This window comes from Bos taurus, chromosome 25 (assembly GCF_002263795.3).
Source record: "Bos taurus isolate L1 Dominette 01449 registration number 42190680 breed Hereford chromosome 25, ARS-UCD2.0, whole genome shotgun sequence".
Taxonomy (NCBI): domain Eukaryota; kingdom Metazoa; phylum Chordata; class Mammalia; order Artiodactyla; family Bovidae; genus Bos; species Bos taurus.
The window spans coordinates 14,327,554-14,555,604 of NC_037352.1; the positions used below are offsets into that span (position 1 = coordinate 14,327,554).

General features: G+C 49.3%; 2 protein-coding genes and 1 long non-coding RNA gene across 11 annotated transcripts; 2 read left to right on the top strand and 1 right to left on the bottom strand.

Moving 5' to 3' along the window:
• Window positions 1-2,600: 2,600 nt before the first annotated feature.
• On the top strand, window positions 2,601-154,659 carry ABCC1 (ATP binding cassette subfamily C member 1). 5 transcript variants are annotated; one of them, XM_024984647.2, is made up of 32 exons: window positions 2,601-2,961; window positions 51,149-51,325; window positions 54,194-54,319; window positions 56,834-56,971; window positions 58,140-58,265; window positions 71,186-71,247; window positions 72,961-73,092; window positions 83,581-83,811; window positions 84,839-85,016; window positions 86,254-86,415; window positions 90,394-90,486; window positions 92,111-92,314; window positions 101,931-102,077; window positions 103,987-104,074; window positions 106,785-106,860; window positions 109,642-109,768; window positions 116,037-116,213; window positions 118,270-118,437; window positions 120,310-120,493; window positions 128,363-128,389; window positions 131,175-131,265; window positions 133,208-133,340; window positions 135,407-135,614; window positions 136,889-137,199; window positions 143,810-144,009; window positions 145,407-145,533; window positions 146,110-146,211; window positions 148,800-148,946; window positions 150,168-150,326; window positions 151,042-151,208; window positions 152,327-152,521; window positions 153,069-154,659. In XM_024984647.2, the coding sequence occupies exons 1-32, from the start codon at window positions 2,914-2,916 to the stop codon at window positions 153,175-153,177; spliced, it is 4,620 nt and encodes a 1,539-aa protein (XP_024840415.1). In that variant the 5' UTR covers window positions 2,601-2,913; the 3' UTR covers window positions 153,178-154,659.
• On the bottom strand, window positions 154,221-225,937 carry ABCC6 (ATP binding cassette subfamily C member 6). 4 transcript variants are annotated; one of them, NM_001276370.2, is made up of 31 exons: window positions 225,866-225,901; window positions 224,511-224,693; window positions 222,935-223,060; window positions 222,655-222,783; window positions 219,408-219,533; window positions 216,539-216,600; window positions 212,619-212,750; window positions 208,100-208,303; window positions 205,048-205,225; window positions 201,170-201,331; window positions 196,243-196,335; window positions 195,849-196,052; window positions 195,127-195,273; window positions 194,388-194,475; window positions 192,256-192,331; window positions 190,177-190,303; window positions 189,829-190,005; window positions 187,922-188,089; window positions 187,296-187,470; window positions 184,228-184,303; window positions 181,683-181,803; window positions 180,012-180,219; window positions 172,865-173,175; window positions 170,311-170,510; window positions 168,276-168,402; window positions 166,809-166,910; window positions 165,405-165,551; window positions 163,321-163,479; window positions 163,001-163,167; window positions 160,498-160,692; window positions 159,672-160,199 (listed from the first exon to the last, which is right to left on the bottom strand). In NM_001276370.2, the coding sequence occupies exons 1-31, from the start codon at window positions 225,899-225,901 to the stop codon at window positions 160,091-160,093; spliced, it is 4,515 nt and encodes a 1,504-aa protein (NP_001263299.1). In that variant the 3' UTR covers window positions 159,672-160,090. The 4 variants fall into 4 exon arrangements, 2 of the variants coding, with proteins under 2 accessions (XP_024840402.1, NP_001263299.1); XM_024984634.2 differs by lacking the exons at window positions 222,935-223,060; window positions 224,511-224,693 and having other exon boundaries at window positions 154,221-160,199; window positions 225,866-225,937; XR_001495066.3 differs by lacking the exons at window positions 159,672-160,199; window positions 160,498-160,692; window positions 163,001-163,167 and having other exon boundaries at window positions 163,393-163,479; window positions 166,738-166,910; window positions 225,866-225,937.
• On the top strand, window positions 212,646-222,660 carry LOC112444306 (uncharacterized). Of its 2 annotated transcripts, none has more exons than XR_003032615.2 (4): window positions 212,646-212,830; window positions 219,353-219,494; window positions 221,067-221,170; window positions 221,430-222,660. It is a non-coding gene; the product is annotated as an uncharacterized lncRNA (long non-coding RNA). The 2 variants fall into 2 exon arrangements; XR_003032614.2 differs by having other exon boundaries at window positions 219,359-219,494.
• Window positions 225,938-228,051: the final 2,114 nt, after the last annotated feature.

The following is a 228,051-nucleotide window of genomic DNA, read 5'->3' on the forward strand; positions in this document are numbered from 1 at the left end:
TAGCCATCTCTCTCCATTGGATTCTCCATGCAAGCATACTGAAGTGGGTTGCCATGCCCTCCTCCAGGGGATCTTCCTGATGCAGCAACTGAATCCATGTCTCTGCATTGGCAGGCAGGCTCTTTACCACTAGCGGCACCTGGGAAGCCTCATTAAATTTTCACCTAAGGTCTAACATTTTTTTTTTTTTTAGTTGCAGCGTGTGTCATGTGGGATCTTAGTTCCCCGTCCAGGGATTGAAACTGTGCCCTGCAGTGGAAGCATGTAGTCTTAACCATTGGACTGTCAGGGAGTCCCCTAAGGTATAAGTTTTATACCTTATAAAGTGTAAAAGTATAGCAAACTTCAGTGTCCATCTCAATGAATTTTAAAATGTGTGTGTGTAGGTATAAACCACCTAATGACCACCAGATCAAGTTAAGGACATTTTCAGCTCTCCAGCAGGCTCTCTTGTACCCCTTCCTAATCATACTCCCTGACAGTAACCATTATTCTGACGTCAATCAACATCTATTAGTTTCCGCCTGTGCTTGACCTCTATCTATATGTGATCATGAGAAATACACTCTTTCGTGCTTGTCTTCTTCTGTTCCTTATTACCTGTTGTGAGATTTGTCCATATTGTTACATGCACTAGTCGTTTGATGCTTTTTTATTTATTTTTTGCTCTCTCATACTCTATTGTGTGAATATACCACAGTTCATTCATCCTTCTGACAAGTTGTTTCTGGTTTGGGGTATCTGAGTAAAGCTGTTCTGAACAGTTTTGGTGGCTGTCTTTTGGTGGATGTAAGCACTCCTTTGAGAAATGGAATTGCTGTGTCACTGCGTACTTGCATGTTTAGCTTTAGGAAAAACTGCCAAATGGTTTTCCAAAGTGGTTGAACCAATTTACACTTCCACTACAGTTTCAGTCATGCTGTAACAGCTGTGACAAGATTTAGCGATTTCCTTTTAGTCATTCTGGTGGGTGTGTAATGGTATCTCACTGGGGTTTTACCTGATGCAATTACCTGATGACTAATGACGGAGAGCACCTTTTCATATGTTTGCTCAATAAATACTTGTTGGAAGAATGAATGAATGAAGAATTTGAGTAAAAATGGAAATAAATCTGACCATCTTGGGCCCTGCTTAAAATCCATCAGTGGCTCCCCATCACTCATGGGACCAGGCTGAAATCTCTCCCCTGGCCAACATGGCCCTGCATACTCTGGGACCTCCTGATCCCTCCTGCCAAAGATGAGCCCTTTCTGCTTCTCTCTCCGGATTCCTGTCTTCAGGTTCCTCCAGGGACTTGCTCTGTCCTGCTACATGGTTTTCCACAAGCTGTTTTCTTATCCCAGAACACAGCTCAGACCCCATGAAACCAGACTCATCACTTGTTTCTCAGCTCAAAAGATTCTTCCTCCAGGCAGCCTTCCCTGACTTCCACTGCCAGTAGGCCAGGATCCTTTAAAACCCTCTTCCACTTTCTTCTTAGGTTTTATCACAGCTGTAAATACCCTTTAGGTGATCATTTGATTAACCTGTTCCTCCCATCAAACAAAACAAAACAAAACCACACACTTAAACCCTCACAAGAAACCCCACAAAGAAACCCCCCACAAGAAACCCCAATGCTTTATAAAAGCATTATAAGAGCAGAAACTTTGTCTTGTTTCTAGCAAGACCCAGCATATAGTAAATGCTCAGTAAGTATTTGTTCACTATAAATGTCAGAGCAACAGCCCAAAGAGCATTATTACCTGAAAGTAATTATCCCATAAAAATCCACTCACCCTGAGGGGGACCTAGGCCACTTACTGTCTACACCATCCCTGACAAAGTACTCTTGCCTCACTGGGCTGCAGTCTCCTCAACTGCAAGATGGGGATAATAACAGTACTTACCTCTTGGGGTTCTAGTGAGCATTTCACAAGTTAGTTCAAGTTCATTGCTATCTCAGCCTTCGGAAGCCCCATGATTGTGAATGCTTATTAATTTTTACTGTATCTCTAGGCCTCCCTTTCTTGACTTCAAAGGTGAGGATCAATAGCCTGGTTATTTCCTGAGTGCTATAGAGAGAGTGGAGAAAATGCCAAGCTTCTCTGCACAGAGCTGTTTGGGATAGGGTTTGGAGTCTTCAGGCCTTGAGTCAGGCTGGTCATGGCTTCCAATCCAGCTCCTGCTATTTGCCTGCTATGTGTCCTTGGGTCAGTCGCTTCACCTCTCTGAACCTAAGTTTCTCCATCTGTACAGGGCAGATTAGATTGAGTATCCACCTCCTGCAGTTTCCCAGTCAGCTCTTGAGCCAGCAGGCCGGGTTAGCCCGGAGGACCCTGGAGAAGTCACTCAACCTCTCTGCCTTTAGTTCTCTTCCTTCATGAAAAGGGAGTCACAACAGAGTCCAATGAGGACGCAGCTACGGTGTCTGGCACTCTGCGCTCACAGAGGGATCAGTGCATATTATTGCCCCTGGTGGTTTCTATTACTGTTGCTGTCGTCTCGATGTTGTTGTTACAACAGGATTTGAAAACTGGTCTGGGGTCTGGACACAACGGTCGCGCTCGGTCTTTCCCGAGCCTCTGATAGGGGTGTGGTGGGGGTGGGATCGGGCGCCTAGGGAGGGCGGGGGTCCGGTCCTGGTGGCCGCAAGGTCTAGCGTGCGAACTCTCCGCGTGGCCCACGCGGGCCGGGCGAGGTGAGCGGGGCGGGGCCGGGCGGGGCGGGGCGGGGCCGCCGCATCCCCGTGACACGCCGGCCAACCAGGCGGCGTTGCGGCCCCGGCTCCCTCAGTCGCTGCCTCCCGCCCTCGCCGCCGCCGCCGCCGCCGCCACCGCCACCGCCGCCGCCGCCGCCGCCGCCGCCGCCAGCAGCCGGGCCCGTCCGCCCGCCGCTGCCCGCCGTGCCCGCCGTGCCCGAGCCGGCCGCATGGCGCTCCGGGACTTCTGCAGCGTCGATGGCTCCGACCTCTTCTGGGTACGTGCTCGGCGGCCGCTCGGATCGCGTGGGGCCGGCGGACGTGAGCGGCAGCGGCAGGGAGGCCGGCACGCGGGCGGGGAGGCCGGCCGGCGGGGGGAAGCGCCGGGCTCGAGCGGGTTGGGCCCGCGGTCCCGGGGTCCCCTGCCACCCCGAACGCCGCGCTCCCCTCCCCGCAGCCGGCCTGGCGGGGCCCGCTCCCCACCCTGCCCTCAGCCGGCCCCCTTCGGGAGCGCAGCTGATCGGGGGCGGAAAACTTGGGTGACTGGGTTCCAGGGAAGCAGGGCGTTGGGGAGGGGTTGCAAATGCCTGGCTCTGGGGCTTTTTGGGAAAGGTGAGGGGCCAGAGCCTGGGAGAGGGGGCCGAGAAGAGGGGCCCTTTCTTCTCTGGGGTTCCCCCTCCACTTGAAAATAACCTTCCACGGACGGAGACGCCAGAGATGAGGGGTGTCTCCCTGCTTAAGTTCCCCCATCTCCTTTGTGGCTTGGAACCCGCTTTCACAAACACCCGGTTGCCAAAGGGCTGAGGTGGGGAGGGGCTCAGACTGTGGAAAGGGGCTTCCAGTGGCTGACTTGAGGTTTGCCCCCTCCCCAGTTGTTTTGCATACACATTAAGTTCCTGTGGTTACATGTTTTTGACATCTTTTACTTTACTTCTGTTTAATTACTGTGGCTCTGGGTGTGTGTAGGGGGGTCGAGTTTGAGGGGACAGGGGAAGAATTAGGGAAGTTTCAGGAATAGCTAGGAAAGAAGGTGGGGCTGCTCACCCCTGCCCTGACTTGCTTGACCGTGGGGTCAGATTTGGGGGTCAGCTGAGGATACCCAAGGATCCTGGTACCAGTGGATTTTGTGCTGTTCCGCACCTGAGACCTGAGGCTTCTCTGTGTGGGGACCAACCCCAGGTTCCTTCTGAATCTTTGCTGTTGAGCCTGGCCAGGTCTCCGGAGGCCACTCTGGCTTAATCCCCAGTGTCTTGGGCTTTAGTTTCTCTCTAATGCGATTTGCCTCTGTTACAGGAAGCACTTCTGTGTCTTACTCTCTTGATTATTAACAGTAGGCAAACCTGGGCAGGATAGTTTTTCCGCTTTTGTTTAGGAATCGGGAAACACCCCTGGTTCTTTGGAGCCAGTGACTAGCATCTCCAAATACCTTCTTGTTCTGTTTTGTGGTCCTCTCCTTGAAGGTTGCATTTGGAGTGTTGATAAGTCATCTTCGAGGGCCCCATGGGAAGGGTTTATTTGGGGGATGGGGGCGGTAGGTATCACTTGTTAGAACAACCACACACATCTGGCTGTGTCTCACATTTTCAGGCCAAGGGGATTTACTCGGGGGCTGGAAATAGTACAGACGCTTTGCACTCAAGGTCCAGGATTGATTGGGGAGCAGACTTACTTGCAAAGTAGTATTGTACTTAGCAGAGACAGGAAAATCTGAGGAGTCCTTGCTCCCAGTACCCAGTGACAACAACAAGATTATTTCTGCAAGAATCAGATGGGGATCTGGTCTAGTGTTGCTGTGATACTGGAGAATTTCCTTGTTTATTTTGTTCTGAATTACAGAGGGGATAAAATAGGTGACCATGAATTCTTCACCAGGATGTATTGTATTGATGGCAACTGGCGGTTGATGGATGGCATCAGGTTTTCCAACGTCGAATGGGTTTGGGGGTGTCCTCTGTTTACTTAAGCTGAAGAAGCTCATCTGAGGAAATCCGTTGTGTGTTTTGTTTTTTATTTTTCTCCTGCAAGGACTTTTGCTACAGAAATTGCCAGGTGGTTGGCTTTCCCTTCGGCCAGGCCCTCCATCTCCCTGCCAGTCTTTGGCCTTGCAGACTTTGCTCTGCCCTTCCTCCCTCTGGATTTCTGGACTCACTGGTTGTCCCAGTTTCTCAAGGTGCCCTGGAACCAGGGTTTGAGTGCAGGCAGCGGGGGCGTGAGCATTTCCAGGTAGCCTGAGAAACCAAATGTAGTCAAGAGCAGGTGACTTCTGTGTTTCCCAGGGCACCCACTCAAGGCCGGGAGAGACTGACCTCCCAGCCACTAGGTAACTATGTGATCTTGGGCAAGCCACCATGTCTGTCTGTGCTTCAGCTTCTTCATCTGTAAAATAGGGGTGTGGGCCCCCACAGCCTCAACCTGCTACAGTTGTTTTGCAGAGTAAAATGAGTTCATCTGTGCAAGCCACTCAGCCCATGCCCCGCACAGAGGTAAACAATGGTTATTGCTTTCTTTCCAGAGATGAAGTTGTGTGTTTCAGGTTGCTGGTCCTTCCTTTGGACCCACTTTTTCTTAAGCTGGGGCATGGGATTGGGCCATCCACCCGGTCATGCCTGGCTCCTCCCTTGACCAAGGTCATGTGTTTAGAAATCAACGCGACTAGCCCACCTGAGACTCTAATCAGAGTTTTGTTCCTGAGTCTGCCTGCCTCTGAGCCCCAGGAAAGGGCCAGAAAAACCACACGATGTGGAAATAACCCGTGGTGAGGGTTCGGCTGACTTACCACCTTCACCCAGGCAAATGCTCTGGGATGAAAAAAGAGGAACTTGGTTATCTAAATGGAAAATAGGGGCCAAGTTCACCAGCCCTGGGTTTGCTTTTATTTATTTATTTTTTTTGAGGGTGCTTGGTGTGGAGTAGGTGGGAAGGGCTGTTTTGTGGCTGATGTTTGAATGATGGTTGGGCAAATGGGCCTGGGCCTCCCCTTGCAAGCTAATTTTTTTAACCAAAAAATTGTTTATTAATTTATTGCAAGTCCAGTGTAGAAAAATCAGAAAATGTCAAAAAGTAAGTGACAAGTCAGTAAGCAGTGGTGTATGGCGGCTCTGAGCAGTGCTTGGATCCCTAGAGTTCAAATCCTGGCTCTACTCCCTGGGCAAATCACTCCCCGCCACTCCATGCCTCAGTTTCCACACCTGAATAATGGGGATGTTAACACAGTACCAAGCGAATCCTCAGCAGGTACTTAGGATGTTGTTGCTTGGTATACAGTTGGTATGGTGTTTGGTGGTTTAATCTCTTTAAGTTGTGTCCCATTCCTGTGACCCCATGGTCTATAGTCACCCAGCCTCCCCTTTCCATGGGATTCTCCAGGGAAGAATACTGGAGTGGGTTGCCATTTTCTTCTCCAGGGGATCTTCTGAACCCAGAGATTGAACCTGCGTCTCCTGCATTGCAGTCGTGTTGTCTACCACTGAGCCACCAGGGAAGCCCTGGTATACAGGTGGCCCTCGGTAAATTTAAGTGATGCACTAACTGGAATTCTCTAGTTAATTTTTGCTACTGTACTTGCTGCTTCAGGGATCGGTGGCTCTGTGTTATGGTTCGTGGAGTCCTGCTGATCATTTTGTCCTGGTGTTGTTATTTGCCTCGGAGATGCCCTGAACCTTCTTCCACCTCAGTAACCCCCTGAATATTCAGTTTGGCTGCCAAAAGGTGGGAGAAAAGGAGTGTTTTATTTTTTCAATTTTTTGGCCGCACTGCACAATATGTAGGATCTTCGTTTCCCTGACCAGGGATTGAACCCACACCCCTGGCATTGGAAGCTTGGAGTCTTAACCATTGGATCACCAAGGAAGTCCCCAAAAGAAGTATTTTAGAAGCCATTTGAAATTCTTCTTGGGGTAAGGTCTGACCTTGGCGTCAGTCTAATTTCTGGCATAATTAACTCCCTGTGGCCTCACTATAATGTAGAAAGAGCCATTTTTTCCCTCCATCCTTTAAGCTTCCTGTGGGTTTTTAGATGCATCACTGTGCTTTCCTCCACCTTTCTCTCCTCCTTTATGTCTGCCCCTCCTGGTCTCCTCTTCCCATGTGGACTAGAGCCATGGGGCCCCTGGAACTGGTGGGGTCGTCCCCTCTGTCCACCCCACCTGAGGCCCAGAACGGCAGCATGACAAGGTAAATGGCTTTGGGAGGAGAAGAGGGCACTCTCTGAAACGACAGGGCAGGGTGAAGCTAGTCTCCTTCTCCCGGCTGGACAGGCTCTGTTTGGGGTAGCCTTACCTTTGGAACGTGGTGGTGGATGAAAAATCTCTCTTTCCATTCACATTCTCAACTTTTTGGAGCCGACATCTCCACCTGGGTGTCGCTGGTTTACCTCGTCCCACGCGGAACTTGGGCTTCCCTGGAGGCTCACAGTAAAGAATCCGCCTGCAATGCAGGAGACCTGGGTTCAATCCCTGGGTCAGGACGATCCCCTGGAGAAAGGATTGGCTACCCACTCCAGTATCCGTGCCTGGGAAATCTCAGGGACAGAGGAGCCTGGCGGGCTACAGTCGATGGAATCACGAAGAATCAGACATGACTTAGCAACTAAGTCACCGCCACCACGATGAACTTAGAGGTCTCCCTCCCATTCCCCCTATGCCCCCCGGCTCCGACCGCCCCAGTCCTCCCCATCTCAGTGGACCAGGGCAGCTCTGCCCCAGAAATTCAGGCCGAAACCCTGCATCAGCCGTGACTCCCCTCCTTGCCTCCCATTCCACATCTCATCAGCAAATCAGCAAATCCTGTTGCCTGTTCCTTCAGAATGTTTCCAAATCTGCTTGCTTCTCACTACCTCCTTGCCTTCCTCTCTGGCCAGAGCCATCACAGCCTCAATCCTGCAGCTGGCTGTTCGCACCTCAGTGCTTTCCTTGCTGCCCTCCTTGACCCTGCAGTCTGGTCTCAGCCCTGTGGCCAGAGGAATCCTGTTAAAGACACAGCTCAGACCCTCTCCCTATACCTAGACCTTCTGCCCTATACCCTGCAGCGACTCCTTGCATCCCTCAGGGAAAAAGCCAGAGGCCTCAGAGAAACTTACAAGGCCTAAGAGCATCTGATCCCTCACCTCTCTGATCAAACTGCCTGCTACATCTGTCTCCCTTTGCTCCAGAACCGGCTGCCTCGGGGCCTTTGCACTTGCTGTTTCCCCTGCCCAGAATGCTCGTGCACTTTCAGATCCTTGTCCCAGTGTCAGCCCAAGCAACCTTTCCTGGACTCCCTGCTGCTTTGTTGTGGCTCCCTCCAACCCTGCAACCCAGCACTTACTGCCAAAATAAGTCTTACTTATTTTGTTTACTGTCTGTAAACTCCCGCCAAAAGTTCAGCTTCACGGAGGGAAGGAGGGGTTTTTGCCTGTGCTTGTTCTTATGGCTGTAATCCCAGCCTCAGTGCCTGGAACATAGTAGATTCTCAGTAAATAATGAATGAATGACAGGAGGCTTTGGAGTGACTTTTGAGCTGGCTTGAAGCCTCTTCCCAGAGTCTTCTAAGGATGAAATAGACCCTCACCTGTTTGGAATGGGAACCCAGGTGGACTGAGCCTTCCAGGTTCCACATCTGCCTGCTTATGTTTTGTCTTGCAAAGTTGAAAACTGAGTCTGGCCTCTCTTTTTCCAGGACTCAGTACGTTGCACATACAGTAGGTGCAATTAACGTTTGAATTTGAGTATCTTGAGGCACAAGTTCCATTGGGGGATTAGATCTAGCTCGCTAGTGTTCTGCTCTGGCTTTATTTTAACGTGGAATTACTGTGATTGCTGATATTTACTGATGAGAAGAACTCACAGAACGATCTGCATTTCTGACTTTTGGAAAATCAGGAGATCTGACTGCATGAGGGCCTTCGCTTGTACGTCGTGGGTGGTCGGCTGGGGCTGCCCCCTCCGACAGAGCAGCCTGCCAGAACAGGCTGGCCCCGGGTTGGCACAATCCCTTCCCCTCCTTATTGCTACTTTACTTCTAAGGCCCGGCATCCGTTGCCTTTTTCCCTTTGTGCTTTCTCCCTTGGTCTGCTTCCTTCATCAGTGGAGCCCACCTGGATCTGTAGGTGTTAGAGTCAGTGTCTCCCTCCAGATTTTCATGGTGGGATAAGGCCTAGATTTCATCAGATCTTAATGGTCAGTAACATGCTAGCCCATAAAAACTTGCCTGGACCTTTTACAGAAAGAAAGAAATGGCTAGTAAAATGCTTTTGAACTGTGATGCTGGAGAAGACTCTTGAGAGTCCCTTGGACTGCAAGGAGAGCCAACCAGTCAATCCTAAAGGAAATCAACTCTGAATATTCACTGACAGGACTGATGCTGAAACTGAAGCTCCAGTACTTTGGCCACCTGATGTGAAGAGCCAACTCATTGTTAAAGACCCTGATGCTGGGAAAGACTGAAGGCAAGAGAAGGGAAAGACAGGATGAGATGGTTAGATGGCATCGTTGACTCAATGGACATGAGTTAGGGCAAACTCCAGGAGATAGCGAAGGACAGGGAAGTCTGGTGTGCTGCAGTCCATGCGGTCACAAAGAGTTGGACACGACTGAGTGACTGAACAAAATGTTTTGGGATAATGACAAGGACTTGAACTTCCTGAGGCCAGTGTTTCCCCCAGCCTTGCCTGGTAATGGGACAGACAGGTCTTTTGTGGTGAAGGCATGGGACTCGACTTATCTTGACAAGGCTGGGCCGTGAGGAAGCCCCCGTAGGGGAGGGCTGGTAGGTGTAGAGCAGTTTCTCAGCCTGGACATGCTGGACCTTTGGGGCCAGGTAATTCCCTATTGTGGGGCCGCCCTGGGCCTTGTAGGCTGTTCAGCTGCAGCCCTGGTCTCTCCCCACGAGATGCCGGTAGCACCTTCTCCCTGTTGTGACGACAAAAGTGTCTCCAGATGTTGTCACCTGTCCCCTGGGTGGGGAAGTCCCACAGCCATTGATGTGGAGGAACCCAGAGAAGAAATCTGGGGCAAGACTTTTGCCTCAACCCGCAGCCCCCTGAGTTTTTAAGCTGTTGAACACCTCACGTAATTGGCTTATTGAGGTTGCCATGGAGAAGCTTAATGAGATGCGAAGAGGGTTAAACTCCAATTAGCCAGAGAAAGAGATTGCAGCTGTTTTCATGCTGTTTGCCTGCCTCTTTCCATCTGGGGCTGCTTTTCCCTAATCCATTCTGGCTGGGGAGGTGGGTGGGAAAGGGTGGGGTGGTGTGAAGGTTTGGCCCCAGAGTGAAGTGCTTGTCTAGAGAGATCAGCTGCTCCTGCATCTTAAACTGCTCCAGGAGAGGTGGACAGTTACAAAGTGGAGATTCTACTTAAGTGTCCCCTTGGTTTAATTGTGGGATTGTATCTCCCGGGGGAGATTGCAGGTCCTGGAAAATGGGTCTAGATGCCCAGGGAGGGTGGCGTCCGGCCCTCAGGCAGTAATTGAGGTTTTACGAGGCTTCTCCCTTCCCTCTCAGTGAATTGTCTCCGTGAGAACCTTCCTTCATGTTTTCTTGGCTACCTGTTTGGAGTGCCTTCCTCCCTGGAGAGTTGTTATCAGGAGCCTGTGTTTCCCTGGTGCAGAGTACTTGAGTGTGATCTTTACAACTGGATTCGTTCTCCTGTTCTTCCCACAACCATTTCTCACCCATTCATTTATTCAGTCTTTTATTATTAGTTGAGCATCTGCGGCACACTGCCACTGTTCTAGACACTGGAGATACAGCCACGAACAAGGCGGACGAGACCCATGTTCTCATGGAGCTGATGCTGGGGATGACCAAACTGATTTTGGATAGCGGCGAATGCCACAAAGACATGAACTGGGACGAACTGGGGTGTGAGCTGCGATGGGGGTATGTCCAGGGAAGGCCTTTCAAAGGAGATGACTCTTGACCTTTGACCCATGGCAAAGCTGGCCGTGCGAGGGCTGGGGGAATGGAATCTCAGATAGAGGGGACAGCACGTGCAAAGGCCCTGAGGTGCATGGAGTGATCAAAGGAACTGTGGAGCCCATATAAGGAAAATCTGGCCTGGAGCCTGCTACCAAAATGCCTTCAGCACTAATAAAATGACTTGTGGTACTAAGAAGGGCCTGGAAACTCCAAGGAGGAAGCTTGCTGCAGCTTGGCAGGGAGATGGAACATTATTACTTGCTCCCCGATATCATGGTCTTCTGATTTATTTAGGTTTGAATGGGTCTCAGGTTTTAAAAATTAAGTTTATGTGTTTATGTGTTTTTATCTGTTTCAGAACATTGGCCACACTGTTCAGGGTCAGATCAGGTTGGAAATCCCCACTGCCCTTGATTCCCCTCAAAGGCTTTTTAGGACCCATTAACATGATGAGGTGCTTTTCTTACATGATTAAGATGACTTTCTAAAGGGTTGCTAAAAAAAAGTCTTCTTTTTAAAATAGATGTTGAATTGACCTGGAAGTTCTTGCACAGTAACTCTTTTGATTATGCTATTGCTTTCAAAGAATTGTCTTTTAGAAGTTACAACTTTAGAGACTTCCCTCTTGGTCCTGTGGCTAAGACTCTGTGCTCCCAATGCAGGGGGCCCAGGTTTGATCCCTGGTCAGGAAACTAGATCCCAGATGCCGCAACTAAAAGATCCTGCCTGCCTCCATGCAGACACACTGCAGCCAAATAAATAAAATATTAAATAAATAAATAAAAATTGCAACTTTAAAAAAAGTTTATGGTATAGCCACTATGGAGAACAGTGTGGAGATTCCTTAAAAAACTGGAAATAGAACTGCCATATGACTCAGTAATCCCACTGCTGGGCATACACACCAAGGAAACCAGAATTGAAAGAGACACGTGTACCCCAATGTTCATTGCAGCACTGTTTACAATAGCTAGGACATGGAAGCAACCTAGATGTCCATTGGCAGATGAATTGATAAGGAAGTTGTGGTACATATACACAACGGAATATTACTCAACTATAAGAAAGAACACGTTTGAGTCAGTTCTAATGAGGTAAATGAAACTGGAGCCTGTTATACAGAGTGAAGTAAGTCAGAAAGAGAAACACCAATACGGTATGCTATGCTATGCTATGCTAAGTCACTTCAGTCGTGTCCGACTCTGTGCGACCCCATAGACGGCAGCCCACCAGGCTTCCCCATCCCTGGGATTCTCCAGGCAAGAACACTGGAGTGGGTTGCCATTTCCTTCTCCAATGCATGAAAGTGAAAAGTGAAAGGAAGTCGCTCAGTCGTGTCCGACTCTTAGCGACCCCATGGACTGCAGTCTACCAGGCTCCTCCATCCATGGGATTTTCCAGGCAAGAGTACTGGAGTGGGGTGCCATTGCCTTCTCTGCCAATACGGTAAGTTAACCCATATATATGAAATTTAGAAAGACGGTAACAATGATCCTATATGCAAGGCAGCAAAAGAGACACAGATGTAAAGAAGTCTTTTGGACTCAGAGAAGGCAAGGGTGGGATGATATGAGAGAATAACATTGAAATATGTATATTACCGTATGTAAAACAGGTGACTAGCGCAAGTTCAATGCATGAAGCAGGGCATTCAAAGCTGGTGCTCTGGGACAACCCAGAGGATGGGATGGGGAGGGAGATGGGAGGGGGGTTCAGGATGGGGGGACACGTGCACCTGCGGCTGATTCATGTTGATATGTGGCAAAACCCACCACCACACTGTAAAGTAATTATCCTCCGATTAAAATAAAATTTTTAAAAAAGTTTAAAAATACTAGAATAAAGCTGTATTCTGGAAGAATATGAAGGCAAAGTGAAAGTTTCAGTACTTCCCCTCCCTGCGCTCTGTTCCCAGATGTCACCATTGATGGTAGTTTCTTGCGTGTCCTTCTAGAAAATTTCAAGCATATGCAAATATGTAGGAAGTGTGAGTGGGCGGGGAGAGATTGAATATCTTTTTTCCCTCCCCAAATAGTTTCATATTCTAAATAACGTTCTGTATCTTGCTCCTTTCGCTTAGAAACCCGTGTTGATTTTTCTGTCCGAGGTAGGTCCAGGGAAATTGAAAGAAAAAGAAATAACACTTTACCAGCCATACTCTCCTGTTACATGACTGTGCCATGTATTCACCCAGTCCTCCCTGGGTTGCTTTCAGGGTCTTTGGTTCCAGTTTTCTGCACCATGAACAGTGCTGCCTCAAACACGCTGGGTGCTCATCTCGGTACTTTCTGTGGAGAGGTGTAAATGACTCAGCAGAGTCAGTTTCCCCTGAGAAATTGCTTGGTGGGGGATCTGTGCGTTTTGAAATGTGACAGTTCTTTTTTTTTTCTCTTTGCTTTTCTTGGAGTCTCCTTTATTTATTTTTTTAAATTTATTTATTTTAATTAGAGGCTAATTACTTTACAATATTGTAGTAGTTTTGCCATACATTGACATGCATCAGCCACGGGTGTACATGTGTTCCCCATCCTGAACCTCCCTCCCCATCCCATCCCTCAGGGTCATCCCAGTGCACCAGCCCTGAGCTCCCTGTCTCATGCATCGAACCTGGACTGGCGATCTGTTTCACATATGATAATATACATGTGTTTCCCCGGTGGCTCAGAAGTTAAAGTGTCTGCCTGCAGTGTGGGAGACCGAGGTTCAATCCCTGGGTTGGCAAGAGCCCCTGGAGGAGGGCATGGCAACCCACTCCAGTATTCTTGCCTGGAGAATCCCATGGACAGAGAAGTGGACTACAGTCCACGAGGTCACAAAGAGTCGGGAATGTGATAGTTCTGATTCTCAAGTGACAGCTGTGGTTTAAACTCTCACTAATGGATTTACTGGGGTTCCCAGGTGGCGCAGTGGTAAAGAATCGGCCTGCCAACGCAGGAGGTGCAAGAGACGTGGGTTCGATCCCTGGGTCGTGAAGATCTCTTGGAGGAGGAAATTGCAACCCCCTCCAGTATTCTTTCCTGGAAAATTCCATGGACAGAGGAGCCTGGCGAGCTGCAGTCCATGGGGTCCCAGAGAGTCAGACACAGCTGAGTGCACGCACACAGTGGACTCACCAGCATTTATTAAGTACCTGTTGTGCTCGTGGCATTTGAGAGCATTGATCAGGCTGGGAATTGACCAGACTCATGTTGCTTCCTTGTGTGTGAGAGGATTTTGCCCAGCAGTTAAACCATCCTTCCAGTGGGTTTGGTCCAGAGAGTGATTGGTTTATGTTCTAATTTTAAAAAGATATGTTTAAATGTTAAACATCTTTTGACTTCTTTGCTTAAAAAGTACTTTTACATTAACAGTTCAACAACATGTAAAAGTTTTACTCATAATTTTCTCGTGCTAAAACGATAAAAGTTATTTTATCATGACTTATTTTTTACATGTAAACTTTCTAGTTTAATTGTAGAGTGTTCTGGTTCACAAAGTGATACTCCTTGTGAGAAAACAGCATAGAGGTATTTAAATAAAGCGTTAATTCTTTCTAACCAATAACCATTCTTCCTGTCCTTTCTCTGTAATCATGGAAATGTTTATAAACATAAATAATATGCTTAAAAATAAAGTGGGTTATATTATTATCATCACTCTACTTTTTCTTTTGCTTAACATGATACATGGCAGTACACATAATCTCACTAGTAATTCTTAAACTATTGTGTAATATTCCAAGTTATAGATTTGTTGTTGATTCAGCCATTTCCCAGTTAATAACATCGCTTGCACTGTTTCCCATATTTTGGCTTCTGTAAACAATGCTCCAGTAAACATCCTTGTCCATGGGTTAAAATTCTGTACATTTTAGTTTTTAATGAGTATTGGGGTTCCCAGGTGGTGCAGTGGTAAAGAATCTACCTGCCAATACAGGAGACACAAGAGACGCAGATTCAGTCCATGGGTTGGAAGATCCCCCGGAGCAGGTAATGGCAACTCACTCCAGTGTTCTTGCCTGGGAAATCCCATGGACAGAGGAGCCTGGTGGGCCACAGTCCACGGGGTCGCAGAGAGTTGGACATGACCGAGCACATGCATATGCAGTGGGCATTGGCCGGTTATTTTCCAGAAAGGTTGTAGCAAGTCCATTCCTAGCAACAGGGACTGGGAATTCCCATTTCTTGGCATCCTTCCAGCCCTGTACCTGGCTGACTTCTGTTAATTTGATGGACAAAAAAGATATCTTATTTTCACCAGTATTTCCCTTAGAAGTTAGAAGTTGAGCATCCTACGACATACTCCTTGGTGTATGGTGTATTCACGTGTTCTGTTGTGTGCATGTAAGTGTCCTTTTTGTGCATTTTTACTCTGGTGTGCTCTTTCCTGTTAATTTGTGGGCACACTCAGTATATTGGGACTTTTGCTTCTTTTGTCCATATTTTTCCATCGGCCGTTGTTTGTTGGTGCGTTAACATCCGGATCTTGTCCAGATTGTTATGTGGTCTTTTCTCTCCTGCATTTTCATTTATTCTTGTGAGAATTTTCCCATGTTCCTGCACAACTTTTGTAATTATGCCTTTAAATGTCCAAGCGGCAGTTTCTGGTATTGTGGACTGTAATTTACATAATTATTGCCTGTGGTTTGACATTTAGGTTGCTGTTTCCCCCTTCTTTTTTTGTTTTTTTTCTTTCAAAGAGAACATTGTAATGAATATCATATGGTAGTGCCTGTTGACTCCTTTAGAACATACTGTTTGGAGTGGAGAGAATATTTAAAATCATTGAAAATGTTTTATTTCCTGTCTACAACAAGCCCAGCTTGTTTTTAAGAAAGTGGTAGCTCAGTTCTAGCGGGGTCTCTCTGAAGGTGCTCATCATTATGGTTGTTGCTTTCATGATTATTTAGAGCAGATGATACGTGTACATTAGTCGTAGCGCCTTCCCCAGTCCCTCTAATCAGCCTTGTCAGGCTGGAGACCGGAAGCCCAGGGGAAAGGTGAAACTCCAGGGTGCTGGGGAAGGTGACCCGGTAGTAATTTAGATTATCCAGGAGCTCTTTGATAAGGGTTCTTCCTCAGAAGGAATTTCACTCACCCAGGGCCGAGGAGAAAAGGCATGTGTTAGATTAGACTCTGAGGATGGTAGTGCAATGGGGCTCTCCCTTCTTTTTTTTTTTAAAGTAATTTATCTATTTATTTATTCTATAGTAGGTCCTTGTTGCTTGTCTGTTTTAATTGTTTATTTATTGTTGGCTGTGCTGGGTCTTCGTTGCTGCCTGGGCTTTGCTCTAGTTGCAGAGAGCAAGGTTCTTACTGCGGTAGCTTCTCTTGTTTCGGCTCCCAGACTCCAAAGCACAGGTTCAGTAGTTGTGGCCTGCAGGCTTAGTTGCTCCGAGGCATGTCAGCTCTTCCTGGATCAGGGATCGAACCTGTGTCTCTGGCATTGGCAGGCGGATTCTTTATCACTGAGCCACCAGGGAAGCCCTGGTTATCTATCTGTTTTAAATATAGCCGTGTGGACATGTCAGTCCCAAACTCTCAACCTATCCTTCCCCCGTAACCATAAATTCATTCTCTAAGACTATGAGTCTGTTTCCGTTCTGTAAGTTCACTTGTACCATTTTATTTTTTTTTAGATTCTGCACGTAAGTGATATCACAATATTTGTCTTTTTCTTTCTGACTTACTTCACTTAGTACAATAATCTCCGGGTCTATCCGTGTTGCTGCAGATGGGATTATTTCATTCTTTTTAATGGCTGAGTAATAGTCCATTGTATGTATGTATATCCAGTCATCTGTCAGTGGACATTTAGGTTGCTTCCATGTCTTGGCTATTGTAAACAGTGGTACAATGATCCTGGGGTGCATGTATCCTTTTGAGCCACGTTTTTCTCCAGATATATGCCCAGGAGTGGGATTTCTGGGTCATGTGGTGGCTCTATTTTTAGTTTTTTAAAAGGATCTCTATACTCTTCTCCAAAGTGGGTGTGCTGCTGCTGCTGCTAAGTTGCTTCAGTCGTGTCCGACTCTGTGTGACCCCATAGACGGCAGCCCACCAGGCTCCCCCATCCCTGGGATTCTCCAGGCAAGAACACTGGAGTGGCTTGCCATTTCCTTCTCCAGTGCATGAAAGTGAAAAGTGAAAGTGAAGTTGCTCAGTCCTGTCCGACTCTTTGCAACCCCATGGACCGCAGCCTACCAGGCTCCTCCGTCCATGGGATTTTCCAGGCAAGAGTACTGGAGTGGGGTGCCAAAGTGGGTGTATCGATTTATATTCCCACCAGCAGTGTATTTTTGTCTACTGAGATCCCTGGGGTGTCTAGGGGGACCATTTCACACTTGATGCTGGAGTCAGAGCTGGCCCACTTGCAGTTCATTTGCTATTTGGTGGGGAGGGGCTGGAGAGAGCGCTTATCCCTGGGTCAGACCCTGTTATTCCCAAAGAGGATATTAGTTGGGGGAGGTGGTGGGGATCAGAGAATTGGTAGCTGAAGGCACTACTGGGTGAGGGGAAGGTGCAGCACTAGAGAAAGCCAAGGATGTATATGGCTGAGGTCTCAAGGCCAGGTTCAGGAGCCCAGGCTCGAAAATCAGTCCTGCCAGTTCCCAGGCTGGTGCAGCCTTGGACCAGTTGCTTACCTTCTGGGAACCTCAGTGTCCTCATCTGTAAAGTGGGGATCACGATCTTGCTGCGAATCTCTCAGATTTGGAAAGAAAAGAGGCAGGATGTAGAGGAAGCTCAGAAAAGCTCAGCAGGCATGTGCTGTGTTTCTGTAGGAGGCCGGCCTGGAGGGGACCGTGACGGACAGTCGAGGGCAGTAGCGTGGGGATTTCTACTGTGGCGATTCTCTTCTGGTTTATCACCTCCCTGCAACCTCTGGGCTCATGCAGGCCTTGGCAGAATGAGGATGGAGCCCAGCCTGACCTCAGGGATGCAGACGTCGGTCTCTAGCATCTGAGGATTCAGGCTAATTCGCCCAGCTGTTGCAGGGTGTCTGTAGGGTGTCAGGGTCTGGGTAAGGCATGCTGAGGTGTTGGGTGTCAACTCTGAAACTGGGCTGATGGGTGGGAAAGTTCGTTCTGGAGATTTTCTTTGTCGTCTGGCATTCAGAAGACGTGTTTAAGTGCACAGGGATGAAGGTGGGCTCTGACAGCTGAGAGCTGCTGACGGATGCATACTTGGGAAGTTCCAGGTTTTCGGTTACTGTAAACATGGTCATGATTGAATTACTTAAAGGGACTTTTCTCGTATTCTCTTCTTTGACGTTATAAGAGGTCCAGTATAAAATGAAATAAGACAGGAGCTAGTACAGTAAAATGTGACAGTCCTCCAAAATTACACTCTTCTAGAGATTATCTGTTATGGGCGTTTTAATTTTCACTTCCTTTTCTCCGCATGTCCCACATGTTAAGATGTTCTTTAAAAATAAGAATGAGGTTTTATGAAAACGTTCTCTGTGTTTCATTTACTGTTCATCTTGGATACCACCCATTTTTAATGAATATATTTACTTGAAATGTCAACATGAGCCTAATTATATAATTTGCTAATAATTGTTTCCTTTCCAGGCGGTTGGATAGCCTTGTTTTTTAACTTCTGTGTAAGGGAGATCTGGGGAAGATGTGAAGCAAGGTTGCGTGGGTGTCAGGAGGGCACTTGTTCCACCCTCTCGGATGCCCCTGGCAGGAGACAGAGCCTCTGAGGGTCAGTGCCCCAGGGCTGTGAGTTGTGCTCAGAGGACAGAGCTCTTGCCCATTGGTCCGTGGCCTGGCCCCATTCAGTCTGCATTCTCTGAGGGGCTCCTGATTATCCTTGCACTGAATTGATGCTGGGAATCCAAAGATGTGCAGAGCAGGGCTCCTCACCATCCTTGAGTTCCAGTCTTGTGGGAGATTGAACAAATGAGTGGAAAATCATAGCCATGAAAGGCTGTGAAGGGGGGCTCAGTGGTGCTCAATGAGTGCAGTAGGGGTTTTATTTGATCCATGGATGGAAAGAAGAGACTCCCTGAGTGGGGAGATTGTGTGAGGTTATAAATGTAGCTCTATGTGACAAGGACCCCAAACACAGTGGCTTAAGATAGAAGCTAATTTCTCTCTGGGCTTCCCTGGTGGTAAATAATCCACCCGCCAGTGCAGGAGACATGAGAGATGCGGGTTGGATCCCAGGGTCAGAAAGATCCCCTGGAGAAGGAAATGGCAACCCACTCCAGTATTCTTGCCTGGAGAATCCTATGGACAGAGGAGCCTGGTGGGCTACAGTCCATGGGGTTGCAAAGAGCTGGATACGACTTAGTGACTAAACAACAACCATTTCTCTGTGGTGTAAAAATCCCAGCTTGGCATGGCAGCTCTGTCCCTGAGGATGCCAGGGGCCCACGCTCCTCCTGTCTCGTTGCTGTGCTATCCTAGGTGCTGCCCTCATTGTGAATCAAGAATGTGCACCCCCATGTCAACATTCCAGCCAGAGCGAAGGAAGCAGAAGGGTGTAACCCAGAAGTCACCCATATCACTTCTGTTCACATCTCACTTCTGTTCACATGGCCAGTAAGCTAGTCATATGACCACATTGCTGCAAGGGAGTCTGGGAAATGTAGTTTCCTTTCTCAATAAACATGTGCTCAGCTGAAGATTAATTACTAGGGGTTCAGGAAGAGTGGATATTGGGGTAAAACAGTTTGCTATATAGGCAAAAGCAGAAAGTTAGAATGTTCTAGACAGTGGAATAAAGCATGTGCAGAAGCTTCAGCTTAATAAGGAAGGCCATTGTGGCTGGAACTTGGAAAGGAGGGGTGTTGTGAGGAGATAAACCTGGACTCTAGACTTGGATCCTCCAGAAAGCCTTGGGTGCTTGCTTTTCCCTCCCCTTGCTTCACCTTTAACGCCAAGGCAGGGGTATTACACAGAATCCTTAAACCAATAATGACTAAATCAATTCTAGTCTGTATTCCTGTTTTTCTGGGTGCCTTTGGTAAGAATTCACTTTTAGAAATAAATAACATACATTGAGGATTATTCTGTCAAGCAGTAAATCCTTCTCTGTGAATGGTTTGTTTTCAGCTTATGGCAATGCTGAGTATGTGCTCTTATGATCCCTTTTTTAGATGTGGAAACAGAGGCACAGTTAGATTTGCCCACACTGACACAGCTGGCAGAGGATGTAAGCAGATAGTGTTCAGACCCTCCAGTTAGACCTCAGTGCCTGCTCTCTTCTCCGCTGTCTTACCCTCAGTTGTTTGTGTGTATTCTTCATGGGCTTGACATTTTTATCTCAGTGCATCACCCTTAGGATTGCATTTGGTTGCAAGAACGCCAATGGCCTAAACACTAAGGTATGTATTTTTCTACGTATCACAGGGTCCACTACCTCTGACAAGTTGCTGGCATTGGATTAGCAACCCAGTGGACTGACACCATAGTCTTTGTCTTTCCCTCAAGGCCGCAGAATGGCTGCTGTAGCTCTAACCGTCACATCTAGGTTCAAGGTAGGAGGAAAGAAGGAACACACCAGCTTCATTTACCTATTTTTTATTCAGGAAATTAAATCTCATGGCCACCTCTATCTATAAAGGAGGTAGGAAAAGAGCATTTGGTTTTATGCTTCATGATGGCACCCCACTCCAGTACTCTTGCCTGGCAAATCCCATGGACGGAGGAGCCTGGAAGGCTGCAGTCCATGGGGTTGCAAAGAGTCGGACACGACTGAGCGACTTCCCTTTCACTTTTCACTTTCATGCATTGGAGAAGGAAATGGCAACCCACTCCAGTGTTCTTGCCTGGAGAATCCCAGGGACTGGGGAGCCTGGTGGGCTGCTGTCTATGGGGTCGCACAGAGTCGGATACGACTGAAGCAACTTAGCAGCAGTGGGAGGCAGCAAAACAGAAGGGAGTTGGGAAAGACTGTTGAGTAAGCTAGCCAGTAGTGTCTGGCACATACTTATTTAGTAATTTAAATAAGCCCACTTTTTTGTAACCTAAATAAACTTATCCCCCCTGCAAAGAAGTTTCTTATCACTTTGGAATGTCTGTGAAGTTGCAGGTGGGTCATATTCTTGTATTTACCTAATAGTTATTAAATATGTCACCACTAAAGGAAAACATAGGATATTCTGCAAACTGACTAGATCACTGCTTCTCTCCTCCAGGGAGTTTTGCCCCCAGGGGACTTTTGCCAACAGTGGAAACATTTTTGGTGGTCACACCTGGCGTCCAGTGGATAGAGGCCGGGGAACCCTTTACATCTGAAGCCTGCTTGTAGTTCTCAGGTGTGTTCCCACAGCCAAGGAGTCCAATCTCCAGTAAACCCAAGAAGTAGTTTACATGTGGACATGAATTCAGCAGATTGCTCCTCCCCAGGGGCCTTACAGGAACTGGGGAGAAGAGAGATTGTGGACCTGAAAGTGGTTGAAATGATATCCCCTTTCCCAGGCAAGTCCTATCTGAGTACGTGTTTCAGAAAGAACACTGTTGGCAGACAGGGTTTCTCTTGTGGAGCTAGGCAGAAACCATGGCCTTTTGGAAAGGGCTGTACATACTCAGTTGAGTAGGAGATTTTATTGCCTCCTCTCTGCCTGGGTTTGGCAAAAACAACCTGGTCTGGGCAAGGGCCCGTGGAAGGAGCTGTGGAGACAAGAAGGCAGCTGGCAGGTGGAGATGATGAGATCAAGCTGCTGGTAGTTTTGCCCAGGGTGGCCCTGTCAGGTAGCTTGACAATTACGCGCATCCTCCCCTACCCCCATTAAAGTTAATTGAGTTGTTATGGAGCCACAGTGAGGGAGTGGGAGTGGTGTCTGCCTCTCGGGAGTTAGCTTTGCTAAGACGTAAGGGTTATATTCATTTCTCCTTCTTGATTCTGGAAACTTAGAAAAAAGCCTCTTGCCATCCTTAATGTGCAGTAGGGTTAGAGGAGAGCCTGGGGTGTTGAGAGAGGCATGCCACGTCTCATCAGGTCCACGAGGCCGGCAGTGGTGACTTGCATCCCAGTTTCAGAGATGCTGGGCTAGGAAAGCATGGCTGGCAGAGACTGTAGGATGCACTGATCGCGAGACGCAGATACCGCGTGAAGAAACACGGGTCTTCGAATCGATGCAGTAAGATAATAGTTTCTGGTCCCTCCCTCTTCTGTGTATGAAGCCTTTTATTGCTGTAGGTCCGATGCCAAGTGTAAGTGAGACCACAGCGTCCTGCCTCATGGAGGCCAGTTGGGAAGATTGTTTAGGGTGAAAGAGCTGCATGGAGAGCTGGTGTAGCCTCTATTCAGATGCCTGATTCTGCTGCTTGCCCGCTGTGTGACCTGGTAAAGTGACTTGGCCTCTCTCTGCCTCCGTTTTCTCACATGTGCAGAACGGGGTGATGGGAGTGCCTGCCTCATAGAGTGGTAAAATTACATGAGTTAATACACAGCTAAGGTGCTGCTCCTATGATTGTGAAGTGATGTTATCATTACTCTTGCTCGCCATCGCTGGTATTGCTGCCGTCATCGTCAGCCATTGTCACACAGCAGTCTCCGCTCTGGTCCAAAGTGAAATCTGAGGATCCAGGAGGAAGTGGAAATGGAAAAAGTACTGGACAGCAATGTAGGCCCCTTGATTGGCTCCTGAGTTAGCCACAGATCACTTCTGGTCTTCTAGGTAACACCAGCTCCTTGGCCCAGGTCAGGAAGCCCTTTATTCTGTGCCTCAGTTTAAGCATCTGTAGAGTGGAGACTGGTAATGGGACCCGTGTCCTCAGAGGTTTGTTTCAGGGCCTAGACAGATTGAGACCACACCTGGGGCTATTTAAGGACTTGCTCTGAGGGTCTCCAAACCACTCCAGAAAAAGACACGCCTCCCTTTTCACCTTCAGCACCAAGTGTTTCCTTGACGTGGGATCTTCCCCTGACCCTTAACCACAGCTCTTTGGTGGCTGTAGATGGGGTCTTTGCTCTTGTTCTTGGTCTGCTTTCACATGCAGGTTAAAAACCCTGGTCAGAAGGAATTCCCTAGCGGTTCAGTAGTAAAGACTCCGAGCTTCCACTGCAGGGGGAGCGCAGGTTCAATGCCTTTTGGGGGAACTGTGGTCCCTCATGCTGCATGGCATGGCCAGAAACAAGCAAAAAGGCCCACAAACAACCCTCATCAGAGGGCACGAGGCCAGGTGGTCAGGCCCCCCCCCCCCACCCCCCCCCCGCCCCACTGGCGGCTTCTCCAGGGCGGGAGGTGGCCCCAGGTCTGGTTCGTGACAGCTGGGTCATTTTCAGCAGGATCCCCTGCCACTGTTTGCTCAGGTCTTGCGTGCCTGGGAGCTTCCTGGTTGTCACTGAGAACGGCCCAGCATGTGAAAATTGTTCCTTTTCTTGCCGTTTGGGTTATTTCCTTTGGACTCATGCCCATAGCTGGGATTGTTGGGTCACAGGCAGGGACAGAGGTTCCGGCTTTTCTTTGTGTCTTTCTGGATTGCTCGGCAGATAGTTATTCACCCCCTCCTTTTGTTGGTTGAACAAGTCCTCAATGAGTGCCTCCTGAATTTGGTCGTACTGTGGGGAGGTTACAGGTTGTCTCTAAGAGGGACACTTAAAACTCGGCTGGGAGCTAACTGAGAGTGCTGACTCGTGGGGCGTTTCCGAAGGTCCAAGGATTGTGTTAAGCTCTTTGTAAGTCCTAATGATTCCATCCTGACGGTAGTGGAATAGAGGCTGATGGGGAAATAGAGGCAGAGAGAGGGGAAGTCACCTAGCTGGTAGATGGCAGAGCTGGATCCAAACCCAGGCAGTCTGGCTCGAGTCTGGATGCTAACCCGTGTCCTGTGCTGCCCCGTAAACATGGAAAGGAAGGAAATACACAGAGTTAGGTCCTAGTGAAGAACCAGGAAGGGGCCACTTGAGATGGGTAGCCTATCCTCCAGCATTGCTGGAAAGAGGAGGAGGAGCTGGCTAGGCCACAGGCATTCCAGGCTGGAACAGCGGGTGGGAGGCCCTAAGGTGGGGAAAAGCTGGGTGTGATTGAAGAGCAACGGGGAGGCCACTGAGGCTGGAGCGTCAGAGGTCAGGGGCCAAAGAGAGTATCATAGGCCAAAGTGGGGGTACAACTATGCCTTCCAGGATCCAGTGAAAACTGATGATTGATACTCACAGTGCTCGTTAGTCCCCAGCCGTGTATGAAACAATTTCCATTTAATCCTCACAACAGCCCTATGAGGTTAATAGACTGTTATCATCCCCGTTTTACAGACGGGAAAGTGAGGCCTGGGCCTGTTATGTAACTTTCGCGAGATCTTACGGCTCATATGTAGTAGAGCTGGGATGGGATTCCCGATGTTTGGCCCAGGGTCTAGGCTCTCGAGGGCGCCGCCATCTCCACTGTGGTGGGAGTGTCCCTGGTTGTTGCCATAGTGGCCTGTTTGACAGTGGCCATTGTAGGTGCCCCCTGATGGCTCAGATGGTATAGAATCTGCTTGCGATGCAGGAGACCCGGGTTTGATCCCTGGGTCTGGATCCCCTGGAGAAGGTTATGGCTACCCACTCCAGTACTCTTGCCTGGAGAACCCCATGGACAGGGGAGCCTGGTGGGCTACAGTCCATAGGGTTGCAACGAGTCAGGCACAGAGTGACTAACATGTTGTAGGTGCTTGCAGGTCAGTGGCTGTGGTAGGAGGACTCGGGTGGGACAGAGTGGAGTCTTTTCCGACAGACTATGTCAGATGACTAAGCCTGGAGCTGGAGAGATGAAAGAAAGTCTCCTGGGGGAGGCTTCAGCATTCTGGCATGTGGCTTTATGAGCAGCTGTCCTCACTGAAATGATGATGACGACATCAGTGATGATAACAGTGGCAGTAAAAATATGGAAAGAGCCAACTCATTGGAAAAGACCCTGATGGGAGAGATTGAAGGTGGGAGGAGAAGGAGACAACAGAGGATGAGATGGTTGGATGGCATCACTGACTTGATGGACAGGAGTTTGAGCAAGCTCAGGGAGATAGTGGAGGACAGGGAATCCTGGCATGCCGAGGCCATGGGGTCACAGAGTCGGACACTGACCGACTGAACAGCAACCACAGTAATGGGAGAAGGAGCAGCAGCACGCTTAACGCCCTGTGGCCACCCCTCCCCCAACACTGAGTGCTTTTGGTTTCTGTTGTTGTTTTGCCACGCTGCATGGCACCTGGGGTCTTAGTTCCTTGACCAGGGCTGAAACCTGTGTCCCCTGCAGTGGAAGCTTCGAGTCTTAGCCACCGGACTGTTGGGGAAGTCCCATGACATTGACTGCCGATAGTCCAATGAGAGATGAGTGGCTTAAAGTCAGAGAGGTGGATTGACTTCCCCAAGGCCATACAGCCAGGAAGCCGTGGGGATAGGATTCAAGGCCTTCCGCTCCAAAGCTTGTGCTTTTGGCCACTGAGTCGTGGTCCTCCCTTCAACAGGGCCTGCTCTGGGCTGTCTCCACTGTGATGGCTCCTGGCACGGGTGCGGAGCCCAGAATTCAGGTATCAGTTGGGTGTAGGGACCCCGGGATGGCGAGGTGAGTGAGCTGTAACTCCTTGGGTTGGAAGGCTCGGGGGCAGGGACTGCGATAGTGTCTCCAGGGGAATTTTTTTTTTTTACGGATGAGGTGGCTTTCCCAGTTTCCTGTTCTTGGCCCGATTCAAGAGAAGGGAATGAGAAGAGTAAGCCAGAAATTTTTCTCTCTGGGTTTCACAACTCCCTGGAGCTTTTGCAGCATGTCGGTGATGCAGCACTTGGCTGGTGGAATCCTCAGTGAGTCTCCGCTCTGCTTTGCTTAATTCGTTCAGGCCCTGGCCTGCCCTCCCAGCCCTGTTTGTCACCCAGTCCCCTCCTGGCACTTTGTTTCACTTCTTTGTTCCACTCACGCCCCAAGCTTGTCTAGCAGCTACCTTCCATCCTAAGAGGAGCCCAGGGCTCCTCTTAGAGTGCCGTTCCCTCCTGTCTGCATATGAGCAAACCTGGGGCCCCTCCCTTTAAAATTTTGCCTACAGGCAGTAGCCTGCTGAGTTCCCAAGTGGAAAGTACAGTGACAGTAACTTTCATTAAGGGAGTGGTGGCTGGGTCCCCGTCTGTTGTCACGTGTGTATTTTTTCAGGGAGGTAGGACCTGCCACAGTGAGCCAGCCTGCCCGCTGGCTAAAGTCTGCTTTGGCCACAAGGCTGTGCCACCTGGGGCAAGTCCCTTTACCTGTCTGTGCCTTGGTCGCTTCTTCTGCAAAATGGGAACAATAGTACCCACTCCAGAGGGTTGGGGATGAAGATGGAATAACGTGCTATGTGGATTCAGTCTTCCTGATGACTCTGAGAAGTAGGTATTGTCCTTGCCATGTGGAGGAGGAAGCTGAGTTTTCTTCCTATTCGCTTTGGAATTAACCCTTCTCCCTTTTCTGAAAACATCTTGCCGTTTATGTGTATGTCTTCGATGGCACTTAGGGCTTTTAAAATTCTTTAGCCACTTATGTATCTACCCACCCTACCTGCTGCACAAAGTTCTAAACTTCTTGAGTGCAGGATACAAATGTGGATGTTTCTGGTTCACTCCTATTACAAAGTGGGGTTTAGTAAATGTGTTGCCTGGAGAATCCCATGGGCAGAGGAGCCTGGCGGGCGACCATCCATAGGGTCGTAAAGAATTGGATGTGACTGAAGGGACACACACGTGAATGAATGGGCAGGTGGGCAGGTCTTCAGAGTCATTAGGTATCGGTGGCAGGAGTGGGGCCAGATGGAAAAGCTGCTACGACAGTGGATCAAAACTGGGGCAGTTAAGCTTCTCGGGGACATTGATGAGCTCTATTGTTGTGACTGGGAGTGGGCAGAGGATGCTGCTGGCTTCAGCTGGGTAGAGGCCAGGGATGCTGCCAGACATCCCACAATGCACAGGGCAGCCCCACAATAGGGAATTAAAATGGTCCCAAATGTCACTAGGGTGAAGGTGAGGAACCTTGGAATTAACCCTTCTTGAGTGCAAGATACAAATGTGGATGTTTCTGGTTCACTCCTGTTACAAAGTGGGGTTTAGTAAATGTGTTGCCTGGGTGAAGGTGAGGAACCTTGGGTTAAGGGAGCAGATAATCTAGTTGTAAGCAAGACGGCAACAGGAAAAGACATTGCATTAATTTTTTTCTTTAACGAGAAAAAATGAAAACAAATGCAAACAAATTCCTTCTAGATGTGTCCTCTTAAGAGGTGATGAAATGAGGCAGGGAGGGTCTATGTATATTTATTAATTTGTTTTGAAGATTGTTAGGTTTAAGGACAGCATATGTCAGGAGAGAAGACGGCTGAGAGCCGAAGAATTGATGCTTTTGAGCTGTGGAGAAGACTCTTCAGAGCCCCTTGGACTGCAAGGAGATCAAACCAGTCAATCCTAAAGGGAATCAATCCTGAATATTCATCAGAAGGACTGATGCTGAAGCTCCGATACTCGGGCCACCTGATGCAAAGAGCTGACTCATTGGAAAAGAACTTGATGTTGGGAAAGGTTGAGGCGTGAGGAAAAGGGGACGACAGAGAATGAGATGGTTGGATGGCATCACCAACTCCATGTGCGTGAGTTTGAGCGAGCTCCGGGACATAGTGAAGGACAGGGACACTTGGCATACTGCAGTCCATGCGGTCGCAAAGAGTCAGAGGTGACTCAGCAGCTGGACAATAACAACGGTGCAAGCTGAAAACCTGACAGTTAAAATGATCCTGGGTCTTAGTCATCCTTTTTTTAAAAAAAAAAAGCCAGCTTTACTGATATATATTAATAGTTCACATGTCATGTAATGTGCCCATTTAAAATGTATAATTTGGCAGCTTTTAGTATAGTCACGGAGCTGTAGGTCCATCACCACTATCGATTTGGAACATCCCAACACTCCATTTGCCTATCTTTGTGTCCTCAAGAGCCGGTGGAGCGTGTGCCCGGCGGGATCACACATGGCGGCTGCATCCAGTTGGCAGTTTGCTGAGACTCATTCTGGTGCCTGCTCATGGCTTCCACAGGTGCTTACGAGTACCTGCCACATGCCAGGACCTGCAGGGAAGAAACAGGGAGTGGTACATCCAGGAGCCAGACCTGGGACTGACAGTCTGGTGGGAGAGCAGGATGCAGAAAAAGTAACATATAAAATTAGTAGCATCAGGGACTTCCCTGGTGGTCCAGTGGTTAAGAATCCGTTTTCCATTGCAGGGGATGTGAGTTTGATCCCTGGTTGGGGAACTAAGATCCTACACGCCAAGGGGCAACTACACCTGTGCACTACAACAAAAATCCCTCATGTTGCAACCAAGACCTAATGCAGCAAAAAATAAGTCAAAAAAATAAATACTTAAAAAAATTAGTAGCATTCGATGGAGCCATGTGAGATGCATTCAGTGTTCTTGGCTTGTATCCAGGGTTTCGCAGACTTTTTCTGTGGAGGGCCAGGTTGTAAATATTTTTTTTTTGCAGGACAAGAGGCAACATCAAGCCACACCCTTGGCAAAAAGCAAATTGTCTTTTTTTTTAACATTAAAAATTTTTAAATTGTGGCATCCATTCCTAGTTTGGGGACTGTACAGAAGCAGCAATCTAGGCGAATCTGGCACATGCACTGCAGTTTGCCACCCTGTGACCTACCTGGTAATTCATATGGTTTATCTCAGTCATACATATATATTATTGTTGTTTAGTCGCCAAGTCATGTCCGACTCTTTTGCGACCCCACTCATTGTAGCCGGCCAGGCTCCTCTGTCCGTGGGATTTCCCAGGCCAGAATAGTGGAGCAGGTTGCTATTTCCTTCTCCAGGGGATCTTCCCAACCCAGGGATCAAACCCATGTCTCCTACTTGGCAGGCAGATTATTTACCACTGAACGACGTGGCAAGCCCACACTATCCATAATATATACTATATTTTTGCATGTTCCGTAACAAATATAAAGTGTTGAATAATAGATGATGTCAACAAATAAATCATATCTAAAAGAAATGTAAGGACAGAGTGTGGTGAGTGCCCAAGGGAAACAGAGTTCAGTGAGGGGTTTGTTTGAACAGGGCTTGGGGGCTGGGCAGGTCTCCCAAGGAAGGGATGTTTCCGCGCAGAATCAAAGGATGCCTCTGAGTGGAAGTCAGGGCAGAGGGAACTGGCCCTGCAGAGGCCCCGAGGCATCGGGTGGTCCAAGAATAGCAAGCAAGGGCGAGAGCCAGAGGCTGCCGTGAGGAGGCATAGGCAGGGTGGAGCGGGATGGGGCTGTCGTTGACGCTGTCCCTTTGGCTGTGGTGTGGAGGGTGGACTGGAGGCGGATCGGGCCGCCTGTTAGGAGGCTGGGGTGGCATAAACGTTTGTCAGGTTAGGTTTACATGGAAGCAATCGCATACCTTCTCATGGTGTGTCACTCTTTTCTTATTGTGTTGTTTCAGGTTAGCTTTCAAAAGGATTTCGTATTTATCAAAAGGTCATGGGTAGGGAATTCCCTGGCAGTCCAGTGGTTAGGACTCCATGCTCTCACTGTTGGGGCCTGAGTTTGATCCTGGTTTGGGAACTATAGATCCCGAAAGCCATGTGGCACAGTGAGAGAAAAAAAAAAGTTTGTGGCTGTGTCTTATTCCAACAAATCCATATCCGATCACTTCACCTGCTTTTGTTTTTGTTGGTTTTTTAAATGTGACGTGTACACCCGTGGCGGATGCATGTTGATGTATGGCAAAACCAATACAATATTGTAAAGTAAAAAATAATAATAATTTAAAAAATGTGACTGAAAATTGAAATTCCTTATGTGGCCTGTGTTATATTTCTATTGGGCAGTGCTCCGTTAGCTTCACTGAGGTTTTAGTGACGTGTTGTCTGTGCTTAGTGACTCAGTCGTGTCTGACCCTGCGACCCCATGTACTTCAGCCTGCCAGGCTCCTCTGTCCATGGGGATTCTCCAGGCAAGAATGCTGGGGTGGGTTGTCACGCCCCACTCCAGGGGATCTTCCCAACCCAGGAGTTGAACCCAGGTCTCCCGCATTGCGGGCAGATTCTTTACTGACTGAGCCACCAGGGAAGCCCAAGAATACTGGAGTGGGTAGCCTATCCCTTCTCCAGGGGAACTTCCCAACCCAGGAATCGAACCAAGGTCTACTGCGTTGCAGGCAGATTCTTTACCAGCTGAGCTCCCTAGTAAGTCCTTCATTGAGTTATTGGTGACATACAGCATGCAATTTGAAGCTGCACAGCATGATGATTTGATCCATGTATGTATCGTGAAATGATTACTACAGTGAGGCTACTTACCACCTCTGTCCCCTCACAGTAATTACCTTTTTTGTCTTCATTTTGTGGTGATAATTAAGACCTGCTCTCTCAACCATTTTGAAGTATACAATACCGTAGTACTAATTGTAGTCACTACCCTGGACGTTAGATCCCCAGAACTTACTCATCTTACAACTGGAAGCATAACCTGTGACCAATATCTCCCCATTTCCCCCAGCTTCAGCCCCTGGCAACCATCGTCTTCCCTATTTGAGTTCCGTTTTTCTGGGTTCCACATATAAATGAACAGAGAGCACTCTCTTTGTCTGACATTTCACTCAGCATGATGCCTTCAGGGTTCACCTGGGTTGTCACAAATGGCAGGATTTCCTTTATTTATGGTTGAATAATATTTTACTGTGTGTGTGGATCACGTTGTCTTGACCCGTTCATCCATCGCTGGGCACTCAGCTCATGTCCACGTCTCGGCTGTTCTGAGTAATGCTGCGGTCGGTGAATGTGGGGCAGAGTGATTGCATTTTCTTCGAGTGTATTTCATCATGCTTTAAGGACTCTATCCCCACAGGAGTCCCTGGGTCAGTGTTCATCTTTAGTGTCCTGATTCTCATTGTGTGTCTCTAGGTTATCACGGGTACCCTGGGCCACCTTGATTTCTGCCTGCAGAGCTTTCAAGCGACCAAGGGAAGCCGTGTTGGTCTTCGGGTCAGGCTATCCATGTTTTCTTTAGCTTACGGAGTGATTTCTAAGGGAATTCATTGTGTCATTGTTTGGAATAGCAAAAGGTTGGCAGTCACCCAAGTGGAGGGCAGTTGGGACTGTGCAGAGCGGATGGACTTAGGGGAAGAGGAAGAGTAACTTTTTACTATTTGCCTTTATATATATATTTTGGGGCTTCCCTGGTGGCTTAGGCAGTGAAGAATCTGCCTGCAATACAAGAGACCTGTATTTGATCCCTGGGTCGGAAAGATCCCCTGGAGAAGGGAATGGCTACCCACTCCAGTATTCTTGCCTGGAGAATTCTATGGACAGAGGAGCCGAGTGAACTACAATCCATGGTATGTGTGTGTGTATACACACACATATATATACACACATGTATGAATTTAATTTGAGTCATGCATGACCTTTTAAAGTGAACTTAAAAATGAGTCAATGTTTTCCATCATTCCCAGCTCCCCTTAGGGGGAGGCAAGCACAAGCCCATCCTTCAGGAAGGTGTCAGAAGTGCCCTGGGCTAGCAGAAGCCAGCGCGTCAGGGAGCAGGTAACATGAGGCTGACCTTGATTCAGAGCAGGGCATGGGCAGGGGCCAGGGCCTGCAGGAAGGTGTGGAGGCGGGCAGGTGTGTCTCTTGCTGGGGGCACCCCTGTCCAGCCCTTGTCCCCTGCTGGCTCTGCTGTATGAGTGTCCTGTGGCTGCTGTAACAAATCACTGCAAACTTTTGGCTTAAAGCAGCACAGATTTATTCTCTTAGAGTTTGGAGTTCAGAGGCCAGAATGTGGTGCTGTGTTCCTTCAGTTGGCTCTTGGAAAGAGCCCCTTTCCTTGTGTTTTCTAGTGTCTTGAGGCCACTCACCTGCGTTCATTGACTCCTGGTCCTGCATCACTTTGACCTTGGCTTTGGTCAACACATCTCCCTCTCAGACTCCAGCCCCCCTGCCTCTCTCTATACCCTTGTGATTCCCTTGTGAGTCCATGGGGCCCACCTGGATCATCTTGCATCTCAAGATCTTCCAACTTAATCACATATGCAAGGTCCCATTTGTCAAGTATGGTAATACCCTCACTCATTCTGGGACTGGGAGGTGGGCATTTTGGCGGACTCTGGCCACAACAGTTCCTAGCACATTGTGGGGGCACAGAACATCTTTGTTGGCTGAGAGAATCGTTTGGTGAGGCTGAAAGGGTGGAAGGGACAGAGTAAGAGGTGGACCCCTGGCAGTCAGACAGGGATAGCAGGGACATTTGTTGCCCACCTGCCGTATGCTCTGGTTCGTGCTCAACTGAGTGTGTGTTTGCATCATCTGATTTGTGTTCCCAGTTTACAGATGTGGAAACTGAGGCTTAGTTGCTTGCCCAGTGATGCATGGTGGGGAGCTGAAACTCTGTCTGCCTGATAAAGGGGTTGGGGAATATGGCCTCTAACCTTGGTAAGGGGCCAGGATTCTATTAAAATGGGATTTCTCAGCCTCAGCTCTACTGACATTTGAGGCTGAGTGATCCTCTGCTGGGAGGCTGTCCTGGGATTGTGGACTTTAGCAGTAGCCTTGACGTCCACCTGCGAAATGCCCAACCCCATTTCAGGAATGACACTGAAAAGGCCTCCACACATTGTCAGCTGTCTCCTGGGGGATAACTTGCGTCTGGTTCAGAACCACTATCTGAAAACATAAAGCGGATGGTGACACATCAGATCCACAGTATCCATGTCACTCAGTGAAAGTCAGAATCCCTCCGATGGCCTGTGAGTCCTGCACGGTGCCCTTCCCCGTCCCCCACCTTCCTCCTTGACCGCATCTGTCATTACTCTTGGATCATATTGGCCTCTGTCTTACTGCTCCCGAATGCCGGATGTGTTCCTACCTCCGGGCCTTTGCACTTATTGTTTTTTCTACTTGGAGTGCTGTTCTCTCAGATTCTTTCTCCAAACAGCTTACTTTCTTGTTTCCTTCAAGTCCTTACTCACCTGTACCTTGTCTGAGTCCTTTTGATCATCATCATCACACATACACATTATATATGTATTTTATATGATGTGTAGTGTGTGTGTATATGTATTCCCTCTAGTTGATGCTCTGTCTCCTGGCATCAGTCTAGACTGTCAGTCCCAGGAGGGTGGGCCCTTTGTCCCTGCCGTTCACTGCAGGGCCCTCAGCGCCTGGAGTGGTGCTTGGTGGATGGAGTGACGTTGTCTGTCCTGTTCGTCCCCAGACATGTTCCTGTGCCTGGCACATGCGTGACCCCTTACCGGTTCCTGGAACCTGACCAGGTGGAGGCCTCGGTGAAGCCCCGGCGTCTGATCCGAGGAGTCTCAGCAGAGGGGTCGGGGTGGATGGAGAGCACGGGGATAAGTGTGTGCTTTGCGGGGAAGGGCCCTGGAGAGGCCCCGAGGTGCTTGCTGGGCGGGTTGGGGTCAAGGCAGGTCGGAGCAGGCCGCCCGAGGCTGACACTCAGATACCCGTGATGGGCAGGCATGGCTGTTTTCTTCTTGGCTCTGGAAGTGCTGTTTAGGCCAGAGTCTTAGTTTGGCACATCTTTCCTCTCCCTTTCTCAGCAAAGTGTCCAAATCTGCAGCCTGGGTGTGAGGATTCAGCAAGGATTTTGGGGCTCTCCCCTGGGCAGGGCCAGGGCCTTCCCAGGCGCTGGGGGTGAGGGCTGGCTGGCGCCCCGCCCCTCCCCCCAGGTCCCTGGGCTTTATTCTTAGCTCTGGTGAGTCAGAGCCGAGGGAGTGCTTCGGCTCTGCCCACAGCGTGATGCTGGCACAGCCGCCTTCTCCACCGCTGTGTCGGGCAGCGGCCTCAGACCTTACCCGGCTCTCTTCCAGGACCGCGTGGGGCGCTGCAGGCCCCCTGCTGTCCCTGTAAACAGGATTAACGTCCTGAAGCCCAGCAGGGCCCCTGACCTAACTTGGACCTCCCAGCTTTCTTCCTCTCAAGCTTCCCTTTTGCTCCAGAGCTGCTCCTTTGCCGGGGATCTCGCACCCAGGACAGTTCTGCACATGGGCTTTATCCACGGCCTGTCACCTCTCTCTCCACCCCCGTCCGTCCATGGTGGGCCCCGGTCCTTGGCTCGGTCCTCCCGATCTCGTTCCTCCCTTTGCTGGGCAGCTGGCCCAGTCTCTGGGTTTGAATCCGGGCTCCGCCAGGTGCTGCCCAGGTCCCTTACAGCAACTCTTCTCACTTCCGTTTGCCTCTGTGTCCCTTCCTGTAAAATGGGGATAATCAGAGCCTCCCTCACAGGGCGGTGATGGTGATGGTCAAATGGACTGATGCACATTAAACCCAGAGCATGGTACTTGGCGTCACAGTCAGGCTGCCGTTGTATTACTGCTGTTACTGCTATTGCTGGGCTGTCAGCCCCCTGGGTTTGCACCCTGTATCATGGCTGGTGGCACTGAGCCTCGAGCCTGTTCTGTAATCTCTCCATCCCAGCATCCCAGCCGCTGCTGCTGACGGGGCCCCTCCAGCAAGCCAAGTTCTCCCCGTCCTACCCCCTGCCCACAGAGGATCCGAGTATTGATGCCATTATTAGTTCTGTTGTGCAGATGAGGGGCCAGGGTGGGAGAGATGAGCTAATTTCTGAAGGTCGAGAGCCAAGTGGCAACTGGATTTAAACCCAGGCTCACCGGCTCCAGGGTTCCCACGCTTTGTAGCTGGTGCTGCCGTTTGCATTCCTTTTATTTCCTTTCTCCTTTCTCCCCCTCCCTCTCTTACTTCTCCACTTCTGAAAGGATGGACAGGCACCGGGCTCTCGTCCCCCTCCTTGTACGTGTTTCCCCCATCTCTGAGCGGCTGGCTGCTCCTGACCCTTCCCAGACCCTCACCCTGTTATGTTCTGTCCCATCGCTTTCCCCCTTCACAGGAAGCGTTGTCCTTTGTAATTATGTTTTGATTTGTGAAGTTATATCTTGCATGGACTGTGAGTCTTAAGGGGGCAGGGTTTGTGCCTGATCAATCCCTGTGTCCCCACGCTGAGCCCAGAGCTTGGCACAGAGTAGGTAGTCAGTATGTATTCTTGTATGATGGAGTAATTGAACAAATGAATGAATGAAACCTTGCACTTGAGTTTGTTGATTAGCCTCTTGGCCAAGAACTGAAACTGGAGCCTTTTGGACCATCTCACCCTTTTGATCATTCTACAATAGGAAGGTCCTGGAATTAAGTCTCATTTCACAGATAAAGAAACCCAGGCCTGCCAAGGCCACTGCATTAGTGTAGTGGGGGCAGTTTGTTCATCTTCCCCCGCCCCCGCCAGGGGGACGTTTGGCAATCTCTGAGACATTGTAATTGTCACAGCTGGCTGTATATGCCACTCGCAGGTTATGTGACCTTAGTTTCTTACTCTGTAAAATGGGTTTAATTATAATACCTGCCTCCTAGGGAGGTTTGGGGGGATTCAGTCTAATGTGTGCTATTGGCCTGTACTGGGTGGAGGTCAGACATGCTGCTCAACACCCTACAGTACACGGGCCAGCCCCTTGAAACAAAGAGTGTTCCAGCCCCAGTTGTTAGTGCTGAGCTCGAGAAGCCTTGTTTTGGGTCAGTCATCAGTGTCCTGAAGGAGGCTAGAACCCAGACCTTGAACCACGGTTCTTAACCATCACCCTGCATGGCTCACGTTGAGGGGACGAGTTGTAGAAGATTTCTGTGTCTGAATCAGTACATTGCTTCTCCGTTTCGTACAGATGACCTTGGAATCCCCAAGGCCTGAGGACATCATGGCCCTCCAGGCTGCCTCTGGGGTGCAGCCATTGGCCTTGCAAAGCCCTTAGCGTTCCAAGAACCTGGCTGAGAGATGGTGGAGCCCAGAAGTTAAGAACTCAGGGTCAGACGGTGTGTGGGTTCAAATCCCCATGCTGCCTGCGTCTTCCTGGCTGTGTGACCCTGAGCCAGTTCTGTAAATTCTGTGAGCCTCACAATTCTCCCCTGAAAAGGTGGCGTTTTCACAGTCCTGACTCTGCAGGGCTGCTTTGAGGTTTAAAGGGACTGATCTTTAGAAAGCATCGTGTGCCCAGTCGCATCCGAGTCTTTGCGACCCCGTGGACTGTAACCCACCAGGCTCCTCTGCCCATGGAATTTTCCAGGCAAGAATACTGGAGTGGGGTGCCATTTCCTCCTCCAGGGGATCTTCCCTACCCGGGGATCGAACCTGCATCTCCTGCATCGGCAGACAGATTCTTTACCACTAGTGCCACCTGGAAAGTCCCCGTGCAGGGTCTGGCGTGGTAACTGTGTCCTAACAGAATAGGCAGCCCCCTTATTCCCAGCTCAGCATTTGGAAATTTCTACATTTAATAAACTCCTGCTGCTGCTGTTTATTTAAAGTGTGAACTAGTTTTGTTTTTGTTATTTTTTAGAAGTAATACATGCAGAGTGAAAAAATTCAGACAGTGCAAAGGAAATAAAACAAAAGCTAGTAGTCCCCTTCCTCTCACCAGCTTCAGCCCGACCCCCTGGAGATAGTCACTCTCCATGTTAACAAAATGTTAGCTTTTGTTGTTCTTGTCTCCTGCTAAGAAAATGTCCCTGCCTGGACAAGCATCTATATCCTCTTCGATACTAATTTTAAATGGCAATAGGGGTACATGTACATGACAAAAATTGCAAACAGTACATTTTCTATGTACACAGATGCGTCTGCACTGAAATACAGATTCTTGGCTATTCATGTCGCCTACAGGCTATAGGACTCAGCCTCAGTTTCTATATCTGTAAGATGGGTTCAACTGTTCTCTAGGCCGAGATGTAAAGCACTTAGATCAGTCCTGGCACATGCTACTAAGAACCTTAACCAGCCCTCAGTCTTTCTGTTTCCATAGAAAGTAGAAGGCAGCACATATATCATCATTTGCTTCACGTCTTCACTCAGAGGTCATCTTGGCCCAGAGCCCTTCCCTGTCCACCTTTTATAGGAGGAGCATCCAGCGCCCACCGCAATCCTCTGTTTCCCTGACTCTTCATCAGGGCGTTTGTTGTCTAGGCATACATAGAGTTGTTTGTTTAGTAGCTACCTCTTGTAGTAGAATGAAACTGAGAATGGAAACCTTATTTACCTCTGAAGGGTATTGACACATAGGAATCTCATGATTAAGAATTGTCCATTGAGCCATAGAAACCTGCTGGTTGTAAGTTATTGAGACAGTTGAATGGGGAAACAGATGTTCAGGCCCTGGGGAACAGCGTGGTCCTGGTAGGTCCTCATTACTGGACAGCATCAGAGCGACTCCACTCCCCGATGCTGGTGACACTGATCAGCAGTTCAAGTTCACAGTCATACCCCCCGCCTGTTGTCTGCCCATCCTCCTCTCGGCAGCTTCCGTCCTGTCTTGAGGTCGGCAAGCTGGGTCCTAGGGAGGGTTATTTCTGTTGCCTCCTTAGACCCAAACAACAACAACAACAACTACTCAGGCCCCAGCCAAGTATCTGTGAAGCTGTGTCGGCCAGGCCGGGGCTGTAGGGGTAGCACCGCAGAGACCCTGGGTCTAGCAGAGGGGACAACCGGTACCCAGGCACTCCTGGGACAGCACAGCTGAGCTGAAGGGGCGGTTAGCATCCCAGCAGATGGTGTGAGGTCTTGCCTGAAGCTGGCAGGACTGTGACGGCTTCTGAATCTGACCCAGCTAAGGGGAGTGATGGTGTCCCTGGACATCCATAGAATGTTTGGGATGGACCAGAATAAACCCAAGGGCGTGGTAGGCAGAACAGTGGCTTCCGCACAGATGGCTATAACAAATCCCCTGAACCTGTGAATGTGTTACGGTTACGTGGCCAAAGGAATGAAGATGGAGCTAGGGTTGCTCATCAGCTAACCTTGAAAATGTGCCATCGTCTTGGGTTATCTGGGCGGGCCCAGGGTAATCACCAGGGTCCTTATGAAGTGGAAGAGGGAGACAGAAGAGAGAACCGGAGAGATGGCAGCCTGAGGAGGACCTGACCTGACCCTGCTGGCTTTGAACAAGGAAGAATGGGCTGTCAGCAAGGAAAGTGGGCGGCTTCCGGGAGCTGGAGAAGGTGAGGGAATGGATCCTCCCTGAGAGTCTGCAGAAGGAATTCAGGTCTGACAACACCTTGACTTTAGCCTGGTCAGACCTATTTCAGATTTCTGACTTCTAGAACTATGGGATGAAAAAAAAATCGTGTTGTTTTAAACCATGATGTTTATGGTATAAATAATTTGCATCAGCAGTTGTAGGACGCTGTTACAGGTAATTGGTTCTGAACTTGATGGTGTTTGGATACGTTCACATGTTCTTGGCCTAGATAACCTGTGGGTATAGGCATGTGCTCCAGAAAATCCTGTTAAAATTCTTACATTGCCCATCACTAGGAGTTGTTGTCAGGGATGGGGCAACTCAATAGTCAAGCTTCCTAGGTTTGAGCCCCAGCCTCATCCCTTACAAACTGTGTGATCTCAGGCAAATTATTTAACTTCTCTGTGTCACAGTTTCCTCTTTCACCAAATGAGGGTCAAAATAGAACCTGCCTTCTGTGTAATCATTAAGAATAAATGAGTTTATTCACATGAAGTGCAGGGAAGCAGTGCCTGGCATATAGTTAGTGCTCAGTTAGAGCTAGGCGGTATTATTATCAATACATTGTCATATTGAGTATAACGCTATAAACTTCATTTATTTTTATTACTGATGTAAGAATTAAGGTTAGTGACAATAGCTCTTTATCAAGTGTTAATATATGACACTGAGCCCTGGACCCATAGCTATCAGTTCAGTTCAGTTGCTTAATCATGTCTGACTCTTTGGGACCCCATGAATTGCAGCACGCCAGGCCTCCCTGTTCATCACCAACTCCCGGAGTTCACCCAAACTCATGTCCATCGAGTCGGTGATGCCATCCAGCCATCTCATCCTCTGCCGTCCCTTTCTCTTCCTGCTCCCAACCCCTCCCAGCATCAGAGTCTTTTCCAATGAGTCTTTTCCACTCTTCGCATGAGGTGGCCAAAGTATGAGTTTCAGCTTTAGCATCAGTCCTTCCAAAGAAATCCCAGGGCTGATCTCCTTCAGAATGGACTGGTTGGATCTCCTTGCAGTCCAAGGGACTCTCAAGAGTCTTCTCCAACACTACAGTTCAAAAGCATCAATTCTTCGGCTCTCAGCCTTCTTCACAGTTCAACTCTCACATCCATACATGACCACTGGAAAAACCATAGCCTTGACTAGATGGACCTTTGTTGGCAAAGTAATGTCTCTGCTTTTGAATATGCTATCTAGGTTGGTCATAACTTACCTTCCAAGGAGTAAGCGTCTTTTAATTTCATGGCTGCAGTCACCATCTGCAGTGATTTTGGAGCCCAAAAAAATAAAGTCTGACACTGTTTCCACTGTTTCCCCATCTATTTCCCATAAAGTGATGGGACCAGATGCCATGATCTTCGTTTTCTGAATGTTGAGCTTTAAGCCAACTTTTTCACTCTCTTCTTTCACTTTCATCAGGAGGCTTTTGAGTTCCTCTTCACTTTCTGCCATAAGGGTGGTGTCATCTGCATATCTGAGGTTATTGATATTTCTCCCGGCAATCTTGATTCCAGCTTGTGCTTCTTCTAGCCCAGCGTTTCTCATGATGTACTCTGCGTATAAGTTAAATAAACAGGGTGACAATATACAGCCTTGACATACTCCTTTTCCTATTTGGAACCAGTCTGTTGTTCCATGTCCAGTTCTAACTGTTGCTTCCTGACCTGCATACAGGTTTCTCAAGAGGCAGGTCAGGTGGTCTGGTATTCCCATCTCTTTCAGAATTTTCCACAGTTTATTGTGATCCACACAGTCAAAGGTTTTGGCATAGTCAATAAAGCAGAAATAGATATTTTTCTGGAACTCTCTTGCTTTTTCGATGATCCAGCAGATGTTGGCAATTTGATCTCTGGTTCCTCTGCCTTTTCTAAAACCAACTTGAATATCTGGAAGTTCACGGTTCATGTATTGCTGAAGCCTGGCTTGGAGAATTTTGAGCATTATTTTACTAGTGTGTGAGATGAGTGCAAAACTATAGGAGATAAGTATTCTTAGCCATCCTATCTTTTTGCCTTTTCATTACTGATCATGGGGTTCTCAAAGCAAGAATAATGAACTGGTTTGCGATTCCCTTCTCCAGTGGACCACGTTTTGTCAGAACTCTCCACCATGACCTGTCTGTTTTAGGTGGCCCTGCTGGCTCATGGTTTCATTGAATTAGACAAGGCTGTGGTTCATGTGACCAGTTTGATTAGTTTTCTGTGATTGTGGTTTTCATTCTGTCTGCCCTCTGATGGATAAGGATAAGAGGCTTATGGAAGCTTCCTGATGGGAGAGACTGACTGAGGGGGAAACTCAGTTCCAAATTGGGAAAGGAGTACGTCAAGGCTGTATATTGTCACCCTGCTTATGTAACTTACATGCAGAGTACATCATGCGAAATGCCAGGTTGGATGAAGCACAAGCTGGAGTCAAGATTGCTGAGAGAAATATCAGTAACCTCAGATATGCAGATAACACCACCCTTATGGCAGAAAGCGAAGAAAAACTAAAGAGCCTTTTGATGAAAGTGAAAGAAGAGAGTGAAAAAGCTGGCTTAAAACTCAACATTCAGAAAACTAAGATCATGGCATCCAGTCCCATCACTTCATGGGAAATAGATGGGGAAACAGTGGAAACAGTGAAAGACTTTATTTTTGGGGGGTTCAAAATCACTGCAGATGGTGACTGCAGCCATGAAATTAAAAGATGCTTGCTCCTTGGAAGAAAAGCTATGACCAACCTAGATAGCAAATTGAAAAGCAGAGACATTACTTTACCAACAAAGGTCCATCTAGTCAAAGCTATGGTTTTTCCAGTAGTCATATATGGATGTGAGAATTGGACTATAAAGAAAGCTGAGCACTGAAGAACTGATGCTTTAGAACTGTGGTGTTGGAGAAGACTCTTGAGAGTCCTTGGATTCCAAGGAGATCCAACCAGTCAATCCTAAAGGAAATCAGTCCTGAATATTCATTGGAAGGACTGATGCTTAAGCTCCAATCCTTTGGCCACCTGATGCAAAGAGCTGACTTATTGGAAAAGACCCTGATGCTGGGAAAGATTGAAGGCGGGAGGAGAAGGGGACGACAGAGGATGAGGTGGTTGGATGGCATCACCGACTTGATGGACATGAGTTTGAATAAACTCCGGGAGTTGGTGATGGACAGGGAAGCCTGGCATGCTACAGTCCATGGGGTCACAAAGAGTCAGACATGACTGAGTGACGGAACTGAAATGATTCTTAGCTGTAGTCATAAGTGAGGCTTAGAGAGGTTAAATAACTTGTCTAAGGTCACACAGCAAACAAAGAAGAAAACTGGACCTGTAAGAAAAGGGACAAGGGGACAGTTAGTTTTGAGCGGAAGGAAGGAGGGGTGATGAGAAAAGAGAATAGGAAGAAGAATGAATTCCAGAATTTCAGCTGAACAGCTTATAAATAATAGTAAGAGTTAATATTTATTAGGGCTTTTTATGATTCCCTGTGAAGGAGATGATAGTACCTCCATTTTGCTGGTGGGCTTTTTGAGCCTGAGAGAACAGCAACCTACCCAGCAGTATGCTACTAGTAACGGTGTATCTGCGGCCTAAATTCACTTGTGTCAAATTCTGAATTGTACTGTTGAATAAAAGTTGACGCAGTGGATCAGAACTTGTATTACTAGGATGATTTGTGTTGCAGGTGAGAGTACATTTCTTTCAAACTTGTGTAACAGTTGAATTTATTGGAGAGATTCACTGGGAGGGCGTGCTGCAGGTGATGCTTGATCCAGCAGCCCACAAAACACCGAGCTCCACTTTCTTTCATCTCTGCCTTTCATGACATCGGCTTCATTTTCACACGTGCCCTAGTGGTGCCACCCCTTCCCTCCACTGCCGACTCTTGATGCTTTCCTTGTAAGTGGCTGTTGTTCAGTTGCTCAGTCTTGTCCGACTCTTTGTGATCCCATGGACTGCAGCACATTAGGCTTCCCTGTCCTTCACCATCTCCCGGAGCTTGCTCAAACTCATGTCCATGGAGTCAGTGATGGCTCAGTATAAAATGGCTAAGACACCTGTAAACCCCATATCCTCACTCTGTATCACTGGGGACAAGGGAACATGTGTCCTTGCAGTGATTGGATTGATTTGGACCACATTCTGGAGCTGCTGATTAGCAGACTTATTCCCTGGAGCTTTGCCCTAAGCATGTGGCTGACCAAAGGATTTGTGTAAGAACAAGAGCTCCCACTATTATCAAAGAAGGGAAAATATGTGTGGGCCTTGGACAACTCATATCCACTGCAGCATGACTTTTGGGAAAATGTCTTATCTTGCCTCGGTTTCCTTATCTGTGCAATGGGGATAACAGCAGTGCTACTTCTCCTGAGGGCCAAGTGATGAGCATGGCCCATGGTGCTCAGAACATGCTGGCTTTGAGTGGGGTAAGCGAGGTAAGAGTACCACGTGATACCACACAATAGAAGTTTTATGAACTCCCAAAGTTTGTGGTCTCAGCAGGCTTGGAGCGTGTTCCACAGATCCTTGAATTTCAATGCTGGGGAGAGAGGGACATAAAAGGGTGACGAATATGTCTTGTGAAGAAAAGCCTCAGTTGCAGAGATCAGGGGTGCCTTTCTTTCTCTAAGATTTTCTTGAACCAGAGCCCTGGAAATGCAGAGCCTGGGCCAGTGCTGATGTTCATGTTCTAGACTGCATATCCCATCACTGAACTTTGTTTCCCAGTGGTGGAGCTGACTGTGGTTCAGATCATAAACTCCTTATTGCCAAATTCAGATTTAAACTGAAGAAAGTAGGGGAAACCATAGACCAGGTATGACCTAAATCAAATCTCTTACGATTATACAGTGAAAGTGACAAATAGATTCAAGGGATTAGGTCTAATAAGAGTGCCTGAAGAACTGTGGGCAGATGTTCCTGACATTGTACAGGAGGCAGAGATCAAGACCATCCCCAAGAAAAAGAAATGCAAAGAGGCAAAATGGTTGAGGAGGCCTTGCAAATAGCTGAGAAAGCAAGAGAAGCTAAAGGCAAAGGACAAAAGGAAAGATATACCCGTTTGAATGCAGAGTTCCAAAGAATAGCAAGGAGAGATAAGAAAGCCTTCCTCAGTGATCAAATGCAAAGAAATAGAGGAAAAGAATAGAATGGGAAAGACTAGAGATCTCTTCAAGAAAATTAAGCTACCAAGGGAACATTTCATGCAAAGATGGGCTCAATAAAGGACAGAAATGGTACGGACCTAACAGAAGCAGAAGATATTAAGAAGAAGTGGCAAGAATACACAGAAGAACTGTACAAAAAAGATCTTAATGACCCAGATAACCCCAATGGTGTAATCACTCACCTAGAGCCAGACACCCTGGATTTCAAAGTCAAGTGGGCCTTAGGAAGCATCATTATGAACAAAGGTAGTGGAGGTGATGGAATTCCAGTTGAACTATTTCAAGTCCTAAAAGATGATGCTGTGAGAGTGCTGCACTCAATATGCCAGCAAATTTGGAAAACTCAGCAGTGGCCACAGGCCTGGAAAAGGTCAGTTTTCATTCCAATCCCCCCAAAAAAGGCAATGCCAAAGAATGTTCAAACTACTGCACAATTGCACTCATCTCACACGCTAGCAAAATAAATGCTCAAAATTCTCCAAGCTAGGCTTCAACAGTACATGAACCATGAGCTTCCAGATGTTCAAGCTGGATTTAGAAAAGGCAGAGGAACCAGAGATCAAATTGCCAACATCTGCTGGATCATCGAAAAAGCAAGAGAGTTCCAGAAAAGCATTTACTTTTGCTTTATTGACTATGCCAAAGCCTTTGATTGTGTGGATCATAACAAACTGTGGAAAATTCTTCAAGAGATGGGAATACTAGACTACCTTACCTGCCTCCTAAGAAATCTGTATGCAGGTCAAGAAGCAACAGTTAGAACTGGACATGGAACAGCAGACTGGTTCCAGGTTGGGGAAGGAGTAAGTCAAGGCTGTATATTGTCACCCTGCTTATTTAACTTATATGCAGAGTATATTATCTGCATGAGAAGTGCTGGACTGGATGAAACACAAGCTGGAATCAAAATTTCCCGGAGAAATATCAATAACCTCAGACACACAGATGACACCACCCTTATGGCAGAAAGTGAAGAACTAAAGAGCCTCTTGTTGAAAGTCAAAGAGGAGAGTGAAAAAGTTGGCTTAAAACTCAACATTCAGAAAACTAAGATCATGGCATCCAGTCCCATCACTTCATAGCCAATAGATGGGAAAACATTGGAAACAGTGTCAGACTTTATTTTTTTGGGCTCCAAAATCACTGCTAGTGACTGCAGCCGTGAAGTTAAAAGATGCTTGCTCCTTGGAAGAAAAGCTATGACCAACTTAGACAGCATATTAAAAAGCAGAGACATTACTTTGCCAACAAAGGTCTGTCCAGTCAAAGCTATGGCTTTTCCAGTATTCATATATGGATGTGAGAGTTGGACTATAAAGAAAGCTAAGTGCTGAAGAATTGATGCTTTAGAACTGTGGTGTTGGAGAAGGCTCTTGAGAGTCCCTTGGACTGCAAGGAGATCCAACCAGTCCATCCTAAAGGAAATCAGTCCTGAATATTCATTGGAAGGACTGACGCTGAAGCTGGAAACTCCAATCTTTTGGCCACCTGATGCGAAGAACTGACTCATTGGAAAAGACCCTGATGCTGGGAAAGATTGAAGGCGGGAGGAGAAGGGGATGACAGAGGATGAGATGGTTGGATGACATCACCGACTCTATGGCCATGAGTTTGGGCAAGCTTTGGGAATTGGTAATGTACAGGGAAGCCTGGCGTGCTGTAGTCCCTGGGGTCACAAAGAGTCGGACCCAACTGAGCGACTGAACTGAACTGATGGAAGCTCAGCAGAATCAGGGCAGTGTTCCAACCAGCTTGATTTCTGGAACTCCCTGTGTGAGGAGGCAGAGACCCTAGGGAGGAAAACTAGGGTTAGCTGTCGTCTCTGAGATTGGGGGCAGCAAGTAGCTGGTGGTCTCCATGAATCCTCCTTCCTTAAGCCTTTTAATGGCCCTCAGCATTCCCTGTTTCCCCCGGAAACCCTTAGTAGAGGGGATCCCACTGCCAGTCTCCAGGAGTTATCAAGGGCATCAGGGCAGGGATCAGTTTCCTTGGACAGTTGTTGTTCAGTCACTAAATCTTGTCTGACTCTTTCTTGACCCCATGGGCTGTAGGCTTCTATGTCCATGGGATTTCCCAGGCAGGAATGCTGGAATGAGTTGCCATTTCCTTCTCCAGGGGATCTTCCCCACCCAGGGATTGAACCCTGGCCTCCTGCATTGGAAAGCAGATTCTTCACCACTGAGCCACCAGGGAAGCCCCCTTTGGACAAAGAATTCATCAGAGACCTGGCCAGTGAGGAATACACCAGAGGCCCCTGACCTTGTTACATCACTGCTGTGACAGTTGTGGTCAGGGCCACTATTGGTGGGTGTCCGTGGAGGTAGTGCAAGTTCAAGGTCACGGTCAAATTTCCTCTTCTCAAGCCCCGCCTCCTTCCTCCTCTGCCCTCTCAGTCAGGGCTGGCCATCTGGCTCTGGGGAGGAAGCTGCCTTCTGAAGAATAAACCCAAACCCCTTCCTTTGCTAAGCATTTCTCCGACCTCTCCTTCCCCGGAGTTCTGTGTCCTCGGGTGCTCCCGAGTTTCCGCTTGCTCACTTCCGAACTCGAATTTTTCTTTGTCTTTGAAGCTTTCTAATGCTAGGCAGCGCTGAGGGTGGCGGTGGTGATTATTATTAATTATTAGTCTGCAGCTAATAGCCACCACTTCCTACCTCTAGACCATGCCAGCTGGTACAAAGCACAGACCCGTTTGATAGTTCTTCCAGGCCTGCATGTTTTTCCCTGGCCACATTGGTAAGGAGATGGAGGCTTGGAGACATTAAGTGACCCGCCCAGGTGCAACTGTGGTCAGCGCCTGACTTTTAATCCACATCCATCTGACCAGAAAGCCAGGGTCATAGTCAAGTTCTACCTGGATGGATTGTTTCCTGAAAAACAAAGTAGCAAATAATGCTGGGGACGGGAGGCATGGTTTGGGTCATTTGTTTACTTAGTAACCTCTGGGTCCCTGCTAGGTGAGGAGGAGAAGAGTCAGAAGTCCTGGCAGGACAGATGTACTGATGGACAAGTAAGTCATCATTGCAGTGTTGGGGGGCTGTTCTCATAGTTTGGAGAGTGAGGCTGCTCTTTTTTTTTTTTTTAATAATTTTGTTTATTTGTTTTGGCTATGCTGGGTCTTTGTTGCTGCTTTTCTCCAGTTGCAGTGAGCGGGGTCACTCTCTAGTTGTGGTGCCTAGACTTTTCACTGCGGAGGCTTCTCTTGTTGCAGAGCCACGGGTTCTAGGCAGGCGGGCTTCAGGAGTTGCGGCTCCCGGGCTCTAGAGCTCAGGCTCAGTAGTTGTGGTGCGTGGGCATTAGTTGCATCACAGCCTGTGTGATCTTCCTGGATCAGGGATCAAACCTGTGTCTCCTGTATTTCAGGTGGATTCTTTGGCACCCCACTCCAGTACTCTTGCCTGGCAAATCCCATGGACGGAGGAGCCTGGTAGGCTGCAGTCCATGGGGTCGCTAAGAGTCGGACATGACTGAGCGACTTCACTTTCACTTTTCACTTTCATGCATTGGAGAAGGAAATGGCAAGCCACTCCAGTGTTCTTGCCTGGAGAATCCCAGGGACGGCAGAGCCTGGTGGGCTGCCGTCTATGGGGTCACACAGAGTCGGACACGACTGAAGTGACTTAGCAGCAGCAGCAGCTTTACCACTGAGCCACCAGGAAAGCCCAGGAGAAAGGCTTCTTAAAGGAGGTGTCTCTGAGTTGGATTTTGAAGGATGAGTAGGAGTTTGTTACTATGAAAAGGCAGGAAGAGTATCTAGCAAGACATATCCCAAAGCATCAATCATTGGATCAGCAATTGGGGAGTGCATTAAAGGTGGGGACCATAGGCCTTCCTAAATCTCTAGTTCCTTGAATGGTGCCTGACACAGGCTTGATAAATGCTTCTTTGAATGAATAGCCAAGTTAACACATTGGGAAATGGGGTGGGAGAAATTGTAGAAGAAACAGATGGAGCTTGAATGTGGATGTGGAAGGGCTCATGAAGCAAGCAAGGATTGGCTCTGAAAGGTGATGGGAAACTATTGGAGGTTGTTACCCAGGGGAGATGGGTGTTCAGATCTGTCCCATTTAATAACTCATAGGTATTTAAGCCTATGGTTTTTCCTCTTAGGAGAAGAAACTGCTTTTAACACACAAAGTGGCAAAATCTTCAGTTTCATTTATCATTAAGAAGAAAGGAAGTGAAGCTACAGGGAGATATTTTCCACTATCAGATTGGCAGAGATCAAAAGCTTATAATATACTGTAGTTTGGGAAGCAATGACCCTGGTACTTTGTGTGGTGCAGAATAAACTGATGATACCCATTGGATTCAGCAACTGTTTAAATTTTAAATGCATACACCCTTTAATCCAGCAGGTCCACGTCTAGAAAGTTATCTTACAAATATGCTTGCTTTGTGTGAAATGAGGCACTTCCTAAATTTATTCACTGCTTCATTGTAAGAGCAGCCTAGTGCCCCGTTAGCTGATTATATAAGGTCAAGCCCATCCATATGAGGAAAGACAAAACAGCTGGAGCAAAGGATGAGGAAATGTGCAGAGTAGAATAATCTCTCTGATCTGTTCTTAAGAGATGAAAGGATGGTACAGAACAGGGTATGGAGTATGTTTCTCTCCATTTGATTACAGAAGATATGTATTTATTTTTGTTATAGATGCATAAAATGTTTCCTGGAAGGATACAGAAGAAATGGATGGTGTCGCCTCTAGAGAGAGGGACCAGTCTGGGACCAGGAGGGGGAGGTAGCTTGTCACTTCTACCCTTTGTTCAAAAGAAATGAAGTTAAACTAGCAAGAATAAAGCAGATCTCTGGCACTGACAGAGATAGGTTTCTAATATTAAGGGGAAAAAAGTGAGGTGCCAAACAAGTATGTATTATGGCACCTTCAGGGGAAACAAAGTAGATAAACTATATTTGGAAGAATAACGATATATTGTTAGCAATATAGGAGTTTTGCCTGTGGGGTAGGAAGGGAGAGCTTTGAGTTCAGGGAGCAAGACTTATTTTTCACAGTGTACCATTTTGGGTAGTTGGGGAAAGTTTAGCACAGAAATGTGTTACCTATTAAAAGTAAATTAATACGAAGAGAGGCCAAGTGGACACATTGGGAAATGGGGCGGGAGAAATTGTGGAAGAAACAGATGGATGAATGCCTGGGTGGACAGGTGGGTGGATGGACGCATGAATCAGCGGGTGGGTAGGTGGGTGGGTGGGTCCTTGGATGGGTACATGGGTAGAGGAGGTGGGTGGGTGGATAGATAGGTAGATGGATGAATGACTTGGTGCCTGGGTGGTGGGTGAGATGAGTGGATAATTATATCTGGATGCATGTATAGATGTATAAGATAGAAAATGTATTTGGCTGTGGTGGGGAGGACTAGGTGAGGCCCAGAGGGTCTGGAAGCAGGGTGTGGCTAGCAAGCTACTGTAGCAGTCCAGTCAAGGAATAACTGGGGCAAGGATCAGGTGATTAAAATGTCTCATATATGAACCAAGCTTCTTATAGACATAGAGAAGCGAAGTGAAAGTCGCTCAGTTGTGTCCGACTCTTTGTGACCACATGGACTTAGTCCATGGAATTCTCCAGGCCAGAATACTGGAGTGGGTAGCCTTTCCCTCCTCCAGCGTATCTTCCCAACCCAGGGATCGAACCCAGGTCTCCCACCTTGAAGGCAGATTCTTTACCAGCTGAGCCACCAGGGAAGCCCTTCCTACAAGGGAAGTTATATATATAATTCTATATTAAGTTTCGGTATTGTTTTCTTAGTACAAAGGCAAATTCCTTTGGAATGAGTTTTTTCTGGCCAGAATCTGCTTTGATTATAATAACCACCAACAGTTAAATCCCCCTTTTCACCATCATCTTAAGAATTTTAGGTGTGAAATCAGTTAAAATAATTAGTCTTTGATATAAACTACTCCTCTCCATGATCAGATAAATTATTTCCAAGGCTGTCTTCCAAGTGCCCAAGTCTACAGAGGCATGAACTTTGTCCTTTTTAGGGTTTCTTTGTGTCTAGAAGTTTCCTAGCTAAATTCCTTTGTCTGTGTTGACCTTTTAAAGTTTATTTTTCAATAATTCCTTGTTCTTGGTTCTGGAAAAATAACCATTTATATCATAGAATAATTATACCTCTGAAGAACCAGTTTGGGTACTTACTTAATACTAGATCTTTGTCTCTCTGTTTTTAAAGTCAAGTCTTTTCTTTTTCTTCTTCCTTTTTTTTTTTTCTTTAACCATCTTAACCATTTTTAAACCTAGATAGTGTGTTAAAAAGGAGAGACATCACTTTTCTGACAAAGGTCGGTATAGTCAAAGCTTTGGTTTTTCCAGTTGCCATGTATGGATGTGAGAGTTGGACCATCAAGAAGGCTGAGTGCTGAAGAATTGATGGTTTTGAATTGTGGTGCTGGAGAAGATGTTTGAGAGTCCCTGGGACAGCAGGGAGATCAAACCAATCAATCCCAAAGGAAATCAGCCCTGAATATTCATTGGAAGGACTGATGCTAAAGCTGAAGCTCCAATATTTTGACCCCCTGATGGGAAGAGCCTACTCACTGGAAAAGACCCTGATGCTGGGAAAGATTGAGGGCAGGAAGAGAAGGGAGCGGCAGAGGATGAGCTGGTTGGATGGCATCATTGACTCAGTGGACGTGAGTTTGAGCAAACTCTGGGAGATAGTGAAGGACAGGGAAGCCTGGTGTGCTGCAGTCCATGGGGTTGCAAAGAGTTGGACATGACTGAGCGACTGAACAGCAGCAACCAGTTTTAAGTGTACATCTCAGTAGCATTAAGTATGCTTGCATTGGTACACATCTAGATCTCTTTTATAAAGCTCAGAACATAGATTTTGATTGATCATCAAATGTAAAATGGTCCACTTATTCCCATTACTTTCTATTCTGTAATGTTCTTTGATGTGGCTTTAAAGCTTGCATGGAGTTTTAAGAATCCAGGTTCCTTGGAGTTCCTTGGTGGTCTCTCTTAATCTGATTCTGGGAAGGCTGTTGAAATCAGAGGTGTCTGGAGAGCAGATATCCAGTGGTGGGGAGACAGTGCTGTGGGGAGGGGGCTGCACGGGGACTGGCCGCTGGACGGCATGAACCTTACCCAAAGACTGGCTCCTCCCTAGTTCCTCCCATTGGCTGTGAAGCGGGAATCTGGGCCCAGTGCTGCCAGACTTTCTGGTTTTTTATTTTTTAGAGAGACACTGTAAATCCAACTTTTATGTGAAATTTCCTCATTTTTAAGTGTTGGCAGCTAAACAGATTTTTTTTTAAAAGGCATGTTTAAAGTACCAACAATAACTGCAGATCATCTCTGTGGGCCTAGTCAGCCTGGGAATCACCTGTTTCAGACCTCTAATTTTATCCCGCCTAATTATGGTAGAGATAGGAAATTGAAACCTCTGGATAGGGTAATACCTTTCCCCAAAGTCATATAACAAACAGTTCAGTGGTCAGATCAGGGCTTGAGTTAAAATTTCCATTACAGAAGTCTGAAGGCTGGTTGAAGTTTTTTTCTTGGGCAGATAATACCTGCTCTATTTATGTATGTGTTTATCTTTTTACCTATTTGGCATTGTCTCTTATGCAATACAGGTGGCTTCTTAAAAAGATAAAAGTAAGACAGATTTGTTTCTCAGCCAGGATAACTTTGTGGTTAAACGCAGGAACTCCAGAATCGAATTGCCTGAGTCTGAGTCAGGCTCCAGGTCTTACCAAATAATGGGGTAGGTACTGTGAGATACTGGGCAAATCACTGAACCTCTCTGTGCTATAGTTTTCCCTTCTAAGAAAGAAATGATAAAGTAATTATAGAACTAAAGGAGATAATACATACAAAGAACTTAGAATAGGGCCTAGAACACAGAACTGCAATTTGGGTATTATCTATGGTGGTGGTGCTGTTGGTGGTCATGCTGCTGATGGTGATGCTGCTGATGGTGGATGATGGCGATGCTGATGCCAGTGATAAAGATGGTGGTGCTGATGATGACCGCTATAGTGATGCTGATGGTGCTGATGAAAGTGATCATGATGTGATCACTGTCATGCCATCACTGATGCATTGATACAGTGATATGGGGATCATAGGGATGATAAAGAAGAAAATATTATAAAGCTCTTAATTCACAGGATTGTAAAGTAGGCATGATTTATGTGATTAAAGGATGAGTCGATTTATAGGAGAATACCCTTAAGGATTCCTTTAAGTGGTGGTCTCCATCTTTTGTACAATAATGGAACCTGCCCATTATTGTCTCAGGAACTTACCTGTGAGGGAAGGTGAGACATAACTTTCGTTTGTCATTCTTTGTTTGAAGTCTTTCTGGCTACTGATCTTTCCAGTTTGCCTGTTCTGCCTGGGAGGGCATCCTAGTTCCTAAACCCCACAGCAGGTAGCTTTGAACTCTACGCAGGCCCCTGGTCCACACTCCTGAGGGCGTCCTGTTTACCTGGGCCTGTGTTTGTGTCCGCAGGAGTGGAATGTCACGTGGAACACCAGCAACCCCGACTTCACCAAGTGCTTTCAGAACACCGTCCTCGTGTGGGTGCCTTGCTCTTACCTCTGGGTCTGCTTCCCCTTCTACTTCCTCTATCTCTCCCACCATGACCGGGGCTACATTCAGATGACACATCTCAACAAAGCCAAGACTGTAAGTCTCGTGGGGTTTTATTATGATGTGCGTGCGTATTGGGGGGTGGGGTGTGTGCTGTGGTAGGGAAGACTGCTTGTGATAACTGACATGTTCCTTCTGCTTAATTCCCCTGAGCTGCCTTTTACTAGGACACAGAATAATAATGTGGTGAATAAAGCCCGGGGCTCTGAATTCAGACGTGGGTTCAGATGTTGGCATTGCCACTTATTAGCTATATGACCTTGAGCAAATTTCTTTCTTCTTCCAGTTTTATTGAGATCTAACTGACAAACAGCACTGTATTAAATTTAAGTGTACAGCACAATGATTTGACTTACATAGGTCATGAAGTGATTATCGCAGTAAATTTAATGAACATGCACCATCCCATATAGATACAAAATTAAAGAAATGGGAAGAAATTTTTTTTTTAAGAATTTTTTTTCCTTGAGCAAATTTCTTAACCTCCCTGAGCCTCAGTTTCCCCATGATTGCAGTGGGGGTGATATAATCTATCTCACAAGATTATATGGAGGTCTTCCTCCCTGACCAAGGATGTCTTTTTAATTAAAAAAAAAAATTTTTTTTAATCTTGAAATAGTTTCAAACTGCAGAAAGGTTGCAAGGATAGTATTAAATACTCCCTCAGCCCTGAATACCCATTATTTATAGTCACCGATTTTTAACATTCTGCCACATTTAACATTTTAGCATCTTCTTACTCTCTTTGCTCTCTCCGTATACACACAGTATTTATTTTTTTCTGAATTATTTGAGAAAAGCTAGCATCCACCATGCCTCTTTGCCCCTTCTTCAGTGTATGTTTTATCGAAAAAAGGATATTCTGTTATGTAACAACAGCACAATTAAAGGTAGGAAATGTAACGTGGACACAATACTTTAAAAGAAAAAATGAAAACTACTATGTATATTCCACTTTTGTCCCTTGCCAAAAGGGACAAGGATGCTTGTCCTTTCTAGCATCCCCTCCTCCTCCCCCCAATTCAGGGTCATTCATTGCACTTAGTCACACTGTTTCTTTATTTTTCTGTTATTGTGGAAGAACTTTTCACCATTTTTTTTTTTTTTTTTATCATGCTGACATATTTGGAGAACATGGGCCAGTTAATTTAGAGTCAGTTTCTCAACTTGGGCTCTTGGGACCATGTGTTCTCACGGTTTGATTCACTAATGCCTGTCTGGCTGGAGAACTACAAAAGGGCCACGGGGTCCTTCTCTGGGGTACATCTAAGGTCACGTGGTATCCATATGCCCCTCATTGATGGGCTTAATTTTGGTCATCTGGTCAGTGAGTCTGTTTCTCCACTCTACAGGTGCTGGTATGCCCCTTGTAAGAAAGAGCTTTCTGGGGGAGACACATGAAGGGCATGTATATATCCTGTATGTGTGTGTGTGTGCATTCCACTTTCTCCTCTTAGCATGTGTCTCTCTGTCCTTTATTAAAGCCCCATTTCCCGAGATTGATTTCCATAAGCCCTTGGCAAACAGGTAAACTTGAATGATTTTACCGAAGCTGTCCCCTTGCCTGTGATACCGTTGGTCAGACCACATTCCAAGCCCATCTCACCATGCTGTCTGCTCCCCTGTCTTCAGCTGGATCTGGTGTCTTCCTCTTAGACCTCTGGCAGCACTTTGTACTTTTCATGGAGAGCAACCTCTCCCTTTAACGTGTAAACCAGAGGACTTCCCTGGTGGTCCAGTGGCTAAGACTCCATGCTCCCAGGGCAGGGGACCCTGAGCTCAATCCCTTAGGGGAACTAGATCCCACATGCCACAACTAAGGCAAAGCACAGCCAAAGAAATAAAAATATTTTTTAAAAAACTGTAAGATTTTGTCTGTGCCTTGCTGAGAAACACTCTAGTAACTTCTCATCCTAGGGAGTAAAACCTGGACGTCTGCTCAGTGGCCCAGCTTCATGTGGCTCCAGGCTCCTCTTAAGCCACCTCCTGTCACACCCACGGCTCATGCCACAGCAGGCATGAACCTGCTGAACACATTTCTGCCTCAGGACCTTTGCACTTGCTTTGCCTTCTACCCGAATTGTTCTCTCCCTCAAGTAGTCACCGTTGGCTCTTCACCAGATGTCACCTGATGGGAGAGGCCTTCTCTGACCACCCTATCTTATCTGTTTTATTTCTTCTTCCTGATGGCTCAGATGGTAAAGAATCTGCCTGCAAGGCAGGAGACCCAGGTTCCATCCCTGGGTTGGGAAGATCCCCTGGAGAAAGGCATGGCTACCCACTCCAATATTCTTGTCTGGAGAATTCCGTAGATGGAGGAACCTGGGGGTGGGCAGCTACAGTCCATGGTTTCATAAAGAGTCAGGCACCACTGAGAGACTAACACTTTCACTTTTCATGCCACTCATTCCTCTCTAGCGTTATGCTGTGTATTTTTCGGTTCGTCTCTTGCCTGTTCTATCCACTGGAATCACAGCTCTGTGAAAGCAGTGACTTCTGTCTGTTTTATTCATCGTTCTATCCTTCACATCTGTGGCCCATAGTAGGCCCCAGTAAATTTTGGTTGGCTTAATACTGTTGGATGAATGGCCATCGTGTGAGGGCCCCCATGTAGTTCATGGATGTCGATAAGTCAGAGACTTGAGTCTTCAGGTGCTGGGGAGAATAGGACAGACAGAGTCATGGCTGGGGTCCAGAGGAGACACAGACCAGCATGGGACGGCATGGATACTGGCTCACCCTGCCTAGGGCTTGACTGGATCCCAGAGGATGTATACTGTGTCTGAAGACCACAGGCAATGGTTTAGGGGGTAGCCGGTTCCTCCGAGGCTGAGCTTTTTGCAGGGATGCTGGGGGAAGTTCCAGGGCTGTCCATTGTAAGATGTGCATGTACTTCTCTTCCAGGCCTTGGGGTTTTTGCTATGGATCGTCTGCTGGGCAGACCTCTTCTACTCTTTCTGGGAAAGAAGTATGGGCAAGCTCCTGGCCCCAGTGTTCCTGGTCAGCCCAACCCTCTTGGGCATCACCATGGTAAGTAGTGGCCGCCGTTTGGAAATGAGAAGATCTTACAGTAGAAATACGGCTGTCTTGGGTGAATTTGGTTTGGTGTTGTTGGGAGGAGGGAGGAAAGGATGATGGAACTTAGGCGTAAAGAATGAGCAGGATGTTAAAGTGGAAGGGGCTAGAGATAGGGAGGATACAGTGGCGAGACCGGCACGTGCAAATGTCCTGGGGTCAGAGCAGGGGAGACTGAGCGTTGGCCGGTGTGGCTGGGGCAGAGGCAGTGAGGAGGGGCGCAGGGGCACTGGAAGGGCAGGGGGCTGACTCTGAAGGACCTTGAGCTGCAGGGTGAGCGGGATTTGCCTTGTTTTTCAGTCCCAGAGTTGGGTTTCCAGACCTTTTCTGTGCCACACACCCCTTTCTTCTTTGCCAGTCTGGTCTCAGAATAGTGTTCTTAAAATCATCAAACACACAGGTTTGTGGAGGAAACCAGTCATACACACATATGTGTATGTATGAAGATCTCAATGAGGTCCATTTATGTTTTTACTTGAGGTTTATTTTGCATAGGGTAAAATTCACTTTTTTCCTTGAACCATTGATGAGCTTTGATAAACCGATACTGTCAGGTAAGCACCATGCCCACAATGGAGATTCACAGCAACACAACAATTCATAGCCCCCCGAAACCTCCGTCATGCTGCCCTTGCCCTCCCCCACTCCCCGACTCCCGCTATATTTTCTGCCCCTGTGACTTTGCCTTTTCCAGAAAATCATGTGCATGGAACCATGCAGGCTGGAGCAGTTGGAGTCTGACTTCTCAGCCTCTGCTGTTCCAAAGACCTTTATTTTATTTTATTTTTTTCCACAATTGCTCAGTGTGTTTGATTGTATGGACTGTATAGATTCTTCAGTTGCAGGACATTTGGGCTGGGAAACCGGTTATCTTTAATCACAGTTTGCAAAAGAGTAAACAGCAAAAATATGGGCTTCTTTATCAGTGCATCTCAACTCAGGGTCCACCAGCAGGTGTGAGACCTCCTTAGTTTCCAGACAGCAGCCCAGCATCCACGGTAGCTGGAGAAGAGGCCTTTCGCTTTTTGTCTTCGGGTGTGACTTCTAGTGGTGACGGAGCCCCGGGCACTGCTGGTGCCATTGAGCTTTGTTGCTTTCCGTTGTCATTGGTGGTGCTGATGAGGGAAAGCAAAGCTATGATTGTTTCCCGTCCGAGTTCATGGACCCCCTGGCTTCTATCCAGAGCCTCATGGACCCTGGGTTAAAACCCCTCACCCGAAAGGGAAAGGTGTGGCATGGCAGGCTGTGCTTATTTAAGAGCTGAGAGTGGTGAGAATGGGTTGTGAGCAAGAGTGGAAGCTGGGAGGCCAGTAGGGGCCCAGGGGCACCTGGGCCAGGGGCATGGAGGCTGAGACCAGAGTGAGTGGTGGGTCAACTGAGGGTGGCCTTGGTGGCAGAGCCAGGTGTGTTGCTGATGGAGAGCTGCAGGGAGGGAAGGAGACGAGAGGACCGGGGATGAGAACAGACATCCAGGTTTCTGGCAGCTGGGGGCTGAGGGGCAGTGCTGTGGGTGCCCATAGCTCCTTGGGAGTTGGGTTCATGACTGTGGCCAGCATTGGGGTCTGCCTTCAGAGGGCTGTCTGCGGAAGGGCAGGGGCATCTCCTTCTTTCAAGGAAATGTAGTTTCATCGTTCTTTCTCCTCCATCACTGAGTCACATGTAAAACGGAAGTCATAGCTCAGGGTACCAGGAAATGAATCCACCCCTCACCGTCATTCTAATGAAGTTCCGTGAAGACAACTATGTATCTGTCTGTAGCAGGTTGAGTAAGTTTCCTGATCTGCAAACTGGGGCTGAAAACAGGTTGCACTGAGTCAGTGCAGGTGAGTGCGTCCTAGAGGCAGAGCAAAGAGAGGCTCAGTAAAGGAGAGCGGTTACCACTGCTGCCCGAGGCAGACGAGCCCACTGCATCAGGCTGGACTTCCTTCTCTAAAGCAGGGGGTGGCGCGCAGCCTGTTTTTGTAAATAAAGTTTTATTGGCAGGTGACCATAACCACTCTTCCCTGTCTCATGGGAGGCTGCTTTCATGCTACACTGCAGATGGGAGTGGTTGTGAAAGAATCTCCATGGCCCACAAATCCTAAAATATTTACTCTCTGGTCCTTTAAGAAAAAGCGTGCTGATTTCTGTGATAAACTGAGCTCCCTGCCCGTGCCACCCTCTCTCCTCCCGCTCCCAACTTTTCCATCCCTTCCTGGATCTTGTTACATTCTCATGGCTTTCTAGATGAATACTGTTGTCAACTCTGTTTTGCAGATGAGGCAGCAGAGGCTCAGAGAGGTTTGGTGACACGCCCAAGGTCACCCAGCGAGGCGAGAGCAGAGCTGGGACTGGAGCCAGGCCATTCTGCTACCACCGTCCTGGGGGCAGCCCTCCTCTGGGCCCTGCATCTGCCAGGCCCCAGACTGGGGAGGCCGTGGGGACCCGACCTTCTCCTGACAACTCTTGTCGCATGCTTTTCTCTTCCAGCTGCTTGCTACCTTTTTAATTCAGATCGAGAGAAGGAGGGGAGTCCAGTCCTCAGGGATCATGCTCACTTTCTGGCTTATAGCCCTACTGTGTGCCCTTGCCATCCTGAGATCCAAAATCATGACTGCCTTAAAAGAGGTAAGTGTGACCTCGTTCCATGTCTTCCTTTAGCAGTGCCCGGGAGATGCCTGTTCCTTCTGTTCCATGGTTTCTCGCATGGAAACCATGCATTTCCTTGGGAACCAGAGAATGGCTACCACATGGGTCCAGCTTCTTCCCTGGGGATTTCCCTTCCCCCCATGCAACCTTAGTTCTAGAATCTTCTTTCCTCCAAGCCCCATTTGTCTGTGCCTCTGTCAGGGGCAGGAGCAGCAGGCAGATGCACACCATACTTTGAGCCTCTGTCAGTGGTGACAGCCGAGCAGGTCTGCTCTCTGTGTGTTTCATCTGGAATGCAGCCGTGTGGGGAGTGGTGTTTGCAGGGCGACTGCCCCTGGGGGGCCCTGGACTAGTTCCCACGTTGCGTTGGTGTCACTCCGGCTGGGAAGTGGCCCTTGTTGCTGCTCCTAGGAGTCGTGAAGAGCGGGTCATTTCAGACTGTCCCGCTGTTCCCTGCTGCCTTCGGGCTAATCGGAAGCTGGCATTAGGCAAAGCAAGGAGGAGGGACCAAACGTTTATTGAGCACCTACAATGTACCTTTCAGCGGTCTTTAATAGTGATGGCAGCTGCCATTTGTTGAGTTCGTGTTTTCAGAGTGCTAGGTCGGGGACTGAGTCTTTTTCGTGAATAATCTTACTGCCATCTCACAGTCACCCTGGCAGGGTGTCTCAGCCTCAGCAGGGATTGGCGTTTGGGGCCCGAGTCTTCCTTTTGTTTTGGGGGAGGGCTGTCCTGTGCTTTGCAGGATGTTGAGGGGCCGTGGCAGTAGCCCTCCCACCCCTGAACAGAAGTGTCTCCAGAAACTGCCAGATGTTCACTGGAAGGCAAAGTTACCGCTCCTGTTGAGAGCCACTGATCTGTTTGTCGGTGGGGAAACTGAGGCACAGAGAGGTTAAGTAAGCTGATCAAGCCCCATGGCCATGGCCAGTGTGAGCTGAGCCAGGCCTTGAAGGTAGGTCTGATCCACTCCCAAGCCTGGGGCTCCTCTCCATGTCAGCTGCCCTGACCAGGCAGAGTGGACCACACCATGATATAAACACCTGTCTTCTTTATCTTGAAGGGGCGATAACCCGGAAGATAACCCGCCCCCTGCAGCTGCTTCTAGAAAGTGATCTTTTCTCCTTCTCCTCCTTCCCCTCCTGTGCAGGATGCCCGAGTTGATGTCTTTCGCGACGTCACCTTCTACATTTACTTTAGCCTTGTGCTGATCCAGCTCGTGTTGTCCTGCTTCTCCGACCGCTCGCCCCTGTTCTCCGAAACCATCAACGACCCCGTAAGTGTGATCACAGATGAGCACAGAGACACGCATGTGTGCATGTGGGTGTGTGCAGAAGACACAGTATAGCTTACACTGATATGAGCCAGTACCGTCCACCTGGGAGCTCATCCTCTCTTCCCCAAACACTTGGCCATAGGTAACGTCTTCCTCCCTGCTTTACCAATGGAAAAACCAAGCCGCAGACGTGGCTGGAGGGTACTTAAGGAGGGTGTCCCATTCCTAGTTGTAAACAGCTGTGTCTTCCAGCCCATTTGGTGGGCATAGTGGTTTTAGACAGTACGAATGAACATTTAAATATCAGGAAATTCCACAGGCGTTCTTAACTGTCCAGGTTTTCTAGAAAAGTGTTGTGGCAGCGTCAATGCCATTAGGGTGGCCGCTCTTCTGTTGGTGGGAGGAACGTGGCTGTTCATCACCCTGGTCCTCCTCCTTTCTTCCTCCCCGCTTCCCTCCATGCCATTTCCCTTCCTCCTCCCCCGCACTCCCTTCTTCCATCCAGGCTGAGTGCCAGGCTCTGACCTGGGCACAGGGCTGTAGCAGTGAATAAAGCAGAATTCTTGCCACTTGGAGCTCATGTTTTCATGGGCAGGGGCACAAACAGTAGCCCAGGACCCAAGTATATATATCCTACCAGTTAGGTGGTGGTTAAAGCTGTGAAGAAAAACGCAAAGAAAGGAGGGGGAGATGATGGTTGGGGGTTGTGTGTGGTTTTGATAAAAGCAATCAGGGAAGCCCACCTTACCCGATCCCCCTCACTGGAGCAGAGACCTGAAGGAGCGAGGGAGCCAGCCAGGCAGGTATCCAAGGGGATAGGTTTGAGGTGCAGAGGCCCTGGGGCAGGGCTGCCATGAATGTTGCCATCACAGCAGGAAAGGCCGGAGCAGCTGGAGCTGCAAGAGGCAGGAGGAGGCTGGGGATGGCCTCCAAGAGGTGGGACAGTCACTTCTGGGCCTGGTGAACTGTTTGGATTTTGTTCCAAGAGGGATGGGTAGCCTTTGGAGCAATCATCTGATGCATTGTTCATGGTTAGTCAGCTGCTAATGGGTGAAATTGCAGTAGGAGCAGTTTTTGGATGTGGTTCTGTGGGGTTTGGCCTGGACCTCAGCAAAAGGCTGTGGCTGCTTTTGTGGGCGATGAAAGGACCTGGGTGGGAGCATCAGCTCAGAGGAGGCAGTGATGCTCCAGTGTGAGCTTTAGAAACTGGGGAGCATGTCACATCCTAGGAGAGGCCCTGTTCTGCCATCTCCCTGCTCTAGGAGGAGCTGGATTGGAGAAATTAGCAAAGTGTGTGTGGGTGTGTGTGTGTTCATATGTGTGTTTATGCACATAGGTGTGTATGCGTGAGGTGTGTACATGTACATGTATGCATGTGGATGTGTGTGAATGTGCGCATTTGTGTGTTTTTGTGGGTTTGTGTGTGTGTGTTGTGTACGTATAAAGTTCACAAGGGCAGCAGCCATGCGTGGGCACCAGGGGATCCGGCCCCTCCCTGGCACAGAGGAGAGGCTCAGATGTCTCTGGCTCTCATGTCTGCTGTTGATCGATGTTGATGTGCACGGGTGAGGGTAGATATCAGGCTCTTCTGTGGAGCTGGGGATCATAAGGAACAAGTCATAGCCCCCTGAGGGGCTGCAGACCCTGGGGTGCTCTGGGGTTAAACTGAGCCCGTGGGAGGCAGACAGGCCCACGTGCGGATCTTCCGATTCTTCAGGCTCGCTGTGGACTGTTGCTGATGCTTTATGGGGAATTACTGATTTCTGGTCCCCTCTGGGATCCAGATAAAATTCCTTTCCCTTCTCTCCTGGGTGTGTGCGCTCTGGGGTGACTCACAGAGCTGACTTCCTCCTCCCATTGAACTTCCTGCAGTTCCTGGGCGTGGGGCCTGCCCTGCCACCCTGGGGACTTAGAGCCTCAGTCTGATGGCATTGTGGTAACAGGAGGAGAGACTTGTTTTGGAGGCAGGCAGACCCTGGGCTTTAATTTCACTTGTGTCCCTTTATCCCTTCAGTAGATAATTCTTAGGTATTGGTTGTATATGGTGCTTGGTTCTGGGGACACAGCAGTGTGTGAAAAGATGTGGTCAGTGCCCTGCTGGGCTTATTTGTTACTGCCTAACACACCCACCCTGAATTTAGTGGCACAGGACGGCGACAGTCTTTCGTTAGGATGTTCCACAGGCCTGGGCATTGGCTGGGCTCAGCCGTGTGGTTCTCACTGAGGGTCTCTTCTGCAGTGGCCCTTGGATAGCAGCTGGAAGGCTTCCAGGCTCACAGGTCATGTGGTTAGTGCTGGCTCCTGGCTGAAGGCCCCACGTGATCTCCTCCCAGCTGCCTGGGCTTCCTTGCAGCCTGGCAGCTGGTCTGTGAGAGTGTGTATTCTGAGAGAGTGAACTCTAGACCTGGAGTGGCCAGGTCTCATTGTAGGACCAGCATGTGAGATGGCAGGTGATGCCTGGCTGTCTTTGAAAAATACTCTCTACCTCTCGCCCCCAGGGAAGCTTATTATCCTGTTGGCAGATCAGCCGACCATGACTGAGATGAAGACTGGGGATCAAGTTATGTGACTTTTGGATTTGACTTGGAGCGAGTCACTCCTCCTTAGTGTACCATCCTTGAAAACGGGTTGAGGCTCAGTTTGATGCCAGCTGCCCCCCACCACCCGCCACCCCGACCCACTCCCACCCCAGAGCCGAGGCCTGTGACCTGGGAGGAGGACATGTCAGGTGACACCTCTGCTGTCCCCTTGTCACTCTCTGGGCTGGCATCACAGTGGAGCCGGAAAGTGGGGCCGGTCCAGCCCCAGTCCCTGTCCCGTTCTCCGAGCAGCCGTCACATGTCGCCTGTCCTCAGCGAGAGTGGTCAGCCAAGCCCAGGGTCAGGTGGGGCTGGCGGTGCCGGCCCACTCCCCCTGCTGAGTCACCGAGCGCCGTCCTCCCCAGCTGGCCCCGTGCCCGATGTGTGACTCAGAGCCGTGTCCTGGCCCTGCTTCCTGGCGGGGCCGCTCCCCTCCGCATGCAGGCCTAGGGCCCAGGCCTCGGGGGCTTTCTGGGGCTCCTGCCTGTCCCCAGGGTCAGATCTTTTGATCTTCTGGCCCCGAGGCTACCACTTAGGGCGTGGGGTCAGGGTTGCCATCGGCAGTTGGGGGCATCAGGAGCAAATGTGGCAGGTAGTGGACCGCCTCCCCCCCCCGCCCCCCCGACTGCCACTTCTCACAGTGGGGGTCCTCGGACCGGCAGCATCAGCACCCCCACAGATGCACATTTGAAATGCAGAGTCTCAGGCCTGCCGAGTCCCGCTGAGTCAGGGTCTCGTTTTCACAACATCCCTGGCTGGTTCATGGTGGAAAAGCACCAGGTTAGCACATTCTTAAAAATTACTCAGCTCATTTGGTGGAAGAGGTATTTTTATTCCTGTTTCATAAATATGGAATATTTTACACGGAGCATTTCAAACCTGCAGAAAAGTTGGAAGATACAGTGAGTACTTGCCATCTACCTGCCAGCTAGATTGCCTACAAGTTAACATTTTGCTAAACTTGTTTTTATCACGTATCTGTCTAGCCAGCCAGCCGGCTAAGATTTTTGGTATTTAAAACTGACCTTGAAATAACACCAGTATCCTTCATCCGCACACCTAACCATGCGAATCATTAGCCAGAACTCAATATCTCTTTATGGTTCTATTTTGGGTTTTTTTTTTTTTTTCTTCTTCCTTCAAGTAAAATTACATAGTGACATTCCTGAATCTTAAGTTACCCATTTGATGAGTTCTGACAAATGATAACTCAAATTCCTGTCGAGACAGAATATCCCTGGAGCCCCAGGAAGTCCCCTCCTGTTCCTTCATGCCAGCCCTACCCCTTGCAGCCCAGAGGCCACTGCTGGGCATAGACTGTTAATGAGAACATGGGAAACTCCATTTCTAATTCCTTTCTCCACCGTTTAGTACTTCATTGTGCCAGGGGCTCTGCTGGGCTCTGAGTACCTAGAAATGAACAGACCTTGACCACCCCAAAGAAGAGATGGAGGAGGAGGCAGAGGGCCAATAAGCCAGTGCTGTGGGATGGATAGAGGGTTCCCAGGCAGGGAAGTGCTGGGGGCTATGGAGGAGCAAGGAGCCAGTGGTCCTGAAGTCAGCCCGGGGCCCCAGAGCTGGCATCCAGATGAGGGGATGCCTCGGGCCAGTAGGGTAGAAGGCTGGAAGATGGATGGGAAGGTTCTCCTGCTGGTGGAAACAGCATGTCCACAGGCCCAGCGGTGTGATGGAATCTGTGGGTGTTTGGGAACTGCATGGCCTTCTGCTTGGCTAAGTTAGGGGAGCCAGGGAGCTGAGCATGAAAGATCAAGGGTAGAATTGAGTGTCACCATATGGACTTGGAATTATAATCTGAGGGAAAGTTTCTCAGCTGGAGGTGGGTGACACACTCAGGTTGGAAGATCCCTCTTCTTTTGGATGATCCCTCTGGCTGAAAGGAGGGTGCAGGAGGCTGGTGGCACCATTACCGGAGCCCAGGCAGGTTGAGAGGAATGCTGTCCCGAAGAGTGACCCTGTTCAAAAGCCGAGGAAAGAAAACGGACAAGTTCATGGGAAAAGCACACGTGGTGTGTGTGCTATGGTAGAAGAAACTGTGGTCCTGAGCCTGGAGGAGATTTGCATAGCTGAGAAGCAGCAGAACAAACAAAGAACACCAGTGTCACACACTGTATCACCAGATTTCTTACTGTCAGACGTTCGGGTGGTTCTAATCAATAATAGCAGCCTTGTGTTAATAAAATTAATTTATTTAATCCTCACAGCAACCCAGCATTGAGGTAGAACTATGAGTCTCCCCCCATTTTACAGATGGGAACGCTGAGTTCAGGGTGGTGTAGTGTCACCTAAGTTCATAGGGCTGGATCGGGGGGTGAGCCCTTCATACCTGAGCAGGCATCAGCATCACCTGGAGGGCTTGTTACAACTCAGATCATTGCTGGGTCCCCCCTGCCCCGCAGAGCTTCTGAGTCAGTCGGTCTGGGTGGAGCCCAAGCCTTTCTGTTTCTAACAACCCCCCAGGCCCGCAGATGCTGGTGATGAGGCGGGGTTTGAGAACCTCTGGTCTGAGCCACACTGCTGCTCACGCATCTCTTACGGCTGGGCATTTAGGCATGCCGAGTTGGAGTCCTCTGCAGAAAACTGAACTAAAAAGCAGAATCAAAACCAGAAAGGCGGGGGCACCCAGAGAATTTCTGATGGAAAGAGCTGAGGGCTAAGGGCCCCACACAGGGTCTTCCGAGCGGCCTGTGCGAGGTCATGGGGGACAAGTTCCCAGAACCAGCGCCTGGGGCTGTTGTGCCAAATTAGTTTAAACCTCCCGTGCCAGGTAAAGATGCCAAAGAACAGCTCCCTCTGTATGAACAGCTTATTCCTCTTCATCCACCTTCACCTGAGTTAATCTCGTTTTCACTGAACGGGGGATCGGTCATTAATAAGCCTCCTTCCTCCTGGGACAGCAGTTCCTCTATTTTAGTCTCAGAGGCCCATAAGCCCCAAGCCAACATCCTTGCCTTCTCCACTTTGTGCATTAGAGCAGAAAGCTCTGCTTGGTTTCAGCTGAATGAAGTGCTGCTCGGATCCTTGGCCAGCAGCCCTCCTTTTTTTTTCTTCTTCTTTAACGATCAGTTCTTGATTACTTCAGACCTCTGATTATGTTATCACATAAGGCCTCTCGTGTCAGATAGGGACTTCCAGAAACCGGCTCCCAAATTACGTAATTTCTTGTCTGGTGATGGGACCCGTTGTCCGCCCAGTGTGATCTGAAAGTCTATGTCTGGATCCACGGGGAGGGAGCAGGGCTGGGGAGAGGAACTTGGGGACACTCCCAGATGCTGCAGCTTAGAAACTGAAATGCTCCTGTTGCTGACCCAGCCTCACCTGCATCTGGGCTGGGGGGAAGGCGGGGTTGACTCTCCCAGGGTAGAATTTGTACTAGTCAGAGTGAGCAGTAATCTCTGCCCCTGGGCCGTCGTCACTCCCGGTGGTCTCAGGTAGGACTCCATCTGGGCACAGTTGGGTATAAAGGGGTTGAATTCATCTCCACTTATGCAGCCTTCTCCCCTCCCCCACCCCCAGTTTTATTGAGGAATATTTGACATACATCTGTGATTTAGCTTAAGGTGTGCAACATTGATGGTTTCATATACATATATTGTGAAATGATTACTATAGTAGGTTTAATTACCATCTGTTGTCTAATACAGACAGAAGAAAAGGAAAAGAAAAAAGCAGGTTTTCTTGGGACTGATCTACACCAACCAGGATCCTTGCGTGGCTTACAGGATCTTAGTCCCCCAACCAGAGATTGAACCCAGGCCCTCAGTGAAATCACAGAGTCCTAACCATTGGACCTCCAGGGGATTCCCCCCAAAAGCAGCTTTCCTGGTGGCTCAGATGGTAAAGAATCTGCTTGCAATGCAGGAGACCCAGGTTCAATCCCTGGGTTGGGAAGATCCCCTGGAGGAGGAAATGGCAACCCACTCCAGTATTCTTGCCTGGAGAATCCCCATGGACAGAGGAGCTTGGCGGGCTACAGTCTATGGGGTTGCAAAGAATCGAACACGACTGAGTGACTAACACTAAATTTATAAATGTTGAGACCAAGACTGAATACTTCCACCTCTCCTTCCTCATCCTCTCCTCCCAATTTTATCATATGTTAAATTATATCACTAACTAGTGTTTCCAGCATTATAGCAATTGTAAATATTTTTCAACGGCAGAACCAACTGGAGTCCTATGTCTACATGTCCTTTTTTAAACCGGAAGTATAATTGACCCACAACACTGTCAGTTCTAGATACACGTCATAGTGATTCACTTACTATATGTTTACAAAACTATCGTTATAAGTCTGCTGCTGCTGCTGCTAAGTCACTTCAGTCGTGTCTGACTCTGTGCGACCCCGTAGACGGCAGCCCACCAGGCTCCCCCGTCTCTGGGATTCTCCAGGCAAGAACACTGGAGTGGGTTGCCATTTCCTTCTCCAATGAATGAAAGTAAAAAGTGCAAGTGAAGTCGCTCAGTCATGTCTGACTCTTAGCGACCCCATGGACTGCAGCCTACCAGGCTCCTCCATCCATGGGATTTTCCAGGCAAAAGTACTGGTGTGGGGTGCCATTACCTTCTCGGCATTATAAGTCTAGGTTGGTTCATTCTTTTTTTTTTTTTTTCTTAAACATTTATTTTAATACCCTCCTCACCCCCCAAATTGGGACAGGCCAGAACAGTCTGGGCTGGGTTTAATTTTAAATTAATACACATTTTTTTTTGTCATTGTTTAAATCAACATTGTGGCAATAAGGGATTATCCTTGGAAAAAGTGAAACCCATGTTAACAAAAGACATCAGGGAAGAACTCCACTTAGTGATTCACTGGCTACTTACAAGTCTCCTTGCTGTTCTCTGAAACTCTGCATTCAGCTGGGTATATCTTCCCCTTTCTCCTTTGCCTTTCACTTCTCTTCTTTTCTCGGCTATTTGTAAGGGCTCCTCAGACAACCACTTTGCCTTCTTGTGTTTCTTTTTCTTGGGGATGCTTTTGGTCACCACCTCCTGTACAGTATTACCAACCTACGTTTCATGCGCTCTGTGTACCAGATCTAGTCCCTTGAATCTATTTGTCAGCTCCACTGGATACTCATAAGGAATTTGATTTAGGTGATATCTGAATGGCCTAGTAGATTTCTGTACTTTCTTCAATTTGAGCCTGAATATTGCAATAAGATCTGTATAGTCAAAACTGTGGTTTTTCCAGTAGTCATGTATGGATGTGGTAGTTGGACCATAAAGAGGCCTGAGTGCTAAAGAATTAATGCCTTTTAAATGTGGTGCTGGAGAAGACTATTGAGAGTCCCTTGAACAGCAGGGAGATCAAACCAGTCAATCCTAAAGGAAATCAGTCCTGAATATTCATGGGAAGGACTGATGCTGAAGCTGAAGCTCCAGTACTTGGGCCACCTGCTGTGAAGAACCGACTCACTGGAAAAGACCCTGATACTGGGAAAGATTGAGGGCAAGAGGAGAAGGGGGTGACAAAGGATGAGATGGTTGGATGGCATCATCGATTCAATAAACATGAATCTGAGCAAACTCAGAGAGAGAGTGAAGGACCAGGAAACCTGGTGTGCTGCAGTTCATGGGGATGCAAAGAGTCAGACTCGACTTAGCGACTGAATGGTAACAACAGCTTACAAGTCGGACTTATCCATGCAGTGGAAAGAGGCTTTGCCCAGACTCACTCAAGCCCAGTTAGTTCCAACCAGGCCCTAGAACTAAAAAGAGCAAGAAGAGAGGGCATCGCTTCTTTAGGATGAGGGCAGAAAAAGTAGCTCGCCAAATAAGATCCTACAGCTTTCCTCCTAAGGACTTGGGGGAAAGGAGGCAGGAGCTTAGAGGGAAGGCTTAGAGATGCAACATTCCATCCTAGGCTGTTTCATTCCTGATCCACATCCAGGCTTGCCTGATCGCAAAGGAATGGCAGGATTTGTGAGGCCCCTGGGCATAGAAGTCTGACACCCTGACAGTTTGCACTGGGGTCTCTATGCAGGTTGGAGAAAGGCACCTGGGGACCCCCCTGGCAGTTCAATACTTACGACTCTGTGCTCCCACTGCAGAGAGCATGGGTTCCAGCTCTGGTTGAGAAACTAAGATGCTACATGCCGTGTGGTGCAGCCAAAAAGAAAAAAAAAATTTTTTTTAATTAGAAAAAGGTGTCTGGCCCCCCTGGGTAGGTGAATTTGAGAAAGGCCCTGCATCCTTCCCGCTAATGCAGTCCCCCCTCCCTCACCGCCCCCTGCCCCCCAGGTCCAGGCACCGGCTGAACTTCAGCCCCCACCTGCCCCCTTGGCTGGGCATCTTTGTGCAGGGCTGACCCTGTGTTGATGCCAAGACCAAAAGAAGCTGCATTTGAGCTCCAGTTCCTCTCTTTAAGAATCACCATCTTTAATGTCATGAGGTCTGATGTAAGCAGGGGTTAGCCAACTTTTTCTGTAAAGAGGTAGATGGTAGATAGTTGTAGACTACACAGTCTCTGTTGCAAGTACTTAGTTCAGCTGTAGCTCAGAAGCAGATATGAACAGTACGGAAATGAATGGGCATCACCATGTCCAAATAAAACTATTTTGTAAGCGGCTGGACTGTGGGCCTGAGTTTGCCAGTCTTGACATGAAACATCTGCTTGGTATGTCAGGGTCTGCAGGAAACGGTGGACTTGTTACTGGGGTTACCATTAGAATTAATGTTAATACTGCTAATGTCATCGCTTGAGCTTTTACTCTGCGCCAGGAACTGTCCTGAGTACTTCACAGGCTTTATCTCCTTTACTCTCACCATCACCAAGTAACATGGCCCAGGCCCCTCAGCCAGTAAGTGGCAGGGCTGGGATTCAAACCGCCTTCCAATCACCTTGCTCTGTGTTGCTTCACCTCTGGGTGCCTCCTACCCTGGAACCCGCCCTCCCCCTCCCCACCAGGCTCCTTGTTTTGTTGTTGTTCTCCTCATAGCTTTGACCATTTATCTTTATATATTTATTTGCATCCCTGGTAGCTCAGACGGTAAAGCATCTGCCTACAATGAGGGAGACCTGGGTTCGATCCCTGGGTCAGGAAGATCTCCTGGAGAAGGAAACGGCAACCCACTCCAGTATTCATGCCTGGAAAATCCCATGGACCTAGGAGTCTGGTGGGCTACAATCCATGGGGTCGCAAAGAGTCAGACATGACTGAGCGACTTCTCTGTGTGTGTGTGTGTGTGTGTGTGTGTGTGTGTGTGTGTGTGTTGCTTACTGTCCTGGAGGTGATATAGGGCGAGGACCTCACTGTCTGGTCTTGGATGTAATGATGTTTAGCCATCTCCTGGCATATAAGCAGGCCCGCCCTCAGTATTTGTCTAAGAAATAACTGAGTCATTGTCCCAAGCATCTCCTCCTCTCTCTGCCAGCTTTCTTCAGGGGCAGGAACTAGGCAATAGCTGAAGTGCATTTGTGACTCCTTGATAACCTGCCCACTTCCGGGGGAGAAAAAAACAGCCTACAAAGCAAATACCACCACCTCCTCCGGGAATAATGCTGCGGGCTTGGGTTGGAAAAATTGCAGCTTCCATGCTGTCCCAAGGACCTCATTCTTCCTGGGAGTCTCCTGGGGGAGGCTGAGCAGTGTGACTCACCTGACTCCCATTTCCCAGGTGTGAAAACTGAGACTCTGGGGTGAAAGGACTTGCCCAGGGCCATGTAGGTAGAAAGTGCAGGGTTGGGGGATTCAAACTCAGGGCCATCTAGCTTTTGGTTGGTTCGGAATGTAGGTCTGTGGGCCAGCTGCATCTGATGAAAGGTACCCTGATGCCAGGCTCCCACCCCCAGAGAGGGTGATATAGTTGGTCAGGGCACCTGTGTTTATGACGCTCCCCAGGTGATTCTGGGACAGATAGTACTAGTGAAGCCCGGTGGTTCTCAGCTCAGGCTTCATATTTGACTCATTGGGGAAGATTTTCATGATAGAAACTTTCAGCTGTGTGCAACAGTGGACAGCATGGTATAATGAGTGCCATGGACTATTTAATTTATTTATTTAAAATTTTTACCTGCCATGGACTATTTACCCTGCATCACATGTAAACATTTCATTAGGTATCTGCAACAGATAAGGAATTTAAAATTTTTTAAACATTTTATTTTGAAATAATTTGACCCACAAAAAGTTACAAAAATGGTGTTGTTCTTGTATACCCTTCTCCAGCTTTCCACAATAATATCTGAGAGATAAGGATTTTAAGTAATACAACAATGGTACCATTATATGGCCTAACAACTTACTAATTCCTTAATATCACCAAGTATTCCAGAAATGCACTGTGGTGCAGAGTGGTGCAGCCTCTTACGTGGTATTGTTCCTTCTCCACCTGATAGCTGAACCATTTTACGCAAAGACATGTCCCCTCATCTCTTTAGTTACCCTGTGTTGTCATAGACAAATGCTTGTTTCTTTCCTTCTGTTTTCAAAACAGTGACTTGGTTCTCTAGTATGTTTTCATCACTGACACCAAGAGGTTTTCCTTCTCTTCCAGTATCAAGGTGGGCTTGTATATTTAAAATGTGATGCGTCTCAATCCTTTTGCCTTACTGTCTGTATTGCAGCTCAAATGGTCCCTTTCTGGGCTCGTGAGAGCCACTTCTGGTTGCATCTGAGGTTTTTTACCTACCCTTGTCTTGTTGGGTGTGACAAGATATTCTGGGCTTATCTTGTACATTTCCTGCCCAGCTACTTGGCCAAGGAGACTGGGAGCTGAAAACAAAAACAAGAATTCAAGTATCTGGACCCACCCCAAACCAGCTAAACCAGGAGTCTCTGGGGAGCGGGGCAGATATAGTGCATTGTCTGAGTGCCCCCAGCCAGGGTGGACAACCGCTTGGGTAGAATGTGTTTCCTCTTCAGTCTCTCTAGTTTCTTTTTTTTTTTTTTTTTAGGATTTTAAAAATATCTTTATTGAATTTGTTACAATATCATTTCTGTTTTATGTTTTGATATTTTGGGCCACTAAGCATGTGGCATTTTTGTTCCCCGAGAGGGATGGAACCCACACCCCCACATTGAAAGGCAAAGTCTTAACCACTGGACCTCCAGGGAAGTCCCTCTCCAGCATCTTATCTCTGAACAATTCTGGGGCGGAGAGCAACGTCCTTGGCTAGTGATCTCGTCGTTAGTCTGGTGACCCCACCTTTGCCAATGCTCGTGTCCCCAGATTTAGACTTGAATGTATCAGCCCTCATGTGCAATCCCAAAGGCTCTGTCTGAGGGCCTTGCCTGTGTGGCCCTGAACTGGAGCATCTTTGTGGCTCTGGGAAAGAGGTTCTTTGAAAGCTTGCTTAGAATCTGTTGATGACTTCCTGTTGCCCTTGGGATGGAGACCAAAATCCCTTATGTGGCTTCCAGTGTAGACTGACCACAGCTTCCAGTGTAGACTGCTCAGGCCCCCTCTTGTTTGCTGGAGCCCACTATGCTCCCCTCTGCCTCGGGGCCTCTGTACACATCAGTTGCTCTGCTGGGACCACCTCACATCTCCCCCTTCACTTAGTCATCCTCTCCTCACTTTGCAGACCCCAGCTTGAATGCCTTCCCTGACCTCCATCAACTGGATCAGCCCAATGAGGTCCCAGTGATCTCACTGGTCATACTGACCTGCCTCTGGGATGTAATCCTTGTCACAGTTGTGGTTTTGAATTTGTTCACGTGATTGATTAATGTTTCTCTCTCCAGACCCTGACTATTTGGGACTCATGTTCTGTCTCCACCGCTTCCAGCTCTGGCACCCTGGGCAAGGCTTTTCATCTCTGCCCCTCGGTGTCCTTAACTACAGAATGGAGACGATGCCTTTATCTAGTTCCTAGTGTGATTATGGTGCTTCCCTGGTGGCTCAGACGGTAAAGCGTCTGCCTGCAATGCGGGAGACCCAGGTTCGTTTCCTGGGTCGGGAAAGATTAAAAGAGATCATTTTCATAAAACATGTAAAACAGAACTGTTACTAGCTAGCAGAGGGTGTTAGCAGTTGGCCTGGATTAGGGTTATGTCTGTTAGTTCAGATTTGTGTATAGTAGGTGCTCAGAAGATACTTGTAGAATGAGTGAGTGAATGAATGAAAGAAAGAGGAATAGAGGTCATACCAGGTTCTGTGAGGATACGAGATAATGCTAGTACTTTGTCTGTGCCTGCCACTTTGTAGATGCTCAATAAATACTGGTGGAATAAATAAATGGACTAATAAATGAATGAACCATTGGCCCACTGGGAGGACCAGGGAGCTGGCTGCTCCCTGCCTGGAGCTGGCATAGACGAGAAGTTTAACCTATCATTTCCTCTGGGTTCCCCACCCTGTGCTCTCTTTCCATAGAATCCTTGCCCGGAATCCAGTGCCTCCTTCCTTTCCAGGATCACCTTCTGGTGGATCACAGGGTAAGTCCTGGCCCCAAAACCTTGGGCGGGTGCTGGGCCACCAGTGTGCAGCTCTCCCTCCCTTGCGCTTTCCGACAGGGATGTGTTCTGAATGTGTGTGCCCTGGGCATGGGTCTCAGAGACACCGACCCTGAGCCCACAGTCATGTGATACATGTATAAATAGCTCGGCCTGGGCAAGAAACTGCACACTCCTGGCTCAACTTCAGATTTGGTTGTTTTTGTTTTGCACTGGGTGTAATTATTATCATTATTCCCCTTCCCCCCCGAGATAAATAATGTTCGCGCTGCCCCCGCCACCCCCTGAAATAAATAACATAGGAAAAGGGGGTGAGAGAAGTGTGTTTGGACCAGTAGCAGCAGAGGCGCCGCCACCCGCAGCTCAGCACACTGCCTGCTCGGCCTCCTTTCGTCTGCATGTTGTTTTCTTCACATTGTCATCATCTTACTGGGGGTTATTTAAATCCCTCCTTCTCCCCCAAGCATTTTTACCTTGTCTTTATGAACTTTTTACACTCTTAATTTAGTGTTTTTCTTAACTGTTTTTCAATTGCTCTTAAAGAAGAGCTCTGGGACAGTTGATGGCGTTTGGACATGGCCTCACGCCAGCCAAGCTCATGTTTCTGATTTTGGTCACTGTCCTCTGGTGATATCAGAACGTGTCCTTTCTCTTAGGGGGATACACACTGATATTTAGGGGTGAAGGTGTGGAGGGTCTGCAGCCTCCTCTGAAATGGTTCAGAAAAAAGATAGAGGCATACTTCATTACGCTTCCCAGCTACCGTGGTTTTTCCAAATTGAAGCTTGGTAGCCACCTTGTGTCAAATGAGCCTGTTGGCACCCTTTCCCCATCAGCTTTCGCTCACTTTGTGTCTCTGTGTCACATTTTGGTAATTCTCACAATCTTTCAAACGTTTTCATTATTATTATATTTATTATGGTCATCTGTGATCCTTGCTATTCTTACTGGATTTGCTGAAGGCTCAGATGATGCTTAACTTGGCATTATTTAGCAATACAGAATTTTTAAGCTCTGTATGTTACTTTTTAGACATAATACTAGCGTAAATATAACTGTAGTGTGGGAAACCAAAAAAATTCTTGTGACTCGATTTACTGTGATATTCACTTTATCATGGTGGCCTGAAACCGCACCTGTTAGTATCTCCGACATCTGCCTTGTATGTGTTCGCACACATGTGTATCTAGAGACAGAGACAGATAGCAGCACATGTGAAATGTTAACAGTTGTGAGCTTGGTGAAGGGTCAACAGGAATTCTTTGTACAGTTCCTATGGTTTTTCTGTGAATTTGAAATCTTTCAAAATAACAAGTTAAAATACTGAGTTTCCCCTTTTATAATGAAAGTGTTCAAAGCAGAAAAACTAGGCTAATAAACCTTAAACTCATCACCAAATATAATGATGGGTAATGCTCTGCGATATTAGCCTTAAAATTTTTTTTGGAAAGTAAATTAGAAACATCCTGCTACTTTCCTCCTAAATACTCTGTATGTTTGTCTAAAAATGAGGCCGTTTTTCCTGGGGGATCTAACGGAATTAGCAGTAATGATGCCATGTGCCCACATGTCCATTCATACTGAGATTTCCCTGATCACGGCTGCCTGCGGTTGTGTGGGCCGCGGTAGCAGGGAGGGCCATCGTGTCATCTCCTGCTGACTCTCATCGCCTCCCCTCTTGTGTTTTGGCCACAGGATGATGGTCCAAGGCTACCGCCAGCCCCTGGAGAGCACCGACCTCTGGTCCCTGAATAAGGAGGACACGTCAGAACAAGTTGTGCCCGTCTTGGTAAAGAACTGGAAGAAGGAATGTGCCAAGTCCAGAAAGTAAGTGCCAGGCATCCGGCCACGGGCAAGCCGGACGCTCACTAGGTTGGCCTGGTAGCCCCGTCCCTCCACTGTGGCCCGGGATGGTCTCAGTGCCACCCCTCAAGTGTCAGCCCTGGGCGGGCTGCTTCCCTTCCCAGAACCACGGTTTGCTCACCTGCGAATGGAGTGGAGTCCAACATGTAGCTCAGGCAATTTGGATAGAAAAGAAAAGAGAAAGACGTCAAGTGAGTGGATTCTGTTTGCCGCGACCCTCAGCGACCCCGTCCTCCCGGAGTTGTTTCGTTTCCTCCCCTTCTCTCTGAGCAGCTGGCATCCTGAGCGTTCTTACTGTTTTAAATGGTTCGGTTTAACACGCCAAATCAACTGCTTCTTGAGGTGTTCAGCTTAAGAAGCCCCAGTTGAGAGTGATTTGGGCTGTACTGGATTTTTTTTTTTAACAGAGTTTTATTTTTTGGAGCGCTTTTAGGTTCGCAGCAGGTCTGAGCGGAAGCTGCAGAGTTGCACACACTCCTCCCCCGCCCGCTGTCAGGGTACCCCCACCAGAGGGGCACGTCGGTGACGGTCTATAAGACCACACTGAGTACGTGGTTTACATCACTGTTCACTCTCTGTCTTGGATTTCACACCCTCCCCCCTTGCAAGCTGTATGCCAACCCCAAGCTCTGTCATCTGGTTATTTTGGGAGTCAGGCGAGGGCCTCTCCAGCACGTATTGTGTCTTATTTCTTCAAACATAAGACGTTATCACCTGTGCTGTGCATCATTATGATGTCATCACCTGTGTGATGCGCCAAGGAAAAAGGAAAACAGCTGCCAGTTAAACCAGGATGTGACATTGACTTAAGATGCATCCCGCGTCCAGAGAAGCCAGACGAGAACTCGCAAGGGACTCTGATGGCAGGGGATGGTGTCAGAATGACCACCTCCTGTGGTCATTATGGCATGGTGCCCGCCTTGGAGCGCTGGCTGCCGAGGCCCAGCCTGGTTGCGTGCATGTGTGCTAAGTCGCTTCATTTGTGTCCGATTCTTTGCAGCCCTGTGGATTGTAGCCTGCTCGGCTCCTTTGTCCGTAAGATTCTCTAGGCAAGAATACTGGGGTAGGTTGCCGTGCCCTCCTCCAAGGGATCTTCCCTACCCAGGGATCAAACCCCTTGTCTCTGGCGTCTCCTGCATTGTTTACCACTTGTGCCCCCTGGGAAGCCCCAAGCCTGGTGCACAGCCCCACAGAGCAGCTGGCCTCCCAGGAGAGGAACCCCGGCTTTCCCAATTCCTTACCTTTTGCAGGAACGCCCAAGCTCCAGGTCTTCAATCTGCATCAGGCCGTGGGTGGGGAATGTGGGACACTGATGCTGCTGGCCACTAGGACATCAGCAGAGGACCTTGTGACTGTCTGCAGTGGCCATGAACAGAGGAGACGTTGTTTCCTGGGAGGTGGGTTGAGCTGAGCCTCTGTGGCCTTCGTGGTGAGGAGGTGCTCTGTGCACATGTGGCTCTGGCTGGGCACCGTGTCTGTGACCCAGATGGAGGTTCTTGGGCATAGTTGGGGTTTCCGGTTCCCTTTGGCCTGGCCTGCAGCCTCCTCCCTGATGAGAAGGTGTCTCCTTAGGCTTTTTCCCACCCGGGGTGGCAGGGGGTTCCCCCCCGGCTGTCCTCTGGGGCTCCGCCCGTGAGCCGGTTGCTGCAGCTGTGGGAGAGGTCAGCAAGGAGACTTGCTAGGAGGAGGACCGGCCTTGCAACGTGAAGCTCCATCACCGGCCTGGCCCTTGGTTGTTTCGTTCAGCAGATAGAGTTGCTGACTGCTGATGTGCTGAGCGTGGTTTTGGCCCTGGAGGTTAAGAGAGTGGAACGGGAGAGACAGGATCCTTGTCTGGTGGAACTTAGATTCCATGTGGGATCCAGGGCTTAAGGAGTCAAACACACCTTATGAGAAGCTGGAGAGAGCGTGAAATGAGATGATGAGATTAACAAGGAGGGGCCATGAGGGCCAGAGTGATCGGGAGCCAATACGGGTTGGGTGGTCAGGGGTGGCCCCTCTGAGTGGAGATTTGGTGTCGAAGGAGGGAGGGAGCTTTGCAAACGTGGGAAAGGGCTTTCCATTCGCAGGAATGGCTAGTGCCAAGGTCCTGAGGTAGAGGTGAGGTGGCGTGCTGACGGAGCAGCACAGGGCTTGTGTGGCTGAAGTGCAGTGAGAGGTGGGGAGAATGGGAGGAGAAAAAGCAAGAGAAGTATTTGCAGGGTTCATAGGCTATGGAACTGGGCTAGGGTTTGATCCCAGATGTGGTGAGAGGACAGGTGGGCTTTTTGTAGGGCAGTGGCACATCCTCCGGGTCTTCCTTGTGGCATGTGAGATCTTAAATTGTGGCACGCAAACTCTTAGTTGCCGCACGTTGTGGGATCTAGTTGACTGATCAGGGATCGAGGCTGGGGCCCTTGCATGGGAAGTGTGGGGTCTTAGCCACTGGACCACCAGGGAAGCCCCCAGGCGTTCTGTTTTGTAACAACCAGTTGGGGTGCTCTGGGGATGGTGGATCGTGGGACGAGAATCGAGGGAGATGGGTCCCTGGCTCTACTCCTGGAGGTGTGAACCATGCCAGCACCTGTGACCCCTGGGGTGTGGGTGTAGGTGGGGAGAGTCTGCTGGGCTCCCTGGGGCTCCTGGGGAGCAGGGGACCAAGGCCTGGGCTGGAGGGCCGCCTTGGCATCTTGGGCTCAGGCCTCCGCCTCCTCTCCTCACCCCTGAGCGCCTCCCCTCAGGGCAGGTCCTAGCTGCTTCCCCCACTCCCCTGACTTTTGGGTTTTAAAATCCAGTTGTTCATTGGGTTTCATCAGATGATTTTGAGTATAACAAAAAAAGAGTGGAAATTTCTCAACTTAACGGCCTCCCATAGATTAAGGCCACTCTGGACTATGGTTCCTGTTGGAACGACTATAAAATGATTTGGCAGCTCTGAAAAAGACTTGGGCAGTTTTTAAAAAAAAAAAAAACTTAGGGACTTCCCTGGTGGTCCAGTGGTTAAGACTTCACCTTCCAATGCAGGGGTGGGGTCCAGGTTTGATCCCTGGTCCAGGAGCTGGGAATCCCACATCCCTTGTGGCCAAAACACCAAAACATGAAACAGAAGCAATATTGTAACAAATTCAATAAAGAGTTTAAAAATGGTCCACATCAAAAAGTATCTTTTTAATTTATTAATTTATTTTAATTGGAAGCTAATTACTTTACAGTATTGTGGTTTCTGCCTTACATCGACATGTATCAGCCACGGGAGTTAAACAGTTACGATACCAGCCAGCCATTCTACTCCTAGGTATATACCTGAGAGAACCGAAGATGTATGTTCATGAACTCGGGCAGAGATGTTCATAGCAGCTTTGTGTGTGGTGGTCAGAGCTGGGAGGAACCCAGACAGCTGTTAACAAGTGAGTAAGTGATAGTCTGTCAGTCGTGTCCGACTCTTTGCAGCCTCACGGCCTGCACCCCGCCAGCTTCCTCTGTCCATGGAATTCTCCAGGCAAGAATACTGGAATGGGTTGCCATTTTCTTCTCCAGTTAACAAGTGAATAGGTGTGCAAATCTTGGTGTAGCCATGCAAGGGAGCACTTCTGAGCAATACAACAGAATAAACTATTGATACACTCAGCAACATGAAAATCTCTAATTAAGCTGCGTGAACAAAGCCAGGCAGCGGTACCTACTAGGTGATTCCTTTTATGTACAAGTCAAGAAACATGAAAGCAAGTCAGTAGTGACAGAAATCAGATCAGTGGTGGCCTGAAGGAGGAGGAGGTGGTCAGATGGGAGGGAGAAGTTCCAGAGAGAGGAGAGCCCTGTGGAGGTGATGGGCGTGCTCATTGTCTTGATTTCCCTGGTGGTCTGACAGGTGTGTAAATATGTCCATAAGGTTGTGCACTTGAGGTGTCTGCATCGGAACCACCAGGGAAGCCCTGATCTTATATCAGTTATACTCATAAGAAAGCAGTAGTGTTTAAAGAAGGGGTGACCATGTTAACTTAATTGTCTGTATTTCATAAAGGAATGCAAACAGCAAATAACAAACAAAAAACAAAAGGCTCCAAAATACAGGTGTTAAGCTGTGGTTCCCAACCTTTCAGATCCATTGCCCCCTTTAATAAGAAAGACATTATTATTAAAGATATTAAATATAGATATTAGTATAACACCTCCTTAAATGTAAGGTAATCCATTAAAATAACCCAACCATGTGTCTTAGTTTAAAAGTCAACAAAATGTTCTTGCTAAGCTTTAAAGCTACAAGGTCAGTGATTTGTAATGAATCGCCACGTGTGTCTGTGTAAATGCTCAGGCAGGCACTAGAACAGAGATCGAGGAATTGCTGTGTGCTCATAAGTGGAACCTTTTCTGCGGCAGCTGCAAGTTCTGACCAACTGGGTCTGGTGGTTCTGGAGACCAGAACCATCATCACCCTCACGCACAGGGTTTTGCAAAGTGGCGATTCATACTTGGCAAAGTTCTGAACAAAACTTAAATTTGCATGCTGACTGCAGTTCTAAAAAATCGAGGTGTATTTCATCTTGCAAAAAAAAAATACTTGCTGTGTATGGATTTATCTCAGTCTTTCCCAGCATCAGGGTCTTTTCCAATGAGCCGGCTCTTTGCATCAGGTAGCCAAAGTATTGGAGCTTCAGCATCAGTCTTTCCAATGAATATTCAGAGTTCATTTTCTTTAGGATCAACTGACATGCTGCAGTCCATGGGGTCACAAAGTGTCAGACACAACTTAACGACTGAGCAACAATAACAGCAGTGAATTTATGCTGAAGATGGAGTTAGAGTCGAGATTTGGGTGATTTGGGATACTTCCCTGTTGGTCCAATAGTTAAGACCCTGTGCTTCCTAAGATCCCACAAGCCGCACAGCATGGCAAAAACAAACAAATCCATAGATTTGGGTGATTTTAGGCAGACTCTGCAATGAACATGAACTTGGGCAAACTTTGGGAGATGGTGAGGGACAGAGAGGTCTGGCCTGCTGCTGTCCATGAGGTCGCAAAGCGTCAGACATGGCTGGACGGCTGAACAACAGCAGGGCAGGCTCTTCACCTCCATGGGTGCCTGGTGGGATTGTCTTCCTCTGGTGTGGTCCAGTACGTCAGTGGTTCCCAGCCTTTTTGGCACCAGGGACCAGTTTCGTGGAAGACACTTTTCCCATGAAGCAGGAGGTAGGGGATGGTTTCATGATGATTCAGGAGCATTACATTTATTGGGTGCATGCTCGGTTGGTAAGTCATGTTTGACTGTTTGTGACCCCACAGACTGTAGCTTGCCAGGCTCCTCTGTCCATGGGATTTTCCAGGCAAGACTACTGGAGTGGGTAGCCATTTCCTTCTCCAAGGGATCTTCCTGACCCAAGGATCAAAGCTGCCTCTCCTGTGTCTCTTGCATTGGCAAGTGGGGTCTTTACCACTGAGCCATCTGGGAAGCCCTAACTTTATTTCTGTGATTGTTACGTCGTGATAATGTGGTAATAATACAAGCGGGGGAGAGCAACTGTAAATAGGGGTGAACCTCCACTTGCTCATCGGCCCCTCACCTCCTGCTGTGCAGCCCATTCCTAACAGGCCGCCGACCAGTACCAGGGCTGGGGACTCCTGCTGCATGTCAGAGGGAGCCTGGTCTCTGGCCCAGGCACTGTCACATCAGAGGCTGAGAAACCCCCTTGACGGCCTGTTCTTGAGAAACAAAAAGTACTCTCCAACAGCAACAACAACAGAAAGGGGGAGAATGATCTTGAGTTGTTTGTATTTGTATGGGACACAGTTAAAATCCTACCAGCTGTACTTGAGTTGGGGTGGGGAGGTGGTTGCCACGCCCATCTGTGGTTTCCAAAACCATCATCCCTACAGCTCTGAGGAGGATGAAAATGTGCGTTAAGGGTGTTAAGTTCTTTCTCTGCCCCTCTGTATTACAGTGGATATTACAGATCAAAGACCATGCTCAGAGTACATCCATAAAATTGACTGAGCTATGACCTTTTTCAGTTTGAGATTTTTGCCTTTGGCTACAACGTTAGAGATCTTATTTATTTTTTTATAGCAAATGACAAGCACAGCCTTGTGCTTGTGGGAGCACATGGGAGCTCCTCGTGGGCCTCTGGTTGGTTCACTCCCTGCCCAGTCTGCTCTGGTTCCTTGAAGTTCTTGGAATGGCTGCCTCACCTCTTTTCAAAATCCCTCAGTTCCAGGCCATGCTGATCCGGTTCCTCCTGCCTAGAGTGCCCTTTCTCTCCCCGAGTGGACTCGCTCCCTCATCCTGCAGGTCTCAGCTTTGATGTCACCTCCTCCAGGAAGCCTCCATGATATACTCCCCTCCACACACAGAGTGATCAGTTTCTCTCACAGGGCTGCTTGATGGCGGGGCTTTCCCCATGGCTCAGCCCCAAGCAGGGCCTTTGTGGAGGAGAGATCGATGGGCAAGTTCCAGCTTCCAGCTTCCCCACCCTTCCTGTTCCCCTGTCCTGGGCAGTTTTCTCCTGACTCAGACCTTCCCTCTCCAACTTTCCTTCCATTCCCGGCCAGACCATCCAGATGCCCAGCTTTCTTCCTCCCTCCGAGAGCGCCTGCTTCCCTTGAAAGCCTCTTGTTCACTGGATTTTTTTTCTCTCCTGACTCGCTGTAGCTGGTCCCGCCCACTATTCTTCCACCCAGGCCTGAGCCTTCCTCCTCTCTGCCCATCCGAGACCTTCCCCCAGGCCCTTTGGCCGCCCGTGTACTGGCCCGCCAAAAACAGCCCTGTGTCAGCGGCAGGGCCCAGCTTAGGACGTGGTGCAGAGAATGAATGGGGGGCGTGGGGGATGAAGCCACTTCCTGTCCCCCTGCCCTGCCTGTTGTCCTCCTTTCCAAGAGGGCATGTGTGTGCAGAATGAAATCACACTAAAAATCCCCGCCAGAATCCCAGCTTCAGGGCAAGTCAGTGAAGTGAGCAAGGAAAAAGCTTTCACTGACAATACAAGAGTAGTGATAATCCTCTGTGGTTGGTATAGAATGTCCCCCCACCAAAAAAAAAAAAAATCCACATCCTGATCTCCAGAACCTGTGTGTACGTTACAAGGCAAAGCTCAGCTCAGGGTGTGCCCAGTCATGTTGAACTCTTTGTGACCCCATGGACTGTAGCCCACAGGACTCCTCTGTCCATGGGATTTCTCAGGCAAGAATACTGGAGCAGGTTGTCATTCCCTTCTCCAGGGGATCTTCCTGAGCCAGGGATCAAACCTGCGTCTCTGGTGTCTCCTGCATTGGCAGGCAGGTTCCTTACCGCTGTGCCACCTGGGGAACTGGCAGAGTCCCTTTGCAAATGTGATTAAGTTCAGGATTCTGAGAAAGGCGACTATGCTGGTTTTTTTGGGTGGGCCTGATGTAATCATCATGAAGGTCTTTATAAGGAGGAGACAGGAAGTCAGAGAGGGAAAGTGTTGAGCTGCTGGCTGGACGAGGAGGCAGGAACTCCGTGCCCAGGTGTGTAGGCATCTTCTAGATGCTGGGAAAGGTGAGAACAGCTTCTCCCCTGGAGCCTGCGGGCCAGCTTAGACTTCTGACCTCTACAGCTATGAGATGTGAGGTTCGTGTTGTTTCAATCCACTCGTTTGTATTCACGGGTCGCAGCAGCCACAGGCAATCCTACAGCTTCACCCAGAATTTACGTTAGAGTCTGGACGCAGCGGGAGGCCAGGAGTGGAGCCGAGGTTGGGGAATGAAGCGCTTTAGGAGGATCCCATTGGCTGCCATGCAGGGCCTTGGTTGTCAGGGAACAAGAGTGGAAGGAAATGGGGGAGCAGGGAGGGGGCCCCGGTCACGGTCACTTGTGTGGGTCAGAGGCCGTGGTGATGGATAGCATGGATGGATGACAGCACACACATCCCAGGAGTGGGACATATACGACACACACCTGATTGCACCTGGGAGCTTGGAGGAAAGGGGATCAGGGAGGAGTCCCATGTTTCTGGTTCTTTCCTGAGGTGGGAGCATCGAAAGGAAGGATCCGGATTTCACAGAGCCCAGACTAGTGCCTGGATCTCTTACCACTTCCCAGCTGGTGCCAGTGGTAAAGAACTTGCCTTCTAATGCAGAAGATGTAAGAGACACAGGTTCAATCCCTGGGTCAGGAAGATCCACTGGAGGAGGGGTTGGCAACCCACTCCAGTGTTCTTGCCTGGAGAATCCCCATGGACAGTGGATCCTGGCGGGCTGCGGTCCAGAGGGTCACAAAGAGTCAGACACGACTGAGTTTCTTAGCATGCATGCACGTACAGACCAGTGCCCATGGTTTGGAGTAGGGATAGGGGAGGGAACCAAGGCAGATCAGGAGGCTGTGGTCTCCAGGAGGGCGTTTCAGCTGATCTAGGTTGTTAGGTGTGGCTTGGATGGAAGAGGCAACAGTCCCCTGTGATTAAGTGCTGTTCAGTGAGCTCCTGCTATGGACCAATTCTATAAATTGTGAACCTTACGACTGTGTGCAGAGGAAGCTTATGTGCATATTTCAAGGCTGGAGCTCACATTTGGCCATTTGAGGGTGTCGCTTTGACTGCATTTTGTGGGAGAGGGAAACAATCTATTGCTACATAACAGGTCATCCCAAAATGTAGCAGGCTTAAGGAAGAATGAACATTTACTGTCTCATACCGTGTCTCTGGGTCAGGGATCCGGGATGGATCTGGCTCGGTGGTTCTGGTTCAGGGTCTGTCATGGCTGCAGTCATCTGAAGGCTTGGCTGGGGGCACAGATCTTCTTCCACGTTGCACATGGTGGGCGTCACTGTGCTGGCTGTTGGCAGAGTCTCACCATGGGGTCTTCTCCAGAAGGCTGGTTGAGTGTCCTCATGACCTCGTGGTTGGCTTTGCCCAGAGTGAGTGATTCACGAGAGGGCAGGACAGAAGCCACGATGTTTTCTGCAACCTAATCTTGCAGGTGACAACTCTTTCTCCATTTTTTGACAAAGTTGTGAAGTCATTTCTCCAATATCCTATTCCGAGTGGGAGGGGACTTCACAGGGGCGTGTATGAGAGTTCCGATTTCTCAACATCCCTGAAACCTTGTTATCTGACTTTTTGATGAAAGCAATCCTAGTGGGTGTGAAGCAGTGTTTCATCCTGGTGTCGGTTTGCCTTTCCCTGATGACGTAAGGAAGTTAAGCAATATTTCATGTGCTTATGCCATTCACATGTCTTCTTTGCACCTTTTAAAATTGGGTTGTCTTTTTTCTTACTGGGTTGTAAGAGTTCTTTATTTGCTCTATTTATCAATTCAAGTCCCTTATCAGATTTTTGATTGGCGAATATTTCCTCCCATTCCATGGGTTGTCTTTTCACTTTCTTGGTAGCACCTTTTGAAGCACAGAAGTTTTTGGTTTTGATAAAGTTCAGTTTATTTTTTCTCTTGTTGCTTGTCCTTTTGGTGTCGTATTTAAGTATCCATTGCTAAATCCAAGGTCATAAAGATTTTGCCCCTTGTTGCCTTCTAAGAGTTTTACAGTTTTAGTTCTATGTTAAGTCCTTCATCCACTTTGAATTAATTTTTGTATACGGTGTGAAGTAAGGGTCCAGCTTCATTCTTTTGCCTGTAGCTATCTAGTTTTTCAATACCATTTGTTGAAAAAACGATTCCTTTCCCATTGAATGGTCTTCACAACTTTGTCAAAAATCAGTCGAGTTTATTTCTGGATTTTGAATTGGGTTGCATTGATCTCTGTATATGCCCCTCCTCATGCCTGTCTTGGGGGTTTCCCTGGAGGCTCAGACAGTAAAGAATCCACTTGCAATGCAGGAGACGTGGGTGCAATCCCTGGCTTGGGAAGATCCCCTGGAAAAGGGAATGGCAACCCACTCCAGTATTCTTGCCTGGGAAATCTCATGGCTAGAGGAGCCTGGTGGGCTACAGTCCTTGGGGTCACAACAGAATCGGACATAACTTAGAGACTAAACAGCAGCAACATGCCCGTCTTGATTATGGTTGTCCGGTAGTAAGTTTCGAAATTGGAAAATGTAAATCCTCCAACTCTGCTTTTCTTATTTAAGATTCTTTTGGCTCTTTTCAATCCCTGGAGCTTCCATATGAATTTTAGGGTTAGCTTGTGCATTTGTACAGAGCGCTCGGATTCTGATAGAGATTGCGTTGATTCTGTAGGTCACTTTGAGACTGGCGCTTTTCTGAGCCCTTTACCTACAGTAAGTCATTTAGTTTTCACAAAAGCTCTGGGAGGCAAGTCCTACTTTTCCCCCCATTGTACAGATGAAGAAACTAAGAGCTAGAGAGGTTAAGACACTTGCCTGAAGTCACACAGCTGGCTGGGGTCCTGAGTCTGTGGTCGTAACCGCCATGCTCAGCTGCTTCTCCGCAGTGACTGGTTTTCTGGGGCCAGGCCTCCGTGGGGGTGGGCTTCTCCGGTCCTCTCCCGGCTGGTGGGCTGAGGCCCTGGCAGACCCCACAGCCACTCCTCACTCCTTGTGTTCCAGGCAGCCGGTGAAGATCGTGTACTCCTCCAAGGACCCCGCCAAGCCCAAAGGGAGCTCCAAGGTGGATGTGAACGAGGAGGCCGAGGCTCTGATTGTCAAGTGTCCCCAGAAGGAGCGGGACCCGTCCCTGTTCAAAGTGTTATACAAGACCTTCGGGCCCTACTTTCTCATGAGCTTCTTGTTCAAAGCTGTGCATGACCTGATGATGTTTGCCGGCCCAGAGATCTTAAAGTAAGCCCCCCACCCCACCCCAGCCGGGCAGTCCTTTGCATCCTTGACCTTCCACTTGCGACACCCCTCACCCTCCCCTGGGGTCACACGCTCAGGGTTCTCTGGGCTCAGAGCCAAGTTTCCCCATCCTCACTGGCTTTGCCTGATCTTTGTTTTAATAAGCCGTCTTAAAGCCTTGTTAAACCACGATGGTTGTAAGAAACAGAAACCTTCAGGCTCCCCTGAAGCCAGAAGGGAGAAGACGGAGGCTTATCTTGGGAAGTCAACAGCAGGGATGTAGGGTAAGGGAGTTAGAGAAGGCAAGATTCCGGAAAAGAATGAGATAGGTACTTTGCAAGAACAGCTCACCTTTAATGAGGTGAGAAGGGGCAGCAGTCACGTTAGTGAGCCGCTGCACTAACCCAAGAAAAGAGTAAGTATATATAGGCATATATGTGGAAAGCTACTGTCTTAAGGGGCCTGTTCTTCTCCAAGGTTGTTCAGATTAGTGAGGCTGGGACCAGCTGGGAGCTGGGCGTAATCAACCTTACTGTCCATTGTTTTCTTCGGGTGGGAGTTCTTTGTTTTGCATAGAATGGTGGGGAGGACCCTAGGAGAGTTTTCACTCCAGGCTATTTTGAGCTCTGTTAACTTTCCTTCAAGGGAGTGTCAATTGTGTGAAAGCTGCAGCTGAAACTGGAAAGGAGGTTTCCCTCTCTCCCTCTCTCCCTCCCTCCCTCCATCTCTGCTTCTGTCTCTCTAGGGCCACTCATTTGTTCTCTTTCCCTCCTTCCCTCCGCCCTGTGCTCCCTGCTGGGTCACTTTTGCCTGATGAGGCAGAGCGGTCAGTGTGAGGAGCCCGGGGCTTCACCCCTGCACGGGCAGCCCCGTGTGGGTTGGGCTTCCCATCCTTGAAACTGAAGCGCGAGTGCCCGACTCACCCAGCTGGCTCGGGAGAGTGTCACTTGCCAACACCAGAGGGCTTGACCTGTGAGGGCACATGTTGTCACGGTCTCTCACGCCGGGTTCTGTCCTCGCTGCCGCACAGGTTGCTCATCAACTTCGTGAACGACAAGAAGGCCCCGGAATGGCAGGGTTACTTCTACACGGCGCTGCTGTTCATCAGCGCCTGCCTGCAGACCCTGGTGCTGCACCAGTACTTCCACATCTGCTTCGTCAGCGGCATGCGCATCAAGACTGCCGTCATCGGGGCCGTGTACCGGAAGGTGGGGCGCGGCCCCCGCGGGACCCTCGGGGGGCCTGGCCAGGTCACCTCTCAGGCCCAGCTTGCAGAGCAGTGGCATGAAGGTGGTCTGAATAGCTGTGGTTTGGCAGGGGGTGACCATCAAGCTCGACAGCTTAGCAGAGCTGCTCCTAGAGGCTTGTCTGGGGGTGGGGGTGGTGCCCAGGAGCCCCCCTGCCCGGGTCCACTGTGGGTAATTGCATTTCTTGACTTGGGACGATCCAGATCCTTGCCCTGCTGTTAATGTACTACGTGTGAGCGTGTTCTGACTCTCCATTTGAACTGAGAAGATGATACCTTCCCTGGATGAGAGACCCTCAGCACAGACAGCCTTAAGGGAACTGAATTACCTCCTCGGTCCCTTCATTTCTTAGCCTCTGGGCCCCACAGGTTAGGAAGAGACTCTTCGGCAACTGGTAGAGAAAGATGGATTTGATCATTGGCTCTTAGCCGTGTCTGCATGTTAGACTCAACCAGAGAGCTTCAGAAACTTCCAAGGACCAGGCTGCACCCAAATCAAGTCAGAATCTCTATTGGGGGGTCGGGGGCCAGGCATCAGTATTTCTAAAACTCCCTAGGTGACAGCATGAAACCATCGAGAGCCAGGGCGAGTTTAGCCCTCCGGGATATGTTGGCAATGTCTGGTTGTCATAACTGGGGGTGGGGGCGGTGGTGGAGTGGGGCGTGTATCTAGGGGGTGGAGACTGGGGATGCTGCTGAACGTCCTGCAGTGCACAGGACAGCCCCCCAGAGAATCATCTGACCTCAGGTGTCAGTAGTGTCACAAAGGAGAAACCCTGGCTGAGACCTTGGTCCTTCAGGGTGAAGTGGAGACCAGCATTGTCAGCATCTCCTGGGGGCTTTTAGCAATGGATAGTCCCCCTCCAGTCTTACGGAATCAGAAATTGCCTCATAACAGACTCCCTGGGGTGGTTGTGTGTACACGTACACACTCAAGTGCATGAAGCCCGGGTTTAGGCAACCTCTGAGGTCCCTTCTGTACCGAAGAGCTCAGGATGGGGGAGGCAGTAGGTGCTGTCGATAAGAGACGGGCCTTTGTGACGAGACACACGGGCTGGGAAGGCAGATAAGCCTCCAGGGGAGGAGAAGGCAGCGACCTCTCGGCTGGTGTGCTGTCTCCTTCCTCCACGTGGGCCTGGACGGGGGCCCTGGCTGTCTCCCACCACACCCACCCTCTTTCCCTCTCCTTTGTCCCGCAGGCCCTGGTGATCACCAATGCAGCCAGAAAGTCCTCCACGGTCGGGGAGATCGTCAACCTCATGTCCGTGGACGCCCAGAGGTTCATGGACCTGGCCACATACATTAACATGATCTGGTCAGCCCCTCTGCAAGTCATCCTTGCCCTCTACCTCCTGTGGCTGGTGTGTGTTTGACGTCATTCCCGTGGCACATGGGGAGGGACCTCCATGTGTGGGCAGTGGGGGGGTGAGGGAGTGGGTGCTAGGGATAAGAACCTCTGTAGCTCACTGTCATTTCTTTAAAAAAAAAAAAAAAAAAAACACAAACTTTTGTTTTGTATTGGGGTATAGCCGATGAGCAATGTTGTGATAGTTTCAGGTAGACAGCGAAGGGACTGAGCCACACATATACATGTACCCATTCTCCCCCCAAACCTCCCTCCCATCCAGGCTGCCACGTAACATGCTTGCTGGCGTTTCTTGACATCGTTCACATTTTATTTTCTGGCTTGTCAGCCAGCTCCTGGATATTTTGTTCCTTTCTTCAGTTGTTGGGCTAGGTTCTCTCGGGTGGCATGGTATTTATTTGCACGTGTCTCTTCTTGACGGTGTGTGTAGTTAACCACCCTATGACATATCCATTGTATTTCTCCCTCTGTGTCTTCCCAAACACTCAGCAAACTCATTTATTCATGAGTCCTAAGTTATGTTGGTCTTTCGGTTGCAGGGGGTAGAAGTGCATTTTAGAGCAACATAAGCAAGTAAAGGGAATTTTATGGGTGGGGGTAACTGAAGAGTCTAGGGGACTGGCTTCAGGTATGGATGGATCTGGGAGATCTGGCAGTGCTGTAAGGACACAATCTCATGCCCTCATCCTTTCTTAGCTTGGTGTTTCTCTGAGTTGATTTCATTCTCAGTGGGATTTCTGCACACGGCTTCCATAGCTTTGGGTTTATAGCATCTTCACAGGTGTTGGTGCCAGACAAAAGAGAAGATACTCCTTTCCCGTTTGTCTCAGTCAGACTCCCAGGGAGCACTGTGGCCCAGCACAGTCCTAGTCGCATCCTTGAAAAAATACCAGGCTGAAATAGGCGGCATTCTCTGATTGGCCAGCCTGGGTCACATGTTCTCTCAGTGTGAACAGGGTGTGATTGACAGCCCTTCCACATGGGGAAGGGCACCTCCCAAAGTATGAAGATGATGAGCAAAGATGCTCTTAGCCTAATCCAGGCCTTACTCTTTCTACCTCTGGGCCTTTGCACATGCCTTTCCTTCCACCAGGAATTCCCTTTCCTCCCTACTGATGACAAGGACTTCCAGACTATCCCAGACTTTAAGGCTGTGATAAATACCACTTCCACTGATTTTTTCCCCCTTTTAATTACGTGGACTTCTTCATCTGGCAGGTGTCTTGGGGCATCTACTTCCCCAGAAAGTGCTGTCGTGGAACAGTCCTTTTAGAATTGCCTTCAGGGTTGATTTGTGAACCACGAAGAAAATGGCTTTATTTTAAATGAGAGTTGCTGAAAGTGTTATTGATACGTGGGGCAGGATAATTCTTCACTGTTGGGGGCTGATCTGTGTGTTGTAGTATAGTATGTTTAGCTGCCTCCCTAGCCTCTCCCCAGGAGATACCAATCACATACCACCTCTTCACCCCCACACTCCCACCGCCACTTGCGAAAAGGTCTCCAGACGTTTTCAGATGTCCCTTGGGGGAATATACCTCACTGGTAGGGAACTGCTGCTTTAGACCAAAACCAGGGAGAAGGCAATGGCACCCCGCTCCAGTACTCTTGCCTGGAAAATCCCATGGACGGAGGAGCCTGGTAGGCTGCAGTCCATGGGGTTGCTAAGAGTTGGACACGACTGAGCGACTTCACTTTCACTTTTCACTTTCATGCTTTGGAGAAGGAAATGGCAACCCACTCCAGTGTTCTTGCCTGGAGAATCCCAGGGATGGGGGAGCCTGGTGGGCTGCCGTCTATGGGGTCGCACAGAGTCGGACACGTCGGAAGCGACTTAGCAGCAGTAGCAGCAGCAGCAGGGTTTCTCTGACAGTCAAGAACATAGGATAACAGGCAACAAGATGGCTCTGAAATCGGGCTGCCCTGGTTCAGATCCTGCCTCTTGCCGCCCTTATGGCTTAATGTCACTACGTCTTGATGTCCTCATCTGTAAACTGTTGACAGTCAGGAAACGTCATTGCAGTGATTGATGTCAGGACAATTGAATGAATTGCTGCCGGTAGTGTTCCCTGAGCCATACGTGGTACAGAGATGTGCCTGGTGTCTTTTAACTATGATTTGCTTTCAGAGTTGATTCTGAATGCTTCAGATTGTTGGTAGAAATCACCTTCATTCTTAGAGGTGGATTAATCGTCACTGAGCAGAGCTGCATCACAGAAAACATTTGGAGCAGTTGTTGTTGTTCAGTCGCTCAGTTGTGTTCAACTCTGTGACCCTATGGACTGCAGCACACCTGGCTCCCCTGTCCTTCAGCATCTCCCAGAGCTTGCTCAGACTCATGTGCATTGAGTCAGTGATGCCACCCAACCATCTCGTCCTCTGTCGTCCCCTTCTCCTCCTGCCTTCAGTCTTTCCCAGCATCAGGGTCTTTCCAATGCATTGCCTCTCTGCATCAGGTGAACCAAGTATTGGAACTTAAGCTTCAGCATCAGTCCTTCCACTGAATATTCAGGGTTGATTTCCTTTAGAATTGTCTGGTTTAATCTCCTTACTGTCCAGATGACTCTGAAGAGTCTTCTCCAGCAACATAGTTTGAAATCATCAATTCTTTGGCACTCAGCCTTCTTTATGGTCCTACTCTTACACCCATACATGACTTCTAGAAAAACCGTAGCTTTAACGAGACAGATTTTTGTTGGCAAAGTGACGGTAGAGCAGTAGTTTGGAGCAGTAGAGCGGCTTTTTGGTAACTGGGACTGGAGCACCCAAGGCTGACTCCTTGGAAGGGACTAACATGCTTACCCTCTGGTTCTGACCGTCCGTCTCAGCTGAGAGCGTATACACTGGGCAGACTCCTCAGGCTGTCTCTTCTGATGTGTGTAACGTGCAAGTTGAAAAATGTCGATCAGTATCTTGCCTCAGTCATGATCTCTTAACCTTTCTGAGGTGCAGTTTCCTTAATCTGCAAATGGGACCACAGAACAGTCTATAGCTTCTCATCTACAAGTCCTTGTATCAAAAAGCTCTAAAAACCGAAAGTGTTTCTTAACTCATTTGGTGGCCAGACCTGACCTGAACAGATGTGTGATTTATCATCTTGATTATCCCTCTCAGTGGGAATTTTCCCATTTGCTACTGAAAAAAAGAATTGCATTTGCTTATGGAATGCTGTTCCATGGCCTGGTGGGGTACGATATACAGGCATATCCACCTATGTCAGGGGGTCCTAGGACTCCAGCAGGTTCATGATTCGCTAGGGTTACAGCAAGATTAACAAAGGTTGAAGGGGGATCAGGGACAAGCTTCCAGGCGTCCTCTCACCCTGGAGTCAACAAGAGGTACTTAATTCCCCAGTTTGGATGCTTGTGACAACATGTGTGAAATGTTACCAGCCAGGGAAGCTTGTGAGAGACCCCCTAGTCCAGGGTTTTTATTGGGGGCTGATCACACTGGCAGCTTCTACCTGGCACAGACCAAACTTGCAGACTCCCAAGGGGAAAAGGCTTAATCAGCAGAAGCCGTATTGTTTGTACAGTTTAGGCATAGTGAGTCAGTCTTAAATCAGTTCTGACAATTTTGGGAGCCCTCCCCAAACCCAAGCACCCGGCCCCTAGCCAGGGGCCTTTGAGCAAGATAGACAGTCAGGTGGGCGTATTCACTGTTTTCTGTTTCACATCTCATTACCTTTCTGAAATCCTTCAGTTCTCGTTTGCAAAACCCACCCTGTTGGTAGAAACCAATAGAATACTGTAAAGCAATTATCCTTCAGTGAAAAATAAATAACAGCAACAACAGTAAAAACCCCAACCTGGTCTTAAGGGTTTCAGATAAAGGATCGTGGCCTTAATATTCGCACAGGGTTTGTGGGGCCCCGAGGGATGCTCTGGGATAAGTCTGAAAAGTGAAAGAACTGCATGGGGTGGCTCAGCCCAGGAGGCGCTGTGCTGAGGCTTTGTTCTCATTCCTCCCGTAGAACCTGGGCCCCTCCGTCCTGGCGGGGGTGGCCGTGATGGTCCTCATGGTTCCCCTCAATGCTGTGATGGCCATGAAGACCAAGACGTACCAGGTAAGGGGGTGTCTCCCTGGGCTCCGAGCCAGGCCCCTGCCTGAGGCCTTTCCACTAAGTGTCGGCTGACTTCCTTCTGCACAGGCCGTGGGGGCCTCAGCCTTGCCTGCCTGTGGGAATCCTCTGGGGCACTTTCATAAATGCTGGTCCCTATGCCCCATTCTGGGAATTCTGAGCCACCTGATATGGGTGGGGCCTGGGCATCAGGGATTTTTAAAGCTTACCATTGGGCTGCCAAGGTTGAGAGCTCCTGAAATATTTAGACCTCGTGGGCCAGTGTCTGAAGCCGCATCTGTGGACCTCTGGAAGAGTCCTCATTTCCCGTGGGTTCTATTCCCTTATGGGTGTGCATTGTCCAGGGCTGAGCAAAAACCACCCCTTGCTTTTTACCCCATCACCTTAACGCTGGTCACAGCTACTTAGTATTTTTTAAGTTTTTAAATAGTCAAGTAACAGAGTGAATGTCTTCTCATTATATTTAAAAAGTTCAAATAATACAAAAGTGTAGGGCCTGTCCCCTTCCCTGTCCTCTCAACCACAGTGAACACACTGAAGCAAATCCTTCTAGAACTTTCTGTGTGGTTATGTAGAGATCAGACTCACTGTAGAGTTAGGCTTGGTGTGAGTAGTCTGTGCATTATGGTGCTATCACCATATATATTTTAACACACACAGGCTCTTTTGGCAGCATGATTTTGTCGTTTGATACCATGCCTGGGGATCTTTCTGTGGCATGCCATGTGGTCTGACTTCATTCTCTTGAGCTCATGTCTAATGGTCCATAACAGAGATGGGCCAGAGTTCTTTTTTTTTTTTTTTTTGCTCCCCCATTGATGGCTATTTATGATGTGCCTGTGGAATTTCAAATGAGAGAGCTTGGCTGCACTGATGATGCTATAGGAGAGACAGATTCCAGAACATGGGCCTGGTGGGATGAAGTTTGCGGGGGTAGGGGGATGATTATGGCCTCTCATCTTCTTCCCTTGAATGGTCCACCTCTGAAGCAGTTTCAGTCTCTGGCCTTGACCTCATGTTGCTTAAACTGTCCTGTTCCATGACCCAGGAGTGACATAGCACTTAATGATAGGGTTCTTGTGAGCAGCACTAAATGCCCGTGAAAAGCTTAGAAAAGTGTCTAGCTTAAGGAAAAGGCTAGGTGATATAAAAAATATTTAACAGCTCTATAGCACGGGTACCCAATGGTCAGAACCAGTGCTGGCTGGTACAGAAACACTTCAGTATTGTAACAGCATGTACTGGCTGATAAGCAGTAAAGAAGATAAGAAAATGGAGGGGGGAAAAAGTATCATCTCTCATATTTGGATCAGCAGAGTAAGGCATGTGCCCCTTCCTCCCTGGATGGCTGTAAAGTTTTTCTCGCCTCTCTCCTAATTTTAAGAGGTTTTGCTAATAATGTCAATCTAACGTAATTCAAAGCAGTTTTTTTGCCTTGAAAAAACGAATCCTTTGGAGGGCTGTCAGGGTTCCCAGGGATTGCAGGCCCGTTTTCCCACCCTCAGGAAGGCCCATTCTTAACAGATGGGGTTGTTAGTCTGGTGCCGGGGCCAGAAGTGAGCAGCCAGCCCCTGCCCCGGTGAGGTGTTGACCGCTTTCCTCTTCCAAGGTGGCCCACATGAAGAGCAAGGACAATCGGATTAAGCTGATGAACGAAATTCTCAACGGGATCAAAGTGCTGAAGCTTTATGCCTGGGAGCTGGCATTCAAAGACAAGGTGCTGGCCATCCGGCAGGAAGAGCTGAAGGTGCTGAAGAAATCTGCCTACCTGGCCGCTGTGGGGACCTTCACCTGGGTCTGCACCCCTTTCCTGGTGAGTGAAGCCGGATTTCTCCTGGCCCACACGGTCAGACGTTTTGTTGTGTCGTCGTTGCCTAAGTATTTTTCGGAAGTCGCTATTTCAGCACAGTCTTCTCCAACCACTCTTTTTTAAAAGTACCACCCCTGCCCTTTGTTTTATTCACAGCACTTAATAGCTTCCAGCCCAGGGCTGCCCCGAGCAGCCAGTTCAGGAACTGTTACAGGTTCACCATGAGCGGAGAAGCTTGTGCTGGAATGTAAACCTCTTCTCTCTGCGTCCTTCATCGAGAAAGTCTGGCTAAGAAACAAAAAAAGTCAGCAGGACTAAGCTGCGTGCTTGGTGCCTTAGTTGAGCCACTTGATGGTGTCAGCTCCTTATCTGTCTGTGGGCTGTGGGCATCTGGTCACACACGGAGGGTTGGCAGTGACTTGTGGACCACACTCTAAGTGGCCATGCCAGACACACTCTAAAAGTCGCTCACTGTTTCATGAATTGTCTTTCTTCACTAGAGTGTCAGCTCCAGGAGGGCAAAGATTTTTTTCTGTTCACTTCTGTACCCTAGTGCCAGAACCAGTGCCTAACAGGTGGTCAACGAATACTTCTCATTCATTGAAAAAATAATTCAAATCATATGCAAAGTTATGCAATAAAAAGTAATAAAAGTATATTATCCTTCCATCTATCCCTTTCCTCCAAAATGACAGTTTTGTATATCTTTTTAGGAAAAAAATGTTGATGTGTATAGATATTTTTAAAATATTTATTATATATTCAAAAGGAGTCATACTTACACGGTGTTCTGGACCTTTAGATTTAGTATGTAACTGCTCAGTTCATGCATTCAGATTTGCTTCATCTGTTTGAACGATGCATACTTGTCCGGAGCGTGGGTGTGCCGTTGTGGACTTAACCCATCTCCCATGGCTGGCCTTTTAGGCTGCTCCTTGTTCTTTGCTGTTACTTAATGTTCTGATACACTTGCTGTACTGAATGTTCTGATACACACGTCTTGGGTTACTGTAATGGGTCTGTTCCTAGCTGGCCATCCTTGAAAGGTTTAAAGATGAGTGTAAGTTACTATTTTCCCAACCTGGCCGCAAACCAGGAACCATATAGAGAGGGACTGTGGAAGCCCTTTAAGCACAGTGGGCAGTTAAACATGGTTAAGGATGACTTCAGATCATGTCCCCCCACCACGCTTCTTTTTTCTTTCTGTCTTTGTATTATTAACTATGTCATTCTTTTTTAAAAATGTTATGCTAGTAGTGAGTGTTACTTCTTACTTACGTTGGCAAATATGTATTCCTATGGGAACTTCCTATGACCAAAACCACAATTTTCATAAATAAGAAAGAATTTTCTAATAGGCTACCGTCTGCTTCATCACAGTAGAGTTGCAGGTGGAATGTTTAAGGAAGCTCCTGCTTTTTTCGATGTTTGTCAAAGTATATTCATTTGGATACTGGATTTTGTTAGGCTCAGCTTGATGTCTCCTAGATTCTTAACACACACACAAGGCAACGTGGCGGATTCAGTGATGCTCCAGCTTGTGCAGGCCTCACACTCACCTGCAGGCCTTGTTAAAGCCATGCTCGCTGGGCCCCACTCAGTTTCAGATCCAGTCTGTCTAGGAAGGCCCTGAGTATTCACATTTCTAACATGTTCCCAGGGGCTGCTGCTGCTGGGGCCTGGGGTCCACACTTTGTCCTCAGCAGTGGGGCCCATAGACCAGTAGCATTGGCATCACCAGCTTGCTTATTAGAAATATAGACTCTGAGGCCTCACCCCAGACTAAGCTAAGACAGATCTAAATTTTAGCAATTTCCCCGCCAGGGGATTTGTATACACATTAAAGTTTGAAAAACATGGGCAAAAAGGTGGAGTAAGCACAGTTTTCTGTATAGGATCACCCAGTGCATAATTTAGGCGTCCTTGGCCGTGTGATCTCTGTGGCAACTGCTCATCTCTGCTGGTGTTGTGCAAGAGTGGCTATGGATGGGACTTGACCGGTGGTCCAGAGGTGAAGACCTCTCCTTCCAAAGAGGGGCACAGGTTCAATCCCTGGTCAGAGAACCGAGATCCCACATGCTGTGGGGTGTGGCCAAAAATTAAAAAAAAAAAAAAGGTATGGATGAGACAGAATGAATGGGTATGGCTGTGATCCTATAAAAATTACTGTATAGACACTGAAATTTGAATTTTGTATACTTTACTACGTGTCATGAAATGTTTTTTTGGATCATTTAAAAATTGGGGTTTTTTTAGATCATTTGAAAATGTAAAATCCGTCCTGAGTTCATGGGCTGAGACATAACCAGCTGAGTCTTGGCTTAGAGGAGTGGAATGTTTCTCTGAGAGTCAGGACCCCTGCTGAATTCTCCTGCCAGCTCACGGAGTACCTTCAGCTGGTCATTTTACCTCGCTGCCTCTGGATCTTTGAGCAGGAGAGATGAAGGGGTTGGAGCTTTTCTGGTGGCTCAGTAGTAAAGAATCTGCCTGCAATGCAGGAGACACATGTTGGATCCTTAGGCTAGGAAGATCTCTTAGAGGAGGAAATGGCAACCCACTCCAGTGTTCTTGCCTAGGAATCCCCATGGACAGAGGAGCCTGGCAGGCTACAGTCCATGGGGTCGCAAAGAGTGGGACATGACTGACCATGAGCGTTTGGCTTGACTTGGCTTTGATAAAGGGATTGGGCCCCAGGGCTGTGCGTGCGGCCTTGCCCTCTGCAGGCCCCTTGCCTCAGCCGACACCCCTGGACAGTCATGGTGCTCCCTCCCACTGAATTATGCTCAAGCAGTCCTCCAGGCGAATGAACACTGCCAGTGGACTGGAGTTGGCCCAAGCAGCAAGGTCACTTAGCTATTCTGGGACTCTGTGTTCCCTAAGATCCCCTCTGGCTCAAACTCTCCCACATTCCAGGCTGGAAGGGTCTGCTATCTCATTCTTTTCACACTCCAGCCTCCCCAGCCTTCCCCAGGTCCTTAGTGACTCTCTTTTTTTTGTTAAAAGTAAAAAATACAATACTGCATGGTAGTTAACAGGGGTTGTTCTTATTTTCTTCCAACTGTTCAGTCCCGCCAGGATCCTCTGTCCATGGCTGGAGTGGGTTGCCATTTCCTTCTTCAGGGGATCTTCCCAACCCAGGGATCGAACCTGCATCTCCTGCATCAAAAGCAGATTCTTTACTGTCTGAGCCACCTGCTGGAGGCTCGACTGTTCAATAGTCTCTATGCATTAAATACAACTGTTAAATAGTCCTTACTGTATATATGATGCATTTTATTTTAAAAACAGAAAGTAATGCATTCATGTGGTGAAGATAGTTAAAGCTGTTCCAAAGAGTCTGCAGGGGAGCTTCTCAACTCCAGCACTGCTGACATTTGGGGCCGGATAATTCGTTGTTTCTTTGTGGGGAGCTGTCCTGTGCACTGTAGGCTGTTGAGCGGCATCCCTGGCCTTTCCCCACTAGATGCCAAGTGGTACCTCTCCCCCCATCTCCCCAATTATGATGATCAAAATATCCCCAGGTGAGAAGCCCGTGTCTGCAGTGAAAGGCACTGCTGTTGCCTCCACAGGCCCCCATCGCCCAGCTTCCTTGTCCATACCAGTTTCTTCTGTGTGTTTACGGAAAGAGCCTGCATGTATACCAGCATAACATTGACTAAATACAGTAAATGTACTTAAACTGCTACATCTATTTTATTTACTTTCATACTCATGATAGCAAATCACACAGAAATCCAAGATGTTTGAATTCCTTTTTTTTTTCTTTTTTATAAATAGGCAAAGATCTGAAGTCAGAGGGGTCATCTGAGTTGTGTTATGCTTAGGAAGAAAGGATCTTTCCCCATAACCCTTTGCTCTGCACGTCAGATCCTGTGACAAAACCTGGCCATTTCTAGCTAGTCACCCAAACTGCCAACTGTTTAAATAATCATTTCCTGCCCTGGTCTCCCTTAGGAAAGCACAGCAGGAGTTGCTTAAAAAGTATGACTGGCTTTTCTTGACCTTCAATTTGCCATTCAGATTTGGGGTGATGGTGGACTTCCAGAGACAGAGTTAGCTGAGCTGTTTGTCATGAAACAGATGAGCCTGGGAGTCAGTCGGGGACCTTGACCCTGGCTGAGACATCGAAGCCTCTGCCTACATTAGGATAAAATATGTGGCCTCTGGTTCCCTTGGAAGGTATTTGCATGTTCTTTCCACTGGTGGATTCCTGCACTTCAAGGATGATGATGTGTTTACCCACCGGTAGGTATGATGGAAGACAGAGTCCTGAGGAGGTCAGGCAGGAATGGGGATGCCATGTGGCAGGATTGATGGGATTGTTTTTCTGGAATATAGAGCCTGGCATTTATCATGTCCTCATGTCCACCTAATGCACTTTCCTAAAATAGCATCCCCAGGCAGCCGTCAGTATTTAGCATTTGCTATCTTAGAAGGTTTGTGAGCTTCTTGTCATCTCTGTGCCTTGTATGTCCCTGCTTTAGAATAATTACCCTTCTATATGCTGATTACCTGCTGTGCAGTTCTCCACTGACCAGAACATGCATGGCTCTTGTCTTTTATTGCTTGTATCCCTGAAACACAGTGTGTGCTAAATTGCTTTAGTCGTGTCTGACTCTTTGCAGGTAGCCCACCAGGCCCCACTGTCCATGGGATTTTCCAGGCAAGAATACTGGAGTGGGTTGCCATTTCCTTCTCCAGGGGATCTTCCTGACCCAGGGATCAAATCTGCATCTCTTAAGTCTCCTGCATTGCCAGGAGGATTCCTTACCAGTAGCACAACCTGGGAAGCCCCTGAAATATAGTGGACTCAGCAAATAGTACCCACTCGTTAGGTGTATATAGAATGACTGACTAAATGAATAGACTGAAGATTTGGATAAACTGTATTAGTTAGGAACCGTCTTGCAAGTGGCAGAAACCTAACTTAGATCCACTCAAGTAAAATAAAAAGAAGGGAGATTTTTGAGTCACAAAACTGAAAAGTCTAGGAAGGTGTTGGTTTTAAGCATGACTGGGGTTTCAGGCATGGCTGGATCCAGGCGCTCCAAAGATAATGTTGGGTATAATTCCTTCCCTGTCTCCTACCTTTGCTTTCTCCATGGTGGTTTCTTTGTCAGATGCAAAGTCAACATGCAGTTACAGTTGATCCTGTCATCTCAGTAACCACAATGAGGAGAGAGCTCCCCTTTTCCCATTAGTTCCCACAGCAAAGCTGTGGGGTTGAGTCTCACTGGTTACGGTTGATTGAGCGCTTGTCCCTGATTCACTGGAGTCAGGGAACAGGGATGCTTGGATTGGCCAGGCCTGGATCATGTGACTTCTGTCAGAGATTAGGCTGTAATGTGGACGTTTGATCTGTGGCTGAACCTCATGGACTGAAGTTGGGGGAGATTCAGCTCCCCAAAGGAAAACTGACGTGTTGTTACAACCAACAATAGTGGACGCCAACCAGGCAGAAGGAGCAGATGTTCTCGTGAAGACACGGCAGGTTTTTAGGGATTGGGCTGGGGTAGTTGGTTCGGTCATTTGCCCCATTTCTCAGTGTGGAGGGAGGCTCTGTTTTCACTCAGAGTGGTCAGTAGTTCTTCCTTGTTTGTGAAGGATTTTCCAAACCTTTGACCCACACCATTTGTAAGGCTGTGGCAAACCCCCTCCCCAGCCACCTCCACACACTGGCAGACGCCCCTGCTCCAGAGACCCTGGCTTAGTACCTATTTCCCACTCGACTGTGAGTCTCAGGATCTCCAAGCCTGCCTTACACAGTGCCTGGCACACAGAGGGTGCCCAGTTAGTAGTTGATGGATGAATAAATGCCCTCTACTTCCTGGAGAAGCGGACGCTGCAGATCTGATGGGGGCCACTCAATGCGCTCCCCGTGCTGCCAGCAGTCACCCCATCAGTTGGGCCAGTGGAGCTGGGGTATCCTGGTGGTGAGATGCTTGGTTTCTGTGTTGTTGAAGAGACACCCCTGGGTGTGTGCTTTCTTGCAAATCCATCCACCCACTCACCCATCCATCTACTTACCTATCCCACCCATCCACTCACCCACGCACAAACATTTTCTGGGTATCTGCCACGATCCAGGTGCTGTCCCAGGCACTGATGACAGAGCAGTGAATACTACAGACAAAAACCCTCACCCTCGTGGGGTGTTCGTTCATTCATTCTAACTTGGAGAGATAGACTATGCACATAATGAACGCATAAAGAATATATAGTATGCTAAACTGTCATAAGTGCAATGGGAAAAAAAAAAAGGTTCTGGTTAGAGCAACTGTGAGGGCTTACAGTTTTTAAACTGGATGATCACAGGACTTCCCTGGTGGTCCGGTGATTAAGACTCCACGCTTCCACTGCATGGGCCATGGGTTCTGTCCCTGGTTGGGGAACTAGGATCCTGCAGTCTGCGGCCAAAAAAAAAAAAGAAGATGATCCAAGACTTCACTGAAAAGGCAATACCCGAGTGTTAAGCTGGTGGCAGTCAGGGGCCTGACCTTGAGAAGGAAGACTGAGTGCAGAGGCGCTGTGGCAGGTCTGTGTCTGCCTCACAGAGGCCGTGGGGCTGGAACAGAGGGAAGAAGCGGGGAGAGTGGTGGGAGAGGAGGGCAGACAAGTTCAGAGCTGTGTCGTTTACCAGTCAGTCAGATTCTGGGGCCTGAGTCAAGACTGTGGCTTCTATAGTGAGTAAAATGGACTGATATTGGAAAGGTGATTTTTTAAAAAATTTTATTTTAATGATAAATAATTCACCACATCTGTGTGTGCAGTTCAGTGGTGTTTATTGTATTCACAGGGCTGGGCAACCATCCCCACTGCCTAGTTCCAGAGCACTTCCATCACCCCAGAAGGAAACCCTGTACTTAGGGGAGTCACTCCCCATCCTCCAGCCCAGGGCATCCTCTCATCTACCTCTGTCTCTGTTGCTGTTCAGTTGCTCAGTCGTGTCCAGCTGTTTGCGATCCCATGGACTGTAGCAGACCAGGCTTCCCTGTCCTTCACCATCTCCTAGAGTTTCCTCAAACTCTGTTCATTGAGTCAGTGATGCCATGCAACCATCTCATCCTCTGTCGTGCCCTTCTCCTCCTGCCTTCAATCTTTCCCGGCATCAGGGTCTTTTCCAATGAGTTGGACCTTCACATCAGATGACCAAAGTATTGGAGCTTGAGCATCAGCATCAGATATTCAGGGTTGATTTTGATTTGCCTAGTCTGGATATTTCGTTTAAATGGAATTATATATAATGTGTGTGGCTTTCATGTCTGTCTCCTTTCATTTAGGATCATGTTTTCAGGGTTCATCCATGGTGCAGTGGGAGTCAGCACTTCAGTCCTTTTTATGGTTGAATACTGTTCCTCTGTGTGGATCTGGTGGGGGGAGTTTTGAGTGAGGAGACTCTCCAGATAGGAGACGAGTGTGCCATCAGAACCTGGGGGAGAAGAGCCAACATGTGCAGTCATCCCAGGGATTGGGTGTCTGTGGCTTTTTGAGCACCTAACCTCCCTCTTGGCCACGGATCCTGGAAAATTTCCATGCCTTCCCTCAGGGTCACCTCCCTTGTTAATGTCAGAACCTGCTCTGCTTTCCAGTGCCCTGTTCTTGGTGGTTTGGTTGCCAAGTTGGGTCCGACTCTTGCGAGTCCGTGGACTATAGCCTGCCAGGTTTCTCTAACCATGGAATTCTCCAGGCAAGAATACTAGAGTGGGTTGCCATTTCCTTCTCCAGGGGATCTTCCTGACCTAGGAATCGAACCTAGGTCTCCTGCATTGCAGGCAGATTCTTTACCGACTGGGACCCAGTTTATAGATTCTTTGGAAAAATAGTCCAAGGACTTTGAACTGAGTCCTAAAACAAGAAATAAACAGCCGCCATCTACTGCATTTTACTGTTCCCCAGGCACGGGGTTAAGCACTCTTCACTAGTGCCTGGCTCCTTGCTGCCAAAAGCCCTGTGCGTGCTTATCCTGATTTCCCATTTCATAGATGGAAAAACAGATGCTGTCTACTGCCCAGGGTCACACAGCTGGTAAACAAACAGAGCTTATGGGTTTAATGTTTAAGATATACGACCTTCTAATAGGTAGCAAAGAAATGAGGCAGCTGAGACCCTGAAAATACCCTGGACCTCAGCTGCACCAGAATCTTGGCCACACTGGGATCTCCTGATTGCTGGCCATCTGTCCTGAGCTCAAGAATGAGGTCCCAGGCGGTTTATTTCCCCCCAGGGAAAGCCTTTAATGGCTCTTGGAGCCTGGGCTAACGTGGGGGTGGAGACTTGCACCCATCTGCTGGGTCCAAGGTTTTCCAGATTGCCTTGGTAATGTGTGCAGGTGACCTCCGGGGGATGTTGTTAGCCTCCCGGCAACACCTGGTACTGTGCTGGCCCCAGCAGGAGGTGGGGCCCGGGGAGACACTGTTGATCTTTTCCCGCCTAAACAGTGTGTCCCAGCCCTGGATTATTCGGGGTCTTTCATTTTTCCTGGTGAGGGAGGGCCTGCTGTCTCAGACAGCTGAACCCAAATTCCCGTTGCCTGGGAGTTGAAATCCCAAGCCTCCCCACAGGACTTAAGGCAAGTCTGATTTTGTGAGGAAGGGAGTAGGCTTCAGAGGACCCTTGGCTGTTTGTTTTTTCTTTTTTTAAAAAACCTACATTCCTTTTCTGGGGGTGCTCTGAGCTGGAAGGAGCTTTCAGCAGTGGCATGAGTCCTCCACGTCCACCCCATTTCACAGATGAGACAGTGGAGGCTGGTGAGAGGAGGTGACTTGCCTGAGGTCTCAGGGCTCCTGTGTGCTCAGGGTCATTCTAGGCGCTGAGGATACAGCCACATACACAGGTCCCTACCTTTGTGGAGTTTGCATTTCAGTGCAGAAGACAGACCCTCAATATCTGTGATCTTACAATGTAAGGTAGTGATAGGTGTTACGAAGAAAAATAAACCAGGATGTAAGGATGGTGCTGGAGAAGACTCTTGAGAGTCCCTTGGACAGCAAAGAGATCAAACCAGTCAATCCTAAGGGAAATCAACCCTGAATACTCAGTAGAAGGACTGATGCTGAAGCTCCAGTACTTTGGCCACCTGATGTCAAGAACCAATTCATTGGAAAAGACCCTGGTGCTGGGAAGGATTGAAGGCAGGAGGAGAAGCGGGCAACAGAGGATGTGATCCTTAGGTAGCATCACTGACTCGATGACCGTGAGTTTGAGCGAACTCTGGAAGATAGTGGAGGACAGAGGAGCCTAGTGTGCTGCAGTCCATGGGGCCACAAAGTCAGACACAGCCTGGCAACTAAACAGTAGCAGCAAGGATGGAGAGCGGTCTCGGGGCTGTTGTGGGTTGGGCATCCTCCCTGAACAGGGAGGATGGGAAAGTCATTTTGGGCAGGGGGCACTGCACTGACATTGGCTGAGAGGTTTGATCTCTCGTGGTGATGTTGAGGGACCCCTTGAATGCCCGTTCAGTGTCCCGTGGAGAACGGTGGCGGGAATGGCTGGGACTTTGGCTCCTAGCCATTGGTTCATCCAGTTCATTCTCTGGGTGTTAGTGAGTGCCTGCTGTATGCTAGACTTTGGGCATGTGTCGCTGCTCTTGTGACTGCGACGCTGACCTGTCTGCTTGCAGGTGGCCCTGTCCACGTTTGCCGTCTACGTGACCGTCGACGAGAACAACATCCTGGATGCCCAGAAGGCCTTCGTGTCCTTGGCCTTGTTCAACATCCTCCGCTTCCCCCTGAATATCCTCCCCATGGTCATCAGCAGCATTGTGCAGGTACAGGCGAGACCGGGGGGGTTTCAGGGAAGGGGCTCGGGGGAAACGAGCCCAAAGGGCACGAAAGTCCCCTGGACGCAGCTGCCTGTGTGTGGCTTGTCCCACTGTGCTCAGGGCGGGGGGACGGTGATGGAGGCCCAGACCTTGTGCTTTTGTTGGTCCTGCTCTAAAGAAAAAGAGACGTTTTTATTTGTTGACATGCATACTCAAGTGTATGTGTGTGTGTGCGCGCGCTCAGTCAGTCCTGTCTGACTCTGCGACCCCAAGGACTGTAGCCCTCCAGGCTCCTCTGTCCATGGGATTCCCCAGGCAAGAATACTGGAGTGGGTTGCCATTTCCTTCTCCAGGGGATCTTCCTGACCCGGAGATCGAGGCTGCATCTCTTGTGTCTCCTGCATTTAGCAGGCGGGTTCTTTACCCCTGCGCCACCTGGGATGCCCCAGGTGTATGGAACAAAAGTTACTGCAGCTAGGCTTTCCTGAGCGCTGCAAGATTCTTTCTGAAACACTGGATCCTCTCTGCTCTAATTGAGTCTGTTCCACCCTGCCCTGTCGTACTGTGTCCTGTTTCTTACACCTCCAGCCACTTCATGTTGATGTATTACAGAAATCAAACCAAATATTGTAATTGAAGCAATTATCTTTCAATTAAAAATAAATAAATTTAAAGAAAAAATGCCACCACTAAATTGATTTTGCAACCCACTCATGGGCTTGGCTCACCATTTGAGAAACTCCAGCTGGATGCCCTAGAAGCCCCCAGCCCGGGTGGTGATTCTAAAGGAGAAGAAGCCACTCAGTCACACTTACACCCTCTGAAGCTCCTGCACTTTCCTGCCCACGGTGTTTGTCACACTCTTCTCCCTAATTGTGCACACGTTTCCATGAAAACCGTATCATTAGCCACATTGACAAATAAGCCTTAAGGTTTCATTGTCCAAGCCCTGGTCAAGGCTTTTAAAAAAATAAGCTAGTAAAACCCCTTCTTATTATGACTGATTTCATGTGTATGCAGAAGTGGCGAGAATAGTATAAGAATGCCGCATGCCCATCACCCAGATCCAGCATTTTGCCTTGATTACTTCATCTCATCCTCTGTCTTCCTCCCTCCCTCCATTCCTTTCTCTCTCTCTCTTCGCTGAAGAATTTTAAAGCAAATCCCAGATCTCTTGGCATTTCACCCATAAATATTTCAGCATGCATTTCTTCTTACATAAGTAACACCATTATCAGACCTAACAAAAGTAACAGTAATCTCTTAAAATAATACTTGCCCCATATTAAAATGTTCTGGATTATCTCTCAGCAATGTCCTTGCTATTGGGCTGTTTAAATCAGAACCTTTGCTTTTTTTTTTTTTTTAATTTGTTTTTGTTGAACATATGTTCAGTACACGCAGCATGGTGATTTGATACATGGATTTGTGGCACTGCTGTTACGACCATAGCGTCAGCTATACCTCAGTCACCTGTCACGGTTATAGTTTGTTTTTTTGTGGTGGGAGCCATGCAGTTCGTCTCTTAGCAGCTGTGAAGTTTATCATACAGCATCCTTGGCCACAGCACTGTGCAGTGCATTCAGCCTCCAGGACACCTTTATCTCCGAGTTTCACGTTTGTCTTAAGACCATTGCCTTCAGTTGTTTCTCAAGTCTCTTGTCTGGCCAGGACGGTCCCCCACCCTCCTCTGTAATGCCACCTGTGGGCTTTTTAAAGGAAGACAAACAAGAACCCAGACCCATTTAATTTTTTTCTTCTGAGGTGTCCGCTCGGGGTAGGAAATGCAGAAACTTCAGAAATAAGGGAGGATGTGGGCCCTTCCGCACCCAGGGGAAACCACTGTGAGTTAGCCTTGGTCTGTTTTTGCAAAAACATGTTTAAAAATAACCGCAGCTTGTTGCTCTCCATGCAGGCGAGCGTCTCCCTGAAGCGCCTGAGGGTCTTCCTGTCGCACGAGGACCTGGACCCTGACAGCATCCAGCGCCGGCCCATCAAAGACGGTGCGTCCCGGGAGCGTGGACGACCTAGGCCTTCCCAGGAGGGTGAACGCGCACCTCTCGTATCTCGCCTTCTTGTGAGAGGCCCACCCCTCCCCAGGGCCAGATTCCAGGGCCCCAGCTTCCATTCCATTCTGGGCAAATGAGCAAACTAAGGAAGGGTCGCCAAACGCCACCCCTGTAGCTGTGCCGCCTCAGGCAGGTCACTTTACTGGTCTGAGCCTCACTTTCCCCATCTGGGCAATGGAAAGGACCGTGCCTTTCTTTTTTTTGGTAGATTTGTTATTCTGTAGCTTATTAATTTATCCTTTCCCAGTGGACCCCTGAGCAGGGATCTCCAGGCACTCAATAAGAAATATTCATAGAACTAGTGCTAGTGACCGCTTCCGTTGTAACGACACGCCCGCTAGGTGTGTCCTCTCCTAAGGACGTCACCATACTCGCCCGTCCATGGCTCACCGCAGCTCACGGAGGGGCGCTGTGGAAACCCCCCATCAGCAGATGAGGACGCTTGCCTGGGTAACTCGCACAGCAGTAAGAAGTAGTCAGGATTCACATCCGCAGCCCGTCAGCAGAATCTGTGTTCTCACCGATGGTTCCGCGTCTCTGCACTGAGATTTACCGAGCAGCCGCTGTGTGTCAGTCGTTGTTCTAAGGACTGTCTGTGTTGCCTCCTTTTCCTCCTCATGACAGCTCTGTAAGGTCGATCCCATTAACAATCCCAGTTTACAGATGAGGAAAGTGAGGCACAGAGAAGTGAAGTAACTTGCCTGTGCTTCACCAGCTAGGAAATGGCCACACGGAATTTGAACCCACAGAGTCTGGCTCCCAAGCCCAGTAGATGTGGTCAGAGGAATGAATGTGTGTATGCATGTGAGCGGTCCATCGCGTGTACGCACGTAAGCAGTGTAGCATGTGTGTACATGTGAGCGGTGCAGCAGGCATTCAGATGTCCTCAGTGGCGTGTGGAACACCCAGCACAGCACTTGCCAAACAAAGATCATGGTAGTCGATCCCCCCCCAGTGTATGTGAGAGGCGGTCGGCATGGGGGGCCGCGTTCCTCAGCCTCAGCACCACCAACATTCGGGTCAGGGTCACTTTGCTGTGGGGATGTCCCATGCGTTGTACTGAGTTGGCCAGAAAGTTCATTTGAGTTTTCTGCATAACGTTACGAAAAACCCAAACAGACTTTTTGACCAGTGCTCTAGGCTGCTTGAGCAGCACCCCTAGGTGCCAGTAACACCCATCCCAGGTTTGACAACTGAAAATGTCTCCAGACATTGTGTCCCTGGGGGATCAAAGTCACCCCTAGTTGAGAACCACCACTTCCTGGAACCTCCCTCCCGATTTCCCTGGGCTGTGGTTGTCCAGTTTCTGTTGTGTTGAGGATCGAGTTATTCCCCGCCCCCAACACACACACACATGTGTACACAGACATGGACACACACAAGTTGCAGAATGATGCCGTCTACTCCAGGGTTTGGGGTCAACCAAGGAGGTTTCAAGCTCCCCAAATCAGCTCACAGCAAGAGTCATGTTGGAAAACCCCTGGGCCTGGGTCCAGGCCTCAGTTGAGGTCTCAGCCCCTATTCTCTGCCCTGAAGGCAGCCCCTCTTAGACGCTCAGCTTCTGAGATGTTTATCCACACTCTCCGGGTGCCAGATGGGGGCCCTTAGGCAGCTCCCGGCCAAGTCTTGTAGCCTCTAGCTTGACCAACTCTAGTGGCTTTTCTTAAATTCCTTAAATAGCACCTTCAAGCTTCCTCCTTGTTTTCTGTTTCAGGGGACAGATGGGGGCCAGGCAGGTTAAGTTCGGTTAACCAGTAACTTCCTCTCCTCACAGATTTTGCTGCTTTGGTGGGTGGGGCAATTTATTTATGCCTTTGACAACCTAGAAGCACCTCCCCATCTTCTCTTTAGATGGTTTCAAGTTGGCTCATCATTTCAGTCAGAAGTTGTTTAAGTGAAGGGCATGGAGTAAAAAGAGAATAAAAGGAGGGAATGTTGATGGAGGCAGAGGGGCTAGAAACACGTAGGTCCGCCTTGCACAGACTTTGTCTGGCTTGCCTTCCCCTCCCCCACCAGGATTCCCCATTTCCTGTTGCATCCCCGAGTTTGCACAGTTTACAGAGGTGGGTGTTGAGGGGAAGACCGACCTGCCCTGACCTGAGCGGCGTGGCTGGAGGAAGGGAGAGAGGGGATGCAGGGAAGTGAGTTAGGCTGCCCTGGAATCTGGGAGTTTCAGGGTGAAGGACCCTACTTCGAACATTAAAGGAGGGGCCCTGGAGGTGTAATGAGGGCCGTGGGCCAGCCTGAGCTGATCAATCACAGGCGACTGCATGAGGGCGCTGCTGGGGCCCTGTGACCTTAGCTTCTGCTCACCCCGCCCCTCCCCCAGAGCTGCCGGAAGCTCCCAGGGATGAGTGCGGGAGGCCCCGGGTGTCCCTGGCCCTCCCAGATTGTGCGGCCGCCTATCTTTCAAAGGCAGAGCCCTCTCGTGGTTTCGGCTCTCTGTGTGGAGGCCGTCTCCAGAGCTGCTGGTTGAAGTTCTTCAGAAACAGTGACTGATGTGACCAGATAATGCCTAGGATGGGTGTCCAGCCTCTGGAGTTGAACAACCTGATAAGGAAAAACAAAAAGTAAGAGCCTGCTGCTCAAGCGCAGGCCACGGCTGCACCTGCGCCTGACGTGTTATATCTCTGGTGCCTTCCAGCTGGAGCCACGAACAGCATCACCGTGAAGAACGCCACGTTCACGTGGGCCAGGAATGACCCCCCCACGCTGCATGGGTAAGTGGGACGTGGAGAGAGCCACGGGGCTCTGGGCAAACGCAGGTCCGAATTCCAGCCGAACTCCAGCTCTGTAACCATGAATGGGTCACTCTGCCTTTCTGAGCATCAGTTCGGCTCATCCGGCTGGTCCCGTCGCACCTGCTTGGGCTTTGGGGAGGAGCAGATGACCGTGGGCCTGGCTCAGAGGGTTCCCTCAGACTACGAGTGACTCGAACCTTGCCCAGATAGGCTTAGGCAACAAGCCTTCTGGTTCACATAACTGCCAAGGTTCACGTTCAGGTTTGGTGTGATCCAGGGACTCAGACAGTGCCTCTCCTTCGTGTCCTTGTTCCTCAGCTATCTGTGCTGCTTCTTTCTCAGACGTCCTCTTCCCTCAAGATCTAAGTGGCCCCCATCGACTCCAGGTGTCCCTCGTATGTCATCAGGAGACCCAGTCTCTTATTGGCCCAGGTTGGGTCACGTGCTTCTCCCTGAGCCAATCGCTGTGCCAGAAGAGACAGAGCACACTGATTGGCTGGTGGGTCAGAAGTTGTGATGGTGGCAGGAAGGCTTGGGTCTGCTGAAAACTTGTCCGCTCACGTGTGGTATCAGTCTGGGTTGTTATCCATCCTCTCCCCCAGCTGCCTGGTTCACCCTTTCCCACCATTTCCATGTCTGGGACACTGCCCACCTCAGTCCTTATTTTTATAAGTCACAGCATCCTGGGAATTGACCTGCTTCCCTGGCTACTTGCAAATGCCTCTGAGTTCTTTCTAACTGCAGGCCTTGCTCCGGGGATCTCAGACTTCCTTAAGGAGTCCCCCATCACAGGGCCAGACGGGACATTTTTAGGGGCCAGATTTATACCCACCCATGCCCCCAAACAGAGAAGGCAATGGCACCCCACCCCAGTACTCTAGCCTGGAAAATCCCATGGACGGAGGATTCTGGCAGGCTGCAGTCCAGGGGATTGCTAAGAGTCGGACACGACTGAGCGACTTCACTTTCACTTATGCATTGGAGAAGGAAATGGCAACCCACTCCAGTGTTCTTGCCTGGAGAATCCCAGGGATGGGGGAGCCTGGTGGGCTGCCGTCTATGGGATGGCACAGAGTCAGACATGACTAAAGTGACTTAGCAGCAGCAGCATGCCCCCAAATAATTGCCCCCTTACTGAGTAGCCAAATTACTGCTGTATTTTATTTGAGGATGTGGGGAGGGGCAGATCAGACTTTCTGGAGAAACGAGTCTGTGTAACACTACCCTGGATGGGACTGCATGTTTAGGAAGTTCTTCCTTATGTTTAACTTAACTCATGTCAGCTTCAACTTCAGCTTTTCTCTTGTCCTGCTTCATAAGTGAGTAGTCTGTCTGTGCCTCTGTCCCTCTGTCTGTCCTTCTAGCCTCAAAGACCTTCTTGTTCCCATCACCCTCCCTTGACCAACCCATTGAATATCCACCCGTCAACCCCCACCGACCCCAGGTTTCTCCATCCAAACCTGTGCAATGTTCCCGTCTTGCCTGGGTGATCACAGGAGCTGCCTCCCTAGGCTGACTGTTCTGTTCTGGCCCCTTCATCCATTCCCCTCCCAGCATAGAACAAAAGAACAATCAGTGTGACCACGTAGCAGGTACGGAAGAATTGAACAATGGGAGCAAAAGCCATCAGCCTTTCCACCAATATGTTGAAATCATAATAGCAGAGCTTGGAAAGTGCAGCTGATGTATAGGTGAACCCAAGGAGGCCCTGGACATGCCCATCCTTCCCCAGTGGGTGGGATTCCCCATCTCCACTTTGCTGTCTGCTGTGGAGGGCTGGGCGTGGTCCTATGTCGTGTGACGCCCATCTTGTCAGCAGAGTGTTGAGCCTGTTGTGTTGGGTTGGCCAAAACGTGTGTTCAGAGTTTTCCGTAGCAGTTTATGGAAAACCCCGAACAAACATTTTGGCCAACCCAATACGATTACTGTTATATCTGCCAAAGGGCCATGTCAGTAGAGACATGTTTCTGAAACTCTGATTCAATTGTGTTAGGCCCTCCTGTCTGGCTTCCAGCTGGGAAGTGTGTCCTCTGGGGCCCTCTCGGGTCTGGACACCACCCACCCACCTCTTCAGGACTGACCTCCCACTCCCTGCCTCATCTTGTGTCATTGACCTGTCTACCTGTGGTCACGCCTGTGATTTCACACCCATAGGCCTTTCCTCACGCTGTCTCCAGGTGTCTGGGTTGTGCTCACCCTTCCTCTAGGCTTGGTTTTGGCGTGGCCTCTTTGTTGAGCGTCCCTATTGGTTCAGTAGTAAAGAATCCACCTGCAATGCAAGAGGTGCAGGAGATGTGTGCCCGATCCCTGAGTCAGGAAGATCCCCTGGAGGTGGGCATGGCAGCTCACTCCAGTATTCTTACCTGGAGAATCCCATGATCAGAGGAGCCTGGTGGGCTACAGTCTGTGGGGTCGCAAAGGGTTGGACATGACTGAGTGACTGAGCACACACGCACCCTTCCTTGAGCACCTGCATCATGCCCCCAGGTGAAGTGGATCCCCCTCCACTCAAGCCCCCTTCTCCTGTCTCGGTCGCTCCTGCAGGGGTCTTTCCTAAGATGCAGCTGTGTCCAGCCTGGCACAGAAGCCTCTGCGGCAGTTCCCTGAACTAATAAGTTCGTTGTAAGAACAGCAGGAGTGATGTCCAGGCCTCAAAGACTCCAGACAACCCTGCCTTCCCTCTCTCCCCACTCGGGGCCCGTCCAGCGTCGGGAAGCCAGGCTCCCCCATCTGAGCCCAGGGTGTGTCATGTCGTTTCAGCATCACCTTCTCTGTTCCGGAAGGTTCCCTGGTGGCCGTGGTGGGCCAGGTGGGCTGTGGGAAATCGTCTCTACTCTCAGCACTCTTGGCCGAGATGGACAAGGTGGAGGGACACGTGACTGTCAAGGTAGGAGGCCTGGGTGGGGGCCAGGTAACTCACTGCCAAGGGGAAGGCCAAAGGGCTATGCGGCGTTTCCTTTTATGAGCTTGTTAAGCAGGTGGGAACTCCTTTTGTTCTCTTCTTCTCTCCCCTCCTGGAAGGCAAGATTGTGGTGTCATTTAGTTCCTGCTGTGTCTCAGCACCTAGAATAGTGCCCAGGATGTAGTAGGCACTGGATAAGTATTTAGTAAACACACGAATGCCCATTGGTCCACCCTCTGCCCTCAACTCCCTCCCCATCGCCGGCCTGCAGTGTGCATCCCGGGGCCTCCTTAAGCATGGCTTTTTCAGGCTTGTTCTTTCTCTTTGTGGTTCTCCGTGTATCTCTTTTGGCAAATGTAACAACACTTAAAATTTTTTATTGATGTCATTGGAATATTTCCTTGGAGAATTCTTTTTAAGGGACTTATTTAAATTCTCAGTGTTTGTTGGATTCTTAATATGGGGCTAAAGGGAGACTGTTTTTACTGCTTTTAAAAACAAAGTGTTTTGAACTGAGTTGCAGTATGTCTTGGGAGAGAGTTTAAGAGGCTGCCTTAGTGAACAGATGTGTCGCATCAGAATCAGGAGCCTTGTTTGGCATTTAGCTCTGTCCCCCGCCCCCAAAACCCTTCCCTGGGGTTGGGGATATTTTCTTCCAGAGTTTTGTTGACACCAGCATTTCCTGGTCTGCAGCAAATTCATCTTACTATTTAGGGAATAAAGAGTCCTGGGCTCAAACAAGCTTGGGAAATAGTACAAATTCTGATTCCTTCCCTGTTGGACACTTAAAGGCTCTGATAAGTCCTACAGGGAGGAAAAAAAAAAAAACAACCTATTTAATTTTGGTTAATCCTGCATGTCCCAGACACATTTGCCTGCACCTCTTTGTTTTCTAGACAGCAACTCCTTATGTCTTAAGATTACTTTCTTCCTGGAGTCTACTTTTGGGGGATGCTGGTTTGTGCCATAGTTTTCATTTCAGAGCAAAATCCTTTCTTTGCTGATGATCATATGCCCATTGAGCCTTGTGTGCCTTAGAGAAAGTGTATGATAGTTGGGTCCAGACTAACGAGGGTTTTCCAGGAGGCACTAGTGGTAAAGAACCTGTCTGCCAGTGCAGGAGACACAGGAGACAGAGGTTCAATCTCTGGGTCAGGAAGATTCTTGGACCTATTGTTTTAAGAAATGATCTGTCATTACTTTCAAATACATGCTATAAAGTAAGGTTCATAAGCAGCATGAGCTAGGTTAATTGGAAGAAGACTCGGGATCATGGTGGGATCCACACTGCCTTCTGTTTGATTAACCCTGGGTTTCCACAATCAGAGCCCTATTGACGTTTCATGCCAGATAATTCTCTGCTGTGGAGGCTGTCCTGTGCACTGTGGGGTGTTGAGCAGCATCCCTGACCTCTGCCCACGAGATGCCAGAAGCAGCCACAAGTCATAACAACCAAAAGTGTCTCTCGACATTGTCACTTATGTCCCCTGGGGGGCAAAATTACCCCCAGTTGAGAACCACTGAATACAGAGATGATGGACCAAAAAGTGAGGGTGCTTGAATATTTGGTTTGATGAGGTTGTAGATTTATTCGTGACTGGTTATTTTGCCTTGGTTAGGGAAGGGCTTCCCTCGTGGCTCAGATGGTAAAGAATCTACCTACAATGTGTGTAGACCCCAGGTTCGATCCCTGGGTCAGGAAGATCCCCCGGAGAAGGGAATGGCAACCCTCTCCAATATTCTTGCCTGGAAAATTCCATGGACAGAGGAGCCTGGCGGGCTACAGTCCATAGGGTCATACAGAGTCGAAAATAACTGAGCAACTAACTACAAAAACAAGGAAAGTGCGGGAAATGTATTTAAAATGTTTATTTTGTCTCAGCAGTTTAGTTGGTAGGGCTCATGCATACTGTGGGAATTACCTGTGGGTTCTGCAGTGAGGCTTTGTGACAGTCTGGCCACTTTAAGTTAGGATATTGGAGTCAGCAGTTTGGTTATTTATCTGAGAATGGAGATGAAGAGCTGGGCTCCCTGGGTTTCATTTCCAACCTCATCCTCCTAGCCTCCCTTTATTTAACAGTCTTTGAGAGCTCCCCTTTGCCCTTTTAGTGAAGCTCATACTCCTCACCCCGGAGAAGGGAATGGCAACCCACTCCAGGATTCTTGCCTGAAGAATTCTATGGGCAGAGAAGCCTTGTGGGCTGCAGTCCGTGGGGTCGCAAAGAGTCAGACATGACTGAGCTACTGAACTGATCTGAACTGAACTGAGCAACTAACACACACATACACACACTTGTCACTAGGACCACCAGCCTTGTGTGAGTCCCGTCCCACCCCCCGGCTCCTTCCTGCCTGTCTTCCTCTCACATCATGGTCCCATCACACTGGCCTTCCTGTTGCTCAGACTTGCCAAGTTCCTCTTGATTTTGGACACACACAGCAATCGGCGGCAGCTTGCAGCAAGTAGCAGTGAGCAGCAGCTGGCAGCCAGCTCTTAGTTTCCTGAACGGGGAGTCCTAACCCCCGGACCACAGGAGCCAGCAGTGAGGGCCTGAGTCCCTAGCCCTAGCCCTTGCCCACTTGGTCAAGAACAAATTCAGGAGAGGAGGCAGAAGGTACGAGTAAAGTAAAAAGTTTGTTGAAAAGAAAAGTGCCTGCAAAAAGGTGCGTGGGCAAACTCAGAGAGTTGTGCTTTTCAGAAGTTTAAATCCTTTATAAGGGGGCCGTTTTCCAGGTCTTTGTCTTCCCCTGAGGTGTGCATTAAGAAGAGGTGGCAGGAATACACAGAAGAACTGTACAAAAAAGATCTTCACGACCCAGATAATCACGATGGTGTGATCACTCACCTAGAGCCAGACATCCTGGAATGTGAAGTCAAGTGGGCCTTAAAAAGCATCACTACGAACAAAGCTAGTGGAGGTGATGGAATTCCAGTTGAGCTGTTCCAAATCCTGAAAGATGATGCTGTGAAAGTGTTGCACTCAATATGCCAGCAAATTTGGAAAACTCAGCAGTGGCCACAGGACTGGAAAAGGTCCAGTTTTCATTCCAATCCCAAAGAAAGGCAATGCCAAAGAATGCTCAAACTACCGCACAATTGCACTCATCTCACACGCTAGTAAAGTAATGCTCAAAATTCTCCAAGCCAGGCTTCAGCAATACGTGAACCGTGAACTTCCAGATGTTCAAGCTAGTTTTAGAAAAGGCAGAGGAACCAGAGATCAAATTGCCAACATCCGCTGGATCATGGAAAAAGCAAGAGAGTTCCAGAAAAGCATCTATTTCTGCTTTATTGACTACACCAAAGCCTTTGACTGTGTGGATCACAATAAACTGGAAAATTCTGAAAGAGATGGGAATATCAGACCACCTGACCTGCCTCTTGAGAAACCTGTATGCAGGTCAGGAAGCAACAGTTAGAACTGGACGTGGAACAACAGACTGGTTCCAAATAGGAAAAGGAGTACGTCAAGGCTGTATATTGTCACCCTGCTTACTTAACTTATATGCAGAGTACATCATGAGAAACGCTGGGCTGGATGAAGCACAAGCTGGAATCAAGATTGCCGGGAGAAATATCAATAACCTCAGGTACTCTTGCCTGGAAAATCCCATGGACGGAGGAGCCTGGTGGGCTGCAGTCCATGGGGTCGCTAGGAGTCGGGCACGACTGAGCGACTTCACTTTCACTTTTCACTTTCATGCACTGGAGAAGGAAATGGCAACCCACTCCAGTGTTCTTGCCTGGAGAATCCCAGGGATGGGGGAGCCTGGTGGGCTGCTGTCTCTGGGGTCGCACAGAGTCGGACATGACTGAAGCGACTTAGCAGCAGCAGCAGATATGCAGATGACACCACCCTTATGGCAGAAAGTGAAGAGGAACTCAAAAGCCTCTTGATGAAAGTGAAAGTGGAGAGTGAAAAAGCTGGCTTAAAGCTCAACATTCAGAAAACGAAGATCATGGCATCTGGTCCTATCACTTCATGGGAAATAGATGGGGAAACAGTGGAAACAGTGTCAGACTTTATTTTTTGGGTTCCAAAATCACTGCAGATGGTGACTGCAGCCATGAAATTAAAAGACGCTTACTCCTTGGAAGGAAAGTTATGACCAACCTAGATAGCACATTCAAAAGCAGAGACATTACTTTGCCAACAAAGGTCTGTCTAGTCAAGGCTATGGTTTTTCCAGTGTTCATGTATGGATGTGAGAGTTGGACTGTGAAGAAAGCTGAGCGCCGAAGAATTGATGCTTTTGAACTGTGGTGTTGGATAAGACTCTAGAGAGTCCCTTGGACTGCAAGGAGATCCAACCAGTCCATTCTGAAGGAGATCAGCCCTGGGATTTCTTTGGAAGGAATGAAACTCCAGTACTTTGGCCACCTCATGCGAAGAGTTGACTCATTGGAAAAGACTCTGATGCTGGGAAGGATTGGGGGCAGGAGGAGAAGGGGACAACAGAGGATGAGATGGCTGGATGGCATCACTGACTCAATGGACGTGAGTCTGAGTGAACTCCAGGAGTTGGTGATGGACAGGGAGGCCTGGCGTGCTGCGATTCATGGGGTCATAAAGAGTCGGACACGACTGAGTGACTGAACTGAACTGAACTGAACCTTAGCCAAGATAGATCTCAAAGTGAAGGCTTCTGGAGGAGTAAGACTTATTATGGTCTGGCATTATTCTCTGACTTTTGACCCTAAGGAACCTTCCCATGCATGTGTAGTGTCTCCTTTGTTCCAGAAAAAGGAGGGGAGTGGAGATCCCTTAATCCTTTACCCAAACAGGATTTTGCCTTTCTTTGTCCTGGCCAAGACTATTAAGGATATTTACAAGACAAAGACCTACTATTTACCCTGTTTCTGTTGTTCCATTTTGGTGGGCAAATAGGCTGACTGTAAATGCCTTAACTGGAGCCCACTGCTCTCTTGTCTCAGGAAATGCAAAGAGGAGACTAGTTTTAAGTATCCAACCTGAAGCCCACTTCTTCTTCCCCCATGATATGCAGGCAGAGGCCACGTGTAAATGTCTAACCTGTAGCCTGTCTTTCCCCTTCCTCCCTCTCACGAAGTTCCTCAGACTGAAATGCTCTTTCCTCTTCTCTTTATCAGACCAACTTATTTTCACCTATCAGTCCTTGTTAAAAATATTTTTTTCAGTTACTGAAATACATGAAACAAATGCCCTCCTCGTAGTCTTTGTTCTTATGCCATTCTGACACCTTGTATTATGTGGAAATGTACAGCAACTTTAGAAATGGACAGTTTTTATACAAGATGTCTTTGCTTAAATTTCATCAAGGAAATCTCAAGGGCTCTTTTAATGTTGTCTCAAACTAAGTCTCCCTTTAAAAAAATTTTTTTTTTTAATTGAACTATAGTTGATTTACAATGTTGTGTTAGTTTCTGGTGTGCAGTGAAGTCATTCAGGTAAATGTGTATATATATTCTTTTTCAGATTCTTTTCCAGTATAGGTTAAGTCTTCCTTTTAAAGGACTTTTTTGAAAGTCTCATATTTTTCTCTCTTAGCCTGTACCACAACAATAATCAAATAATTTTTTTTTTTTTTTTTAATTCAGGTACTTCCCATTCTTGGGAACCAGGAGGTTTTGGTTGTTGTTTATTTTAAAATTTATTTTATTTTATTTTAAATATTTTAAAAAATTTCTTAAGTTGATATATAGATGATGTGGGGGCTTCCAGGTGGTGCTAGTGGTAAAGAACCCACCTGCCAATGCGGGAGACATAAGAGACAAGGGTTCGATCCCTGGGTTGGGAAGATCCCCTGGAGGAGGGCATGGCAACCCACTCCAGTATTCTTGCCTGGAGAACCCCATGGACAGAGGAGCCTGGTGAGCTACAGTCCATATGGTTGCAGAGTGTCAGACATGACTGAGGCGACTTAGCACACAGATGGTGTGCAGTATTTTATCAGATATAGGTGTGCAGTGTAGGGGGGCTAGGCATTTCGTTTGCTGCTATTCCGTTAATAGTTATTAAATATGTAACTGTAATCTCATTAACAAGGATTTCAGCTCTCAAACTCTCAATATTGGAGCCAGTGACTGACCTAGAATGGACTCTGACCCCAGCCCTGGTGTCTGTGGTCCTTGGGGCCTTGGTTTCCCTCTTGTTGAAACCATAGATGTGACGAAGGTATCGTGTGAAGTAAGGCCTTCCTGGCAGGGAGTAGGCCGCCGCTATTTTGTTAACCAAGTCTGTCTGTCCTGCCACCTTCTTTGTTTGCCACCTAGGGCTCAGTGGCCTACGTCCCACAGCAGGCCTGGATTCAGAACATTTCTCTCCGAGAAAACATCCTTTTTGGACGCCAGCTACAGGAACGGTATTATAAGGCTGTGGTAGAAGCCTGTGCCCTCCTCCCAGACCTGGAAATCCTGCCCAGTGGGGACCGGACAGAGATTGGTGAGAAGGTCAGTAGACTTGAGCGTGGCCCCTGTATCAGTCAGCTATTGCTGTGCAACAAACGAGCACAAAAATCTCAGTGGCTTATGATGTTAAACACTTTGCTGCTTATGGGTGGGTCAACTGTGACTGGGTGACCCAGGCTAGGCTCTGCTGGGTGGCTCTGCTCCACATTGCAGGCCAGCTAAGCCCAGTTCCAGGCTGTGGGTTGGCTCAGGTCTCCCCAATGGCTTCTTACTAGGGCCTGGGTGAAGGGACAGCAGCTCCCCAGGGGGAAGCTTTTTCAATGGCAGCAGCAGAAGCCCAAGAGAACAACAACAACAACAACAAAATGTGATGTCTTTTAAAGCACACCATCCTTTCTACCCATAAAGCAAGTCACTTGGTTGAACCCAAAGAACCAGAGAGTGCATGTTACTTTTGTGGTCATGTGACTGAAAAGTCCCAAGACCATTGGCACTATACAGGGCACAGGGGTGTCAGTGATTCCAGTGTCCACAGCCCTTTTCAAAACATTATCATTATGTTAATGATAAACATAATAATGCAAGAGCTCACACTTATGGAGTAATCGCTACATGCCAGGCACAGTGCTAAACACTTTATACATATCTTGTCCTTACAGCAAGCCCAGGAGATGGGACTTACTGTTAACCCTGTGTAATGGTGGAGGAAAAGGAGGCACGGAAAGGCCAAGTGACTTCCGGAGCCCCTTCCCATCTCAGGGCCTTTGCACATGCTTTCCCCTCTGCCCGGCTGGCTTGCTCAGTTGCCACCTGGTGGTTAAGTGGTGTGCAAATGGTCTGGAGCCGACTAAAGAGCTTTCTCGTCCTTGTTTTTAGTTATTAATACAAGCCAGTGGCTCAACCAACTTTCCTACTTCGTGAGCTATTTCTTTTATTTGAGTGAAATCTGCAGTTCCTTGGAAAGAAAAACAAAATTATTAGAACTTTTGGGGTTTTCAAGTGGCAAAGAATCCTGAGTGAGAACTGAATTTACAGGCATTGTGTGGAATCCAAGGGCTGGAATGTGGCGGGGCTCAGGAAGGGACTGATTCCTCCTCTGAATTTCATCTCTGCTTTTCTGCGGAGCTTTGTTGTTGTTTTCCAAAATGTGTATATCTGCCACTTGGAGATTCCTCACCCTCCCTGTTTAGGCCCTAGTAACCAATGTGGGGGCTTCCAGGTGGCACTAGTGGAGATGTAAGACACGCTGGTTCCGTCCCTGGGTTGGGAAGACCCCCTAGAGGAGGTCATGGCAGCCCACTCCAGTATTCTTGCCTGGAGAATCCCATGGACAGAGGAGCCTGGTGGGCTACCTTCCATAGAGCTGCACAGAGTTGGACATGACCGAAGTGACTTCTCAGGCACACATGCACCCAGTTTTGGAGGGAGAGGATGTGATTGGCTTAGTTTGGGTCTGATGTCTGCCTGGGGCCAAAAGCTGTGAACTAGAGGAACTCTCAAAATGAGCCTGGCTGCCAGGACCCTGTCTCAGAGCAGGGGCAGGGTGGGCATGTCTTGGGGAGAGGGGCTGGGTGGTTAGCTTCGCAGGTGTCCACTCTGACTCCAGCCAGATATGCAAGTGATGCTGGCTTACCTGCTGCAGGAGAGCCCTGTGGTCCTTGTGCCCTGGTTCAAATTAACAAACTGTGCCCTTCCTGCTGGCTGGCGGGGTGCAGGCTGGATTGTAGCATCCCTGGGGCACAGCCTGCCTTGACCGTGTGGCTTCACCAGTGAGCGAAGCCCCAAGATCACGAGCCTTCCTGTACCCAGCACTGTGTGGTGCCACCAGCCTCACCTTCCTGACCGTGCCCTGCTCAGCAGCACCCGGCGGCTCGGGTTTTCTCTTTGCCGGTTTCACAGTTGAGGCTGAACCTGGAGCCGGGACTTGAACCCACGTTGGCGCAGGCGCGATCTCGCTCCGTTACCGCTGCTCCTTCCGCAGGAGGCAGACGCAGCCCTGTGGGGCCTCAGGCGAGGGGCGATGCATGGTGATCCGCTGCACCCCTCTGCCTGTCTCGGCTTCCCAGAAGGCCCAACTTTCTGCCGTGTTTCTCCGCAGGGTGTGAACCTGTCCGGGGGCCAGAAGCAGCGCGTGAGCCTGGCCCGGGCCGTATACTGCGACTCAGACGTCTACCTCCTCGACGATCCCCTCTCAGCCGTGGACGCCCACGTGGGCAAGCACATCTTTGAAAACGTGATTGGCCCCAAGGGGCTTCTGAAGAACAAGGTACCTGCTGCGGGGGCAGCTTGGGGGCTGGTCCCCGCTCTTTGGTCAGGTCGCGGTGTGTCCCCTTTGGGACCCCTTCGCTTGACTGGACTGGAGAGCATATTTTCAAATCCATCCCTTGGCAGCCTTCTGGGGACAGCCGTCTTGTTCTCATTGCCTCCGCTTGGCAGAAAGAAGCCTTTCTTTATGCTTAAACAATAGGGGTGGTGTCTCCGAGGGAAGTACCCCCCCCACCACCACCATCCCCTGTCCCCAAGGAGCCGGCCCTCCTTTCCCAGCTGAAGTGGCCGTGGGCTGAGGGACAGAGGTTTGAGCAGGAAAACGGCTACTACACCTTAACATGGCAGGAAAGGGTTCCTTTCCTCTTTTCTTCTTTTGAAATTTGTTTGTTTAGGGGAGTTACAGAGGCTCTTCTTCTGCCTCTCCCATTAAAAAGTAAGACATGCCCATGGGAAAAAATGTAGCAAATCAGAAAACCACGAAGGATAAAAACAATTATGCATCGTCCCACTGCGTAGAGATTTTTGTATTTCTTTCAAGTCTTTTTGCTGTGTATATAAGCTTTTTTTGTTTGTTATTTTTGGCTGCACTGGGTCTTCCTTGTTGCCCACACTTTCTTTAGTAGTTGGGGAGGGCCTGGAGCTGGCTGGCTACAGCCTAGTTTCCATATGCGCGCTTCTCATTGTGGTGGCTGCTCTTGCTGTGGAACAGACTCTAGGGCACAAGGGCTTAGTTGTTCCTCACATGTGGGAACTTCCCAGACCAGGAATCAAACCCGTGTCCCCTGCACTGGCAGGTGGATTCTTAACCACTGGGCCATCAGGGAAGTTCTGTATAAGCTTTTTAAATATGATTATCACATCATGCATATATATATATACACATACACACATATAATAAGCATGCCACTTAATCTGTTGTAAGCATTCCCCTGCACCCCATAAGAATTCTGTTTAATTTTTAAATATTAAACACCTGTTTTGGTTGTGAAAGAAATACATGCCCATAGTAACAAAACCAGAGAGTGTATGTAAAGTTAAAAAAAAAAAATTCTCCCTCATCCTGCAGCCCTAGCTGCTCTCGAAAGCAGGGGCCAGCGAATCCAGCCTGCTGCCTGTCTTGTAGGCAGCCCACCAGCCAAGAATGATCTTTACATTTTTAAGTGGTTGGAAAAAAATTCTGAAGACAAATATTTTGTGACATAGGAAAACTGTATTAAAGTTACACATCCGCTTCCATAAATAAAGCTTTACTGGATCATGGCCAGCCCATCTGTTTATGTCTTGTGTATGACCAGAGGGGCCATAAAGCTGAAAATGTTTACCATTAGGCTGTTTTAAGAAAAAGTCTGCCAACTTGTGTAAACGGTTTGATGCACATCCTCCCAGACTTTCAGTTAGATAAAATAGATACCCATGTATAAGCGCTGTAGTCTTTTGGGGGTGGGGCAACTTGAAACACTCAAGTCACAGCATGCACAGTTTTTCGTAGGAGTGTCATTCTTTTATTCATCTACACATGGATGGTTCCTTCCCTGCATCTCCTCCAGATTTTTGTTCAAAACCAACTTCCCCCATCACCCTTATTAAAATTGCAACCCCCCCCCCACCCCCATCTCAGTATCCTTTCCCCTTTGCTTCCACCTGCTCACAATACAGCACACAGCATTTTACTCATATCTGTCTGGACCCTAGAATCTGGAGCAAGGATCATTGTTTCCCTCACTCCTGCCCACCCCGCCCCAGCTCCCAGCCTGCAGATTGCAATGCTTCTGTGTGCCTGCATCCCAGGCGCATGTACAGGTCGGGGGGTAGGGGGAGATTCCTTTTGCGCGCATGCGCTAATGTGGCCGTGTCTCCGCTCTCCCTGCAGACACGGCTCCTGGTCACGCACGCCATCAGCTATCTGCCCCAGATGGATGTCATCATAGTCATGAGTGGCGGCAAGATCTCCGAGATGGGCTCCTACCAGGAGCTATTGGCTCGGGACGGCGCCTTCGCCGAGTTCCTGCGTACCTATGCCAGCGCGGAGCAGGAGCAGGGGCAGCCGGAGGACGGTAGGGTTGTGTGGGCCTTCGGTGTGGGTGGTGCCCGGTCGGCCCCAGGTCTCCCCTGAAAGTTCCCACCAGCTGCCCTGGAAGCTCAGGAGGGCATCAGGTGGGGGGCTAGGCCAGGGCCTCTCAGGAACCATCTGGAAGGACTTTCAGGGCTGAATTGAGAGGGAGTCCCAATACTTTAGAGAGCTGGGTCAGCAGAACAGGACACAAGTCCCGGTACTTTAATGCAATATATCTCTGGGCCTGTGGAGTTACAGGGGTTTCATGACAAAGATGGAGGTAGTGATAATTACAGTCCTCCTGACTCCCAAGAGGCTGTGAGAAGCCAGTGGCACGTTCACCATGTTGTCGATGAGTTGCTCAGTCGTAGCCAACTCCTTGCAACCTCGTGGACTGCAGCACGCCAGGCTTCCCTGTCCCTTGCTGTCTCCCTGAGTTTGCTCACATTCATGCCCATTGAGGCAGTGACACGGGTCATGAGGCCAAACCTGGTGGTTGAGCCTGCAGGTTGGAGGTTGGCAGGACCTGAGTTCCAGTCTCAGCTGCTGCTCTTTCCAGCTGTGTGATGTCTGGCCATTCCTGATGAAGCAGTGAAAAACAGACCCGACCTTCTGGCGCCTGAATGTGCTAGATTACTGGAGCCTTTGGCACAGTGCCAGTGACAGCTGCTGCTATTACTTTTCTTGGGAAGAGTGCCCCCTGATACCCTACGCATGTGGCATCTGGCAGGTTCAGGTAGACCTGCCCGCTTCTCAGCCACCACACCTGCTCTGTCCTCACAAGAGCATGCTCTGAATTCCGGGCTGGGGCCTTCCCCTGTCTTTATTTGAAGCAAACAGGGTGAGGTGTCTAAGAATCCTGTTCTCTCTTATTATGTGTATGTGTGTTAATCACTGGGTTGTGCGTGACTTTGCAATCTCATGGACTGTAGCCCACCAGGCTCCTCTATCCATGGGATTCTCCAGGCAAGAATACTGGAGTGGGTTGCCATTTCCTATTCCAGGGGATCTTCCCTACTCAGGGATTGAACCCAGGTCTCCTGCATTGCAGGCAGTTTCTTTACTGATTGAGCCAGCAGGGAAGCCCCATTCTCTCCTTTAGTTGGTTTGAAATTCAGGGAATCGGTTGGCCTGCGGGCTGCCCTGTATTTATGTCAGATGGGCATCTGGAACGGATCCTCTGCTGGTGCTCCCCCACCCTCCAGGAGCCTTGACCTGCCTTACACAGAGAGGAAAGAAGTCATCTGATGCCTTTTCTGCTTTGATTTCAGCTGTTGCTAAAAAGAGTGGAACTAAAGCGAGATCGCCTGTCCTGCTGTGATCTCCCTCTTCCAGGAACTAATTACAGACTCCCTGGGCCCCTGGGGCGTGTTTGTTACATGCTCAGTCCCCAGGCAGGTCTCAGATAGGCTGTCTCCCACCCCCCACCCCCCTGGTTGGGGCTGCAGGACTGTCCCGTTGCACAACTCCCGTGGGCAGAGTTGTCATCGGGTGTCTGTGATGTGAGGACACGCACATCAGTGAGTGAGTGTTGACTGCTGACCAGGGCTTGTGTCCCTGACAGGGGTCATCACGTTGGCTCACTCACTCCTCACAGCTTCTCATGAAGGAGGGAAGATGGTGGTGCCCGGTCCACTGGGGAGGAAACTGAGGCTTACAAGAAGCTCGTCCCGGGATTTCCCTGGCACTGCAGTGGTTAGTACTCTGTACTTCCACTGCAGGGGGCTCGGGTTCAGTCCCTGATTGGGAAACTAAGATCGCACTTGCCAAGTGGTGTGGCTAAACTAAAAGATTAAAACAAAAACGGGGTCTTGTCCCTCATGTGCCAGGGGCAGGCGGATCCCTGTCTCTGTGAATGCGGCTGAGCACTAAGAGAGCTATTTGCCATTCACTGATTTAGTCATTCAGTTGGTGTTCACCGAGCACTCAGTCATGTGTTTAGCACTCGGTTGTTCTCCTAGGGCTACTGTAATGAGAGTCCCCCTAGCTTAAACAATGGGAGTGTGTTGTCTCACAGCCCTGGAGCCTGGATGTCTGAGATCAAGGTGGCGGCCTCCTGAGGGCCATGAGGGTGCCATGCCTGTCCCCCAGCATCTCGTGGTTGCTGGCGCTCTGTGGCATTCCTTGGCTTGCAGGAGCATCAGCCAGTTCCGCTTTCCTCTTCACATGGTGTTCTTTTTGTGTGCGTCTGTCTCCAGATCTCCCCTTCTTATGAGGCACCAATTATATAGCATTAGGGTCCATCCTCAGGAGCTCATGTGAACAGTTAACATCCAGAGACCATGGCTGCACGTGCAGTTACATTCCTAGGTACTGGAGGTCAGAACTTCAATGTATGAATTTAGTTGGTGGGGGATGTAGTTTGGCCCTTAAACTAGTAGCGTTCTAGATTTGGGGGAGACAGAAGTGAGCAAGATCCAGGCAAGTCCTGCCCTCACAGAGCTCAGAGTCTAGTGGGAGAGAAAGGCAGCAGTCAGCCAATGGAAATGGTTCTGTGCAGCATTAAGTGCTGTGAAGGAGAGCACGTTGGGCAAGGGGCTGGAGAGTTTGGGGGTTCAGGCACCTCGGGCAGCGTGGTCGGGGTTCCCTCTGTGGGGAGCAGTGTTCTGACGCAGGTGACAGCACAGGCCTCAGCCCGGCATGAGCTCAGTCTGTTCAAGGAACAGGGAAGAGGCCAGTGTGGCCACACCATGGTGGGCAAGGGCTAAGGGTGGGAGATGAGGCTGGCGAGGGGTTTACCCGTCCCGGTCTTTCAGCGTGAGGAGTTTGGGGTTTGTTCTCATTGCAGTTGGGAAGCCAATGAATGTCAGGGGGGGAGGGCCCACAGCCTGATTGCACAGCTTCATTCCTCTGGGTGAGAGTTTGCTGGAGTCCTTGTGGTTTGGGGTTTTGTTGTTTTTTTTAAATGTGAGCCATTTTTTTTTAAGTCTTTATTGACTTTGTTACAGTGTTGCTTCTGTTTCCTGTTTTGGTTTTTTGGCCCTAAGGCATGTAGGTTCTTAGCTCCCAAGCAGGGATGGAACCTGTACCCCTAGCATTAGAAGCAAAGTGTTAACCACTGGACCACCAGGGAAGTCCCCCTGGTGCTGCTGCTGCTGCTAAGTCACTTTAGTCGTGTCTGACTCTGTGCGACCCCATAGACGGCAGCCCACCAGGCTCTGCCATCCCTGGGATTCTCCAGGCAAGAACACTGGAGTGGGTGGCCATTTCCTTCTCCAGTTCATGAATGTGAAAAGTGAAAGTGAAGTCGGTCAGTCGTGTCCGACTCTCAGTGGTTTTTAATAAGGCCTTTATTGAGATATAATTCACACATCATATGATTCAGTGAGTTTTAGAAATACTCCAGTATTTTATTTGTGCAGCCATCACCAAAATGAATTTCAGAACAGTCTCACCCCCTCGAGGAAACCTCACATCCATTGGCAGCCACTCCCCACTTCCTCCCCGCCCTCTAAGTCCTAGGCAACCACTTAATCTGCTTTTTTTCCTTCTGATTTTTGAGTTGTAATTGCTTCTGATTTGTAATTTACAAAGAGCACTGTGTAAATCTGAGGCATGGGATTTGACTTAGTACATCCTGAAATGTGACCATAAGAAGTTTAGTGTACATCCATCATTTCATAAAGATGCAAAAGTAAAGAAACAGAAAAATAATTTTTTTTTCTATGATGAGATCTCTTAGTAATTACTAAGCAGTTTTAATTATATTAATGATGTACATTATATTTCTAGCTCTTACTTATTTTATAACTGGCAGTTAGTGCCTCTTAGGAGAAGGCAATGGCACCCCACTCCAGTACTCTTGCCTGGAAAATCCCATGGACGGAGCAGCCTAGTGGGCTGCCGTCTATGGGGTCGCACAGAGTCGGACATGACTGAAGCGACTTAGCAGTGCCTCTTGACTACCGTCATCCAGTTCTTGCTCCCCCCACCATCTCTGGTGACTACAAATCTGGTCTTTGTTTCTATTTTGTTTTTAAAGCATAACTTACCTACAACACTGTGTTAGTTCCCAGTGTACAATATAGTGATTTGGTATTTCTATATGTCACAGTGGGCCTCACACAGATCTCCTTTCTGTGTAGATTTGTCTTACTCTGAACATTTCTGTATGAACAGAATTCTTTTGTGACTGGCTTCTCTCACTTAGCATGACGTTTCTGAGGTCCGTCTGTGGAAGCTTGCATCAGCACTTCATTTCTTCTGATTGTTGAATCATATTCCATGGTGTAGACACACCACATTTTATTTATCCATTCAACGGCTCATGAGCACTTGAGCTGTTTCCAGTTTTGGGCTGTTATGAATAGTGCTGCTGCGAACCCTAGAGGTTTTAAAAGAAAAGTATTTTCTTTCGCCAGCATGAGATAGCCAGCTCTCCCTCTTAGTATTTAAACGCCCAATCGAATGAGTTTCTACATGTCTATGCTCCTGTGGTCAGAAAGTTCTGCTGTAAGTATAAGCAGCTCTCCTCTTGCTACAGAGTCTCCTTTCTTGGATTGTCTCTTAGCCCAAGTCAAGCCAAGGTCACACAAAGCATGGTAGCAATTTTGAAATAACTTACATTTCCCGCATCTGCTTGGTGGGCTATATTTAGGCAAAAATAACGCTCTGTGGATTATCTCAGTTTTTTTCCCCAGAATGAATTCCCTCTCTTCTCCCCATTCTATCCAGGTGAGTAATTATGGATTATCTCAGTTTTTTCCTCAGAATGAATTCTCTCTCTTCTCCCCATTCTATCCAGGTGAGCAAGGACAGTCCTTGCACCCTGTTGGCCACAGAAGGGATTTCTTTTTCCCCCTTCTCTTCGTCCCCAGCCACACACATATCCAAAGCAGATTATGCGGAACATGGGATGCTGCCAATTAAAAAATTTTTTGTGTGTGCACGTCAGCATTTAATTTTGGTGGTAAAAATACCATCCAGCGCCCCTGCACCGCTGTGGGGTCATTTCCCCAATTTAGCCACTCAGCACCCTGCAGGGCAGGTCACAAAGGTCCTCTGGGTCTAAAATAATTTGCTCTCTCCCCCCACCGTCTTTTCGCCTCTCTGGAGGGACCCTGGCGATAAGGCCTGGCGTCAGGGTCCAGTCTTGCTCAGCTGTGGCCAGTGCCAGTGACCTTGGATTTGTCTGAAACACATTTTTGGCTTCTTCTAAAGGGAAATTTTTGTTTCCGTGTTGGATTAATCACGTCTTTTGCAGAACACCCAGGCTGGAGGGCGAATGTTTGGTTTGGGGGGAATTCTGTCTCTCAGATGGAGAATGGGAGCTAGGCTTGGGATGGGGGTGGGGTCGGGAGCGGGGGGTCGGGGGGCGGCTACTGACTCCCTCCCTGGCAATATGCCTTATCCTGTTTCTAGGAGACTTTCTATTTGTTGGCAAAGAGATTGACAAAGTGGTTCATTAACCTTTGTACCTGGAAGGTATAGAACATTTTTATTTACTCTGGTGACTTTATTAGGAACCTAAAACCTAGAATGGCAGTTTGCAAACATTTGTGCCTCCTGGGGACACTTGGCAATGTCTGCAGATGTGTTTGGTTGTCATAACGAGGGAGGGGGGCACCCCTGGCATCTTATCAGGAGAGACCAAGGATGCTGCTAAACACTCTGCCATGCACAGGGCAGCCCCCTCTGCCCTGCCCCTGCCACCCCCCAGGAGCAGAGAATCACCCCGCTACGATGTCAGTGGTGCCGAGGGTGTGGAAGCCGCTCTGCTTTGACTTCTTTCTGCCCAGGCTCTTCCTTTGTTATCTTGGGAGAAAGACCTTGACTCCAGCAATGTGACCGCTTTTCAAAACCTTATTCCAGTCTTATTCTCTCAACCTTGTCACTCAGTCGTTTTCCCCTCTTTTCCGTATTTTTGCTGAACTTTTTTTAACCTGATTATAAAATCAATATGTGCTGCTTGTAGACCACGGCGAACGCTAGAAAAGCTCCAAGAAGCAGCAAAAAGAACGTGCTTCAGCTCTCCCACCGCCACGAGGGGAGCTGCCCTGGCGTTTGGCCTGTTTCCCACCTGTCGTTTTCGTTTAGGACCCTTTTCCTCGGGTGCGTTTTTGTCGCCAGTTTTCCTGCCCCTCTTTTTTGTTTCTTTTCTTCACACTAGGTCCCAGGTGCCTCCCCTTGCTGCAAAAGTCAGTCGTAAGCTCCGAACAGCAGCTGGAGAGCCCGTCAGACTGACGGCTCATTCCTCCCCTCTGTCCTCAGCGTCCATGTTTCTTCCCCTTTTGAGTCTGAAGAACTTGCAGGGCTGAGGCGGGAGGCTCGGGCCGGGTGATGCAGCCAGTCGATTCCGTTTTTGGTCAGAAACCCGGCATTGCCTGTAGAGCAGTGACTTGAATTCTTCCCTCAAGGGGGAAGCTTGCCTGCTGGCTCTTGCCCAGGCAGAGTTCCAGAACCTTCTTGAGAATAAACAGCGAGCCTGCGAGGTGCCAGCCTTGAGGATGAGCGGCCAGCCGAACACACGGCCCAGGCAGCGCTTGTGTGGTTCAAGGGCCAGGAGGTGCCTGGTTACCAGCATCACAGCCCCGTCCCCTGGTGCTCGGAAGCCCTCAAGGGAGAGCCCGTTGGGTTATAAGTCTTATGTCTTTGCTTCTGGATTATTTTACGTGATCCTCCCTCTCCCAACTCCCCCACCCCCGCACCATTCATATTTTCTCCTTACCTGGCTTTCTGTTTCTCTGTAGCATTTAATGCTGCCTCACGGTAAATTCTGGATCTGCTACCTTATAGTCTCTTTCTCTCGCTTGGAATCCAAGCTCTGTGAGGGCTTTTGGTCACCTCTGTGTCCCCAAGACTGAGAACAGTGCCTGGCACATCACAGATACACAGAGAGTGTGTTTAAATAAGTGAATGAATGAGTTACATCTTTATTATTTAAGGCATGTCCTGCGTAATGGTTGGACAATAACACAGCTGTGTGTATACCCCAGATTGGGAACAACTGTGAGCTGATTTTACACATTTCTCTCAGGGCTGGTTCAGAAACCAGCTTTGTGGACTTGGGCTATGACATGGCATCACTGTGTCTGATACGGTGCCTCTTGCGGCATTGGAAGGTCATCTCTGCTTGTTCACGTGGCCATTCATTTGTTAATCTGTCCGTTTGCTTCTCTGCTGTGTGCCACAGGGACATCTGGTACTTGAGCTACCGTGTGGAATGGTGCCCCATGGATTGTGCAGTGCACATCCTGTGCAACCCCACATGGCCATCAGATGCACAAAGTGCTGGGGATAGAGTGGTAGATAAGACCTTGGAAAGCGTTGGAGACAAATGCTAAGTAATCAAGGGCATCACGGTGCTAAACATGTGAAGGAGGTGAGCCTGGGGAGTTGGAAGGACCCTGAGATGGGTCCCTGTCCTAGCCTGGGAAGGTCCAAGATGATATCTGAGCTGAGTCACCACCCCTTCCCCCTTCTCTCTACGTGGAACTGGCTCAGAGCAAGGTGCTCGTGCCCTTGAAGAAGCAAAGACTGTGGACTGGCTAGGGGCCTGTGCCACCTCCTGGCTGGCACGCCTGCCCTTCACACTGTAATACTTTCTCTCTCTCTCCCTCTGCTGCCTGGAAAACAGGCGTGAAGACAGAAGGTCAGTCTGCATTTTTCTAGCTTGTCTTACGTTTGAACACTTACAGCTTTTAGAGAAGGGAGCCGGCCCCAGGCAGTACTGTTCTTGTCAGGGATACACCCAGATCACGTGGGACGGGGAAACCGAGGCGCAAATGCAACAGGTCCCTTAGCTGTCCTTGCCCCTCACCTTTAAGGAAAAACATTCATCCACCCTCTCTGGGCATTTAAATGGGGGTCTCACGGGGAGGGTTCTTTTGCCTTGGTTCTTAACACTTTCTTGGGTCTTGTGAATTCCTAGGCATCAACGTGGTGGATGAGGAGGAAGGTCAGTGACAGCGGGTTGGAGTTGGCTGTGCCTGCAGCGCGAGGCTGCACATGACTTGTCTTGCTGCTGCATGCCTGAGGAGGGGCCCTTGAATGTCTGCATTTCCATCCCTTTCCGTCATTCATCTAGCATTTATTGGGCACCTACTGTGTGCCAGCTTTGTGGTTGTCACTTGGGGATACAGATAGAATCTCCCCATCTCTCATTGGTCAACTGAGTGACCTTGGCTAAGCTGTACTGTTGCAGGTCAGATGACCACAGCCAGCGAGCCTTGAAAGAGATCCTGGTTTTGAAATGCCCAGCACCCAGTAGGTAGAAGATGCATGGTAACAGTTTGGTTATTACGATCCCACCCACACCTCCTGGGCATGATTAAGACCCAAGCACAGGGTGATGAGCCCTTCATGGAGTAGCTGCAGGTGCCAGGGGTGCCCAGAGGTGGCATGTCTTCTAGAAGAACTTGAGCGGGAAAGGCTGCCCAGTCTTCCTCTAGTGACAGAAAGGCATGAGCTGGCCCCAGAGCAGACCCATGCCTCCTGCCTTCCAGAGCCAGCAGTGTGTGGCTGGGGGTTCACACCGAGGCCCCTTTTGACAGCGACTGAAACTGATTTTGGCCACTTAAACAAGGGTGTTTACCAGAAAGATTCCAAGTAGCAAAAGGAAATCAAAAGCAGACAGCAGAAATCAAAGGCAAAAGTGGACGATCAAGACTTGGGCATTGGGAGCTCTGGATGTGAGACTCCTTTGGGGACAGAGCAGTTGTGCAGATCTTTGGTCCTTGTGGGGCCACCACTCAAGTCCTCTGGGGGAGGGGTCCTGATGGACTGACCTTCGGCAGGTTCCCCCTTGGCTGGGAAGCCTGGGCATCCTGGGAGACAGGTCTGGGAGACTGGGGAAGTGGGCAAGTCCCCTGCAAAGAACAGGACGATGCAGCGCACACATTCCCTTTCTCCTCCTGGGACTCACGGTCCCTCCCTTGCAGACGAAGGTTTTCCAGCTGCCCCAGTTGGTGTATCGCCAGTGGGCTAATAGGGTTTTGATGAAGAGGCCACCATGGAGACCACTGTAAGGACCTCCACTGCCTGTGAAGCAGGAAGGGGGGGAGGCTCAGGTTTCCAGAGGGCGCCTGGGCAGCTGGGCAGGATGGGGCTCTCTGAAGCTGAAGTACCTGCTGAAAGACGGGGGTCTCTGGGAGTGTTGTAAAGCACCCCCACCCCCGCACAGCGGAAGACAGTCAAGGTCAGGCTTGGGCCCCAGTGCTTTGCATGTGTGTGTGCTCTGTCTGCAGGCCGCTGCATGGGAAGTCCTGCCTGTTATCACTCTTCGTTTTCATTTGTTTTAGTTTTAATTTTTTCCCAATTAAAAAAAAGATGCTGATTTTAAAGGAAACATTTAAAGCAGTGATTCTCAGTCGTGGATGTGCCCCAGATTTATCTATGGGACAGGTTTAAAAATGCACATAACAGTAAGCACCATGTCCTCTCTTCCATTCACCAAGCGCGGTGTCATTTCTTCCTCCTGCTCATGGGGGCTGGTGCTGCTGTTCCTCCCATTCTGCAGATGTGGAAAGTGAGGCCCAGAGAGGTTCATTGCTTCCCCAGTTCACACAGCTAAGAGGTGAGCGAGCACTTCCCACGCATCCCAGCCCCCTGACTGCTCGCAGCGTGGGGTTGGCCTCCCTGGCAGAGTCGGTGCAGGGACCAGGGCCGGCCCCAGGGGATGATTCACGCACGGCCAAGATTGAGAATCACCGGCTCAGGGCCCCCCATCAGCCCAGGAACGACCCCCAGCCCTGCTTCCTTGCCATCCTCTGTCACTTCCCATGGTTGTTGCCTGAGAGAGTCACTCTTTCTGGATTCTGCTTTAATTCATGTCGCATCAGCATGTTGGCGGGTTCGCTGCCGGCTGTGTATTCATACCCTTTCATAACTTCTCTCCTGCATCCTCTGCCTGGGTCAGCCCTTCGGAGTCCTACGTTACGTTCTCTCTCCTGCTCTCTGTCTCCCGGCACCAAAGAGTGAGGAAGTCAGTGCAGAGTGGGCGGTAATAAACATATCCCTGACTTGTCAGAAGATTAAAGGAGATAATGTATTTCAGCAGAGTGCAGCGGCTGACACTGAATAAATGTCAGTGAGCCAGTCAGTCCGCTGTCTCTAAGGTGACAGGGATCAGTGTTAATGCTGGGCGGATACTTCCTGGCATTGGAGCAGATATCCGGCTGGTGTGCCCATGGTGCCTGTATCAGTTGTTGAAATAGTTCCGTTTTACTGGGAGAACAGCCACTGCCCCAGCAGTCCCAGGTAACCCCTTACCCCGATCTTCAGGACCTCCCCTTGATCCTGCAACCAATGGGTTAACCGCTTGTCTGGGGGCGCTTGAGACTCCAGTGTCTGATGCCCTTGTCCATAGGAGTTGTTATTTGGGGTTTCACCCCTGTCTGGGATGCTTGGGGACCAGAAAAGTGTGTCCTTTCCCCTGCATGGTTCATTTGTATCCTGACCCCATGAGCCAGGCTGCACACAGCCAAGAGACCATCAGCAGAACTGGATTTTGCTGGTCGCTGCTGGCACAGGGTACTTACTCAGGACTCTTGAGATGGTTGCAAAACACCATCCCTATCCCCAAGAGAGCTGGCCAGCCGGGAAGCCTGTCTGTGGCCGCTGCAAAGCAGATTTTGCCTTCTGAGCTTCCTGGCGGCCAGGTTGTCTGCCATCTCCCCACACGGTGACAGGTGTTGGTGTCCAGCCCTTGAAATCACCATCCGCCCCCTCCTCCTTTCTGCCAGGCTTAGCAGGTGTCGGCGGTCCAGGGAAGGAGGTGAAACAGATGGAGAACGGCATGCTGGTGACAGACACTGCAGGGAAGCAAATGCAGAGGTGAGGCGGAGCAGGCCGGGGGACCCTGTGGATTTTCCCGGCACCACGTGTCTCCCCCTGCCAGCGGGGAGGGAGGAGGAACAGGGTGTCCGCAGCAAGGCTCACCGCCAAAAAAAAAAGCCTTTAGCTTCTGATTCCCCGGCCCCCCCCCACCCCGAATCCTGGCGGAACCTCACTTCCCAGAGAGCAGAGGCCCAAAGGGGAAGCCTCGTTGTGCTCCTGCCAGGGGGCATGGCTCACACAGGCCTCACGGTTGGATTTAACCATCCGTCTGCACTTCTGACACTCAAGGTCCCTACATGGCGTGGCTCTTTGCTCAAGTCACTCAGCAGGGCCTGGAATGTTGAGGCTATAAGAACCAATAGCCAATTCAAAATAGTCACAGTAACAATAACAGCTGCATTTTATGTGCCATTAGGAGCCAGGTGCAGTGCCAAGTCCTGTATAGTCCATAAACCTGGAGGTAGTTTCTCTCATCTTCCCATTTTACAGGTGGGCAGACTGAGAGCTGTCCACAGGCCATACAGCCAGAGAGAAGCCAGGCTTGACTATTTGAACCCGAGTTCAGCCTCTGAGCCAGTGCTCCTAAGTTTTGTGCTTTGGTGCTTTAAAGAAGGTTGCTTTTGGTCAGATCATAGGGTAATTGGAGGAGCGGCATTGACCTGTCGGTGTCTTGGTTTCCTCCATTGTCGAATGGGGTCTTTGGTGCCCCTGCCGTGTAGGATTGTAGGAAGGCCTCTGTGATATGGCATGTGGGCACTTAGAACCGTGCCGCCTGCCTTCGGCGCTCAGTAAATGCCGCTCAGTTATTATTTAGGTGAGCTGGAGCTGTCTGGGGTTACTTCTTTTGGGGTGGGGGATTTCACAGACATGGGCTAGGAAGAAAATGAGCTTGAGCGTCTGTGCCCCTCAGAACCCTGCCCACAGTCCCCTCCTGGGCCCAGCTGTGTGTTGTACACGGCACACTTCCTTCTCTGCTGGGGCAACAGTCAGGGTGTGAGCTCGGCGTGTGCGTGCAGCACTCATAACAGTGCCTCGCCTGGAGCATGCGGGGGGCTGAAGGGGCACTGCCCTGTTCTGTGCAGGCGGCTAGCATAAGGTAAGAATTGGCTGAGATGGGGCAGGCGCCTGCAGGCAGTCCTGGGATGTTGGAGCAGGTGACCACAGGACACTTGATGTAGCACACCGTGGGTGGACGGAGCAGAAACACACAGAAACTGGGTATTCAGTTTTCTATTGCTATGTAACAAGTGATCACAAGCTTAGTGGTTTGTCATCTCAGTTACTATGGGTTGGGGTGTCTGGGCACAGCTTAGCTGGCTCCTCTGCTCAGGGTCCCTCAAAAGCTGTACCCCAGGCATCAGCCAGGCTGGGGTCTCAGCTGAAGGCTCGTCTGGGGAAGGATCCTCTTCCAAACGCACGAGGCTTCTGGCAGGACGTGGTTCCTCAGTCCTAACTGGCCGCATCCTGGAGGACCCCTCCGTCCCCGGCTCGCTGGGCCTCTCCCGCCTCCACACTCACCGCATCGGGGCAGACAGACAAACGAAGAAGGCAGTAGAGTTGACTACAAGATGGAAGTTGTACGCCATCCCTTTGCTCATGTGGATTTGAGCCGTGTGCACATGCAGACACATATGAACATATACACCCCACGTCGTCCCGCGAGCACACACTTCCCCAGGGAGGAAAGCTCTCTGGGTGATGGTCTGTCATGATCCTCATAAAGCTGATGAGCATGGGGTGGGGATGGAGAGGAGATGCTTTTGGAATAAAATCTGCCTAAAGGAATAGTTCTCCCATGGGACCCTGGGACCAGACCCCTCCCGTCTATGAGTCTCCTCTACATAATCAGGAGCGTGAACGAGGCCTGGTGCTTAGGGCAGGGGCACCGACCCTGCCCAGGGCCTTCATCTGGGGGACACAGTGTGCCTTGCTTCCCCAGGCAGCTCAGCAGCTCCTCCTCCTACAGCAGAGATGTGAGCCAGCATCACACCAGCACCGCTGAGCTGCGGAAGCCCGGGCCCACGGAGGAGACCTGGAAGCTCGTGGAGGCAGACAAGGCTCAGACGGGGCAGGTGAGGACGGCGGTCAGGTCGCTGTGCGTCTGCAGGGGCTGGGCCCTGGGCGGGGTGCTGTGGTCATCTTGGCTTACGTCTTCCTCCCCAGGAGGCTTGAAAAGGTACTGTTTTAAGCGCTGGAAACCAGGGTGGAGGGCCAAGGTGACTTGCCACAGGTCACGGCTGGTGAGCAACGGAGCTGGGATGTGAACCCAACACTCAGACTCCAGGGTTGGCATCTGTAGTCTCTGCCTGCCTGACCGCTGCCTCCTTTGAGCAGCTGGGGCCTTGGTGGCCATAGATGACGTGATGCCTTGAATCCAGGCTGCAGCCTCACAGGGGTCAGCTGTGTGTGGGTTGGTTTCAAGTCATCACAGACGCAGCCCTGAAGAACATTAATTGTGTCATCAGAAAAGATTATCTTTCACTTCTTTTTATTTTCTATTTTTGCCCTTATTACAGGCAGATCTTGTTTGATGGCACTTGGCTTTGTTGCACTTCACAAATGCTGTTTTTTACAAATTGAAGGTGTGTGGCAGTCTTGTGTTGAACATCAGTGCCATTTTCCCAGCAGCATTTGCTCACGTTGGGTCTCTGTGCCACATTTTGGTAGTTCTTGGAATATTTCAAACTTTATCATTATTATAGTTTGTTATTATATAAAATATTATATTTGTTATTGTTATACTATGTTGACATTATAATATTTGTGATCTTTGATGTTACTACTACAACTCACCGAAGGCCTAAATTATTATTAGCACTTTTTAGCAACCAAGTATTTTTTAATTAAGGTGTGTGCATTGTGTTTCTAGTCATAGTGCTATTGCACACTTAATAGACTTCAGTATAGCATAAATATAGCTTTTATATGCACCAGGAAACCGGAAAATTCACGTGACTCAGTTTATCGGGATATTTGATTTATTGTAGTAGTCTGGAACCAAGCCTACAAGTGTCTGAGGTGTGCCTGTTGATCAGTGAGAAGGTCTCAGCTGGGGCTTTGTTTTTAATACCTGTCTTAGTCCCTTTGGGCTGCTATTAACAGAAGACCATGGTACAGGTGGCTTAGAAACAACATACATTTATTGCTCATAATTCTGGATGTTGGCAAGTCCGGGATCATGGCGCCAGCAGATTCCGTGTCTGGTGAGAGAACTCCCTGGCTCATAAATGGCCATTCTCTTGCAGTATCCTCATATGACAGACGGGTGAGGGATCCCTTTTATAAGGGCACTAATCCCATTTATGAGGAGTCCACCCTCATGAAAAGCCTGATATGACAGGGAGCGCACACACAGGGAAAGATACCTGGAGTCTGCCAAATCCACAGCACGCAGGTTGGGTGTCAGGCTGACCCAGAGCGCACTGCACCCAGCCGTGGTGTGCAGCTGTGCTTTGAGTGACCACGTGTAAATTACATGGTGTTCAGAGGACTGAGGGTATGGGGAGTAGATGTGACACTTGGTCATGGTTGCTAGGCAACATGTCCCATCTTCCCATTTTCTTCAAACTCTTCGATGCCTTCCTTATAGTCCTGGAGTAAAACCTAATCCTGTCCAGGATCTCTCGGGTCCTGTGTGGTGCAGCCACTCCCTGTTCTCCAGCTGTACTGTGCTCCAGCTATCCTTGCCTCCTTTCTGCTTCCCTCCTACCTCAGGGCCTTTGCACGTGTTTGTCCCTGTGCCTGGAATGCTTTTTTATTTTTAATTTTCCCCTGGTTAATTCTTTGATGTCCCTTCCTTATGGAAACCTCCTTTGATTTCTCTCCACCCTGGGTTAAGTCAGGATACCCAGTTATACATTCCCGTGGAATCATGTGCCACTTCCAGCCCTTCTCTGGGATTATACATTTATCTGAGCAGTTATTTGATGAAAGCCTGTGTCAGTGCTGAACTGGAAGTTCCATGAGGGCAGAAACCTTTGCTTCTGCTGATTTCTTTGCCAAGTAACTAAGGGGAAAGGGATTGTAGGCTTGAGAATAGGTGGGGGCTGTGGACTGCACAGGGTCTGTTGAGGCTGCTGACCTTGGGTGGGCATGGCTGGGGGTGTGTTCTGTAAGGTGCCTTCTCTCCTGGTCTCAGGTCAAGCTCTCCGTGTACTGGGACTACATGAAAGCGATTGGACTTTTCATCTCCTTTCTGAGCATCTTCCTTTTCCTGTGTAACCACGTGGCTTCCCTGGTCTCTAACTATTGGCTCAGTCTCTGGACGGATGACCCCATTGTCAACGGGACCCAGGAGCACACGCAAGTCCGGCTGAGTGTCTATGGAGCCCTGGGCATTTCACAAGGTGAGCCTCCCTTGCCCCTCACCTGCTGTTGGCACTTGGAGCCACTTCCATTTCTTGTTAATAGAATCAGGTCCCCCAACTTGTCAGGGTTTAGACCCACCAACCAAGCCAAATACACATGAACACTAACTATCACATAATAGACACTCAGATATTTGTAGAATGAACGTTTCTCGAATGCTCTGTTTCGTGTGGCTCTAGGAGACAGAGGGGAAGGGAGCTCCACCGTGCCTATTTTGCAGATGAGTTAAGTTGAGAAACAGAAGGTGATTAAGGACCTTGCCTTCATATTTCTGGCAGGGTGATGGAGTTTCTGTGAAGTCCTGTTTGTGGACTTTTGCCTTCTGCCCAAAGATGGGAATTAGCTTCTACTTGTGGTTCGTAACGCAGGCAGTGCTACCCTCACGTCTAGAAATACTTAGAGTTTAGTCATATCTAGAGATACTTGGCACAACTTCCCCACGGGGGCAGGTGCTGCTGGGATCTAGAGGCCAGATGTTGCTAGACGTCCTGCAGTGCCCAGCGTGGCCTCCACAATGGAGGATGGTGCGGCCTCAGAGGTTAACAGGGAGGATGCTGAGAAATCCTCTGTATACCCTTCCTGTGGTCCCGCAAAGATCCCCAGACACAGCAGCATTACCAGTGATAGCTAACGTTGACAGCACTTACTTGGTGTCTGGTTCTGTTGTAAACACTTCACGGTGTTTTATTTTACTTTTGCAGCAGTCACATGAGGTAGGAGCTCATTTTTCTTTGTTTTAGAGATGCAGAAACTGAGGCCCAGAAGGGTTTAGTAAGTTGCCCAAAGTCACACAGCTTATTCGTGGCAGAGCTGGCACTGAGCAAGGTAGTGTGGCTCAGAGCCCACCCTCTTCTTCCTGAGGGCAAAGGAGTTCACTCACCTGAGCTTCAGTTGAGCTTCCCTGGTGGCTTAGCTGGTAAAGAATCCGCCTGCAATGCGGAAGACCTGGGTTCAATCTCTGGGTTGGGAAGATTCCCTTGGAGAAGGGAGAGGCTACCCACGCCAGTATTCTTCCATATTGTAACATGGGTACTAATAGAACATACACAGGGTCCTCAAAAGGATTAGATGCACATAAAAGACACGGTGAGTTTTGCACATAGTATGTGCTGGGTTAATAATAGCCACCATTGTGGTTGTTACTAGAAGCTGGGAGTCCAGGCTGCTTTGTCCACACGGTCACATGGCTCCTTGCCCCTGCCCCCGCTCGGTCCCTCTCCTGCCGTGAAGTTTGACGCGAGAGTGTTTGTAGGTATCACGGTGTTCGGCTACTCCATGGCCGTGTCCATCGGGGGCATCTTCGCCTCCCGCCGCCTGCACCTGGACCTACTGCATAACGTCCTCCGGTCGCCCATAAGCTTCTTCGAGCGGACCCCCAGCGGGAACCTGGTGAACCGCTTCTCCAAGGAGCTGGACACGGTGGACTCGATGATCCCGCAGGTCATCAAGATGTTCATGGGCTCCCTGTTCAACGTCATCGGCGCCTGCATCATCATCCTGCTGGCCACGCCCATGGCTGCTGTCATCATCCCGCCCCTGGGCCTCATCTACTTCTTCGTGCAGGTGAGAGGTGGGTCCTGGGGTCCAGGACGAGCCCTGCTGTGTATCGCTGTCCCGCGAGAACCATTTAAGTTTAAATGGCTTAAACTTTTTATTTTACTTTTAACTTAAATGGGGACCATTTAAGTTTCCCCAGCATGAGGCTGTGGAGGATGTCTCAGAGGAGGGTTAAGGTTTGTTTTTGTCAGTCTTGATTACCTAAGTTGGTGGTTTTCAGCTTGCAATATCCAGACATCCTTTTTTCCTAATAATAAGGATTTTATTAAGCTGAAAGTTTTAAAAGGAAATAAGTTACAGCCATGAAGAAGTGACGGAGAAGGCAATGGCACCCCATTTCAGTACTCTTGCCTGGAAAATCCCATGGACGGAGGAGCCTGATAGGCTGCAGTCCATGGGGTCGCTAAGAGTCAGACATGACTGAGCAACTTCACTTTCACTTTTCTCTTTCATGCATTGGAGAAGGAAATGGCAACCCACTCCAGTATTCTTGCCTGGAGAATCCCAGGGACGGCGGAGCCTGGTGGGCTGCTGTCTATGGGGTCACACAGAGTCGGACACGACTGAAGCAACTTAGCTTAGCTTAGTTTATGAAGAAGTGAAGTGAAGAGAAGTCGCTCAGTCATGTCCGACTCTTTGTGACCCCATGGACTGTAGCCTGCCAGGCTCCTCCATCCATGGGATTTTCCAGGCAATAGTACTGGAGTGGGTTGCCATTTCCTTCTCCAGGGCAGATAATAGAGACATGAATAATAACAGCTATGATATTTTTTCCCCTGTAATAGAGATCTAAAAGTGAATGTGGAAGTGTGAGTTGCTCAGACATGTCCGACTCTTTTCGACCCCATGGACTGTAGCCCACCAGGCTCCTCTGTCCATGGGATTCTCCAGGCAAGAATACTGGAATGGGTTGCCATTCCCTTCTCCAGGGGATTTTCCCAACCCAGGGATTGAACCTGGGTCTCCTGCATAGCAGGCAGATTCTTTACCATCTGTGCTACCAAGGAAGCCATAATAGAAATTTAGAAATATGCTATTCAGGGCTGATATGACAGCTTCCGGCTTCCCAGGTGGCTCTAGTGGTAAAGAACCCACCTACCAATGCAAGAGACATAAGGATGTGGGTTTAGTCCCTGGGTGGGGAAGATCCCCTGGAGGAGGGCATGGCAACTCACTCCAGTACTCTTGCCTGGAGAATCCCATGGACAGAAGAAACTGGTGGGCTACAGTCCATAGGGTCACACACAGTCAGACATGACTGAGTCGACTTAGCACGCACGCACACATCTGACAGCTTCATGAGTTTGGTAGCTTCAGAGTCCTTCACTGTTTGGTTTTGGGGTTTTTTTTGTGTATGTGTTTCTGTCATCTTTGCTTTCCATTGTTAAGTTGGTTTCATGGTCCAAGATGGCTGCTGGAGCTCCAGCCATCACAAATAAGCTCAAGAAAGGTGAACAGAGTAAGGGAGCGTTTGATGGCTGTGTCAGCTTCACTGTGGTGCTTCCAGTTAACAGATCAACATGTTGAGGTCCAGGGGGCAGAACTGGGAATGTGAATTCACATCTGATGTAACCGTCACTGTGCTTTCCTGCCCCTGAAAAGGACACCTTTTTACCTTGCTCATGCTGATTCTAAGTGTTCTAAATTCAGAGTCATCAAATACATGTATGTTAGTAAACATTTTTTTTAATTAAAAAAAGCAGCTGCAGCATACACGCTAACGGACTGCTGTTTAGATGGGAGCCTAATAACTGTTGCACAAAATAAGAATAAGAAGCCACAGGGTGCTCTGTACCTCACACTGCACTGTGTGTGGCCTGTTGGTGTGGGTTCCTGGAGGCCTTGGCCGGGTCAGCCAGACCCCACACCCTAACACACTGTGGCTGGGCATCACGCTGTGGCCCAGCATTGGTGAATGTGAACAAAGATGGAATCAGAGCACATCCAGTTCCCAGACCCTCTCTGTGTTCTCTTTAAGTTGAGCCAGCTTTTGTGGAAAGTCCTCCAGCTGCATTTATCAAAAATGTTACCCGTGTTCTGACCCTGGCTGGACCTTTTCCTGGAGGACCCAATTCAAAAGAACAAAAGAGGAGGCCCAGGGTGATGTTCGGGGCAGCTCAGATGCCTGCCAGCAGCAGGGCCTTGAGCACACCGTGGGTAATGTGGCAATGGACTGCTGACATCCCTCTAACAGGAGAACTGGGAACACACTGTTTCGGCACCAACAGTTTTATTTTTAAACAACAAAGGGAAAGAAGTTAGCCAAGACCCATGTTGTCGGCACACTGTCATTATAACTAAGACAAAATGCGTAATGTGCGTGGGCAGGACTGGAAATGGAGGTAGAAAAATGAAAACACTGCCTTACTAATCCTTAGAGATCATGGGAGGATTTTTTTCATAGCTTTTAACTATATATTGTTCAGTGGCTAAGTCATGTTAAATTCTTTGTGACCCCTTGGACTGCGGCACACCAGGCTTCCTTGTCCTTCATCCTCTCCCAGAGTTTGCTCAAACTCATGTCCATCGAGTTGGTGATGCCATCCAGCCATCTCATCCTCTGTCGCCCCTTTCTCCTCCTGCCCTCAAGTCTTTCCCAGCATCAGGGCCTTTTCCAGTGAGTCAGCTCTTTACATCAGGTGGCCAAAGTATTGGAGCTTCAGCATCAGTCCTTCCAGTGAACCTTCAGGGTTGATTTCCTTTAACTCAGCAGTCTCACTCAGTGTGTGTGCTAGGAAAGGGACTTCCTTGGTGATCCAGCAGCTAAGATTCTGAGCTCCCAATACAGGGGGCCTGGGTTCTATCCCTGGCTGGGGAACTAGATCCCACATAAAACAACTAACAGTTTGAATGGTGCAACTGAAGATCCACGTGCCACAGCAAAGAGCGAAGAGCCCTCGTGCCTCAACTAGGACTTGGCACAGCCAAATAAATAAACTTAAAAACAACAACAAAAAAGAAGAGACTGTATCACAGAAACAAATCGGCTAGAATGTGCTTAGCGTTTTGATTCATAATTACCCCAAATGTCCGTCACAGGAGGATGGATGCATACACTGTGGTATATTTATACAAAGGATGTGACCCAGCAGTAGAGAGGAATGAGTTACTCATACATACAAGAAGGATGAGTCTCAGAGATACTATATCGATCAGAATAAGCCAGACACAAAGGAGTACATTTGTGTGATTCTGTTCTTATGAAGCTGAAGAACAGGCATGAGCAATGAAATAGAAGTCAGAATAGTGGCTCTACAGGGAATTGACTGTGAGAGAACGTGAGGGAATTTCCTAGATTCTGATCCGGTGGTGCATATACAGGTGTAGATAAATGTTAAATTCACCAAGCTGTAAAGATTTAGTACACTTTCCAGTGGAAGTAAGTTGCATCTCAAAAAGTGCCTTTTAAGGATGTATGTGTGTAAGGGTGGATGTTCTTTCTCTCTCTCTGGAAAAGAATTAAAACATTATACACTGAAATCAGAGTATGCTTATCTCAGGATCATGGACTTAATGTAATGATTTTCTAATCATCCTATCTATATCACTTGAAAAAAATTTTAAATGGATATACATTAGTGTATATTTAATATACATGAATTGTTTATTATATCAGAGAAGGCAATGGCACCCCACTCCAGTACTCTTGCCTGGAAAATCCCATGGACGGAGGAGCCTGGTGGGCTGCAGTCCATGGGGTCGCTAGGAGTCGGACACGACTGAGCGACTTCACTTTCACTTTTCACTTTCATGCATTGGAGAAGGAAATGGCAACCCACTCCAGTGTTCTTGCCTGGAGAATCCCAGGGACGGGGGAGCCTGGTGGGCTGCCATCTGTGGGGTCACACAGAGTCGGACACGACTGAAGCGACTTAGCAGTAGCAGCAGCAGTATATTATATACACTATAATTATACTATATTAATAATTAATATACACTAATATAGAAGAGGGCTTCTCTTATAGCTCAGTTGGTAAAGAACATGCCTGCAATGCAGGAGACCTGGGTTCAATCCCTGGGTTGGGAAGATCCTCTGGAGAAGGGAAAGGTTACCCACTCCAGTATTCTAGCCTGGAGAATTCCAGGGACTATACAGTCCATGCATGGGGTTGCAAAGAGTTGGACACGACTGAGCGACTTTCACTTTCACTTTCAAATATAGAAGAAAAGCTATGACCAACCTAAACAGCATACTAAAAAGCAGAGACATTACTTTGCTGACAAAGGTCTGTCTAGTCAAAACTATGGTTTTTCCAGTAGTCATATATGGATGTGAGAGTTGGACTATAAAGAAAGCTGAGTGCTGAACAATTGATACTTTTGAACTATGGTGTTGGAGAAGACTCTTGAGAGTCCCTTGGACTGCAAGGAGATCCAACCAGTCCATCCTAAAGGAGATCAGTCCTGGGTGTTCATTGGAAGGGCTGATGTTGAAGCTGAAACTCCAATACTTTGGCCACCTGATGCAAAGAACTGACTCATTAGAAAAGACCCTGATGCTGGGAAAGATTGAAGGGAGGAGGAGGAAGGGACGACTGAGGATGAGATGGTTGGATGGCATCACCGACTCGATGGACATGAGTTTGAGCAAGCTTTGGGAGTTGGTAATGGAAAGGGAAGCCTGGTGTGCTGCAGTCCACGGGGTTGCAAAGAGTCTGACAAAACTGAGCAACTGAACTGATACATTAGTGTTTGCAAGTCAGTTTTAAGAAAAGGAATGTAAGAGGTAAGGTGATGTGGAATTCTGTTGGGGCTTCCAGGTTGTTGGAATAAGTCATTTCTACCCCCGGAATTGCATGGCATCTGTGAAAATTCCCTGGCACTTCCCTTAGTGTCTTAGCTCTCAGCCCAAGCCCAGCACAAGACAGGTGTAGGTTGAACATTCATTTTCACTCATGAGCACCAGGCACTCCTTGGAAGAATCAGGAGAGTCCACGGGGTGGATTCTCTCCAGGAATAGAGCTTAAAAGGAAAGCTAATAATTATTTTTTAAAAATGAGACTATTCCATAACAAAAATAAGTCTTGGGTTCACTTTTTAGAGGAAATAAAATTCAGAGGACATGACAATTGGAGTAAGTTGAGCAGGTCAAACATTTTAGAGCAGTTTCCACCCAGGAGGAAAGAAAGTCGGGAGAGGAGGTGATCCCAGGAGAGGGTAATGGGGGCAGATGCCAGGGTCCTTGAGCCAGACCACGGGGTCTGGACTGTGTCCCAAGGCAGTGAGAGCCGCCGGAGGACAGGTGGCATCTGACCATGTGCAGGGATTGGCAGAACCCCTGATCTGAGGTGGCCCGGGTTGGTGTGACCCCTGGGTTAGTTCTCAGAGTTTATGGGGCCCCCAGAGGGCTCCCCAACATGTGGTTCAAATTCCCATGTGAGCTGACATCCAGAAAAAAATTTGGAGAACCCGTAAGAGCCACCCACTCTGTTCAGTGTTCTCCATGAAAGGTCTCTGCCCCTAAAGATGGCCAGGGCACCCAGAACAGCCCAGGAGGCAGAAGACATGTCCCTCGGCACCTGTGTTCATTTGCCCTGCTCTGCTGTTGAAGCCAGTGCAGACATGTTACATCTTCAGCACATCCGGGAGAGGGAACTTCGGTCTCAGCGGGTCCTTTTGTACAGATGCAGAAACTGAAGCCAGGAGAACAGAGGTGTCTTCAGATGGCCAGTCCAGCCTCTGTCACAGCTCCTCAGTGCTCCCAGTGGGCTCTTGTTCTGTCTCTTAACAAGCTGAACACCCGGGTTAGGGCAGGAGTAGAGTGGATGTGGTCTCTGTCCATGGGGATAGGCAGAGGCAGGGTTTATGCTGAGCTCTGCTTGTCCTAAAGCAATGCTGTGGGGTCCATAAACTCTCGAGGTCAGTGGCATCAGAGAGGCCATGCCGTGTTGAGGTCAACACTTTGAGGCTGGACTGCTGGTGTTTGAATCCCAGCTCTGCCACTTCCTAGCCACATGGCCGTAGGGAAGAGGTTGACCTCAGTTTACTCCTTGTGAAACAGGATTGAGCGCCTTATAGGTTTTTGATGAAGATTAAAGAGCTGATGGCTGTGAAGGTGCTTAAAGCAGTCCTGGGATGCTGGGCTCCACGTGTAGTGTAGTGAAAGTCACTCAGTCGTGTCCGACTTTCTGCGACCCCGTGGACTGTACAGTCCATGGAATTCTCCAGGCCAAAATACTGGAGTGGGTAGCCTTTCCCTTCTCCAGGGGATCTTCCCAACCCAGAGATCAAACCCAGGTCTCCTGCATTGCAGGCGATTCTTTGCCAGCTGAGCCACAAGGGAAAGCCCAAGAATACTGGAGTGGGTAGCCTAGCCCTTCTCCAGCGGATCTTCCCAACCCAGGAATTGAACCAGGGTCTCCTGCATTGTAGGCAGATTCTTTACCAGCTGAGCTACCAGAGATCCGGGCTCCACTGGAGCGTGAGCTATTATCATCACTGCTGCCGCCCTGGTTATTCTTGTAGTCAGTACACCTGCCGTTCCTCGGGTGAAAGCAGCCCCGGTCCAGCATTCCGCCCCCAGAGGGGTCATTTACGTCCAGACTTTCTCCAGCATGGCCCTGGAAGGATGGGATGAGGGGCCCCTCGCGCACCTCTGGTCCGTTCTCTCCCGCAGAGGTTCTACGTGGCCTCCTCCCGGCAGCTGAAGCGCCTGGAGTCGGTCAGCCGCTCGCCGGTTTATTCCCACTTCAACGAGACCTTGCTGGGCGTCAGCGTTATCCGCGCCTTCGAGGAGCAGGAACGCTTCATCCGCCAGAGCGACCTGAAGGTGGACGAGAACCAGAAGGCCTACTACCCCAGCATCGTGGCCAACAGGTGGGTGCGGGGCTGTGGGGGAGGCTCCCGGAGCGGGGCGGTGGGGCCCAGCGCCGGCCTCTCGGGAGGGAGGCTTGGACTCGGCGAGAGGAGAGGACGGAAGGACCATTAGAAAGAGGAGCGCGGTCAGCCCGCATGTTGCCGCAGGGGCCGCTGAAGCGCAGGTGCAGGGAGTTCTGAGTCGGGAGATGCCGCAGGGCAATCCTTCCGCCGTGCCCCTGGTGACACAGGACCATCGGTGACGGCGGCCTTGGCTCCTGAGTGTTCTCGTCACATGCTTCTCTTCACCCCCGCCCCCGGGTGATGAGTGTGGGAAGCAGTTTTATTAGTAATAGTATTAGGTTAGACCGTGTGAAATTGCCCTTTGGGGGATCAAGCATGGTTGAATAGCATCGGGCTTAAAAAGGAGTAGAAGTTGGCTAATTATTGATTGAATCTAGAACATCCCGTCCTCACTTGCTTACATCCTAAGATGTTTTTTGAGATGTGAGAGAGGGAAGACTCCGGGGAGGGGTCAGAGCACCCTGGCAGTGACCCACTGCACACCGCATAATCCCTGAGTGTGAGACGGGCAGGAAGATAGGGCATTGCTGGAAAGACCTTGCAATTCCCTTGCAGAGTTTGTTTGGGGAGTTTGTTGAAATCTGGATTTCTGTGGGAATAACTCACCCTGAGGATCCGTCACATGGATCTTTAAGAATGTGGTGGGAAAAAAAACAGATTGCTAATACTGCCTCTCTAGAATGCTTTACATTTTCAAACAAAAACAGTGTTCCTATGTGATAGCATACAAAAGTTAGCTTTAAACATGTAGATCTGTCTGTATTTTAAGGGAAAGATAATACATTTTAATGTTTCTAAAATAGTGGTGATCTAGGTCTGGGGACCCTTTGGCTGTGCTGGTTGTGTTTATTTCTCACTTTCCCCTCCCCCCACTCCTGCCAAGAGACATTTGTTTTAAATCAGGGGTGCCTCTCAGAGTTGATGATTTTTCTAAGCATTTTGGAAGTTTCTGAGACATCTTTTTTTAAAAATGCACACATGGGTGTATTTTTAAGGTTTCATTGAGAAAAGGTTGGCTCTTAAGAAAGCAAGTTTCAGTTTCCTGGGAGGATTACTTCTGGAAAACTCTATTTTAGTCCCTGGGGTTGCCAGACCAATGAGGAATTCCTGAAATTGTGTCCTTCAGCCCTTCTTCCCCATGCCCCATGAACTGGGCAAACAAGGCCTCTCTTAGGAACTATTGGGGAATTATTTCAGTAAGCAGAGTGGCCACCCAGCCTCCCCACCCCCACCCTCAACCGGAAACCAAGCCTCTGAGAAGCTGACCTGGGCGTGTGTGTCTGTGTGTGTGTGTGTGTCCGTGTCCCTGTCCCTCTGCCTGTGTCTCCATGCAGGTGGCTGGCCGTGCGGCTGGAGTGTGTGGGCAACTGCATCGTCCTGTTCGCCTCGCTGTTTGCCGTGATTTCCCGGCACAGCCTCAGTGCAGGCTTGGTGGGCCTCTCGGTGTCTTACTCCCTGCAGGTAAGATGGGCGCACTCCCAGGTGGACTTTTCTAATCCTCTTGCTGGGGAGCCGGTTGTTAGGCATTTGGCCCTTTACTTTGAATCTCTGTGGGTGTGGGGGAAGGGGACGAGGGCTAAGTGGAGTTGAGGTGCAGCTCTAGAGCCCAGTGACTGACTGAAGCAGGGGAGAAATCAGAGGTGCAGCCAGAACTCCCCCATCAGCCAAGGAGCGTCCCTGACGGCCTGAGAGGATGCCTCCAGCTACCAGAAGAATGCACTCAATACTATAAATTTCCCTCGAGGCCCTGCTTTAGCTGCATCTCCCAAATTTCGTCGTGGTGTGTTTTCTTAACTATCACCTGGTTGGGAATACCATCTCGTTTCCTTTCTGATTGCTTGTGTAGCCCCGCGGGTTATTTTGAAATGTGGCGCTGGGATAAGAGACGCACAGTAGCAGGTCTGGCCATGGTATCTGAGGTAGCTGTCTTCTGGGCCTTCATTATCTGAAACATTTCATAATTCATGCTGCCTTCGTGAGAAGAAAACAACTCATGCTCACTCTAGACGCTCCATCGGATGACTCTTCCCCTCACAGGTCACCACATATTTGAACTGGCTCGTTCGGATGTCGTCCGAGATGGAGACCAACATTGTGGCCGTGGAGAGACTCAAGGAATATTCGGAAACTGAGAAGGAGGTAACGTAAGCCCCCTGGCCTGATGTCTTGACCATGATCTTCAGTGTAACTTGACGCAGAAGAATCCTCTGAACCGCAGCATGTGCCTCCTGCAGGCAGCCTCCACCTGACCAAAAAAAAACCCCTCTGTTATTTGTTACATGTTTTGAATGGGGACTTCCATTACGCAAAATGAATCATACTAATTTTCTCTTTAGATTTAAAAGTTAAGTACAAGTGAGTCATTTAAAAATACCAGGTATCAGTAACAAGAGAGTCAGGATATGGATATTGCACAAATCATGCTATTATTGGCAAGGAGTTCACTGAAGTTTGGGAAACCCTGCAGTTATTTAACCCAAGTCCTCATTTTATGGTTGGAGGAAAAGGGCACGTAGTGAGGGACGACGGCTGGTCTGAGGTCAAGTCCGTGGTCAGTAGGACAGCTGGGAGTAGGACCCAAGGCTCTGGTGTCACGTTGCCCCTAATAACTGCCTTATTCTGTCTGCACACCATCTCTGAATAGCAGGAGCTGTGTTAATGACAGTAGCAGTAATGCCTGGCGATAACTCCATCCCACCACCACCAAGAGTAATAGGGACACACATTGTGCCCTTGTGTGGTGTCAGGCCCTGTGCTAGACACTCTGTGTAGAATAATCCATTTGTCCTTTATACAACCTTGCAACTCACCTTCTACTATCACCCCCATTTCGCAGGTGAGTAAACAGACACAGAGAGGATAAGATCACATGGGCTTGCTTCCCTGTAGCTCAGACGGTAAAGAATCTGCATGCAATGTAGGAGACCAGGGTATGATCCCCTTCCCAAGGGTCGGGAAGATCCCTTGGATAAGGGAATGGCAACCCACTCCAGTGTTCTTGCCTGGAGAATCCCATGGACAGAGGAGCCTAGTGTGCTACAGTCCACGGAGTCTCAAAGAGTTGGACATGAGTGACTATCACTGCATTCCAAAAAAATGCCCCCCAGGAATGAAACTAAAGGGACCCTGGTTAGAGTCTGACTTAGGGATTCACTGAAGTGACCTGTGCCAAGTCCTTGCATTCGGTGAACCAGGGCCCACCTCATCAGAGAGCATTCTTCAGAATGGTGTGAGTGCCCCCTGTGGACATAAGAGCACATTACACCAGCAGGTTCCCACCCTACCTTGATTTATTTATATCAGCTTTTGAGGTATAATTCATATGCCATGCAGTTCACTCATTTAAAGTGTGAAATTCAGTTTTTTACTTTTAAAAATACTTATTTTCACTACTTTTAATTATTTATAGTTTTAGAATAAGAGCAAATTTTAAAAATACAAGAAAAAGATCACCCAGAGTCTTACCACTATTAAAATGTATGTTTACTTACGTGTTTGTATATATTACATACGATATATATTTACAGGTACAAAGTTCCACCAATTTCTCTCAAGTCTCCTCCGTGTTCTTATAGCAGTGTCTCCTTATTTACATGAGGGGTGTAAAAAAATTAAGAAGTTTATGGGGGAGAAAGGATGGAAGCCCTCTTTCATTGTCCTCTCCATTCCTCTTCCCTGAAGAGAGTCCGGAGCATAGCCCAGAGCATTTCCAGGTGTAGACCTCAGGAAATGTGAACTGAACGAAGTAGCTCTTCAGAAATAGGGGCTGTGTGACTCCAGGCAAGCTGCTTTCACTCTCTGTGTTTCAGTTTCCTCGTGTGTAAACTGGGGATGGAAAAGGACTCCACTCTGGGGATTGTAGTGAGGATTAAAGGAGTCATGTGATAGAGTGACCGTTGAGTGTTGGCTGCTGCTTTTATTGTCGCCCTCCAGGCCATGGACTTCCCTGGTGGCTCAGACCGTAAAGCGTCTGCCTACAATGCGGGAGACCGGGGTTCAATCCCTGGGTTGGGAAGATCCTCTGGAGAAGGCAGTGGCACCCCTCTCCAGTACTCTTGCTGGGAAAATCCCATGGACGGAGGGGCGTGATAGGCTACAGTCCATGGGGTCGCAAAGAGTCGGACACGACTGAGCGACTTCACTTTCACTTTCCAGGCCTTCGAAGCCATCAGAGTATCTCCCCTTTAGCTTTGTGTCTGTCTAGAGGAGACCGCCCATTCATTGATTCAGTCCACAGATGTTTATTGAGCACCTCCTACGTGCTCTGGGCTCTAGGATGTAGCAGTGAACAAGTGAAAGAACCTGTTCTTGTAGAGGGGCTGTTCCAGTGGCTTGTGGGTGACAGAATACAGAGATACTTGCTTAAAATGCCAGGAGGTGGTGAGTGCTCTCAAAGAGAAAGGACACAGAGAATGTGGGATAAGAGGAGCCTAGGGCTCGGAGGGTGGTTGCATTAACCTGGGATCCACAGCCGTCAAGCAGGCCGAGGGGGTAGTTTGGCACAGAATGTTCCAGGCAGAAGCCACAAGTGCAAAGGCCCAGAAGCAGCACACGTGGGTGTGTTTAGGGAACAGTCCAGAAGTCAGTGCAGGAGCAGTGAGGCAGTGAGTGGGAAGGAGGGGGCCGTGAGGTCAGAGGGGTCATGGAAGCTGCTCACGTGGAGCCCTGGGCCACGTGAGACGGACTTCAGACCCCTCACGCCCACCCACTGCCCGCTGTCATCGCAGGCTCCCTGGCAAATCCAGGATATGGCACCGCCCAAGGACTGGCCCCAGGTGGGCCGAGTGGAGTTCCGGGACTACGGCCTGCGGTACCGAGAGGACCTGGACTTGGTTCTGAAGCACATCAACGTCACCATCGACGGTGGGGAGAAGGTGGGTGCCCCTCGACTCCTCCCCATCCGTGGGCAGGCACAGGCTGCCACCAGGTTTTCCATGCCCCGAACCACAGGATGGAGGGGGAGAGCCTTTGGCAGTAAAATCTGCTCAGAGCGTCCCAACTGCACACTGGTAGCCCAGGAGCCAGAGGAGATACGTTTTGGAAGTTGCCAATACTGAAAAATCTGGAATGTTTTATGTTAAAAAAAAAAATCCATTTCCTGCTTTTCTTGAAAGATCAGAACTTCTGGCAGCACCGGGCCCATCCTCCCCACCTGGCTCTTTCTAGATAAAGACGTGAGCCTCCCAGTTTACTGACTAGTCCCTTCCTCCCCTTATCTTGTGCCCCCTTGGCCCCTAGGCCTCTAGAATAGAAAGATGCCCTCCTCACTACTGGGGACAGCTCAAGGGGATCACTGCTCCGATAGGACGTCCTTGCCCTGAGACCCTCAGACCTTCCTGAGGAATCAGACCGAGGGTCTTTCTGGCCATTTGCCAGAGGCCAGTGTTTCTTTCTTCTCTGAACCTGCAGGAGTTGTTAAACACCCAATCGGGAGGCCCAGAATCTTCCGTTCCCATGAGAGAGTTTCTCCAACTTGTAACAGAGGAGGAACAGAGTGGGCGGTGTTCTCATGGAGGCTTTCTGGCTTATGTTGCATAATGAAGCTGCCCTGTGAGTTGCTGTCCCAGGGCGCAGGAGCCTGCCTCTCTGGAGCCCAGATGAGAAGGGGAGAGTTTTGCCTGGAACGTCAGTCATTAGCCATTAAGTGGGGAGCCCAGCTCCCTCAAGAGGATAAGTGGAGGCCAGGTCGTACCCGTGACCTCTGCTCACTCAGCTGGGATACAGGGGCATCTTCCTGAACCTTTGAGATATTCCAACACCTCAGGATGGGGAAACTCACCATCATAGAACTGAAAAACCATTTGATTGTTACTTAATACTGTCTTGAGTTGCAAATAACTAACTTATTAAAGGAACTGATTATAATTTTAATTTCTAAAAAGAGCTGGCAGAGAGAAGGAAGTCCTTCTTGACCTTTGCCCAAAACAGCCCCTAAAGGAATGTCTCTGGAAACTGCTGAGGGGAGTAGAATACTGGGGGAAGGATGGGTTGACCAGATGACTGAACTGCTCTGTGGCTGGTACTTAATGCAAGGGGTAGGAGGTCAGCCCAGATACGAGCGTTCCCACTTCATGCGGGCCCTTCCTGCCCCACAGGTTGGCATCGTGGGGCGGACAGGAGCCGGGAAGTCATCCCTGACCCTGGGCTTGTTTCGGATCAAAGAGTCAGCCGAGGGAGAGATAATCATTGATGACATCAACATCGCCAAGATCGGCCTGCATGACCTCCGCTTCAAGATCACCATCATCCCCCAGGTGGGCGGGGTCACACTGAAAGTGACGCATGTGTGTTTTCAGAACAGATGGACGTTTGTTCCTGCTTTGTGGTTTTCATGACTTTTTACTGAAAGTATGCTGTGTTTCTTCATGGAATCTCCCCTTTGCACATAATGAACAGGGAGAATTAAGTAGGTTTCATTCATTCCTTCACTCCTGCCACCCAGTAGGCAGTGTCCTAAGCATCTCACAGCATCCAGTTAAGACACTGGCTTCTCTGCTGGACAGGAATCTCTCACCGTCCCAAGAGCTAGGTGAGAAAGATGAATTTTCTAGACTGATTCCTGTAGGTGGCGATTGCATAGTATGTTGCCCTTTAGTATTGTGTTGCCTTAAATTTCTTCTCAGATTTTAATTTGGAGGCAGGAGATGGAGGGGAATCCATGTACCTTGGAATTAGGAATTGCCCTAATCCACATGCTGGTTCTCACTTCCAGAAAGTTCCCAACACGCTTGTGTACTGAATGCTCTGGGAAATATGACAAGAGAGAAATCTGTTTTATTTCCCTTAACTCAGAGTTTTCCAGATTTTTTCCCCCCATCTTTGACATCTTCAGAAGTGGTGATTTGGAGGAGCTCCAAAACCCTATTTTGAACAATTCTGGCGAGAACGTTCTACATCCCACCTATTTGCCCCACCTGTGTCCAACCATGCCTTGAGCCTCACGCCATCTGCCGTCTTCCCTCCAAATAGGACCCCGTTTTGTTTTCGGGTTCCCTCCGCATGAACCTGGACCCGTTCAGCCAGTACTCGGATGAAGAGGTCTGGACGTCCCTGGAGCTCGCCCACCTGAAGGGCTTCGTGTCGGCCCTTCCCGACAAACTGAACCACGAGTGTGCGGAAGGCGGGGAGAACCTCAGGTAGGCGGAGTGATGCCCAGCCGGGCCTCCGCATCACCTCTGTCGGGGCCTTGGTAGGTTTTGTCTGTTTGCATCAGGTTCAGACCTGGGCTTGAGTTCCAGCTCTGCCACATGAGCCCTTTGTCTCCTAATCTCTTGGGCCTCAAGTTTCAGTATCTAAAACGGGTTTCATGCTGGGCTCATTTTTACTGTGACGTGTAACCAGGATGGTCAGAACAGCTCCTTTGTCACACCGGGTCCCTTCAGTGGAGAGTGAAGTTGTTACATTTTGGAAAGGCTTCTCTCCCAGTCGTAAATAGCACTGCTCTGGGCCCTCCCTGCTCCCACCCACGACCCCAGCTGCCTGGCCCTTCTCCCAGGCTCCACCCGGGATCCAGCAACTAAAGCGGTAATGCCTGGCACAGCACAGCAGGGATCCTCTGCCTCTCCCACTGCATCCATCACCATGATGACCAAGCACCAGCCCTCAGGTGTGCTCAGCAAGAGCTGGGGCCACTCACACACGGGGGCGGCCAGCCAGGCGGCTCTGCTGGTCTTGGCTCACCCACGTGGGTGGGGGCCGCTGGCTGCAGGCGGATATTCTAGCTGGCCTCCACTGGGGCCGTTAGGCTCTGCCCCGTGTGTCCCTCCTTCCCCGGCAGACCAGCCCAGGCTTGTTGTCACAGTGATGGCAGAGGTGCAGGCGTGAGCACACCCTGGTGTGCATCCCTGTTCCAAGCCTCTAGGTTTGCCAGCATCCCAGTGGCCGAAGCCAGGGACAAGGTCGAGTGCAGAGTCCACTGAGAGAGGCCCTGCAGAACGCAGTTTGCCTTCTGGGGCAAACTTTGCTTGGGGCCAGTTTGTTAATTGTTCTACTTGCTATACAGAACTGATCAGATATCTTGGCTATCACCTCCGAGCTCTGTGTTGAGAATGAATCTGAGGCTGCTTCTAGCTCAACAGGAAGACCATGCTGATCAATTAGTGATGGCCGATGTGGGCGTGGATGTGGGGGTTGGAAGTGCCCTCCTGGTCTGAGCAGCAGACAGTGTCTCCTCTCCCTCCTCTCAGCTCAGGCCTGGGCTCAGTGTCAGGGGTGTTTTTGACACTCGTTTCCTGGTCTCTCTCTCCCGGTCAAGCGTCGGGCAACGCCAGCTTGTGTGCCTGGCCCGGGCCCTGCTGAGGAAGACGAAGATCCTCGTGTTGGACGAAGCCACGGCGGCCGTGGACCTGGAAACGGACGACCTCATTCAGTCCACCATCCGGACGCAATTTGATGACTGTACCGTCCTCACCATCGCTCACCGGCTCAACACCATCATGGACTACACGAGGTGACGCCCTTGGCCCAGAAGGCCTCCAGGCCTCACAGTCCACCCACCCACCCCGTTCACCCACTCATTCATTCATTCATGCAACACTGACCTCATGCCTAGTGACAGCCCTGGTGTCTCTTTGTCCTGGTTAGTACCAGACATTTTTGCGATCACTCAATCAAAAGTTAACGTGTGTGAATGGTCTGCCACATTCCTGGCCCTGTTCCAGACACTGGGGACCGAGCCGGGAGCTGTCACACAAGGACCCTGCCTAATGGATTAGTTGGGGGCGGGGTGCAGAGATGGACAATAAACAGCAACCAATAAAAGCGAATTGTGCTGGGAGGGAAATACACCAGGCGGTAAGAGAGTACTGAAGGTGACGTCACGGGACATTGACTAGAACTGGGGTTGAGGACAGGCAGCCAGGTGGATGGCTACTGCAGCAGGCCTGGCAGAGGGTGTTAGGGGTCTGACCCAAAGCAGGGACTTGCCCAGGTAGACTCCTGGGGCACGGGGTGCCAGCCCCTCCCCCATGCCTCACGTCTGCATCCTTCCCTTGCAGGGTGATCGTCCTGGACAAAGGGGAGATCCAGGAGTGGGGCTCCCCCTCTGACCTCCTGCAGCAGAGAGGTCTCTTCTACAGCATGGCCAAAGATTCTGGCTTGGTGTGAGCCTGGAGCGGGTACAGCTGGTCAGAACTGCAGGGCCGACCTGCCAGCAGTCAGGGACGAGTCAGCATCCCTGGGAACCCAAGCCTCTCATAGACTGAAACCAAAAAGAAAACCCCCAAAACCAAAACACACACAGAGCAGCGGCCCTCTGGCCCTTTTCCCTGGAACTGGCCATGAGGAAATGGGAGAGACGCTGGGATGCAGCTCCCCCCAACAATGCACACGCCCTCGGCTCTGTTATCTCCTGCAGATGCACACACGTTCTCACGCCCCTGGGAGGGCACGCATGTTCTCCCTGCTCTGTGGGGACATTTGGGCCACCAGACTTCCAGAGAAACCGGTTGCGTAAAATCTGCTAGTGACCAAATCCAGCCAACTGCCTCATGTCTCTCCAGCTGAAGTCTGTGGATTCTGCGCCTTGGGGAAGCTCGCTGGTCCCCGGCACCTCTCCGTCCTTGTCTGGCTTCCCCTAGATGCTTGTTTCCCCAGGGCTGCAATTGGAGGTGAGGGGCTTAGTGAAGCCCATGCTCACCCTCAGGCAGTGTCCCGAGGACCACCGACAGCCCTCTCACCAGCCATCTGGTCTACGAGGTCCTCAGCTGCTGGGAACCAGCCTCCTAGCCCTGCCTCCAATGGGACTTGCTGTCTGGACTCCGAGTGACCGGGCCTGGAGGTCCAGGCTGGGAGAGCCCTCTCAGTGCCGGCTTCCCCGCTTGGCTGCTCACCTCCTTACCCACCTCAGTCTTTGCCTTCCTCCCTCAGTCTTTTTACCCACAGCTAGAATGGGTTTACGCCTCCAGGTGCCTGAGAATGAAAACCTGCTCATAGTTAACGAAGCGTTCTAAGCCAAGAGCGCCAGTCCCTCCAGGTGGGAGCAGCTGGTACTGAAAAGAGCCCCTGTGAGTCTCCTCCTCATTTGTAGATTTCAGTTTCTCACCGGGGGCCACTGGTTCACTGTCAAAGCCGGCACGGTGGATGACTTGACTTACGGTTACTGAGTCTCTTCTGAGACAAGAAAAGGCCCTTTTCACAAGGGTCAGTGATTTTCTTTCTTTTTTTTTTTTTTTTTAAAGTACTGCTCCAGGGAGATGAACAGTCTCAAGACTTTAATTTCTTGGGAGGAAGCGTTAGGCTGAAGACTGGCACCCCAGGGAATGGCCAGGTTGGTCCAGCATCTGGAGGTTGGGGGCTGTCTTCTCAGCCCTGTAGGTCCCTCAATTGGAGGCCAAAGTGAGACCCAAAAAGCAGAGAGAGGTTGCTATTCATGCTCGCTATGTGAATTACATTGCTGACTTCAAACCAGAGAAGCATCTGTCTCCTTTTAGGTGAAAATATATATTTATTTTTTGTAAGTTAAACCATTCTTTCACATTAGATAAACCAAGTGTTTCTTGGGGATCTTTTTGTAATGACTTACACTGGAAACGTGAACATTTGCAAATAATTTGCAGTAAAAAAAGAAAAATTTTATTTCTTTCTAAACGACTGTTCCATTTTCTTTCTAGCGAGGATTCCCGCTCTCTCTCCAAGAGTCAGGATGGGGCACTTCTCGTCTGCTGCTGTCCTTCCTTCTTGGCAAGCGTGTTGTTTCTAGAGGGAGCTCTTGGAATTGGGAACCTAGAGGTGGGGTTTTGTGGGGACTCAGCGTGGCATGGTGGACGGACTTGAGGCCTGCCCTCATCCTCTGCAGGCTGTGTGACCCTGGGCGAGTCACTCCGTCTTCATCCCTCCGTTGCCTCATTTGTAAAATGGGGCTGATCATACCTGCCTCCTGGGCTTGCTATGAAGATGAGCACTGATGGTGGGTCTTCTGTGCATGGCTCAGGTCAGGTTCTAAGACACAGGCAAGGCAAGCATCACGTGTGGCAAGAATTTCCCTTGGGAGCTTCCCTGGTGGTCCTGTGGTTAAGAATCTGCCTTCCAGTGGAACGCATTCCCCCCACCCCAGCACGACGGTGTCCCTCTCCCTCCAGGCTGCCTTGCTGGAGGGGCTGGGGGGCGGGGGGTAAGATGCTCAAGGAAAAGCAGCTGCAAGGTTGTAACCCTTAGAATGAGAGCCACGTGGGAGAGCCTGGTCGGTTTTAGATGTGCGTGTGTTTGTCTCAGGGCCTGATGCTGAGTGTTAAGGTCCCGGGTCAGATCCCACATGGCCACAGGACCCGCGTGTGCCTGTGGGTACGTTGTGGTTGAAGTTCACCCGCTTCATGAAGAGGGGCGGGTGCAGCATTAACCCTGAGGAAGGGGAGGAGGGGGCCCTGCACACCTGCCCTTCCAGGTGAGCGCCCCAGTGCCGTGGGAGGAGAAGGGGGACCAAGCTTGGTTGTGCACCTGCTGTGTTTCAGGTCTGGACTTAGCGCTTTGCACAGCTCTCCCCTGGGAGGGGAACTGGGCCAGAGAGGAGCCCCAGGCTCACCCGCCTGCTCACCTCGCTGCTGTTCTTCCAACCTCAGGGTCCTCCCTCTTCCCCCAGCTGTTGGCATCCCCTGCTGTCTTCCCTGTTTGACAGTGGCAGCTCCGTGCGAGCAGGGCTGTCTGTTCCTTGCTGAACGCCCACCTCTAGAGCAGGGCATAGGGTAAGTACTCAGTGACCACATTCTCTGAACCGGACCTGAGCCCAGAGTGGAGTTACTGGGGCCCTAGAACTTGCCCTTCCGGAGTCACGGCCTCACTGGTAGATCTGGGATCCTCGTATCCACCTGACCAAGTGGCTGTGAGGGGAAAACTGATTGGAGTAAAGCACCCAGCGTATGCCTAGCCCTTAGGACGCCTTCTCACATGGTGATGCCACTTGTGCATTCATGTGTCTGTCTGTCTGTCCATCCACCTATCCATCTCTCCCTCCATCCATCCAGTCATACAGTCGGTAGATGTTGACCCCTCCTATACGCTTTGTACCGTGCTGGGGCCAGGGAAAGCACAGCCAACACAGATGCACCAATCTCCCATCTCGGCCCAAGAAGAAAAAGATCCCTTTCCCTCGGGGCAGGTGGGGGGGGGGTGGATTCTGGAGTGGAATTTAGCTGTTATCTGTGAGCTGATAATTAAAGAAATGTGCAAGGAGTGGTGTGGCACAGTACTTCAGTCGTGGGCTCTGGAGCCAGCCCGCCTGGATTCACATCTCTACTTACACTCTGTTTTGCTCACCTGTAAAAGGGGCCTCATGATACCACCTCCCTCAGCAAAGCATCCTAAGAAGGTGCAGGGTGACATAACTTCCCTTTCCAGTTGTGAGGATTAACTGGGCAACAGGCATTTAGAGCCTGGCTCTGTGTTGGCAGTGACCAGTGGGACTCGGGTGAGGTTGAAGGACCTACTGAGAGAGGCACCGACCAAGGAAGGTCTGTATGTGGCTTTCCTGGCTCTTCACTGTCTCCGCATGCCAGCCAGGCGCTGCTGGCAGGACCCACAGCAGGGGGATTAATGGCCCGGGTGGCCGGTGGGCTGGTGTCCAAGGAGCCATGGGGTGCGCCCGACAGCAGCCTTGTTAGCAGGCTTTTGAGGGTGCTGGCTCCATGGCCCACACTCTGCTTCCTGGCAAAACACTTCCCTCCATGAAGGAGGCTCTTGTGGCCCTGGAATGACCCCAAGGGAGGGTGCCAACCACACAGCTGCTGCCCATGGGGGCTCTCCCGGGGTGGCAGGTGGCTCAGCTCCAGGCAGAGACACAAGCAGCGCTGTGTCTGGTCCCTTCCTGCATGTCGCCGCAGCTTGCAGTTGGATGGACACCCGCCTGAGATGATGTGGACTTTGGCGGCAGGCCCAGGGTAGATGCCCGCTCTGCCACTTCCCAGCAGAGTGGGCCTTGCCAGGTCATGTCCACTCCCCGAGCCTCAGTTTCTTCATCTACAGAATGGGGCAAAATCACTAGTAATGATATTTGGCTGGCATGACGGGCAGGCAAGAGATGCCAACACTCACCCCATTTTGAAGTTGTCAAAATGAACTGGTCACCTCCTGAAAAGCGGGAGGTAGCAGCTGGGTTTAGATTACTCTGGGCTGAAAATCCCAGGTCAGGATGGACGCCCCGAGCTGGGTGGGACATGGCAGGCTGTGCCCTGACAAGTAGGTGGGTGTCGACAGGCTCCTCTGACTCACTACCACAGTGCCCAGGTATTGGTGCATTGTTGATGGCGGGGATCAGTGATTCAGTGGGCAGTCACTGTTTCATCTCAACTAGAGGAGGAGGTGCTAGTGGCTTCGAGTGGGTGGAGGCCAGGGATATCGCTGACCATCCTGCACAGGGGGCATAGGACATCCCTGACCTTGGCCTTCCAACAGCATCTCCCCCCTGGCACCTGGTAGGCAGAAGTGTGACCAGAAATGCCCCGGGTGTTCCAACTGCTGCTGAGGCAGAACTCGGTCTTTGATAAACAAATGGATGAAACACTCCAAATCCTGAGCAAATTCTCCTGGTGAGGCCCAGGAGACCTGGCTCCTCACATCTCGGTTTTGGAACTCAACTGCATGCTGGGTTTGTGCCTGGAGAGGGCCGTCCCTTGTATGGGTTGTAGTTTGCACCTCTGTTCAGACAAGATACTCCCAGGAGCTCAAAGATGAGGATGGAGCAGTGGTCCTCAGTCCTGGCTACACAATGGAATCACATGGGCTGGACACCACACCAGTGATGATGGGGGTGGGAGGGAGGCGGGTGTGGTTGAGGGGTCCACGTGGAGATGGAAGCGGGCAGCATCCCAACTGTGACGGATGCAGGAAGTTGTATGGGCGATGCAGCTGCATAGAAAGTAAACACATACACTGCTGCTGCTTCTAAGTCGCTTCAGTCATGTCCAACTCTGTGTGACCCCATAGACGGCAGCCCACCAGGCTGCCCCGTCCCTGGGATTCTCCAGGCAAGAACATACACAGTGAGGACAAGTAAAGCTGGGAGTCTGAACACGTTCTGTGGGTTGTACCAATGTCAATTTCCTGGTTGTGATATTGAGCTATTGTCTTTTAAGATGGTACCGTTGGCTTCACAGGTGAACTCTATCAAACATACCATACCTATCCTTCTCAAGCTCTTCCAAAGAACCGAAGAGGAGGGAACACTCTCAAAGACATTCTATGAAGCCACCATCACCCTGATACCAAAACCAGACAAAGACATCACCAAAAAAGAAAATTATGGGCCAACATCTTTGATGAATATAGATGCAAAAATTCTCAACAAAATATACATAAACTGAATCCAACAACACACAAAAAGATCATACACCACAACCAAGTGGGATTTATCCTAAATTCACAAGGATGGTTCAACATACATAACCAATGTGATACACCATGTAAACAAAAGATAAAAACCACATAATCACCTCGATAGATGCAGAAAAAGCATCTGACAAAATGCCATTCATGAGAAAAACTCTTAACAAAGTGGGTACTGAGGGAACATATCTCAAGATAATAAAAGTCATTAATGACAAACCCACAGCTCAGAATACTTTGAAAGCCTTTCTGCTAAAGTCCAGAATAAGACAAGGATGCCCACTCTTACTTCTTCTGTTCAAGATAGTACTGGGAGTCCTATTCACAGCAATCAGACCAGAAAAAGAAATGAATCCAAATTGGAAGGGAAGAGGTAAAATGGTCATTATATGCAGATGATATGCTACTATATATAGAAAACCCTAAAGACTGCATAAAACCTACCAGAACTGATAAATTCAGCAAGATAGGATACAAGCTTAACATACAGAAATCTGTGCATTTCTTTATACCAACAATATGTCAGAAAGGGAGAGTAAAAAAAAACTTTCAAAATTGCAACCCCCCAAATAAAATACTTAGGAATAAACCTCACCAAGGAGGTAAAAGACATATTGCTGAGAACTCTTAAGATATTAATAAAGGGAATTTGTGGTGTTGGAGAAGACTCTTGAGAGTCCCTTGAACTGCAAGGAGATCCAACCAGTCAATCCTAACTGGAAATCAATTCTGAATATTCATTGGAAGGACTGATGCTGAAGCTCCAATATTTTGGCCACCTGATTCTAAGAGCCAACTTTTTAGAAAAGACCCTGATGTTGGGAAAGATTGAAGGCAAAAGAAGGGAGCCGCAGAGGATGAGATGGTTAGAAAGCATTATTGACTCAATGGACAAGAATTTGAGCAAACTCTGGGACACAGTGAAGGACAGAGAAGCCTGGCGTGCTGCCTGGGGTTGCAAAGAGTCTGACACGACTGAGTGACTGAATAACAACAACAAAGATGGTTCAAAGAAACAGATACTCCATGCTCTTGAACTGGAAGAATTAATATTGTTAAAATAGTCACATTTTATGACTATTTTATGATGTATATATAGCACAGGGAAACTATACTTAATATCCTATAATCATAATGGAAAAGAATATTAAAAATAATGTATATGTATAATCACTTTGCTATACAGTAGTAATTATCACAACATTGTCAATCAGCTATACTTAAAAAAGAAAGACGTTACTATTAGTGGGGAAGGGGTATACAAGAGCTCTCTGGACTATTTTTTTCTTTCTTTTTTTTTACTGCTTGTCAATCTGCAATCATCTCAAAATAGAAGGGGTACTCTGTGAAAGGTACGCATACCACTGCTCCAATCCCAGGGATTCTGATTTCATTGGTCTGTGGTGGAGCCTGGGCACAGACAGGTCTGGGGGTCCCTGGTTGAGTCCAGGGGGCAGCCAGGGCAGAGAGCTGCTGTTGACTTTGGTTCTGGGATAGAAGGGGTTGGATGGGCCCTGATCAGGCCGACTTTGGGGTGGCTGCGTCCTCCTGGCTCTGGGATGATATGGCAGTTTCTCCTCCCAGAGACTAGAAAGGAGTCTAGACTCAATTCCACGGGGCCACTGATGACCCCAGGTCAGCACGTCTCTAGGGCTTGGCAGAATCTCCGGATTGGTGGGGCTGGAGGAGGATGGAGGGGCCATGCTCAGACCAGGCCTGACTCCTGTGCCAGCCTGTAAAACAGGCCCTTCTGGGCCAGCAGCTGGGCCGGGCTGCCACTCTCTGCCACCTGCCCCTCGTCCATGACCAGAACCCTGTAGGGGAGAGACAGACAGGCAGCTCCTTAGACTCCAGCCCATGGACTCAGTTGCTCTGAAGGCCCAGCATGTCTGCTCTGTGAGAGTCTGGCCTTCCATGTAGCTTCTTGACCCTGATGACCCAGTTGGAAGCATCTGCAGGACATGTGTCCTCAGGCTCATCCTTCCCTTGTGGGCACCAGTCTTGCCATCTGTACAATGGGCACTTGATAACGTATTCCAGAGCCCTCTGGCTCTAAATCCTGATGCAGGAGTGCCAGCTACATGGAGTAGGATTGGGGGGAGGGGGGCTTACCTGGCACAGTCCAGCACGGAGCGCAGGCGGTGGGCAATGAGCAGTACTGTGCACTGTGCAAACCAGCTCCCCAGGGCGGCCTGCATCTGGCGCTCGGTCCCTGGGTCCACAGCAGCCGTGGCCTCGTCCAGAATGAGGATCTGGGTTTTCCGGAGAAGGGCACGTGCCAGACACAGGAGCTGCTTCTGGCCCACGCTGGGAATGAGTGGGACAGTCAGGCCAGATGTCTGCACGTCAGGCCTGACCCGCAGGGTGTGCCCACAAATGTGTCCCCATTCCCACGGCAGCCACAGGAGCGTGGGATGCGTGCCCCTACTTGCGGGTCCCCTGTCTACAGAGCTGACAGGAATCCTCATCCTGCCATTGTTGAGCAGAGTGACATTAGGCAAGTCATACAAAGCCTCTGTGCCTCAGTCTCCCCATCTGTGGAATGGCTATTTCTATCTCTATTCCACGGCCTTCCCTGTGTGCCAGATACATCCCGTGTGCTGGTGGATACTGACTTATCTCATGGAGACCACAAAGGTGGGAGTTATGTTACAGAATCCTTCCTCACTAGGTTGTAAGGACAAGCTAAGTCACGTAAAAGCCGTGATCATCACAGCGTAAGTCCTTCTTTTACCCCAATTACAGATGAGGAAGTTGAGGGTCAAGGACACGCAGTCACTGAGCTCCCAGAGCCTGGAGGCTCAAGGGTGTTTGAGGGGCTATTTCCTGCCATGCTCAGCTTCTGCTCCGAGCAAACCCTTTAAGGAACCTGGACTGACTATGGCCTGGTGGGTGTCAGATGCCTGGACCTTGCTCCAGACTCACCACTTGTGAGCCAGGCAAGTTGGTAAGTCTGAAGCCCCAGATTCCAACTCTGTGAAATGGGATTAGTGAGACTGTGGCTTTGAGGATTAAAATGAATCGTGAAATGAATATTTCTTATACACCAGGCACTGTATCAACAAGTTTACATGTATTATTCAATCCATTCATGGGTAGGCAGGTTCTAATTATTATTCCCATTTTGCAGATGAGGAAACTGAAACACAGGGGATTAAATAACCTGCACAAGGTCCTCCACTTATGTCTGTGCTCTTGACCACCAAGTTCTGCTGCCCCTCTACTGCCATTACCACCCATGGGCCCTTACCCTAACACCTTCTGGGTCAGGTGGGTTGAAGAATCCAGAATGTCTTGAGTTTTAAAAAGGCACACACCTGTACATCTATGTTCACAGCAGCACTGTTGACAGTAGCTAAAATGTTCAAACAACCCAAGCATCCATCAATGGATAAATGGATAAGAAAAATGTGATCTATCCATACAACAGAATATCATTCAGCCTTTAAATAAGGAGGAAATCTGGCACTTGTTACATCATGGGTGAACCTGGAGGACATTATGCTATGTGTGATAAGCTAGTCACAGGAAGACAAGTTTTATAATATTCTACTTGCTAGGTAGTTAAAATAGGGAAACAGGGCCCCAAATGGTGGTCCAAAATGACAACGGGAGAACATACTCACACTTCTTTCCCTGATTGGACCTGCCAAGTTCATGCTTCATTTACATTTGCACAACATCCTCCTCTCAGCCCCTACCCTGATTGGTCTCAGCTTATGCTTCATTTGCATAAGAAATTGGAGCCCAGAGGGAAGACACAACCCCTTCCCTGATTGGTTTTGGGCTCATGACTCATTTGTATGGGGCACAACCAATCAAGCCCCAGGAACCACCAAAGAGGAAGTAACGAGATATAAAAAGGAAAACTGAGACAAGACCATTCCTACGGGGGTTGGTCTGCTCTCACATCCCAAGAGAGTACTGCTTGCTTAATAAAACCTGCCTGCTTGAGCTGTCCTTTCAATCCTTTTGTCATTTCAATCCTTTGCTATGACAAGACAAGAACTGAGGGAGAAGAACTGACCCAACATACTTATATGAAGTACCAAGAATTCTCAAACCCAGTGAAACAAAGTTAAAGGGGGCTGGAGGGAGGGAAGAATAGAGAATTGCCATTTAACGGCTACAGAGTTTCCATTTCACAAAATGAAAAAATTCTGGAGGCACAATGATGTAAATGTACTTAAGTCTACAGAACTGAACACTAAAACATGGTTAAGATGGTAAGTTTTATGTTATGTGTATTTACTACAATTTCTTAAAGCTTTTAAAGGCATACATCATATGTTACTTAACAACCCCAGTGAGAAAAATAAAGACATAAATTGCCTTGTGTCAGCAGAGGTTGGCTTTTGCCACCAAAGAAATTTAGAAACAAATTTAGGAAAAAGAAACTTGATACTCAGAGATTGTGTTGGAGTTAGAATTGCTTATGAGGGATGGGATTTGTACTGAGGTTACAAACAGAACAGGGTTGATAATCCTATATGATAACCCTATGGAGATGACTTCCACGGCATATTACTCTGGTGGTGGTGGTGGGGGGACATTGGCCCCACCTGTCTCTCCCCCAGCACCTCACAAAGCTTTTGGCTGGCTGGGGTGACCCTACCTCAGGTTGTCGCCTTGGTCGGTACACTCGTAGTGCAGCTGGCCAGGCAGGCTGGCCACCGTGGCTCTGAGCTGCACTGTCTCCAAGACCTCCCAGATGGCTTCATCTGTGTGCTCTTGTAGCATGTCGAGGTTCATTCGCAGAGAGCCAGGGAACAAGATGGGGTCCTGGCCAGGAGGGACAGCGAGTCAGAGCTGGGTCCAGTCACACCTCCCATCTCTGCCCATCCCTCCCACCTCTGCCCACACCTCCCATCTCTGCCCACACCTCCCATCTCTGCCCACACCTCCCATCTCTGCCCACCCCTCCCCAGGCCTCACCTGGGGGATGATGGTGACCCTGGACCGCAACGTGTGCAGCCCCACTTGGGCGATGGGGACCCCGTCGATCCAGATCCCGCCCTCAGCCGCCTCCACGAGCCGCAGCAGGCCCCCGGCCAGGGAGGACTTTCCGGCCCCTGTCCTGCCAACGATGCCCACCTGCCAGGGGATGGGATGGCATGGCCTGTTCCAACCAGGCCTGGCCAGAAGGCAGGCCACAGAGGGTTCCTGGACATGCACCCAAGGTCCATCCACCTATCATCATCCTTTGTGCATCCGTCCTTCTATATGCCCATCCGTCCTTCCATCTGCCCACCTGTCCATATATCCATCCATCAATCTGCCCAACCGTCTGTGTGTTCGTCTCTATCTTTCCTCATCCTGATATATCTCTCCCATCTTTTCATTCATTTCCCCACCCTTCCTTCTGCTCCTTCATCCTTCCATCCTTTCCTATCCTTTCATCCACACCACTCCATCATTCTCATCTTCCCTTCCATCCCATGTCATCTGTTTATGTCCCATCCTTCTCTCAGTTGCCCTTCCTCCTATCCCACCCTTCCTTCCAACTACACTGATCCTTTCATCTGTCCATCCTTTCTTCCACACACCATCCTTCAATGCATATTCCTTCCTTCTGTCTCTTTCACTCCACCCTATCCATCCATCCATCCTTCCATCCATGCCTCTTCCTTCCTTCCATCCAGCCCCCAACCCAGCCATCCATCCTTCATCCTTCCATCTACCTGCCCATCTTTTAATCCATCCCCCGTCCTTCCTTGACATTTTGTGGGGGATCAACACGGTTTAATAAATGAATGAAGCATCTGTGTCACCCACTGTATGACAAGCACTCTTCAAGGCAACAGGAATACAGAAATTAAGGAGTCCCTGCTCCAAAGGGCTCACCATCTGGTCTTGGAAATAGCGCCCTTGAGTAAACTTAATTTTAACCCAGTGTGATGAACAAGCCCTCTCTATAGTCAAGCTCTGGCCCTGCAGCAATGGAGGCAAGCACGGAGCTGTTGTTCATGTTGCCTGGGATGGAGGTGATCAGAGAAGGCTTCATGGAGGAGGGGATACTTGAGCGGAATCTTGAAGGATAAGCAGGAGTTCAGGGAGGGCGAAGGTTCCAGCTGAATGATACCAAGTACTCGGCTGTAACCTCTCCGAGGGCATCACCGTGTGTGCATCTGGCCTAGAGGCCGCTGCTCCCCAAATGTTGCCTAATCCCTTGTAGGACAGTGAGTGAAGTGGGTAGCTGGGCAGGGCCTTGAATGCCAAGCTCAGGAGTTTGGGTTTTACCAGAAGAATGTGAGGAGGGAGGGAGGTCTGGAGCAGGGAAATGATGCACTCAAATCAAGATCACAGGAAAACAGGTTGGAGGGTGTGAAACAGGAGGTTGGGGGGGCCTGGAGCAGTTGTGGGGAGGGCAGAGAGGAAGTACCACTGTGTGGGGAGGGTAGAGAAGGATTCAGGGATTCCGTGAAGCAGTCTGACTAGGCATCTGTAAATGGAATGATGCTAGGCTTGATGTTGGAGTAAAAATGCAAATAATCATGAGTAAAAAAGAATTGGTGAATACTTTTATAGCACTTGCTATGTGCCAGGTAGGCACTGCTGTATTCAGTTTCTATGTATTAACCCAGTCAAATTTTTCAACAGCTCTAGGAGGTTGACATTATTATTCCCATTATTACAGATGAGAAAACTGAGACCAAAACATGCAGTGACTTGCCCAAGGTCAGTCAGAGCAAAGCCAGAAATGGAGCCCACGCGAACTGGATAATATGTGGAACAGTCAACATAGCACCCAGCACATAGTAGGTGTTCAACTAATGACAGAGGAAAAAGAAAGAAGTTGGGGAGATGCTTCATTATCTGAGACATCAAGAAGGTGAGTGGTTTCACCGAGAAGGAAATTGGTCTGGGGAAGATGGTAAGTCCCATCGAGGGAGTGAGGGGTCTGGAGACTGGGGACCTGAGGCGGGGAGGGAAGGAGGAAGCTGGTGCTAAGGACCTGGACCCTGGGGTGATGCCCAGCCTGGCCACCATGAGGAGGGAGTTGTAGGTGAGCCACTCACCTTCTCTCCTGCGTTGATCTTGAAGGACACGCCCCGCACAGCCAGCGGGAGCTCGGGTCGGTATCTCAGCCCCAAATCCCGGAACTCAATCTGCCCCCTACGAGGCCAGGGCGGGTGGGCTGCACAGGTAAGCGGCTTCCAGGGAGCCTGAGGCAGGAGGGGACACTCGGTCAGGGGAACCTTTCTCCAGGCTTCTCATGAAATGGCCTACCTCTCTGATCCTCAGTTTCCTCATCTGTAAAATGGGCATGCATGCTAAGTCACTTTAGGCACAGCTGACTCTTTGGGACCCCACAGACTATAGCCCGCCAGGCTCCTCTGTCTATGGAATTCTCCAGGCAAGAACACCGGAGTGGGTTGCCATGCCCTCCTTCAGGGGAGCTTCCCAACCCAGGTCGATCATGTCTCCTGCACTGCCAGGTGGATTCTTTACCTCGTAGTGCCACCTGGGAAGCCCCATAAAATGGGCATATTTATTGCTATTCTCTAGGGTTCTTACGGGGCATATAGCAAGGCTAAAAACAAATAATATTGAGTATTGTGAAAATTATAATGGTGTTGGCTACTCTTTAAATTATTATTATTAGCCAGTATTAACTGTCAAATAATATTCTTTCACTAATAGAGGTAGATACTCTCCTTTTTTCTTAATGAAAAGGGCAACTCTGCACAGTGTGGAGACTGGTGCTGCCATACGCTATTCCTGTGACCTTAAACAGGTCACTCCACTCTCTTGAGCCTTGACTTTCCCATCCATGAAATGGGGCTAATCAGAGTGGTGGACATGTGTTGAGCATTTACGGTGTATTGGACTCGGTATGAAGTCCTTTACTGTGGGATGACCTCACCCCGAACTGTTAGGCTGCTGCTGTGTTTCTCTTCTGCTCCTACAATGCTGCCATTATGTTTCAGTAAAACCAACCTCATGGACTGTAGCCTGCCAGGCTCCTCTGTCCATGGAATTCTCCAGGCAAGAATACTGAAGTAGGCTGCCATTTCCTTCTCCAGGGGATCTTCCCAATCCAGGGATCAAACTCAAGTTTCCCGCACACTGCAGGCAGATTCTTTACCATCTGAATCACCAGGGAAGCCTCCAACTATCATGTTACCATCATGCTATTGCTATGTTTCTATAATGTTGCCATCATATCACTATCGTGCTGTTACTCACGGTGCCCTGTCATTCGGAGTGCCCTGCTGTGCCTAAGCTAGGAAGCCGAGGAACCAGGATTTGACCTCGTTCCAGACCCTACCCTCTTAACTATGACTGCCGCCTTGGCTGTGACTCCGGTCTACAATGGTGGGGGCCCTGAAGCCAACGGCAGGTGTCAACCTGGGTCCGCCGTCCTCTGCTGTGAAGCCTGGATGGGACCTGCTGCCCCCGCCCCACCTCCCGCCCGTCACCTCCTTGGGCGTCTGGGCGTAGTCCTTCAATCGCTCCACCGACACAATGCTGCTCTCCAGGTCTGTCCAGCTGCGAACGGCCCACTGCAGCATCTGGGTCACCTGATGCAAGAAGACGCCTCAGGACAGCATCACCAAGACCACCCCAGGTGAGGCAGGGGCTGGGAGGTAGGATCCAGGGCAAACAAGGGGGCAGAGTTTGACTGTAGCCACAAGGACCCCTTTAGTCAAACTGGAGTATGTGGACCAGAAACGAGCCCTCAGACATCAGCTTGTCCAATCCTTCTTGAAGCAGGTAGGGAGACAGGACCAGAGAGGGCGCACAGCCCTCCCAAGGACACCCAGCAGGGCCTAGGCCCGCTGACTTCCATTCAGAGAGGACTCCCAGCACTGACTTCCGTCACACCGGGAACCTAACTGAGCTCCTCACCAGGGCCCACTTGCCCTGTCTGCACCAGCCCTGCCCCCAGCCCTCCCAACCTCTCCCTCTAAGCTTGCCCTCAAACGCTCTCTCCAGCCACACCGCCTTTTGTGCTGTTCCTCTAACACCAGTCGCACCTCTCCCCCCATGCCAGGGCCTTTCCTCCTGCTGATGCCACACCAGGACCACCTTCCACTTCCCTTCCCCGTCATCGCACTCGAGAGTTGCAGATCTTAGGCTCCCTCCTCAGAGACGCCTCTGGACCACGCGCTAGAAAAGCACCCTCCTGTCAGTCAGGCTACCTCCTCTTACTTGCTGCATCCTTAAGCTTAGTTGCCTCAACTACAGAATGAGGACAATAACAGTACCCCTGAGGGGGCCGTGGGCAGGACTGAATGAGCTAGTGTTATAAAGCTCTTAGAACAATGTCTCATTCACAGTGAATGCTACTTGCATATGCACGTGTGTTTATATATATATGTTTTTTTTTCCTTCCCTTAGAAGTGAAAAAAGTGAAAGTGTTAGTTGCTCAGTCGTGTCTAACTCTTTGTGACTCACACACTGGAGCCTGCCAGGCTCCTCTGTCCATGGGATTCTACAGGAAAGGATACTGGACTGGGTTGCCATTCCCTTCTCCAGGGGATGTTCCTGACCCAGGGGTCAAACCCAGGTCTCCTGCATTGCAGGCAGATTCTTTACTGTCTGAGCCACCAGGGAAGCCATCCTTTACAGATGTCATAACCTGACACTAGATATTGTTATTAAGAGTTAACAAAACATTAACAACACGCTGGAAATGGACTCTATATATGTTATCTCAATGAATCTTTACAACATCTGGAAGGAAGGGGTTACTGCCCAGAGGAGTACACTGAGGCTCCAAGAGGGAAGAAGAGTCTTGCCCGAGATCCAGCCTAGGCTCTGGCAGAGCCGTGTTTTCCCCAGTGGCTGGTAGGCTGGACTCGGGTCCTTGAAGGTCCCCTGGCAGGGGTCTGCGTGCACTCTGCCCACAGCCTGGAGCCCAGGTTGGGGGGTGTCTGGAGTACCTGGAGGGCGGCAGAGACAGAGAAGCCCACGAGGCCGGGGCTGAGGTGGGCCTTGCTCAGCACAGCACACAGGGCAGCCACGAACACCAGCCCGTTCCCCACCAGCTCCAGGTTGGCAGCGAGCCACCTGCGAAGGGACAGGTAAGAGTAGCGTCAATGGGGGCCTCTCGAGGGACACCTGCTTCCCTGGGCACAAGGGCTGTGCCAGCTCCAGTGCCCACAGGGTCCCCGCTATGATCTCCTCCACACCCAGGCCCTGCCCGAGCTCGGAGGGTGGGGGAGGCCCAGGCTACCCCATCTTGCCTGAGTCCAGCTCAGAACCCAGCACACAGTAGGTGCTCAAGTAAGCTCTGCTTTTTGTCCCTGGGCTGTGGCGAGCCACATCCCCTGTGTTCCCCCTGCCTGAACCCCACCTCCGTCTTCACCTGACCAACATCCTTACCCTCACACAAGTCAGCTCAGATATCACCTCCTCAGAGAGCCCTTCAGACCACTCCTTCCTTCTATCACTCTTGAAAAACTAAACTAATCTGTCCTTGACTGTCGGCCTCCATCAGCAGATCGTGAGCTCCATGAGGGCAGCAACTTCATCTCGTTCATGGCTCTGTCCCCACCGAGAACCCAGCACAGGATCCAGCACATAGTGGGTGCTCAACAAATATATATCGAGTGGCTGAAGAAATACACACCCCTTTTATTGCATTCCTGCTCTACCATCATTTGTTTATTCATTCGTTCAGCAGATGTGTATTAGGCACCTACTGTGTGCCACACATGCAGGAGATGCTGGGGACAAGATAAAAAACCCTGTCTTCAGGGAGCTCTGGGTTTCACTGCACATAACACCTAGTCCTCCTAACAACACCACGGTGGGGAGACTCTTGTCCCCAGTGGACAGATGAGGACACGGGGGCTCAGAGGGTCCAAGTCCACACACGTAATAAACACAGTGATTTGAAGCCACATCTGCCTGATTGAGGGTCTGCCACTTCCTAGATGGCTGACCTTGGGGGAGTCCCTTCACTTCTTTCCTCCTTGGCTTACCCATCTGTGGGATGAAATAATATCTGGCTTATTACAGTTGAGAGGATTAAATGAGATACACCCGCCGTATATGGTGCAGAAATCATTGACCTCTGGACAAAGTAGGTGCTTCCTAAATGTTTGTAAGGTTCCTCCTCCCTAGGCTAGGACCCCAGGAAGGGGCCAGGACAGGTCCCCCAGGGGGCAGATGGAGTTGAGACACTACCCACAGCTACAGAGCTTCACAGCCCCAGCTGGCTGGGGACCTGGGCAGAAAAGAGAGGAACTGACATTTACTGAATTCACATCTGCTATAGGCTTGCCCTTCTCCACACTCTGGCATCACACTGCCTGGATTCAAATCCTGATTCCACCACATATTTGCTGTGTGGCCCTGGGAAAGTTCCTAAATCTCTCTGTGCCTAAGAGTCATCCTCTGGGAAAGAGTCTCTGCCTGGTGGCGTTGCTAAAAGGATTAAATCAATTAAGCCACAGAAGATGCTCAGGACTGTGCTGGGTATGTGGTGAGCACGTTACAAGTATTAGCGATATTTGTTTAGTCTCAACAGCCACTCCACGAGTGCAAACCCACTTTAACGAATGAGGCTCAGAGAGGTTATGTGACTTGCCCAAGATCACCCAGCTACCAAGTTGGAGAGCTGGGATTTGCACCCGTGGCTGTCTGTTCTCAAAGCTGGGGTTCTTATTCTTGCTTAGTACTGAAAGGAGACTGAGGATGTTTATGTAGCTCCCTTGTCATCAAGGCAACAGAGGGTTCTGCCCTTTTTCTGACATCTGTACCTCCTGCCCACCTGCTGTCGGGGAACCCCAGGCCAATCTGCATCTGCTCATATGTGAGCCATGTGCACCCCTGGGATCTAGGCTCTGTTTACCCTCGACTCGTGGTGTGACCCTGGGCAGGCCACTTGACCTCTCTGGCCACACAGTATGACATTCTCTCATTCTCAGGGGACACAGATGGATTACAGGGTCTTTTCTGACCCCTTCCTACCTGTCAGCCACCAGCCGCGGGAAACTGACTCTCTGGCTTTCATCCACGTGTGCGTCATTCTGAGCCGTAAAGGGGCCCTGGACCCGGAAGGCCCTGACCACCGGCCCGCCCTGGAATGTCTCGGCCACATGAGAACATACATATGAGTATCTGGCTGACTCCAGGCGTCTGAGCTGGCACGAGCTGGCCACGTATAGGCTCTGAAGCAGGATGGCAGAGAAGTCACAAACACAGAGAGAGTCTGAGAAGCAGAGGGAGTTGTTACCAGCTAGCTGTGTGACCTTGGGTCAGCTGCCTCTCCTCTCTGGGCTCCAGTGTCCTTGCAGAATCAGAGTTCCATGGGTCATTTTAAAAATCACCTGGGAAGCCTCAGAAACTCCCAGTGCCTCACCCCAGAACTATTAAGTCCGAATTTCTGGCATCATCAGCATGGCTGTGGAATTTTTCAAAAGCCTTCAAGTGAGTCTCAAGCACACCCAGGGTGGAGAAACCACTAATCTGTTGTACATGTCTCATTCTCAGCTCCAAGGCCAACTGCTTCACTCAGGGCCAGTCATTGTGGGAGCAAAGCCACAACAGGCAAGGAAGGCAGCTGGACAAGTCAAATGCATTCACTTAACTCGAGGATTACATGTCGAGTGCTGGGAACACAGTGATGAACACAATGTATGTTGTTATCTGCTTTGACATGGGAAGTGTTGTACAGCTGGCAGGTGGGGAGGAACCTGCCTTTGTGATCACCGGGCTGCATGCCAGGCTCTTTCTGAATACAGCTGACTCTTGAACAACATGGGTCTGAACTGCATGAGTTCACTTATTTGCGGATTTTTAGTAAATCTCAATGGGAGAAGGCAATGGCACCCCACTCCAGTACTGTTGCCCGGAAAATCTCATGGATGGAGGAGCCTGGTAGGCTGCAGTCCATGGGGTCGCTAAGAGTCAGACACGACTGAGTGACTTCACTTTCACTTTACACTTTCATGCACTGGAGAAGGAAATGGCTACCCACTCCAGTGTTCTTGCCTGGAGAATCCCAGGGACGGGGGAGCCTGGTAGGCTGCAGTCCTTGGGGTTGCACAGAGTCGGACACGACTGAAGCGACTTAGCAGCAGCAGCAGCAGCAGTAAATCTCAATAGTAAATACTACACTATGACACGACCCACACTTGGCTGAATCTGTGGATACGAAGGAACTGTGTATACAGAGGAGCGACTGGAACTCAGAAGCACATTTTCAATAGCAAGGAGGGTTGGTGCCTCTAATCTCCATGTTGTTCAAGGGTGAACTGCAGCATTTGGTCATGGTGAGGTGGGCATTTGGAGGTGGGCAGTGATGTGAATATAGAAGCAGTAAGCATCATTCACAGCATATACATAAGAACCCCAGGGACTCAGAGGAATTAAGTGGACCAAGCCTCTACAGCACACAAGTGCCAGGACCTGGATTCAAATCCATCTCTGCCCAACTCCAAAGCTTCAGACAGAGAAAGCAGTTCCTCCCCCAGCTCAAGAGGGTAGAGAAGAGACTTGGGATAGCTGTGGAGGGAAGTGATACCATGGACATTGTCTGGCTATCATGTTGTTTTTTTCTACTTCTGATTTTTGTCTGGCTACCAAGGTTTTTTTCTACTTCTGATTTCCTTGAGAGGATGGGAGGTTAGCTGTCACTAATAAGATCTGATCAAGGAGGTAGTCACATGACATAGCCCTGCTAGGCAAAGTAAACTATTCCTTTGGTCACAGTGATGAGTTCAGGATGAACATATGCCCCATGAAGGGCCAATCTGAATCTTCCCTGGAACGGATGTATGATTGCTGAGCTGGAGAAAGGTTGCTTGTGCTGGGGTTGCTGAGGTGGGAGGCTGTAAGTACAGGGTTGCCCTCTGGAGAAGACATGTGTGCAAAATTAGGCCAAGCAGAGCTGAATAAGTGAGTCTTAAATATTGGCATGGATTGGAATTATCTGGAAGGTTCTTTAAAATCCAGATTTCTGGGCCCCACCTGCATAGTATCTGAATCAGGGGGTCTTGGATGGGGCCTGAGAAGGTGTATTTCTAACTAGTTCCCAGGTGAAACTGATGCTGCTGTTCTGATAACACACTTCGAGATCCACTAAAGGGTGATGTGGAGTGACAGCACCCTGATAACAGCTGATCCCCTACACCCTGGGAGCATAAGTCATTGAATTGGGTTCTTGTGTCTAAGCTAATTTCAGTTGGTCTCTGGTTTTAACCATTGAAAGAGTCTAGCCTAATACCACAGTCTTCAAGAGCTTGCAATGCCTTCTTGGTTTCCAGATCACTGGAGAACAGGAAGCTGATTTCGGTAGCAGCCTGATAAACTATTAGACATTAAGAAGTTTGATGTGAACATTTGAGAGACAGAGATGAGAATAAGTGTTAGACCATGGTGTCTCTGTCTCTGAGAATTCTTTTAAGGGTGGCCCCTAGATGTCCAGCTACATGGAACCTCTTACACTGAGTCCTGTTCAGACACAGGGGACTGGAGGAGGTGACCTTGGATGACCCCAGGAGCCTCCTTGAGCTCTCCTTACCTGAAACCCAGCATAGAGGAGAAGCAGTGGCAGGATGGCCACGACAGCCAATGGGGTGGTCACTGTCACCACCAGCCCAACTTCCAGGAGTCCGAAGGCATACATCAGTAGAGACCGGAGTTTGTCTGGGATGTCCACATCTACTATGTCTGTCTCCTTGGAGAAGCGGTTCAGCAGGTTCCCAACAGGCGTCCTCTCAAAGAAGCCAATAGGAGACCGGGCCACATCCCACAGCAGCCCCCGGAAGAGCAGGCTCGATGCCCGGATCCCACCAAGGAGCACTGTGGCCATGGAGGCAAACAGCCCGATTGCTGGGGACAGAGACATCAGGGCATCAGGGCTGGAGACCCCCATCACCCCATGGTGGCTATCTTATCTTATGACCACCCTGATTATCCCTTGATGGAACCACCATGTAGAGGGTTGAATAGTGTCCTCCTTCCATATTCATGTCTACCAGGAATCTCAGAAAGTGACCTTATTTGGAAATAGAGTCTTTGAAGATATTATTAGTGAATGAGCTTGAGATGAAATCATCCTGGATTTAGGGCAGGGTCTAAATCCAATGACTGGCGCCATTGGATAAGAAGAGAAGATGCTGTGAATATGGAGGCAGTGATGCAACACAAGCCCAGGTATGCCAAGGATGGCCGGCGACCAGTAGAAGCTAGGCGAAAGGCATGGGACAGTTTCTCCTTCAGAGCCTCCAAGAGGGACCGATTTTTGCTGACCCCCTGACTTTGGACTTCTGGCTTCAGAATTGTGAGAGAATAAAATTTCTGTTGTTCTAAGCTACCAAGCTTGTGGTAATCAGTTTTATGGCAGCCCCGTTGTTCTTGTTTAGCTGCTTAGTAGTGTCTGACTCTTTTGTGACCTCATGGACCGTAGGCGGCCAGGCTTCTCTGTCCATGGGATTATTCAAGCAAGAATACTGGAGTAAGTTGCCCTTTCCTCCTCCAGGGGATCTTCCTGACCCAGGGCCTGAGCCCGCGTCTCCTGCATTGGTAGGTGGATTCTTTACCACTAGTGTCGCCTTGGGAAGCCCACGGCAGCCTTAGGAAACCAACACACCCACTTCCTCCTAGAGCCCATCTACGTTCTTGGAATGGAGCTAACTTCATTCTTTGTTTCTAGAGTGGGGAGAATTTCATCCCCGGACAATCCAAACCTCTTCAGTTAGTTCAGGGGTGAACACATGACCCAAGTCAGGCCAATAAGAGTGAGACCTGGGACTCTGCTAGGACTTTTGGGAAGAGGTGATCACTTTTTTGAGGTGGCCAGACTGGAGCTGTGAGATACCATCTTACCACCAAAGCAGGTTGCCTGCCTGCACAGGAAGCTATCATAGAGGAAGAAAAGGAAGCTAATCTTCCAGCATTTGTTGAACCTCTGGATCCAGCCATACCTGAAGCTAGTTACCTATGGATTCCAGTCGCATAAGCCAATACGTTCTCTTGTTGTTTAAACTAGGTTGAGACATATAGTTTTATATAGTTAGTACATTATACCTATATAGTTTTTAGCTATATTAATTTCAAATAGAGCAGACTTTAGAGTAAGGCAAGTTATCAGGGATAAAGAGGGCATTATATAATGATAAACGTGTCAGTTCTCAAGAAGACAGAACAATCCTTAATGTGTACTGCCTAATAACAGGGCATCAAAATATGTGAGGCAAAAACTGGTAGAACTGCAAGGAGAAATAGATGCATCCATTATCATAGTTGGAGACTTCAACTCCTCTCTATAAGAAAAGGACAGACGCAGTGGGCAGAAAATCAGTAAGGACAGAGATGAACTCAACACCACCATCAGTCAACTGGATACAATGAACATCAATAGAGCACTTCATCCAACGGCAGCAGAACACAAATTCCTAAGTTCATATGAAACATTCACTAAGATAGACCACATTCTGGGCCACAGAAAACACCTTAACAAATTTAAAAGAGGAGAAACTTTACAATGTCTGTTCTCAGACTACAGTGGAATGACACAACAATACTTGGAAAATCCCCAAATACTTGAAGATTAAACAACACATTTCTAAGTAACACATGGGTCAAAGGAGGAACCTCATGAGAAATCTTAAAATATATTAAACTGAATGAAAATAAAAACACGGCATCAAATTTGGAGGATGTAGTGAAAACAGTACTTAAGATGAATGGAGAGCACTGAACGGGGCTTCCCAGGCAGTGCGAGGGCTAAAGAGCCTGCCTGCCGATGCAGAAGACATAAGAGATGCAGGTTTGATCCCTGGATGAGAAGATCCCCTGGAGGAGGGCATGGCTGCCACTCCAGTATTCTGGCCTGGAGAATCCCATGGACAGAGGAACCTGGGGGGCTCCAGCCCATAGGGTGGCAAAGAGTCAGACCAAAGTGACTTAGTGAGAGCCTGATAGTACTGAATAAGTATATATTAGAAAAAAAGGAAGCTCTAAAATTCACCATCTGAGCTTTCACCTTAGGAAACTAGAAAAAGAAGAGAAAACTGAAGCCAAAAGGAGCAGAAGAAAGTGAACAATAAAAAGCACAGTAGAAATCAATGAAATGGAAAACAGGAAATCATAAAGAAAATCAATGAAAACAAAGCCAAGGTCTTTGAAAAGATAAAAAAAATTTTTTTAAGATAAAAAATACAAGCTTATAGCCAGACTAAGAAAAAAGAGAGAGGAGACAAATTACTAATATCTGAACTTTTAAATAAAAGGATGTCATTACAGATCCCATGGATATTAAAAGTATAATAAATGAATACTATGAATAACTCTATGCCTATAAATTTGACAACCTAGGAGAAATGGACCAATTCCTTGATAGATACAATCTACCTAGACTTATGCAAGAAGAAATAATCCAAGTAGGCCTATTCAGAAACTATTAGAGAAACTGAATTGATAATAGCTTTCCAAAACAGAAAGTGCCAGGCTCAGGTGAGTTCCTCGTTGAGTTCTAACAAATATTTAAAGAGAAATTACATTAATCTCTACAATCTTTTTCAGATTCTCTGTAATATCGTTCAGAGGATTGAAGCAGTGGGAGTATTTCCTAACTTATTCTATGAGGTCAGCATTCCTTAAAGCCAGAATCAGACAAACATTACAAGAAAACTGCATAGACCAATGTCTCTAAAGAACGGACATGCAAAAATCCTCAACAAAATAACAAATGAAATCCGACAATGTATGAAATGAATTATACATCATGGCCAAGTGGAATTTATCCCAGATATGCAGAGCTGCTTCAACATTTGAAAAATCAATTAATGTAATCTACTACAGAACAGACTAAAGAAGAAAAATTACATGATCATATCAATAGATGCAGAAAAAGATTATAAAATCCAGCACTTGTTCATGAAAAAAAAAAAAAACCCCAAACAACAAAAACCTCTTTCAATAACATATGACTACATTAAACTAAAAATCTTTTGCACAGTGAAGTAAATTATCAACAAAATGAAAAATTAGCCTACTGAATGGGAGAAGTTATTTGCAAATGATATTTCTGATAAGGGGTTCATATCCCAAATATACTAAGAACTCATCCAACTCAATGTCAAAAAACCAAACAACCCAACTGAAAAATGCACAGAGAATCTGAATGGACATTTTTTCAAATACGACATACAGATGGTCAGCAGGTGCTTGAAAAGATGCTCACCATCACTAGTCATCAGGGAAATGTAATGAGATATGATCTCACACCTGTCAGAATGGCTATTCTCAAAAAGACAACAAAACAAGTGTTGGGGAGGATGTGGAGAAAAGAGGACCCTTATGCGCTGTAGAGGGGAATGTAAACTGGTGTGGCCACCATGGAAAACTGTATGGGACTCCTCAAACTATTAAAAGTAGAACTTCCATACAATCCAGCAGGTCCAAGTCTAGATATTTATTCCCCCCAAATGAAAACACTAATTTGAAAAGATATAGGCACCGCTATGCTCACTGCAGTATTATTTACAAAAGCCAAGATATGGAAGAAACAGAAGTGCCCACTGATGGATGAATGGATATACAAGACGCAGTATATATACAATAGAATATGACTCAGCCGAAAAGAAAACTCTTGCCATTTGGGACAACATGATGGACCTAGAAGGTATTATGCTAAATGAAAGGACAGAGAAAGACAAATCCTGTGTAATTTGACTTATATGTGGAATCGAAAGAACAAAACAAATAAACAAACATAACTAAACAGAGTCACACGGAGAGAAAAACAGGAGGTTGCTATAGGAGAGGGGAGTGGAAGGAGGAGAGAAATAGATCAGAGAAGGGACAAATTTCCCTTTACAATATAAATGGGTCAAGAGGTATGAAATATATAGTGTAATATTGTCAATAATTATCTAATATCTTTTTATGGTGGTAGAGCATAACTAAGACTTCCCATGGGCACCATTTTGAAATGCAGACAAATATCAAATTACTATGTTATGGAGCAGGAAACTGGCATGAGACCAATAGTCAACAAGTACCGTAAGGGAAAGTTGAAAACTCTGAAGAGGAACTAACACAGTGTTGTATGTATTACACTTCACAAACGAACACACTCATATCAGATTTCTGGTTGCCAGAGGTGAGGTGTGGGGGGAGGGAGAACTGGATAAACGTGGTCAAAAGTTAAAAACTTCTAGCTATTAGGTAAGTAGATACTGGGGATGTAATGTACAACATGATCAATATAATTAACATTGAAAGTGAAAGAGTTAGTCAGTCGTGTCCAGCTCTTTGCAACCCCATGGACCACAGCCCGCCAGGCTCCTCTGTCCATGGAATTCTCCAGGCAAGCATACTGGAGTGGGTTGCCATTCCCTTCTCCAGGGGATCTTCCCGACCCAGGGATCGAACCTTGGTCTCCTGCATTGCAGGCATATTCTTTACCGTCTGAGCCACCTGGAAGCCCTAATTAGCACTGATGTATGTTGTACATGACAGCTAAGAGAGTAACTCCTAAGAGTTCTCATCACAAAGAAAAATTGTTTAATATTTGTTTAACATTTTGTATCTTATACAGAGATGACAGATGTTCACCACACTTATTATGGTAATCAGTTCATGATGTAAGTCAAATCACAGAGCTGCGTGTCAACTACATCAATAAATGTGGAAGAAAAATACAGTATAGAACTCAGAAAAAATAAAAAAGACTGTGTGGTATTGGTGAAAGCACAGACAATCAGATCGATGAAACAGAGGTGAAGGTGTAGAGCACAGATAATTGTAGGCAGTGAAACTATTCCATATGACACTCTAATGGTGAATATATGTCATTATACATTTGTCCAAGCCTATGGGATGTACTGTATGCAGGTCAGGAAGCAACAGTTAGAACCGGACATGGAACAACAGACTCGTTCCAAATAGGAAAAGGAGTACGTCAAGGCTGTATACTGTCACCCTGCTTATTTAACTTATATGCTGAGTATATCATGAGAAACACTGGACTGGAAGAAACACAAGCTGGAATCAAGATTGCCAGGAGAAATATCAATAACCTCAGATCTGCAGATGACACCACCCTTATGGCAGAAAGTGAAGAGGAACTCAAAAGCCTCTTGATGAAAGTGAAAGTGGAGAGTGAAAAAGTTGGCTTAAAGCTCAACATTCAGAAAACGAAGATCATGGCATCCGGTCCCATCACTTCATGGGAAATAGATGGGGAAACACTGGAAACAGTGTCAGACTTTATTTTTTTGGGCTTCAAAATCACTGCAGATGGTGATTGCAGCCATGAAATTAAAAGACGCTTACTTCTTGGAAGGAAAGTTATGACCAACCTAGACAGCATATTGAAAAGCAGAGACATTACTTTGCCAACTAAGGTCCGTCTAGTCAAGGCTATGGTTTTTCCAGTGGTCATGTATGGATGTGAGAGTTGGACTGTGAAGAAAGCTGAGCGCCGAAGAATTGATGCTTTTGAGCTGTTTTGTTGGAGAAGACTCTTGAGTCCCTTGGACTGCAAGGAGATCCAACCAGTCCATTCTGAAGGAGATCAGCCCTGGGATTTCTTTGGAAGGAATGATGCTAAAGCTGAAACTCTAGTACTTTGGCCACCTCATGTGAAGAGTTGACTCATTGGAAAAGACTCTGATGCTGGGAGGGATTGGGGGCAGGAGGAGAAGGGGACGACAGAGGATGAGATGGCTGGATGGCATCACCGACTCGAATGACGTGAGTCTGAGTGAACTCCGGGAGTTGGTGATGGACAGGGAGGCCTGGCGTGCTGCGATTCATGGGGTCGCAAAGAGTTGGACACGACTGAGTGACTGAACTAATGAACTAATGGGATGTACAACTCTCAGAGTGAACCCTGATGAAAACTGGGGACTCCAGGGGACTTCGCTCCTGGTCCAACGGCTAAGACTCCGCACTCCCAATGCAGGTGGCCCAGGGTGGATCCCTGGTCTGGGAACTAGATCCCACATGCCGCAACTAAAGATCCTGCATACTGAAACAAAGATCAAAGATCCCATGTGCCTCAACTGAAGCAAAGCACAGCCTCCCCCTGCCCACCAAAAAAAAGAAGAAGAAGACTGTTTAAAAAAAACTGTGGACTTCAGGTAGCTAGGATATAGGTTCATTATTTGTGACAAACGCACCACTGGGGGATGTTGATAATGACCTAGGCTATATACATGTGGAAGTGGGGGGTATATTTCTATACCTTCTGCTCAATTTTGCTGTGAACCCAAAACATAAAGCTATTTAAAAAAAGAGAGAGAGAGAGAAGTTAGGGGGCATTGATGGTGGGGAAATGGTCCAGGACCCACCTCCTCTGGGGTTGGGAGGGGGGCAGCGGCAGCCATGTGGGAGTGCTGGAAGCCAACAGCAGCCAGACTTTGGAGCGGTTCTCCGCTTGGGGGAGGGAAAGAGTCCAGCTGACCTGCTGCCCCACCTAAGTGCTCAGGTGCCCCCAAACCTGGGAGCCAACATTCTGCCTTTGCCAATGAGGCTGGGAGAAACTCTAAGGGGTCTGTAAAAGTAGGGACTTCCCCAGCCCCAGCTTAAGGATGCAGGTCTGTGTTTGCAGCCAGGACCGTGGCACAGATGTTCAGGAAAGAGAGGATGAGCCTGGGTGTGTAGGTGAGGTAGCCCCGAGGCACTCTTGGGTGCAGCTGGAGGATGGAGGGGGGTACCTTGGAGACAGCCCAGGAGCCCGAAGACCCAGCCCCGCAGGGCCACGTGAGTCTGCTGCCCGTCCACGATGGGGTCGTCTGCCCACAGGCTCAGCCAGTAGCCACGGCAGAAGGAGGCCACTTGCTGGCAGAGGAAGAGGAAAAGTGCATAGAGGCAGAGCGGGGTGCCCACCGCTCGTAGGTAGGTCAGGTACATGGTAGCCTTCACCTGTAGCACACATAGGAGAGATGAGGGCAGAGCGAGGCCCCAGGGGGAGACAGGAAGGGTCAGGTGGGGCTCCCAAAGCACGCCAGCAGGCAGACGGAGCCACCATGCAGTACCTCCCGCCTGGAGCACCACCTCCCCCCAGGCCCGCCCAGTCTCAGGACCCCCTTCCTCTATGGCTCCCAGGTGGCCAGTGGGAGCCTTAACGGGGACAGGTGGTGGTACTTCCTGGGTTGGGAGTGGTTATTTGAACACCTACTATGGACAGGCACGTGTCTCTATCCTCATACTTCCCACTTGAGAGATGGGGAACTGAGACGCAGAGTGGGTCATTTATTTAAGGTCTAGTTCCTACAAATATGAAATTCTGCATGCAGCTGCACCCAGAATGAACTTGTTCAAACATCCACCTGACCCCGCATTGCTGTTGCTGACCTGCCCTTGACTTTCTCTTGCTCTCAGAAGACATTCCGAACCTCAGTACACCCTCTGACCTCACCCGCCCGCTATGCACTATCTGCCGGTCTCATGGGATCCTTCTCTCTGGCTTCTTCTCACTTCAAGGCCTTGACCCTTGCTGTTCCCCCTGCCTGCAACGCTCTTCGCTGCTCTTTCCACGGCTGATTCCTTCAGGGATGTCAAATGTCACTGCTCAGAGCATCCTATCCAAGCAGGCCCCCGACTCTTGGTCCCTATCTCATCACTTGTCTTTATTTTATTTACAGCATCTATAATTACCTGATATCACCTTTCTTATTAGCCTAATTGTTTCCTAACCCCACCACCACTGGCCTGCAATCTCCACCAAGGCAGAAACGTCGTCTGGCATGCAGTGGGAGTTCTGAAAATGTTTGCTGGGTGGATGAGTAGGTGGATGGTTGAGTGGACGAATGGGTGAGTGAACAGGTAGATGGGTGGGTGGAAGAGTAAAAAAGTGGGTCTGTAAGAGGCTGGGGGGATAGACGGATGGCAGGATGGGTGGATGACTGGGTGAGTGAAGAGTTAGATGACTGGGTGAGATGGATAGAAGCCTGAGTAGATGGGTGGGTGAGTGGGTGGAAAGGAAAATGGATGGATGAATGAATGAACAGGTAGGAGTGGGTGGGTGGACAAAGCAGCATAGGAAAGAAGAAATACTGTAAACTTCAGATTCAGACTGTCCTGAGTTTGAGTCCCAGGTGGTCACTTGCTAGCTGTGAGAACACAGACAAATCTCTAAACTCCTTAAGGACTCAGTTTCTTCCTCCCTAAAATGGAGCCATCATCATCTGAGTTTATGGTGGCTGTGAACATTAAGGAGTATGAAGTGTCTGGAATCTTACTTGGCACATAGTAGGCGTTCAATAAAGGTGAGTCGTGCCCCCCAGCCTCTTCCCACACCCAGTGCTGTGTATGCTGGGAGGTCCCGAGCCCTGGGCGGCAGCAGCAGCCGTGGGTGTGGGGTGAGGGGAGCAGCAGATGGTTACCCTGCCATATTGAGTGCCGTCCTTTCCTTTCGGCTGTCCTGGCCCCTCAGGATCATCCAGGGGAAGCCCTGTCTGGGCCTCTGAGGCAGCGCTGTCCTTCTCAGGCACTAACTTCATGAACCTGTCATTTAGAGCAAATAAAGACAAATCAGTGTCTCTCCTCATGCCGTGTATGGTAGCCACTGAGCCACTCACTCACTCATTCATTCATTCAACTAACACTGTGAGCACCAATTAGGTGCCAAGCTCCCATTCTTCATCTGCAGTGCCAGCTAGATGCCACCTATTACCCCAGAGTTGGCCAAGCCTGTTCTTCCAATGCCATCTCACTGAAGGAGCTTCTCGGCTTTCATTTTGGCCTGAGCATTGCTGCAATCATTTTGCACCTGCTGTTTACTCTCAGATTTGTCAGTCCAGGTTTTCAGGAAGTCTGCTGAACGCTTTCGGATTGTTCCTATTAACTGTGGCTGAGTAGGCAGATGACCTTAAGTATGAATTGCCATTTACTGTGAAACCATGGGGCAGTTGACTAATCTCTCCATGCCTCAGTTTCCTCAGATGTAAAATGGGGATACTCTATGTCTGTCTGACTATCTATCAATCATCTATCAACCAATCATCTACCCATCAATCTATTTATTCATCTATCAATTTATCTTTGTGATATTGTGATTTATGTTAAGAAATATATATTTGGTCTTTGACCCCATCCCTGACACAGAGCTCCTAAAACCCTTGTAAATTCCTAAGTGAGAAGAGCCTTGAGAGCATCTCTGTTCTACTGAGATGACTCTGGCTGGGTTTCTGGATGGGGGCTGGTAACCAGAAAAACTAAGCCATGATTAGAAGCTTGGGATTTTCAGCCCCACCCCAATTCTCCAGCGAGGGAAGAGGGACGGGAAATGGAGTTAATGATGAATCATGCCCACATGGGGAAGGCTTCACAAAGCCCCAATAATATGGGATTTGGGGTGCTTCCAGGTTTGCGCACACACCCAGAGGTTGACACACAGGGCTCCATGCAGACAGAAGCTCCTGTGTGCGGGACCCTCCCAGACCTCACCCTGCATGTCTCTTTATCTGGCTGTCCAGTTGATCGCACCCTTCAATACACTGAGTGCTGTGGGCTATTTGGGCAAATTAATCAAACTCAAGGAGGGTGTGACGCAAGCCCCCGATTCGTCCCCAAGTAGGACAGAAGTTGTGTGAACCCTGGGGACCTACTACTTGTGACTGGCATCTGAAGTTGGGGGAGCAGGTTTGAAGGATTGAGCCCTTCACTTGTGGGAGCTGACATTCTTTCCAGGTGGTCAGCGTCAGAACTGAGTTCAATTGTAGGACATCCTGTTGGTGTTGGAGAATCGCTTGCTGTGAAGGTTTGCGGGGAGTAGGGGAGCACCTATCTGGTGTCAGAAGTGAATGATGTAGTTGTGTGAGAGCTTCCCTGGTGGCACAGTGGTAAAGAACCTGCCTGCCAATGCAGGAGACACAGGTTTGAACCCCAGGTTGGGAAGATCTCCTGGAGAAGGAAATAGCAACCCACTTCAGTATTCTTGCCTGGATAATCCCATGGATAGAGGAGCCTGGCGGGCTATAGTCCATGGGGTCACAAAAGAGTCGGGCACAACTTAGCAACGAAAAGACAGTGATAGAGAGAAAGGGGGTTGATGATTAGCAAGTTTTTCCAATACAATATTCATCTACCTGCATCTATGTATCTGTTTTTCTCTGTCTTGCTATTTGTCTACCTACCTACCTACTTACCTCTCTATCTATTATCTATCTACCCATCATCTATCTACACGTCTATCTATCTTCTCTTACTTAGGATACTATACACCGTGGGCCTGCCCAGCGAATGGCCCAGGAGTGCTCTGGGTGACTGGCTGTGATGGGAGGAACTGGGCCCAGCCTCAGGGACTGAGGCCCCTCCACTGCCCCTTGTAGTCCCCCAACAATTGGCACTTAAGTTCTCACTCTCCGGTGCCCAGTGGTCTTATTGTTCTGTTTTACAAGGTCACTTTCCATAAAAATGGAGCGCACAGGTGACCCATTCCCCTGCTGCAGATGGCACCTCAGTGAGTCCATCAGTGAGTGGCTAGAGGGAGCTGGAGAAAGGGGGACACCAGGCCTCCCCCTGGTGACCCCGCCAGCACCAATTTACGCCGATGCCCCTCAAAGCATGAGCCATAGGGCCTGGCACGAACAATAACAAGCATGGCCTGACTCCTTCTTTGCATCGGCCCTGCCCCGCTGCAGCCACAAGACAACTCTGACAAACTCCACGGCCTTCATCACACCTGAGGGCAGATTGGTCATTCTGTGAAAGGGACACGTGGGGACTCAATCGTTTTGGCTAACTGACCAGCCAGTGGTCTCTGGTGAGTCATCCTGCACTGGCCCCGTGGTGGGTCTTCAGCAGGTGTTCAACCCAGAATGGTTGGGGCCGCCCCACCCTCCTGAAATGCAGGCGGTATAACACAGTGCCTCTGCTTCGGCCTCGGCTTTCGGGCCCTCCCTGTGCTCAGCACCACAGCGAACTCACCTCTCTGATCTGCCCTCAGGCCTCCCACCTGCAGCAGAGCCTCTGGGGTCCTTGGCACCGGCCGGGGGTTCTGTGTCTGCAAGATCAAGAGAGCCGCGTCACTCAATGGGGGTCGGCACCTCGGGGTCCTGATGCTGGCTCTGACACCCACTGGCTCTGCTGCCTCCACTCACTGAGCATCCGCGTGCTCTCACCTGGCTCCTTCTCTCTCACCCTGTCCTCCCTGGGTTCTTCCCAGAACCTCATTCATTCACTCACTTATTCACTTGGCAAAAATAACCAAGCATCTGCTATGAACTTGGAGCTGGGAAACAGCAATAATCACTGCACCAAGTCCAACCGCTTGAGTCCCCCTAGTGCCCTTGCACAAGCAGTCCACTGTTTCTGGAATGTTCTTTTCCATGTAGCTCTCACCCAATCTCAGATGTCCTCTCCCCAAGGAAAGACCCTCCTGCCCACCATCCCCCAGGCTGGGAGGGTCCTATCTTCAAGCCTCAGGTGGGTGACACAGTGAATCAATGTTTAGGGACTTAACCAGAATGAGCTACTGCTTAGCAGAGGAGGCGGAGCCTGGGATGGGGGAAAACTGGCTGTGAGCCCCAGCTCTGTCTTGCAGGGGCAGCAAACAGCATACAGATGGAGGTTCAAAGCCTGACACTGCCACTTACGAATCAGGTCAAGTTGGACCAGTTCTTGAACTTCCGGGCTTCAGTTCTCATCTAAAAATTGGAGGTTCCCCGTGTCATACATCAAACTCCCACGGGCTATCTATTTTACATATAGTAATTAATGTATGTGTTTCAGGCTGATGCTCTGTGACAACCTGGAGGGTTGGAGTGGGGAGGGAGGTGGGAGGGGGGTTCAGGAGGGAGGGAGGGGACACAAGTATGCCCGTGGCTGATTCATGTGGCTGTATGGCCAAGGCCATCACAATACTGTAATTATGCTCTGGTTAAAATAAATAAATGTTTTTAATGAAGGTAAATACAGTACTGAGCTCACAGGTGCTAAGTGGTGATTAAATGAGTTAATGGAGGTGACCTTGGCAGTTCTTTATCATCACTGTGGCTGAACGTGGATCGCTGACTTTCCTACCAGAACACTGTCAATTTTTCCAGTAAGGACTGTGTTCTCTGGGTAGCTAGAACCCCTAGCTGGCCCACCCGGGGCCTCTGGCCTCAAGACACCAAGTGACCTCCTTGCTCGGCCCCTGTAGCAGTTACAAGCACAGACTCGAGAGCCAAACATGCCCAAGTTCTAATCGTGAGACCTTGGGCAAATTATTTAACTCTCTTCTGGCTGAGTTGCTCCTCTGAAAAGTGGCTGTGATAATTGCACAACGGGATGGACTCACAGAGCACCCTCGTGAGCACGTTGTGGGCCCCTTCCTGCTCCGACCTGGACCCCGCTGCCGAGCCCCCACGGCCCCGTCCCCTTCCTCCTTGGCCACCATGAGGCCTTGGGGGTGCTGAATGCGCTTGGGGTCTGGGGTGGTGGGTCCTGTCTGAGGGCTGGCGGCAGTGGGCGCCTAGAGTCCACAGTTGTGCGGTGAATCTGCTGCCCTGGCACCTGGTCCTGAGGAAGCTCTCGGCCAGGACATACCATGCAGTGTGGGGGGCTGAACGCATGGCCCCGGCACCAGGAACCCAGAGTCTTAACCACTGGACAGCCAGGGAAGTCCCATCCAACAATGCTTCTGATAACGCTACATAACTCAGTAGGATTAATCATGGCATAAATAATAAACTCAGGATGAATCTCCTGCCCCAACACAAACATCAAACTTTCAAACTGCTGGCAATTCATTGAGCAAGTGCATACCCCCCATCTAATAACAAAATCAAATGATACCTCTGTGGTACATAGCACCCACAAAAAACACAAAACTTTCTTGCATGGCTGTCTTGAAGATTTGTATGAATACCTACTTATCTATACCTACTTGTTTCGATATAAAATGCTATAATTTACTTACCACTAAGTTACATTTGCCAATCAAGAGCTACATTCTTATTGCCTTACTTGGTATATCAAAGTACATCTAGGTATTCTAGTCTGTTTTCAGTCACTAGGTCATGTCCAGCTCTTTGCGATCCCGTGGACTACAGCCCACCAGGCTCTTCTGTCCATGGAATTTTCCAGGCAAGACAACTGGAGTGGGTTGCCATTTCCTACTCTAGGGGATCTTCCTGATTCAGGGACCCAATCTGCATCTCCTCTGTCAGTAAGCAGATTCTTCACCACTGAGTCACCAGGGAAGCCCTCGTACTAAAGCTGACCTTCCCTGAGAACTCAGCAGGTAAAGGATCTGCCTTCAATGCCAGAGACACAGAGGACATGGGTTGGATCCCTGGGTCAGGAAGATCTCCTGGAGAAGGAAATGGCAACCCACTCCAGTCGTCTTGCCTGGAAAATCCCATGGACTGAGGAGCCTGGTGGGCTCAAGTCCAAAGGGTCACAAAGAGTCGGACACGACTGAACAACTATGCACGCATGCACTTGACCCTGGCCAAAAGGCTGAGAAGCCAGTCTAGGGATATCATATTTGGGTCTTCTTACTCAAAATGTGGTATGTTGACCACAACCATCAAAAGCCTTTGAATCCCAGAATCTTCATGGGGAGAGCTTGGAATGGCATTTTAAATGAGTGTTTCAAGTAAATTTTTGCATCCAAAAGTCTGTGAACCACCACCGTGATGAACAGATGTGAGCCTGGCTCATGTAAAGACACAGACACATGAAAGCTGGACTCGTAAGCTGCATTTGCATAAAAAAATGAAAAATAAGGAGAAAAAAATAACTGCACAGTGCCTCATAGAGGGGTTGTGAAGACCAAATAAGACAATGCATGTTTATAGAAGCACTTAGCACAGTCCCTGGCTCATAGAAAGTTCCACTGGCACCAACTGGGGGATGGGTGGCCTCATGGGAGAGCTGTCTGCCTCTGGCCTGGGCCTCTAGGGAGGGTGTGGTCTGAAGGCTCCACTCTGGCCAGTGGGAGCTGTGTAGCCTCCTCTCTGAGGGTGGCAGAAGCCAGGCACAGAGAACCAGCAAAGCCCAGCCTGTACCTCCTTCTCCTCCATCTCCTGGCTGGCTGGCTCCATCCAGAAGGCCCACCAGGGCCCCTTTCCTGTGCAGCAGCTCCTGGAAGGAACCCATCTCTGCAATGGCCCCATCTTCTAGCACCACGATCCAATCAGCCTGGGGCAGGATGTGGAGTGCATGGGTGACGAGAATCCGAGTCTGGCAGGAAGGGATGGAAGTTACACTCACGCACTTGACCACTGTTCCAGAGCTGGGGGAGGGGGCTGGCTGGGGGAATGTCCTGGGGCTCAGAGTGGGAAGACTTCCCCTTCTTGTGCTACTGCCCTGTTTCTTGAAAATGGCATGTCCCAACAGAGAAGTAAAGGAGCTCCTTCAACCTGTCATGAAACCAGAAGACACAGTTCACCTGAACCTGGCCAGTGACCTGACGCAGAGCTGTGGTAGTTTAACCACAGGCCCGTAGGCAAGAATTGACTGAAGATGTAAGCCACTGAGATTTGGGGGCTGTTTGTTATGCAGCGTGGTCACAGCAAAGGCTGACCATTACAAAGAGGAAAACTGAATTCCAGGAGGGTGGTGGTGAGCAGATGTAGGATAGAACTTTCTCTACCTTTGCACTATGGCCTCTGAGACATTTTTCCAAACTTACCGTCCCCTGGAGCAGCCCATCAGGCCCAATGACCCGGTTGAAAACATGCTGGCCAACTTGGGCATCCAGAGCTGCCAAGGGGTCATCCAGCAGGTACACAGCAGCCTTCCTGTAGACGGCCCTGGCCAGGCTCAGCCGCTGCTTCTGGCCCCCAGAGAGATTCATGCCCTGTGGTGACAAGGGATGGACAGGAACCTGGGTCTACATCTACAATGCCAGTGTGATGGGGGACACGCCTGCTCAACCAGAGCGAGCTATGGCTCACAGTGCCTATCCTCCATGGCCACCTCCGACCTGAAGCACTTGCTCTCAAGACAACATGCCCCCAGCCTCCACCTGCCTGGCCTCTCCCCTTTCCAGCCAAGCTTCCTGCATCTGCCTCTCCCTCCCCTTGAGTCCGGATTCTATTCCCATTTCTCCACTGATAAAGCCTTCCTCATGGACACTGGTCACTCCCCTGTTGCCTAATCCAGTGGGAACTTTTCAGTCCTTATTTCATTCATTCATCATTCCACTCATATTTACTGCCTGGCTATTATGTGGGGAGAGCTGATGTTGGGGTGGGGCGTGGAACAGTCTGGGTCTACCTCAAAGGGGGATCCAGCAGGATTTGCTGATGGATTAGACATGGGTGTAAGAAAAAGGCAGAATCAAGGACACCAAGGTTTGGGCTCTGAGCTCTTTAAGGATGGAGCTTCTGTGGCCCAGGACGGGGTGGGCTTCAGGGGAGCAGGGAATGGGAAACCATGATTGGTTTAGGGTGTGGCACAGGTGCACAGAGGTGGACGGCAGCAGGCACCCCACTCCCTCCACTTGGCTGCAGGACGCCTTGTCTTTCTCCCTAGATGTGCCTTCTAGCTGCTCTTTCTGGCTCCTCCAGACCCTTTCCTGGAAACTCTCCTCTTCCTTCCAGGAAACCTTACCCATTTACTTAACTTTATCTCCCATTTTTCCACTCTCAACCCCTTAATCCAAGGGTCAGCAAATGTGTTCTGTAAAGGGCCAGATAAGAACTACTGAAAGGTTTGCAGGGGCTTCCTTGGTGGTGCAGTGGTTAAGAAGCCATCTTGCAATGGTTTGATCCCTGGTCTGGGAAGACCCCGTTTGCTGTGGAGAAACTAAGCCCGTGTCCCACAACTACTGAACCCACATGCTGCAGCTACTAAAGCCCTGTGGACCACAGAGTTCATGCTCTGCAACAAAGAGAAACCACTGCAGTGAGAAGCCTGTGCACCGACACTAGAGCAGGCCCCACTCTCCGCAACTAGAGAAAGCCCACGTGCAGCATCGCAGATCCAGTGCAGCCAAAAATAAATAAATAAAGCTTTGCTGCCCCACCCCGACCCTAGTCTCTGTCACAGCTGCTCATCTCTGCTCTGATCATGCAAGTGCAGCCACGGACCACAGGTAAATGAATGTGTGTGGCTGGGTTCCAATAAAACTTTATTTACAAACCCAGCTGGTGGGCTGGATTTGACCTGTGGGTCATAGTTTGTCAATCCCAGCCCAACCTGTAGCTCTGGATGCACACATCCTGTTTATTAAACATCTCAGCCCAGATCTTTTGGTGAGGTCCTGAGAGAGGAAGCAATCTGACCATTGTCACGCAGAGAGGCAGGGCAGGAGCCTGGGTCACCTCATTCCCAGCTCTCCAGAGAGCCCCCACCCCCACCCCACCAACCCCTGCCATGTCTCCTGGCCTCTCTTCAGTCTCCGTTTTCAACCATTCTCATTAAAGACTATTTATTGAGCACTTGCTATGTGCCTGGCCCTGAGCTGGGCCCCTTTCCTCCCCTACTTCCTTGCCCACTCTGTCTCCCCTGTATCCTTCCCTCACAGGTCAGGGCAACCAATGGCCCCCAGCCACCGTGCCTCCCTGGCCCATGAAGGCCCCCCAGGACCCTCACCTGCTCCCCGGTTCGGGTGTGGACCCCTGCAGGGAAGCCATCCACATCTGGCCACAGGGCACAGGCCTCCAGGACCGTCTCCAGCCACGGTGCATCCAGTTCCTGCCCGAAGCACACGTTGTCCACCACAGACATGTTCTGGACCCAGGCCTCCTGGGGCACATAAGCCACCGGACCCTAAAAGACAAACAGGCTGATGGGGATGGGGTTGGGAGCAGTTTTGGAGGAGCGGTGGGAGCCAGGTTCTTGGCAGTGGTGAAAGGCAGAGAGGAGCTTAGCTGTGAGACGGTGAACCGGGAGGAGCAGAGGCGGGGGACAGTCCAGTGAACGGCAGGGGCCCAGCCTCACCTTGATGCTCACGGACCCCTCCACCTTGGACAGCTCCCCGAGGAGGGCAGACAGCAGGGAGGACTTTCCTGCCCCCACGGGACCGACAACAGCGAGCAGGCAGCCCTGGGGCACCGTGAGGTTGATCCTGGCAACACAGAAGGGGCGATGTGTCCCTGATTAGGACTCAGCCTGAGTCTGGGCAGAGTTGGTGAACACCAGACAACTGGCCTCGGCTCCTGGTAACTCATCCAGGATGGGGGGCCACTAAGAGGATGTCTGGGGCCCCCTTCCTCTCCCAACCCCTGTATGGCTATGCGAGCTGCCATCCTGCATGCGACTGTACATGTGCCCACACATGCATGCACATGTGTACACAGATGCACACACACACGGGTCTGTGCACACTCACTATACCACACTCGCATGCACATGTGTACACAAATGCACACATGCACACACACAGGTCTGTTCACATGCCCTGTACCACATCCACATGCACATGTGTACACACATGGGTCTGGGCACACTACACCACACACACGTGCACACATGTGCACATGGGTCTGTGCACACATATCACACATGCATGCACATGTGTACACAGATGCACACATGCACACATGGGTCTGTGCACACTCACTACACCATACCTCATGCACACCTGTACACAGATACACACATGCCAGCATACCCAAGGGCACATGTAACTGTGCCCACATGCACTATACACACAGACTGCACACAGGTGCACACCCTCACACAAGTACACATACACACGCACACCACACATGTGCACAGAGACATGCACATGACATATGCACAATCTGTGCACACACAAGTGCATACACAAGTGCTCTCGCACACACACCTGTGTGCACACACAGATGTACACCCATATGTACACATGTACTCACACACAGAGTGTACTGGTTGGGAGGATCTAACTAGCATCCCCTGTTGCCCAGGTCACAGCCACAGGCTCCTCATTGCTCTCCCTACTGAAGCCCTTGCCCCCCACCCTGTCCATGCCCTTCAGTCCATCCCCCACACACAGGCCCGAGGGACCTGTTTAAACCCAACTCCCCAGTGGCAGCCCCAGCAGTTCCCGCTTCACTTGGGGTGAAAGGTGAGGTTCTGACAATCCTGAAGGACGCCCAGCATACCATCACTGCAGCCATGCTGATGTCCTGTTTCTCACACACACCTGGGCGATCGTGCCCCACAAGTGTCAAGTGGCAAAGTCTAGAGATTCTTTCAGTTGTCACACCTGGTGGGGCTGCTCTCAATACTGGGACTTCTGCTAATCCTGCGACAGGGCACAGGACAGCCCCCACCATACAGAACTCTCAGCCCCAAATGTCAGTGATGCAGAGGTGGAGAGTCCTGGGTCCAGGCACACACCTGCCTCAGGACTTTGGCACTTGCTCTTCCCACTGCCTAGAAAGCTCCTCTCCCAAACACATGCAAGGCTCATTCCTTCCCGTTATCTGACCTCTGTTTAAATGCCAGGCCTTCCCTCACTGCACATACCCCTCCCTTGACATCACTCTGCCCCCTCACCCTGATTTCTCATTTGTGCCCGCTGCCCCACCCCCACCCCACCCCACCCTCTGCCATGAGAATGTCAGCCCCAAGAGCACAGGGCCCTTGTCTGTTTTCTTCACTCTGTTCCCAGTTCCTAGAACGGGGCCTGGCACATAGCAAGTGCTCAATAAACACTATGAAATGAGTGGATGACAAGTAACACAGATACAGTCCAGGGTGTTTCCTCTCCCTTCACAGGGAGCTTTGCTATTGGCTGGGGTTTTCTGCCACAGAGACCCAGCCAAAGAACTGGGGGCTGGAGGTGACAATGGCCAGTTTGACATAGCAGGGACAGAAGTCGCCACGGCTTACCGGACCCTGGGGCTCCTCTTGGCCAGGCCTCCATCAACATCAACATGACCAGCCTGGGGACCAGAGGGGCGTCTCCTCCCTGATAGGCAAGGCTCAGAAACCCTGTTCCCCGTCCGTCTGTGGGAACTCTTGCTTTCCCGTCTGCCTCCCCCACCTCGCCAACATCCAAGGGAAGGCTGTTCCGGGGGCAACCAGCTGTACCTGCGCAGGCAGGGAGCACTTTCCTGGGACCAGGTGAAGGTGCCTTCCTGTATGCTGATGCAGTCCTCCCCAGCAGCTACAAGGCATACAGGCCAGTTACACAAGATGCTCCCGGCTTGCCCCTCCTCCAGGACACCCACGGGCCGCAGGAAATCTCCCCCACTAAACAAACTGTTCCTCCACGCACGGGCTTGTGTGACCCTGAAGTGGTCACATTCTCTCCCTGTCGGATGGTTACATAACTCAGTGGTTGGCAAACCACAGCCTAGGGGCCAGACCCTGTCTGCTGCCTATTTTCATAAAGTTTTATTGGAACACAGCCACGCCCATTCATTTATGTATTCCTGGGGTTGCTTTCACACTAGAAAGGCAGAGGTGAGCAGTTATGACAGAGAAAAAAGGACTTGGAAAGCTTAAAACAAGTACAATTGGGTCCTTCACAGAAAAGGTTAGAGGGCAGCTGATACAATTTATCACCTGATCCAGGACCCTGGAGATGGAGTGTTATTAATTTCACTGGGACCACTGATGTAACCAGGAACATATAGTCTCCCCATGTCTCTGGGTCTCAGATATTTTATCCATGTAATAAGTGAGGCACCAGATTAGTGGTTTCAGACCCTGAATACACATTTAGAATCACCTGGAAAGATTTTTTTTGAAAAACACAAAGCTCTCCATGGTTCAGCTCAAACCAATAAAGGAGACTCTGCTTGAGGGTGAGGCCTGAGAACCCTACATTTAATAAGCAGTCAACACCCACTGAACTGGATGGTCTCTAGGGGAGGGTTTCAGACTGAAGGATGCCCAGTTATATCTGAAATTCAGATAAACCATGAGCACTTTTTCAGGATAATTTTGCCCACATGTTACATGGGAGATACTTATGCTAAAAAAAATCCGAATTTCTTAATATGTGAAATTCAGATTTAACTGGGAGTCCTGTGTTTTCCTTTGTTGAGTTTGACTACCCTGCTCTGGGGGCTTGTCCTTTCTTAAGTCTGGGGTGTGGGGGTACGTCTTCATTTCCATCTGCAAAGGGGGTGGGTCATGGGAGCACCTACCCCGTGGTGCCGTGGTGAGGTTCAAGGGGGTCATCACTAAGTAAAGCATTTCCAAAGTGCTGGCTCATGGTAAATGCTTGGTCACTGCCAGCTGTTGGTGTTTGTGTTAATCTCACTCTCAGGGTGTGTGAGAGTGCAAGGACTGGGGTGGGGGCAGGGGGGTGTGGTGAGGCTCCGGTCATAGGCAGGTGATCAAGTATGTCAGAATCATGACTTAAATAACACTCAGGGGTTTCTGGCCCATGGGGCCTCCTGCCGGGATTCAGGCATGACATCTTGGACCCCAGGCTAGTTATTGGGCATCTCCCGAGAGTCGGGGGCCTGCTCTCTCTTGATGGCCCTCAGGACGGTCCTCAGGACAGTGGAGGTGGGTTGCCACAGTGGGGAGCAGAGGCCAGGAGTGGGGCTGTTACTGCCTGGGCCACACAGCAGCAAGGCAATCCTGGGATTCCAAGCCAGCATCCACCTCCAAACACCCAAATCACATCAATTCGGCTAAATGTGGCTGTGCCCAGCTGAAAACGTGCCAGAACCGTGAGGAGCCTCAGAAACACCAATCTGGGGTTATTTAGAGCTCTCTTTGCTGACGTAAGTTTTATTGGATTATTGGATTTTTACCAATAATAATTCTAATAATAACTAAAATGCATTGGATGCTGACTTGCTGCAGGGCCCTGCTCTAACTGCGAGGCTTCAGAGGACCCATTCAACCCTCACAACAATCCTGTGCAGAGGTGCTGTGATGATCACCATGTCCATTTTGCAGATGGGAACACTGAGGCTCGGGCAGATTAATAACTGGTCAAGGTCACCCATCCTGGGGTCTGTGCTGGAGCCAGAATTTGGATTCGGATGATTTCTAGGTAGGCAGCTTGAAGCTTGCTTAGTCACAAGGGGAGGATTCATACACAGTGCCTGTTCCAAGTAACACCACCTACAGCATGGTCTGCACATGCAGTCCCATCGCTGGCAGCCCCCAGCTGGGGTCCTGGCATTCCACCAGTGGGAAGGCGGGCCCTGCTGGTTCTCTTGTCTCTCCCACCCCCTCCTGCTGAACTCAGCTCTCACCGCATCTGGAGGGACTCGAGTCCACAGCCCCAGGGTCAGTTTCTTCCAGGGAGAGGAAGGCAGCTAGGCGGTCAAAGGACACCCGGGCCTGGAGAAACCAAAGCCTTAGGGTCAGCTGTACAGTAAGGGCCACAAACGAACTCAGACTTCGGGTGTCGGGTGCCTCAGGATACTGGGAAAGCTTCCTGCCTACCAAGCCCTACACATTTACAAGGCACCAGCACAAAGCTTTCCAGGTCACGGATGATGAAGCGCATGAGGTTGGAGCAATGCTGGTGGTGAGCTCCCAGCTCCTTGCTTCCATTCTGCAGACCGGACCAGGGAGGAGGACGGTGGCTTTTTTGATTGCCTAACATCAGGAACAATTACAAACTCTGTCCATCTGGGGGTGTCTCCACTCCCAGCCCCAAGCCTGTCTTCCGGGATGAAAGAACAAACAGGAATGTCTCAGCTGGAGCAGTTTTCTCATTTTCATCACGTGCAAGGAGGCACAGTGTGAGTAGAGACAGTAAAAGAAGAGAAATGAAATGAAATCCATTTGTATTAATGTAAAAAAGGGACCAGAATGGATCCTCACAGATGGGTTTGCTAGAAAGGTGATGCTGCCTATTTTGAGGATGCTTGCTGGCTTCTTCCCACTGTTCCCTGTGAACGGCCATCTCTTTCCCAGTTTTGTTTCCTTGCTCCAGCCTAGCCTGCAAGGTTCCTCCCGGACAGCCTCCCCTCCCCGCGGCCTCACCTGGACGATGGAGTGGATGGAGAAGGGCAGGAAAGCCTGGGCCTTGTTGAGGATGTTGAGAACCGTGAGGGTCACGAAGGCTTTCTCGGCGTCCATGGCGTTCTCCTCGGCCACCAGAGTATGCACAGCAAAGACAACCAGGGCCACCTGGGTGAGACACGGGTGGTGACAATGAGCTGCTAAATGTGGCCAGGGAAGGCAGGCTGGCTGCGGGTCTCCAGGGGCCAAATGGCCACACCTGCCATGTTGCAATGGCTTCTCTTCCACCTAGATCGTCCCCCAAATTCTGCTATTGATGGAGGGAGTTGTGTGTATGTGGCCCCCACTCTTAGTATCAGAAACTCTTAGTTCCAGGTATTGGATGATGAGGCATTTTTCCATCTTGTTGGCATTTTCGTGGTTCTAGACAACAATGGGATTTATGACTCTAGACTCTGGGAAGATGACTCAAGTTGAAGGTATCAGCCACCATGGAGTACTCTGGGTCCTGGTGGCACTTGTGGTTCTAAATGTCACTGGGTGGGGGGTTCATTTCCAGGGGTTGGTGGTGTTATGTTTCCGGGTGTTACTGATACGATGGTCATGCTAGGTGATGGTCAGTCTGTGACAGTCACTCGGTGTGATGGTGACCCCATGAGCCTATATGGGGAGCCCTCATCCCGCACCCCCAGCATTCCCCCCCACCGAGTCCTTGCTCTGCAGGGGGACCAGAGTGACATCACCAGAAACGTGGACACTTGGAAGGACACCAGAGACACGGAGAAGAGGAGGCTGGAGGTCTTCAAGGCGCCCAGCTCCTGGGCCCGGATGTGCAGGACTCTGTCCAGAAAGGCTCCCTCCCAGCCATGGTACTTGACCGTCCGCACGTTCCTGAGGATGCAGCTGGTGAGCCGCGCCCGACAGTCCTTCTGCCTCATTTGCTCTTGCTGGGACCAGAGGGAAGAAGACAGGATAGGATAGGAAGTCTGGAATGTTCCTTCTCTGCAACCGCCACAAGCCCCCACCCCTATCCTGCACCTGCCTCCTCCCCGCTGCCCTGCACCAGCACGGGTCCTGAGACCTACAGGCTTGCCACCCCCTTCCAGCCTGGAGTGTCCCTTCTTCCAAATGCCAAACCTGATGGTGGTTCCTCTTCTTGGTGATGAAGAAATTCAGAGGGAGGAGGCTCACGAAGACAGCGATGGCGGTGAGGGCAGATGGCCCTAGAAGCTGGATAAAGAGGGGGCTGGATGTCATGAGATGCCTCCAGGAGCCCAGCTGTCAATACGGGGCTGGTTGTGGATGTGGTTGTGGATGGTTGTGATGCTCAGACTCAGGTCCTAAGGCAGTGAGGTGTCAGAGAGTCCAATGAAAGCAGCCACCAGGTCATAGAGACCGGGACTCCTGGGCTCCTTAGAAGGGAACACGCGGAAGATGGAGCCCACCTGTGTTTGGTGGGGGAGGGAAAAATGATGAACCTCACATGATGGAGGGGGCGATCATAGTCATGACAGGACATGCATCCAGATGGGCAGGGTTGTGCCTGGCTACTATGATGAAAACAGACTCTGGATGGGGATCCGGGTTCCAATCCTGAATTTATGCCACACTTTGGTGTGGCCCTGGGCAAGTGACAGCTGGACCCATAAAGAAGGCTGAGCGCCAAAAAATTGATGCTTTTGAACTGTGGTGTTGGAAAAGACTCTTGAGAGTCCCTTGGACTGCAAGGAGATCAAACCAGTCAATCCTAAAGGAAATCAATCCTGAATATTTACTGGAAGGACTGTTGCTGAAGCTGAAGCTCCAATACTTTGGCCACCTGATGCAAAGAGTCGACTCATTAGAAAAGGCCCCGATGCTCGAAAAGATTGAAGGCAGGAGGAGAAGGGGACATAGAGAATGAGATGGTTGGATGGCATCACCAACTCGATGGACATAGTTTGAGAAAGCTTCGGGAGTTGGTGATGGACAGGGAAGCCTGGCGTGCAGCAGTCCATGGGGCCGCAGAGTCAGATAGGACTGAGCCACTGAACAGCAACACCTGGGCAAGATAGTAACCCTCCCTACGCTGCAGTTTCCTCATATTAGAGGGGAGTGGAGCTGTTTCCACCGCCTGTAGCAAGGGCTGCTGTTATACAACCATTAGCTGAATCTTCAATTCACCCCCCAGCAAGGGTCGCCACACTTAGCAAATAAATATATTTAACTGCAAGCCCAGTTAAATCTGAATTTCAGATAAACAGCAAATAAGTTTTTAGTGTAAATATATCCCATGTCATGTTTGGGATAGACTTACAATAAGAAATACTTCTGTTGATATGAAATTCACCTTTAGTTCGATGTCCTGTATTTTCTCTGGCTGCCCTGCCCCCACCAGCTTTGTGACTGGGGACAGGTCTCTTCCCTCCCTCTTTGGTTTCTCTCTCTGGAAAATGTGAAAGTGGCCAAGAGGATAAATGATTTTTATGTGGCTGAAACAGTAAAATGAAACAGCTAGCCCGTCTGTTTCATTTATGCAGCAATATCGCCACCCAGGGGTCACATGGAGAGGCTCCCAGAAGGCAAACGCCTGCCAGAGCTGGGAGAATACTCAGAGGACTGTGAACAGAAGGTTAAATAAGCTCTCTCTGGCAAAAAAATGCTATAAACGCTAACCCCAATGCCCACCCCTCCCCCTTTACCAGGGTCTCCTGGTGACTTTCTGAAGTTAGGGACCGTTTGCCAAGAGGCAGACAAAAGTGATGGGTGGTGTCATCTACAGATTCACTGGGGTCGTTGGTCAGCTTGCTTCACTGCCCTGCATTTTCCCCCGTGTCCTTCCTCCCTTTCTCTCCAATAATAAGCGCTAACATCTATTTACTTGATGAGGATTCACTATGTGTGCTAAGTCCTAGACTGCAAGGCGGCAAGTCAAAAAGCATCCAGGCTCCAAGCCCTCATGGGGAGGGTCGGGGTAGAAGCAGCAGCAGACGTGTAATAATGATAACACACAACTGGTATTCTGGAACATTCCACACTCACTCACAGTCAATAATCCGTTGATACACCCACCCAGGGGCCCATGAAACCCAGCATGCAGGCCAGATTCCTCCACCTGTTTATGTGCAGACCTCAAGCTGTACAAAATGATCCATAGGTTTTCCACTACCAAATGACTGATAATGAAAATCAAATGAAGATTCTACAACACATGGAAATTATGTGAAATTCAAACTTCAGTGTCCATAAGTGACTTTATTGGAACCCCACCAGGCCTGTTTGATTAGTATGGTCTGTAGCCGCTTAGAAGGGCACAGTTGAATAGTTTTAAGAGAGACCCTACTGCTCCTAGAATGTCACACCCTAAGAAAACCACAGTTTAAAAAGACACATGTACCCCCATGCTCACTGCAGCATTGTTTACAATAGCCAGAACATGGAAGCAACCTGGATATCCATTGACAGATGAATGGATAAAGAAGACGCGGAACCTGTATGCAATGGAATATTACTCAGCCATAAAAGGAACACATTTGAGTCAGTTCTGGTGAGGTGAATGAACCTAGAGCCTGTTATACAGAGTGAAGTCAAGTCAGAAAGAGAGAAAACAAATATTGCATATTCATGCACATATATGGAGTCTAGGAAAATGGTACTAAGAAATCTATCTGCTGGGAAGGAACGGGGATGCAGATGTAGAGAACAGACTTGTAGACACAGTGGGAAAGAAGATGGCATGAATTGAGAGAGTAGCGCTGACATACATACACACTGCCGCTGCTGCTGCTAAGTCGCTTCAGTCGTGTCTGACTCTGTGTGACCCCATAGACGGCAGCCCACCAGGCTCCCCGGTCCCTGGGATTCTCCAGGCAAGAACACTGGAGTGGGTCGCCATTCCCTTCTCCAATGCATGAAAGTGAAAAGTGAAAGTGAAGTCGCTCAGTCGTGTCTGACTCTTAGCGACCCCATGGACTGCAGCCTACCAGGCTCCTCCGTCCATGGGATTCTCCAGGTAAGAGCACTGGAGTGGGGTGCCAGTGCCTTCTCCGATATATACACTACCATGTGTGAAGTAGCCAGCTGGTGGGAAGCTGCTGCATAACACAGGGAGCCCAGCCTGGCACTCTGATGACCTAGAGGGGTGGGAAGGGGGGTGGGAGGGAGGCTCAAGAGGGAGGGGATATAAATATATAGACAGATAGTTATAGTCATGACTGATTTGACTTGTACAGCAGAAACCAACACAACATTGTACAGCAATTATCCTCCAAATACAAAAGTTAAAAAAAAAAAAAAATCTGACCTGGTCCTCTACAGAAAAGTTTGTGAGCCTGACACCCACACCTGGAGCAGAGCGGAAGATCTTTAAAGAGCTCCATCCCTATGTGTAATCAACAAGACAAACACTTATAGGGTACAGCTGGGTCTCGCTGTCTACGCGCTCACTGAATTCAACTCAAGGGCAGAGGCCCTTTCTTTAATTCCATATGCAGGGTATGATGTTGGAGGCAGTAGGGTCTCTCTTGGAAAAGTTACTGATTATTTTGTAGAGCTTGAGGTCCGCACATAAGCAGGTGGAGGAATCTGGCCTGCATGCCAGGTTTCATGGGCCCCTGGGTGGGTGTATTGGTGGCTAAATAGCTGTGGGTGAGTGTGTGGAATGTTCCAGAATACCAGTTATGTGTTATCATCATTATTTTACCTCTGCTGCTGCTTCCATCCCCACCCCACCCCCGTAAAAGCTTGTAGCCTGGATGCTTTCGACTTGCCACCCTGCAGTTCAGGACCCAGCACACACAGCGGGTGCTCAGCAAGTACACAGACGTTAACTATTATTATTGGAGAGAAAGGGAGGAAGGACACGGGGGAAAATGCAGGGCAGTGAAGCAGGCTGACCAACGACCCCAGTGAGTCTGCAGATGACACCACCCATCACTTTGCCTCTTGGCAGACGGTCCCTAACATCAGAAAGTCACCAGGAGACCCTGGTAAAGGGGGAAGGGTGGGCATTGGGGTTAGCAACTGTAGCATTTTTGCCAGAGAGAGTTTATATGTCATTATTACTTTGCAGATGAGGAAATTAGGCACAGAGGGGCTAGTTATGCGAAAGTTTCGCAACTAGCAAGTGATAAAAGCAGGGTATGGGCTCACTGCAAGGTCTGATTTTAATTAAAAATTTTAAAAGAAGGGAATTCCCTGGCGGTCCAGTGGCTGGGACTTCAAGCTTTCACTGCCAAGGGTGCAGGTACAAGCCCTGGTTAGGGACATACGATCTCACAAGCTGCGTGGGCAACCAAAAAAAGGTCCTACATCACAAAACAGATGTAAGGGAGTCAGAATTAAGTTCTGATTCCGCGCCCCGCCCCTGCCCCCAGTGGCTACTTTATGTGTTTTAAAAACTAAATAAATTCCTGCCCCTAAATTTTCTTTCATTTTTGTTTGTGGTAGTGCTGGTGGCCCCAGCATTACTGATAACTTCAAAACGTATCCTGATGCACGCGTGCGTGCATACATGCGTGCTAAGTCACTTCAGTCGTGTCTGATTCTTTGTGACCCTATAGAATGGCAACCCACTCCAGTGTTCTTGCCTGGAGAATCCCAGGGACGGGGAAGCCTGGTGGGCTGTCGTCTATGGGGTCGCACAGAGTCGGACACGACTGAAGTGACTTAGCAGCAATAGCAGACCGTAACTCGCCAGGATCCTCTGTCCATGGGATTCTCCAGACAAGAATACTGGAGTGGGTTGCCATTTCCTTCTCGAGGGGACTTTTCTGACACAGGGAGCAAACCCATGTTTCTTATGTTTCCTGCATTGGCAGGCAGGTTCTTTACCACTAGCACCACCTGGAAGCCCCGATACCACACCCCCAAAAGTGCCCATGTCATCACCATCATCATCATTATTTGACAGACGGGGAACCGAGGCCCAGACTGGTGAGCATCCTGCCCAGGGTAACGTGAAGGCCGCCCTGGCCTGAGACTTTGGCCATAACAGCAGCCCACGGGGTGCGGACAAAGACAGGATTAAAGGGGATGAGGAGGATGAGGGTTCTGCTCAAATTCCACTCCCTCTACCCCAGCACACCTGCCAGAGGTAGACAAAGCACACGACGATCCAGATGAGCGGCAGCCACAGCCCGTTGAGGTAGGTGACGCTCTCGGTCAGCCGCTGCACGTCCACAGACACCAGGTTGACCACGTCGCCCACTGCACTGGACTTCCTGGAGCTGCTGGACAGAGCCAGGACCTGGGAGGGGCGGGCAGATGGAGACCTGAGTCGGAGGGAAGCGGGGGAGGCCGATGGCTTGGACTGAGCAAGAGCCCAGCCACCTGGCAGAATGGGCTCTAAGTTATGCTGCCCCTGCTGGCTGAGGCAGGTTTCTTTACCATCTGAGCCTCAGTTTACTCATCTGTAAAGTGGGCTGATAAAATCTCCTAAGCATAACTCCCAGGACCACTGTAAGAATCCAGGGAGATGACAAAAATGAAAATACCTTGATATCCCTGAAGTAGTGGAAACAATAACAATAACACAATACATCAAAACCTTGAATTTATGATGATAATGGTAGCCATCTGCCGGGCACTATGTCCTAGCTGTGCTGTTCTGTGCCCAGTTGCTCAGGCTCAGTCGTGTCTGACTCTTCTGTGACCGTATGGAATGTAGCCCTATGTAGCCCTATGGAATATAGTCCACCATGCTCCTCTGTCCGTGGAATTTTTCAGACAAGGATATTCAAGTGGGTTGTCATTTCCTTCTCCAGGGGATCTTCCTAACCCATGGATTGAACTCACACCTCCTGCATTGACAGGTGGATTCTTTACCACTGAGCCACCAGGGAAGCCTGATTGCAAAAATATAGTGTTTCATCCACAGTGTTTTAAATTAAATGACACATACTGTGCCTGTTACATTCAGCTGTCTGTTGTGTCCCATCATGGAAAAAATGATGAAAATCTTCATTTATTTAGCACAGTGCCCAGGATATAGGGTTTCCCAGGTGGGGCAGGGGTAAAGAATCCACCTGCCACTGGAGGAGACCCAAGAGACGCAGGTTCAATCCCTGGGTCAGGAAGATCCCCTGGAGGAGGAAATGGCAACCTACTCCAGTATTCTTGCCTGGAGAATCCCATGGACCCAGGAACCAGGCAGGCTACAGTCCATGTGGTCACAACAGAGTTGGACATGACTTAGCAAGTAAACAACAATTTTTGTATCACTTTGGGGGGAAAAAAATCAAAGCCAACCATTCAGTAAATTAAAACATCTTGATTAAAAGAGGAAAGAAAAAGTGAAACGAGAATCAATGAGATGGATAATTATTAATCTCATTTCACAGACAAGGAAACTGAGGCACAGAGAAATTGACCAACTTGCCCAAAACCAGAAGGTTTAGATTGGAATCCAGGATAACAGAGGCTAGACAGAGTGTTAGACTGATTCCCCCCAGGCATTCAACATGCCTTGTAGATACTAACCTGGTTTTCTAACAGCCACACATTTGCCCTGATTCTGGGGTCACAGTGGACCCCTTCCAGCCTGTTAAATACTACATTCTACTTGCAATCCTCTCTGCTGGGTGTGTCAGGGAAGAAGTGAGGGGGTGAAATGATGAGCTGGAAACAAACAAGTATAGAAATTCTCCAAAAAAATTTTCCAATCTTTACTGAGCATCTGCTCTGGGCCTCACTCTGAGTTCTATGGTCAAAAGAGGCGAGGTGCTTGGTCTCCTGGGAGTGGAGTTTGAGCTGGGGACAAAATTAAAGATGTACACAATTCACCGTTTACTAGTAATTATGATGAGTGTCTGTGGTGTTGGAGAAGACTCTTGAGAGTCCCTTGGACTGCAAGGAGATCCAAGCAGTCCATTCTGAAGATCAGCCCTGGGATTTCTTTGGAAGGAATGATGCTAAAGCTGAAACTCCAGTACTTTGGCCACCTCGTACGAAGAGTTGACTCATTGGAAAAGACTCTGATGCTGGGAGGGATTGGGGGCAGGAGGAGAAGGGGATGACAGAGGATGAGATGGCTGGATGGCATCACTGACTCGATGGACGTGAGTCTGAGTGAACTCCGGGAGTTGGTGATGGACAGGGAGGCCTGGTGTGCTGCGATTCACGGGGTTGCAAAGGGTCGGACACGACTGAGCAACTGAACTGAACTGATGATGAGTGTCATGAAGTGTTTTAAAATATAGGTTTTATTATTATTCAAGTATGGCAAGCCCACAGACCAGAGAAGACTAATATTGACAAGAGGGTTTATTACACTGAACAATCTCAATAGAAAGGGGTATTCCACACTATGGGGTGGGAGCACCTGGGGAAGCACTGGAGTGGGGCAGGGTGGGATGAACCATAGGCAAGAGCTTGCTGTGGTTTTCATGGGAAAGTCAGACAGGGTCGGCAGGTTTAGGATTGGCTAGTTTGAGTAATTCCAGCTGCTCTGGGCATAGGAACTGGGCCTCATTGTCTGATACGTGGCCCTGGGGTGATTATAGCAAGGACAATGGCCAGAGGCTGAGGGCCTCAAAAGGAGGCAGGTGGAGTGTGAGTCAGGGTGGGTTGGTTTGCATGTGAAAGGCGTGCTTTCCGATGAGTCACTTACCATCTGGAGGAACTGGCTGACCTCGGAAGGGACAGAGGGACAGTCCCTCCAGGGTCAGCAAGGCCCCAGATGTCGAAGCACCAGACAGAAAATAAGGAAGCACAGCTGGACTTACCAGGTGGTCCAGTGGTTAAAAATCCACCTGCCAATGTAGGGGATATGGGTTCAACCCCTGGTCGGGGAGGATCCACATGCCTCTGGCAACTAAGGCCGTGAGCCACAACTACAGAGCCTGCCCAGTAGAGCCCATGCTCCACGACAAGAGAAACCACCACAACGAGGAGTGCATGCCCCGCAACTCGAGAGTGGCCCCTGCTCGCCGCAACTGGACAAAGCCCGAGTACAGCAACAAAGACTCAGTGCAGCCAAAAAGAAATAAATTAATTTTAAACCTGGTTAATACAGAAGCAGCCCAGAGGGCAGACAGGGGGGTCTGACCCATCAGGAGATGAAGAGGCTACCCCGAAATTCTCCAAAAAAATGGGAAGTGCAAAGCCCTTAGGCTGCCTTCTCACAGCCTCAGCTCCACGTGTAGACTCAAAAGACAGGACAGGTCACACCCGTTCCCAGCGAGCCACGTGGTCGGGAACTCAGGAGACACTCACACAGCCACCCTGGAGCTGTTCCCTTTGCTCCCCTCCTCTCCCAGGTGACAGCTCAGGTATGAGAAAGGGACTCAGCGGGGACTGGGTCATCCTGTCTCAGAGGCTGCAGACCCAAAGGGGCCAACATGTCTTAGAGCAGCAGCCTCACGGGCTTCGTTTCCAGGAATGACCACACAGAGAAAAGCCCAAAGCGCTGGCTTCCCTCCAGGTGTCACAGTTCACTGACAGAACTTCCAGCCCAGATTCCATTTACCGGTGGCTCAGGGGTCATTTCAACTGTAAGCAGTGTTACCTGGTCAAATAGCTGACAGTCTACCTTTATCTGGTTTCCACACAGCCCAAAGGTTAGTCCTTTATCCACAGAGAGATGGGCGGAAATTCACTACATGAAGAATTGGGGAAAGGGTGCCCAGGCAGTGGGAACCACACGTACAAAGGCCCTGAGGTAGGAGGATGCTTAAGGAACTGAAAGGAGACTGGTGTGGCTGGAGGAAAGGAAAGGAGGTGTGAAGGAAGCATGTGATGTAATCAGACAGAAGAGGTCTCAGGGTCAGATCACACAAGGTCTTACAGAAATAACCAAGAAGGTGAGAGTGCAGTATGAGCAACTATGAGAAACGTGATGAATGAGTGTGCTTGGGGGCGCAGATGAGAGTTCAGTGGCGTGGCTCTCCTTGGCTGGGACGTCTGTGTGTAAATTGGGACAGGCTGGAAAGAGAGGAAAGGCCACGCCCCTCCCCCGGGGCTCACCTTTCTGTACACCAGGCCAATGATGGCTGTTCGCAGCCTCAACTGTAGCACCTTGAGTCTGTACATGTGCTGCTGCTCGAACAGCGTTTGCAGGCAGGCGGAGAGGAACATCAGCACGGCCAGGAGATAGCCCTTCCAGGCTGGGGTGTTGGGGTCCCCGATAAACTCCAGGAAGAGGCTTGCAGGAGGAGAAGGAGGGAGAAGTTGGTGAGAGAGGGTGCCCATGGCTACTGCCTCTGCCTAAGCCTGGCCAGGTCTGGAGGACCAGACAGTACTGGAGGGTCTTTTGTTTTTGCAAAAAGGATTGCAACTATTTCTCCCACTGTCCACGCTCATTTCCACCATGACTTATATCTCCAATCAACAGGCAGAGTTTTTATCCCCCCCTGTTATGGCTGAGTTGTGTCCCCCCAAAATGTATATGTTAAGGTCCTAACCCCCAGTGCCTTGGAATATGACCATGCATTTGATGACAGGGCCCTTAAAGAGGCGATTGAGTTCAAACAAGGCCGTTAGGAGGGGCCTGAATCCAGGACAACTGGTGTCCTTAGAAGAAGAGGAAATCTGGACACAGAAGGAGACCCCGGGGGTGCGTGTGTTCCAAGGAAAGACCATATGAGGATGCGGAGAGAAGGCAGCTGTGCACAAGGCAAGGAGAGGCCTCAGGGGAAACAACCTTGACCTTGAACTTCTAGCCCTCGGTGATGGGAAGACAAAAATGTCTGTTGTTTAAATGGGACCTAATTGAATTTAGAAGCTTTTGTACAGCAGAGGAAACCAGAAACAAAAATGAAGAGACTACCTCCAGACTGGGAGAAAATATCTGCAAATGATGTGACCAAAAAGGGATTCATCTCCAGAATCCACAAACAGCTCCCACAGTTCAATATCAAAAAAACAAATAACCCAAATAAAAAATGGACAGGAGATCGAAATAGACATTTCTCCAAAGAGGACACATGGGTGGTCAAAATGCACATGAAAAGATGTTCAGCATTGCTAATTATTAGAGAAATGCAAATCCAAACTACAATGAGGGATCACTCCACATCGGTTAGACTTTGTTGTTGTGCAGTCGCTAAGTCATGTCCAATTCTGTGCGACCCCATGGACTGCAGCACACCAGGCTTCCCTGTCCATCACCAACTCCCAGAGCTTGCTCAAACTCATGTCCATTGGGTTGGTGATGCCATTCAACCATCTCATCCTCTGGTCAGAATGGCCATCACCAAAATGTCTACAAACAATAAATGCTGGAGAGGGTGTGAAGAGAAAGAGATCCCTCCTACACTGTTGCTGGGAATGTAAATTGGTGTAGCCACTATAGAGAACAGTATGTGAGAGGGGTAGGAATGTGAGAGAAAGTCGCTCAGTCATGTCTGACTATTTGAGGCACCATGGATTATACAGTCCTTGGAATTCTGGATTCATGGATTATACAGTCCATGGCCAGAATACTGGAGTGGGTAGCCCTTCTCTTCTCCAGGGCATCTTCCCAACCAAGGGATCGAACCCAGGTCTCCCACATTTCAGGCGGATTCTTTACTAGCTGAGCCACAAGGGAAGCCCAAGAATACTGGAGTGGGTAGCCTATCCCTTTTCTCGGGGAAGAGAACAGTATGGAAGTTCCTTAAAAAAACTAAAAATAGAACTACCATATGATCCTGCAATCCCACTCCTGGGTATATCCAGAGAAAATTATAATTCAAAAAGATGTGTGTGCGTGTGCTCAGTCGCTCAGTCGTGTCCGACTCTTTGAGGTACCAGGGACTGTAGCCTGCCAGCCTCTTCTCTACATGGAATTTTCCAGGCAAGAATACGGGAGTTGCGTACCATTTCCTACTACAGGGGATCCTCCCAACCCAGGTATTGAACCCTCATTTCTTGTGTCTCCTGCCTTGGCAGGATGATTCTTTACCACTAACACCATCCCAAAATATACATGCACCCTAATGTCCATTGTTCCACCCTAATGTGGAAGCAACCTAGGGTCCATCAACAGATGAACAGATTAAAGAGATGGATACTACTCAGCCATAAAAACGAATGAAATAATGCTATTTGCAGCAACATGGATGGACCTGGAGATTATCACACAGTGAAGTAAGACAAAGATAAATACATGATACCACTTACATGTGGAACAAAAAAAAATCATACAAATGAACTTACAAAACAGTAATAGACTCACAGACATAGAAGACAAACTCAAAGTTACCAAAGGGGAGGAATAAATTAAGAGTTTGGGATTAACTATTATAAAATAGTAATAACCAACAAGGATCCACTGTACAGAATAGGGAACTGCACTCAATAGTTTATAATAACCTCTAAGAGAAAAGAATCTGATGAAACGGAATCACTTAGCTGTACATCTGAAACACAGCATTATAAATCAACTAAACTTCAATTTTACAAAAAAGAAAAGAAAGAAACGACAGTAGAAAAGATAAGCACCGGGAAAAGGATTTCTGCTCAAGACACCCAGGCTGTAGTCCTTTGCTACGGCAGCTTGAGCAAAGTTACAGGCCACCCCTTGAATCTGGGCTGGCTGTACAACCAGCTTTGGCTTCAGGAGAAAAGGGCTTTGTCTAGAGACCCTGCCAAGCAGCCCTGCAAATGAGCTGGAAATCAGCCTTTTGAGGGTGACAGACCATCAAGGGAGAGACGAGATGTCCCAGCTGAGACCACCTTGGTGACTGCAGACACACGACTGAACCCTCCAACGCTGCGCCCAGCATGAACTGATGCCCCACACCATCACAGCTAAGGAAGCGGTTTGAAGCCCCTCACTTTTGGGGACTTTTGTGGTACAATGAAAGCAAAGTGATGCAGTCAGCCCAAATTCATTCATTTTCTCTCCCCGAGGGAAACGGGAGTCACTTTTTCATTTATTTCTGTTCTTCCTCAGCACGCTTTTCATCCACCCTCAGTGCCTTGAGCGCCAGAGGTCCAGGCAGGGGTGGAAGGAGGGTTGAAGGCCCTCCAGGTCCTGGAAGGACACCGTTCAGGGACCACCAGCCTCAACAAAGCACCCAAGGCCTGGACCCACCTGAGGAGCTTGGGCACCGTGAACCTGAAGACATCACTGACGATGAGGCTGAGGGTCCCCAGGAGGAAGGCGGAGCGGCCCACCTGCCAGATGGCCCTCAGCAGCGGGCCCCTCTTCCCCCGCTGTTGCGGCAAGAGGGTCTCCGTCTCTGGGGCCTCCTTGTTATGGCTTCCTTTCCTTTTAAATGCTGTCGCCTTGGTGTGCCTTAGGGGAGAGAAGACATCAGCTCTGGGCCCTTTTAATAGACTGAAGGTTTTTGTCCCCACCTCCATCCCGCCCACCACCCAAATTCATGTTGAATCTAATTCCCAGTGTGATGGTATTAGGAGGTGAGACCTCTGGGAGGTGATTAGGTCATGTGGGTGCAGCCCTCATGAGTAGGATTAGTGACCTTAAGAAAAAGACCCCAGAGAGCTCCCTCGGGTGTTACCCCATTTCACAGATGAGGAAACTGAGGCTCAGAAGGTAAAGCTGGGGAAGGATGCACGGTTGAGAAATAAAAGGGTTGGGATTCAATCCCAACCTTCAGAGCACTTTCTGATCCCTTAGGCAGCCCACCCCAGCCAGCCCTGAGGTGGTTTAGAACTGGTTGAGGACCAGTTTAGAATCACTGCTGAGGTCTGAGCCTGGCACCCCTGGTCTGAGTGAAACCACAGATGTAAGCTCAAGCTGCTGTGATGTCTAAGATCCCAGGCCCTGGGTTATCAGGGAAAGGTTCGGGGGAAGAAGTGACAGGAGGAGCGGGGAGGCCCGAGGGCCCTTCCAGAGGCAGGCTTTGGCTGTAGGGAGAGCCTGGCAGCCATGCGGTTGCTGTGTGGCCTTGGGCAGGCTGCTCCCCTCCCTGTGCCTCTATATCCTCATGCAAAGATGGAGCTGGCCCCACTCTGGGTCCCTTCCAGCTCTGACAGCCTATGAGATTATCAGAACTTCAGTGGTGCTGAGAGCTGGGACCTGGGGCCAGGCACTAGGATCAGTCCTTCACACACATAAGCTCATCAACTCCCCTCAACCTCCCTGCCCCCTGGGTGTCACAGGGTCCTCATTTAACCTCAGAGGAGACTGAGGCTCTGAGAGGTGGTGACAGGTGCCTGAGGTCACACATGGAGGACAGAGCAGGGATTTGAGCCTAGAATTTTTTTAGAAGATTTTTTTTTTAAATGTAGATAATTTTTAAAGGCTTTATTGAATTTTTTTACAACATTGTTTCATGTTTTGGTTTTTTCTCTGTGAGGCACCTGGGATATTAGCTCCCTGGGCAGGGATTGAACCTGCATCCTCTACATTGGAAGGTGGAAGTCTTAACCACTGGACCACCAGGGAAGTCCTGACCCCAGACCTTGACTCACAGTTCACACAGAGCCCCCTCTCTCACCAAAAAATTAAAAAGAAAAAAGCCCTTGATGAGTGTAGGTTCCCAAGCCCTCACGAACAAAGTCAAGGTCTTGCCCCTTCCGGCTTGACCTGGCTTGTGGTTTAGCTTGGCATCTCTGGTGAGCTGTGGCTTGGCCTCCATCATGAGCTGGGCATGGCCTGCCACTCACATTTGGATATTTGGGTCTTGAGTGCCAAAAGGATATTACCTTCTTATAAAGGCCATCCCTGCCCACTCCTGCCCACCGGCTGGAATAATTTCATTCATCACCCTCAGAGCCATGCTGTCTCCAACTCCTTTTCTCATCTGTCTTGTTAGGACTCCAAGTGGGTAGACTATTTTTTTTTTCCTGCATAAAATCCTTCAATGGTTTAATAAAATGTCTCCATTTCTAGACACAGTCTTGTGTGGCCTGGCCCCTGCCCACTTCCCCACTTCATCCTGGTCCTCTTTCCTGGGCTGGTTTTCTTTCTGCTCCTTGACACACCCACAGCTCACCTTTCTCAGGCCTTGGCACAAACTGCCCTTGATCTGGAATGTCTCTGCCCAGTTCTTCCCAAGGCTTGACTTCATTTTAGCATCACCTCCTCAAAGACACTTTCCCTGCTGGGAAACTGCAGTAGCCCTGTTTCCCCATCCCAGACCCTTATTTCTGTCCCAGCATTGACTTCAACTTGCAAGTATCTGTCTTCTCCACCAAAAAATCAGCTTTCTGGAAAGAGAGGCCTCAGCTGTCTTGTGTATGGCTGTATCCCCATCATCCAAACAGGGTTTGGCTGCCAGGCCCTCAGTCAAGCACCCACGGCCTGGGAATGGACTGACTTCTCCAGATTTCCTCCTGACACTCGACTTAACCCACTGGTTGCTTTTACTAGAATGCTGTGCAACTAGTCTCCTGGCCTGGTTTTTAACAGAGCCGAGTTTCCAGCTGTCCTGCAGAGCAAATGGCCCAGCCCTCCTCCACGTGAGTGAGTTTAAGGATCAGTGGCGTGCCTGGGCCTTTTTCTTTAGAGAGACAACTTGAGACATCCCCATTCCCTGCCCCGTCAATGTCAGCCTTTATACTCCCAGAGCCCAGCTAACGGGATGAATACCTGTCCACCACAAGCTGGGCCTCCAGTCCCCCTTCCCCTCTCAAGAATCTTCTGAGCATCTCCTCCAGATGAAAAGTGTGAAAGTGTTAGCTTCTCAGTTGTGTGCAACTCCATGGACTGTGGGTCGCCAGGCTCCTCTGTCCATGGAATTCTCCAAGCAAGAATACTGGGGTGGGTAGCCATTCCCTTCTCCAAGGGACCTTCCTGACCCGGGGATTGAACCCAGGTCTCCTGCATAGCAGGCAGATTCTTTACTCTCTGAGCCACCAGGGAAGCCCCCCTCAGGATGAAGGGGAAGGACAAATCTCAACTAGCAGTCCTAGGACAACTTGGTATTTTTAGCACAAAAGGCTACAAGGAGCCAGTCATTACCACTTTGCTTGTTAAGAAATAAACAAATATTAGTTTACTACCTGTCTTGAAGCCTACCCCTACCCCAGCCTCTGAGGCCAGCAGTATTTCTAATTCAACCATTTTTCTAACCCTGCACTCACATCTCTACCCTGGTCATCCCTGTAGCCCCAAGATGTCACTTCTCCTTGGCCCCGGCACCCAGGGATCAAACCCAGGTCTCCTGCAATGAGGGCAGATTCTTTACTGTTTGAGCCAGCAGGGAAACCACTAGACTTGTTGGCTGGTCTTCCGTGTCTGGTCCCAAAGCGATTTAGTGCCAGCTCCAAAAATGACCACAGAGCAAGGAAGGGGGTGTGAGGGCCGGGTGTTGCTGGGGGATGTAAAAGGGAGGGGTAGAGACTGTGGCAAACTGAAGCACACACGCCCTGTTCCACAGGGCAACCACTTCCCAGATCCACCCTCCCGTTGTCATGAGGGATACGACCTAACACTGCCATTCCACTTTAAGAGACACCCAAATTCCATATTTTTGTGACATCTCCAACAGCTTAAATGTTGGCAACTTACACAAAAAAACAAAACAAAGCACAAACCTCAAACAACAGCACGATACATGCTGGCCAAACACACCTGTGACCCCGACTTGGCCAGCAGACGAATCGGTCTGTGACCTCTTAAGATGACGTCCTCGCCCTTCCCGCAAAGGTTGCAACATATTTTAGAAACAAAACCAAAGTTCTTTCCTATGTATAAGCAGTGAGCTCAGAAAATGCCTGAGCCAGATCTCTGTATAACCCTGCCACTCTGCTTTCTTACTGTCAGTTGTTCACAGATTCTCAAGCCGTTCTGGAGAATGCTTCTACTTCAGCTCTAATACTGGGTGACCATCATTCTTATGGTGGCAGGGGAGAGCAGAGCTGGGAGAGGGTGGACAAGACCTCCAGGGCCCTTTGGGATGAACTCAAAACTCATTTAAGAGTGCAGGGGCAGTACAGCAAGATATGCCTGAGGTGAGAGAGAGCTGCTGTTTCGATCTGTCATATTATTTATCCCTTTTGGAAAACATACACCTTTCCTTCCGGGAGCAGCCCCTCCCCTCCCTGTGTGGCTCTGAAAGGACTGCCAATCACGTGGCCTGCCCTTCAGCCATGGGATTGGCTCCTGAGAGGCACATGACTCAGCCAGCCAATCAGAGTCCTTCCTTGAGTGTTTTGTTTTGTTTTTTTTTTTTAGGTGGATGGTGAGGAAGTGGGTGTTGAGTTGGCGTAGTATGGGACAGGCCTTATGGAGAGACCAGTGTCGGACAATAGTGAACATCACGCAAGTTCTGAATCCAGCTACACCTGAGGCCAGACCCACCTTCTCAGCTATATGAGCCAGTAGGCTCTGTCTCTCTCTGTCTCCTCCTAATGTGTGGGATTTAGCCATCGATAAGTCCTAGAGTATGCAAGGGAAACTTCTCAGTCCTGCCACAGAGCTACTTTTGTCTGTGCCCTGAAACATCAAGCTCCAGTGAGGTCAAGCGACTTGTCCAAGGTCATCAACCACTCGACGGCAGGGCTACATTTAACCCAGGGTTAATTATACCTATTTGAGAACTTATTTCTCGGGGACTCAGCCCAGAGTAGGGGCGGGGTTTGTGGGACCAAGGGCTTTGCTGACCAGCTTCGGGCTAAGCGCCCACCTTCCACACACTCACCGCTGGGTGGCGCTGCGGTTCCTTGTCCATTCCTTTTCAAGCTGGGAAACCAGTTCTTCAGAGGAGTTTTTGCTCCCAAGTGACCAGAGGTCTTTTGGCCCCAGTGGCCTCCGGTAGCCCTTCCAGACCAACCTATAAAAGAGGGTCACCACAGCCAGCCCTTCCCGCGTCCACCTCTGCAGTGCCCTGGTTTGGTAGCTGTGTGATCCCTGGTAAGTTGTTTGCCTCTCTGCACCTGCGCTGGCCCCTCGGTACAAGGAAAGCAATTTATCTAACAGTGGTGAACTCCGGGAGTTGGTGATGGACAGGGAGGTCTGGCGTGCTGAGATTCATGGGGTCGCAAGGAGTCAGACACGACTGAACGACTGAACTGAACTGAACAGTGGTAGGCGCTTCCCAGTCTACAAAGATTATCATTTAATTCTCACATGAGCCTATATGATAGATTACTATTGACCCATTTTACAGATGAGGAAGAAAACAGAGGCTCAGAGAGATTAAGTGACTTAACCAAGGAGTAACCTGTAACAGGGGAAATAAATAAGCCTCCCTAGGAGTCAGAAGTCCAGAGTTGAAAACTGTTATAGTGGAGGAAACTTGAACTTCTCCCCGTTCTCCTCCTTGTTCACTGCTCCAGCCACCTGGCCTCAGGACCTTTGCACATGCATGTCCCTCTGTTTAAAACTCTTTCCCTGCCACTTCTCACTTGTTCTTCATCTCTGGCTTGGACATGATTTCCTTAAAAGCCCACTTGATGACCCCCACACCTGAGTCCAGGTAGATTCCCCATTGCAAGATCCCATAGTTTCCTGAGCTGTTTCTTTCTAATGCTTGCTGCGATGACCACTGTTTACTTTTTTTGGTCGGATTATTTATTTAGTCTTTCTCCTCCATTAGCGATAAGTTTCATGGAGACAAAGATTCTCCCTCTTCTATCACCACCTCCCAGCTCAGGGCATGTGTGTGCATGGGTGCTAAGTCGCTTCAGTTGTGTTCGACTCTTCTGTGACCCCTGGACTGTAGCCTGCCAGGCTCCCCTGTCCATGGGATTTTCCAGGCAAGAATGCTGGATTGGGTTGCCAGGGAATCTTCCTGATCCAGGGATCAAATCTGCGTCTCTTATGTCGCCTGCATTGGCAGATGGGTTCTTTACCACGGGCTCCGGGCACAAGATTTGTCAAATAAAATCACCACTTTTCAGTGCTGTGACCTTGGGCAAGTCACTTGCCAACAATGGACCTCAGTTTTCTCACCTTAAAATGAGAATGTTTTCTCGATCTTGGGACTGGTATATGAGATGACTGTAGTTGGTGCACTGTTGAAGGAGGTTATCTAGAGGATGTGGCCAATGGTGCACCTATGACCTGGACCCGGGCAATCTGAGCTCCTCCCTCCCCTGTGCTTGGAACGTACGTTCTGCCCACTGTTCCCACATTAGGAGCTACTTTGAGAGTAAGTGTTAGACTATCTGGATGATGTACATGTTTGAACCCCGTTAAGGCTTCTCTGTAAACTCAAGGGAGTCCAGTGAGATGTACTCAGCTTGCAGGGCCCAAGACAGGCCTCGTATGTAAGATCCCTGGCTTGTTGTTAACCCTGCCTCCTTCCAGCCTGGAGTGGCTGCCTCTTTCTTCTGTCTCTCCTTGCCCTTGGTTAACTGAGGCCAGTTTTCAAACCAACATGCATACACGAGAAATTAACTTCCCTGGTGGTTAGGAATTTAGGAATCCACCTTCCAATGCAGAAGAAATGAGTTTGAGCCCTGGTCAGGGGACTAAGATCCCATATGCCTTGGGGCAAATAAGCCAGCAGGCCATAAAGAAAAGAAATTAACCACTGCAGACTTCCACAGCAGGAATGGTTTTTTTTTTTTCCTTTTAGGTCTCTCATCTTTCTTGTGACACCAAGGAGGCCTTGTTTGGAGCTGGTCTTGAGCTCCTTTTTGAGACTTTTCAAGTTCCCTTTTCTAATACAGAGTAAACTCAGGCAAGCAACAGTTTGAATCCAGAAATTATTCATAATATTTGTTTTTCACTGAAACTACTTTTAGCATTCTACATGGCAAGGGATTCTAGATTTTTGTGATCTTGGTAGTGATAGGAAGTTTCCCTTATAACAGGTTACTAAAGTAGAGAAAGGAGACGGAAATGGAAACCCACTCCAGTATTCTTGCCTGGAGAATCCCATGGACAGAGGAGCCTGGTGGGCTACAGTCCATGGGGTCACAAAGTCAGACACAACTGAGCGACTAAGCACACACACAAAATAGAGAAAGCAAATTAATCCAAAGAAAGAACATTAAGTAAATTGAGTATAAGTGATACCCAAATAAGGCAAAAAGCTTGAGGAATGGCCCATAAATGCCTGCATTTGGTAAACAGTGGGCTAGATTCTCTTCAGAGATGTTTAGCAAACTTCCAGGCTCTTTTCACCAATTCCATACCCTCCACCAACTCCATGCCCTCCACCAATTCCGTTCCCTCGGAGTAGTCTTCGTTGTTGTTTAGCCGCTTAGTCATGTCCGACCCTTTGTGACCCCATGGACTGTAGCCCTTTAGGCTCCTCTTGTCCAGGGGATCCTCCAGGCAAGAATACTAGAGTGGGTTGCCATTCCCTTCTCCAGGGGATCCTCCCAACCGAGGGATCAAACCTGTCAGCCGCACTGCAGGAAGATTCTTTACCATCTGAGCCACCTGGGAAGCCCTCAGAGTAGTCTGCTGCTGCTGCTGCTAAGTCGCTTCAGTTGTGTCTGACTCTGTGCGACCCCATAGATGGCAGCCCCCCAGGCTCCCCCATCCCTGGGATTATCCAGGCAAGAACACTGGAGTGGGTTGCCATTTCCTTCTTCAACTGCTGCCGCTACTGCTAAGTCACTTCAGTCGTGTCCAACTCTGTGCGACCCCATAGACGGCAGCCCACCAGGCTTCCCCGTCCTGGGATTCTCCAGGTAAGAACACTGGAGTGGGTTGCCATTTCCTTCTCCAACATATGAAAGTGAAAAGTGAAAGTGAAGTCGCTCAGTCGTGTCCGACTCGTAGTGACCCCATGGACTGCAGCCTACCAGGCTCCTCTGTCCATGGGATTTTCCAGGCAAGAGTACTGGAGTGGGGTGCCATTGCCTTCTCCACAGAGTAGTCTATCCTTCATTTATTTAACAACCACTTTATATAAAACTTTTTATGGGCCAGATTCTAAGTGCTTCAGAAACCTCATTTCATTTAATCCTCAAAACCCTGTGAGGTAGATGCTATTATGATCCTCATTTGACAAGTGCAGAGACTGCAGCACAGAGAGGTTAAGTAGCTTGCCCAAGGTCACACAGCCAGGAAGTGGTGGAGACGGAATTCAAGTATGATCTGATGGCAGTGTGGTCAAGAGAGGGTCCAGGAGGTAGGTACCTCCTCCATGCCTGGTGTGCTAACCCTGGAGAAACATCTTCTCCACCAGCCTGGGAGCCTCTAGTGAGTAAAGATTTGGTCTTTTGCCTCCTCACCCTTGGTGTTTAGCAGATAGTAGGTGCTTATTAAATACCTACTATGTTGGTGGAAGGACTAGATAGAGATATGATTTTATTGAGTGCCTTCTATATACAAGCACTAAGTACTTTACATTTAATGAAGGTAGAGTTGTTCCCATTTTACAGAGGGGAAAACTCAGACTAAATGCTTGTGATGTGGCCAGCTAAGAGACAGAGCCAGGACTCCAATCTCACTCCAGTGAGTGAGTAGCAATGGGATATGGATGGTGGACACACTAAAATCCCAGCACCCAGGCTGGGATGGAGAAAGCCTGGCTGACTTTGGTAGGCTTGGGGAAATCTCCTTGGGAAAGAGCTGTGGTAACAAACAAGAGTGGCACATGTAGGTGGGGGGGGCACCCCCCACCCCCACCCCCGGCCCCTTCCCTGCTTCTTTACTTACCCAGAAACCCACCAGAACATGGCCTTCGAGGGGAAGGAGGCCCCAGCCTTAGGACACGGATTCTGCAAAGACAAAAGATTTAGAAGTGGGAGGACTTGGTCTCATAATGGCCAGTGTGTGGCAAGCAGAGCTAAGGGCAAGAAGACAGAATGAATTGACAACAAGCTTAATACTGAAAACCAGACTGAGATGTCCTGTATATTTAACCACTGCTGCTGCTGCTGCTAAGTCGCTTCAGTCATGTCTGACTCTGTGGGACCCCGTAGATGGCAGCCCACCAGACTCCCCCGTCCCTGGGCTTCTCCAGGCAAGAACACTGGAGTGGGTTGCCATTTCCTTCTCCAGTGCATGCATGCATGCATGCTAAGTTGCTTCAGTCATGTCTGACCCTGTGTAACCTCATGGACAGCATCCCACCAGGCTCCTCTATCCACGGGATTCTCTAGGCAAGAGTACTGAAGTGGGTTGCCATGTCCTTCTCTGATACTTAACCATAGTAGATACCAAAGGGCTTGGTGCTTCCTAGCAGGCAAGGCAAAAAGGGATTTGGTCACAGGGCTGAAAGTGCCTCAGTTCAGTTTAGCTGCTCAGTCGTGTCCAACTCTTTGCAACCCCATGAACCACAGCACACCAGGCCTCCCTGTCCATCACCAACTCCCGGAGTTCACCCAAACCCACATCCATTGAACCAGTGATGCCATCCAACCATCTCATCTTCTGTCGTCCCCTTATCCTCCTGCCCTCAATCTTTCCCAGCACCAGGGTCTTTTCAAATGAGTCAGCTCTTCGCATCAGGTGGCCAAAGTATTGGAGTTTCAGCTTCAACATCAGTCCTTCCAATGAACACCCAGGACTGATCTCCACTAGTTGGATCTCCTTGCAGTCCAAGGGACTCTCAAGAGTCTTCTCCAACACCACAGTTCAAAAGCATCAGTTCTTCAGCGCTCAGCTTTCTTTATAGTCCAACTCTCACATCCATACATGACCACTGGAAAAACCATAGCCTTGACTAGACAGACCTTTGTTGACAAAGTGATGGCTCTGCTTTTTAATATGTTGTCTAGGTTGGTCATAACTTCCCTTCCAAGGAGTAAGTGTCCTTTAATTTCATGGTTGCAATCACCATCTGCAGTGATTTGGGAGCCCAGAAAAATAAAGTCAGCCACTGTTTCCACTGTTTCCCCATCTATTTGCCATGAAGTGATGAGACTGGATGCCATGATCTTAGTTTTCTGAATGATGAGCCTTAAGGCAACTTTTTCACTCTCCTCTTTCTCTTTCATCAAGAGGCTCTTTAGTTCTTCTTCACTTTCTGCCATAAGGGTGGTGTCATCTGCATATCTGAGGTTATTGATATTTCTTCTGGCAATCTTGATTCCAGCTTGTGCTTCCTCCAGCCCAGCCTTTCTCATGATGTACTCTGCATAGAAGTTAAATAAGCAAGGTGACAATATACAGCCTTGATGTACTCTTTTTTTTTTTTTTTAATTGGCATTAATACCAATCAAATGGCGTTGAAACAATATGGATGGACCTAGAGATTCTCGTACTGAGTGAAGTATGTCAGAGAATGACAAATACAATATGATATTTCTCACATGTGGAATCTAAAAAAAAGGCTATAAATGAGCTTATCTACAAAACAGAAACAGAGTTATGTACTCTTTTTCCTATTTGAAACCAGTCTGTTGTTCCATGTCCAGTTCTAACTGTTGCTTCCTGACCTGCATATAGATTTCTCAAGAGGCAGGTTAGGTGGTCTGGTATTCCCATCTCTTTCAGAATTTTCCACATTTTATTGTGATCCACACAGTCAAAGGCTTTGGCATAGTTAATAAAGCAGAAATAGATGTTTTTCTGGAACTCGGTTGCTTTTTCGGTGGAAGTGCCTAAGTAAGAACTAACAGTTGCTCAGAACAACTTTATTAATACTGAGACCAAGAAATTCTCAAAGCAAGGACCATGCATGACACAAGCAATGTTTTCAACAATATCCCTCAGTGAATGTAACAAGAAGGTGAAGAAGAGGTGGGATTTTACCAGTGGCTCCAGGAAGACTGCACAGATCTATACTCTTACCAATAGGGCATGAAAATGCTCATTGCACCACATCTTTGCCATCAGTGTGTGTTATCAATTTTAATTTTTTTTCTGCTACTCATTGGACAAAGTCCTATTACAGTTTTAACTTAATTATTCAAACTGTTGAGCATCTTTTTAGATGATCTCCACTCAACTGTCTTTTTCTCAGAGAATTCTTTCCGGATTTCACAGTGTTATCTGCTGTAAACTCTTATGGACCATGAACTTCTCCGATGGAGCACTTCTATTGAGCAAGTCACTTTAATCCTGAATTTTTATGATCATGAGTTGTAATTTTCCACACATTTGTGTAATTGTGTGATTAATGGTTCCCCTATTGGGTATTAGTCACATGAGGACAGAGACATCACTTTTTACCAGAGATCCTCAGTACTGAGCTGGCGCACAGAATAGGTTGGCAAACTACAGCCCCCAAGCCAAATCCGGCCCACTGTTTTTCTCTGCGAATAAAGTTTTATTGGAACGCAGCCATGTTCTTTTGTTGACATATAGTCTGTCTGCTTTTTGTAAAACCTGACCTCCGTAGCTGCCATACAGAGACCATATGGCCCACAAAGCCCAGAATATTTTCTATCTTGGACAGAAAGAGTTGGCCAACCTGTGGCATAGAGTCGATATATAATACGCTTTTTTTTGGCTGAATGAATAAAAAAAAATAATAAAGGCCTGTGCTTTAATTTAACTTCCTTCCATCACTTGGGGGCCACTGAGGACCAGAAGAGGAACAGGGACAAGCAAGGCATTGGTTGGAGACGTGGTGACTTACAGCCTGCGGGGGCCTTTTCCGGAAAAGCGGGCATTGATCAGCGAGGCAAGACAGTGCAAACTGCGCCATCACCAGAGACAAGTACAGGTAGGGTGACAGGTGCCGGAAAGGGTCGCTCTGGAAATCCTGTGGGAGAGGAAGCAGAAGTCTCTGAGTCGGGGCTTAGGAGGAGCAGAGACTGGGGAGGGTGTCGGGAAGGGGAGAAGGGGGGGAGGCGGAACGGGGTTTCTGATGCTGGGAGCAGTGCCCAGGCCGGTGGCTGGAGCCCCCAGCCTTCCTGGCCTTGAAAACACCTGGCTTACACAGATTCTGTCCAGACAAACGGCAGGCAGGGTGTGTGCCCTTAGTTAGGTGGCCACTGGCCTTAGCCTCCAGGACACAGATTGAAGTACACTTTATCTTTCTCCCTGGGCAACAAAGGAGCCCCACCCCCCAATCTCCCATCCCACTCCCTGTGGCCAGTGTTCTCTGGTTTAAGAAGGGGGCTGGTTTCAGGGAGCATTCGCTCTGCCTCAGGCACATGCTGGAGTCTTTACATACACTGTCTCCTCAAGTCCCACCCCACCTTGCCCCAGGGGGCGTTTACTTGCTACGTGTTACTCAATGGGAAACCAAGGCTCAGAGAAGTGACAGTACCTTGCTCAAGGCCACACAGATGATCTGCTCCAGATCACGAACTCTTGCTGCCCTGCCATGATTGCTTTTCACCCCCTGCCCTTTCTGGCCAGAGCACCCTAACTCTTCCCCCCATGCTCAGGTATGAGGTTTATGTAGAGCTGATTCCATCCCAGTGGGTGGGGAGGGGCGGGGCAGGCAGATGATGGAGGCCTGACCAAAGAGCATGTTCTAGTCCCTGGCTACCGTGCTTGGGCTAGGAATGGACGCAGGACCTACGCTGGAGCAACGAGAGCTGGAACCATCGGGAGATCTTCCAGGTTTGCTATATTTGTGAAACGAAAGCCTGGAATAATTGGGGCTCTCCTTGCCATCCCATTGGAGAATGAAGCCAAGAGGCGAGAGCCAAGGGACAGGCAGAAATGGAGCTCTAGCTGTGTTCTCTGAATGTCTGGGCCAGCTATGCCTCCTAGCAGGTCCCAGGTATATGAGCTAATAGATACCCTTGGACTTTTTCCCCTTGAGCCAGTGTGAACTGAGGTTTTATGTTTTTAAACACGAGCCCAAGTTTCAGATCACAATTTCTCTATTGGATTTTTTACTTCCCTGTTTTTGGTTTCGTTTTGGGGGACAGATAGTAGACAGTTTGATAGTGCAGCTACATTACTCCCCATAGTGTCATTTTTCCTATCGTTTCTGTCGGAAAGTTTGCCCTGAATTTGGGTGAGATGGACTTTGGCTCTGCAGTCCCGAGCTGCGTGACCTAGAGGAAGTCGCTCACTTCTCTATGGCTTAGGGTTCCTTGTCTTTAAAATGGGATCATTCAGATCTTCACTGAATTCATGACATCAAGTGCTTGCCACAGGGCCTCGCACATGGAGCTCCAGAGCATATGTGGTCCCAATATTATTCTTTCAGTGCTGTGTTCCCAACAGCTAGCTGCTAAGTCAACTGTAGAAAGCTACCCTCTCATAAATCAGTGGAGGGCCTGGGGGCTATTCCCATTAGTTACAAAAATTGCTTTGTTAAAAATCTGTCCTTTAGGATAGAAAGTGTTTCTCTGCCTTCTTCTTTCGGGATCCGAAGGGAGTAACCATATGAAATGATGACCAGCAGACTCTGATCAGTTTCCTGATCAGAAGTCTTGGGTGAGTGTGCCAGCCATGCAAGCGGTTTTCAACTGGGGGTGGCTTTGCCCCCAGGGGACATTTACCATTGTCAGGAGAGGTGTCAGGTTACCGTAATGGGGTGGTACTACTGGCGTCCAGTGGGTGGAGACCAGGGATGCTATTCAACATCCCACATCACTTGGGACAGCTCCTCTCCGCCCCCGCCCAAGAGAGAAGTAGGTAAAAGGTGCTGAGGTTGAAAAACCCTGGTTGAAGTTATAGATTTTTCTCTTTGCAGATCACGCCCCCTAATGTGGAAATACAGGTGAATGTGCAAAATGAGTGTGTAAATACAGATGCATGAGGGCACAGGTGAAGGTGGAGAATGAGGGGAGACATGCACTTACGTGGCGTCAGAACGAACACAGCTGTGTGCCAGAGGAAGTCATCCAGAGGACGTGACCACTGGCTGACCTGTGAGCTGGACCCAGAGGCTCCTCACCCCCACTCGCCACTCCCGCCCTTGAAGTGTGCATTCTGGCCACACTGTTCCTGCACTAGGAAGTACTTCAAGGATGCCACCTTGGAAGAGCAATGTGCTGGTGAGATCCACTGGGTGGCACATATGACTGAACCCTGTTAAAACCTCTATAAACTGTTAAGTTTCTGGCAGGCAGGTGTGGAGATCAATGTGTTTTGCAGCGGCCAAGACAAGCATCGTACGTAAGTTCCCTTGCTTATGAGAATCGTCACCTACCAACTGCAGTGGTGGTCTGTTTCTTTGGTCTCTCTTGATCCTCCAGGTCTGGGGTTGGTTTCTAATTTCACTTGGGAACCCCTGAGGTTTTGAACCAACAGTGTGTCGGTGCCCATGCAGTGTGTGTGTGTGTGTATGAGTGTGGGACATTTGTGCACAAGCCCTGTAGGAGCTCGAAAGTATAGACACAACTGGATGGCAGCAAGTGTGAGTGTAGGCGAGTGTATGTGTGTGTATGTGATGTTTTGGAGTCTGTGGTTGTGTGATACACGAATGAAAAAAAGTGAAGTGAAAAGTGTTAGTTGCTCACTGGTGTCCAGCTCTTTGTAACTCCATAGACTATAGCCCGCCAGGCTCCTCTGTTGATGGAATTCCCCAGACAAGAATACTAGAGTGGGTTGCCATTTCCTTCTCCAAGGGACCTTCCCGACCCAGGGATTGAACCTAGGTCTCCTGCATTGCAGGCAGATTCTTGACTGACTGAGCCACCAGGGAAGCCCAATGTGTGAATGGGAGCATACAAGTGTGTGCAAGTGAAGTGTGTGACTTGAGTGTGTAAGACAATAAGAATTTCTGTTGATAAAAAGGTATGGGGTGATGAGAACATCTATGTGAAATGCCTGTGTGTGTTGCTTGAGTTTCAGTGCTTGCGGAGTGTGTGTCTCTGCAGAGAGAATAAGCCTTGGTGGAAGCGGGAGGAGGATGGATGGGACCCAAGGCCTGAAACCACTATACTGGTTCCCGGGTGACCCAGACCCCCACTTACCCCTCGTGAGGCCTGCTGGGTGGCGCTGGTGGCTGGGAAGAGAAAGCAGAGTAGCCAGTACCCGAAGAGCACCCCAGACGCCTGGACGCCCTTCTTCCTCTCGGCATGGATCAGGAACACGGCGAAGCTCTGGACAAGAGGGTCGGGTGGGAGGTGGGCCAGGGGTGGGGGACGCTGGGGGAGGAGAGGGTCTGGAGGGAGCCCCCTCTGCCCCACCCCTCCACCGGGGCAGGAGAAGCAGCATCCAGGAGCAAGCCAGCAGGTCTGGGCCGCGACTCACCATTGTGGTGAGCCATACGGTGGGGTGTATGAGGAACTCGAGGGCCTGGGGCGTTCCCTGCTGGATTCTCCAAAGAGTCACAGACACGCTGGAGGTGCACAGGATTATGAGGGCAAACCCAAGCACCTGGGGAAACGGGCTGGGATAAGGCTGGTGGGGGAAAGAAAGATGGCAGCCTTTCTGCCAGTCCCTGCCAACTGGACAGGGACTCCACGTCCAACTGGACAGTGGCCCCAGGTGGGGCACTGCAATGTACCAGCGTGACCACTGAACAGGGCCGACGTGAGAGAAAAAAGCTGTAAGGGGTGATGCAGCTCAAGCTTGACCTGTAACTGTCATATAAATAATGCACCATACAAATAACGTCAGTGGTTTCCAAAATGCCACTAGTGCTCCCACAATGCACAGGAGGATGCTTCGGGATGAAGGAACAGCATGAAAAGCTATTTACTCTCCAGGTGAAAAAGTTATACTTTCTTTAAGTCTCTTTCCATCCCTACTGTTAAATCAAGGAGGAACTCTCTGTTGGGACTGATACATTTCCAGGCCTTTGACTGAGCTGCCATTGGTCAAATCGGTCCCTCTTTTGGACAAGAGAAATCAAGAACGGGAGAAAGCACGCACACGCAGACCTGGGAGCCTCGGAGAAACTACTGAACGTCAGTTAATCTCAAGCAGGAGTCAAAACTACCATCTGTAGTCTGAGTTTGGCCTCTTGTCTGTTGTTGTATCACCTTGGAACTAAGAGCGGGTTTCCCATTTTTCACTCATTGAACAAAACTTTAAAAAGCCTAATATGCCATGACGTGAAATTGATATGAAATGCAAATTTCTGTAACTATAAAGTTTTACTGAAACACAGTGATGTCTACTTGCTTACTGTTTGTTGTCTGTGGCTGCTTTACTGCTGCAAGAGCAGAACTGAGTAGTTGAGACAGAGGCCACATGATCCTTGGAATCTCAGACAAGTACTGATACTCTCTGGCCCTTTAAGGAGGAGTGTGCTGACCCTGGAGAGGTGGTTGGCAAGAGGTCAAATATTTACAAGGTGGTGTGGGAATAAATGAACCATGGAGGGCGTGCTTCTAGAGGTTTGGGGAACAGGAGAATGAGCAGAGATGCTCACATTTGGAATGCCAGTGTTTTTCTAACACTGGAAAACAACTACACACCAGTTTTAAGGAGTGTTCTTTAGTATCGCTGGCGGGGAAACACAAAAATCAATGCCTAAGTGTTAACATTTAAAAGGTGCGTCCTGGTGTGGCTCTAAAATCACCGTGTGTATCTCAGGAGTGTACACTGCACACTTCGGGGAACGCCAGGCTGTGGTGGCCATAAACTTGTCTGGGTGTGTGTGGGTGTCTGCGGGTGTGTTTGGGATGTACGGTTTTTATTATCTGTGATGATTGGTTTGGCAGCGTCTATGCCACTGAGTTTCCCTCTGCAGCCTCTGGGGTATTGCTCTGTCTGATTAACAGGGTCCCACGTGTCCACTTTGGGGTCTCTGCCTGATTCCAGCCTGCTCCCCCACCCCCTGACCATTGTCTGATTATAGGCTCCCAGAGGAAGGGGCTACCATCTTGGCCTTGAAGAGGCGGGACATTTGGATGTAGCCCTTGTCATGGCGGTGGATGTAGAGGAGGTGGATGGGGCCAAGGACCCAGAGGTACATGGGGGGCACCCAGACCCCTGCTGTTTTCAGAAAGCACAGGCTCAGCAAGCGGGCAGCAGCAGGCTCGGGCTCCGTCTGGTTCCAGACCTGAGGGAACACCAGGGTGACCCTTATGATGGTACAATGCAGGGGTCCCAAACTCACCACTTGGGGGGCTAGGCAACTCTTTGGACTCCAAATATTTACAAGATAAATGTGCTAAGCAATTTTTGTTGTTGTTTGGTCACTGAGTCACGTCCAACTCTTTGCAACCCCATGGACTGCAGCATGCCAGGCTTCCCTGTCCTTCACTATCTCCCAGACTTTGCTCAAACTTGTGTCCATTGAGTTGGTGATGCCATCCAACCATCTCATCCTCTGTTGTCCCTAGAGTACTTCATAATTGAGTAACTCCACTGACCTCACCCAACTGGGCAGGGGTGGTGCTGGGATCTGAACCTAGGCAGTTGGGTCCTAGAATCTAGGAGACCTGGGATCCATGATGACTGCTGGGCACAGACTTAAAACCACTCTGTTGTTGTTGTTTGGTCGCTAAGTCATGTCTGACACTTTGCGACCCCACGACTGTAGCCCGCCAGGCTCCTCTGTCCATGGGATACTCCAGGCAAGAATTCTGGAGTGGATACCATTCCCTTCTCCAGGGGATCTTCCCAAGCCAGGGATCGAACTCATGTCTCCTGCATTGGCAGGTGGATTCTTTACCACTGAGCCACCAGGCAAGCCCTATAACCACTCTAGGAGGCAGGTATTACTGTTCCAATTTCATAGACCAGGAAACTCAGAAGCCAGGAAGGTAATAGGCTCCTTTAGGCCCACACAAATAGGAAGGGACAGAGCTGACTCCACGCTGGCCTGGCTAACCCCAAAACTTGTTCTACCAGAGGTCTCCATCTGTACTTATCTCAGATCTTCTGCTGGCCTTTCCTAACCAGAGAAGTGTGAATGTGAATTTCAGAAAACACAGTTGCTTTAATTCTCTCCCTCCTACACCACTGCCACCCTCCCACTAGAGTCTTTTGCTAAGGCAGGAACCAGAGACGTGGGGAGTCCTGTAGCTGGGGGGTCTAGAGGCCCCTTTCACAGGGTTGGTCTCTTGGGGAACAGTTTGGTTAAGGAGATCGCCCAGCCCTGGGATTAGACTGGCAGGTCTGTTACCCTCCCCGGGGGCCCGCCCTCTTCTGTATCTCAGCCCGAGACATCTGTCCAAGAGATCTCTCGAGCCAGCCGGAGAAGGAATACAGCGGGATGGAGACACTCACCCCCGGGCCCGCGCAGGGCTCGCCTTGCCCGGCCATCGGGCGTCGTCCGTCTGTTGGTCTGTCTGTCGGACTGTCGGGGTCCGAGGACGGCTTCCTCGGCCGCGTTCCGGCCGGGGGAAGGGGCGGGGATTCGAGCTCTCGGATTGCGAGGCCGGGGGGCAAGGTCCGGCCGGGCGGCGGGGGTGGGGCGCGGAGGGGTGAAGCGAGGCGAGGTGGCGGGGCGCTCAGGGCGGCCACCCAGGGCAGCGAGGGCGGGGGTCCCGGAGCCCCAGAAAGTGCGGTGATGTCTGCATATAATCCCCTTTCCCCCTGGCGCAAGTGTCATTCCGAACTTCCCGAATACTGTGGATCAGCAATTCCAGGAATTTATCTAGATAAACGAACCCAGCAGGTGTGCTCAAGTCCAGCGACGGACGGAATGGGGGATGGGAGGACCCGGGTTAATGTTGGAGCAGCAGCCCCTTCACCTGTGGGACCGACCCTGTCTGCCTCTAGGATGGTGGGAAGATTTTAAGATTACTAATAAAACGTCTAGCAGAGTGTTTGAACACTATAAATGTTCAATCAGAGTTAACTTTTATTAGCATTCGTAGTATTATTTCATCCCTAGGTTACTGAGCAGTGGTTCAAAATGCCATTGAAGAAATAGGTTTAATACGGAAAAACGGTTACTGAATGCTAAGCGAGAAAAAAAAAAAAAAGATTATAATACAAAATAGTTTACGATATGTGTGCAAAGAAAAAAAATAGTATATGCTTAAGTTAGGGAAAGTGGGGAATGAATTCAAGTCATTTACCTTTTTCTTCTGGGTCTTAAAGTAATGTGTGTCCCAAGCCAAGCGTTCTTTTGGGAAATGACTTTATGTAACATATATGCATAGACAAAACGATGGAAATGCACTAAAGCAGTGTTCATGGAACTCCTACTTTTCTTTTCTTTTTTCTTGCTTTCCTTTTTCAATTTTCTTTCCTTCTGCAATGACCATGTATTCCCTTTCAAGACAGGAATAAAAGACTGAGCTTTTTCAGACAGACAAGAACAGGTGCTCAGTTTGAGTGAAGAATTCAAATCCTTTGCACTCTCCAGGCTGCGTTGTTACTTTGGTGTCTTCTTTTTCTCTTGCCTTTTTCAGGGCCTCGACAGCAGGGGCTCCCTGGTCTTTTCTTCCCTTTCTTCCCTGAGATTCCCCAACCCTCTTCTGGGGCCCTGGCAGTATGCTTTCAGCTGTCTTCCTGTTTGGGTCTTCTGGAAGAGCAGGGATGCAAAAACTCAAAGATTTTTCTTGAAGCTGAGTGTGGCAGGTCTGCTGTTTACATTCCGATCATCTCTGTTTGTTTGAGGTGGTTTTGGTGAAGGCTGATGGAAATTATCAGGAGGCTTGAGGACCCCCCCCACCTTAAATCCCCATTGCAACTGGACATGGTCCTAGAGCTTTATTTCTTTGTATATATGAAGATGAATTTGAGGGAAATGATGAAGGTTTGAGGGGGGATGGTCAGATAGGCAGAAAGCACACAGAGGAAATCAACCAGGTAAGCCAAGAACAGAACTCAAATACAGAGCCTACTTTCCAGCTCTCTGAACAGCACATGGCTGAGTGCCGAGCTCTGATGGTGGTGGTTTAGTCGTTAAGTCATGTCTGACTACTGCAATCCCATGGATTGTAGCCCATCAGGCTCCTCTGTCCATGGGATTTCCCTGGCAAGAATACTGGAGTGGGTTGCCATTTCCTTCTCCAGGTGATCTTTCTGACCCAAAGATAGAACCCAGGTCTCCTGCATTGCAGGAAGATACTTTACTGACTGAACCACCAACCCTAGATAAGTCCCCTTACGTCTCTGGGCCTTGGTTTCCCGTCTGTAAAATAAGATGATTCCATAGGCCAAGCAGTTCCTAATTGATGACTTTCAATCCCCTGGTATTTGCTAAGACAAACCAGGGATTTGTGTTAGGAAACAAATGGAAACATCTGTTTTAATTGTAGTGATAAATAATGAACCTCTAAAAAATAAAACAATTACTTAAATGGTTTCTCTTTATAATCAAACAGTTGACAGTCTCACTGTATTTGGAAGGAGAACGAAGAGTGAGAGAAATCAGATGTGTTCATGGCTGAGATCCTCTAGTGCATGTATCCTTCCATTGTCGCCACTGTGTAGTGATTCATAGTTGCATAGTGCTTGAG

Coding starts and splice junctions, on each gene's coding strand:
- ABCC1 (XM_024984647.2), top strand. CDS start 2,914: ATGGCGCTCCGGGACTTCTGCAGCGTCGATGGCTCCGACCTCTTCTGG. Junction 118,438..120,309: donor AGGGGCTTCTGAAGAACAAG/GTACCTGCTGCG, acceptor CTCTCCCTGCAG/ACACGGCTCCTGGTCACGCA. Junction 150,327..151,041: donor AGATCACCATCATCCCCCAG/GTGGGCGGGGTC, acceptor CCCTCCAAATAG/GACCCCGTTTTGTTTTCGGG.
- ABCC6 (NM_001276370.2), bottom strand. CDS start 225,901: ATGGCCGGGCAAGGCGAGCCCTGCGCGGGCCCGGGG. Junction 208,304..212,618: donor AACCGCAGCGCCACCCAGCG/GTGAGTGTGTGG, acceptor CTCTCCCCTAAG/GCACACCAAGGCGACAGCAT. Junction 201,332..205,047: donor TTGGCCTGGTGTACAGAAAG/GTGAGCCCCGGG, acceptor CGCCCCTCCCAG/GTCCTGGCTCTGTCCAGCAG.